The sequence below is a fragment of the Perognathus longimembris genome, chromosome 15 (genome assembly GCF_023159225.1).
Source record: "Perognathus longimembris pacificus isolate PPM17 chromosome 15, ASM2315922v1, whole genome shotgun sequence".
NCBI lineage: Eukaryota > Metazoa > Chordata > Mammalia > Rodentia > Heteromyidae > Perognathus > Perognathus longimembris.
Window position 1 is genome coordinate 5,480,735 of NC_063175.1, and position 288,358 is coordinate 5,769,092.

A 288,358-nucleotide genomic window follows, 5' to 3' on the forward strand; every position below is an offset into this window, starting at 1 on the left:
TTTTTTGTTTTTGTCATGGGTCTTGAACTCTGGGCATGGGCACTGTCCCTGAGCTCGTCAGCTCAAGGCTAGCTCTCTACCACTTGAGCCACAATATCACTTCTGGTTTTCTGTTTTCTGGTGGCTAACTGGAGATAAGAGTCTCACGGACTTTCCTGACCATGCTGGCTTTGAGCCATGATCCTGAAATCTCAGCCTCCTGAGTATCTAGGATTACAGGCGTGAACCACCAGTGCTTGGCTGCTGAGTGTTTTATTTCTATTCCTACATATACAAAACAATTTGTACTTCTTTGTTGTCTATTGTATAGTAAGGGCTTTTCTCAGATGTTTGCTCATGATAAGGGCAGGAAACTAAAAAAACTAGTTGGAACCAATGAGCATGTGTGTGTGGTAACTTCATGCTCCTCATTGGGGACTACTGGAGGCTTTGGGTAGGTTTATGGGAGCCCTAGTTTTTGTGTGTGTGCTAGTCCTGGGGCTTGAGTTCAGGGTCTGGGCACTGTCCCTGAGCTTTTGTGCTCAAGGCTAGTGCACTACCATTTGACTTACAGCTCCACTTCTGTTTTTGTTTGTTTGTTGTTGTTTTTTTTTTTTTTTTTTGGTGATTTGGGACAGGTGTCACAAGGACTTTTCTGTCTTGGATGACTTTAAACCATGATCTTCATATTTCAGCCTCCACAGTAGCTAGGAACATTAACTGCTGGTGTCTAGTCTTCATTTTTTTTGTCTGTGTTAAAATATAGTACAGCATGGTTTGTCATCTTTAAGTGTGCATGCCAATGCCATTAAATACATTCACAATATTGTGAACTCACCACCACTTTCTAAACTTTTCAACTACATCCAGAAGAGACTTGATTGCCTTTATGTAGTAACTCTCCATTCATTCTTCGATGTGCTCCTGGCAACCACGATGTTGATTTCCATCTCTATGAATTTAAATGCTTTAGTACCTCATCTATGTGGAATGCTATAGTAGTTTTTCATTTTATGCTTGTCTTATTTCACTTAGGATAATGTGAAGAGTCATCCAGATTATAGCATGAATTAGAACATTATCTTACGGTGGAATAAACTCCATTGTATGTGTACATCACAATTTGCCCATCTGATGTACAATTTTTTGGTTCTTATCACTTGACTGTTGTAATATTGAAGCGAACACTGGTGTATCAGTTATATGAGTGGTAATATAAAGTTGGTGTTGTAGAATGTAGGAGGAAAAAAACCTGGGATAGCACAGTAGATAATAAGTATCAACTTGTTTAGTTTAAAATAAAAAATTAAGCCAGATGCTGGTGTCTTATGCCTGTAATCCTATTCAACAGGCTGAGATTTGAGAATCAGGGTTTGAGCACTAGCCTTAAGCACAAAAGCTCAGGAACAGTGCCCAAGTCCTGAGTTGTTCAAGCTCTAGGACTAGTACACACACACACACACACACACACACACACACACACACACACACACTTTAGGCAATGACTAAGGAGATAGCATTGAAGTCTTTTTTATTGTGCAACATGGTGGTGGTGGTGGTGGTGGTGGTGTGTGTGTGCTGGTCCTGGGACTTGAACTCAGGGCTTCTTGCTCTTGCTTAGCTTTTTCATTCGTGGATGGAATGCTATGATTTCAGCCACAGCTCCGCTTCTGGCTTTTTGCTGAGTAACGGGAGATAAGAATCTCACAAGCCTTTCTTCCCAGGTGGCCTTGGAACTGTGATCCTCAGACCTCAGCCTCCTGAGGAGCTATTACAGAAACGAGACATCAAGTGCCCTTCTCATGATGGTGCTTTTACTGATCTTAAAACTGAGCCACCTAAAGGACTGAAAGGTAATCTAGTGTTGGTGGGTAAGCAGAATCTAGAGACCACTGGTCAGCTACTGCTAAAAGGATGGCAAAGAATGACCAGGGGTGAAGGACCTATCACACCCGAAAGGAAAGAAAGGAGCCCAAAGTGACAAGACTTCCAGCCTGTACCTCCAACCATGCTTTCATAGAAGGACTGACATTGAGAATGATGTTTGGAGTGGTTACAACCTCTATAAATAGTGCTCCCAGGCTTACACATAGGCTGTCTTCACAGGGCAAAGACATCTTCCAAGACAACTTTCAAATGCACATGGGATTTTGAGAACAATGCTAATGAGACCCAAACCTGAAGGTCACTTGGCTGCTGGCCAGATGTGTCATGGTCCCTTAAAAATAACTTGCCACTTCTAATGACAGATCCTCAGGAAGATCATCTGCCTCCCAGTTAGTGCAGTGACTCAGTGATACTGGTTCTGCGGCTGGCAAGGGATCTCAAATAGGAAGCTAGTGTTTCCGTTGGGAGCCACTGTTCCAATTGTACATCCACTCTTCCTATTTTACTCTTCCATTTTTCCTGTTTTACATCCTTCACTAGCTCTGAAACATTTTTGGGCTTCAGAGTAAATTTAGAAAGCATTTCCAATTTATCTTAGCAAATGAACCTTCATCAATATGCTCAGTCCTTCATGCAAATCTTGAATACCACACTAAGCCTCCGCACTGTATGTATATACCTGGAAGTGACCACCGTCTACAAGACTCATAGCATTCCAGAGATCCATTCAAAGAGTTGGGGAGATCCTGTTTTAAGCTGGGCACAGAGGTACATGCCTGTGATTCCAGCATTTGAGGAGATGAGGCAGGAGGATCACAAGTTCTAGGCTGCCTGGGCTACACACACACACACACACACACACACACACACACACACACACACACACACACACACACACACAAATAAAGGAGGGTGGAAGGAAGACAAAACATTTTGAGAGCATTCAATTGGGAAGACTGATGGTTAAAGTCAGAGAAGGAACATTTGAACTTAGATCTAAAGTGAAATTAGAGGCTGCGCAAAAGGCCGAGGATAATCCTAGCAGTGAAATGCGGCTGCAGTAAGGAGCAGGGGTCAGGGAGTGAGGGAGATATTGTCAGAAATATGGCTAGAAAAGCAGGTGAACAGGAGTTAGCCCATGTAAATTCTCATGAAAAAATTAGGCATTATACTTAAGAGCAGTGGAGAAGGCCAGGGGTGGTAGTACATGCCTGTAATCCTAGTTATTCAGGAGGATTGAAGGCAGTAGGGTTGAAATCTGAATCTGGCATGGGCAAAGCATGAGTCTCTATCAAGAAGGAAAGCAGGAAGGGCTGGGGTGTGGTTCAAGCAATTGGGCACTTGCTAGGCAAGTATAAAGTCTTGAGTTCAGTTCCAAAAATAAGAGCAATGGAAAGCAAAACCCATGTTTCTAAGGAATGGTGTGATTGACTTAATATCTTAAGAGACTGTAAGCTACAGAATAAAGGATTGCGAACCTCTGGGCTGAAATAGGGAACCACTCATCAGCATACTAGCGGAAGCGTAAAGGAACAGTGAGTGCCACAGCGAGATGTGAAGGACAGCTAGCAAACATCATTGGTAGGCTGGGGAACTGAGGTGTTTGGAAGCCTCCCAGGTTTTGTGTTTTTGTATGGCAGGATAAATAGGACACCTATTAGCATAAACTGTTTTATTCATAGTACATCTATGTAATTTTTCTTTATAAACTTAACCTTGTTTTAAAGTTAGAAGCCCTTTGGTGTTGTCCTCAAGTTGGAAGTCCTTTTGCATCAGCTGTAGTCCCCAAAGGCTCTTATGTTGTTTGTCCCCAGCTCAACGTTCAGAGGTGGGACTTTGGGGACGTGCCTGGATGAAGAGAGCTCTGATCTCTGAATGAGTCAGCACTGAGAGGTTCATAACTGAATGGGTGTTGGGAGGTGGTGGGAATTAGGGAGAAGTGGGTCACTGGGATGGAATGCCTTTGAAGAGCCTATCTTGTCCCTTTCCCAATCTTCCTCACTCTCTCCTTTCTTGGCTGCTGAGGTGAGCAGCCTGCTCTGTTGAATGCTCCTGCTGTCATGATGGCCTGTCCACAGGACTGGAGCCAGAGGACTATGGGCTGAAACCTGCGAATCCATAAACCAAAAACAAAAAATTCTTCCTTAAAAAAATTAAAAAAAAACAAAAAACCTCACTGGGTATGGTGGTACATGCCTGAAACCTCAGTGACTCAGGAAACAGGGGTAAGAGGACTACAGTTGGAGGCCTGCCCAGGCAAAGTTTTCTAAAGTCTCTCAGTGGAAATCAAACAAACAACCGTGAGTCAAAAGGACTTGCAAAGGTGGTTCATGTGGTAAAGCACTGGCTACCAAGCGAGGACTGGTAGTTGCCTACTAACTAAAGGCTCTTGAGTTCAAGCCCCAGTATCACCACACAAAAAAGCCCCCAAAATATAAATTGTTAACCTCTGCCATCTTGTTAGGGTGATATATTACACATGGGGAAAAACAGGTGGAAGGTGTGGGAGGCAGACAGTAGTGGATGATGGCTGAAGTTGGACCCCTCATAGCCCTTTAGTGCTCCATTTCTGGAGCAGAGTATGAGAATGTGGGTGTACATATCTGTGTTCATAACCATACCTCTGGAGGAGCCTTAGTTCCTTCATCATCCTTTCTCAAAGCTAGAAAGAGCTGATAAAAGATTTTTCTTTGTCAAAATGGTCATTTCTGAGAGTACAATTTTACATGTGTCAGTGGCTTGCCACAAAAAAATGTGTTTAAAGAACCCAGAAGCATTGTTTTCCTTCAAGAGTAAATGGCCATTGCAATTTGAGGCTGCCTCTACGGGTCTGATGTCACCATTTCTTATAAGGCTTAATGTATGAGGAAGGTGAGACAATAATTTTGGATTCAAGCTCTAGACTCTTGATTAAAATAAAACAGCTAGGGGTTGCTGCTGACTTAAATGATAGAATAATAGGTGTGCTAGGAAGAAGCTGATACAATGAAGGAAATGGATTGAAGTGATTGTTAAAAATGGGTGAAGCAATCCTATAAGGTGCAGGATGAGGGTTGCGCAGGCTACGTGGAGGGGAGGCAGCTCTATGAAGTTCTAAAGGAGTGCATGCAAGAAGGGAACAGGAAACGGCCTCGTTGACACGGCCCTCATTTCTCTGGCTGTGGCAGTCAGCGTCGTGCATGGCTGCAGTTATATACCTGCCTATTCAAAAGAACTATGCATTTTCTTACGATCCTGGACCTACGTTGCAGAGCACACCATGGAGGATGCTTTTCTATTCTGTGAGGCAAATAGCTATCTGAGGTGAAATTCTCCAGTATGTCCAAAGTGCAATGTTTAGGTCTTTCTCATACTGCAGGTTTCAATACCTAAACAAAGCATTCTGGGATTAAGTGTCTAGCAAACATAAGCCAGTTTTTCACATTAGTGAGATACAGCCTTAAAAATATTAGAGAATGTTGACTGGTCAGGAAATCTAAACTTCATATTTTTTGAGGCTGAAGGCAAGGGCCATGACCTGAATATAACCAACAGAATCTGTCAACGGCAATGGGAATCCATGTCCTTGATTATGCCAGGTTATATGACACACTGTCTTGCCAGAAAACACAGCTAGAGTTCCCCTTCCTTGCTAGTTTTGAAGCAGCAGGACGTGAGGAGGCCCATAGCCACAAGGAAATGAACTGTGCCAACCACCTGGGGAGTCCGCAAGGGCATTCTTCTCCCGAGGGACTTGGCTGGGCGGCCTTCTCCAGCTGAGCCTCCAGATGAGACCCAGCCGATGCCCTGATGACTGCCTTTTACCAAGGACCTTGGCAAAACCATGTCAAGAATCCAGACTCGGGGCTGGGAATATGGCCTAGTGGCAAGAGTGCTTGCCTCCTACACATGAAGCTCTTGGTTCGATTCCCCAGCACCACATATATGGAAAATGGCCAGAAGGGGCGCTGTGGCTCAGGTGGCAGAGTGCTAGCCTTGAGCGGGAAGAAGCCAGGGATGGTGCTCAGTCCCTGAGTCCAAGGCCCAGGACTGGCAAAAACAAAACAAAACAAAACAAGAATCCAGACTCACAGGAACCATGAGAGAAAATGTGGTTTGTCTTCAGCTGCTAGTTTTGTACTAACGTATCATCCAACAATAACAAAACAGATTTTGGTATTAGAAAGGAGGCACCTTTGGGTATTGACTGTCATTGAGTGGCTTGGGGTACACCTGTTGAGCTGTGGGTAGAGGCAGGAAGAATTCTGAGGCACACCATAGAGAAGGAAAGGAAGCTGAAAATATAGAAATCATTCAGGAGCATATAGCTTTATAAAAATAAAAATGTACTTATTGCTAAGGATAGAGAACATGAACACATTAGATTTTGTTTGAACAACTAACATGAACACAGCCAGATACACAGAGCCGAAGCAGATCTTGGGACTCCCCTTCATATATGGAGTAATTTAAATCGATCAATATAATAAAATAGTGGGGCGCTAGAGGCTTACTCCTATAATCACAGCTACTCAGGAGACTAAGATCTGAGGATCAGGATTTGAAGCCAGCCGGGGCAGGGAAGTCTGTGAGACACATCTCCAATGAGCCAGCAAACAGTTGGCAATGGAGCCGTGGCTCAGGTGGCAGAGAACCAGCCTTGAAGGAGAAAGCTAAGAGACAGCACCCAGACCCTAAGTTCAAGCCCTAGTACCAGCACAAGAAGTATATATAACCAACAATACTTAAGGGCAAGCTGATGCTCCTTCTGAGTAAAATTACAGACATTTTACCTAAGGAACACTTTATAATAGTTTCCTAAACTATTTTTTTAAAGTCTGAAAGTCAGGAAAAGCACAACATGTGAGCAGTGCCAGCAGGGCCGGCAGTGCTGTGACGGGGAGCAGCCAAGTATCTCAGCCTTGCTTCCACCTTGCTCTGAGAAGGCAGTGGCAGGAGAGGCAGAGCTATGACAGCAGGCTGCCTGGGCCTTGTCCCCACACCATCTCACTTGTCCATCTGTAGAGTTGGTATCAGAAGGATAGGCAACTACTTGGAAGACGGAAAGCACCAGAAGCACAATCCCTTGTCTAATAAAAGTGGAAATTGGAAAATAAAATTCTGCATTGTCTTTTGTTAGAAGCCATTGTATGCAACCGGATTATAAATGTATTTTGCTACCATCTCTAATTTTTCTAGTGGTTCAGACACCATATGCTGTATATGCTACACTTCTTCTTCTTCTTCTTTTTAATTTTTTGTTGTGCCTATCCTGGGGCTTGGACTCAGGACCCCGGGGGCACTGTCCTTGAGCAATTTTGCTCAAGGCTAGTGCTCGACCACTTGAGTTATAGCTCTACTTCTGGCTTGTTGATGGTTAATTGGAGATAAGAGTCTTGGGACTTTCCTGCCGCTTTGAGCCACGATCCTCCGATCTCAGCCTCTTGAGTAGCTAGGATGACAGGCGTGAGCTACCAGCGTTCAGCTATATGCTGTTCTTTATCAGCCAGCACAGAAAGGACATTGCTTCAAGGCAGATGGACTGAGGCCTTTGACACCAGGCAAATATTAACTTTAAGTTAAAGACAAACTACTGAAATTATTCAACATGAAAAATGCGAGCTTTCAATGCATTTGCCATTTTTATTTTGCTACGCAGTAACATCATTCACCATGGACTGTGATGTGGCTGACAGGGAATGGAGAATAGATCTTTTCAAAGGCTATTTATAACTAAACACAAATAGTTTTAATTACAGTGGAAATTCTGTACAGTTTAAGGCTTGGCTCTGAACTAGATTGTAAATATGGACCAGATTTGGAACTAAAACATTTTCTTCAAGTCAAAAGAAGAAAATGAATGAAAAAAATACAAGGAAAAAGAAACAACGAGAGCACAAAGCAATAGAAGCCCAACAGGATTTTCTGGAGTGAAATTCTATAATATTGTAAACTAACAAAACACAGGTTTTTTTTCCCCAAAACAAGTGATGATTTACATGTTGAGGGCTTGTTAGGAAACTCCAGGAAGCTTTCTGAATTGAAGGTGGACCAAAGCAAACGACAAGGAAGAAATCACATGAATGTGCTAAAAATCAGTACCACCTCATAACAAATTAAATGAGATACACAAAGCAAGATTGTAAGCATTAAATATTTCCAGAAGGTCAGAAAGTCATTACTGCATATGAGTGAGAATAATAAAACCAGGTGAAACAAGTACAAGATTCAAGTCATTTACTGAATAAACTTGGTATTGGCACATCTAATCTGGGATAAACTTGAGACACCAGACCTAGACAGCATCTAGCATTTTAGGGTAATCTTCATTTAATCTGTAAACCAAAGATTTTTCGCCTAAGAACTTGCCATTTTTGTGTGTGGATACTTTAATAATGATAAACTATGAAAGGCGTGAGTTGTTTATGTGTTACATGAGATCACGGTTTATATTGTTGGTTATGAACGTGCAGGTAAGAGTTGAAAACGGAGACATTTTGTGGAAATTAAAAATGCTGCTCTTTTGTAATTTTACCGTTGCTTCATGCAGTATCAGTTTAGTGATGTTGATTCGGATTGCTTTATTATGGGAAGATCTCTCTGTCAGTGTCTTTATTAATGATCAAGGTCAATTCTTCTGGATCGGAATTTTCCACGGACAGATACAAGTCAGTTGGGTTAGAAGAGGGAAGTCCATAAAGGCTCTGGTTTTCCTAATGGTTTGCATGACTGGATTCATGTGCAAGCTAAGTTATTCCTGTAGAAAAGAGATTTCATTAGTTATGCATTTGGAATCTTGAGAACTTTGCTCAGATCAAGGTCACAAAAGAAGTATCTTGGAGATTTTTTGACAAGATACTGTCATACTCCTTACTAAATCGGCATCCATGATAAGACTTTTTATTTATTGACTGATTTTTGTGCTGGTACTGGAGGACTTGAATTCTGGGCCGAGATGCCCTTTGAATGTTTTTGTTTAAAAAATTTTTTTTTCTTAGGGTGAATGCTCTATCATTGGAGCCACAGCTTCACTTTTGGCTTTTTGCTGCTGAACTGGAAATCAGAATCTCATAGAATTTCCTGCCCAGGCTGGCTTTGAACTATGATCCTCCGATCTCAGCCTCCTGGGTAGCTAGGATTACAGGCGTGGGCCACAGGTGCCAAGCTCTGTATGACAGACTTTCTTTTACATAATTACAACGTCACCCAAGTGGCCAAAGCCCACTGAAGAAAGTCTGTATTTCGCCTTCAAAATCTATTATAAACTTAAAAATCATACATCATTTTAGCAATGCTTTTCTAAGGGGTATGGCTCATCAATCCAAACGTTTCAGAAACCCTTTAGAGCACTTCTTTCTGAAGTCTCTCCAGTGTTCCGCCCTGCAAACACATGCGCAGATGGCAGCGCTGCTGTTGTGCTCGGCATTCCAAGCGCTCTCAGGCTGCTCAGGGCCCCATGAGAGCTTGCAGCGCAGGTTACACGCATGGCAGGCCTGTGCACACTCAGACAACACGGTCGGCTCACCACGCTGGCCACACAGCCACCCGCAAGGCATGCACTTTCTGGAGGAACACAGACCACCAAAGCTACCTTGTGCCTCCTTCTGGGGCATATTAGTACATAAATAGAAAGTCATTCCAAGGAATACAAGAAATATAAGCCATCCAGAATAGAAAGCAAGTGCTTTCCTCCAAACCAAAGCACAAACAAGCTGTTACCAAACTCTGTTGAGTAAGCTGCCAAAGGATGGTGTTATCAAAGGGAGAAAGCAGTGTATTTAAGTCCCCTACGTTATAAGAACACACAAATTGCACAGCTCAGAACAAAACTGCTTTAGTTCTGATTAGGCCACATGGCAGGTGAAATCAAATTTGACATTTTAAGTTTGGATAATGAAAAAAGCCTGGATTAAAAGAGAAGCGCGAGGAGCCCATGCAAACAAAGACTCTTGCTTTTCCCTTTTCCTCTAACTGGCAATAGATGCAAAACAGCCACAAGTAGGGAACTTCCAAACCCTCAACTAGGTACCCACAAGCCAATTCTCCATCCACTCAGTAACCAGTTCTACCGATGCCAGTGAGAGGAAGAGGGAGGGGAGGAGTCCGTGAGAGATGGGAGGAAGTGACCCATGCCACATGCCAGCTTGGGCCTAGCCAACAGATCAGCATCACCTCTTACCTCCAGTCCATCCTCTCCATCTTCTGGTGTGATTTCTGTCTCTTTATGGACCACTACCTTGGTCACTGACATGTCAGGGTGCTGCTCTTTGGCCTCTTTAATTGCCTGAGCCAGCGCCTATCCCCAGGAAATCACAGAAGGGCAAAAACAAAGAGGAGGTGGGACATGCGTGAGCCGTAGCAAGGTGTACGCTTATGAGCTAAAATCCATATCCACAATTTACAAATGAGGTACGATGATTACGAGAGGAATTAAAAATCATATATTAGAAAATTAACTCAGAATTTTTTTTTAGAATACAAGCTGCACCAGAAGAATAGCATTGGGAAGTGTAAGGCCTTTGGGTTTGTCAACTCACACATCCTACCTGGTCATGGTCAATGTCCGCATCTCCTGTGATGACGATTCGTTTCTCAATTCGTGTCTCTGAAATACCTCCTTTCACAGTCTGAAGGAAACAAAGGGAAGTAGCAGGAATTTATTCACTAGCAAGTGCAATCATCGCTCCACAGGGGTCAGGGCAGAAAATGGTGACAGTTTTCAGTCCCATCTAAAATTGACACAGGATTCCATGGCAGTTATGTAACGTGTTTAATTCTTAATTCTGAATGGAGGACAGAGTGGAGCTCTTCGGGTTTGGTGGCCAGTATTTCTAGCAGGACTGCTCCATGCCCAATACCAGAGTGAGCAATTAAGCACAGAGTAGCAGAATGACTATTCCCACCCAAAAAGTAGCACATGAGGCCAATGCAAAGTAACTACAGAAGCTGGGGAGTTTCCCCAGCAGTCAGGTAACCATCCGCTTGCAGTTTGTCAGAGGTTGTGAGCAGGCTTCTCTCGAGCTGTCAAGGAGAACGCTAAGTGTTCCCACTCCCCCACTTACTTTAGTGATGTGTGTGGTGGTGGTGGTACTGGTGGTTTCAGACGTGATGGTCTGTGCACTCATTAGCACACCCGGCTCCAGATCAGCCCCAGAATCGACCTAAGCAAGCAAAGGCCACAGGCAGGTGTTTATATTTCCTCTTCACGAGTTTGCATCCGTGAGCCAGCCCTCTGAATACACAGGTTTTACATCTGGGGATTCAACTAACCACGGACCAAAATAATCAGCGAAAACCAGTTTGGACATGTATAGACCTTGTGCCTTAAACGATAGAGGATAGCAGTGATCTGCACAGCACTTACATTGTCTTAGGTGCTGAAAGTCATCTAGAGATGACTTAAAGTACATAGGAGGATGTGAAATGGTTGCAAGTGCCACATTTCATCTGAGGAAGTTGAGCATCCATAGATTTTTGGTACCCAGAGAAGTTCTAGAACCCATCCCCCACCGTCTGGAGAGTGGACTCTCCCCCCCTAATCACTGCAGCCCAATCACACAATGGGAATTGCTCCCAAGAGAAAGAACAAAGCCAAGTCAGAGTTCATGGTCATTAAAAATAAGGCCATTCAAAAGATGAATGTTTTTCTTTATCTTTGGCTACAGAACTTAGTCTTTTGACCTTTCCTTATGTTTTGAAATACTGGAAGTTCTGGTTAAATCACTTGCTGTTCCATGGCTGGCAATAAGATCCTAATTACTGCACTGTTCTTAATTAGAGATGGCATGGCTGTGGGGTCCTATGAGTCTCCAGAGTAAAGCACTGGTTATGCCAGAATGCAAGGCCACAAAAGGGAGTAAGATGTCAAGTGTCAGGATGCTGGTCTTCATGGATGGCCATACCTGGGATGATTCATACGTGATGGTTTTTGTTTCTGTGTGGACCACAGGCACTTCCTTGGTAGAAATGTCCATCTTTCCTCCCCCTGGTGAAATGCTGCCTGCGCTCATAGTTTCCATCTTCAGTGTTGAAGACTGCCAATGAGAAGTAAGTGGGGGGTTATTACAGCTGGCGAAAACAGTTCTGTTTTGTTTTTCTTTCTAATCGTTGGTATTTTAGTACTGGATAGAAATAGAGGTTAGTGTGAAAAGTTTCTACATTCTATGGCATGGCAAGCTGAGGAATGAAGCATACAGTAAGTGCATGGCAGTCTCAAATGACTCTGCATTGCTCTTTCTTTGCAGTCTTGGGATTTGCGCTCAGTACCTCGTGCTCGCTGGGCAGGTGCTCTGCGGCCTGAGCCACTTTCAGCTCATTTTGCTTTAGTTAATTTTCAGAGAGGGTCTTGGTTATATTCTCGCTAGGCTAAGAGATTCAGTCCTGTTATTTCTGCTTTCTTTCTGCTTTGCTAACAGGCACATACCACCCATGCCCAGATTATCTTTTAATTGATTGAGATAGAGGTTTCACAGACCTTTTACCTGGCCTGGCCTTGAACCATGATCCTCCAGTTTTCAGCCTCCTAAGTATCTGGGATTACAAAGTGAGCCACTGTACCTAAGCTCCACTGCATTTAAAATATGGAATGTTCTAGGTAACCAGAACATCTTAAAGGAAATTTGAAGTAAACTGTTTATAGGTTCCTCCTTCTCAATCGCACATGTACTAATCTTAAAATAGAATAAAACCACAAATAAACTTTTTATTTAGTAACCTAGAAAGAGGAACAAATACAAAAACATTACCCCCCCACACACTTTGAGAATGTCAGTACAAGGTGATAAAGAATAAAGTTCTGACACTTAGAACTTGGGTGGGCTTAGTTTTTGGTTCCTCTGAATATGTGATTTTAAATTGATCTATCATATTTTCTACTATCTTGGCTCGCCATGCATTCTTCAGCTTTACTACCAATTATAAGGTTCAATAATAGAAACCACTTCCTGGAGCATTATATTATTTATAAGCAATACATCTGTATGCATGTCACCCCAGAGCAGAAAACCAGCATGGGAACCTTACCCTAGAAGGGAATAAGACAAATACCAAACCAACCACACCTGCAGCCAGCAGAGAACGTGACTCAGCTTCCCTGTTACATTGACCTAGCGTTCAGGGCACCCCTACATTCCTTTCCATGCTTACAGGAACATTAACGACCACTTACCTCAAAATGGGACTTTTGTTCTGAAGCTTCCGAAGCATGGACTGCTGAGCCCGGCTCCTCCCCTTGCTTGTGGGAAGCAGTGGCTGTCTCTTCCCGTTCAGAGGCGGCCTTATCGCTCCCCCCTCCTTCCTCTTTGGCCCCTTGCGTCAGGGCAGAAGCCTCTCTCTCTTTCACCCCAGAAGCATCCGTGGTTGTGGAATGTGCCGTGGCATCTCCCACGTCCCCAGCGTCCCCGCTGGCGTGGACATTCATCTCGCGTCTCTCCTCCACCAACACCGTTTCCTGCACCACCTTCTCAGCACTGCGAGGCTGGTGGTGTGGGGTGCTTGTTTCCGTCTCCACTTCACTGGACTCCATTTTAGTTTCCACTTTCTGTGTGGGAAGATTGTGGTGTCCATAATCAAAGGTTAAAACAAACGTCAAAACTCTAGAGATACCATTCACTGCCTAAAGCCAGTATCAAGTGCTTATAAACACAAATGTTGATAAGAAACATCAAGCGGCTTTCATTTCTCCTGTTCTGATGCATGCCACCCAACACACGAGACCCGGCGATGGCACACCAGATTATCCACAGAAGAGAGGGAAAGCGGTGAAACATGCACATGAAAAATAACAGAGCATTAGTGCCAGCACAGTGGCTTTGCAGGCCCGATTTCTCAGACCCAATGGTTGAGACCCAATGCTTCTAACTATCAAATGCTATGGACATATCTCAACATGCTTCCCTTTTGAATAGGTGAAGTGCGTTCTTGAAATAGAATAACACGCAACAGCCATGCAAACAAGGACAATCACAGAGGACATCTGGGAAATGGTGAACCCAAAGCTTCTTAGTTGTAAAACCCAAGTCCCCACCCACCCACCCACCACAAAGACAAGAAGCAAAGCAAATGGCCACATGGATAAACACTGAGGAGGGAGCAAAAGGCCACCTGGACCCAGCTTTGGGAAGTAGACGTAACCCCTCCTATGAATTCTGTTGGTTTTCGAGCAGACTCTAAGAGACTGAAGATTTCAGAGCCATCCATGAGCTTTTCCCCAGAAGACTGCTTAGTCTGAGAGAACAGAGAAACAAAGACAGTCAAGCACAAAAAAGAGAGAGAGAGAGGCACAGACACATATACATTCAAAGCTTGTTAGAACTCGAGGCAGAGGAAACGGGGCAGGAATGAGGAATCCACCATACAGAGTTGGAAAACAGAAAAGGATGGTAAATAAAATAGCAAACGAGGGTGACCATGAGCTCTTGTTTGCTAAAGCAGAGAGAGTTATTAGGATTAGGGTGGCGCTGACTTAAGCAGATCAATTTTTCCCCCTTTCATTGCAAGCCACAGCAACATGATCACATCTTGGGAAGGGCAGCTGGAAATAAAAAAGAAAGTATTTTAATGCTGACTTTGAACTGCAGTATTGATTTAACTAGGAAATTAAAAAAATAAAAACAACCAAAAAAGCTGGGTTGGCTGCTTTCAACATAAAGCCAAGCAGCAGGAGAAACAGAAGGGTTCAGGGTGTCAAACTATGTCATGCTGAAATCTGCAGCGGTGTCTGACGGGTTACCACCACTCGGGATGCCGACGACTCAGTGACGTAATGGGCAGTGGCAACCGTGAAGGCCGGTTCCTGCGAGTATCTCCACTCTGACAGGCTCTTCCTCCGGGGACCGAAGAATCCCACTTTCAAGACTTCACTGTCTTGTACTTGCTCGGGCTTGCCGGATCGCTTGCTGTCTGCGTGGAGGGGAATGGACGCGTCCTCGCTCAGCTTTGGACCCTTCTGAAGCTCATCCTCCTCAGGACTCTGCCTCCGAGACTCCGCTTCCTTGATGGGTGCCAGGGATTCTGACAATTTTCGCTTTGCACTTTGGGCCTCTGGGCCTCTCTTGGATTTCTCATCGGAAAGGGCTTCCAATACTTCGTATTCTGCCAGGACAGAGCCCACCTTCACTGACTCTGATACACCTCTCTCCATTTTCTGCAAAGCTTCCAAGGTGGAGGGCTGAACTGCTCCCTCCCCATCTTTCCCTTTCCCAGTCATAGTAACAATCCTTCCAGAGACAGTGTCGTAGGATTTTCCAAGCGTGTATATCTTCTGCTGGCTCTCGTCTTTCAGTTGCATTTCTCGGGCCAAGTCATGAAAGCTAAGCATTTCAATCGCACTAGATTTTAGCACATCGGCAGGGAGCTCACTGTCACCAGTTCTACTGCTCAAGGTCACCACCTTGTAAGTCACGATCTTTTTCGAATCACCGTCAACTACCTCATTGGGTATTTTGTCTACAATAACCCAATCCTCTGTGCCCTATATTTGAAATATAAAAACTAAATTAGATATTCTGATGACATCTCACTTCTAAACTAAGAGTCCTTTAAGAAAATGAGGGTGAGAGCCACATGCAGGTTTGCAGTGGGATTGGATCTAGTAATTATGGCTGCAATCGTTTTTCGTCTGGGTTGAGTAACTATAACCTTTCATGTGGAACACAGCCTTGCAATTTCAGATTTCTTTAAATAGGAACATAGTCTGATTGTACATTTTAAGAGAAACATACCGATCTTTGGTGCAATGATTTTACATTTCAAAATTAGGCAACATTCACTTCGTCATTTTGTAAGTCTTTCAGATTTAGGTGTGTGGACACCTCAAGTATAGTTTTACATGTTAAATATAGTACAGTATTCTCACAACTTGACACTATATGTATTTTTCATGTCTATAAATTGTACTTCCTGGCATAGGGAAGTCAATCCATGTAATAATATTCCCACTGGTGGGACACTATTGGATTATAAATGAGTCTTAGTGGTCTGTACAGTGTTCCAGTTTTAATTATAACAGAAGTTCACTGTCTGAGTAGTTGCATTTTCACTTTCTTTAGTGTTAGTTACAAGGCAGGGGAGAGTTAAGAAACCCTTGCATTCAGGCAAACTTAACAGGATGTGATGGGTAATAGGTGACTCAACTCCAGATCATAGAGGAAAGGAAATGCAACCCAGGAACAGAAAGTGCCTTGGTTCACATTTTAATCTAGATAGAATGTTCCCTATTTTTGTACTGGTTATAACCTGAATACTTGAATTAAGATGTGTGTTCTGAGGAATATGTTTATACAGATAGATGTACATGTCAGTTGAGTTAAATGAAATTAATTGAAAAAAAAATAACCTCTAGGGTCGATGGGACAGTTTTCTGGAAAATTATTTGATGAGACGTGGACACAGATTCTGCAGGGTCTCCTTTCTGGATTTTCTTAAACACACTCGGCTAGTGGGAAAACCAACATAAGTTCAGATATTTCAATATCAGTCAAGACAATCTAAGTTAGCACCATTCTGAGTGAATACAGGCAATGAAAAGTTTCAGTGAGACTTCTATAAGGACAAACAATGACAAAGCTTCAGTGGTAATTTATAGACAGAATGACCTAGGAGTAAAAGTCATAGAGATGCAGAACCAATAAGTAACATTCTAAGAAAATTCTTTCCCCAGAAGCTATGGAAAAATAACATACCTACCTTAGTTTAAAACAAGAAAACTTTTAAAAGAGGAAAATAAGAACTAATGACACTTTCATAAGATGCTGAAGTTTGAAGAACAATTCTTTTTTGGAAAAAATACTTTTTTTTTTTACCTGAGACCCAAGAAATGGAGAACTTCCTTGCTGCAAAAATATAACTTTTTCAGAACTCTCTCTTTCTTCTTTGGTCTGTTTGAATAGAAGGGGTTGGGTTGGAGAAGAGGAAGTAGACAGTTTCCAAAAAGGCAAGTTAGGAAGAGTCCTTTCATATATATGTATATATATGTGTATATATGTTTGTGTATATATGTATATAGTATATGAGCATATACACATATACTCAATTATTTATTTCTTTTTCTTTGCAAGGATATATACTATTCTTTGTTAAATTGAAATGTGATATGAAACCATTTCAGAATGTAATGACCATTTCCAAAGAGAAATAGATTATTTTCTGAAACTTGGCGGGGGGGGGGGGGCGGTCCATGCAACATATTTCTATAATCACAGAATCAAGAAGAGCTATATACAGAGTTTCATGGCATTTAAAGTGTATCACATACCGTCAAAGTGAGCACTAATGAAACAAACTGTGAAGAAATGAAAACGTGTGTGTGAGGAATTCAACTCCCACCTCTACCTCTGATAACTACGTGGTGGCATCCCATTTCTGTGCTGCCCAGAGTGCGCAAGACACATGCCCACCAGACTACTGCATTACCCTTAATTTGAAGAAACCAGCTGTACTTGGATTGACTTGTGCGTGTGTTTGTTCATTTGCCAGTACTGGGGCTTCAACTCAGGGTTATGTGCTTTCTTGCACAAACCTGCTGCTTTACCACTTGAGCCATACTTCTACTTTTGGCTTTTTGCTGGTTAATTAGAAATAAGACTTTCATAGACTTTCCTGCTTGGGCTGGCTTTGAACCTTGGTCCTCAGATTTCAGTCTGCCAAATAGCTAGGATTTTAGGAGTGAGTGTACTGTTATTTTTTTTTTGTACCACAAGTAAACAAAAATATGTAAGTTTTAGTGTAACATTTGAAAAATAGTGACTAATTTTTAAAAGTTAATCTCAAATCGTATTTTTCCTTAATACATAGAGCTAAGAAACATTGCCTTTGTGTGTGTGTGTGTGTGTGTGTGTGTGTGTGTGTGTGTGTGTGTATGTGTTGGTTGTGGGGCCTGTTGTTTAAACAACCAAATGTGTAGGTCTTCTGCAGGGGACATGTTTCTTTTCTTGGTCTTCTCCAGTGTTTTTTTTTTTGGCCAGTCCTGGGCCTTGGACTCAGGGCCTGAGCACTGTCCCTGGCTTCTTCCCGCTCAAGGCTAGCACTCTGCCACTTGAGCCACAGCGCCGCTTCTGGCCGTTTTCTGTATATGTGGTGCTGGGGAATCGAACCTAGGGCCTCGTGTATCCGAGGCAGGCACTCTTGCCACTAGGCTATATCCCCAGCCCTTCTCCAGTGTTTTAGCACAAACATAGAAAAGGTGTCAACATCTAAGGAAAGTTCAGTATTATCTGTTTAAAATTTTAATGTTTTGGGATTCATCTAGTATTATCCTCTAAGAAGCAGGATTTAATCAGAAGTTAAAAAATTGCAAATTTAATGGCTTTGACCTTTTAAATGCCCTTACTCATTAACTTCTCTAAGTTATAATGCAATATTTCATTCAAAGTGGCTATCACCTGACATTGTAAGTATTAGTGTGTGCCTAGACACTTGGTTTCCCTTTTTGTTTTTCTTTGGGTGCCTTTTTTATTCTATTCCTAATCTCTTTTAAAAATTGTTATTATAAAGTGATGTACAGGGGTTACAGTTACATAAGTCAGGTAAAGAGTACATTTCATTTTGTGCAATGACACCCATTCCCTCACTTTCTTAGTGGCATTTTTTATTTTGTATGTTTTGTAATTTACCAGAATCTGATATCTTTAGGGCCAGCATGTTATTTCCATAAAAGAGAGCAAAAACAGAGTAAGGCGAATCTGCCTAGTTACAATCAAATTTATGATAGCATAGTTATTCACAAAGTGATATTCTTAGTAATGTAAGAACTATAATACTTAAGACTAGATATAAAATGTTTATGTCTTGAAACTCAAGTAATTTGAATAGTATTGATATTCAATGGTACCAGGCATATTCTGGTAACATTGCTTTCCATTCACCATGCAAAAAAGGGCCTTTTTCAAAGTAAGCCTAATGGATAAGTATCTCTATCTTGCCAGCGAGGCCTGGGACAAGCTATGATAGAGATGTGTTGGCCACATTTTAGAAACAGTTTTCAGAGGAGGTTTAGAAATTGATCAACAATGGATGTAATTTGACTCTTGTGTATACAAAGGTCTCTCTCCATTTCTATTCTGTCTCAGCTCCCTGGACAAAAGTTCACAATAAAGAGGTCTTCAGAAGATGGATGTTAATAGACACAAAGTATGAAAGGTGTGGTTTTCAAAAATGAAAGGGAGCCAGTGCCAGTGGCTCCAACTTGTACTCCTAGCTACTCAGTAGACTGAGATGGAAGGAACACGCTTTGAAGCCAGCCAGGGCAGAAAAGTCCATGAGATTCTTCCCTCTAACCAACCATCAAAAAGCTGAAAGTGGAGTTGTGGTTCAAGTGGCAGAGCACCACCTTTGAGTGAAAACACCAAGGGACAGTGCCCAGTCCCTAAGTTCAATCTCCAGTACTGGAACAAAAAATAAAGCAGGGAGTGGTGGGAGAGAAAGAGAGAGAGAGAGACAGACCGACAGACAAACAGACAGACAGAATGATGGTATCTAACAGTATCTAACTAGTAAATTTTCAGGGCCTTTCTCAAAGCATAAAAATGTATATTCAGAAAAGTAAGGGTGAATTCACTTAGTATCTTTGCCTCTTCTAGCTATGAAATCTAGATTTATGATTTGAATCAGCTGATTTGCACTACAGTCTCGCCATGGCTTCCTGGCCATTTTCAGAGCAACCTAAAGCCATTACTCGTGTTCTCCAGTCCACTGCTCATTTGACTTGGTGGTGGTTTTCCTTTGGAGTACTTCCGAGAGAGACGAGCTTCTCTACTCAGAAGCTGGTCAAATCAATTTCCCCTGCTCCAAGAGAAGTGGTATAAGTGAATAGAAGACAATTCCTCCCCCAGATGGAATACTGACCTCTTCAGGTACAAGTGGTTCAATCATGGGCGCATCCTCCTGCCGGGCTGCCAGTCGCACGGGGGAGGTAGACAGCCTCTTCTCCCACTCGTTCGTGATGGCAGTGTCTGTTGAGGTTTCTAAGAAGGTTCTTTTCAGCTCACTAATGTTAGTCTGATGCTTCATCAGTTCATCTTGGGTTTTATCTAGCTCCTGTATGCAGAATGCAAAGAATCCAACAGTTAATCTTCTGTACATTTTCCTTTCAGTTCTTAAAAAAAAAAGCCCAAACAAACAAAAATGAGTAATATCCATTTCATTAGTAGTCAAAAGAAAACTGAATTTTGATTAGGGATCATGACATTGCCCCAAACACTCTGGTGAAAATGTGATATTTCCGGAGAGAAGAGAAAAAGAAAAGAAAATTTAGTTTCACACAAGCATCTGAAATTACAAAACAACAACAACAAAAATTAAAAGGTAAACTGTCAGGAGCTTAATTTACATGTCACTGGAAAGAATTAAAATAAATACACATCCAGGAAAAGGGCCTTATATCTAGGAGATAATTAGGAGTCAGAGAAGTCATCCCCTCTTATAGCAGGTGAGCTCAAAGTTCATGCATCGTGGTATGAGGCAGAGGTGTGCCGCTGAGGGAAGAACCCCACACATGGGCATGCACTGGTATATACCAATACCAACCTCTAACATCAGATTACTATGTTTGACATACACATTTTCACCCTTTATTCGCTTAATCAGACTATTCTGAAAAAAGTGGAGAAAAGGAAAAAAAGTAAGAGACATAGTAGTCAAGGGAACACGTCATCCTATGCAACACACCAGTGACACACTAAGAGCTACAGAGCATGCGAAGAGACCTGAACACCATAGACAAACAATGGCTTATACTGGGTTTTGGTTCATTTTCATTTTTCTACCTGTGCTTTGAGCTCTGCATCTTCCTCCTGGTCCGACTTGTCAGCATCAGGAAAGAGTGGGAAATAAAGTCTTACCATGGAATTCTCTAAGACTGCAAAACTGGTTTATATAAAGTTCCTTAGTATGGATACTGGTGTGGTCTTTCATGCGAAGGCAATTCTTTCTTATGGACAAAGCCCCAACATTCTCTCATGCTGAATAAGAACAGAGGAGTTAATGTTTCCTGGCTTCATGGGCCTCTGGCAATTGGACAAGCAGATACACATGTTTGGGAAGGTGGTGGTGAGGTCTTGGTAGATTGTTCTTACTGAACATTAAGTGATCGCTGAAATATGGGGAGCCTAATTATAATTCCTATGTGTGGTTATTATTACACAGCAATGACAGTTCCTTGTAATGTATGCATCCTCCCAATAAATCTTGTGAGTTTACTTATTACAACTTCTAATTTGAGGACTAGAGAGCTGAGGTTCTTAGAATTTTATGAAGCAGTGCTTTATATCACTACCCTCCTTTTCTACACACTGATTTTCTTAAATCTATATATGTAAAGGAAAATTTAGGAGGAAAGACTGATACGAGGTTTAGGAGGAAAGTTAAAAAAAATCAACTGCCATTAGCACTACCATTTCTTTAAAATGAGAACAGAAGAGTTTTTGAGTTTTACAAAAACATCCAAATATATATATGTACATATATATTTATATATACTATATACGTATATATATATACTATATGTGTATATATGTACATATATATTTAAATCTCAAGGCCACTTCATTATCCTTGCTTTTCTAGTTTAAGGACCTGGCTAATTCTTGGACAACTCTCTGAGCATCTGTGATGAGTTGAGATGGGCAGGGCATCTAAGACTGTTTCCCATCATGGCTCTCTAACCCAGGGCCTGGGATTTGTGTTCCAAAGTGAAATTACGGATGAGAACAAAGTCATACTCAAGAAAGTGCCCTTGCAGAGCTCATTCAGTGAGTCCAGGACTCAGTTTTTTTTTATCTGCCAGTGGAGCTAAGGGCACTTCCTCCACACATCCCACAGGGCATTGGGCTACAATGGACTGTGAACGAAGGGCAAGCGTGCCAAAAATACCACAGGACAGTAACGCCGTGTTGGTGGCATGCTAGTTCTTAAGTGTATAGTGGCTCAGAACTCCCCACTGATTATTTTAGGCTTCTCAGTCTAGTTAGGTATTCACTTGTGAGCTTTGTATTCATGGGAGGGTGCAAGGTAGGGCACAGAACTCGAGAGAAAAAAGGGTGAAAAAGAGCAGCAGTGGACATGGACGAATGTAAACTCCTGGGAGGTGATAGGAGGGAGGAACTGGGAGAGAGTAAGGGAACACATGACACTGTATGGAAGGAAATGTACTCATTACCAGACTCACATCATCGTAATCCCTCTGTATATCACCTATATAATAACAATAGAGTAAACCATGTTATATAATAAAATTTCTATACAAACCTAAAGTATTATAATTGAAATACTTTTCATTTCTGGTATATATTAGGATTTTGATGACATTTGTTGATGAGTGTATTTACCTTGTGGCTACAGGACACAAACCTGAGGTGTAAAGTTGTTTGGTAAATTTTAATGTTTATGGAAAAGGTAATGTACAGAGAGGTTGCAGTTACATAAATCAAATAGTGAGTACATTTCTTTTTGAACAGTGTCACCCCCTTCCTCATTTTCTCCCAGTTTTTTTCCCCTCCAGAGCTCCTTCCCTCATAAGTTGTATAGTTCATTTTCAACATAGTGTATAGTGAATATGATTGCTGAATTAGTTCACCCTTTGTCCCACTGTTTCTTTGCCTCCCCTGCCCCTACCCAAATCAGATAAACTTATATATAAGACAAAAAGTACAGAAATAAAGTACAGCGACAAAAGGGAAAAAACCACAGAAAGTAAAATAAAAACCCTCTTGTTTCCATTTCTTGGACTTCATTTCAGTAAGAATCATCTTATATGATCACATGCATATAACTATTGAGCCTTTGTGATCCACTCCTAAGAATATCCTCCTTTGGGGCTGGGAATATGGCCTAGCAGTAGGGTGCTTGCCTTGCATACATGAAGTCCTGGGTTTGATTTCTCAGCACCACATATATAGAAAAAGCCAGAAGTGGTGCTGTGGCTCAAGTGGTAGAGAGCTAGCCTTGAGCAAAAAGAAGCCAGGGACAGTGCTCAGACCTGAGTCCAATTCCCGGGACTGGCCAAAAGAGAAAAAGAAAAATAAATCCTCCTTTGGTCTCACTGTGTGAGTCCTGTTTAATTTATCATGTCCAAGTATAATTTTTAAAATGTATTTGCCACAAAAATAGTTAACTTGTAGTAGATTAACACATGTCTGAGTAAGAGACTGGATAAGTTTTACGCTGCTATCTTTTATTTCTAAAACTCATGTTTTTAAACTGTGAATTAAACTCTGACATATTCAAAGGGGAAAAAAACTTAATAAAATGTCATTAGGGATTTTTTTCCCCCTGAAGACATTTTCAGTGAAGTGATGAGCTGATACATTTTTACTGATATATTTTATATTTTAGTTCTTCCTAGAAAAAGATAAGTATGATTGGTTTTAAAAAGAAAATCACAATATAAACTTCTGTATATTAAAAGTGAAATTCTTCTAGTACTATGGGAAATATCTTATTACTGTAGACAAATATTTTTACAAAGATTTTAACTAGCAGCTGATAGGGCAAATATTAAAAATGACATAACACATACACATAGTATCTTAAAGGATTAATGAAGGAGAAATAGAGTAATGAAGGAGAACATAGTATCTCTCCTGTGGAACGTGATTACATTTTGTTCCATAAAAAACTAATAGTTTTATAATAGTTAGTAATAGTCACTTATGAATTTATTTTCCTTAATGAGAACTCATTTCTCAGGAGTGAACTATGCTACACCCCAAGGCTATAAAAGCCAGTTATAGAATTATTATTTTAACAAGTAGCATTTTGACCATTTGGATGTCAAAACATCTCTATCTCCAGCCAGTAAGCTAAGTAACTCTGACCCTTCATCCTAGCTGACAGCCTCTCGTCAGAGAGAAAAGAATCCTTTCTTTTAAAATGTGGTCCTAAGAACAACACAGTCAGCACCATGAGAACTAGTGAGATCTCTAAATACTCAGCAGTTTGGAAGGAGCAAGTCTGGGGACCCCCAGGTGATTCTGGATGAATGCCTCAGAAGCTGAGAGGTCTAAGGCAGTCAAGATACATTTCGTTCTTACTCCGAAAGCTAGAATTAACTCCAAAAGACAACACATAGAATCCTTGCAGGCAGGGTTAGCCCACGGCAAAGGCAGTTTCCTGAGGTCACTTCCGGCCAGGAGGGCTTTTGCATTTTTTAAAATTCCACTCACCTCCGTGGCTGTGGTTTCCCCATCAGCTGCGGTATCTGTCCGCTCGCTGTCAGTCTGTGGATCACAGATGTAATCACGATCCAGAAGGAAGCAAGGATAGAAAATAAACCCATCTGGTCAAATAGGGCACACACAGGCAGAGTTCATGCGCCCTCTCTGGGGTCTGTGGCCATACTACCTTCCCATGGAAGTGCAGGTTCAAGCAAAGCAAAGGAAGAGCCAGCGCTAGGGGTACCAGCAGAGCCCCTCCAAGGAAGACCCGAGGCACACACTGCCGCAGGAGCTGCAGGGCCTGACTCCCTGCCCAGGGCTGCCCTGTGCTCAGCCTTTCCATCTCAGGAAATCCAATTTGTCCTTCTCCTCCCACCCTTTCCTCTGACATCCCAACAAAGCTCTCCTCAAAAGGCTTAAATGAAATAAAATCGAGGTTTACACATAGTATTTATTCTTGTCATAGGTCACATTTGAAAGGTAAAGGAAAATGTAAATTGATGTAAGAAGCTACTGTAACAGTCACTGGACTTTCAGCTCCTCATTTATGCCATTAGATAATTTGCATTGATCAATGACTACCAGGCTGTCTGCATTACCTACTGATAACCAAAAGCACATGCCAGTGACTCACAGGCAAATGTTTCATGGAGAAAAATGTACCTCAGCTTCCAAATAATCCTGTGAATGGGTCGTTTTATCACCCACCCTCCAATATAAGGATGTATATCTCATGATAGAAATACCACTCAAATGATGCAAATAATAGTCAAAATGAGAGAGAAAGAGAGAGAATGAGACATCTATTTAAAACAAATAAAACAAAGCACAGCATTTAACAGAGCCTAGGTTTCCAACAGAAATCTCAGAGTTGGTTTTTAATCTATTTCAAAAGGGCTTATGACTGAAAATGTTTTTGAGAAGAGCACAGCCATGGACAGAATACTGGAGTATTGTTGATTTGCTCTAATTTTAACTAATTTTCTCTCCACATATTAATTGTTGGAAAAATCTATTCGTGTGTGTGTGTGTGTGTGTGTGTGTGTGTGTGTGTGTGTGTGTTCTGGGGCTTGAATTCAGAACCTTGGTGCTCTCCCTTATCTTTTCCCATTCAAAGCAGGTGCTCTACCATTTGAGCATCTACTTCTAGCTTTTTCTTTTTAAACTGGTTAACTGGAGATAAGAGGCTCATGGATTTTCCTACCTGGGCTACCTTTGAACCCCCATCCTCAGATCTCAGCCTTTTAAGTAGCTAACATTACAGGTGTGAGACACCAATGCCCATCAAAGACATGACATTTTGAAAACAAAAACCAGAGCTGGGCCTTCTATGGTTGTGGATCTGTCTCACAAAAATTCCTCAGTCTATAAAGGACAAGGACAAAAAGTGACAACTAGGACAGTGATGTGTCTGTCAATATAAATGGCCATGCTGGTTTCTTGGTACTATTCCCAACTTCCATTTTACTTTTCTAAACTAGAAGGGATCTTAAACTAGAATATGCATGCTTAGAATGTGTGTCTGAGAGATTTAACCTTGCTATCAAGCCGAGATGGAAACAATGTAAAGAAAATGTAGCTAACCACCTAAACTTTCTTACAAGTGTAATCCCTACTGCAGTATTAGCATGGCTTCTAAAACAGATAGAAAGATCAATTTCAACTGGTAACAAAAAGACAGGCTACTGTTCCAGTGAACAGAATATCCTAAGAAGCTGGAGGCTGGTGGATCACGCCTGCAATCATCCAGAGTAGCTAGAGGCTCAGATCTCCAACGTAGCTAGGATTACAGGTGTGATTCCAAGCCAGTCTGGGCAAAAAAGTTCTTGTGAGACTCTTCTCTTCAATAAAGTACTCAAAAAAGCCAAAAGTGGCTGTGTGGCTTGAGCACAAAGAGGCCCACCGACAGTGCTTCGGCCCTGAGTTCAAGCCCCAGGATTGGAAAAAAAGAAAAGAAAAACTAAGAATGGCATGTGCTTCTTAATCTAATTAGCTTTGTCAAATAGGCCTAAAGGTCTGAAGGTATTTTTCCTCCTACTTGGATTATTTTCTATGGTTTTAAAATTTTCTTCAATATCATTCCAACATCTTTTCATTAGAGTTCAGCTGAAGATAAGAGGGCATCTGATGTTAGACTAACATACCCTCAAATACTTGCTGTTCAAACCTGTGATAATTAGGCCTATTTTATATTTTAATCCAGTTTCTTCTTAGAAACTGAGGGAGATAGATGCACTAATCATATTAGATAATGGATACCAAATACTTTATATATTGTCTGATGCTAGCACGGAAAGTTGTCCATAATAACCATAATATATTGGGATTAGTATATTACATAATAATTACCAATTTTCCTAGATAGATACTATCACAGTATCTTTGCCATATTTGAACTTCTAAATAAAGATAGTGTAGCACCAGTAGCTGTCCCAGCTACTTAGAATATGGAAGCAGGAGAATTTAGAGTTCAAAGCCATTCTGGGCAATATAGTGAGCCCCCATCTCAAAATCATTCCCCCAAAACAAAGAAAATCAAATTATCTTTAGACCCTCAAATTCCTACTTAGCACCTAGTCATAGTGACCAATCAATAAATAATCAATAAACAAAGTAATAAAAACTGAATAAAGGAGCATTTACAGCAAATGTTAGATATAGTGTACTACAACTACACAAAATTACAAAATGTATGGCATGTCAAAACTATCATGTGAATTATCTTTACACAATTTGAATTATTTATAAATCAATTCTTCAAATCTCTTTTTACTTTGTGTTATCAACAAATGACTTAGAAATGGATATGTAATGACATTCTATGTTACAGTTAGCTAAATTCATCTTCTGTGTATTGAAAGATGCTGAGATATTATATCCCATTTTGAAAAAAAAAGATATTTGGCTATTCTATAGCTTGAGATGGCTAGGATTTTCTATACTGAGGGGGTTTGCTCGAGAAAGACGAACTGATTAATTTCCTAACAGATGAGAAATGTGAAAAGCATTACTGCCATTAGTGCTTTTGTAAAACACAAGTGACAGAGACGAACTGTATGTTAACAAGTCAGCCAGTTTCGCTGCCAAAGTGCTGGAGGCCCGGAGAATAAAATAGGCCATGTAAGCAAATGGCAATTTGTAAAAGTGCAATGACCTAAATATGATTTCTTTAGCTCACGTGGACCTTGGAATATGAAGGTCTTAACACCAGACATACAGAATCTACATGGAACAGATGGCCTAATATACCTGGTGTTGTATTTCACAGGAAAGCTGTCACAGGCTAACTGAGGCTAGAAAAGAGGGGGAAGAGCGCAGTGCTCAGAGCTAATTCAGTGTCAGAGCTGTGTGCATCGCAAGGCTAGCTCCCACCCCTCAGTCACTAGCTTACAACAGTGAGCTGCTGTGATTTGTTTTGATGATGTAATGCAGACATGCCCAAGTTTCACATTAATTCTCATGCACGGGTTACGAGAATATTCCCTGGATTAGGCACAAGATCTGTGTGGCAGGCTATACAGAAGTTCAAGCAGTTAGTGGGAATTTTAAAAAGTATCAGATAACAATCTTCTTTTTTCCAGCTTATGTTAGTAGGAGGACTCATTCCTCTGTTAATGGGAAAAAAAATATCTCCAGGTTAGAAATCTACTTTATGGATACTCGTCTATTCTTAACTATAGGGTGTACTAGTTCTACCCAATTGAATAATATTGCTACTGTGACAAATGTTGATATACAAGCCTAGGACTTGAAGTTCTCAAAGTATGTTCTAGGTGTAAAACATCTACTTATATGTATGTACATATGTATTAAGAGCCTTGGGGGAAAAAACCAAAAAACCTTATGCAATTTCAAATGGAAAAGCCAAGACTTGAGAGCACCTTTGGGACCATCCCTATTTTTTTTCTCTTCTGCTGCAGACAGCACTGTCATGACACCACTAAATCCAGGTCTGGAAACGCCTTAGCGGCTCTGTGTGCTCACAGCAGCAGCGCAAACGAGGACTTCCTAGGTGTGCATGCAGACTTGCTTTCTTTTAGTGTTGCTTTGACTTTGTCCTTCCTTCCTTCCTTCCTTCCTTCCTTCCTTCCTTCCTTCCTTCCTTCCTTCCTTCCTTCCTTCCTTCCTTCCTTTTTCTTTCTTTCTGCTAGGAATTGCTTGTCTCGTTTCCTGCCACAAAAGCTTTTGTTCTGTGTCTACAGGAGAGCTGGAGAGGGGCTGGAGAGAGGGCCAGGTGGGCAAGGACAGGATAGCCAGGGCCACTGTGGGCAGCTTCTATTCGTTTCCCTATGCTTGAAGTCAAGCTGCTGTGCTATTCCCAGGGCATTAGATAAAGGGGAGGAATTAAGAGCAAAAGTTGCTGGGCATGTTACCTCATCCATTTGTTGGGATGAGGGATGGGAAACTGGCAAGCTGAAAGCCCTGGTTCCTTCTTCACCAATATGCACTCCTAAGTGCCACTTTCCGTGACATTACCACCCTGTCCAGATGTGGGGTGTCTGCCTTACGCTGGATTCAAAGAATTGCTGTCGTCTGATGGTCTTATAATGAGACTTGTTTTAATAACAGAGAGAAATCATAAATAAACTTCCTCCTAATTACATTTAGACACTGCTGTTCCAAACACGGTTCTTTCTAGTCCTGTTCTGGCCTCACAAATGGCCGATGGCCTAAACTTCCCAAGGAGCTCGTTCTGACCCAATGCCCATCAGGACAGGATCCACCTCAGAGAGGGACAATGATAAGAACTATCAAAGATGGCTGAGGAGGCATTTCAAAATCTCCTGGGTCACAGAGACACATCAGGTGGTACTCTCTCCCTGTCTCCTTGATCTCGTTTAACATGGAAGCTACTTGCTACTTTGCTGTCCTACATGTGATTTACTTTATTAGGCAGAAGCTGAGCAGAATCTTTAAGTGAGCCCTGGTCTCTTACAAAGCAAATGGGTTATTTGAAATCCACTTTTAGTGGGCTCCTTCAGCCCACTGAGAACTCAACGGGCAGTAGAATGACTCTGCGCTGGCCCGACTTCTAGGCCCACATGGTGTTGTGCCTAACCCTGGGACCCCCCCCCACCCCCCGCTTAAGCCCCCTCCAAACACACAAAACCTTAACGTATTGGCACACACAATAAATGAGGCTCTGAAAGTCAGACCACTATGGCAGCAGCCGGCTAACACTGTTTCGGACTGAAGCACGGAACACGCAGGGGAAGTGTGTTCTATGCCGAGGTACACACCTCTTCCTCTGAACTGTCACTCGGGTCATTGTCTAGGGAGGCGCTCAAGGAGGCCGCCTTGGGCTCCAGGTAGCAGAGGCACAGAGCCAGAGGGAAGGAGAGAGTGAGGGCGTACGGCACTGAGAAGGAGGCGGAGAGCAGGAAGAAGAAGATGAAGAGGAAACAGGGCACCAGGGATGGGGAGCGGATGGGGAGGTAATTTTGCAAGCTCTGGGGGAGGAGGTTGCTTTCAGACAGGTTGGGGAAAGACAGGTACCCGTCATCATCTAGGAGCGAGGGGAAAGAGTCAGGGAGCTGCAAGGAGAAGGAAAACAGGGTGGTTCCCTTGCCAGACTGCGGTCTGTAGCTACACGCTACATCTTGATCCCCCAGGTAAGCCTTCCCTTGGCTGTCCTTATCCAAGGCAGGCTCCCCGGGCAAGCGCTCAGCTGGCGGCAGCTCGGGACCTGCAGGTTTGCGTTCATTCTCCTTGCATCTCCGACGGAGCTCTGTGGGAGATGTAGGGTCAAAATGGGTGGATGAGGGTGACAAGGGACACGAATCAGTGCCATGCCTAGGTGACTGATGTGAAAAGAGACAGAAAGAGAGGAAGAGAGGGAGAGGGAGAGAGAGAGAGACAGGAAGCAGCAAACAGATGCAAAAGGACAAAAAGAAAACTGCAATTAGTTACTTTTCTTATAAAATTGTCAAACAAGAGTTTCAGTGCTAGGTTTGCTCGTGAATTTTAAAGTAGTCAAGCTGCATGCGAACACTGTCACAGGTGGCTACAGAAATCCCAAGAGACCCCCACCACACATGGGGTGGGAGTGTCACATAAGAGTCAGAGCAGAAGGTAAGCATGGACAACCCCCTCATCTTACACGCTTCCCGTGAGAGAGCCTGAGGAAGGGCTTAGGTTTTGAGAGCAAACATAAATCCCTGCTACACCAAAATCAAGACTTTCAATAACCTTCTCTTGTCTCCAGGTAATAGATTGATCTTTTTTTTTTCTTTTCTTTCCCTTTTTTTTTCTTTTTGTGTGGATATGTACCAGTATTAGGGCTTGAACTTAGCTTTTTCTGCTCAAGAGTGGCCCGCTACCGCTTGAGCCACAGCTCCACTTCCAGCTTTCTGCTGGTTAATTGGAGATAAGAGTCTCATAGACTTCCTCAGTCTCTTGAGTAGGTAGGATGACAGCATGAGCCATATAGTTTAGCTGGATTTAAATTAAATCCAATTAAAATGTTGGTTGTTTAAAAAATTGTTGCCTTCTTGGATCATCAGTGACATTCCCAAAGAGCTAGATTTCCAAATCAAGAAGTTTCTGGCCCCACTCCTATCTGATGAGCAGTTGCAATGTGAGTATTCAACAATTAGCGTTTCAGGAACTCTGACTCCCCACAAAAGACTGAGGTTCATTTTGAAAACTCCTCTATTTTGGCTCCTTTATCAAGGATATAAGTGGAGCTTCAACTCACATAAGTGGTTTCAACGAGCTCAATGGCAAAAGAAATGTATTTTCTTGTAACATGGCTTCTATGTGTTCAGTTTCTATTATTTGTGGTCCCTAAATAATAGAAAAGATACAATTCCTAGCCTTGTGATTGCTCTTAACAGATAAAGGGCATGTTTATACCTTTGGTTTGTGTCCTTAATACAAAGATACAGCCAGCAGTTGTACAAAAGTGCTCCCTAGAAAGCACCAGCCTTCATGGGACAAGGACAGCAAATCCTATTCTGTAGAGCCCTGACAGTTCCAAATTCAGTTTCCTCTTTAGGTGGAAGAGGAGTTGTCGGACAAGAATGGGAGGAAAGGAAGCAAGCAAACGCCAAGCAGGCCCCGGGCAGAACAGAGGAGCTATTGTAGCCTGGCAAGATCAAGCCTAGGGCACAGAGAGCCAGGGGGAAATTTGCTGTTGCTGTTGCTGCTGGTGTGCGCATGCATGCATGCAAGTGTGCGTGTCCGTGTGTGTGACTTGCCTAGCAACCTAACAGCCTGGAATCATCCTGCCTGCCTGACCCACGCAGAAGTAGTAAAATATAGCAACAGAACAGGGAAAAAGCACAAAGAAAATGTATCTTGGGTATAAGAGCATTAGAAGCGTGTCTTTTGACTATGAGGCAGGCATATCTGTTCCCAAACTCTCACGTTTGGCATGTATCAGGAACCTGCACAAGTCCCATTCGACTAGGAACAATGTAGACATTGAAGCATCCTTCTGTGTGAACCCAGGGAGGTGATATCCTAAACCTGGCAGAATCACTAGCTGGAGAAACATGCCTTCTTTCCAAACAACCTGGGGACCAGTCTCCTAAGAACTAAGCTCAGTAACACCTTTTTATTCGGTTAAAAAATAAGTACTCTGTCACTTTTTGAAAATGGAAAAGAATAAAATTATGGTGTAATCTTCCATGCTGCTTATTAAAGTGCTTTCTAAAAGATACCTTTGCACTGGGGTGGGGGGTGGGGGGTGGAGGGAGACAGTCAGTACCAATTAAGCACTTGAGCTCAGTTCCAGCCCTGAAGGCGCCTCTCTCTATAAGTACTGGCTTCTCAGAGCCTCTGACTAGGAAGGTAGTCATTTTCTTTGTCTTTTAACTTCTCCATAGCATCAGAGGCATAACATGAGGATCGCTGAGGACTATATGTAAAGACCCCCTGGTAGTCTTTAAAAATTCAAATGAAAGGGGAGGCTCTTTGGACCTACTTTGGGAGCAAAGTACTGATCATTTAACTCCAGTATGGCACATATTTATACATTCATGAAAATCATTTGTTGACACAGGTGAATTTTGAAATGTTGTATAAAAAGCACACATTCAGCTTTTAGGTCTGTTACCTTATTTTCCTGTTGCAGTTAAGATCTGCACTTGACAAGTGACAGAGGTGTGTAAAAGCAAATTTTAGAATCAAGCACATTTTAGAATTAAGCACATTTTACATTGCATAGTTTTGCTATGGTTTCTACTCTGGGTATCTTTTTGTATTTGTCAAACAAAAAATCTTGTCCTAAAAAAGCAAAAATAGGAAGATGATGGATTGGGTTATTTGGAATGTTTTAACATTCTACTGAAATTCTGTTGTTTTTCTTTTTGTTTGTTTGTTTGCAATTGCTGGGCATCCAATGTAGGCTCTTCTGTATGCTAAACAACTGCTCTACCACTGAGTCATATCCTTAGTTCTGGAAATTATTTGTTGATCTACCTGATTAAGATGTCTATCAGTGGTGATTCTAGCTCACATTATTGACATTACAAGAAGCCACATTTGAAAGAACATTAGTAAGCAGAGTGTGCTCGCATTTCAGGGTAACAAGCACCTTTATTCTGATAGCCCTCTCTCTGTACCCTGCACATTTCAGGGGCCATTCTTCTCATCCACTGCTATTATATATAAATCTTCCAATGTGTGTGTTAAGTTATTTTGCTAAAAAAGTTGCTTTGCCGTACTGGATCACCACAAATAAAGCTGACATTCAAAAACAATGTTTAAAGGGAAATTTAATTGGGAGGGAGATGATGTCACAAAATAGAATGAATAGAACTCCCAGAGGAATGGCCACTAAATTCACCTTTTGTCTTCCACTGCAACCTGATGTCTTAAGATCCCTTTTTATAAACCTGGCCCCTCATTCCTCTGCTGACTGGATTGTAACTATAAGGCTAGTGATTACTGTGGATCTAAAAAAATATCACACAACGCTGGGGTAGGAGAATAAGGCCAGAAACAAAGAAAACAGCTTTCCCAGTGGTTGTGAAATGTGAACCCAAACAAAAACATGGATTATACCACCCGAAGTATTTTTAAGGGAGACTTACAGGACAGCTGTTGAAAGTCTTATATATAGTACATTCCTTGTTAAAGTAAAAAAAATTCCAGAAGTTAAGAAAGCAATTTTTAGAAGAAAAATGTTAAAACATGACTATTAATTAGAAAATGGACACAAATATGACTAGTGCTGAAATATGAGCACCCTCTATCTTAACATACTCCTGGTTTACAGCCCGAGAATGATCTGGCCCGCTTGAAAGCTGAGGTGCTCTGAGAGGCAGCCTGGGAGCTGTACCTTTCCCTCATGCCGGATCGCTGCCACCGGCGTGGCTTCCTCCGCCTTTCTCCGTCTGTCCTCTTCCTCGTCGCGCTCCTCTTCAGCCTTTTTCTCAGGGGTCACAGTGGTGATCAAGTTGGTTTGAGAGATGCCCTTTGTTGTGGCGTACTGGCCAGTACCAACCTCTGCAGCAGACATAGAATCCTTCATGTATATTTCATGGTTTTCATTCACTGATGCTAAAAGCAAATACAATTGGAGAAATAAAATCTGAAATAGTTAAATCAGAAGACATATCAACAGTGTCATATTACTGGTGAAAAAAAATACTACTACAAAATACCATGCATGTCTTGAAAAGAACAATCAGTCCTGTAGGAATCAGTACTTAAAGACTACAATAGCCTCTGTGTTCTCTATCACCTAAACTAGCATCTTAAAACCATTTAAAGCCCCATGTCTCTGAAGTCCAGAATAATGTTACCCATTCTAAGGATCTCTGACAAGAGTGTATACGAGAACAGAGGTGGGTGGAAGAAAGAGAACCCGGTAGGGCACATACACCAGGTACTCAGCGGCAAGCTCAATGACTCACAGTGACATCTGCAGTAGACAACTACTCAGTTCCATCTGCCTTTGAACATGTCTCTTTGGAAGTGCTATTTACTGAGGAGCATTGATGGAGTGTTATTATTATTATCCAACATTGATAAGTCTGTCACTCCTTCAGTATAAAAGACTCAAGGGTCACCATCATGGCAGAGATTATAAAATTCAGATGGTAATTCTCCCCAACTTTTCATTTCTACAGTGTATCACAGACTGCCATGATGGTATGCATATACATTCATTCACATCTCTGATATTTTGGAAAAATAAGACAAATGTTGCTAAATGAAACCCATGCAAATGTAGAACATGCAAACACAAGAGAGTGCCTTTCATCCCAGCCAAAATGTCTTAGTGAAAGAGTTGCTTAATTAAAATTTGGTACTTCTAATTTTAGGCTCTAGATATTATAAAAATATTGAAACTTACAAACACCAATTTTCAAATATACAGTAACTGATCACAGACAAAATATAAGCTGCATTCCTATTTTCAGAACTATAAGAGATACAAATAAAAGATTGGAAAATACATCCTTTCTGAAAACGTAATAGTTGAAGCACTTAAATATTTTCACTAAGATATTTTATGTTGCTTCATACTGATGAAAAAGCTCCTTGAGACAAGTGTCTTAATGGACCAGTTATGCTGTTGGATATAAGATGCCATCTTGCATAAAAGCATTTCATGTTCCAACATGCAACTATAGCACCCAGCTCAGCAGGAGCAGAAAACATACTAGAATTGGCAGGACTGCAAAGAGTGAGACAAGACATACTAACATCACTTTTGGGCAAGGAGGAAGAGACAACATGGTATTAGTACATTGATTTCACAATTGTCTTCTGTCTTCTCAGATGTCATTATTACACAAAAGGTCATGAGGAAAACAACAGTCACAACAAACATGTTCCCCTGCGTGCACATTACTGAACCAAGTGAGTGGATTTAAGAAAACAACATATGATTCTACAAAAGTTCTTAAATACTGACTTAGAGGACACACAATAGTTAGTAGAGGTTTGCTAGAGAGGAGTGGGTGGGGCAGACAGGAAGAAAAGCTTCAATGTTTACAATGACATTTCATAGTCTTAATTCAACTCAAAACAATCCTAATAAATATCTTATTCCTAAGGCTTGGCTATACGTTCGATATCCAGAAATCTGAGAAGACATTGAATAGTAGACGTCCCCTGGTATTCACAGGTGATCGTTTTCAGCAACCTCTTGCTGAAAATTTAACTACTTTTGTTTCTGAAACAATAACCTGAAACAAACCTGCTAATCATTTAATAGAGGCTGCCTAGAGAAACAAATTACTTGAGAGCAAGGACTTCAATATTTAAAATGAGAATATCTTTCTATAAGTTCAGTGATATGGTTTATAAAAGCGATACTTTCCCTTCCCTTATTGTCTAACTGTTATAACATTATGTAACTCTACCATAAAAGGTCATTTCTGGAGGTGGGGACCTTGAAAATCTGCTATCCAGCCCAGATCCTCACTGCTTTTCATTTACAATATCCAAGAAGATGTGTGGTTTAGGAGAGCCCTCCCGGTTTCAGATGCCTTTCTTTATTTGTTTTTGTTTTTGTTGCCAGTCCTGGGGCATGGACTCAGGGCCTGAGCACTGTCCCTGGCTTCTTTTTGCTCAAGGCTAGTACTCTACCTCTTGAGCCACAGCTCAACTTCTGGCTTTTTTCTATATATGTGGTGCTGAGGAATCGAACCCAGGGCTTCATGTATACGAGGCGAGCACTTTACCACTAGGCCATATTCCCAGCCCTTCAGATGCCTTTCTGAGTAGTGACAAGTGATGAAGAGGCAATGAGAGAAGCCTACCTCCATCCAAGCTGCGAGACATGGTGTACCGTTTGCTGGACGAGCGTTCGAAGTAAGGCGCTGGGCGGTCGATCAACGCACTGGCTCTTCTCGTTTGGGCCTGGGTTCTGCCACTGTAACGGAACTTGGAACCCAAGGTTAGGAATTTCTTTGGAGGTGCTTCTGGCAACAGGAGTCTAAAGACATTAAAGAAAAAAAATGCCAAGAAGATTAATTCAACTGTTGGGAATACTATTCCAACTGTTTTATTTATTTGTTTATTTTTACTGTGCTTTGTGTGCTAAAGGTATAACACACAACTATACCAGAACAAATGAATTCACACTATTTATTAACTAGAGATGTTGTTGAGACAATATAAACAAGACAGAGCTTAGGGAATGAGATGAACATTACTAATCCATATAAGTGAATGCATACCCGAACTGCATCTAAATTAGTGAAGAAGAAGAGAGACTCAATTTGTTGTTGCTGTTGTTGTATTTGCCAAGACTAGGGCTTGAACTCAGGGCTTTGTATTTACTTACTAAGTTTGTTTACTCATACCTGGTGTTCTACTACTTGAACCATGTTTCTACATACTTCCAGCCTGGCTTTTTGTTGGTTAATTGGAGATGGAGTCTCTCCAACTTTTTTTTTTTCATTAATGGCTGACTTCAAATTGAAATTCTTCAGGTCTCAGCCTATTGAATAGCTAGGAGCTTAAGTGTAAGCCACCAGTGCCCAGCTAATATTTTTAGGCTTTAGTCTGATAGCCCTAGTAAAGGAGTAAAGGAGTAAAGGAGTTCAGAGTATTAAGAAATAATTTAAATAAACCTGGTGCCAGTGGCCCAGGCTTATATTCGTAGCTACTTAGGAGGCCGAGACCAGGAAGGATCTCAGTTTGAAGACAGACCAGAGTAGAAAATTACATGAGAATCCTTTTCCATTTAACTAGCAAAAATCTAGACTGGAGACTGATTCAAGTGGTAGAGCTCCAAGTCAGTTGCAAAAAAGGTGATTGAGAGCCCCAAGTTCAAGACATGATGGTAACCAGTATAGGAAAAAAAGGATAAAAAGAAAAAGAAAAGGAAAAAAAGGAATCAGAATAGTAAGGGATGGGCTGAGGATTTAGCATAGTAACAGAATGCCTTGCCTAGCATGCTCAAGGCCCTGACTTTAATCCCCAGCAAACCAAACCATTAAACCTCCCCACCCCTCAAACTCAGTAAGAAATGGACTAGAAGTTGAAGAAGCTACTCTGTAAACAACAACCGAGAAAGGGGTAAGAGAAGCTAAAATGAATTAAAGAAGATCCTTCATAGCTAATCAGAAGTTCTTATCAAGAACTTTGTGCCCGGCGCTGATGGTTCATATCTGTCATACTAGCTACTCAGGAATCTGAGAGCTGAGGACTATGGTTCAAAGCTAGCCCAGGCAGGAAAGTCCAAGAGACTCTTATCTCCAATTAACAAAAAAAACTGAAAGTGGCGCTGTGGCTCAAAGTGGTATAGCACTAGACTTGAATGAGAATGTTGAGGGACAGAGCCCAGGCCCCGAGTTCAAGCCCCACGACTGACAAAAAACCAAAACAAAACAATAAGAAGCAAAGCCCTTTGTGACAATGAAATTAAGGGGTGAGAGAGGGTATGTCTCCATATTTTTCTGATGACCTTTTTTTTTTTTTTTGGCCAGTCCTGGGCCTTGGACTCAGGGCCTGAGCACTGTCCCTGGCTTCCTTTTGCTCAAGGCTAGCACTCTGCCACTTGAGCCACAGCGCCACTTCTGGTCGTTTTCTGTATATGTGGTGCTGGGGAATCGAACCCAGGGCCTCATATATACGAGGCAAGCTCTCTTGCCACTAGGCCATATCCCCAGCCCCTCTGATGACCTTTTTTACAGTAAGTGATTACAATCATTTCAATTATTTGTCAGGAAAAATCCCAAATGATCTGTACCGACCTGAAAAATGTATGATGCTCAACACACACTTTCCATAAACGCTTGGCAGCTCGATGATTTGGCAGCTTAAACCCAATGGTACTTTCAAATTGTTCAAACTAAAATAATAACAAAACATATTGAAGAATGAAGTCAACTCTGGAATTAAAATAATGGAAGCTCTGTAGTTTGCTGGCTCATAATGCTCTCTAAATGGCTATGTACAGAATTCATTAATCCAGTCATTAAAAATTACCATATCTATCAGCTGAAAACACTGCAGACATAGACAACCTTGTTATACAAGTAGTAGATGTTTCTGCACATTTAGGAATGTATGAACACTAGTCACAGGAAAGGAAAGGCGTTGAATTGTTCCTCACCTCCCCTTCAAAGTCCTGTTTTTTCATGGTTTCTCAACAACATGATCATATCAGCTAGAATGCACAGAAATGAACAAAGCATTTATAAGTATAGCCTGTAGAAGACTTGGAAATGACATTTTCTCCTGGTATCTGCCAAGGAATCTGCACATTGCCTTGATATTGGATAACTTGGTGTTTAGTGATTTCACTGGGGTGCTCCATGATGGGTTTAATGCTAATTGCTAACATCTCCCTATATTATACATATAATCAGAGACTGGGAAACGATTTTAAAAAGTATCTTCCAATGTGCCTATTTTCAGATACTACCACGTCAGTCATTTGAGATTTTAAGATAAAAAATACCAGATCTGATTTTCTGCATAATGTATTTTACCCCTGTTGTGGATACATAGGAGTTTTCCGTTTCTGAAGGCAGCACCACCAGAGGGCAATCACCTTAAACATACAGGTTATTACGAAGAACACAAACCAGGCAGACCATTGATTAAACCAATAGCAAAAGTAATTTATGTGTCAGAGCACCCAAGTAAGGGGCCATACGCATGGCATGTGAGGTACAATCACTTTTGACCTCTATTTCTTGTTTGCTGAAGGTGGCTGGGGGAATTGGGAAATACATCATAATTTGGCTCCAACTGCAGTAATTGCCTTTCCCAATTTCTTATTCACTCTGGACATTCATGGGCAATGGTGGTTATAAAAAGTGCTACTCTCTAAAGGTGCCTTCCAGTCAAGCCAGCTAGACCAGGGCTCCTTGAGTATTACCATCACTCATTTATTCAGCAGGCCACTAACAGGCAGCATACACTGTGCTAAGGCGAAGAGAGTTAACCTGTTATTTGCTACAAGATATTAGGCAGACTTATTTTCCTTTCGTTCTTTTCTCCCCCCCGCCTTTCCTCCTTCCCTCTTTTCTTCCCTCACTCCCTTCTTTCCTTTTTTTGTGCGTGTGTGTGTGCCAAGACCAGAGCTTTCCTCTGGGCTGACTTCTAGCTAGCTGTGACTTTCAGATCACATCCTTCTGAGTAACTAGGATTACCAGAATCTCCCTCTTAACCAGTATTTCAAACATTTTATTCACATGTAATAGTAACATGTATTTACTGAGGTCCAGTGTGGTCTTTCAACATATGTATGTATATATATATATATATATATATGTGCAATGTATATATGCAATGTGTGTGTGTGTGTGTGTGTGTGTGTAATAACCAGACCAAAGTAACCAACATATCTCATATGTCAAAGTTTATCATTTCTTTCTGTTGGGAACATTGTGAATCCTCTCTACTGAGTATATGAAATACATGACTAATTGTTGTCAATTATAATTATCCCACTGAGCTACAGAACCCTGAAGATTATTCCACTCATCCAAGCGCACCCCTATACACGTCAATCATCTCTGTCATGCCTCCCTTTTCCAGTCACTGGTAATCGCCAGTCTACTCTTTATGTCTATGAGGTCAGCTTGGCCAGTGGGAATGCCTTCTTACTGCTTCCCTTTGTAGCACAAGGAGGAGAGGCCCCTCTGGCTTCCTATGTGTTCATATTGCTTTGCTTTGTATGTGATGGCTCCAACTTCTTCAGAGCCTGGGTGCCATCAATAATTCTCCACTAACAAATATGATCATAAAAGGAAGGAGGGCTAGGGAAGAACTTGATTTTTCCACAACCCAAACTCCACTTTATTCCTCATTTATGAAACTCCACTACCTACCTACTTGCTTTAATGCAACCTGGAAGGTCCTCCTAGCACCTCCCTGAATCTCCACGTTCACAGTGGGACCCAATTGTGGAGTTCAATGGGCTTTTCTTGGTTTGAAATCTGTATATCCTCTCTCCAAGTCTCCAGTGTTTAGCTGGAGTTTCCCCCGAAACTTGCCAGCCATTTATATTTATTATTTTATTTTCTTTCTCTGGATTTTTAAAATTTATTTTTAATCTACTTTCCTTCTGGGGCTGGCTTTAAACCACGATTCTCAGATCTCAGCCTCCTGAGTAGCTAGGATTATAGGAACGAGCCACTGGCACCCAACAATCTGATTAAAAAAATAAAATAGATTGGAAAAAATTAAAGTAAACTAGATTGGAACTCCATTGTAATATCATGAAATACTTTCATAATTCACACTAGGCAGCTATTGTTCTAACCTTCCTCTGAACTATTCACTCCACAGTGCAGTTGGATTTGCAGCAAAGATGAGAGAATGGAGTCATAGCAAGACATAGAAGGAAGAGATCTACTGCTCACAGTTTGAAATCCACAAAAATTTCTCCTAAACTTTGATTCTATAGTAAGATATGGTTTAAAAAATCTTCCAATTAATGCATACATCTGGGCAAAAGCTAGAACAACATAACAAAGAGAACATCTTATTACTGTTTATTGGACCAAGATACAATGAATCCCCTCAGGCATTTAGACAAAATTCAACAAATGTCCCACGTGGCTTGGCACTTGGGAGCAGATAATTAATATTTTTGTGTTCTGTTCAGGCCCCCCTACCTTTTTTTCCCCAATGCACATTTATAAAGGTGGGTGTGCTTACCTCTCCTGGCCGGATCTTAATGTAAAAGTTGTTCCGTTTGTATGAAATTTTCAGGACCTTGGGCCAGGCAAATCTGTTTATTCTCAGCCGATCACGATATATCAAGAGGCCACTGGCACAGACTCCTAACATAATTTCGACTCCTTCTGAATCCTGGAACACAGCAGCAACAAACAATGTTTCCATATTTCATTTATTCCTGTTTTCCATTTGGCCCAAGATTTAACTATCATGATGGAAACTATAATTGACTCATTTAAATATTAAAATTACAAGTAGCTATTTTAAAAACATTACCATTAAGGAATAGCTATTTCACGGTGATATTTTTCACTGTGGAGATCTGCAGTAAAATCTCCTCAGCCAAGTATCTTAGACTTAGGGTATAAATATTGCACCCACAAAAGGCCAATTATTAACTCATGTTAATAATTGTAGTAACAGTCCACAGTTTTTGTTCACTTGTGTCAGGCACTACCCACTCTATGTGATGCATGTGAACTTCCAGTCTTTACTATGGTGGAGATAGTTCTTATTATTCCCATTTTATGGATGAGAAAAACCAGCTACATATTCCCATGGTACCCTGGTCACACAACACAGGCTGCACCTTCAACTGACCAATGTGCTAACAGGAGGGACCTTGTTGTCTTCTTTGAGTGTTTTGCTTTTCTTATTTTACATGAAGAGCTGTAATCTTCTTTATTTAAATATCAAATAGTTTGAATATGAATGAAGTTTCCTAACATCCATCCAAACACAAATACGTTGCTCACAGTCCTTTAACATTATGCCTCCCAGAGATCAATATGGACACTTTGTATATCTATGTATACAAATTAGATCATTTGCATATGTTGAAAAATTAAAAATGAGAACATACTATACTGCAATTTCCTGTAGTCCCTAGCACATCTCATCTGGAGGTACTTTCCTAGGGATATGTGAGGATCATCAGGCAACTAGAGTCAAGCTCAAAAGATGTTTGGTATGATAGGAAGACTATTCCCATTAAATATGGTAGCCACTGAAATCGGGGGCCTGAGGCAGGAGGACGGTGTGTCGTAAGAGTCCCACTGCCTGTTGAAAGCAGCGTACAGAAAGAGTCACAGGTTGGTCACACCTGGGAAGCTTTGCTCAAGCTCTTTGTCTCACAGTCAGCAGGGCTTTCTCCAGCTGAGGAGTCATGTGAAGCACCAGGAAAGGGGAGAGGGTAGAAGAATCCAGACAGAGAGCCTCAACTCATTTATGGGGCGGGAAGTTGTTTCCCCAGTCCTCTCAGCACCAATACAAGACAGATGTATCCAGAATCAAGAAATAAATATCCTGGACCCATTTCTAGGAAGTATTAGAAGTTTAGCAATAGAAGATAACTGGCTTAAAATAAAATATGTTCCCTTGGAACGGTAACATCCTATTCAATAATTGGCTTTACTGGATGCCAGTTGAACTATTAGGTGGTGGGATTTTATAATATAATGAAATTAGAAGAGAGCTCAAGACTAGTGACTGCCCCGACTTGTCAAGGCTTTACTTTGAAAGGGTATTTTAAAAAGCTACAACTTGATGCTTTCTAGTAACTGGTATTTTCCACTCTTGTGAGCCAATCACACCAGATGCCATCAACAGAAAGGCAGGCTTGGGGAAAGGACTGCTTGTTGACTGACTACTCTTTGATTTACTTTCTTCTAGCCATAGAATACAAAGTTAAAAAATATGCCTTCAGAGAGAAAAAGGACACTAAAAACCTTTTCTTAGTCACTATTTTAAAACTACCCCTTAGTGTCACCAAGTCAGAAGGAAATAGTACTATTGTTGGAAAAGATGAGGAAGGTGTAGCAAACACCTACCCCCACGCCTCCAGTACACGCCTCTCCATGTTTCCAAGTCAGTTTGTCATTGCTGGCATGCCCACTAGCAAATGCTGTTGAAAAAAATTCCCCTTCTTCCTTTTACTGGAGAGTAAATCTGGCTGAAAGCAGCAGTTCTATTTTATCTTTGTGACCTTGTAGCTAACACAGAACCTACCCTGCCTAACATGGATCAAGGCAATATGTGTATCGATTAAAAAAAAAGTCACTGAAAAATGAAAATGGTAAGAATACATGAGCTTTTACAGGAGTTGAAAGCATAAATTAATTGTCTAATCAACAAGAAATGATTTTATTCCTAAGGTAGTCCTGGAGTTTGAACTTAAGGCCTTGTGCTTATTAGGTAGAAACTCTATACTTGAGCCCAAATCCCAGACCTTTTTCTTTCATTACTTTTTAGATAGTATCTTACTGAAGTTTTCCCCAAGATCAGCCTTGGAAGTTGATCTTCTACCTATACTTCCCACATAGCTGAGATCATAGGTATCTATTGCCATTGTGTAGCAAGATGTCTCTTACTGTTTTTGTTTTTTGTTTTTTTTTTTTGGCAAGTCCTGGGGCTGAACTCAGGGCCTGAGCACTGTCCCTGGCTTCTTTTTGCTCAAGGCTAGCACTCTGCCACTTGAGCCACAGAGCCTCTTCTGGCCTTTTCTATGTATGTGGTGCTGAGGAATCGAATTTAGGGCTTCATGTATAGGAGGCAAGCACTCTTGCCACTAGGCCATATTCCCAGCCCTTACTTTTTTTTTTTTTTTTTTTTTTTAACCTGGGTTGGTCTTGAACTGCAACCCTCCTGATCCTTGTCTGACTGAGTTTGCCGGTGTGTAGCACCTCATCCAACTCAAGAAGTGACATTCTCATATCCAAGTTTTTGCCACACACAGGTGTGTTGACAACTTGTTGGTATGAAAAGTCATTCTTGGGGACAGGTATATCTCACTAGCTCCTTGTGTTAGCAGGGGGTCTGAACGTAGACTGGGAGAATTTCAGTATGTCACAACTCAGCTGCTCCCTTCATTTGGAATCAGTGTTCAGATATCATCATCTGTCAATGTTGTTTAATTCATGGGTCATCTCCTAGGGATTTATACCTGTATTTCATAATCTTACATAAAATGAGTGACTAATGGGCCTTATGTGACAAACAAGTGATGATTGATTTCCTAAGAAAGGAATCATTTAGGATAAGTTTTCCAAGACACATTTAGAATAGGTTACCAAAACATAAAATTTTGATGGATTATGTATATTTCCTCTCTATATAAGGTGGCAGAGATCAAAATCACAACTGTCTAAATGGATCAATAGAGCTCAAGGACTTTCATAGCATCTGTGGGAAAGAAGCATTTCACTTATGACCGGATATTAGTTCCAATTTAATTCAGCAAATTTCCTCCCTGAAATGATAGAGTATAGCTGTATGGAAAAATAGAGTCTATAACTGAATCATTAGTTATACTTAATATTCAGACAAAATCTTACAACAGGCTGCACTCCATTTCCGTAATTCTCTTCCTCTTAAATTGGCATAATTTCAAATCATATTATTAAATAAGAAGAGGAGCCATCTATTTTAACTCAGTAGCTATAGCAATGTTAAGTGATTGCATTTTTACTGATAGGAGCACCGATGTATCCTGCATTGAGTTTCTCTGAATGTATGGTTTAATCTTTCATTTGTTTCTAGGCAGTAATGAAGCACAATACGTGATTTAACTAAGTAAACAAAACAGCTTTTCATTGACTCAATCATGCTACTACTATTTCTATCTTCCATCCTAATCTTTTAGCCACTCAGGAAAAAATCAAAAGAGAAATATAAAAAAATTCAACAACTAACTATTGGCCTTTATTTTTATTTTGAAATCCTTATTCCACCTTACACCTGGCATAAAATGGAAAAACATCAGTTATCTGAGTGCTAATCAAGTAAAAAATTATAAAACGAAACCAGCAGGTAAATGGAGGTGGGCTTGATGCTATCATTACCCCAGATATCAAAGAGCCTGGCTTCAGATACACCATCCCATCCCTAAAAGAAGCCCTAGCGAAGCCTCAGAGATCTTGTTAGTCCTCAGACCTTGGAAATGTTCATTCTCTGAGGTATACCCGGCAACTGATCCCCAGACATCACCAATGAAACCAAACCCAGCCTGGCTGGAAGGTCACCATTTTCCTGTTCAAATTTCTTATGTATTAATTTACTCTCTAAAGGTCAAGCATACAGCAACCCAATTGTCATTATGAGCATCAGCAGAACTTAGAGATGATGGATTTCAGCCTCTTTTGGTCATTGTGGTTATTGAGATGCTTACCTGGATACAGCCAGCTGAAATACTATTATTTCTACATCCTAAACCTGACTGTGTGAGATGCTTGCTTTCCTGAAGTGTGTAACAGCACACTCTTTTGAGTCCTAGGCTGTAAAATTGGTCACTACCAGAGGTCAAATCCATCTCTCTATTCAGAAAAGATGTCTTGTCAGCTGTATCCAGAACAAACGACTCTATAAACCTTAAGTGATGACCCTCTGCATACTTTGGAATTACCAGGAACCATCCCTAAGAAGCGCAAAACATTTCACACTTCGCTGAAAAAACTTTCCATGGTAGTTTCTCTGTATTTCCATGGTGCTTTTGTAGGCTGGATCTGGGCATCAGTGGCTCACTCTTGTAATCCTAACTACTCAGGAGTCTGAGACCTGAGGATTCACATTCAAAGCCAGACTGGGCGAGAAAGTCTGTGAGACGCCTATCTCCAATAAAAGCCAGAAGTGGAGGTGTGGCTCAAGTGGTAAAGAACCAGCCTTGAGCAAAAAACTAAGGGATAGCACCCAGGCCCCTGAGTTCAAGCTTCAGTCCTGGCATACACATGCACACACACACACACACACACACACACACACACACACACACACACACAAATGGTAATGTGGTAGTCCATACATTTTTTTCTGTCACTGCCAAAAGTCTACAAAAATAGAGTCAAATCTGCTGTATCTATCCTCATAATCTAAACCCTGTTTCTACTTTCTAGCCAATGAAGCAATTCTTAGCTGGAATGGCTAATCTTAGATTTAAAATATAATCTTATTTTGAAGTGTTGGTTATATGTCAGAATATTTAAATCTCAATGATAAAATTATTTAAATTTAACTTACTGAGTAGGCAGTGTGACAGAACAGAGACATAGGCAGTACCTGGCACAAAACAGATGTGACCTTCTGGTGCTGGACAAGTATCCAAGGTTAGCCAGCCAGAAAAGAGCAGGACAGCCCAGACAAAAATGGGTATGTGCTGATTAAAGGCAGAGAAAGGTTCTAGTGGGAGCAAAGGACATGTGTTGGCACATAGCAGGGAAGATACCACTGTGACTGGATAGATAGGGTGAGCTAGAGCTTGTTTGTCAAGATAAGCCTTCAACAGAATTAACCAGACAATCAGAGAGGCTTGGCCTATGGTGGGCTTTGAAAATGCTTGTCCTATGAGCAATGAAAGTTTGAACATTAAGAACAAATTCCCACTGTAAATATGAGATCTAATTTTTTTTCTTTTTCCTTTCTTTTTTGGGTTGGTTGTGGGGCTTGAATGCTGGGTGCTGTCCCTGACCTCTTCAGTTCAAGGCTAAGGCTCTACCACTTGAACCACAGCACCACTTCCAGGTTTATGAAGGTTAATTGTAGATAAGAGTCGCATGGACTTTCTTGCCTGGGCTTGCTTTGACCTGCGATCCTCAGATCTCAGCCTCTTAAGTAACTAGGATTATAGGCATGAGCCACTGGAGCTAGGCCTAAATTTGTCTTACAATTGAATAAGGGCTTAAGAGGCAGACAGAGATTTGAATCCTCATGCGCATTAACTGAAGTGCAAATTATCAGCTTCTGGCAACAATAACACTGAATTACACGAAATGGTCTGGGTTCAGAAGTGCATACCTTGGCATGGTGCAAATCTACCCCATACATGGAGAGCTTTTTGGCATTTTCCAAGAAATGCATCTCTGCTTCTGCTGGCGTCATGCCTCTGGTTAGAGAAAGAAAATATGTTACAAGGCTGCTTTTCCTCTTTATCATCAGTTAGAGGTAAAAACTAAAAAAGGAGTGAGTTGATTTTCCTTCTTCTTATCAACTGCTCTGCTTTGATCTGGCAAGGCTGCAAAATTTCTCATTGAGCTCCCAGCGCTCTCATAAGCTCCCAGGGAGCTTCAAGTGGATTCAGGGTAAGTATTCCTAATTAAAAAATGCAGTATCTGAAATACTTCAAAACTGGAATCTTTCTGAGTACTGATATGATGTCACAAATGGAAAATTCCACACTGATTTCAGGGGGCCTGTCACAGGCCGAATGCGGGTCCAGTAGAAATATTGATTGGAACCACCTTCAGGATGTGTGCATAGGTATATGTGAAATATAAATGAAGTTCATGCTTACACTTGGGTCCCATCCCCAAGTTATGTAAATATTACCACATTCCATATATACTGAGACATTTCTAATCCCAAGTCTGTAGATGGAAGAAAGTTCATGAGAAAAATGGCTTTGAAAGGAAACACTGCAAATGGATGCTTAGAGGCACTGAAGGACCCCTGGACCTTTAGCATGCACCATCAACTCTTACTCTGCTTACGTCTCATCTGTAATCTGCTAAAGGCCAAGGCACTGGTTAAATGCATGCTTTCTGGGTTTCCACCACTAACCTGTGGCTCTTGTGCAGCTCAATCACTTTGTCTTCCAGTTCCTTGGTGTGGTTGGGTGCAAAGCGGAACTCACTGATGTAGTCATTCCCACATTCGTCAGGGTCGTAGTCTCCCAGTTCTGACTGGACTGTGTAGGAGCCCAGCAGGGCAAGTGTCACAAAGGAGCAAGGCAGCCTTCCAGACACGATGTCGTCTCGCAATTGTAAGCAGAGGTAGTACCTTCCAGAAGCCAGAAGGACAAAAGGGACAGCCAGCATCAGGACAGGAGAAGGAGCTCCTCCAGGATAAACTGTGGGTCAATAACTTCCCCTTGCCCAACAACTGCGGCAGGATGCTCTCCAGTGTCTACAGGTTGTGATAATTATTTCATCTGTAATTACCTAGCTACATGGGTAAACTATAAGGCTATAAAATACAACATTTAGGGATTGAGAAGGCAATATTCACAATAAAACCAATCTAGCTTTAACAATTAAGTAAAGGAAAGCTAAAGATATGTTTTCCTAACATCTTTTAAAATGAATTCCAATCAATAGTGTCCAACACAGCACCTGAAATCCATGATTGCAAGGGTTGTAAGATAAAGATGGTGAAAATAATTACAATAGTGATATAACAGTCGTTTCCATAACATGAAGTTCATTTCACTTAGCATCATCTTATGTGTTCATAAGGGCTCTTGTGATCCTCTGCTGTGACTAGCCTAAACCTGTGCTAACTATTCCCTATGAGGGAAACCATAGAGTCCATGTTTCTTTGGGTCTGGCTCACTTCACTTAGTATAATATTTCCAAGTCCTTCCATTTCCTTACGAATGGGAAATCATAGCTTTTTTCCTCCCTCTTGTATCCCCTTCCTGTGGTTGTCCCCGCGCTATCACTATATCTCATCTGAGTACCCTGGATACTGTATATACTGGTATTAGAACTAGGGAAGTGAAAGGGAATATCAAAATCGAGAGACAAAGGATAAAAAGACAAATGACTCTAAAAGCAATACTTGCAAAACCATTTGGTATAAACTAGCTGAACAACTTATGGGGGAGACAGGAAGGGGGAGTGAGAGGGGGGAATGAGGGAGGAGGTAACAAATTGTTCAAGAAATGTATCCAATGCCTAACGTATGAAACTATAACCCCTCTGTACATCACTTTGACAATAAATAATTATTCAGAAAAAAAATAAAAATGGTGCGTTTCAATATAATTATTAGTCCCAACCAGTCTTAAGGAGGGATCATTTTAAGGTGTATGTGTCACATTTTGCCACTTGACCAAGACCATAGTTCAACTATGTTTTCTTTTTTTTTTGGCCAGTCCTGGGCCTTGGACTCAGGGCCTGAGCACTGTCCCTGGCTTCTTTTTGCTCAAGGCTAGCAGTCTGCCACTTGAGCCACAGCGCCACTTCTGGCCGTTTTCTGTATATGTGGTGCTGGGGAATCGAACCCAGGGCCTCATGTATACGAGGCAAGCTCTCTTGCCACTAGGCCATATCCCCAGCCCGTCAACTATGTTTTCATGAAGGCTGTTCTAATGTTCTGCATTTCTGAGAATTTTGTTGCTACAAGTGAAGCAATATAAAACATTTTCTATATAATTTTTCCATGCTATCATAAAAGTATCTCCATTAAATAACTGATTTTTCTCTCTGGATTTTATTTTGCATTCAAGATTGACAGGAAGTATCAACTGAAAAAAACTCCAAGGTTTATTTTGTTGCCAGTCCGGGGGTGTGGACTCGGTCTGAGCACTGTCCTTGGCTTCTTTTTGCTCAAGGCTAACACTCTGCCTCTTGAGCCACAGCACCACTTCTGCTTTTTTATATATATGTAGTGCTGAGGAATTGAACCCAGGGCTTCATGTATACAAGGCGAGCACTTTACCACTAGGCCATATTCCCAGCCCCGAAACTCCAAGGTTTAAATGTTAAAATGGATGCATTTTAATAATACCTAGCATATAAAAGGCAAACTGCCAATCTGGTTAGACAAGACTATCTGTAAAGTCTGAAAGTTTACTCTGAATGCATTAAGCCACAGATACAAGTAAAATCCGTGTAAATTAGGTATGAAAATTCTTTAACATTTAGTAGGTTCTATTAGTACTATTACAAGCAGATAGAGAGGAATTGTGAACTTCATTTTAAAATCCAGTAGTATTTTGGCTCTATGACACAAATTAGCCATGATTAAACAGTTCCTCAATATTGACTAAAAAATATCTTCATATAAGAAACTACACATTTTTCTCTGGCTTACTACAAGTCTAAGGGAAGTCAAATTGAACTAATTACCACCCTTCTCTTGATATGTCTAGTGCAATAATGTTTCATCATAGCAAGTGACTGAAGTTATTTAGAGTAATTTCACTTTTAGGAAAATTCTTCTAAGAAGGATGTGAGGCTTACACAGAAAATTCTGCACAGAGGCACTTGACTGACATAAATTTATTACTATATTGGGCAAGAACTGAAGCAGATTTCAGAGACAGCTAGGTGAACACCCAGCAAAGAAACATAGGTGGATGGATTGTGTCCTTGTCCATCTCCCAAGTCCACATGTGGAAATATTAGCCCCAAGGTGATGGGTCACAAGATGGTGTTGGGACAGATGACCAGGTCCTAACAACAAGGAGCCTTCATGGATGGTATCATTGCCCTTATCAAAAGGCCAGAGAGGAATCTTTGCCCCTTTTACCACAGGGGCAGTCACCAAGGAGTGAGCCACTGGCATCCAGTTCTATTGTTTATAAACTACCCAGTCTCTGGTATCTTGGGCAGCAGCAAACGAAGTCATCCAGTGCAACTTATAAACTCAGTCACTCCGTCACCAAGCTGGGATATTTGGCATGTTAGATCTTTAACCTTTCCTTCTCTTCCTTTTTCTCTCCCTTCCCTCTTCCCCACTTTCCTCTCCCTTCCTCCTCTCCCCCATTCCTTCCCTCCTCCTCACTTTCTCCCTCTTTCCCTCTTCCTGTCCCCCCTCTCTCTGTGTGCTAGTACTAGGGCTTAAACTCAGTACCTGAACCCTGTTCCTCAGCTTTCTTGCTCAAAGCTGGTGCTTTACCACTTGAGCCATAAACTCACTTTCTAGCTTTCTGGTTTTTAATTATAGATAATAGTTTTACTGACTTTCCTGCCTGGACTGGCTTTGAACCTGAATCCTCAGATCTCAGCCTCCTGAGTAGCTAGGATTATAGGAATGAGCCACTGGCACTGGGCACAACATTTTTCCCCCTAGAAAATGAAGCACTTTCCTTGTATACATACAGAATATAAGAAAGGAAACGTCTAAATTTATATATGCTTTTATGTATCTGCCTGTACATGATATTTTTGTAGAAACAACTGTGAAGTCTCAAGTTGGTTATATACAAAGCATAAGTACTCAAAGACATTTCTACTCAAAGTTTTAAAACAGGAGCGCTCAGAGTTGCTATATCATTTAGGGTTGAAACCTATCCAATTTGGCTGTGGTGGGTGGATGACAGTATCTCAGTTCTGCATGCATTCCCAGGAGGGTCAGGCAGACAGAAATATCAGCCTAGCACCAGTGATTCAACTGTGAACAGACAGGATCTGGCAACTCTTCTCCTCAGATGTTTCCTCTCATTCCGTTGCCTTTTGTTTGCTATTGAGCACAGTGATTTTAAGCCAATCAAATGCAAGCTCTCCTTTGCACCTAAGAGATGCACAGCTCACCCACAAGCCTGCCTGGTTTCATAGCTTTCCCAAATACCTGGTGATATCTTCAGATAGCTGGGCAGGGTCTGGTGGGTAAAATTTCACATTAAATGAAAAATGCCAAACACCACCTGTAGGGATAGGAAATCAAAATCAGGATAAAACCTCAGAAAAACCATTCTACTTGTGATTTGAATTACATTTGGAACTGCTTCGACTCTAAGCATGAATACCCAGGCAACTTTTGATCACTAATGGAAAATAAGGAAGTCTTTGTTAAATAAATCCATATATAAGTCTGAGGCTCCATCTATTTTCTTATCTTGTCCTCAAGTGATTTCTTTATTGCACTTTTAGCTAGAAATAAAATTAGCCAAACTTCTTCCCTTTCTCCAGATCAAAGATAAACCTTTGGAGAAGGAGGAAAAAGTAAAAGATAGGGCTAACCCCTATGCTGGAACTGAATGGAGTTATTGATAAGAATTTCTGGGTAGTTCATGTACCAATAATAAAGACAATTCCCCTCTGCTTTGTCCTTTCTGTTTTGATATTGCAGGTCAAATATCACAGTAAACGTCAAGGGGCTAGTGAATACTTTGCTTTAAGGGAAATGTTTCTTGGTAGTGAATATTGAATATTCACTTGGTAGTGAATATTGAATATTCTTCAATATTGAAATCTGCCAGTTGAAAATAATCCTTTTCTCCTTTTATACAATTATGCTCTCTATTTTCCCTTAATTTATTGAACTTATTCACGTCTTTTGGCTTCTAAGTGTAGTACTTTACTAAATTCTGGATATCCCTTTTCTGTGATACTATTTATGTTTGTTTCTTGCTAATAAGCAACCCAAAAGTTCTTCTACCCAGGTCTTGGTTGTATTCTGAATGGTCTACTGAACACTTCCCCTGGGCTTCAGTCTCATGTTTCTGTGAGCTTACAGTACAGACCTTACATTCCAAATACTTTCTGAGGACTTCCTGAATGTCCTTCCCCATTAGTAACTTCTGGAAATTACATGGACTCCATAAGTCCTTCCCAAACATTGAGAACAAAGGGGACTTTGGCAACCATTTTTAGCTCTTTTCTTTGCATAAGTGAGAGTACTTAGAATTTATGTCGCAAATGACACAGAGATCCTTTGATTTCTCCTAGTTTATTCTAGACATTCCTATTTATTTCACAGTTAAGATTCCACATGATAACAGCTTTACTTGAGATGTCTGAAAGGGGATGTACAGGATTAAACTAAGGACTAGATTGTCATTGAGTCCTAATCAAATCACTCAAAACACTGGGCTAAGACACATCACAAATACCTGCCAACTAAACATAAATTTCTAGTGGTTGTTTTTTCCACTGTTCTCAAAAAAGTCCTTTAGTTATTCTAAAAGTAGTCTGATTTGGTTTTACTTTCTTACTGATTTCTGCTCATTTCCACTAAAATAGATCCTTTCAATGTTTGCACAGGCTCATAATGAGAGCTGGCTTTCCTGCAAGCAAATGGAAAGAAAGTTAATGGATGGGAAATGGATTTATTAGAGTCTCAGAAATTCCATGTGCTTCAAAGTATGCCTTGATTCCAATGAAAAGTCCAATGTAATGAAGCAATCATACAGTAAATTAGAGTGACAATTCTAAATTGGAAACTAGTACATAATAAAAGAACAAGCAATACATTTCAATACAAGAACCCTTGTTCTAGGAAAACAAGATGCACATCAATAGTGACCCTAAAAGGTATCTGAAATACATGTGAAGATGTCACTTCCTAGCTTCTACTCCAGAGGTCTTTATATTCCTGGGATTTGGAATACAGGATAGAGCTTGTGGTTTCAGTAAGTAGGTGGGCTTTGTAACCATATGTCTGAGATGATATAACCTAGACAAATGCAGTCTTCTAGACATTATTTTGAAATAACAGGATACTTTCAGGAAGTACAATGGCATCTACGTGCTGATTAAGAAAAAGTAAAGTCATCGAAATGAGACAAAGAGCAAGATATTGAGAAAGGCAGATTAAAACTCAAATACATAGTCCTGTAAAGATGGTGGAACCAGGAATGGAGAGGGGGCACTTCGAGAGACTGAGCACCTACCCAGCATTAGCAAAAAGTCCTCACAAAAAACAGGAAGTGGAGCAATCGGACATGTTAACATGAATATTCCTACAATAACAATGTAGGAATTTAAATTACAAATTTATGATAAACAGAGAACTATGGTGCTAAGGAGAGTTCATTATAAAATTTTTCTCATTTTAGTCTTTTGTGCTTGCCAAATCTTAACATTCCAAAGTTAACAGCCATTATGTCATAAAATTATTATGCATGATATACTTTTGTCTCATAAATGTACTATATCATAAATATAGTACATTTATAACAAAGCATAGTATATTTAGACACCTTTTAAGATCTGGCATGAATAAAACATAGCTGAAGTTAGAATTTTTTCCCAAGAGCAAAGTCTTCAGGTTTGGAATTTACTATGGATTATTTCCATAGTAAATACTAACAATATTATTTATTATGGATTATTTCTGTTCTCTGAATTTTGTCACTCTACAGATATGCTGTGGGCTGCCTACAAAAAAAAAAGAAAGGAAAAAGGACACATTTTTGTATCATTTCTGCAAAGCAAGAGGTGGCAATAGTGTAAGAATGTGATCTATGATGGTGCCTCTGTTCTGGTAGATTATACCTTTCTTGGAAACAGCACACCTCAGTAGATAAGAAACAAAAAGGAACATGAAAGAGGGTACACTTTTCAATCTTCTCTGCTGCACTGTCAGTTTTACTAATCACTGTCAGTCACTCACACTACCTAATCTATTGATGAAAATGTGAGTTAAAAGTCTCACACCCAGAATGTCCTTTCAGGAACCATGTCTTTCAGAAAGGAAAGTGAGATATGATACAGTATAAATGGAAAGTGAGGGAACGAAAAAGAATTCTATTAATGATAGGAAAGAAACTTAGTTTCTACAGCTTTCTTGTCACTGTATTATGATATACCTTTGCTCTACTCATTTTGTAAGTTCTCAAAGCACTTCACAATTATTAATCAGCTCAGAATTTCATTAGACAAATACTGAGTGCATTATGCACACACGAAGCTGTGATGCACATTCAGATTTATAAAAGATCCTTTAGAACATTTTGTACTTTTTATTAGGATTCCCCAAACCAAGAAATAGAAACATTTTTACCAATTTATAGAATGTGGCCATTTCTGGCTTCGATATCAGTTAAGCTATTTCTATCAAATTAACACATTACCAAGTTTTTGGTTAGTGGATCTATCCATTTATGTCAAACACAGGACAAATAATGTTTAATTATATACACGATAGGCAGACTCTCTACTATCTACATGAACAATGATATTTTGGGAAATACTGTTTAGTTATTAAACTACATCAAGCTCTTCACCAATTACATTTTTTAATTATGAAGGTCCTCAAACTAAGGCAGTAAGATGTATCTGTTCTCTTTTTAAAGTAGATTGTTCAAAGTAGACTATTTGAAAAACTTAAGTGGGAATAGTGCTTTTTTTAAACTGTGTGTGTGTGTGTGTGTGTGTGTGCGCGCATGTGCTGGTATTGGGGTTTGAACTCAAGTCCTGGGTACTGTCTCTTAGCCTTTTTTCTCAAGGATGATGTTCTTATCACTTGAACCACTTCCAGCTTTTTTTTTTTTGGTAAGTTGGAGTTAAATCTCATAGACTTTTCCTGATGATCAGGCTTCAAATCTTGATCCTCAGCTCTCAGCCTCCTGAGTAGCCAGGATTATAGGTGTGAACTATTGCCACTTGGCTACAATTCATATACAAACATACATACATGTGTGTGAATATATATGCATGTTATATAGTGCATATTATAATTTATTGTATACTATATATAAGATTATATATCATATACAATACATAATTATATATAATTATATAATTACTATAATTATATCTAGTACATATATTATGTACACATAATTATATATATTATATAGTGCCAATTCTGGGGCTTGTACTCAGGGCCTGGTTCTTGTCTTTGAGGCTTTTCACTCAAGGTTAGTGCTCTACCACTTGAACCACAGCTCTACTTCTGGTGTTTTAGTGGTTAACTGGAAATAAGAGTCTCAGGGACTTTCCTGCTTGTGCTGGCTTCCAACTGCGATTCTTAGATCTTAGCCTCTGGTACCTGACATGGTGTTCATATTTTTTGAGAGACAGGATCTTGGTATTGTCCAATCTGGCCTCAAACTCCTGGCCCCAGCGATCCTCTTGCTTGGTCTCCCAAGTATTTGGGCTACAGATGTGAACTATCATAACTGGCTTGATGAGCTTATGAATAGATGGGCTTCAAATTTCTTCTGAATTAGAATTAGAATTCTAATTTTACATTGATAAAATGTAAAATTTTTAAATTAAGTCATGTTTAAAACTAAGATTTATTCCTGCAGAGAAGGATAAAGTAGTCAAAAATGCCCCTTTTGTCAACCCCTTATGCTGTGGGCCACTTCTAGAGGTAATTTCTGTTAATATTTTTCATGTTTTCCAATTTTTCCATGTATTCACATCTGCTTCATTTAAAAACAAATGTCATTATGGTATAGATACTATTTTGCAAAATGATTTTCACCAACAAGAGCTAATATGTATTTAAATGATGAGTCTGTGATTAACAGAATCATTATACAAGGTCACTTAAATTGCTTCTAGTTTTCTGCTACTGTAAACATCATTATAATAAACTTTCATGAGTGTATACACATGCACATTTATTCTATAATACATTTGCTGCATAAAATTTCTTCAAGTAAAATTAAAGGTCAAAGAGTAATTATATTTTAAATTTTAATAAAGACTGACAAATTGCCTTCCAGTGGAGCACATACAGGACTATGTGGCTTAGAATTAAACTTATTAATATTTGCTAATCTAAATAGGTGAAAAATGATGTCTTATTTTAATTTTCACTTAATCATTATGATTTATCAGTTTGCTCAATACTTATCAGCTATTAGAATTTCAGTTCTTGGCGTTGCTTGTGGAATTATTTTGTACACTAGAAAATACAGATCTCTTAACTTGCCTTTATGGAGCAAGAAGAGAGGTTGTCACCAGACAATAAGCTTTGCTCTGATTTGTTATCACAAATAAAAAAACTAAATGAAATATGTTATCACAAATGAAAAACTAAAGAACAATATGACTTGTAGGTTAGCTTTTTAAATGTTCATGACAGATTTACTATGACATTAATAATTGAGTTTGGAACTCAGTGATTACCTCCAGTTGGAGTATCACTTGATTAGCTAGTATATTTCATATCTATGTATAGACAGGGGAATAGGTCATGAGCCAAAGTCATTTTAATTTCAGAGTTGCTATAGGGCTGAGCTAGACCAATGTGCGAGATCAAACTTGAACTTGCAGCCTGCCTTGTAAAAGGATGGTGTCCACATCAGCCACTTTGTTGTAGATTGCCAGCTCCCTAACATGCTTGGTGGTACCATATAAAATAATCCAAAATAACTTACTTCGAATCTGTTTTTTAATTTCCTTAGCGGGGTCCAACCAATTCTGAAAAGGAAATGACATTTTTGAATTTGAATCAGAGGAGGACAGAAATGTTGATTAGACATTGACACGCTCTAAATGCACAGAGTGAGGTAGTGCGGGCGGACCCTCCCCACAGTGGTCCTATCTAAATGGCCTTCTGTCAAGCCCGGGAGGGCTCAGATACTAGTCTACTTTGTGTACAATTCATGACTGACAATATTCCTTTTCTTTTATAATCATTGCCTCCAGTGATTTGAACTAGCATGGGAACGGGGGAAATAGTGGTAGGAGGTCCTACATTCAAACAAGATGCACATAATTTGACACACAGACACCATAGACCTTAATTCTTCCCCTGGGGACTTCTAGGATTACAGGTAATTTTTTAAGGCATCTACCAAAAATTTTGTAATTAATAATTATTTGCTTAAGATTTGTGAAGAATCAGGTTTTTAATAACAAAGGCAGACATTTTCTAGTAACTTCAGTCAGAATAAGCCTGAACCAAAATAGGTAACATGTAATAGCAAAACTCAGTTTTTAGACAATAGAAGCAAATTCCCCTCTCAAGTAATTGTAAGGTAAAGCTTTGAGTTGATGACTATATTCAGGTGAAAGCATTTACTGACGTGGTACTTTAAACATTAAACACCTGAGAGACAAAGGATAAAAAGGCAAAATGACTCCAAAAGCAATACTTACAAAACCATTTGGTGTAAACCAACTGAACCACTCATGGGGGGGGGGGGGGGAAGGAAAGGGGAAGGGGAAAAGGGGGAAATGAGGGCTGAGGTAACAAATTGAACAAGAAATGTACCCACTGCCTTATGTGTGAAACTGTAACCCCTCTGTACACCACTTTGACAATAAATAAGCAATTATTCAGGAAAAAAAACATTAAATACCTACAAAATGTATTAGAACAGGTGTCAGGTCAACAAATGACCCACCTCATCTTCTGACTGCGCATGAATGTAAAAGTTGAGTGCCCGTGGCTCATGCCTATCATCCTAGCTATTTAGGAGGCTGAAATTAGAAGGATCTTGGACCAGAGAAGTCCATGAGATTGTTTCCATAAAGGGAAGCTCAAAGCGGAAGTGAGCACCCATGATCCCAGGGATGACGGAAGCCTAAAGTAGGCAGATTGGTATTCAGTCAGCATTTTTCATAGGGAACTGCCATGGTAGTCCAGGTCACAAACTCTTCTCATACATTACGATGATATGAAAGTCTTTTCTATGTAAGTATACAAACATTTGATTTTCATGAGCTTAAATAATCCAGTGCTATATGTAATTCCAAAAGGCACCCTGTAAAACACTGGTAACTGTGCATAACCTCAAGGCTGTAGAGCAGAAGAGCTGACTTACTGTTTCAAAACATCCAAGGATGGAGAAAGTTATCAAGGGTTTCCTTCATGGAGGATGATTAACAGCAGTTAGGGACTCAAGTCACAAATGTGTCCATGCGAGGGAGAGGTGAGAAAGCCATATAATGACAACATTTCATATTTTTATTTCTCACCTTCTGGTTTTCAGCATCTCGATACGTGAGGCCAAAGTAGTCTTTTTCTAGTAGGTTCAGATGCTCGCACACTTTATCAAATAGCACTTGCCCTCTGGAGCGTTTCTAAGGGAAACAGAACAGAAAAATCAAGTCCATATTCACAGCCAATCTTCCCAATGGCTGCATATAAACTGGGTCAAACTTAGAACGTGGCTTGCCACAACTGTTCAGTGGGTGACTGACAACCGTCATTACTTTATCATTTCCTGCTTAGTGAGAGTGATTCTCAACCTATAAAAAAGCCACCGTTGCAAATGAACAAAGAAAACCAAGCACAGTGAGGCTAAGTATGTACATAGGACTGGGGGAGGCATCAAAAGTACAGTAATAATAATGTGGTGCTTTACAATCAGATGAAGGCTGCATGCATTCCACACTGTAGTCATCCCAGTAGACACTGGACTTTGGTTTTTATGTCAGGAAGATTCTTTGTAATAGTTTCCATCAAAATAGTATATATAAACTTATTCCAGGGACAGCACACATGGAATGGTAAGAAGCCCATAGTGGAAAAGAAACCCACAGATGCTACACTGCTGGTTGCTCTAAATGTCCGTGTTGTATGATCCTGAGCCCAGAAAAAAATATTAGCTGTTTCCTCTCCCAGTCAAAACACCCCAACTCATTTAAAACAGTATTTCAGGCCTCACTCAGAAATTCTGCGGATCATTTCCCAAAATCCTATTAAATTATGCTCATTATTTTTGAGTTTTCTACCTTAAACTTCAGTCTTATGACATTCAAAATCTCTTGATTTCTTTGAAAATACTGTTTATAATTTTAAAATTTATTTTTATTGTCAATGTGATATACAGAGGGATTACAGTTACATATATTAAGTAGTGAGTACATTTTTTGTCCAACTTGTTACCTTCTCTCCCACCTTCCCTCTTCCCCAATACCACCCCCCCCAGTTGTGCAGTTAGTTTACAACATATTGTCTTTTAAGTATTGCTGTTGCATTGGTTCACCATTGACCTTTTGTCTCATCATTTTAGTGTTCCCCTTCCCTTTCCTAATTCAGACAAACATATATACAATGCCCAGGGTAGGGAAGGAAAGGGGAATATCAAAATGTTAAGACAAAAGGTAAAAGGTAAGCCAATGCAACAGCAATATTTATAAGACAATATGCTGTAAACCAACTGTACAACTTGGGAGGTGGGACAGACTTGGGGAAGAGAGAAGGTAGGAGAAAAATGAGGGAGGAGGTAACAAGTTTGATAAGAAATGTACTAACTGCCTTATAAATGAAACTGTAACCCCTCAGTAAACCACTTTGACAATAAATTAAAAATAATCATAAATAAATAAAATACTCAGGGTACCAGAATCAAATACAATGACAACAGGGGCTAAGTCATAGGGAAGATGAACAGAAGAAAAAAGAAACAATTTCACATTGTATGTTAAAAATAACAACATCAACAAGTTGAACAAGAAATGTACTCACTACCTTACATATAAATCTGTAACCCCTCTGTACCACACTTTGACAATAAAGAAAAAAGTTTAATAAAAAAGTAAATAAGAGAAAAGGAAAGAAAAAAATAACATCAATGATAAACCGCTTGTTTCCATATTTTGGAGCTCATTTCACTTAGCATCATCTTATGTGATCATATGCACATAGCTATTGAGCTACTGTGGTCATTTTCTAGGACTATCCTAGACATATACTAATTATTACCAATGAGGGAAACCATAGAGTCTGTTTCTTTGGGTTTGGCTCACTTCACTTAGTATAATTTTTTTTTCTAAGTCCTTCCAGTTCCTTATGAATGGGGCAATATCATTCTTTCTTATGGAAGCATAGAATTCCATTGTGTAAATGTACTGCAATTTTTTTTTGCCAGTCCTGGGGCTTGGACTCAGGGCCTGAACACTGTCCCTGGCTTCTTTTTGCTCAAGCCACAGCGCCACTTCTGGCAATTTTCTGTATATGTGGTGCTGGGGAATTGAACCCAGGGCCTCATGTATACAAGGCAAGCACTCTTGCCACTAGGCCATATCCCCAGCCCGCTGTACTGCAATTTCTTGATCCATTTATCTACTGAGGTGCATCTGGGTTTGTTCCATATTTTAGCAATGATAAATAATGCTGCTATGAACATGATTGTGATTTTAGCTTTAGTGTGGCCTTGTTTGTGATTCTTTGGGTAAATGCCCAGAAGTAGGGTTGCTGGTCATAAGGAAGTTCTATGTTTAGCCTTTGGAGGAACCTCCACACTGCTTCCCACAGTGGTTAAACGAGTTTGCATTCCCACCAACAGTCTAGTAGGGTTCCCTTTTGGCCACATCTCCACCAGCATCTGTTGTTATTAGTTCTCTTGATGATGGACATTCTTACTGGGGTAAGGTGGAATCTCAATGTTGTTTTGATTTGCATTTCTTTTATGGCCAGTGATGCTGAGCACTTCTCCATGTGTCTCTTGGCCATTCTCATTTCCTCTTCAGAAAAGTCTCAAAGTTTTTAGCCCACTTATTAATGGGCCAGTGTTTCTTTGAGGATTTGAATTGGGGAAACTTAATTTTTTGAGTTAAAAGTATATTTTAAATGTGAGGTCCTTGTTTGTTTTATGGCCAATGAAAAATCTTCTCCCAATCTGTGGGCTTTCTGTTTTTCTTGCAAGCTATGTCCTATGTCATGCAGAAGGTATGCAGTTTGATGCAGTACCATTTATCTAACCTTTCTTTGATTTGTTGTGTTTCTGGGTCTTTATTAAGAAAATTTCAACCTGTGCTGAGGAGCCCTAGTGTTTCTCCTATTCCTTCCTGCAATGTTTGCAGGGTATTTGCTTTTACCTTGTAGTCCTTGATCCATTTGGAATTAATTCTGGTGCAGGGTGATATATAAGGGCCTAGCTTTATGCTTTTAAGATTTTATCTTTTAAAATTTATCTTTAAGGGGTTGAGAATGTAGCCTAGTGGTAGAGTGCTTGCCTCATATACATGAAGCCCTGGGTTTGATTCCTCAGCACCACATATACAGAAAAAGCCAAAAGTGGCACTGTGGCTCAAGTGGTAGAGTGCTAGCCTTGAGCAAAACGAAGCCAGGCACAGTGCTCAGGCCCTGAGTTCAAGCCCCAAGACTGGCAAATAAAATAAAATAAAATTTATCTTTAAGTAGTTACACTACACAAAGGAGTTACAATTTAACAAAGTAGTATATGAATACAATTAATTTTGATCAATGTAACCCTTTTCATTATTCTCCTCCATCCCTCCCAGGAAAATAAATACCTCTTAGAGAATTCAACATAGTAAAACATTAAGTTTAAGAATTTTAGTATTTTAGTTATGCTATCTAAACATGTGGTGTAGAGATATGTGCTATATTTTGGACTATCAATCATTGAGAAAGGGAAAGGTTTTCATCTGGGGGGGGGGAAATCATCAATCAGCTTAATTTATTTTGACTCATTGTAGTATGTTTTTATTGAATTCTTCAAAGGTCTTTAAACATGGCCTTGAAGTCTGCAATGTATTAGCTGACAACAATTAAGCTAAATTGCTTTTTTGTTTCTGGGGTACTAATACTTTATATTAATATGCTAAGTATATTTGTCTTTAAGATTTAATGTATTAACAATGAGACATATGAAAATTGATAAATTATGCCCATGCTAAAAAAGGAAACATTCAAAAGACCTGTTCATTGTTTATGTTACTATGCAAGTATAATTATGTTTAAAGTTAATTACTCAGTCCCTTCAAGCATGACTGTTCAGGAAAAAGGATAAATGGATGATAGAAAAGTAAAGATTAAACTGTAGCTAGCTAAATAATCAATGACATATTTGGGAAAAATTATTTTCATAAAGTATGAAAACAAATTATTTGTTAGAAAATCTGTGTAACATTGTTCACTGAATATAAATAATAAGTACAATAATGAAATGCTGCCTCCTGGCTTAGGTCTTTTACTTATAAATAATAGCTTAGTGCCTGACAAATTGTAAAGTTTACACAAAACATTGGTTTTAATATTTCCCTTGCTATAACAGTGCAAAGCACAGAGAAATTGCATGGGACGGCAGTATTACATGATAGCTCGGGGCAGTGGTTATAGAATCAGCTTAGAGCTGGGTTCAATCTTTAGTATGTGTCTTTCAACCATGTGAATAGTTTTTCCCTCTGCAAAATAGACATCTACTTCTTTGAGAATAGTTGACACTAAAATAACATACTCAGACTTGGTCCAGTGTCAACACTCATCACATATTCTATAACTATTAACCACTATTATAGCCTAGTGACTGAAAATGGATGGAATATTGAATATTGAATGTATCATTCATTGTATATAGTTTCTATAGAAGCATGTATATAATTTCTGGTAGTATAAGAAGCAGTGTTAGTGTTTTGCTCTGTTTTTCAATGCATTTTTTATTGTTACTGTAAAGGTGATAGTATCTAGTGAGTATCATTTCTACATCTTTTTATCCTTTGTCCCACCATTCCCCTTACCCTTCCAAATACAGATAAATGAACAAACAAGACAAAAGGAAAAGAAAATAACTACAACAAAGAACAACACCTCTTCCCTCCATTTCCTGGAGATCATTTTGATAAGTATTATTTTAATGATCAGATGCACATAGCTATTGTGCCTTTGTGTTCCTCTCCTAAGAATTGTTGCTGTCTTCAGTTACCCATTCCCTGTATACTATCTAATTGCATTAGCTACACTACATTGTTAACACACATACACACATACATAACAGTGACCATCCAAGTACTTTCTCATTAAGTAAACAAACAAACCTTATACAAATACAAGACAAAAATGTTTCTATTTCAGCCTCTGCTTCATTCCACACCTCCTATGTACTTTGGCCCAACAGTCCAGGATCAGCCTTAACTGGAGGCATTTTTTTCTGAATATGGGACAGGCTCCCTGGTCCTACAGTCAATTAGCCATCTTTTGGAGAATTAAGCACAGATTGCTGTACTAAATAATGACATATATCTCATCTATGTATATAGACCACATATTTTCTTATTGAATGTTCTAAATGCATCTTGAACACGATAAATTTTAAGACAATGAAATAGTGGTCCATCTCCTGTACTGGCCATATTTTTTCCTAGTCATATGAACCTAGACCAGTTTTCTAGAATCTGCTGTAGATGATTATATGAACTGGAAAAAAAGACATTTCTACCTGGTGAGACAAAGGATAAAGGGCAAACCAATGCAATAATGATACTCACAAGATAATATGCTGGAAATTAAGTGTACAACAGGGGGGGGGTAGGTTGGAGGGAGGGAAGGTGGGAGAAAAATGAGGGAGGGGTAACAAGTGTGACAAGAAATGTACTGACTGTACAAGAAATGCACCCAAGGCCTAATGTATGAAACTGTAACCTCTCTGTACATCACTTTGACAATAAATAAGAAAAAAATTAAAAAAAAGAAATGTATTGACTACCTTACGTATGTAACTATAACTCCTCTGTACATCACCTTGACAATAAAATCAAATAAAAAAGGCATTTCTACCTTTCAAATGCCTGGGACAGATACCAGGGAGCTGGTTGACTTTGGAAAAGGCTACCAAATCAAGTCTTCATTTCTTATCCTTGAGCAAAGGAGTAAGATGCTATGGAACAAGGTAACTGTCAGTTTGCATTGTAGCTCACCTGCCTCAATGCTGGACGACAGGAAGCCATTCCAGGATTGAAGCACTTGGTCTTTCTCCCTTGGTCTGCAGGGTTCTAGAACTTTCCTAATATCATTATGAGACATATGCTCCCAATGGATAAGTTGAGACATGACCTAAAACTTGTTTTCCAGCCTTGGACCTCTCCCAACTCTACAAAATTCATAATTGCATTTTTTTAAATCTCAGAAGATTCTTTTTTCAGCACATTATCCAACTTTCCAAGTCAACTATTTCTGCTTGTTGATACCTGTGTATACCTGCAGTTTGGAAATTTTGGAGAAGTTATACAAGTTATAGTTATACAAGTTATAGTTATATGGCTCTCAAAGACATTCTGTTCATTGAGTGATTGGATCTAGGTATCTTATGGTCATTGGATATGGGTATGTATAATTGAAAATTTGACAGAGCTACTTAAAACTAGTGTATATTTTACCTAACCAGAGACGACTCAGAGGTTTTAATCTATTGTTTCTGTGAGTTAAGTTTTCTTGACTCAAACCAGGTCACAGGTTTCCTATCATCAACAATAACAAAAGTGTCACTAAAATGGGTAGACTATCTGAAATGACATCTTGTCACAGAAGATACACAGATGGAAAATAAGACGATAAAAAGCTCTTCCATATCATATGTCATTAAGGAACTGCAAACTAAAACAGCCAGACATGCTGCATACCTATTAGAATGACTAAACTCTAGAACACTGACCACACCAAATGCTGGTGAGAGGTTTGTAGCATGCACTACCAGTGGGAATGCAAAATGCTACAACCACCCTGGAAGACACTTTGGTGGTTTCTCAGCACAGTATCGCCATATAATGCACTTCATCTGGCCTGCCATTTACTTAAAGCAGCTGAAAGCAAACTGTTGTCTACCCAGAAATGTGCATACAAATGGTTAAGCAGCTTAACCCATAAACTGCCAAAAGTTGGAAGAAGCAAGATGTTCTTCAAAAGATGAATGGTGTCATAATAATATTCCTTTTTCTGGATTCAATAATTTTATTTTTTTTAAAAGAGCCCTCAAGTCACAATCAGACACACAAGAACCTTCAGTGCATATTGCTAAGCTGACCTGAAAGCCCTGCATACATATGGTATGATCCCAAAGAGAGGAGAGCTTGGAAAGGAGGGGAGGACTCAGTGGAGGGAGGAGCAAATCAGAGGAGTCATGGGATTTCGTTTCCTTTTGATAATGAAACCATTGTATGACACTATAATGGTGGATTAGGGCATTGTTGACTGCTCAATGCACACAGACTGCACAACACTAAGAATAAATCACACCTGGAGAATAGATATTAGTTGATAGTAACAGGTCATTACTGACTCGACAATTGTAAGAAAGGACACCAGGGAGCTGAGGAAGAAGGGAAGCAGTGTGGGGAGCTGTCTTCTGGTACAATCATGAGAATTTGTCAAGTCTGACCTCTCAGAACATAGGTTACAGTTGTACATTTGAGCCACCCAACCATGATGAAAATGAGGAATAAGTTTGTTCTGGAGAGGGCAGATGTTGGTCGGCCTCCTGCCCTTTAGGAAAGGGAGGGGAGGCTCTGCAGGGATGCAGGCAGGTCCTCAGAGCCCTGGAGACTCTATGTTTCCCTGGGAATGGGAATATGTCTCCCACATTATGACAAGAAAATATTTACAGTGATGGGACCAAGAGTTTCCAGGAAAGCTGGCACTTTTAGGATCTCATTTCAGCGATTTTGAAACTAGATGAAATCACAGCATTACCAGGCCTTTCCTTTTTTGTCTCGCATCTTTCTCCTATTGATGGATGAGTTGCCTTTGAAAATCATGTTCTCCCAAGATGACCATCCCTACTTTGTGAATTCTTATCTCGGTGTCCTACCTGCCTATGAAGTGCTGCGGGTGTGAATTTTAAGAACAAATCTTCTCACATGGTCTTGGCTTCATCTTGAAGCAACATGCCATCCCCGCCCACCTCTACCTCATGCTTCCTTCCTGAAACACCCTTTCTCTTACCCAATGCTTTTCCATCATGCTCACTTTCAAAGGTCAGTTTGCGTTCTTTTTAGTTTTGAATGAGTGTACTACTCTTGACAACAGAGTACATGAGGAGCTCACCAAATGTCTGTGCCAGAACTTGAGCCAAAATCAGGCACCTGGACTCTGCCCAAACCTCCATTTCCTGGTTTGCCTTTTTTCTTATCAAATTTGTGACCAAAAAGCATTCTAACACCGTCTGCTCAGAAATCTGAACTGGACTCCATTTTCTTTTCATTCACACTTGGAAAGAATACTGTCAGGCTGTAGTCAAACCCAGGAACAAAACAATGGTGTCTGGTTTGTGATAAGAGTGTGCAAGGCCTCGTAAGGCTACACCTGGAGGCCTCTTGTGCGCCTCCACCACCTCTTTATGCTCTCTGTCTCAAGAGTGTATTCAATGTCAAGTTTAACACACACATAAGGAAGTCCATTACCCGTAGTACTCCTGCCAGTCCATTCCTGCTAGGGGCAGAACCTAACGGGATCTTCATACCTGTGCTCTAGTTCCAAGTATGATCCAGGCAACACAGTTACACAAGGTTGGCATGAGAGGCAGAGCTCACTTTTCTAGGTGACACATGTATTGGAGTTCTTTAATCCCACAGGCAATGAGCTTCTCAGAAAACCATGATGCTTTCGTCTTTCAGACTTTCACCAATCAATCAATCAATAATTATTCTACCACATTATTGCTCATTAAGTCAGCAAAGACCACCTCTGTCTACAGTGTTCCGTTAAAATATAAAGATAAACCATTAAAGTATAAACCATTTCCTGGTCCCAGTAAGTGCTTTTTTTTTTAAATTGTCATTATAAAGGTGATATGCAGAGGGGCTACAGTTACAATGTCACTCCCTCCATCACTCTTGTCCCAGGCTTTCCCCTCCTGTCCCTACCTACAAGTTGTATACTTCATTTTCAACATCTCGTCTAGTGAGCATGTGGTTCATTTACATCTCTCAATCATCTAGATGCTAAAGTTTACCTACTATCACTTAAGCATTGTTAAGGTGGAGATTCCTACTAATTTCAAGTTTGCCTTCCCACTCTTCCTAATGTTGCTTACAGGCCATCCCAAGGCTGGCTGCTGAGTCTACAATGACATAGCTATGTGCGAGTAGAGGAGTTGTTCACCCTTTCCGCTTCACTGCTTCCTTATAAAATAGGGATGTGATTGCCACTTGTTTGTGGGATTATTGTATGAAACAATGAAACACTAGAAAGCATACCACCTAGCTCCTGGGAAGCAATCAGTAATAAATTCTGGTAATTACTTTTAGGCCCTTTTGAAAAGCAAGTTGAAAATTTTTCTTATTCTGAAATTCAGTGTAGAAACTTATTTACTATTGATGGTGAAAATAATTACAGAAAACATATTATCCCATTACTCTTCTGAAAAAAAAAACATATCCATGGTAATAGGGGAAATTAGAATATTCTTAAAAATAGTATCAGTGACCCAGGTATATATTATTCTCCATACACATAAAGCAGTTTTTAATATGCATTGGTTTGTCTTGGCATATTTTAGGATAAAACATAGATGAGCAAATATAATCCTGTGGAATATACAGAATGGCCAAAGAGGAATGAATTGCTTGAGCCCATTAGAGTCATGTTTGGACTAGGATTCATGACAAAAACACTTCCAGCACACAAACCACAATGGTCTCTTCTTGCATACTAAGCCTCTCCATTTCCAGAAAAAGGATGCCTTTTCTTTCAGCCATAATTAGTTTCTGCCTTCATTTGTTGAAGCGATTTCAGCCTGTGTTTGAAGCTGGACTTTTGTGCCCAGAGCAAGCACTGTGGTAGATAATACTGTTCCAGTGAAGCATGCTCCTTTCTGGCCAGCAAAAACCCTGAGCTCAATTTTTTTTTTTTTACGAAGACATCTACAGCACATACATGAGATGTTGGCAGTAGACTGTCAGACAACATTTCCTGCTGTTAATCTGCTAAGGATTCAGGTCACTGAGCCAATGTGTACAAAATGAATGCAGAAGAGGAAGCCTAGGAAAGAGAAATGTTTGAAAGACAAACTTGAATCAGGTAAAATATGTATATTAGCTAATTGTGAATTTTTTTCCTGTGAGAGGAAGTCATCCTTATTATTATTATTATTATTATTATTATTATTAGCCAGTCCTGGGGCTTGGACTCAGGGCCTGAGCACTGTCCCTGGCTTCTTTTTGCTCAAGGCTAGCACTCTGCCACTTGAGCCATAGCGCCACTTCTGGCTTTTCTATATATGTGGTGCTGAGGAATCAAACCCAGGGCTTCATGTATACGAGGCAAGCACTCTACCACTAGGCCATATTCCCAGCCTGGAAGTCATCTTTAATCTGAGACTCTCTCAAAAAGAAAAAGGAAAAAACCCAAATAAACAAAATCCAAACGATAATTTACAATTTATTTGGTTAAAATAAAGAGCTATATGAAACACAAATACTGAAACAAAAGCTTGATGTCTAATAATATAAATTTAACAATTACAGATTTGCAGCACTGTCACTTTTTTTTGTTCCAGTTCTGGGGCTTGAACTGCCCTGTCCCTTAGCTTGTTTGCTCAAGGCTAGGACTCTATCATCTGAGCCACAGCTCCACTTCCTGCTTTTTTGTAGGTTTTGTTGTTGTTGTTTGTGGGGCTTGAACTCTGGGCCTGGGTGCGGTCCCTGATCTCTTCAGCTCAAGGCTAGTGCTCTACCACTTTAGCCACAGCACCACTTCCTGTTTTCTGGTGGTTTATTGGCGCTAAGAGTCTCATAGACTGTCTGGGCTGGCTTTGAACAGCCATCCTCATATCTCAGCCTCCTTAGTAGCTACAATTACAGGAGTAAGCTACTAGTGCCCCATTACTTTTAAATTCTATTAAAGATGTTGACCAAAACAATATAAGAACAATATTGTCAAAGGGATGACATTGATCATTGTATTCACAAACCACTTTGTTAAATGGCAACTTCTTTGTACAATTAAAGATAATAAAAATAAAAAGGAATAGTATCATCATCGCTTTATAAAAGAATCATATGTGTGTCATTTCTCCTCATCAACTATCTTAGTCTATTAATAGAGCACAAGTGTGGCAAGCAAGCAGAGAAAGAACATCAAGGTCATGATATAAACTACTTACACAATTAAAAATGTAATTATATATCTCTTACCAGTTAAATATAAAATTTTAAATGAAAAGGATCTTATGTGAGGCCTATAATAAAATATGAATAAACATCTAGTTAAAATATAGGGCATGATCACCCTCTAAGTGATGACTAGATTGCTTGTGTTTTTCCTTTAACACATAATCCAGTAGATAGGGAAAGAAAAACCTTTCCATTACATACTCTGATTCTTTTTCCCTATATTCAACTGTTTCTAAACATGTAGTTCTGCACAAACATTCATTGCTCAGGTGTGTACTGCACAGGTGGGCTTACATGTGGAAGGCAGGCATCACTTTCAACACCACTGTAATCAGGAGATCCCGGCTTAATACTGTTGGAGGTCTCAATGGCCCAAAGCAGCACTAATCTTTTATGCCCATCCATGGGGACGAGGCTGCTGAACCTTGCTAAGGAGTTGAGAGCCTCAGTCCTAATTCTAGACCCAGATCAGATGTGCTCTGTCTTCTTGGATCAGCAAAGTCAGGAGTCAATAGGGAGATGTCATTGTCCTTGGCTGAATCTAAGAGGGCCATTTAGTTAATTGTTGTGGTTAAATATTAAAAATGTCTGAGTAGCATTAGAAAATAATAATCATGTAAAAATGGAAACTATCAGGCAAAGTGAACCTAGGAAACAGATTGTTTCAAAAATAGGCATACAGCCCTCTTTCCTCATAAACAACTACAATATTATCTTATTTATAGGAGAATGACATTCTAGGCAAGTGACAAATAAGGTATTAAACATTCAGATTAGGCTGCCTTTTCTTCTGTTCATGGCATGACAACTGTCTTCCCTTAGAATTGATCTAGGCTTATGATTCCTCCTACTCTATTCTTGGTTGTTGTGACAGAAAACATAGGAGCTGAGTAATTTATAAAATATAAGAAGTATATTTGCCTTATGATTTTGGTGCTTGAGAGTTCAAACAGCCTAATATCTGCATCCTGGAGAGTCGCCCTCGCTCCACTTTTGGACCATAATGTGGGGAAAAACAGAGTGGGAAATGATTACATGAAGCAGGGGCCATGTGCATAGGATGGCCTTGCTTTACAACAAAACACTCACAAAAGAGCTAACTCATTCCAGGAGACCAGTACTAATCTCTTCTAAGAACAGTTATAAACCAGTCACCTCTCCTTGGCCCCATCTGTTGATGTTTTACTGACTACACAGGGCCACACTAAAACGTCTAGTGTATTAACCTCTTAGGATACATTGAAATCACATCCAAACCATAGAGCAGTTGAACAGGAGCTTGGTTCAAGTTCCTCAAAACCAAGCCAAATAAACCAAGGTGAGGGAATTAGAGAATTCTTCTCCGCCCCTTCTTCCCCTTTTTGGTGTGGTCACAGGGGTTGTATTGAAGGCCTGACCACTGTCCTTTAGCTTTTTTCCTCAAGGCTGGCACTCTGCCACTTGAATCACAGACCTACTTCTGGCTTTTTACTGGTTATTTAGAGATGGTTTTGAACTGCAATCCTCAGATCTCAGCCTCCTGAATAGCTAGGATTACAGGGATGAGTCACTTGCCTCCATGCCGGGCTAGATTTACCTCCCCTGATGCGGGGATGCTAAGCTTACTCCCTCATCAGTGCTCCCCTTTCCACCCTCTCCACTGGGCACCCGACCAGCAGGTGGCCAAGGTGGACCGAGGGACACGGGCTAGCCTAAGGTGCACGTGGCCGAACGAGATCCCCTTTTCCTCCCTCCTTACCCACCAAGGAAGCCAGGCGCAGACGGATCTCGGAGAGGCTTCGGAGAGCAATCCGGTTTATTCGGGAGGGGCTCACAGTAATATAGTAGTGATGACGAGGATTGAGCATGAGCTGCGATAGGCTGGCGAGCTTGTCTGTCCAAGAGCAGCTCCCAAGGACCTCCCTCATGGGCTAACGTCACTTCCCATAGTACCGCCCTGTGTGCTTGCTGGCGCAAGGTGGGGGATGGTCTCAAAGCTACCCCTTCTGGTTCCGGACCCAGGAGGAGATAGGTGTGGCTCACTTCCACACTGCCCCAGGGCTGGGGGAAGGGCGGTGTCTCGGGAGCGCTCTCCTCGCCCTTCCCCCCCTTAAGGCCAAGATGAATCCCCAACACCTCCAGTTACTGCTTTCTTTCTTTTAAGCAAATGTTGATTTTATAAACCCATTCTGTCTGCTTTCTCATGGTTTCCTTCTCTGCGCCTGCTAGAGAGCTCAAAAAACTTATTTTGTGGCTGAACTTACCTCATTTCCCCTCGTTCCACTTAGTTATTCTCTTCTCCAAATATTATGTGCCTCTATGTAAAAATGAAACATTTTAAATCCTTGCTAGACCATAATGCATACATATAAAGCTCCAAGTTAAAGTAAAACAAAATGTACTTTGGAAACAGGTTACATGTCCTATTGTATGTCTAGTTGTTGTTTGTTTCCCTGATGATGACAAATACTTAGTTGTGCATTTAAAGAAAGCAAGTCTGCAAATCATGATGTTCTGGGTCGAGTTTTTACTAAAGGAATAACTGAAGACATTAAGTAAAACATTTCACTCAGGGTAATTACTTAAAACCACTCATGTACTTTGCAAGCTCAGTCTAATGGCATTTCTCTAAAGAATGCAGTGCCTCTTTGGTGACTGTATTTGCTGTCACCATAACATTCCATAAGATATAAGAAGTCTCTGTTCCTCCCAGTATTCCAGATACCATAACAAGAACCGATTCCTTGTGCTGCTGGCACATCTGCTCACCATCACTCATTCCTGTAAGCATCAGTGGGGAAAATAAGGCATAAGTTATGACAGAGAGAGGGTTTCATTTCATCACTATTAGAAAATGACTGAATATTCATGCCAATTATACATAGCTGTCCCCATTTACCAAAGACTTCATGTTTATTGACAAGAAGAAATCTCCAGCTCACTATCAAAGAAGATCATGAATTAGCATTTACTCTGGATATTTTAATTTGTGCCTTGTAGAATTACCCAGGATTCTAGATTTCAGAAGAGGATTACTAAGTAATGCTGAAAAAAAAAGGTCATTCTTAGAAACAAGAGGAAGGGGGGCTGGAATATGGCCTAGTGGCATGAGTGCCTGCCTCGTATACATGAGGCCATGGGTTCAATTCCCCAGCACCACATATACAGAAAACGGCCAGAAGTGGCGTGGCTCAAGTGGCAGAGTGCTAGCCTTGAACAAAAAGAAACAAGAGGAAGACTCTAAATTTCACTTATGTAGGAAGAAAAATCCCTAAGAGATAAGGAAATCAACTTTATTGATGGAGACGTTGTATATTCCAACAAAAGACTCCCACAACTGAAAGTCCATGGTGTTGTGAGAAGCAAACATATAAAAAGCTCAAGATGCATTAGCTGATAGATAAGCCCCACAAAATGGAACAGGAAAAGAAGCCCTTGCTTCTCAGCCATGGAGAAAGGGGGCTGGCTTCTGCCAGAACTAGAAGGAAGGGGATTTTGAGGGAGAGACAAAGTGCACAAAGGGCATCTAAGCAAACAACAGCGTGCATCTTGAGAATCCCAAACTAGGAAAATGCTGGCGTTCACAATTAAGGACCTTATACTATTCTGCTTTCTGAGAACCAGAATACAAGGGGAATTGGCAATAAATTGGAAGGAGGCACAAGAATCAATCTCAAAACATGACCAATCTATTTCTCCATAGATGACTCCTTATCCATCTTCCTCCTGCTTCCTGCTTTTCTCTGCCTAACACTGTCCAATATAAAGTATATTTAGAAAGTGATTGGGGACACTTTCCCAAAGCAGACAGCTTGAGCACTGTTTGAAAGATCCCTACTCAACCACAGTTGCTCCTGTAATTTTCCCAGGGCTCTGACACACCCAGTTCTTGAGCCAGATGAAAGCTCAAAGGAGGCTTGGATGAGGTGTATTGAAGCAATCTGCAAAGGAGTGGGTTTGATTAACTGGAAAATTGGAATGTAGGGAAAATTGGAATGGGTAGGGAGGGGGTTTTGAGAAAGCTCTCTTCACTCCTAGAGCTCTGCTATTAATTTTTTTCTTCTTTCTCACTCACTACACAGGCACACACTCATTCCACCCCATTTGAATTAATATGAAAAGAGATCAGCTCTCACCAAATTTACCAATCTGACCTCTCTTCTAAACACCAAACAATATATCTAATTGCAAGAATAGATTGCTACTTTCATATTGCAGGCAATTTAAATTCAGAAGGACTTAAGGCAAATTATCCTGCCTCATACACTTCTCTTTCTGTGTTCTACATCCATTAGCAATTCTAACATCCATGCAGCCACTCAATCAGAAATCCAGAAGTTGCTATGGCTTCAATGTATCTCCTAAAACGCTCATGTGATGAAAATGTAATTTCATCCTGAGTAGCTGGGATTATAGGCATGAGCCACAAATACCCAGATCTCAAATCCATAGGTTGGTGGTACTTGGAGTAGGGTGTTTGGGAAGTACTTTGGACTAGGTATAATCATGAGGGTTGGGCCCTGGAGATGGCAGTGATGGCTTTATAAGCAAGAAGATGAGAGAGCTCAGATTCTTGTTCAGTCTACCTTGAGGAGATACAGTGTTCAGCATGGCAAGAAGGTCCCCACAGATGCAGTGGCCACATTCCTGGACATCCCAGCTTCTAGGACCATCAGCCAAATGACTTTTTATACATTACCCAGTTACAGGTATTTAATAGCAACAGAAAATGGACTAAGCTAGGCACCAGTGGCTCACACCTGTAATCCTAGCTTCTCAGTAGGCTGAGATCTGAGGATTGAGGTTCAAACCCTGCCTGGGCAGGAAAGTCTGTGAAACAGTCCAATTAACCAACAAAAATCCAGAAGTGGAGCAGTGGCTCAAATGGTATAGGGCCTTGAAGGGAAAAAAAGAAAGCTATAAGACAGTGCCTAGGCCTTGAGTTTAAGCCCCAATGCTCACATGCTCATGTGCACACGCACACACACACACACACAGACACACACTACACTAAGATGGAAGTCTTTATCAGTTACTATCTCTGATGATTCCTCATCTACCCCCTAACCCCTCCTCCACAGATCCCACTGACTGAATTGGCTTGTTTTCAGGATAGTTCTTTAACATCTAGGCTAGCTTTCTCCTCTTTCTCCCACTGTCATCAACTTGTGTTTGGTTGTCTGCATCTTCTGATCCATTCATTGCAATAGGATTACTGTCCCTGTTTCCATTCTCTTCCCTCCCAATTATAATATCATAGAAGAGAGTTAAAAAAAAAAAAAAAACAACTAGAGCCAGAGTGCTCTCTGGAGGTGGAGCCCCTCCAAAGTGACCATTCCTACTGATAGGCAGAAGAATGCTAAGATGGCCACACATCCTACATAATCTCTGGGACTGAGAGTAACGTGGCCGCCATTTCCCTGCCCAGTTTAAGTTAGAGGGTGCAGTTGGTTTTAAGGTGAGGCACTACCTAGGTGAGTCTGACCTCATTCTCTGAGCTCCATACAAATCCAAGGCTTTCTCCAGCAGGTTGCAGAGGCAGAGTGTGATTCAAGGTGAGACAGATCAAGGGGAGGGGAGCCTTAGAGGGAGCCTCAGGGCAATAACAAGGTAGTGAGGGCCTTGGTCTTACAGCCTTAAGAGAATAAATTCTGCCTAAATCCCAGAGGAGCACAAGACTGGATCTCTCCGGGGCCTCCTCCAGATAAGGATGCATCAGCAAAGAATTTGATTTCTGACTTATAATACCTAGTGCACAGGAGTAGCTAACCTAGGCCAGACTTCTAACCCAAGGGAAAAAAATGAGATGATAATCATGACCTGCTTTAAACTAGTCGGTTTATGTGCATTTGTTATAAGACAATAGGAAATGACTACTCTTATAGAACAATATGAGACAGTACAGCAAGCCCATTCTTCCTGAGAGGACTGAGCTTGTCTTCCAGCTCCCCTCCTGTCTCCATGCCCCTGAATGATGTCTGTGCTTGCTACTCACAGGTCCTTATCTGTCCAAAGGATGAAAGTTCAAAACAGTGGTACGTAAATAGCAGGTATAGAGTTTGAATTATTCTATAAGTGTGAAAAGTAGTCTACACAAATGGTACTTGACTCCACGTTATATTAAATACCACAGCAGGGAGAATCAGCCAGCATTTTCACATAACTAATAGCCACCTTCCCACAGTGACTGGGGATCCATTTACCACTTTTAACAACCTGGACCAGTGTTTAGGAATCCTTCCTGTCATAGAAGCAAGGTATAGCCAGCTAAAGATCCCAGTCAAGCTTTTCATACTTCAGTCCTTTTTCATCACTTAAACCCTGAGAGATTAAGAAGACTGAGCAAAGCCCCTCCAACAACCACACCCAATTTTTTTTAGGCAAGAAAGTTCTAGGTTATAGACAAGGATCAGTCCCAACATGAAGAAGAAAATGAGCTGGATCGGCTTCCATCTCTTCCTAGAGGCTTCTAATGTGTCTCTAAGTTACTTTCTAAAATCCCGGCACAATACAGAACTGCTCAGGGAACAAGAGCCAGAAAAAAGAACCTTAGCTGAAAATTCTACTGAAGGGAATATATAGGAAGACCTGCGATTAATTTAAAGAACTTCAAACCAAACTGAGCATTCAAAGAAGTCTCTTCCCGCAGTTCCAAGGCAAAAAAATCAGAAAATAAAGTGAGCTGAGGCTTCGAGGAAAAGGAAGGCCTGTGCCACATTCTGACTAGACTATTGAAGGAAGAGCAGGGCCACTCCATTGCCTCCTTTCTTCAGTCGACTTCCTTAATGGGAGGCAGTTCATTAGTGAAGCTAGGGACACTCCATACATGTGAGTCAGTTCTGCATAAGCACTGAAAGCCCAGAAGAGTGTGTGTAATTATGCTCAGAACGTACTCAGGCTTGTTAGACTCCCACTGATTTCTGACGCAACAGCCACCAAAGCTGAGCTGTCTAATCACAGCAGGTTCACCTGAGCGGTGGGAACAAAAATACCTTTTCTCTGTCTCCTAGGCCAGCCTTTCCCACCCCTGACCTCCCAGCCTAAGGGTGGGTGAACCTTAAAAACCACTAGAATCCCAAGCACAGTGACTTCCTGTTCTTTAGTAAAAGCTTTGAACATGTGTTCCTTTTATTTTGAAGTTTTAGCAAGGAGTTTAGTATAATAGGGTAAAAGTAAGGAGAAGTGAGGGAAGAGAGAATGATGAAAGGGGTGACACTGATCAGGCTGGATTGTACTCATAAATTGTTATGTTGAACTGAAATTCCTCTATACAACTACAGAAATAATAAAAATAATTTAAAAAGAAAAAAGAGGGAGAAACAATTCCTGTTGTCCATAGAAAAATGGGAATATAGTCTTGTCATTGAGAATTTCTAAAACTATTAAATTAATGATTAGCCGATTGGAAAAACGTTATGGTATTCCTTTAATTGAAATACAATTCACTCTCTTAGACACACTACATACACACTACATAACTTCACCTCTTGTTTGCTGATGAAAGCAAAATATTTGGATGATGGAGACTATGAGCCCATTGTTATATTTTAAAATCCCACCATTCTAGAGTGTTTTAGGTTTATAATATATTTGGAACAGATGGAGTTCTAGAAGGGTAGAAGTTTGTGAGCTAATGCAGATCTGGAGGTGCCTGGCTACTGTAAACACTCCACTGTCTCTCTTTCTGCTATCCACCACAATCCTGTGGACTCTTGACATCTCTCTTTCTGCTATCCACCACAATCCTGTGGACTCTCGACATCCTCTCTTTCTGCTATCCACCACAATCCTGTGGACTCTCGACATCCTCTCTTTCTGCTATCCACCACAATCCTGTGGACTCTCGACATCCTCTCTTTCTGCTATCCACCACAATCCTGTGGACTCTCGACATCCTCTCTTTCTGCTATCCACCACAATCCTGTGGACTCTCGACATCCTCTCTTTCTGCTATCCACCACAATCCTGTGGACTCTCGACATCCTCTCTTTCTGCTATCCACCACAATCCTGTGGACTCTCGACATCCTCTCTTTCTGCTATCCACCACAATCCTGTGGACTCTTGACATCCTCTCTTTCTGCTATCCACCACAATCCTGTGGACTCTCGACATCCTCTCTTTCTGCTATCCACCACAATCCTGTGGACTCTCATGTAGATGAGAAAATGAAGACTGATGAATAGCTGACAAGGCCAAGATGCCACCAAGGCAAATGCTATGACATGCTAACTTCTGAAGTTTAACTTTGTTCTGTTCACCCTTCACAGTACTAGGAACTTTTCCCCTGCTAGCCTCAAGCGCACAGTCCTCTGACATCTGCCTCCTGCTTAAATTTAACTGTTAATTTTTAGAGTGGATTGGGGAAATGTGCTCTAGATTCTAAACTGCTATCTTATTTAAGAGGATAAAAATTCATAGTATGAGTGTGTCAGTTTAACTGAAATACTAAATGCTAGATATAGATTAAAAGTAAAATTAAGAGTTTGATATTGCCAATATACCATCTTTCATGAGTCCTAGATATTTTGAGCAATGCAGCATAAAATCAGCAAGCTAGGTTTCTCTGCACGAGTGCCTAACAACAAAAAAGTCTGTTAAATGGATTTAGAGTTTGAAATGACCCGCTTTATATTGGAATGACTTGTACTAGATTCTTCCTGCATGTATATCTGAGACAGGAAATTGGAAAGGATGACTAGGTATTAGGAGACCTGAAGAATGGCTATCAGTCCTTCTTTATTCCATCTGAGTGGAACCCCAAGCAATGCATGAATTCAAAGCTAAACATACTCTTAGCCTAAAAATAAGTGCCAAACTTGTTGCAGTAATTGATTACTGGTAAGCATTAGGCATAGCATATGCATTACTAACATTAAAAATACCAGGAGGAAAAACTATCAAACTTTGCCATATAACATTTCCTCAGAGCCTTTTCTTTTCTCTTTTTCACGCCCCCCCCCCCCCAAATCTCTATTTAACTGCCACATCAGAACAAAAATCACCAGAGGCCTGAAGCATGGCCATGGCAGATTTTTCTTCTTACTCTGCTATATACATTAACAAGACCGTAGAGACGTTCAACCTACAGAGTACTCGGAAATGCATTTGTGTGTGTGTGTGTGTGTGTGTGTGTGTGTGTGTGTGTGTATTTTTAAATTATCAATTACAGAGAGGTTACAGTTTCATACATTAGGCATTGGATACATTTCTTGTACTGTTTGTTACCTCGTCCCTCACTCTCCCCTCCCCCTCTCCCTTTCCCTTCCCTCCCCCCATGAGTTGTTCAGTTGTTCAGTTCATTTTCACCAAACAGTTTGTAAGTACTGCTTTTGTAGTTGTTTGTCTTTTTTTACCCTGTGTCTCTCGATTTTGGTATTCCCTTCCAATTTCCTGGTTCTAATACCGGTATACCCGGTTTCCAATATACTCAGACAAGATACAGAGACTATGTAGGTACAACCACAGGAAGGTGATACAGTAATATCATCAATAATATAGGCTACAGTTACATATGGCACATTGAAAGTAGTTACAACTGTGATATAACAATCGTTTCCATAACATGGAGTTCATTTCACTTAGCATTATCTTATGTGTTCATAAGGGTATAGCTATTGGGCTCCTGTGATCCTCTGCTGTGACTTGCCTAAACCTGTGCTAATTATTCCTTATAAGGGAGACCATATAGTCTATGTTTCTTTGGGTCTGGCTCACTTCACTTAGTATAACTTTTTCCAAGTCCTTCCATTTCAGAAATGCATTTTTAATATCTCTCTTTAGAGTTCAAAAATGTTTTCCAAGCCAATAGCTCCATATTTCTCTTGGGATAAAAGCTAAAAGAATTACCTTTTTTCAACATGTCAATCAGATCCTAGAGCCGGCCAAAATCCTGAAACTACCTAGTGCCAGTGTGTGCTTCCTGTGGGGGCTGAGCTGGCCAGCACTGAATATGCCACAGGGTGGGTGGATGTTAGATGTCGGCTAACATTTTACCTTTCCTAGAACTGTGACTTCCCTGAACTTATTTCTGTGCATTTTGGCAGAAATGTCCACCCGTCCCATTCTTACTTGGAGGGCTGAACAAGAGACTAAAGCTCACATTTTCTTCCAACTCTAAAAACCAGGTTCTCAGCTCTTTCAGGGAAAAAGAGGTTATGGGTCAGTATCTTATAAATCTTAACTTGGGGGTGATGTCAAGAGACCTCTCTAAAATGGGCTAAAAATAAGTAAACAAAGGAATATGAAATTTGAAACTGTTCACTATGCAGATATGCTCCCAGTTATTTGATACCTGTGAAGTGACACAGGCATGCACCAGAATTGGGGCTTGAACTCAGGGCCTCATGATCTCACTTCGCTTTTTTACTTAAAATTGGCACTCTACCACTTGAGCAATGCTTCCACTTCTGGCTTTTTGCTTGTTCCTTGGAGATAAGAGTGTCTAAGATTTGTCTGCTCATAGCTTCCTATCTTGACCCTCAGATATCAGCCATGTAAGTAGCTAGGATTGCAGGTATGAGCCACCAACACCTGGCTAAGACTTTCTAATCTTATAGCTAATATCATTAGCCTGTTTCCTACACTTCTTGAAGGGTCAAGAGTACTTTCACAAAAGGGAAGGCACTGATTTACATGCTAAGAGGAAATGAGCTATAATCATTAAAATTACAACCTATCTCTCATGGGGAAATGGTGTAATTATGCAATGAACTGGCAATTTGATGAGGAAAATTGAAAAGGAATTACTAGATGGAGAAACTTGTTCCTCTCAGGGAGAGATAACTAGGATCTAACTAGAGGGTGGCAGCTACAGATCTTGCCTTGGCATTCTACAAGAAGGCAAAGGGCTGAGTTTAGCCTTGAACCTTGCTCCATACACCACTTGAATTCTTTCTGGCTATTTTCCTTTTTTCATTCAAAATAAAAAGCATTGTTTTCAAACTCCATTGTTTCCACAATAGAATGTTTCATCAAAGTAGAACCAACACCAGAGCCTTGACTGTCAATTTCAGATTTAGGAAATCTTGGGAGAATGACATTCTACCCATTGACTTCACCTGATTTTCTTGAATGGGATTGGTCCATAGCCTGCGAGATCTTTTCCTCCAACAAAGGCCAAATGAGTTGGCTACAGGCTTTGAGTACATTCAAAAGAAAAATCCATTACCCTGTCCTCTGGAGATGCAATGGAAACCCTTCCAGACACAGGAACGGGGGAAGGGAAAGGGCAAGAGGGAAAGACAGATTTTGATGGCCTCCCTTCTTTAACCTTCTCCGACTCTCTGTCTGTCTAAAACACTAGAGAATACAGTAGCTTATCACAAATCTATTTCTTCAAATTGGTAAATAATTTGTGAAGCAGCTCATTCTCCTTTTCTCCAGTTTCACAACTGCAGTACTCCATTTGGTTCTTCTGTTGTTGCAGACTGTGCAGATGTCTGTAAAGTGCAGATATCACTGGAACAGAGAGGAAGGGACCTGTGCTCTATCTTCTCTGTCCTTTCAAGGCTGTGTGGTCCAGATACACCAGGAACTGTCCTGACCCTATTTGCTCATCAGAGAAACACGGCGTCATTACTTCCAATGTCCTTTCCACATATGTTTCACTTCTTTGGTGAAGAAAATCTGATATTCAAGCCTAAAGTACTTGGCTCATTTGTTTGTATCCCCCCTCTGATAACTTTACATTATAGCCCTCAAAAAACTAGCAAAATATTGTAGCTTCTTGGCACACAGTGTGATATCATGTTGGTTCTAGTTCAAAGCTCTTATAAAAAATAAAGAAAGGAAGAAAAACAATCAAATTCGAATGATTTATTCCTTGGCTTCAAAAATATATTGATACCTACTATCAGCAAATTGATCACTGTACCACAGGGTACAGAAAGGTTTTAATGAGGTTCTAGGTGTGCATCACACCCCAGTGAATTTTTTTGGTTAAGCTTTAAGTTTAGGCTCACTGTTAGGAAGGAGACTGAAAAAACTCATGGTAGCAAGGGCTTCGGTCCTGGAGTCATGGGCCAGTGAGATGGGAGACTGTGGTGACCATACACGTGGATGGCTCCAGTCCAGCATGCAGAGAGGAAGACAATGAGGAATGCCTTGGGCCAGAGTGGGGGCTTCCTTTCTCTTTGGGGCTAGGCATGAGTGGAGCTTGACTAGGGTTATTCTACAGTGGGAGTGACTGTCACCTACCATGTAGGAGTGGGGAGGTGCTGGGTAAGAAGATGAGGATCTATGACTTCTGAGAAGGGCATGCGACAGAGCATGATGTGGTCTGTACCCAAGGTGGGCTGTGGGGATTAGGGGCAGTCTGCTATTTCTGAAGAAGCAGACAAACAGCAGCAGCAACCCTCATCCATACCCAGACCGAGTGATCTAAAGAACAGCCAGGGGTCAGGTCACCATCTCAGGAGGGCTGTGGCAACAAGACCATCCAAGGTGTAAGTGAATTCAAAGGAATTACTTCAGAACACATGCAACTACTTTCAGAGGCCAAGCGGGGATGAACCAATGAAGGCAAATACCAAGCACATAAATTTTAAAAAGGAAGCAGACCCAATACATTTAGTCAGGACGATGAGAACTAAAAGTATGGATAGTTTTCAAACTTGGAAGATTGCTGACTTCACTAGACAAGTTCTGCTTTTCTATTGTGTGAAAAGCCAGCCATGGTGTTACTAGAAGCACAAAGATGAACAAGACACTGAACTCCAGCGCAGCTAAGACCAGAGCATTATCACCTAGGATTCTGTCTGCCTGCATACAGAGCAGCAAGTTTCTTTCCTTAAATGAGCAACACCAAATGGCCATAAAACACAGTGAGAACTTGAGGAGCTAGGGAAACAGGAAGCAGAAAATATAAGCCTTGTGTTTCATTATCTGGAGTAGGGAGTGAAGATGATTGAAGTTCTTCATATGCACATGTGAAAGTAGAGTAAGATAATATCAATTATTTATAAAAGAGGCAAGGGAAATAGTAAGTAGGGGTAATTTTTTTTTCTAGTCCTGGGGCTTGAACTCAGAGCCTGGGCACTGTCCATGAGCTTCTTTTGCTCAAAGCTAGCACTCTACCACTTGAGCCACAGCGCCACTTCTGGCTTTTTCTGCATATGTGGTGCTAAAGAATCAAACCCAGGGCTTCATGCATGCTAGGCAAGCACTCTACCACTAGATCACATTCCCAGCTCCAAGTAGGGGTAAATTTGATCAAAGTATATTATATGCATGTATAGAAATAGCACAAAGAAACTCCTTGGTACAATTATTTTAAAATATGTATGTGTGTGTGAGACAGAATGGAGACAGAGACAGAAAGATAGAGACAGAAATGAAGAGAGAGGGAGATACTTAGGGAGAGACAGACAATATGAGAGAGAGAGAGAAGGAGAAGAAAGAGAGATTATTAGCACTTAGAAAGTGAGTACTCAGGTAGGCTTTAGCACAACGTGGCAGCTGGGAGTAAATGCAAAAGGGATTCCTTAGTGAGTTTTCCCGGTCCATGGGCTGGGCATCCGGTATCTAATGCCCACGTGCATTCAAATCCCAAAGTCTCTACAACATAATCTATAATACAGCAACATGCCAGAGGGTTTTCCTGTTTCTATTTCTTGACATAAATGTCCACATTTTCAAACTTAATATTCTTGAGAGTGTTTAATAGGCTATGTCTATGCTCATAATGGACTGTTAAAGTATATGACTTTAAAAAATGAAGAGCAGAAGAATAGGTTAAACTATTTTAGTAAAAAGAGTCTATCTTCATCAAGTTTTAGTGAGGACAAATCTCAATACTTTGGGAAGATTTAGTGGTAACTTTATTGGGTGAGGAGACATTGCATATTAACAGACCTTGCTGGCAACTGTTCCTATGGTTGCACTGAAGAGCCTTGTCACAAGGAAACAAAGTTAATTAATGTCCTCCCATCTCCTAAAGTCCCTAGGGGCATCCCTAGTTAAGTAGAAAACTGCTGCTGCTGCTGCTGCTGTTACACTGGGCCATTTGATGACAGCACTGACAGGTGCTTGGATATAGCTAGTTGCTCAGCAGAGCAGAGAACCACTGGGAAGAGGTCATGTTCAAGGAGAAACTGAAATTTACCATTACAACTAATGATAATCTTTATGTGTAAATGAACAGTTCCTGTGCAGGCTATGAAGAAGTCATTTTGCAGCATTTTATAATTATGTGCTTCTTATAATTCACGAAAAGTCATGTGAAACCAACTTCCTGAATGAAGGCAATGGTATTCACTGTCTAGTTATGGGACTAGAAAGTGTTTTAACCACATAGAAGTTGAAGAATTCAGGCACTGAATTTGGTTTGCCAACCAAGTTTGAGTAAGTAGAGAACACACAGAGCACCTCAGGATGTTGGATCCAACATGTATTTACCCTAGACTTCGGCCCAATCTGGGTGGACCAAATTTCTTCTCAGTCACAGACATCATTCAATCATTAGACCTCTGGAGAGGACCTTTAAAACAAAAGCCCCGACTCTCATGTGTGCATGCATGTGGGGTGTGTGTGTGTGTGTGTGTGTGTGTGTGTGTGTGTATGCTGTTACTGAGGCTTGAACTCAGAGCCTGGGCACTGACCTGTAGCTTTTTTGTTCAAACTAGTACTCTACCAGTTGAGCCACACTTGCACTTCCAGCATTTTCCTAGTTAATTGGGGGTAAGAGTCACATGGACTTTCCTATCCAGGCTAGCTTCAAACCATTATCCTTAGGTCTCAGCCAGAATTACAGGTGTGAGCCATTGGTGCCCAGTTTCATGATTTTAATGCTTTTATGGTTTCAATTTTCCATGAAGAGCTCCACTTAGGTTTACCCTAGCTTGGATTGTAATCCCTATTCCAAGGTGGCTGGTTCGCTGGCATTTTCCCCTAGGGTGTGAGCTCGGTGCAGACTAACAGTGACTTTCTATAAACTCAGTCTTCCACACTACTGAGCTACCGGTATTTAAGACCTAAGTAAACGATGGCTTTGGATGGGGAGAGAAAGCTGGCAGGTCCTTCTGAGGTAAACCCTCCACCATTTTCTAGCAACACTTAAGGGCAACACTTAGGAGCCCTTAGTGGAATTTTGGCCAAACAGCAGCACATGATGCGTTAAATGTGATACCACATAGCAGAGAATCTATTAGACTATCAAACTGGAATCAAGTCTGACATTTTTCTAAAACCAAAGCAGACTGCATTAGCATAGTCCTCAAATAAGAGGTGCAAATGTCTAACTAGATGGTCACTGGGAGACAGTCTGTGCTAATTAGACCAAAGGCAGTCTGCTGACACAGAAGCAAGGAGAATAAAATGAACCCCATGGATACTATGTCTTCCAAATTGAGGGCTTTACACATTTATGCTTAGAAGCAAACATCAACAGTGATAATCCACTGGCCACAGAACGGTGCTTGTGCTGTCAATTGAAAATAGTATGAAGGCAAAAATCACATTATTAGTGATTTTGTTGGTCTATATGCAGATTTGGTTAAAGTGTATTTCCCAAAGACATACAATATGAAGCTGCCTACACTAAGACCTTTTCTTATATTGCACATAATCAAGACCTAGTTTGAACAAGTCATGGAGGAGAAGGTCTCCCAAGTGCAAAGCATTGAATGCTAAAATGCTCTAAGGTCAGGGAAAATCCAGCACAATCTGAAAACTCTGGTATCAAAAGGGAAAGGGGTGGGCAGGAACTGAGCAGCTACATTGTGTCCAGTCATTGCTCTCAGAGAACTGCTCCTTCTCTATTGCTTTTCTGGGTCACTGGGTCTCTTCCCAGGAGGCATTACTGGGCCAGGGGAAATGCTACCTGGTACCAGAGAGGCCCATTTAGAGGTGACACAAATGATTATGATTAAGTCATTTTGAGGGTGAAATGATGAAGGCATTAAGCAAGTCATGGGAGAAATCATCACAAGTTCATTAAAAGAAAATTCTCTGGGATGCCTTATTAAACTCCTAAGAGTTCCGCCTGTTGTTGCCTCCGTCATTCTGCTCTTAATTCCCCTCCAACTGCAGACGCTGGGAAAACGGATTAACCTGTAATGCTGCTGCTTCCAGTAAGTCTAAGTATCTGAGTTTTTTCATGCCGCAAGTAGGAACAGGCATTGGAAGTTGTCAAGGAGCACCTGAAAAACAGGCTTCCCCTAGTGCACCTCCTGAAATTCTTCTCATGGCAAAGTATACATGGTTGCAAAGTTAACACACACGTGCATGTGTGTATGTATACATATACACACATATACACACTGTTGGTCATGAGGCTTGAACTCAGGGCCTGGGTGCTGTCCCTGAGATCTTTTGCTCAAGGCCAGGGCTCTACCATTTTACTTTATTTTTGGCCAGTCCTGGGGCTTAAGCTTAGGGCTTGGGCACTGTTCCTGAGCATCTTTTGCTCAAGGCCAGGACTCTACCGCTTGAACCACATCGCCACTTCTGGCTTTTGCTGTTCATGTGGTACCAAGGAATCGAACTCTGGGCTTCATGCATGCTAGGCAAGCACTCTACCACTAAGTTATATTCTCATCCTCCATTTTACCATTTTGAGTGACAGCTCCATTTTTGGTTGTTCAGTGGTTAATTGGAGATGAGAATCACGAACTTTACTGCCTGGGCTGGCTTTGAATCGTGATCTTCAGATCTCAGTCTCCTGAGTAGCTAGGATTATAGGTGTGAGCCACCAACACCTGGCTAAAACAGTTTTTATGTTTATGAAAATCTGACTTCTTAGCCAGGTGATAGTGGCTCATGCCACTAATCATGCCACTAATCCTAGCTACTCAGGAGGTTGAGGCTCAGAAGACCATAGTTCAAAGCCAGCCCATGAAAAACAATCTGCAAGACTCCGTCTTTAAGTAGCAAAAAGCCAGGCTGCAGATGTGACTCAAGTGGTAGAGCACCAGACCTGAGCATAAAAGGCCAAGTGAAGCGAGCCCAAGGCCTGTGTTCAAGCCCACATTCTGAGACAAAACAAAGCAAAACAAAAAGTGTTTCTCAGTTTACTTAACTAGGTTGTGCTGTGTATATGTTCTAACCAAGCTTTACTTTCTAACTTATATGTCAAAAGAGAAAAGACATTCAAACTGCATCTCATTGCCACCTGAGAAGCAACACCACAATTCTTGCTTGGCTTTCTTGCTTATGGCTGGTGCTTTCCTATTTGAGGCAGACCTCTACTTTTGCATTTTTGCTGGTTGAAGTGAAATCTAGTACTTTTCTGCACTGGCTTGTTTCCAACCCTAATCTTCAGGACTCAGCCTCTTTGAGTACCTAGCATTACAAGAGTGAGATACCCACACCTACTTTGACTGACAACTTTTTCTTCTTCAACCAATCAGCACCAAATGAGTCCACTGAACTTTACCACATTTGTTTCCTTATCTTCTCCACAATGTTGCCCCCCCCAATTGTCAGCATCAAGTACATTAGTGTCTGAAAATATTCTGCTCACAATGTTTTACAGTGTTTTTAGATCAAAAGGTCTTGTGAATCTATAAGATTAACAATTTTGTTGTTGGTTGTGGTGGTGGTTGTAGGGCTTGAACTCAAGGCCTGAGTACTGCCTCTGAGTTTTTTAGCTCAAGGCAAGCACCCTGCCACTGTGACTCATAACGCCATTTCTGGTTTTCCTGTACTGGCTGGCTTTGAACCTCGATCCTCAGGTCTCAGCCTCCTGAGTAGCTAGGATTACAGGCATGACCTACCAGCACCCAGATTAACAAAAATATTTTATTGAAAGGAAAAGAGATGATATCTTAAGGCTATAGAATGATGCTACAAATCAGCATAATGCAGATTACAGAACTTTATTTTCTTTGCTAATTTTATTATATTTTCTGTGATCTATTCAATCTGCATTTTTTTCACATAGTTAAGACATCCTATATGTGCTCTTTTTTTGTCAGTCACAGGCTTGAGTTGGGGGTCTGGGCATTGCCCTTGAGCATTTTTTGCTCAAGGCTAGTGCTCTACCACTTTGAGCCATAGCTTTATTTCTGGTTTCTGGTGGTTAATTGTAGATAAGAGTCTCACAGACATTTCTGCTTGGGCTTTGCTTTGAATCATGATCCTGAGATCTGACTCCTAAGTAGCTAGGAATACATGACCCACTAGTGCTCAGCCTACATGTGAAGTTTGATAGGGTTATTACTCAAATCATACTAGATTATATAAGTGTGTGTGTGTGTGTGTGTGTGTGTGTGTGCGCGCTAGTATTGCATCTTGAACTCAGGGCACAGGGCTGTCCCTTTGCTTTCTTGCTCAAGGCTGGACTTTACCACTAGAGCCACACTTCTGCTTCCTGCTTTTTTTTTTTTTTTTTTTTTGCTAGTTAACTATTGATAAAAGTCTCACAGACTTTCCTACCCAGAATGGTTTTGAACCACAATCCTCAGATCTCTGACTCCTGAATAACTAGGAATACAGGTGTGAGCCACTGGTCCCTGGCTAGATTAAATACATCTTGAGATAAGAATTTTAATTTTTTTTTCTATGTTGCTTCGATCTGTGATGTTAGTAGCCCATCCCTTATCCTGAATGACACTATCCATATAAAAACATTTGAATCTTCTATCATAAGAAAGGCATGGGCATATGAGTACACTAAACAAAATATATGTGGACTACTAAGAGGGTTGTAAAAAGAGAAAGTGGAATCAGTTGAAGAGGAACACGGGAAAACCAGCTACCTTGGTGATGGCTGTTAGGAGGGAAGAGCAATAGAAATTGTGACCACACACAGGTGCTCTGCTAATGGTGAGTGTGAGATTACCTCAACACAGTTAGCATAATCTGGTAACCAAGGACTGTGGAAGCCTGCAGGGAGGGGCTAAGGTGACTGACATGTAACTCCCTCCCTGGTAAACAAGGATAGGGGCTGGAGGCAGCAAGAATGAGCTCTCCATTGCCTTTGGGATGCTCATAAGGACCTCTTCTCCTCCACAGTGCAAGTTCATGTGCATGGTTACTGCACAACACCCAGTGACCCCAGACAACAACCATCTATAGCTACTGACAGGCAGTGCTGCTCTTTTGCTAACTGGATCTTGCTAACATTTCTAACAAAAATCATCCAACTGTCCCTTCTCTCACTGGAATTTTGCTTTTCTTTTCAAAGAAACAACAGAGAGAGCTATAGCCTTTGACCCAGAAGCTCAATATCCACTTAAGAAAAATTACTCATGCCCTAAGCAAGAGAAAGACGTGATTATTGTCAAAATGAGCCCATAACCATATGTACAGAACTTACACAGAAAGAATAACTCCCCATTTTTGTTCCTGTTCTAGAAAGCGTTAACAAATCCCATCTTTTAAAATTTTTTTTCCCAACATACAAAGTCCCGTTCTAAATTTTGGTGCACTATACACAGTTTTAATAATTTGATCTCCCGTTAAGAGTTGGAAATAATTCTGTACTTACAGACCATAGTTGAGTCATTTTCCAGAGGTCTGGAAAAACAATCAAGATTCGTCTTGTATGTTTTCTCTCGACAGCCCCTCGGTCAACATATCTGCAGCCCCGAAGCCTTCAAACACATGCTTACCTCCACATCACAGGTGGATTCGGATCCATCCAGAAGTATTACTTTGCACTGCATGCTTTTAGGCTTTTTGACGATCTTCAGTGGAGACCGAGAGAGTTTACTGCTAGATGATTTCTGAGAAAGTTTATCGTCTTCCAGTTGCTGATACTCGAGTTGTTTTGCAGCAGCAGCCGCAAACTCTCGTTCCTTGTCAGTGACCTGGGAAAAGCAACAACGAGCAGTTTTCACTGCAAGACAGGAAATAAAGATTGCATTGCTCAGGCAAAGGCACAATACTTGAGAAACAGACTGCTTTCCTATTTCCTGGAGGATGAAAGGCATCTGAACAGCACATCAGGAATATATACATATACACACACACATGTGTGTATGTGTGTGTGTGCGTGTGAATAATGGGGTTTGAACACAGGGCTTTACACTCTTGCTTTGCTTTTTCATTTAAGGCTGGTGCTCTTAAGCAACTGCTTCACTTCTAGCTGTTTGTTGGTTAATTAGACATAAGAATCGCACAGTCTTTTCTATCTGGGGCTAGCTTTAAACCACAGTCCTCAGAGCTCAGCTTCCTAAGTAGCTAGAAACACAGGTGTGATCCACAGTGCCTAGCCATACACAAGAGTCTTATAATGCTATGTCTCACCTAAACAACTTTGGCCATTTAAATGAGCCAATAGGGTCTTATTTCAGTTTGACTTAGGATTAATTTTACACTGTACTAGCAAATGCTATCAGTAGTTCACTAAGCAAAGAAGGAAGAATAGACTTTTGATTTCTTAAAGGCATTGGATAGTCTACACCTCTAAAACAAAGCAACCTGGATTTTGTCTTAGGTACACTATTTTCATGATTCATTGGACCTTTCTACAGTCTACATTTCTACATCGACTTGCTATAGATGCCCTATCCACTTACAAACTATCTTATAAACTTCAAGGCTTTAGAAAGCTTCCAAGTATTAATCCCTTCAGTAATTTTACAACCGTTAAAATATTTGATTTAATTCTAAATCAATTCAGTGAAAGCAGCAGTGAAATTCCCCACCAAGTAATCCTCTAAGTCTGTTTTCCTTTGTTGTAATGAGCCAGTAAGAGAGCAGATCAAATCTCTCCAAAAGCTTTAAGCTGCCTTTGAATCACAACAGGCTAGTCCAGGCCAGCCCCAATACTACAGAGGACTTCCTATGTCACCATGAAATTCTCCCTTGAGTCAGCTCCGCTGGCAATCTTCCTGTGTGGTGCTCTCCAATTATTATTCTACATTACTCTACTTAATGACCACAACAGCGGCAGTGCAAATGTAATACATGGCTACCATATCTACTAGAAGGCAAATCTGTAGTGGCAGGCCACAGAAAGAATGCATATTAATATTTTAGGTAGAGGCCCCTGAATAGGCATGGAATTTCCTCTCAACATGAACATAATCTAGGCCTCAAGCCAAAAATGCTAGGGCTCTTCAAAAAAGGCACTCCAATGGTTTATCATCTTAACGTGTCTTTCTTATTACACTCTACCATCCTATAAACACAAAGTCTCTTGGGTGTTTTGATTTTAGATAACCCCAAATATTGCTAATCGGCTATTCTATAAGCTTTTTGCTCTACTATCATGCCTAGGAATTATAGGCAAAGTCTGGATGTTCTTATTAAGACATCAACCTGATGAGCCTATAGAAACAAATCAGGAAAAGAACTAGACAGTTGCAGGTCTCACAGTGCATTCCTGTGATTGCAGCACTCTCCAACAGGGGCAGAGATAGTAGGATCATGAGTGGTTTAAGGCCAGCCTGGACTGATTATTGAGACTCTGTGTCAAAAAAAAATCAAAACACAATAGCAAGAACGTAACTGCAAATAACAATGGGAAGGGCCAAAGTGGTTGAGGAGGCTAGCTTCAGCTAAGGAAAGTAAAGGAACCAAAGAAAATCTGCTCTGGAATCTTAGCCAAACTGTTTTGACCAATCTTTCCATACAAAAGCATTAAAAATCAATTTTAAAAACCCAGGAAAAACATAGATTTGCCTACAGGTGGTTTAAGGAAGTTTTGTAATGCTGAAATTATGGATCAATAACCATAATAAATTTTACACAGCAAGGCCAATGGACACTACACTTTTATTTAAATTTTACTTGGAATCAGCTTGTTCTATGTATAAGGGAAAATGAAATTTCATTTCTCCACAAAAATAAAAAAAAGTGTTTGTATGAGAATAAACCTTCTGGGTTCCTTTTTTTTTTTTTACTTGCTGAAGGATCTCATGCCATTATCACTCAATGGACAAGTCTATTCTGGAAACACCAAAAGAGTTACTTCTTAGGCTTATAACACATTTAAAAATAACTAACAAGCTCTAGAAGAGCAGATAGTACCTCAAATTAAAAACCTCAGCCATAGCTATTTGTACACTGCAACTTAAAAATATATCAATATTAGCCATTGTAGCAAATCCTCTGTTTCCTTCGGTTTTCACAGCCGCTCTCATGTATGAGGTATGAGCACAGACAGAACAGGAAGCATGGGAAATGTTCCTAGCCTAGACTTCAAATCCAGCAAAACCCATGTTTCGATCATTGCTATAGAGAAATACTCCATTTTACCTCCAGCATGACCTTTCATGGTATGAAGCCAAAAACTTTATGGAAGACTCTTAGAAATGATCTTTTCATTTTGTAGATGGAAAATATGAGGCCAGAGAGCCCGAGTGAATCCTTAGAGGCTGGCCATGATTAGAAAACAGGACTAACTTGGGCCTCAGCCCTGTGCTACCAGTGTCTTCCTCTCTGGTGCCTTAGTGTCATTTCTCTAGTTAAGGTTCTAAACATCTGACGATAGAAGATGAAGCAAAGTCATTGAGCCTATAACATTTTAGTCAGCCGCAGACTACACACATGGTGGTGGGTCTCTTAAGGTTATAATGGAGCTGAAAAATTCCTCCTACCTGCTGATGTCATTGCCACTGTTACATCACAGAGCACTGTACTTCTCAGTGCTTGCAGTGGTAGCTAGTGTCAACAAACCTAGTGGATGCCACTCACACGAAAGTATAGCACATAAGATGGGCACCAGTGGCTCATGGCAACAATCCTAGCTACTCAGAAGGCTGAGATCTGAGGATTTTGGTTCAAAGCCAGCCCGGACAGGAAAGGATGTGAGACTTTTATCTCCACTAAACTACCAAAGTATCCAGAAGTGGAGCTGCAGCTCAAGTGGTAGAGTGCTAGTCTTGAGCTAAAGAAATTCAGGGATAGCACCAGGCCCTGAGTTTAAGCCCTAGAACTGGCACACATACACACATAATGTATAGAACATATGTGCACATACAGAATACTTGATAATAACAAGTGATCATGTTACTAAATTATGTAGTTACTATACTGTGCTAATAAGGTTATTTTAAAGTATACTGTAAATCAGCAACAAGGTTATACAGCAACAACTTCCATCAAGTGTTGAAGATGTCTTTTCATTGCTTGTTTTCTGTTTCAATTAATCTCAATTTAATCTCATGCAGTTCTGTTCACCATGAACCTAAGAGCAATGACATTTAAATATGTATATGCTTATCTATATATTATACACATATATACACATATACCCACACATACACACAAACACACACACACACATATATGTATATAAGCGTCTGTCTATAGCCTCTACACATGCCTAGGCCTGTACTTAGCTATAGCATCTAGATTATAAATGTACAACCTATGATACCCACATAATGATGACGTTGCTAATGATGCTTTTATCATCATGTATCTCATCCTTAGGTAACATATGACTTAATATAGACATATATAGGCACAAAATACTCTTCCATAATTGTTCCCATTTTCATTCATTTTTTTCAAAATTATGAATGAACAAAGAAAAGCCAAGCAGATTAGTAAATTTTCTAATGAAAGGAAACAAATGTATAAATATAAATGTTAAATACTACCATCTTGACTTCACAAAAAGAAAAGATGAAGTAAAACTATGTGGCTAACGAAAGCAGCCCCTTAGATTTTGTCTGAGAGGCTGAGATGGTGTTGCCAGCTCTTAATAAGAGATCCCTTAGATTAGAAAAGTGAAAATAAATTTTACTATTGACACTTCTTAAAAGCAGTGCCATGGGCAAAGAAATAATCTGCCTACACATGCATATTTTGGTAGTATAACAATGTGTTTAGGTTACAGCAAGGCACTGACTTTGAGATTTTTCACTTATATGCTAATTTCCCGTCCCTTCTCTTGATTATCTTCCAAGATTTCTAGCTCAGTTCAAATCCTCTGAATTCTGAGATGTCAGTCACTCATAGGGATTCTGGGTTTATTCTCCATGTACAAGTTAGGACTCTAAAACATTTTCATTTCACGTTTGAAATTTTAAGACAAAAGAAGTTTAAATAAGTCACACACTGGGTTACACCTAGAATCCTGCCTACTCAGGAGTCTAAGATCTGAGGATTGTGGCTCAAAGCCAGCCCAGGCAGGAAATTACATGAAATTTGTACTTCTAGTTAATCAGAAAAAAAAGGAAGTAGATGTTTGGCATAAGTGAAAGAGTGCCAGCCTTGAACCAAAAAAGCTAAGGAACAGTGCCCAGGACATGAACTCAAGCTCCACTGCAAGTACATTTAAAGAATGAAGTTAAACACGGATTAGTTCAAGGCATAGGTATTAGACATTAATTTATTCCCTTTTATTTTCTGTGTCTGATGGTGGGAATTGAACCTAGGGTCTCCCACATGCCAAGCACACACTGGGCCATATTCCAGTCTCTTGAAAGAAAACCTTTAAAAGAAATGTTACTCATGACAACAAAACATGTTACAGGAAGTAGAATTGGAAACAGATGTAGAGGGGAAGTAAAGAGAAGACCTGAGCATCCACTAAAAGTAGATGGCAATATTGGAGTCAGAGTCACATCCGAGGAAAGTCACAACATTTCTGACTCTTAAAGCCAGAATTGTAATTAAAACTGTCAGCTCTCTGAGTATCTTTTCTGTCACATGTACAGGGTAAATATAGACATGATTCAAATCTGCAGTCCAGAGTTCAGCTTGAGGGTGTGTGTGTGTGTGTGTGTGTGTGTGTGTGTGTGTGTGTGTGTGTGTACACAGAAGCTTGAACTCAGGGCTCAGGGTGTGGGTGTTGTCCCGGTGCTTTTCTGCTGAAAGCTAGCACATCTCAGCCTGGCAGACAAAATCTAAGGGGCTGCTTTTGTTAGCCACGTAGTTTTACTTAACTTCATCTTTTCCTTTTGTGGTATCAAGATGGTAGTATTTTACATTTATATTTGTACATTCATTTCCTTTCACTAGAAAATTCACCAGTCTGCTTTTCTTTTCTTTGTTGAAGGCTAGCCATAGCTTCACTTCTGAGTTTTAGGTTACTAATTGGAGACGAGTCATTCATTGACTTTGATGCCCAGGCTGCCTTTGGACCTTGATGCTTAGATCTCAGCTGCCTGAGCAGCTAGGATTACAAGGGCGAGCCACTAGCAACTGGCTCAAATGTTTTAATCCAAGGATGGAGTTCGCAAGCAAGGGCAGGGACAGCCTTTCACGGAAAACTTAAGTAGCCTGCTGTTCTTTCATGTGCCTGGACTAAAAGGGTCAAAGCAGAAGACCTCAGCTGCAGGGGGCCTGGTGCCAGGGGATGAGGGTGGAGGCGGGGCCTGGGAGGATGCCCAGGCGGAGTCCTGGGTCCCAGGCCCGGTCCTGGGCGGGCTCACCTCCCTTCGCACCGGGGTGCTGTGGGCTGCAGCCCCAGCGAACTGCTCCAGCGCTGGCTCCTCCTCTCCGCCGGCGCTGGGGGGCTCGGGCGGCCCGGGCTGCGCCCCCGCCTGCCCCTGCAGACCCGCAGCCTCCCGGGGCTCTGCCTCCTGATCAGGCTTGGATTCTGAGTCTGATCCCGATTCAGTCGTCATGGTTGATTGTTCTGCAAGCAGAAAAGAGGGAAGACGCTGTCACTGGACGCAATGGCCTTCCCCAGGAAGAGCCAGAGAACCAGGCCTGCCCACCAGGAAAGGCTCCGGGAGAGAGGAAGGGCACAGAGGGAGCCCCAACAACCAGAGCAGGCCTAGCCACACGGCCAAGCTACGCTGTCCAGGAACCACGGAGAGGGCTGCCCACAGGGGGTCGGAATGAACCTTCACCTCACGGTGAGAAAAAGTTGATTTGAAATAATCATGCGTTTTATTTCTACTGGATATTTGCCCCAGATAATCATGGCATTTCAGAAATGTCATGCTTATTAAATCACACTTCATTTCACAAGTAAATTTTGCTGAATATATATGTACACATATATTGAAAAAGATTATATATTGAAAACGGTTCTATCTATCCAGCCCTCAGAAGAATTACCTACCTAATCAAGTATATAAACTTTCCTCTCATTTCCCCTATCACCCACTTACCTCTACAAGGCTGCCCTATCCCCACCTCAGAACCACTGAAAGATGTTTGTCTCCTGTCTTATACAGAACTTAAAACAAAAATCATAATAGATAACAACGTGTTGATACATCCTAAAAGCACACATTATAGCACAGCTACCATCTTCTAAAACTGTGCCGGCCAAGCTATGGGTTGTGTGCCTCAGTTTCCCTATGTGCCAAGGGACAAAACTGTACAAGGTCACACCTGAAGATCTGACATCCTGCTGGTACCTCTCTTCTGATGATGGATTTGCTTTGTTTTCAAAGCAGATTTTAAAAATAATTTTATTGTTGTTATTAGTGTGTTGTGCAGCAAGGCTACTATTTCCTAAGTCAGGTAATGAGTACAATTCTTTTTTTGGACAACGTCACCCCTTCCTTTACTTTCCCCCTCCCATCGGTGCCCGGCGGTTACATAGATCTTTTTCCACATATTTGTTCACCTTCCTCCCTCTTTCTGTGACACCCCCTTATCCTTCCTAGAAAAAAAACAACAACAAAGCAAAACAACCATCACTATCACCACCACCACCACCAATTACAAAAACATGTTTCCATTTCCCGAAGTTCATTTCAATAAGCATTATTTTAAATGTTCAAAGAAGTTATGCCTTTGTGTTCCTCTCCTATGGGTGATCTCCTTTAGTCTGTGTGTGGATGCCTAGAGTCCTGTGTCATGTCCAGTTATATTTTAGATCTAGCTTCTGTATATGAGAGAAAACACAAGCTGTTTTATCTTTCTAAGCTTGGTTTACTTCACTAGGCATGATTTGTTCTAGGTCCATCCATTTCCTGGAAAATGACATAATCTTATTTTTTTTCTAATGGAGTTAAACTCCATTGTGTACAGGCACACTATTTTATTAACCCACTCATCTGTCATAGGGTATATGGGCTGTTTCCATAGCTTGGCTATTGTGCACAGTGCAATATTGAATATGGATGTGCAAACGTCTTTACAGTATGTATCCTGGCCTGTCATGTTCAGGTTAGATGCCCAGGAGTGATGTAGCTGAGTGTAGGGATGATCAATGTCTAGATTTTGAGGAACCTCCTGACCACTGTCCAGAGGGGTTGTACTAGTTTACATTCCTACCAAGAGTGCTCTAAGCAGCAGGAGAGAGCTGCTATGCCAGATACAAAGACATTTTAAGTAATTTCTTAGCTTATACATTGTGGTACATATTTCAGAAAAAATACCTCATTGTCATAGGATTTCCTTCCTAATTCTAATTTCATTGTAAAATATATTCTGAGCAAAGGAATAGTATAAATGACATACTCACTGGCAAAGTTGGAGTTGTGCAGGATTAAACTAGTAATTTTATAGTAAAGCCACTGTTTGGTTCCTATTTCTATGACACATCAGAATGTGTTTAACAATTTCAAGATTATAAATAGCAGTTAGGGAAATAGCTATGCTGGCTACACTGGGTTACTTTTCACAATCATCAGCCATTCCTCCATTGAATAAAAGATATATCAACTTGGCATATGCTGAGTGGCCCTAAGTGTATTGTTAAATATCAACTCCAACCACAGAGCAAAGGAGCAATCCAAATAAAACTTACAAATCTTCTTTTTCCTCTGACATTTTCAAGCAAATCTTGAAAGAAAATATTACATTTTCTTTGGCATGCCTATCCTAGGAAGTGGTATAAGTACCAAGAGAAAATAGTGGAGGAAAGGTGGGTAGGTAGAAGAGAAGGAGTGGGGGGAGGAGGGAGAGCATGGGAGATGAGGGAGGGGGAAGAGGAGAGGGAAGGGAAGGAAGAGGGGGAAACATTGGCAGTGTGCAGTTCAGAGCCCACCACTGAACTGCTACTTTCGGAAGGGAAAGGATTGTAGTAGTCAATTCATCTTACCAAACACTTACTGGGGACCAAATATTTACCAATCACTGCATGTGGTTTAGAAACAGATGGAAAATACTGTAAGCACCCTCCTGAACCAAAGAGCTTCACAGTCTGAGGCAGAAATAAATAGACTCCCAGAACCCATTCCCTCCATCTTTCTTTATTTTATTTTATTTTTTGGTTAATGTGGCCATAAGACCATTTTAATTGGGACATTTGGTGTGGTGCTACATGTTGTAAACACAAAATACAAAGTCACTGACAAAATATAACAGAGCTAGGTGGACATCAGTGATTTCCTGCTCTCTATTGATAAACTACTACAGATGCCTTTATCATTTATCATGGATTATAGCTGGACATTGGTACATAAGTTAATACTGGTGTCAAGGACTTAAAAACACATGGGTGGTTTAATCCTCACAGAACATTGGTAATATAGTGAAATACCATACGTTTTTAGGTGGTCATGATTAAAATTGCAGTTCCAGTGGTAGTTTTATTACTTGAAAAAATTAACATATCCCATTACATAAGGCATGTTGTTAATCTGCCTAAATCTTCCTTAAAAAGAACCAGTTATTTTTATTATATATGCATATGTACTCATTTTTCATAATATACGTATATGTACATGTTTAATATTATAATGAAAACCATCAACAAGAAAGTTGTTAAACACTGTTTTATCTACTTTTAAGTACAGATGTATGAATTAATTTTTTTAAGTATTTATTATAAAACTGATGTACAGAGAGGTTACAGTGTCATATGTTACGCATTGGATACATTTCTTGTACTGTTTGTTACCTTGTCCCTCATACCCCCCCTTTCCCCCCCTGAGGTGTTCAGTTCACTTACACCAAACAGTTTTGCAAGTATTGCTTTTGTTGTTGTTTCTCTTATTTTACCCTTTGTCTCTCAATTTTGGTATTCCCTTTGAATTTCCTAATTCTAATACCAGTACACACTGTTTCCCATACACTCAGATAAGATTACAGAGATAGTGTAGATACAATCACAAGAAGGTGATACACGAACATCATCAATAGTAGAAACTACAGATACACATGGGATGTTGAAAGTAGTTACAACTGTGATATAACAATCATTTCCATAAAATGGAGTTCATTTCACTTAGCATCATCTTATGTGATCATAAGGGTATAGCTATTGGGCTCTTGTGATCCTCTGCTGTGACTTGCCTAAACCTGTGCTAATTATTCCCAATAAGGGAGACCATAGAGCCCATGTTTCTTTGGGTCTGGCTCACTTCACTTAGTATAATTTTTTCCAAGTCCTTCCATTTCCTTACAAATGGGGCAATGTCATTCTTTCTGATAGAGGCATAAAATTCCATTGTGTATATGTACCACATTTTCCTGATCCATTCGTCTATGGAGGTCCATCTTTCTTTAGTAACCAAATTTTTTTCTTTCTTTCTTTTTTTTTTGCCAGTCCTGGGGCTTGGACTCAGGGCCTGAGCACTGTCCCTGGCTTCTTTTTGCTCAAGGCTAGCATTCTACCACTTGAGCCACAGCGCCACTTCTGGCCATTTTCTGTATATGTGGTGCTGGGGAATTAAACCCCGGGCCTCATGTATATGAGGCAAGCACTCTTGCCACTAGGCCATATCCTCAGCCCACCCAAATTTTTTTCTTATGTATAAATTTTTATTTTCTTTAAATAAATACAAAAATGGCCAATTATCTCAGCCATTTAAAACTAATTACATTTCCATTACATAATTCTTTTAACACAGACTTTTTCATTGAAGACATTTTTTTCATTTATAGAGAGAACTATTGTAACACTACCCATATCACTTCATGATTATTTAAATTTTCCCTGTATATTTTGATATAATTATACTAAATGGCATATGTATGTTTACATTAATGTTTTCTAAGTTGCTATATAGACTTCATAATTAATAATTTAATAGCCATATTAAAGCTTTGTACTGAGAAAATATACTGAAATATTATTTATTATATAATAACCAAGTTTTTATATTGAGTTGACACTCCCCTTAACCTGAGGCTAGGATGAAATGCAATCAATTGTGCCAAGTATAAAAATATGTATTCTATGTTTTGGCCATCCTTCTAAGTACAATGCCACTGGCCTTAGATTGTTCCTTTTTCCATTGGCTGGAATATGACAATGAATGATGTGGTCTCCTAGACATAGTCAGGGGTGATCCACATTCAGGAGGGTATAAGAGCCACTCCCCATGTTCTGGATTGTTCCAGGAGGTAGAAATCAATTTGTTTGAACCTGATTATATTTGTCTGTACCTAATCTACTTCACATTCTAGACTCTACTAAAATATGGATCATAATCTTGTGGCCCTATCTTAAAGAAACAGCAGCCTTATCTTGATCTCACACCCCTCATTAGCTCTACTCTGTTCTTTCCACTCCTCTAACAGCTTACAAACTTTTGTTGATCCTTGCTGTACTTCACCTCCTTTTGTCTGACACTGCCAGTTCTAGCTTCCAACCACACCCCCTCCACCCGTGTGGCTCTCCTGGCCAATGCCACGGACTGCTTACTCACTGCCATCCTGTCATTGGGCTTCTTGGCATCCCTAACCACTGTGAAGAGCCTCCTCTTGTCAACTCGCGTCTCCACCCCACAGGTTAGAACACAGCCTTTCCCCTGTCCTCCTGCCTCGCTGGCCTCTCTTTCTTATTCTGTTTCTCAGGCTCTTCTTCCACAGTCTGTGCATGAACATCTCAAAATAAAACCAATTCTGATCCTCTTCTCTTGATGTTTTCTCCTCAGATAACCGAATACGGCCTTAGTATAGACCTTCAGTGGCTCTCACATTGGGACCCTCAGCTCACATCTCTGCTCTGAGCTGCAGAACTGGGGTCTGTGGCCCACCTGCCATTCCCTGCACATACCTCATAAGCTCTTTTGTTCACACCAAAACCTGTCCTACCCCCTCCCACCTTAATAAATGTCACTGCTGCTTCTGCAAACTAGCATTCAAGGTATTGCCCCTGACATTATTCTCCTTATTGCCATCTTTGTGTTTTCCTTGCCGGAATGGATCTCGAATAGGTTCCCTGCCACAATACAAGCTTCCATCATTTCTCTCAGCTCTATCACTTCCATCTGGTCATCCCAGCCGCTGCTGCTGCTCACCTCTGCCTGTTTTATTTATTCTTCATAAAGCACTCACTGCTGGAAACCCTTTCACAGCTTTGCAGTCAACTTGAAGATCTTAGTGAATGTTCATGACCTTCATAGGCTGCATGGAGGCTGTGACTTCCTCCTTACTCAATGGCCACTGCCTCTCCCTCCAATGCACAATTTCCAGTCACAACACCTCTTCTTTATATTACTAAGCCATACCAAAGTGTTCAGCCTCATGATTTCTTTTTTCTGTTCAAGGCCAATGCTCTACCAATTGAGCCACAACTCTACTTGTCTTATGATTTTTCAGACACTTGGAGACCAAGCTTTCAGCCATGTCACACAGTTTTTGTAGCTGTGCTTTACTGTTCTCTTTCTCTATGTAATTTTATGATTACTCCTCATTCCCTTATATATATTCCACATATATTCTATATATTCTAGGGTGAGAAGCGAATTGTTATATACCTTACTAGAGCCCATATCAACATAGCACATTGAACATGGTATTTCAGTAACTATTCAATGAACAATTAAATTTCAAGCAAGCTTTACTTCTTATCATACATAGGTATTTTAAAATGTGACAATTTTCCAGACACCTGTGGCTCACACTTGTAATCCTAGCAACTCTGGAGGCTGAGATCTGAGGATCATGATTCAAAGCCAGCCTGGGCAGGAAAGTCCATGAGACTCTTATCTCCAATTAATCACAGAAATACCTGGAAGTGGCACTGCACCTCAAGTGCTAGATAGAGTACTAGCCTTAAGCAAAAGAAGCCCAAGGACTGCGCCCAAGCCCAGAGTTCAAGAGCTGGGACCAACAAAAATAAGAGGTGACAATTCTTTCACGGTGTGCAAAAATTCCCTTAAGTGTGTAGAGTGGATATTTAGGTATTTTATAGATAAAGAAACAACTCAGTTAAAAGTTGCCAAACTAAAGTCTCTACAAGGTAAAAATTTACACACACAGAGTTCAAAGCATGTATGTGTGACATGTGGGGGGTAAAAGCAACATTTGTTTTCTACCTATTTGGTTAAAAAATTAGACTATACTTAACACCAATGTGGCCACTAAATTACTATTGGTCTTTTCAGTCTAATGCCTCTGTGTGTGTGTGTGTGTGTGTGTGTGTGTGTGTGTGTGTACTAGTACATGGCCTTGAACTCAGGGCCCAGGTGTTGTCTCTTAGGTGTTTTGTTCAAGGCTGACACTCTACCACTTGAGCCACAGCTCCACTTCCCAGCTTTTTGTTGATTAATTAGAGCTAAGAGTCTCAGGGACTTTTCTGTCCTGGCTGGCTTTCAGCCACAATCTTCAGATCTCATTCTCTTGTGTAGCTAGGATCACAGGCATGAGCTACCGATGCCTGGATCCTGGATCCTTTACTAGTTGAATAAAAATCTTTTCAAAGAACTGAAAGGAAAAGGCCCAGATGGTTCACAGAATCTCTCTAAAAACAAATAACTAGATGCCAAACCATGTGCATTAAAACACAGATGACAGCTAGAAACAGCATTTAAAAAGATGTACAATTTTTCTTGTGGCAAGCTTTTCCACATAAGTCATTTTTGTATTATTTTAAAACCTGGGAATATCACTGAGTGTTTTAGGTTGTGTGACCATCATACTTAGGATGCTCTATAACTATTCTGAATGGCTCGGAAGAGCATACTGATCATTTGATAACCAGATGCCAAAGCTTAGAATCGTATTTCAGACTATGAATGTTTTACTTCACTTCGTTTTATTATCTATGCGTAATCTTTATAGACAGAATACATGAAAATAATTAGCAAGGAGTTTCAGGTATGATGTTGAGTGAATAACAACTATTTCTAATTCTCAGCTTCCTTTTCAATAAAGTAAGGGGCTCTGACTAAAAATTAGAATGAGAAAAGTTTCTCCTTGATGAACTTCTTTTAGTAAACTTTATTAAACTTTAAAAAATCAAAGATAAAAGGTAGCTTAAGCTTTGGTCTTCCTGAAGATCAGATAGAAAATCCGGAGCAGTAACTATCCCCTATAAAATTAAAATACCCTTTAACTCTAATCAGACCATAGGCAAGGAAGGACCTTCACTGTGAGGCCAGACAGACATGGGGGAGACAGAACAGGAAGGGCCTGGCTGCCAGGCCAGTAGGTTCTGAGGCAGCACAGTGGTGAACAAAACCAAAAGCTCCACCTCATAACCAAGATTCAGAACTTGACAAGAAGTTACATTTAAGGGAGCTGGGCTGTGATACCTCTCCACATCCCCCAGTCTTTACTACTTTTTCAACAAACTCTCACATCACTGTATTCTAAACTTTTAATTAAAAGTTGTCAGCCAGCAATCCCACTCCTGGGCATTTACCCAAATGACTACAAACCAGGCTGCACTAAAGCCACTAGCACAACCATGTTCATTGAAGCATTTTTTATTATAGTTAAGATATAGAATCAATCTAGATGCCCTTCAGTGGACAAATGGATCAAGAAAATGTGGTGTATGTGCACAATGGAATTCTATGCTTCCATCAGAAAGAATGACATTGCCCCATTAATAAGGAAATGGAAAGACTTGGAACAAGTTATACTGAGTGAAGTAATCCAGACTCAAAGAAACATGGTTTCCGTCATTTGTAATAATTAGAATGTGCCTATAAACCGACAAGTAAACCCAATGGATAGAAAAAGACAAATAACTACTCTTGGACATGATTAGTTAAACAGCACTCTAAACATTCACACAATGGGATGAAAGGAGAATATTCTTAGGAGAGGATCACAAAGGCTCAATAGCTATGTGCATATGACCATAGAAAATGATGCTTATTGAAATAAATTAAGAAATGGAAACAAGAGGGTTTTTTTTTGCACTGTTTATGCTTTTAAAATTTCTCTTTCCTTTTTTCTTTGGTTTATTTCCTTTTGTCACTGTTTTTTATTTTTGTACCCTTTGTCTTGTATATGTTTATCTGATTTGGGAAGGGGAAGGAGAAGCACAGAAACAGTGGGACAAAGGGTGAACCAACTGAGCAGTGATACTCACTAGACACTATGTTGGAAATGAACTATACAACTTGGGGGAGAGGGGAGATGGGAGGGGAAAAACTGGGAGAGAACAAGGGAGACAGTGATACTATTCAAAATAAAATGTATTTATTACCTGACTTATGTAACTGTAACCCATCTGTACATCACCTTTATAATAAAATTTTAAAATGAATAAATAGTTTTCAAATATGTTTCTTCTCTAAGCCAGGAAAACTGGTTTTTGGATCCATTCAACATGAAATGAGAAGAAGAAAAATAAGAAGGAAAGATCCCAATTTTTATGTCAATGTTATTGCTCTAGTCATAAACCATTTTCTACCTATTTTAGTCATTAATTACAAGACTCATCTCTAAAGTAGAAAGCCAGCTATACACAGCTAAATAAAAATGCAAACTGGAGAGGATCAAACAACTATTTACCAATCATTTAAATAAAACATACCCTGCCATTAATTTTTGCCTATAGAGATTCCATAATTATATAAATCACATAAATCACAGACTATGCCTAGGCCCCTTGTCAATAGGTACACCTTGTTGTAGAAGCATTGTTTCCCTATTTGAACAAAATAATGGATAAAATCATTGTTCTTTTGAATAATTTTAATAAGGCAAAGTCTTCATGAAAGCCACTAAAATAGTAAAATATTAAACCTTAAAAGTGTAGGGTTTTTAATTCTGGAGCCACACTGGAATCAATATCCAATTTCACATATCTGAAAAGGCATAAGTTTGTATCATAACAGAAAAATAAGCTTTTATATCATTGGCCTAGATCTGCAAACTCTGCTTTAAAACATTGTATTATTCCTCTTACCTACTCATATGCCAGTAGAAGCAAGCAGTAAGCTGGTGCTTTAAGTGTTTTCAATTTGAACTCATTATTTCAGTTAGAGTGTGTTTCTTCATTTTGGTACCAAAAGGCTAAGGCATTTTTTAACCTAGATTTCAGTAGTATTTGCATTGTTTTGATTCTTCTTTTCTTACAGTCATTTCTTTTTTTCTTTGATGGCTTGTCACTTAAAATTGTACTTTTTCCTTTCCAGCTTACTGATGACTCCTATCTTCCTGTGTGAGGGTCATGTAAGGTTCTCAGTTAGTTGGTTCATGCATGGCAGGGTAGGCATGTCATAGTCTCATGGACATACTGATAACACTGTATGTCCCATAATGATGTTACAAATATCCAAAGGGCTCTTGGCAAGAAAAGAAAAAAAGTTTCCCCGCCCCTGAAACTATTGGTTATTTAGTTTGTGATTCCAAACAAGAAAGTGTTACAAAATGCTCTGTTAACATCTGATTTACATACGTCTTTTTATTCCCCCTATCTTTTTGTGCTAATACTGGAGCTTGAACTCAGGGCCTGGCTGCTTGAGCATCACCTCCACTTCTGGCTTTCTGGAGGCTAACTGGAGATGAGTCTCACAACTTGTTTGTCTGGGCTGGCTTTGAATCTTGGTTCTCAGATTTTAGCCTCGAGTAGCTAAGATTACAGGTGTGAGAACCACTGGTACCTGGCAACTATGTCCTTATTCTATCTATCTATTTATTTATTTACTGCCAGTCCTGAGCCTCTCTGTGGTGAAGGTTAGCACTCTACCACTTGAGCCACAGCGCCACTTGTGCCTTTTGTGAGTACTGCAGCTTATTGGAGACAGGAGTCTCAAGATCTTTTCTACCTAGGCTGGCTTTAAACTGCAGTCCTGAGGTCTCAGCCTTCTGAGTAGCTAGGATTACAGGTATGAGCCACTGGTATCCAGATAACTGTGTCCTTTTTAATGCTCAATTTACCTTACTAATTTTGTTTTGTTGAAGCAGAAAAAGTTTAAATCCCTACAACCTCCAAATCTTAAAAGTTGAGATAAGCACATTTCTAAGTATTATTGAATGATGACAAAGAAATGCTTTATTGTTTCTAAAGAAACATACACTGTATTTTAGAATATCTCTAACAGGGATATATTTATTAAATGGTTGCCAAGAAAAATGGCAATGACACCTAAAGGATGTATCTGGTAGACATTGATGCAAACTCAGGCACAATTCCTGGTCCTATTCCCCAACAAAGAGGCAGTCTTTGTCATGCATTTCAATCTTTGCTTTTTTTTTCCAGCTGTAAGTTTTTATTCTAAAGGAGAAAATTTGTTTTCATCTCTTCCACTTTAGTTTTAGAAGCATCTCTAAAGTCTTTATCTGACCGTTCAATGAGTGTCTGCATTCAAATTTACCTACTCTCTTCCTAATTGGTAAATTCAGTAATATTTTATTAAAACATAAAATTTAAGACTCAGTAAAAGAAAATATTCCCACACATTTCTGTCAATTACATATGAGATAGGCGTCCTATGGAATAACAAAGTATTTCACAGAAGAGTCCTTCATACCATTACCCAAATGCAAGGATTCAGGACAACAATGGGATGGGCCTGATCTCTCGGCCTGGGTACTGCCCCTGAGTTCTTCATCTCAAGGCTAGTGCTCTACCACTTGAGCCACCACTTGTGGTTTTCTGGTGGTTAACTGGAGACAAAAGTCTCATGGAATTTCCTGCCTGGGCTGGCTTTGAACTGCGATCCTCAGATGCCTCTTGAGTAGCTAGAATTCCAGGAGTGAGCCAGCAGCACCTGGCTAACAATGGGGAATTTTTTAAACCGACATTTTCTTTTTATATTCCAAGTATAAATTTACTGGAGAAGAGACAAAAGTAGGCCAGGAAAACCTAATCAGCACAAGTACTTGCAACACTGAATATTATTTATTTACTAGTCTGCTGAAAACCATCAATTCCTAGGCTCTAGCCCTTCCACTGGATTTATCTTATCTGCATTTCTTCTTCTTTATTTGTTTTTAAATGTCACAGCATGACTTACCCAGAACAACGAACTTTTAAGAAACCCAAACAGCTTGCTTTCAGCCTCACAATCCACCCTACAACCCTGCCCTCTTCCTACCCCAGTCCTTCCAACTTATCTGTACCTCTACTTTTCCTCACAGGGAAGCTCTTGGAAGGAATCTTATGATTTCACCCCACCCTCCTGACTTCAGAATGCCCTCTTATCCTGGGGAACCTTGTCCAAGTGGCCAGTGGTGGCTCCATGGACAAGTAATCCTGGACAAATCTCTTTAGCCTTCAAATTTCTCTGTGTGTTCAGATCTTTTGATTTTTCTTCTCTTTTTAACTGGCTTTTTTGCCTCTTCCTACTCCACTTTCTTAAGGAAACCCTTCAAGCCTTCCTTCTTGAAGAGCTTGTCCATCAAGAATCTTTGTTTTTGAAGTCAAGTGGCAATTCCAAAGTATAGATTCTTCTCAGATGCGTAGACACTCCCTCCCTGCTGGTCTATCTGAATCTAAGAGGCATCTGAGATCAGATAATGTTTCCAAACCCTGGATTGACCACTATCACCAGCCTCCTCCCCAAGTTAGTCTCACTGCAGTGTTCCCCCATTTCAAAGGTGGTGGCCCCTTGTTCATTCTAGATTCAGTACATCATCATTCAGTACATCACCTCCAAACTCTAATCACTTCATGCTTATTAATGTTAGCCTTTGAGTTGTGTTGAGAAAGAATAGAAGGTAGCCAGGAAGAAGCTCCAGGGAGAATTTACCAATCAGGAAAAAGCAGAACAGCATGCAAGGACTGCACGCTCTTTCTTTTTGTAAGGATACATGATCTTCTGTGTCTGGAACATGAAGGGTTTGGAGAGAGACTAACAAGAGAGATGAGAGGTAGCCAAGCAGGGGCCAGTCTTGCACAGCCGTCTGCTCTACTATGGAGAACTTCCCCTCATTACACAGAAATCACTCTGGCAGCCCGAGGACCATTCGTGTCAGAGGGGCCAACTGGATGATTCTATTGGTCAGCTTAAAAGTAGACCAAACATACTTGCTGGAGTAGCTGTGGGCAGTTACACCTCATTACATAAAATGGTCACATTCAGGACTAGTCATTAGGAAATATATTTCAAAAAGTTGTCAGTGAAGAGTCCAGACATTGCTATAACTATCAGCCATTGTTTTCAAGTAAGGTTTTTGGCCATGGTAAATCTTATAAGTCAATTATCCTCTCCAATAGACTTGATTGGCTATTTTTTATGATTATGCAAGAGACAGAACATTGCAATTTTTATAAAGGCAGAAGTCAAAAATACTTCCACAGTGACCACTGCAAGCTTGCAAAAGAGTGCCACGATCCATCAATAAGAGATGAAGGTTTCCTAACAGCACTGCACCTCTACATTTGTGTTATAAGTTAACCTCCACACACAAGTAGGGAAAAAAGCAGCAATCACCAAAGGCTGCAGTTTTCTATTCAAAAACACACCACCCTGAGAAGCAAACTAATCATAGTACCCGGGTGTGTTAAGAATTCAGCCCAAAGACCACAAGTCTGGAGGGCAAAATAATACTCCATTGCTGGCCAGACAAGCACTAACCTGTAGTCTTCATTATGTGATAAGTTTTAAGTGATGAGTTTTAGATGATGAACATATGTGATTAAAAGTCACAAGCTATTTGAGAAGCTTATTAAGGAAACCAAGGATCAATAAAAGCACAAGAAAGATGTTGATGCAAAAACACCAAAAAGGGCAAACGAGCAGAGATCAGCTTCCAGTCAGAAGAGACAGCAGGTTCTAGACCCAACTCTGCCACATGCTCTTATGACCTCAGTAAAGTTGGTTTCCATTTCTAGTCTAAATAACCCCCCCAAATTCTAGGGGTCCTGGGAGCCAGGGTTACTTTTGCATTAGCAGCATGAAATCCAAGCAAAAAGCGGAACTCTAAGATAAGTGGCCAGAGATAGCAAGTGAGCACTCTTGTGTCTAGGTACACAAGCTCCCAACGCTAGCAGACGTCAGCACTTTAGTAAGAATGCCAAACTCTCCCACTACTGCAGAGCTCAGGTAGAAGTTCTTAGTGACCATTTGAGTCCATTAAGGTTTTATTTAGTTCACTGAAATAATACACCATCGAGATGTGAAAAACTAGGGAAAAAATTCTAATAGATTAGAAAAATCTGGTTTTTCACTAGGCAGTAGCTTTTTATTTTAAGTTAAAAATATTTAGAGCAATTGAAAAAGGGGACATTTATACATATATTCACTACATATTTAATAAATGTGTTTTCAATATATACTAATATATCAGTTCTATGTATGTATATATAGAAAAATCTCTCTATATGGTCATATGCTAATTATGGGAGCATTTACAAATCCAACTGTGAAATACTAGGCCATAAATTTCCTTATACTTTAAAAATACCAATACCAAGAATCTTTTTCTTGGTATTTTGTTTGCAAAAGCCCCCCAAACCCCGCAAAAAACATGGTTCAATGAAAAAGACAGCTGGCTTTCCTCTCTGAAAGAAAAGGGATTTGAACCAGAGGGAACTGTAATAGAGTGTGGTGACCTTATAAACAGGAGAGGCAGGGCTTCTGGGAACAGAAAGCCTGCAAATTAACTCTTCGAAGGGAATGGCAGAATAATCTATTGAAATTCTGTTACAGTGATTCTGTCCCAATTCTGTCACTATGTAGTGTGCACATTCTGTCAAAATCAAAGAGGCCTCCAGAAAGAGATTCCTGGATTCCACAGGTCCAGAAAGGGAAGGTGAAGATTCTAAGAGCATGTCCTGATATTTCAACAGAGAGTGAAGATTTCACATTTAGCACACACCAACATGGCTGCCTTGCTTCCAGTTGCAAATGTTAGCAGTTAAGGTTACAAGCGCTGGTCTTGACATTGCTTCATCCATTAATAATCCCTTGGACATAGGTTCCAGGTCTGAAGATACATTAGACAAGGATGTGCAAAATCTCAGCTAAGATGGAGGCTATGTTCTATCTGAAGGAGTAAGAGAAAATTTGCAGCTCATTTAGAAAGGGGCGTCAGTATTGACTAATAGTAGATAGTGGCTACTTTAGATGAGACAGGTAGTGATGGGTTCTCCAGACTTGATCTATCAAATATCAAGAAGAATCTGGTCAGATTCTTTGTCTTTGTGAGCCAGTCCAAGAGCTGGGTTTTATTTAAAAAGCAATAAAACATTTTAAAGATGAGGAATGGAAGAAATGTATGTATGCTTTTAAAAGGCCACCCTAGCATCTGAGTAGAAGAGCAAGGGTGAATACAGAGCCCAGTTTCCAGGCAAGGGCAATAGTTGGGGTAACAGGGGTTGTCAGGCTGTGCAGCAGGAGAGGAAATGTAAGGGCATTATCCATGGAGTACCAATCAAAACCTCAATGACAACACTGATAAGAGAAAGAAAGTGGACTGAGCTGGTAGATAAAATCAATCTCTCACAAATGTTAGTGGATTCTGTAAACACAGGGGTCCCTTGAGGTGAAAGATTGCAAGTAATGCATTCCCTAAGAGGCCACAAGGCGTGCAGCCAACCAACAAACCATCCACCTTGCAACCATTCTTCTAAAATGAAGTCTCTATTACATCGATACAATCACCAGCCAGATGCACTTGATTAGCAATACTCTTAAATCGTCAAGTGAGGTGAAACAAGTGCCTGCCTTCACTTAGAATGATGCAAGGATTCCTGTGGGGTCAGTGAACAAACCTAAACAGATGCATATGGAGAACCCTGGACTTCTGGGTAGAGCTTGTGCCTCTAGCCTTCATTTGAGAATACAAGTAATATCAGCACCTGTAGACCTTCTCAGCATGTCACTAGCACAGGTTTATCATCTTCAGGAAACTGTAACATAACAGACTGTTACTAATGAGGCGGTGAGAAGATTCTACACACAACCACCCTGCTGGTGCTACTAAAGACTTTGAACACTGTCTCACTCTGGTTGGACTTAGTAAGAACCATCTTTATCCAGTATGGGACAGTTTCCCCACAGTTCACTTAGAATTTGAAAAAGCATATTGAATGTATTGTTCAGTATAAAACTGAAATACTTAAACAAGTTGTTCTCCGGATTAGAAGCTGCCGAAAAAAAAAAACAACAACCAAACTCTATTTTTTTCAGAAGCTATCACAAATGCTTGAACTTAGTTTCCTGGTAGCTATGCTTATAGCAATTCATTAACATTCCTTAGCATTGAAATAGAGTTCAGAATTAACAGTGATTTCATTCTCTTAGCCAAAGCCAACCCCAAGCTGTATTCTTGAGGATTTTAAGCAAAAAACAACAACAAAGAAAACTCCACCTAAATCAGAAATGGAAATTTCAGAGCACCAGTGACACAGCAAAGTATTCAGCCCTTATGTTAAACTAAATCCTGGAAAGACTGAATAAATTAAGCAAAGCAAGTACTTTTTCCATGTTCTGCTAACCCTAAATCACTCTCTTCACAAGAACAAAACTCATTACACCCTCAGTGTGCAGAGTGTAATTTAAATACTGCAGGTTTGCATCTTACCTAAACGCTAAACAAATTGAATCAAATTTTCTCTATGATTTTTTTTAAAAGAACAGTAAGTATCTAAAGTACATCGGTCTTCATGTGCTTGACAGCTGGAGTAATTTCTCATAAGCCTTTTGTGATGGCACTATTACATTTTGATTGACAGTGGACAGTGCCTGAGAATGAGAATGAAGCTGTTCACAGTGAAGGCATGGTGTGAGCTCATCACTCCATTACATGCTCTCAAGCAAGCTCACACCAACCAATTTGAAGAGGATATGAGTGGTCTTTTGGGACAGCCCGGTTAGTATACAACTCAAGGAGGTCACAATGATGAGTGCAAAGACAAGAATGAAATCTGAATTTCTACCTCCAATGGCACAACTGTTTCTTCCAAAAGAATGGTGCACATTGGTTCACCATAAAGTCTCCTCTTGACCTCCCATTCCTATTTCAGAAGTGGGAAAATTATCCAATTTACATATTAGTTATCATCTATAATTCTACTTTGCCCACCTGCTACCTTACCCCTTTACGTATGTGGAGCATTGGTAAATTTAAATGTCTAATTATAAATTTTGCCCACATGCTACCTTATCCCTTTACTTATGCCAAGCATTGGTAAATTTATATGTCTAATTATAAATAAATGTCTAAATTATAATTTGTTCTTAATTTGTTTTTCTACTAGCTATTTATCTTTATATATAATACACACAATACTACTTCTTACTTTGTAAAAAAAAACTCTTACCTAATGTGAACCTTCAAGATTCTTTCACCTTCTATTTCTGGAAAATGAAAATGATTGCTGCAATTTCTTGAAAAAGTATAGATAGTACTGATTGGTTCTAGACCTTCAATAATTTCTAATTTCCCACTAGGGTGGCTCTAAGCTTCAAAAAGGGAAAGCCTACATTTTTAAAAGAAATAATTATCACATATATGTGTGTACTTTGTGTATAAATACATTATATATCTAAAATATTATATATTGTTAGCATTTCCTGCACTTAGGTCCTTGCCCCCTCCGGAGGCACTAGCCCCCAGCTCCACCCAGGCCTGAACTCCTCCCTGCCCTAGAGATATAGTTGGGCACTCCTATTCTCCAACCCAGACCTACCTGCTTCCCCTCTAGCCCCAGAGTTACAAGGTACTACCTGGATTAAGTGCAGACACCATATAGCTCCCTCTCTCGTGGGAGATATGGCCCCAATAATAAATCTTATAAACCTCCTTCTCCTGTCCGTGACTGTCTCCGCATGATCCCCTGGGATGGCTGGGATGGATTCTTTCATACATTATGCATTTCTATTATATGTTTATTATATATGTATATAAGAGTACAAGCGGTGGGGGGATTCATTGGGATAATTCCATAAAAGCACACAGTGTATTTGGAACATGCTCTTCTAACTTTTAAGTAGTTTCAAATCTGAGACTTCTGCTAATGGAGGGCCTCCAACTGATAAGAGGTCAGGATGAGAACTTCACAGTTATTTAACTTCTAACTCCACAGTTTCTAATATTCAGGCATTCCCTTTGCTAATTGAATCAAAAGAAGACAGAAAAGAAGACAGCATATTCCCTCTGTGTCCTGGGCCAATTCTATTCAGGAAAGGGCTTATTAGCAGAAGGATAACTTTGGCACCTTAACTCAGGAGCATGTTTTTTCTATTGCCCAATATCTGACTCTGCATCTGTGAAAAATGTGGTGTGAACACAGAAGGAATAAATTAAAAGCAGCCCCTGTGCAGTCATCACCTACTTCCAAGTAAAATCTCCCCAGATCCTTCCAACGTGGTACTCTAGCTCACAATTTCTCATCAATTTTCCCTCTGTAAGGTGCTAATCAATTCCATTGGTTAGAAATTCCATCTTTAGGGATGGGCAGTCTATGTCTGCTGCTATCTGGGCATTGAATGACGCATAGACTAAGAAAGATGGCTGTCTCAAAATGTCCGAAGTGCAAATAACCTGTGCCTATAATTCTGTAATTATGTAATTCTATCAGTCTAGGAGAATTGTGTATATAAATCAACATACTAAACAAGTGTATAAATGAGCAGTCTGTGATTCTTCATTTCACATATGTGGCATTACAGCGGGTCTTACTCTAGATGAATGGCTGAACAAGGAGTCGGTCTGCACATTTTCTGTAACTATCTCAGGATTTTGTTTCTGTGGTTAGATGCTAATAATAGGCTCTATGCAGCCATCACCCCAACTAGTCACCAGAAGGACATGTGGCAAGAATGAGGGGGAAGTAAGACCTTTCAGGCACCCAGGGAGGCAAACTGCCTGTAAATATCTCAGCTTGCCTTTTAAAGGCGTTCCAGGCATTCATGCAGCATGAACAACACAAATCAAATAATTAAAGAAATATTAAAAAAATATTCCTATCTCCTATCCCTAAGAAGAAATAAAATATATAGGAAATTTATAGGCACTCTATTTTTTTTCTATTTAACTCCTTTAATCGGAGAATGTAACCATTATCAGCAGCCTGATGGTCATGAAATATTTAAATGAAGGAATGACTGAATACAGCAGCCTCTTTTAACCTAAATATGCCACATGTCTGTGAATGACGTCTCAGAAAATCAGGTCCAATTTAATCTGAGCTCTAAGCCTCTTGGATGTTTTGTGGTCTACTACACAGAACAGAAATAAACAGAAGCTAATAGTTCTCAACTCTTTTCCCACATAGATTTCCCACTCAATGTCATTAGTTACCTTTCTAATCGTGACATTTTTCTAGGCTATTTACTGTATCCCACAGATTGATGAATAGACTCTGGTCTTCCTTATAGTTCTATATCATAGTGTTTTGGGTGCCCAACAATTAATCAATGAAATTTTTAATTCACATTTGTTACAATCTGAATTTATCACATTTTCTAATTATTCTGGTTTTATCTCCTTGCTAGCTAGCAATGATGGAGACTATAAAGAATGTCCTTAAAGAATCTCACTGACAGATAAGTCAATTGCTTGAAAACAGTGCCTCATCAAGTTCTCTGAAGCTTCAGATAAGAGGGATTCCTTACTCTAGGGCTGATCATTGAATGCAGACAGCATTGAACAACCTCCCTGGTTGTACCCCAAATACTTTTGTCATGAAAGCTTGAGAAGTTGGACAACTGCCATCTTCCTTCCTGTCTTAGAGAAGACTCAGTAGATAAATAGGTAGTCTGTGACTGGAGCTACACAATGGCATTTAGACCTAATTGAGATTTAATTTCCTACACAATATATACTGAACATGACAAAACATCCATACATGTGATGTCCGTTATATTCTTCTTCTCCAATGGACAACTAAGCTAATAAATAGCTCTTCAAAATCTCATATCCTTATATTTTCAGCTCAAATATAAGGATTTGAGGATTAACTCAAAACCCTATAGCTAAAAATAAATTTGAAGGCAAACTGAAAGGTTGACATTCAGCTCATTTGAAGAATTTTTAATAGGTTCTTGAGGTTTTTATTTTTTTATTCTTATTTATTGTTAAAGTGATATACAGAGAGGTTACAGTTTTATACGTTAGGTCTTGGGTATTTTTAAGGTCTAGTCACACCAAAACCTGTCACTTTATGTGCTGGTAATCTTTTAAATTATTATTATTTTTTTTTACAGAGAAATAGTTTTTTTTGTCTTGTCTGTTTAAAAAGAAAGCAAAGGGGGGACTGGGAATGTGGCCTAGTGGCAAGAGTGCTTGCCTCGCATGCATGAAGCCCTGGGTTCAATTCCCCAGCACCACATATATAGAAAATGGCCAGAGGTGGCGCTGTGGCTCAAGTGGCAGAGTGCTAGCCTTGAGCAAAAAGAAGCCAGGGACAGTGCTCAGGCCCTGAGTCCAAGCCCCAGGACTGGCAAAAAAAAAAAAGAAAAGAAAAGAAAATGAAAGCAAAGGAAATCTGTGTAGGTAAAAGCTGTGCATCCAACTTAATAAGAAAGTTCACTAAATTCTACATTTAACTCTTCTGTTCTAAGGGATCCCTAAACATGCAGAGAAGAGAGTACTTGTCCCCTAGTGTAGATTTTGACAGTCAGGTGGGAAGTGCAAGGAAGGGAGGCTCTAGAGCAACATCAGGGCTGGTAAGAGAGGTAACAGTCGTCCCAAGGACTACTCAGAAGTTTTCAGCATCCAGACTCACCATAATGATCAGCCTAAGTGCTGAATATGATTTTATAGTGAAGAATGTCTTTTTCAGATTTTCTATCAAAGTACTGTTTTTATAATCAGAAGAAGACAAATTGGCAATATAGCTCTTCTTAGAGATGAAAACTGGTCATATTGAAATATGTATTTCATTAAAATATTCTTTTAGTAACAAGATCCCAGCTTACTGTCTCAACTTCATTTTGTATAGCAAAAAGATCATTAAATGTAATAGAATTGAACACTTTGAAAACACATGCAGTTAATCATCCCAAGGTGAATATAGCTTGTCTCCATTCTTCAGTGGATGGAGCAAGCCAATGAAAGTTTAAGATTCCTAAAGGGCCAGGAGGCGGTGGCTCACACCTGCATTCCTAGCTACTCAGGAGGCTGAGATCTGAGGATCACAGTTCAAAGCCAGCCTGGGCAGGAAAGTCCGTGAGACTCTTATCTCTAATTAACCACCAGAACTGGCACTGTGGCTAAAAGTGGTAGACTGTTAGCATTGAGAGAAAAAAACTCAGGGACAGTGCCCAGGCCATGAGTTGAAGCTACATGACTGATGGAGAAAACAAACAACAAAAAGAACCCCAAAGATTTGCAAAGGATCAGAGGCTCCGCTAAAATCATATTTTCCTCAGGCCGAGTGCAGCTGGCCAGACTCCATCACACCAAGTCAGACAGAATCTGAGGGGAGGAGGGAGGCGGAGGTAATTTTTATCTCTCATAGATGCATATGCCATGATGGTTGTGCTGGCTTACTACTCTCAGAAGGTACACATAAAGTTCTTGAATTTTACGATATTTAATTATACACAGCATTCAATTCAAGGAATAGTTTACAACATATACATTGTTCATTTCAGTCATGTGTGATCTTCTCTCCAAAATAATGTTAAGTAATGATATATAGTAATCTATATTACTAAATCTAAAATATTAAAAATCCTGTACCACTGACTAATACTGAAATCTAGCTAGAATGGCTTGATTCCTTCTAGTGGAAGCACCTTATTTCTTCTTCCCAATAAAAATTGGAAATGGGTTTGCCATGGAAGAGGACTGGGAGGCGAAGGAGAAGATAAAGGGGAGTGGAGAAGGGAGGATGGATAGAAACCTCTTCGGTTAGGACTCCCAGGCTGCCTGCAGTTAGCTTCTGAATGAGAGCTCCAATTAGGGCACCTATGTAGCTGAGCTTCACAAAAACTTGCTGAGCCTCAATCCAGAGCTTAGCCATTAAAAAAAAAGAGGTAAATGAATCACATTGTCTTAAAGAAAATCCCCCAGGACCAAACCTTTTATCTGCCTGATCCAGAATGTCAAGAAAACATGCCAACCCTTTTTCTTCTAAGAACATCAATCTATTCTTTGCATCCTGGCAGCCGGTGTGGCTTTTCTGAGTAGGACTGCAATGGAATCAGCAGTGATTAGAAGTGTCATTCACCAAATCCAGTTCATGATAAACAGCACATTACAGTCATCAAAGTATTTTTTAGCAGCATGAGAAATACTAGTTATAAAAAAAGTTAGTTATGAGAAATACTAATATATACATATATATATATATATACATACATATATATGTATATATATGAGCTGGATGCTGCTGGCTCACACTTGTAATCCTAGCTACTCAAGAGGCTGAGATCTGAGGATCAAGGTTTGAGCCACCACAGATAAGAAAGTCTGTGAGCCTCTTATCTCCAATAATCTACTCAAAAATCAGAAGCAGGGCTGTGGTTCCACTGGTAAAGTACTAGCCTTGAGGAAAAGAAGCTTAGGGACAGTACCCAGGCCCCTAAGTTCAAGCTCCAGGACTTGCACCAAAAAAAAAAAAAAGAAAAAGAAAATAAATAAAAAGAGAAAAGGTAACAAAACAGCAACATGGATTATAATGAATTCTTAAGTTCTTTCTATTGCCTTTCAACCTCAGTTGGATTCCTGTAAGTTTGGAATTGGGAAGTGATATCTTTCTAAATAATACAGTATTCTTAGTAGCTCTTATCTCTTATGGCTTCTTGATACAACACTAAGGGCAGCCACATCCTCAGTGTTTCTTGGTTCTCAGGCTGCATTTTATCCTTACACCACCAGCTTCAGCAATAATGATCCACAAAATGACCCATAGTTCTCCAGGCACGTCCTGAGTCTCTTAGGCTTCAGTGATCTTGAATGCATTACCCTGTGTCTAAAAACCTCCAATTCAACAATGCTTGGGTGCTAAAACAGCTCTCACACCATCTCCATCATTCAGATTCTCCTAAGCTCCTTCCTCTATGAGCAGTCTCCCCTGAATAGCCAGTATATTCTTCCAAGAATCCACTTCCCATGTATTCTTCTACTAAGTATTTCTCACTGGTAGAATTTTACTATTCTTTGTTTCTGACTTTCTGCAGCCAGATATAAGATTCTTCTAGTGCAGTTTTGTGTGTGTGTGTGTGTGTGTGTGTGTGTGTGTGTGTGTGTGTGCGTGCGCCAGTCCTGGGGCTTGAATTCAGGACCTGGGTATTGTCCCCGAGCTTCTTTTGCTCAAGGCTAGTGCTCTGCCACTGAGCCACAGCTCCTCATGGCTTTTTTGGTAGTTTAGTGGAGATAAGAGTTTTACAGACTTTCCTGCCTGAGCAGGCTTTGAACTGCAGTTTTCAGATCTCAGCCTCTTAAGTAGCTAGGATTACAGGCGTGAGCCACAGGCACCTGGCTGAAGTGCAGACTTTTACTCTCACTTTTTCAACCTGAAACCTAAGGTGTCCACAGGGGAACACTGGCACCTTCTCCTCCAAACTATGTCTTCTCTGAGTCCTTCCACAATAGTCAAGATCCTTCTAGGCTTTTAAGCCAAAGAAAATACAAATGAACAACAAACAGAAAGCCAACTTTTCCTCCCATTCTTTTTTAAAAAAAAATTATTGTCAAGCTGATGAACAGAGGGGTTATAGTTACATAATAAAGTAGTGAGTACATTTCTTGTCGTATTTTTTACACCTGCCCTCATTTTTCTTCCCCTTCCCTAGATCAGATAAACATATATACAATACCCAGTGTACCAAAATCATATACAGTGACCACATGGGATACACCATATTTTCCTTCTATTCTATTTATCTTGAACAAATCCTGTGGTTCTACCTTCATCATGTATCCAGTGACCACCTTCCAGCATCCACCACTTCCCACTTTAAACACTCATTCCCCATCCAGCCTGTCCCAAACATCTGTCTAGTTGCCCTGGTATTCTGCTATGCTTCAGATATTGGATGTCTACCAAAGACCTTGTGCTGCAAGTGTGGTCCTCAGTCTGCAGTGCTATTGGGAGGTGTGGGGGGGGGGCTCACTAGGTGGGGCTACTGGGAGAAAGTTAGGTAGTTGGGTGTGTGCCCTTGAAAGGGATATTGGGACCCAGTGCTCTCCCTGTTTCTAGCTACCCTGAGAAAACTCTTCCACCACATGTTCCCACTGTGACTTACTGATGAGCTGCCACAGGCCCAAATACTGCGGGGGCCACGTGACCATGAGCTGAAACCTCCAAAACCACAAGGCAAGGTAAATCTCTTCTCTTTTACAGTTGATTTACTTCAGACATTCTGATGGAAAACCAACACACTTTGATTTCACTAAGAGTAAAATCCCAAATACTTCTATACTAACCTATAAGGATGCTTAACCACATTCCTCTGAAACCACAAGGACACTGCCAACTGTGGGCCTTTCTCACTTAGCACTCTGGCTACAGTATGCTTCTCCCTGTGCCCTTTCCTTCACCTCATTCGCATTGCCCTGATTCAACTTCTCAGGTGGCCTGATAAGTTTTCCCCACCCCGCTTCCTTCTCACCTTTACTGCTTTGAGTTCTTCAGAACACTTACCACTAACCCATTATATTAAATATTTCTATAATGTCATTTGGTTCTTATCTGTGTTGCTCAACTGATGGTTTTAAGCCTGGGTAGGTGTGTGCATGTGTTAGTGTGTGTGTGTGTGTGGGGGGGGTTATCTGTTATATTCACTGCTGTGTTCTCAATGTGGCAGGTGTTCAGTAATATGTGAGTTTTTCAGGACTGTGACTAGTGAGTGGTAGACACTTAAAAAACATTCATTAGATGATGCCTGCTGACTTACAACACCCATTTGATAAATTCCTAAAGAGCTATTTTCACTTGTGCTTTTTACTGCAAGAAATTCTAGATAATATGGCACTAGCATAGACATGTTTCCAAAACTTTGTAGACTCATTATTCAAAAGAAGAGTCCAACTAGGTGGAGCCTGGGCACCGCTGTCTGACAGACATGGGGGAATTCTAGCTCCACTAGTTAATCGTTGTACACAATGGAGCAACGTGACTTCACAAACTTCAGATTCTTAAACTGCAATGACCTAACTAATCTATCTGAGGTTATTGTAAGGATCAGAGATGATGAATATAAGATACTTCGCATATAACGATACTCAATAAATTAGTTACTATTGCTATTGATTTTCATATTAATTTCTCAGAAAGTTCCGGAGAAGTTGACTAATGTGAGTGAATCTTTAATAGAACAGGAGGCTGGGGAAAAGTCTAGGTTTAAAAGAAGTCCTGGTCCACTATGAAGGAAGGGCATATCAAAGATCTTGACTAAGATCTTGGGATGAGATTAGAACAATATCCTTCAGACAGATTGTAGAATCATAGACCTTTCCTCAACTTGGATTTCTTCCTTAGGCCTTCTCTTAAGGCTGAGAGACAGCTTGAAAGTCTCCTTATTCTGAGTATTAAAAACTGCCACAACTCACTCATCCAAGCTCTGTCCCCTAAGGTTTGCTCTCAAATGATTGGGACCTGAAGGTGAATTTACATAGTGGGGCTAAATGAGGCCAACTAAGATCATACTTCTGGGTGTAGCTGGCATTAAAACTATCTGTATACTAATACAGTATCCCCTTCTCATGTCGAACATGCCTTTTTCACATACATCTCCATTCTGTGTAAAGTCAAAATGGTAGAAGTGTCTTTACTATCCAGAAAAGTATTTGAAAGAATGACTTGTCCATCATAAATCCTGACCCTGGTGGTCCTTATATAACCTCATTATGAAGGAGGTTCTGCTATAGGTGGATTATTACTTGCCTGAGGACTACAGAACCATGAGAGAAGAGAGAGAGAGAGAGGCAGAGATAAAGACAAAAAGAAAGACAGCAACAGAAAGATAATAAAGATGGGAGAGTAAGAAAGAGACAGACAAAGAGAGCGAGGGAAAGACAGAAAGAGAAAGGATATGGAGAAAGTGAAAGAAGAGGGAAGGAGGTGTAGGGGGAGAGAGAGCAAAGGAAATAAATGCTATATTCAAGAAGCATAATATAACCTACTAGATGATATGAGGCATTAAGCAACTGTGTATTAGCCTTGTCTTCAAAGAAGATTAACAATAAATCAAAAAGGCCATTATCAAGATGTTATGAAGGGAATAAAATAGTGTATTAAATTTCTTGCCAATTGCCATCAATCACTGATCTTCAAGGGAAGAATACCTAACAGACTAAGACTATGTGCAAAGTTTAATAACTGTTGCTAACAGCTGGGTGAACTTGTTAGTCATTTAATATAGAGAAAATATCTAACTCTTTCAATTGATGAGCATGGCATATAATTGATGAACACAGGAAAGTATTTAATAAAGTACAACAAAGGTCAAGACATTGACTAACAGGCCTTGGCTATTTTTAAGCTAGGAGACTGGTTCCTCCTGACTCGTGGCTAGAATTTATGCCAGTCTCAGTGAGAGTAAACTGTAAGCATTTTATTAAACTCAAATGATGAGTTGGGCCAAGTTCTTTAAAACTAATGAAAAGTAACCTCTGCCTTTAGAACTGTCTAGGCCCTAACAATCACTAGTGCTCACACAATCACAATTAATAAACCAAATTAGGAAACAGGCTGAACTCTCTCCTTTCCACTCTGTCAAAAAAAATAATAGTAGCATCTATCATTGTTGTGCGCTTGTCATTTCCACTACAGTACTTATATGAGCTCTGCTGAAAATCTGAGCTTGAGAGATAATTATCTTACCCAAGGACTTTCTCAGGAAGAAGATAAGGAAAAAGAGTTTAGACAAAGGTGACATGTGACAAAGACGCCCTTGGTTAGCCAGGAAGACAATGAAAATAAATTTTCTAAGCATTGGAATCATAGCTATAAAAATTATAATTACCACAGCCTAGCTCCTATCTGATAAGATAAATAGTTTGTCTTCATTTAGCTTCCCAGGGCAAGTTCAAACAAAATCTGCTCCACCTTGCAAGCTATGTTCTCTCCCTGGTGATGAGGAAAAGAAGATGATTAACAACAGCATCATTTTTAGATTAATGTTGTTCAATCCTATAAAAGATATATAGCCCACTGAAATCTTGTTTCTTCCAGAGCTTCTGGAAAATATTCTTTTCCTTTTTTTCTATTGGCCAAACATAGTCCCTCATTGTGTATCACCCAGTATTTGCTTCTTACATGTAAGATCCTCTAGTAAAAATCCCTTGTTTGATGTATATGTATATGTAAGTCTGGGATACCAAGACCAGGTAAACAGTGGAACCATCAAAAGGCCAGCACACAGGGTGTGACTGTGAGAACAAAGATGCTCCCAAGGGTTTGAATCTGTGCCATCAGCCTGCAAGTGCTGAGCAGCCTCTCAACCTAGCAGAGGCTGACTGCAGTCTAGTAGGAAGACACCCTGGAAAGTAAGCGAAGTGACAAGGAAAGGCCTGGTCATGGCTCAGTGGCAGAACATCTGCTTAATGTACTTAGCGAGGATAAGTATGACCCATATATACATACATACATACATACATACATTCATTCATTCATTAATACATACATATACACATACACAATTCTATAAAGATGCATTGGTATCACGTTAAGAAATTCCTTATAAACGTCATAGCAGTCAATTGATTTTATGTTTACTTGAGAGGATTTGTTTATAATAGGGATTTCTTTTAGGATTCCTCCCCTCCCTCCCACCCTCCCTCCTTCCCTCCCTTCCTCCCTTTTTGCTTTTTGTGCCTGTGCTGGGACTTGAACTTTGGGCCTGGGCACTATCCCTTAGCTTTTTCACTCAAGGCGGGTCTTGTACTACTTGAATCACACCTCTGCTGCTGGTTTTCTGGTGGTTACTTGGAGATAAGAGACTCATGAACTTTTCTCCCCAGGCCGGCATCAAACCTTGGTTCTCAGATCTCAAGTTTTCAAGTAGATAGGAGTACAGGTGTGAGACACTGGCACCCAGTGCCTTGTGACTTTCTGAGAACATTTCCAAGACTGTTTAAGGAGGCTACTTTGCCTATTGGCAAAGCTGGCCCCAACCAGTCTCCTCACAACTTCCCGAGTGAATGCTGATTTCCTCAGGATGGAAGATTATTTGTTCAATGACTGCACTGAGGTGTCCGTTCCTGTGGGCACTGAACTCTGATTTGCTCATCAAAGGTGTGGTGGTTTCCCATAGGCAGCAAGGTTCTGAAGGAACAGTTAATGCCCTAGGAAGAACAATAGTGGGAATAAAGACATTCATCCTCCTGTTCCATACTATATTGCTTTAGAATCACTCTAATCTACAAGGAATCATGGGAAATAGAAAGGAAAAAATGGCTTCTGGTTACATAAGCTTAATCTAGAGAGGCTACCTCACAGAGACACCTCTATGTATCCTTGGGGTGGGTAGAGTCCTATAATAATTCCCTCATGGATACTGTTGGATGAATATATAGGTCTGAGGTTCTGAGATTCATATTTTCAATTGGGCCTGCTGTTGAGTTTTATTATTGGACATGTTATATACTATAATCGCTAAAATAGCTGAATACATGTAAATAAGTGACCAACAGCTAACTACTAGCCTAGACCCAGGCCAGAAGTCACCTGCACTACTAGAATGCTTCATACTACATACATTAGGGGGCTGGGGATATGGCCTAGTGGCTAGAGTGCTTGCCTCGTATACATGAGGCCCTGGGTTCGATTCCCCAGCACCACATATACAGAAAATGGCCAGAAGTGGCGCTGTGGCTCAAGTGGCAGAGTGCTAGCCTTGAGTGGGAAGAAGCCAGGGACAGTGCTCAGGCCCTGAGTCCAAGCCCAGGACTGGCAAAAAAAAAAAAAAAGCCAAAAAAAAACATGCTTACATACTACATACATTAAATATGTGTGTATTTAATATGGGAATCAGGAAAAGCAACATTGCAATATTGGTTTTATGGTCACCATGAAAATGGACAAAGAACTTTTTCATCTCAAGAAAGGTATTGATGTTAAACAACACATACACTGCTTAATTTCATTGTAAAAGGGTTGGGGACTCAGAAAACATCTGCCCCTGATGACTTCTGGTCCACCAGCAGGCCTGTGCTCAGGGCCAGACACATTTGTCCCACCACACTGAGTAACGAGAGGCTCTGAGCAACCAGGCTGTTTCTCTAGGAACCAAGGTGAAGCATCATCCATGACACAAAACCAAGGCAATTTCCAAGGCACTTTGTGGAGTCCCTTACCATCACTTGAGGGGCAACATCCACATTCTCAGAACACTCTACTCTCCAGTCATTGGCCAGTGTCGAGCTGGATCCCAGGTTTTTCCTCAGCATGGAACAGTTTTTAGCTTTCTGAATAATGATTCTGAACAAGTTTACATTTTCCTTCTATTTAGATAGTGAACAAATTAATTTAGTAGTCACTTCAAAGTACATGGCCTTCAAATTTTATGTGATAAAACTATTAAATGTAGATTAGCTTTTCCATCTTAAATGTTTGCTCCACTTGCCATTTGGGCAAATAAGGAATTAAATGTCATTGTAAATATCAGTCTTCTAAGAAATTAAAAGGAGGTAAAGTATATGAAACAACTGCACCCATGTCCTGTTGCTTTACTAAAGTGAGAGCCATTCAGAGTCACAGTCAGTCTCTATTCCAGAAGCTCTGTTAACCTGTGAAAGCACAAGAAACCAAAGACGTTCCCCTCCTCCCTGGGCAGAGGCAGATGGAGGAGGAGGATGAACTCTCCTCTTACTTTTCCTGTCCACTGGGCATCTTTTCCTAAGTTGGATCCAAGAATCAGGACTTTCATCACAAGAGGAGGGAAAAAATGTGTGAAATTCAATTGAATTAACTTGACTTCTGTCCAATATTGCCTTTGAAAAACTATCTCAAAGAAGCAGTGCAGAGATGGATAAAGGTATTGAACCTCATGTTTTAAAGCTGTGGGCTTTCTTGTAATGTATATCCAACTTTCTCTTATTAGTAAAGGCTCAAAGGATTCAAAACTTGGATTCCTTCTTTGAAGAAAAGGAACTTGGCTTTGGTTCCAATTTGTTTTTTTTCGTAATGAGACTAACAAACCAAGATTTTTGGCCAAAAACTGAATCTGTATTTCATAATAATGAACTAAAAACGATTTGTAGAGTTTTCTACACTTACTTATAAAACTTTGAGATACAACTAATTTCAAAAAGATGACTGCCAGTGCATTTTACAGTGATATCCCAACTTTATCATCCCAAATTTCCAGGTAGATACAGAATGCTTAACGTGGAAATATGAGCCAATGACTCACATCTACAATACTAGCTCCTCAGGAAACCTAGACTTTAGGACTGAAGTTCAAAGTTAGCACAGGCATAAAAGTCCATGATACCCTTATCTCAAATTAACCATCAAAAGTCATCTGGAAGTGGAATTGTAACTCAAGTGGTAGAGTACCAGCCATGAGTATAAAAGCTAAGGGACAGCACAAGGCCTTGAGTTCAAGCCTTAGTACTGGAACCAAAAAAAAAAAAAAAAGTGTATGTCAGGAAGGGAAATGAAAAGCTCATGGGAACCCTAGAGTGGAGAAAATTAATTTTCCCCAAAGTAGTTTCAAAAGACTACATGAGTAATATTTTAGAATAACTTTTAGTGACACAAGTATTAGATGGAGTTAGAATTTTCTTTCTGGTCAAATTCATTCATGAATGGAAACAGACAGGGAAGGAGCATTAGAGGTCTTTAGATTTGCTGATACTGCCATGTATCTAACACAATAACAACACTATGAGAATGCTGGGAACAGAACAATGAGGAAAAAAGATGTGCAAATAAATTCTCACACACAAATCCTAGATAGTTTAAGCACATATCAAGTAAATAGGCTGTGGACCACATCTGTGTAACACTAGGAGAAGAAGAAACTCTGGTACAAGACACAGGAAAGAACCATGTCACTTTATTAGAGATAATAGTAATAATAATAATAATAATTCACGAGAAAGTGACATCTAAGACCCCAAAAAGACAGTAACGAGAAGAAAAAGTGCTCCTTGTTGCTGCTGGTCCTAGTGGAGGGTTCGAGATGGTGATACAGAGATTCATGAGAGCCAATCACTCTGTTCACATTCAGAACAATGGAGGACCAGTTCATTAAGGTTTTAAGGTATGGAGTAGTAAGGTCAAACTGTTGTTCTAGACACATAATCCTGGCTAGAAAGCAGAGAATGGATTAGGGAGAAGAACAGGGGTCAAACTAAAGAAAGGAAGAGCAGTGGAGAGCACATAATAATGATCTAGGAGAAAGGAGACCAAGGCCAGAATGGAACTACACTAGAAATTAAGAAGCATTTGGGGAGACATGAAGGATAGAAAGCTTTCCTATCACCCTCTGGGAATCCTAACTCCCTCCCACCACAAGTTACCCTCACCACCACCACCATCATCATCTTCATCAAAGTTAACAATGGTTTCAGACAAGTCAGGTGCTGGTGGCTCATGCCTGTAATACTAGCTGCTCAGGAAGCTGAGATCTGTGGATCACAGTTTGAAGAAGCCCAGGGACAGAGCCCAGACCCTGAGTTCAAGCCCTAGGACAAACACACTAAATAAAATGGGTTATACCGAAGCATCTTTAAGATGAATCTTTCAAGTTCCCAACTTCTAAATCGTTTACCTGGCTAAGCCCCACTTATACAAAAACGCAGGAGTCACCACTAAGCAAACTCCACAGAGAATCTAGAGATGAAGTGGAAGGATGAGGAAAACAGCGTAGAGTGGGCACAGGGAGGGGCATCTAGTGGGTGGCATGGGCACTTTCCTCTTGGTGAGGGAAGGTAGCTGTGGACAGTCACTTTGCTGTCTCCACAAGAACTTCTCCCTCTCCTATCTCCTCAGGTGGACAGTAAGATCACATGTCCTTCAGCTTGGGTCTTTTGGCTGTCAGTGCCATGACACACACACACAGTTCAAGCAAGAAGTGAACTTTTGCTCTTTAAGCGCCTTTAAAAGAGGTGTGAAGGGGACTGGGAATGTGGCTTAGTGGTAGAGTGCTTGCCTAGCATGCATGAAGCCCTGGGTTCTATTCCTGAGCACCACATAAACAGAAAATACTGGAAGTGGCGCTGTGGCTCAAGAGGGAGAGTGCTAGCCTTAAGCAAAAAGAAGCCAGGGACAGTGCTCAGGCCCTGAGTCCAAGCTCCAGGACTGGCAAAAAACAACCAACCAAACAAACAAAAAGAGGTGTGAAGGTTGCTACAACAGGGAAAATCCCCACTAGTGGACTATGCCAGAGAAGGCCACATGTCTGTTATAAAGAGAGAAAAGATGATTATGTTAACACTAAATTTGAAGTACTTAGAAAACGAGAAAGGTTGGGGAGGCAGCTCAGGAAATGAAGAGTTCTTTTCTCCCATTTAGACCTTCATGGGTCCTATTTTGTGACTACATCAGGAGCTTACTCATCCACTCACTAGCCTCCAGCTACTACAGAACTCAGATGACACTGAGGGTGGGATCTAGTCCCTGGCCACAGACTGTTTGGATTCAAGACACCACAATTAGTGTGTGACTTTAGGTAAGGCACTAAGCCTTGAGTTATTAATAATTCATATAATTTATAAAGAATCTGGCACATATTAAATACTCAGATATCAGGCATTATGTATGTATATTGTGTGTATATATTTCATGTTGCTACACTAGTATGTATAGAATGTAGTGTCTTAGAGTCATTATAGCTCATTCAGAGCAGAAAATCAAGATAATTTCCTTTTTCTTTTTGCAGTTCTGGGGATGGAAATCAGGGCTTTACAGATGCTAGGCAAACCTTCCACCACTGAGCTACATGCCTAACCCTAAATCAGGATCATAAATAGATGTTCCCAACAGAAATTGGAAGACAAAATATAATCCAGCCAAGTTGAAATTCACATCAATTAAAACAAGTAATAATGCCCTTGGCCATGTTAACACAGAGGGAAAAGCATAATTATAAGGTTAAAAACGTGGAAGAAAATGCACATTTCTCCTGGGGTGTCTTGTATATTAAATTACAACCCTTAACAGCGACAGGGATGACATCAACCCTTTTGCGGTGATTATTTCAGTATGAAATGCTTCTTGCTCCTTCCTGTCCCAACTTAATTGAAACAGAACGCCAGAACATCTGGTAATACTTGCTTATGGCGTGAGGTTCATCTTCCCTTTACAACAAAGGAACACAGAATGCTAAGTTGCCATACATTTTCCTATGTGACAGCCATTCCAAATGGGATACAAATGTCCAAGCACATTTTTATGAGTAATTTCAAACTATCGCCAAAATAAGATAGAGCATCATATATAGTGTAAAAAAAAAAAAGGCTGAAGATCAGGATGATTCTTAAACTATGCTTTCTTCCTCCACCTGCAAATAATTATTGCTGTGATTTCCAAACTGCTTTCCTCCTCCTCAATTAAAGAAAAAAGACAAACTTGCAAACCTACCCTCGTTTGCATAGGCTACTGTTAATGTATTCATTTCTATTTAATCAAAAAATGTCCATACGTTAAGGAAAGACAAAGGAACAACTTTCAAATGAACTACTTAGGAAACTGCTAAGGTTCAGTATTGTATTCATTCCAAAGTATCATTATCGCTTTCTTAGTATGACTTTGGTGCTTGAGGGGTTTATTTTAAAAAAAAATCTGAGGAAAAAACAGATGGAATGTTTCTTACCCATATGTTTCTGACGAGAAGATGGGGTTTCCTTGGTCCTACAATCCGTTAAAGCAGACAGAAAGGGTGCAGCTGCACCCACATTATTCTGATATTCCAGATTATATGTATATATTTGTTCACTGTGCTATCAGTAAATAGACATGTACTGAATAGTCCAACGCTTTAAACACACAATTCTCAACTACAAATGCATGTGTCTCTTTCCTCCTAGAGCTCTAGTGCCAACACTATTTCAGTAATTGATCATCAATCTAATATTACTAACACTTAAGCAGAGTGATTTTTCACAAGTAGCTACAGCTAGCATATGCTGGACAGGACACTTTATTTTTATTCTCCATGCACTTTGCCTCCCTAGTGCCCAAAGCAAACAGCTGTCATTTACTTCAGGCCTTTGCTAATTCCTAAGGGGCCTCCTAGACTATAATTAGGCTTTCCAGCTGCCGCCATGTACACAGTGGGGAGGTGCTGAGGGTTTTTCGTTTTACAGCACCCCTTACACACAAAAAAATCTTCTATCGCTGGAAGAACTGTTTGGAATTCAGCTTGGACAGCAAATAAGAATTCTGGGAGCGTTTGCTATGAACAAGTCTGTTCAACAAACGAGGTTTGCTTGGACATGAACTCTGTGTCAGCCATGTGGGAAATGGACGGAGAGGAAGCATAGAAAAGAGGAAGCAGCATGAAATACTAGGAACTTCCTAATCCAAAGCTGCAGACAACAGCGGCACAAAACCAGTTACAACAGCTCTCCTAGACTTTTGCATAATTCCCTTTTCCAGCCACAGTCCCAGGCTTTACTGAAAGAGCACAAAAAGAAGGAACTAAGAGCAAGCAGGCCAAACCTCACCCTGCTTCGAAATCCTTCAGGCTGACAATGCCAGAAGAGATAGCAGACAAGCCAAAGACCTCTGTCAGTCAAATCACAGACATGGAGGTAGTAAGCATTCACCTGAAGTAAGTCTTCCAAACAAGTATATTTGGGCTTTTTTAAAAAATTGAAAACATTTTTAAAACAGAGAGCATTGTCAGGCTCTGATGGTTCACACCTATCATCCTAGTGAAGCTGAGATCACAGGAGGAAGCTAGCCTGTCCAGGAAACTCCATGAGACACGTATCTCCAATTAACCACCAAAAAGCTATCAGTGGAGGTGTAGCTCAAGTGGTAGAACACTAGCCTTGAGCAAAAAAGCTCAGGGACAGTGCCCAGGTCCTAAGTTCAAGCCCCGGTATCAGCATAAAGATAAAATGAAACAAAGTACCACAGAATACTGCCACCTAGTTCATCACACTTATTTCCTTCTGCAATCACTAGGAAAAGAATATTCAAGAGCAGATGTTCCTCAGTAGCTAAGGACCCACTGCTACCACAGAGGGTAGCCTACACACTACCATCCCCTTCAACCTCAGGAAACCATGTTCCTGACAAGAAGACAACTACAGCAGCATGTTGATCCAAAAAGCCAGTGCCCAGGCAAACCCAGACAGGAGTGGAAGCAAGGTTCTTAGGGCAGTAAGATATTCTGACTAACAAAACTCACAGATACAGTGGATACTATTGGTCCAAGGATTATTTTGGGAGCCCAAAATTCAGAGATGAATATTCACCAGATCCACATCTCATTCCTACCATACCTGTGATCCCTCTCCACAGGTGACACCAAGCCATTACTCAGAATTTACTGAGCTACAACACAATAGCTAAGACCCTATGTACATCTATTTTTGTAGGTTTTTGAAATGTCTGAGTTGTACAAAAGTGAGAGGATTTTTTTTTTGTATGTGTTGGTCATGGGTCTTGAACTCAAGGCCTGGGTGCCGTGCCTGAGCTCGTTTGCTCAAGGTTAGCACTCTACCACTTTGAGCCACAGCTCTACTTCCTGTTTTTGAGTGGTTAATTAGAGATAAGAATCTCACCAGTACTTTTCTGCTCAGGCTGGCTTCGAGCCTCCTGAGTAGCTAGGATTCCAGGCATGAGCCACCTGTATCCGACCAGAAAAGTTTTTTCCTTTTTTAATTTTATAAGGTTTTAATTACAATACAAACATACCACTTTCATTTTCTTGTTGCTAAGGGTACTTTTATGCTACAGAGGCAGAACAATATTGCAACAACACATACTGTACAGCCCACAAAATGTGTAATGTGTACTGTCTAGTACTATCCACAAAGACATGGCCAGTACTTGCTCTAGAGATAAGGTCGGTAATGGAACATACACATTTGACCATGAAGACTGATATTAAAACAGTACAGGATGCTCTGGGAGTATCTTAAGAGTACAGAAATGACATTTACCCTGATCCGATAGAACTAACACTTAGATTACAGGTCAGTGGCTTGATCTGGTTTAGCTTCCTTTCATGAGTCTCTGCCCTCAATCTATCAAATCCTAGCTCTCCATCTGGAGATAGAAACAGTCAAACAAATATACAGACCAAAGTTATCTTGATTAGACTCTAAATTCCTAGCCATGTGAACTTAAATTCATACAGGAACATAAAGTTGTTTAGTTGCCTGGCCAAGTACTTTGGACTACTGGTCCTTGAATGAGCCCCAACTCTAGCTCAGAACAGTAGAAATGACCGGGTTTAGACTGAGAGATAGATCATGGCACTTCTATTATGCTTCTGTGTTGATGCTCAGTACTCTATAAATGGTGCTGCCTTCCTTCCCTGCCCAGACTGCATGTGTAAGGTAAACACCATGGGCGTTGTTGAGAGTGTGCTTTTATTTTTTGACATTTTCAAAAGTTATTATAAAGGTGATGTACACTGAGGTTACAGTTACATAAGTCAGGTCATGAATACATTTCTTTCTGGACAGTGTCACACGTTCTCTCACTCTCTCCCAGTTTTTCCATCCTGTCCTCACCCACAGTTGTATAGTTCATTTTCAACATAATGTCTCGTGAATACCACTGCCACATTTGTTCACCCTTTGCCCCACCCTAGAGGTGTCCCCCACCTTGCCCTCCCAAAGACGGATAAATGAACAAATAAGACAAAAGGAAAAGAAAACCAAAACAAAGAACAAAATCTCTTGTTTCCATTTTCTAGAACTGATTTTGATAAATATTATTTTATATAATTGGCTGCACATAGCTATTATGACTTTGTGTTCCTCTCCTAAGAATATCCTCCTTTGATCTCACTCTATGTGAATGCCTAGAGATGTAAATCATCATGACCCACTGTGTTTTGTTTTTCACTGTCCAGTGTGTTTACCTGTAGATGTATAGGCACAATCTAGTTACCACAAATGAGGGACACCATGCAACCTGTTTGTTTGCTTGCTTGCTTCTTTCTCCTCCCCCCCATCTCTCCATAAGAAATGAAAGAAGGATCAACATCTCACAACTAAGGAGACACACTGGCTATCTGTGCTCTAGGAAGGCACTTGGGAATTCTTATTTGCCTTACACTCTACTTATGCCAGTGAGATAATTTTTCAGGCTAGACATCACAGGATGAAAGAGAAATCAGCTGATTCCTGACACCAGTTATTCCTCAAATTAATTTCCCCATAAATTTTATTTATTTTTTCCAGTAGCAAAAAAAAAAAAAAAAGATACCATCATCGAAAGGAAGATGAACACACACCACTTCCAGAAAAAAAAAAAGTTCCACAATAAATTTCCAACAGTCTCATCTACAGCAGTGGTTAGACTATTGTCCTCGACTGGATATCAGCTAGCAGGAGTTTAGGAATCTAACAGTTAACAAGACAGACATTTTTAAAACTCAGCAACAAAATAGATACAGTTGCTCTGCTACATATTTCTACTAGCAGAGATAACTAACATTTGCTAGTGGCACATAAAATCCGTTGATTGAAAGTTAAAACCGGAGTATGGGAAGTCCCCAATTTGCCAGTTAATTATATTTCAAAATATTATTTGTAAAATGTTTGCCAAGAGCCAGAAATTTCTTTTTTCCTTTCTTTTCACTGAAATAGCACATTACCCACCTCATTTTGTGGGGCACATCCCGCAGCCCTCAGTACATGCCTATTATACAGAGGCCTAGATACACTGTTTTCCCACACACATACGCACATTTAGCACCATCTCTGTCTTAACACTTGTGTTAGACTTGTTTTGACAAAATATCTGACAGAATGCCTTACTTAGAGGGGGAAAGTGTTTATTTGGTTCACAGTCGCACAGGCCTGGATTCTGAGCCTGGGGCAAGAAAAAGCGAGATGGAGGTAGGACTACATAGCAGACTACTCACTTTATGGTGGACAGAGTCAAGAAGAAAAATCTCAAGACTCCCTTCCCAATTAACCAGCAAAATGTCAGACTGGAGGCATGCCTAAAGTGGTAGAACACCATTAAGACCCAGTGCTGGCATCATAGATCAATAGATAGACAGACACATAGATTGGTTGATTAATTCTTTCATTCATTTCTGGTCCCAACTATTTCAAATAAGGGTTACTCAGCCTGTACTTATTGAATATGCAAATAAGCCAGTGACATATTTGGGTTCCCACCAGCTTCCCTATCAAATGGCTACATGCCCTCATAGTTAACCTAGTCTGGCTCTTCCTGCAGGTTCTGAGCACATTGTCACGCACTGTCAATCCTCTCCTGATGGGCTTCCTGGTGGTCTGCCTTTCCCTCCAAGCTGAGAAACAGTTACATAAAACCTTTCTCCTGGCCCTATTTACAAATAAGAAGGAATATTAAAGCGAATAGATCTGGCCCTTTTCTTTTTGATGCAAATTCCACAAAATTTATTAAGTATGAAGCAGAAACTCCGAACCCGCTTGTTTGGCAAATTAGCAGGCAATCTGTTTGCTTAGAGTGGATGTCAGTTCTGATTGTATCAACTGACATGCCACACTGAATTATTACAATAAAATTATAGGGTTTGATAAGAGGGGGAAAATTACAGGGAAAATGACTCATGTTACGCTTTGGGGAGAAAACAACAACAAACCCCCAACAGTTGTTTTTGGTAAGACACACAACTTGTTTCTAGCAAAACTATCATTGTCTAGTGCTATAACTGGCTGCATTCTCGGTGCACTGGCAGAAAATGCAGGCAAATGTCTTCAAAGAGATTGTAAGCCACTCAGATGGCTCAGTAAACTAAAGCAAGATAGAACCAGATCCATGCTCTCCCCTTTTCAGTGTGGTTCTACCTGCCCCACATCTCAGCTACTCCCTTTTTATTTTCTTTGCAAAAATCCTTAACCAATCCCTTAGTTATCAACTATTGATAGGCTACAACAAATCAAGGGCAAATATGTCTCTAGAGCAGAGGCTAGTTCCTTAGATTTTCCAAACTCTTTTTTTGGTTGTTGTTTTTAAAGAAGACACAAGCCACCTATGTGTCCTTTGCTTCAGGGTCCTCAAGAGACTCTGCAGGGCAATGTGCTGTGGACACCTCTGCGAGGGGACACCTGTCAATCAAATGGGATAGAGACTTGTTTACTTTCAAGTTCAAGGCAATCACTGGTCCGGCCAACATCCAAAACATGACTCATCCCTTCCTTGAACTGAATAAATTTACCTGAGCTGTTGTTGATAATTCCCTCCACAGATTTTTTTCACTCTTCAACTTAAGAAAATCCTAAGGAGTGGAATCTTACTGTCTGCAGAGTGCCGTACAAACATCAGTTAGTTTAGCCAGTTAGTTTAGTTAGTATATGCAGGGTTGAAAGCAGTTGGGAATTCTCAGTCTGGTCTTTGTTTTGCCTTCTGAGGCCCAGCATGGATCTCACACCTGGCATTTTGTTAAATTGTTCACTCCATTGCCGGGCTTTTTGATACACTGGTGAATAACAGTACTTAGTCAGTAAAAGCAAAATCTAGTTTCAAAGATGTCACATTAGAAGTCATCCCCCTCCCAAAATTAATATGCATGAATTCAAGGGGGACATAATCAAGGCCAACTAAAGTAGGTCATTAGATTTATTTCTGAGTTGAATAAGTTGGACATGTTTCTGAGTGTTGAAGTATTACTCTAGAAGAGCAATCAAGCTCTTTGTCTCCGTTTAGAGAGGAAGGGGCCAGGGCTGGGGTGATTAAACACCTTCCCTGTGAGTTACAATGTTCTGATGAGAAAATATGGAAGCATAGTAACATAGTTCCATGTTAGTATCATCTTAACTGGTATGTAAACTACGGTTAACAATAAAACAGGTAGTAATACCTTAAACCAGCATTTCACAAATGGTCAGTGTTTCTAAGAAAGATAACAGTCTTATTAATATCTATTATTTGGAGGGACATAATTAGAAAAAGCTGTACTCATTAACATGTCTTTTTCTTTACAAGTAATGTCATGGCTCCTTGCTCCCCACCTCCCAGGGTAAACAGAATATAAGGCCTGAGCTGGATTCATGGAGAGGCAATGCACTCAAGAGAAAAAGGAACAACTATATATATAAAAAAAAAATAGGATGCTGAATAATTCAACCCTTGCTGCTAAGGCTGGACCATGAAATGACCAAAATAGAGACAAGGCAGAGGAGGCCTCAGCTCTGAGCTCAAAGGCTGGGGCAGGCTCCGGTCTTGCTGCACTTCGCTTCACTAGCTGCGATCGGAGGCACCCAGGGATACTCTCCACAGGAGCCTTTCTGTTTCCACACAAGGCACTCACACAATGCACACTACATCTGTCAGGGCAAATATTTGCTAAAACAGGAGCTAAAAAATGGAGACAGACATGCGGTTTATAGTCTATAGGCCTCTCAAATATTAAAAATAGAACATTATGAATAAGGACAATGTTAAATCTTTGTGGAAGCATTAAATGATTGCTGAATTTATTGAGATTTTAATAACACAGAGACCATACACAGTAGTTTTCTATTTTCTTAAACATAAAACTTTTCAATAATTGGCTAATATAGAAGCTACCAGGCAGTAATTTACTTTTCAGTTTTGTAAATCAAACTATTGGTTAATGTTGAATATACCTCATCAAGACACACTCCCAAGTACACAAAAACATCATCTTACCCAGCATTTCATTTTAGTGTTCTTTGGGTGAGTGATGTGTGTCTACTGGTGCTCACCTGAAAATGACAGATTAGGTCTACATTCACTAACATCTACCCATCAGTTAATTTTCAAATTTCAAATAGTATCTAATTATGTGCCAGATACGAGGGACCTGTGTGGACTGTGTATTACTAATATTCAGTCATTTAACAAAGAAAAAAACACCATGATGAATATGACTAGATAAGGTGTAAGGTTGGAGGGACCTTTTCATCCAGGTGTGGTAGTGTATTCCTGTAACCCCAGCAACCTGAAGAGGTAGGAGTATAGTAAAGCGCAAAGCCAGCTGCAGGGAAAGTTAGTAAGACCTCGCCTCAAACACAAAACTAAAGAAGTAGAAGGTTCAAGTGGTAGACTGCTTGCCTAGCAATGTGCAAGGCCCTGAGTCCAATTCACACACACACACACACACACACACACACACACACACACACACAGAGAGAAATGAAAAGGAACTGTTTTTGAAGTTTAAAGTAGTACAGTAATGATAATGGCAAAAAATTTTGGGATTAAATAGTCCTGAGTTCAAATTCCAAATCTATATTTGCTCTCTGTATCTTTTTTGTTTTTGTTTTTGTCACTTGTGGGGCCTGAACTCAGGGCCTGAGCACTGTCCCGGAGCTTTTGTGTTCAAACCTAGTGCTCTACTACATTGAGCCACAGTGCCACTTCCAGTTTTCTTGCTGTTAAATGGTGATAAGACTCTTACAGCCTTTCCCGTCCCAGCTGGCTTTTAACACCAGTTCTCAGATCTCAGCCTCCAGAATAGCTAAGGTTACAGGTGTGAGCCACCAGCACCTAGCTGCTCTCTTTATCTTGTCAGACAAATCATTTAACTCCTGAAGGTAAAGTTTCATTCTGTGCAAACCAGGAGATAACACCTACTTCATATAGATGCTAGAGGCTTAGAAATAACAGAGAATCAGGGAAGCTTCTGGCACATAACAGATGACACTCAAAAAATATTTGGTGCAACAGTGAATGAATGAAAAATTACTATCACAGCTAGCATCCAAAATAGCATTGGGATGAACAGTCATGATACATTGAAATGTTTATAACTAGTCTCAACATTAACCACAAAAACCTTAACCATGATATACTATGCTCATGCTTAAAACAATTTTATCTTAAAAATAAGAATACATTAAACATTGTTCAATAATGGACCTCTAGTGGTTGTTTTCGAGTAAAAGGATCATCTTTGTATAATAGAAATATTTACTCTTTTCTGTGCCAGAGATTTGGGTTGTATTATAATAGTACATTTAAGGCACATGTGGAGACATATATTGTGAATCAGATGAAAAAAGAAATTTATTATTCACAATACTGTCAACAGAAATCTTTTAAAGTCTGTAAGCTTTAACCTTTCTTTAGATTTCTGAAATATGCAGGTTTAGTCAAAAGTCACTTTGCTATGAAATTTTTCGGCATTCTAAGTCTTCAGAGCATATATTTCCTGTCTTAGTTTTTGACCAATTTCTATACGGAGCCCTTCAAAAAAGCATAAAATTGCTCTTAAAAGCCAGTCTAGCTGGGCCCTGGTGGCCCATGCTTGTAATCCTAGCTACTCAGGAGGCTAAGATCTGAGGCTCAAAGTTTGAAGTCAGCCTAGGCAAACAAATCAGTGAGATTTATCTCCAATTAACCAGCAAAAAGCCAGAAGTGGCAGTGTGGCTCAAGTGGTAGAGTTCCATTCCTTAGCAAAAAAAGCTGAGTGAGAGTGCAAGGCCCTGAGTTCAAGCCCAGTACTGGCACACACAAACAAAAAGCTATCCTGGGGGAAGGGGGATGGAGGGAGGGTTAGATCTTAAACAGTGAAGAATAATAAAGCAAGAGATACAAAACAAGCAGCATGTCTTCAATGTTACTACAATTACTATAAATCAGGTCATACCCAGACTATATTTTAACCACTGACAAAAGAAGTAACAATGGTGCAGCATAAGAAACTCCAGGAGCTCAGCAGTGACACACAAAATGAGTAATTTCCATGAAAATCTCTCACAAAGACAGACATCTCTGTATGCCTCTTGCAAGGATCACAAGTGCCTCTGAAATCAGTCAACAGATTTCATGGGCTGGTCAAAGGACATATGACTGTTGATGTAGAAGTAGCTATTGAAGCAATGCTCATCTATCCCAATTTCCAAATAGAAATTTGTGCAGGTGAACCCTCCAAGCCCTTACATTTCCCCCAAATATCTAATTCTCAGTCAACACAATCACTCCCTTATAAATCTTTACTTTCTTCATCAAGCTATTCAGTTGTTTTGCAAAGAAAAAATAAATCATCATTCCAAATCAGAAATAAATTTGTTATAAATATGTACAATCTTTCTGCAAAAGGCAATGTAATTTTTCTTCACTTGAATATATCAAACTTTAAAACACTCTAAAATCTGTAGGTGTAAGCTTACTAAGTAACCTTTTAAAAAAGATTGTCTAAGATTATGTCCTTGTTACTAGTTTGGTTTTAAAGACCTATTCTTTAAAAATAAAGTATATATACTTATATATGTGTATGTATATTTATATGTGTACATGTATCTTCATAGTTCTACATATAGATGTTTAAATATACATGTTATAGATATGATGTATATGTATATTTGCACATAAACACACATGTAATATGTATTATACCTTATGTATTATACATAAGGTATAATATATAATATAAATGTGTATATATTAATACATAACTCATTTAACTTAAAGTGAATCTATGAAGTAAGGATTATCATTATTCTTTTTACTTAAAGAACTGAAGCCCACAGATAATATTTAATTTCTTTCTGGTTATAAAGTTTATAGTTGGGGGGCTGGGGATATGGCCTAGTGGCAAGAGTGCATGCCTCATATACATGAGGCCCTGGGTTCGATTCCCCAGCACCACATATACAGAAAATGGCCAGAAGTGGCGCTGTGGCTCAAGTGGCAGAGTGCTGGCCTTGAGCAAATAGAAGCCAGGGACAGTGCTCAGGCCCAGAGTCCAAGCCCCAGGACTGGCCAAAAAATAAAATAAAATAAAATAAATAGTTTATAGTTGGCTAAGATCTTGACTTGTACTCTATACTGCTAACAGCTGCTTCCCACTATTATAGAAACCAAAACCATATTTTTGGCCACCTTCATTGCTCATCTGTAGAAACAAGGCAGCTGCAGAGACTTCAGGGATTCTGTTTTACCAAAACAGTCTCACCCACTCCGAGCTGATTGGCGTGGGGCTCAGGCAACCCAAGTGGTAGAGTTATTCAAGAGGGAAGGGAGGCCACCACTCTAGGGAAATGTTAGAATGGAACTGCATACCCCCATGGCTTGGTATGCTGAAACCAACTCTCTCAAGAATTAGTAACATTAATAAAGCACTTGCAGTAACACAATGAGGCCAACCGTATCCCAGTTCACATTCTCTATATACATATACACTTCACATAAGGCTCATGAGGCTAGCATTGGTACTCACATTTTACAGATCAAGAACCTCAATTTAAAGAACACTAAAGAAAATGCCTATGTCTATACTGTTAGTAAAAATGATGAATGGTGATGGAGCTGGGATAAAATGTGGACATCTAAGAATACAGAATGAGAACTTACTCTGTATCACAAATCTGACCTAAAACTTCCATAGAGATTATATAATACATGTGATTTTACATGTTACCTACCATATACTCATTGTTATATAAACATGCAATATATACCAATATAAAATGTAAGCTAGAGATTTCCTGGAATCCAGAAATGTAAGGAGAGTGAGTGACTTTGGAGGGTTTGGGCCTCTAAAATCTTTAGTTGCTTTAGTGTTCAGATTGCTACCTTTCCCATGACCCTTCCCAACAAAATTCTCCTTTTATCAGAGGGATATAAAAATCACTACAGGGATCTTAGTATTGTACTTCCATCGAGGAAGATGACTTCTGATAGGAGGAATAGTGGATGCAGAGTTAATGTTTATGAGGACAGTAATGATGATATGTCTATCAAAATATTTCCAGACTTACTCTCTTTTCAGAAAGAAAACAGAGAAGAAACAAAACGGCTCCACCAGGCATTTCCATATTACAAACAGCCACATTGTCAGTGTCATTGGAAACTCTTTTAAAAATACTTTAAAATATCAGTTAGGCCAGACACAAGGGCTCTTACCTCCAATCCCAGCTATGTGGGAGGAGACATAGAGGGATCATGAAATGAGGCCAGCCTGGGAGTGGGGGGAGTTAACAAGAACCTATTTCAAAGTACAAGCTAGCGACTAGGGCATGGCTGAAGGTAAAAAGTGGGTGTGTAGCATGCATATGGTCCTGGTTTAAGTCACATTATCACCAAAAAATGAAAAAAAGAAAAAAAAGAAGAAAGAAAAATCTCGAAATAGCTGATTCACAATCTGACTGCCCATCGAGAAGAATAATAGCTTCCGATTCAGCAATGGTTGTTTTCAGACACTCCCAAATCAGTCAGGTCAAATACAGATGTAGGCAAGCGGACCTGTTTGTGTGGGTCATCACCAGAGGACTCTACATGGGGTGACTACAGGGAAAACAGGTCTCCAACACCTCCAGTAAATAAGACAATACTCAAACTGGTATCTTTACCACTTCATCAACATCCTCTTATTAACCGGATACAATCAAACCATTGCACTAATCCTAGGTCTTCCTTCGAGAAAAATGACATCAAGAGATAATGCCAGTGAATACAAATTGAACAGCAAAAAGAGGACACTCAAGTTAATCAACATGCATGGAGAACCTAGATCTAGAGTCAAAAATACCACATCTCTTCCCTCCTGAAGTCAGACATGGTATTCAGACTTAAGAGAAAATTTTAACTTAGTAGAAAGAAGGAAAAATAAGGCACTAACCAAAAATTCCTTTCAGATGAGAAGTTCTTCAAAGCTAAGTTATAAATAATTTTAGCAGCAAGAAAACATAAAGATCTATCACTATACTTCAGAATTATCTCCTCCAGTGGTTCACATTATTATTCATTGTTCTTTAATTAGAAAGCATGTCTAATCACACTCTTGTTTATCTGAAGAACTCAGAGGTAAAAACCAACTACATTTTGATTTTTTCCTCAGCACTGAAAATGAGAGGGATAAAAATTATTCTCCAGGACTGGGAATATGGCCTAGTGGCAAGAGTGCTTGCCTCGTTTACATGAAGCCCTGGGTTCGATTCCCTAGTACCACATATATAGAAAAGGCCAGAAGTGGCTCTGTGGCTCAAGTGGCAGAGTGCTAGCCTTGAACAAAAAGAAGCCAGAGAAAGTGCTCAGGCCCTGAGTCCAAGGCCCAGGACTGGCAGAAAAATAAAAATTAAAAAAAAAATCTCCAAACTACAAAACAACGGAATATTCATTGAATGGGAAGAATAAAATCTGTTTACTTTAAAATGAGATAAAATTAGAAAAGAAGGAAAGAGCTAGAAAGCGCAAGTGTTAGTTCTTAGGGAGAGAGGATTACTCTACTCTAACAAACATAAAGAGTCCCAAGCCCAAGTTAATTGGAAATGACTGGAACACAACAACCACCAGAGAAGCATAGCGAACTGCTCAGCAGAATGAGGAACTGGTCTGGTCCACACGGATTTTCCTGGGCCCAAGGAAGTCATGAAGGCCCCACATCCAGCCCTGGTCATTGGCTGCACTCATGTTTTGAGGCCATAGTTTCAATTTAAAATTGTTCCTAGCAAAACTATTATATTATCTGCCAAATAAAATGCTAATGACAGATCTACAATTTTCCTTCCTAAATTTATGGGGATTGTTCCTTGGTGTATTTTAATCTACTCTTTCACTTAAATCTGGATTTAACACTCAGAATATAGCTCAGGGGTGCACTCTATGAGTGAGGCCTTAGATTTGATCCTCAGCCCCCACACATATATACATATAAAATTTCCTTTTCACATAAGTAAGGAAACAAACAAAAAATTAGATGAATGTTTTCTGAGACAGTAATGGAGAAACAGGTATAAATTATTTCCTCTAGCATCTAGTGATATGGCTGTAGGAGATCAAACATAGATGTGAAACACAGTAAGTGGAAACTGTAATAACTGTAACAATTGTAAACACAGCCCTCAATCTCCATAGACTCCTCTAGCTTCTTCTTTGTAGAGCTGTATAGCTACAGTGAGTTGAACATTTACTATAGAGGAAGCACTTACACACTGGGTACTTTAAAGACTGTCTCTATGACAAGAAGTTTGACTATTTTAAATCTCTAAAAAAAGGAGAAGACTTTATGAGGAACTATCTGTCCTTAAATCTACACTGTGGTACATTGAGGACTTAGTCATGTACTTTTTGATTGACATGAATTATTCATTCAACAACTCAAGAATAGTCACTGTAACAACAATGATAATGTCTCTTCAGAAAAACAAAAATGTTCCCTAAATGGATACCGGAGCCTCAGTAGCTTTTCTACAAATCACAGGGGATTGTGTCATCTGCTAGAGGGAGGGCCTCTATAATAGCCCAAATCACTCTTGAGACAGCAGACAAAGTCTGAGCCCAAGGCAAAGACTAAGGCTCATCTCCTCTTCTGCCCGGCTGGCAGAAGCCATCTAGGCCCAAAGCCACTGAGACCTAATCAGAGCATTCATTGCTATTCAAGTCATATTGCAATATTTCTTTTTCACACACACACACACACACACGCGCGCGTGCACGCGCGCGCGTTCTGCAGTTCTAACTACTTAGGTAACAGAGACAGGAGGACAGAAATTAGCCTAGGAATTGTGTGAAATTCTACCTGAAAAATAACTTAAGTATAAAAGGCTGGGGGAGAGTGTGACTCAAGTCACACTCAAGTACCTGCCAATCATCTGTAAGTCCAAACCTCAGTCTCTCTCTCTCTCTCACACACACACACACACACACACACACACGTATACATGTATGTATATGTACATATGTATGCTCATGTGTGTATGTATATATATTTGTCCATATACATATACATGCATGTGTTGTGTGCTTGTATATATACATAGATGTACATATGTATGTGTGTATATACGCACATACTTACATAAAATATATGTAAATATATGTGTATATATATATGTATATATATCCATATCCAGAAAAGCCCAGCCTGCTTTGTGTGTTCATTGCTGTAAGTTTTTGTAGCATACACAGATAAACAAAGGAACAAAGAAATAGAACACTGCAAAGGTTCCCTGGGTCCGAGTTTTTTCCATATGAGTGTGAGCTTCGGTGTACTTCAATGAATTTTTGAGTTCTCATCATCACAGTAGCCATACGAATATCCTACCTGGACAAAACACAATTTCAAAAGGTTTGGCTCCTAGCAGAAAGCTGGAAAGCAGCACTGGTGCTGAGCTTGTGGGGGCTGAGTCACAAGATGGGTTGGTCTATTTTTTGTTGTGGTTTCCTTGGGTTGAGAGAAACTTGAACTAGAGTCATTTGGAGACACTGTAATTCTAAAGCTGGCCCTGGTTCATCTTGGGAGACAGTAAAACAGCCAATGAGATAGGAAACCTTCAGAGCTAACTCGGATTAGGCCAGTAACACAGGCTTTTTGACTACTCTAAATTTACCAAGTAAGGATACTTTATAAGTCTAACCAGGAGAAGCAAGGAAATCAAGAAGTTCAAATTCAATGCGTACATCAATGCATGTAGAAATAAGTCTGCTAACAAACCAATACAACTAATAAGTGCTCCAGTGAAATAGTTCACTGGTAACTAAATGGGAAAAAGACTATGGTTGGGTACTGGTAGCTCAAGTCTATAATCTTAGCTACCTGGGAGGTTGAGATCTGAGGATCCAGGTTCAAAGCCAGCCTAGGAAGGAAAGTCTGTAAGACACTTATCTCCAATTAACCATCAAACAAAGCTGAAAGTAGAGGTGTGGCTCAAGTAGTAGAGCAGCAGCCAGCCTTGACTCACTTGACAAGCAAGTGAGAGAGTAAGGCCTTGAGTTCAATCTTGTTACTGGCACAAAAAGAAAGAAAGAAAAATGATGAAGTTTAACTTACATATTCCAATGTACACATTTTTCCCTATTCTCCAACAATGATCTTTTCATGTATCTTATCTTTGTGTTGAAACACTCTTAGAGGTAACATCAATTTTGCAGATTTGAGAAGGTTCGGTGAAGGGAGAAATGCACCCACCTACAGATGGGTAATAACTCACTTGGTGTGCTACGCTGGCATCACTGTTGGAAAAGCTTAAGATCCTTAATTACAGATGGCAACTATAGCTCCAAAGGCAGAAGTTCCCTCGTGGATCTAGCTGCAGGTTTGAAGATACTGAAGCAATTTAAATGTGACAGACAGTGACTTCTGTTTTGTTTGGTTGTTCCTTTATATGGCTAACGTGTGTGCTATTCTCGGATAAGAGTGTAAGGAGAATGCTCATTAACATATATTATAATATACTGTGAGCACTCGCTGCTGATGCTAGTATCACGAAACTGCTTTCTGCAAGAAAGCAAAGCTTATAATCATTTAATTTTCACAATCGTAAGAACTTCATAATATCTTGAGACTATCTGTGAGGCACAAATAATGCAGTACATTAATAAACAAAATTACATTGACTCAGAGCAACCTCTCTTCTTCCCTTGTCAATCACAAAGGAAGAAAATTAACCCCACCATAGACATAGTAAGAGCCACATCCTTTCCCTCAGATTTAACCCTCCTGACCACTTGAGTTCAGAATTATCATCATCGCTACTCAGCAGATGAGAAATCTAACATTTAGCTTGACTTCCTTTGCCTTATTAGATTTTATATAATTTCCTAGTGCAGCCAAAGTTGCAAGTAATAAACCAGCCATAATGAAACTCATACAGTCTGAGCCCAAGGCCAGGTCTTTTTGCTCTGTGTTAAGGAAAGCCTTCTATTGAACATTATTGCCATTATTTATAATCTTCCTACAATACTTTACTGACAATAGTCAGTAAGCTGGAGAGCCATTAAGACGAGAGTCCTTCAGACATAGAGCTCAAACTGTGGTCCAGGGACCACTTGGCTGAGATAGCACTCAAGTTGGCTATGCCTAGATGATACACCAGGCCTATTAAAGGCAAATCTGGGGTCTGGGGCTCAAGTTCAGGAGCAGAGCACATGCTTAACATATGGTGGTCCCAGCATGCAAGGTAAACAAAGGAGAATCTGCACATAGAAACTCTTTAACAATCCTGCCAGAAAATTCTGTTGTACAGGCAACTTTAAGAAACAACATCTTGGGCTGGGGATATAGCCTAGTGGCAAGAGTGCCTGCCTCGGATACACGAGGCCCTAGGTTCGATTCCCCAGCACCACATATATAGAAAACGGCCAGAAGCGGCGCTGTGGCTCAAGTGGCAGAGTGCTAGCCTTGAGCGGGAAGAAGCCAGGGACAGTTTCTTTGTGCTCATGCCCTGAGTCCAAGGCCCAGGACTGGCCAAAAAAAAAAAAAAAGAAACAACATCTTCTTGGTAAGCCTCTTCTACTGTTGTTTGGGATTTTACACTTGACAAAATTCTCATCATCTTTTGGATGGTAGGGTTTGTAAATGTCACAAAGTTTCACAAAATTCTATACTTTCTTTGAGGGACATTTGCACAAGTCCCCAGGAGCAAGCAAAACGGGTGCATAATAGCTGACCTGGGAAAACATGAATTATGTGTCTGGTGTCACTACACTTTGGCCCAGATGTATTAAAATACACATCTTATTTCAACATCAGGAAGCTTCATCACCACTTCACAGCTGGGGATCCTTGTCCAGAGACATGAACTTCAGAGAAAACTAGCTTAAGGTTAGAAAATGTCTCCCTCTGCTACTTTCCTAACTCATTGTGTATTCTTTTTCTGCAAGGCAGCTGTTTTTCATGAATTACTGCTATGCACATTTCAAGAATTGCAAGGGTCTTGAGTTAGACAAATAAATCAAGTCAAGTCTATTTTTTCAATCCTATACTTGACCCCAAATAGTGGTATAGAGTTATAATTCAGATCTTTTTTTTTCCTGTCACTTGGGCTTGAACCCAAGGCCTAGGCACTGTCCTTTAGCTTTTTGTTTCTTTTCTGTTCAAGGCTAGCACTCTACCACTTAAGCCACAGCTCCGCTTCCAGCTTTTTGGTGGTTAATTGGAGATGAGTCTCACAGACTTTTCTGCTCAGCTAGGCTGCAAACTGTGATCCTTGGTTCTGAGCCTTTTGAGTAGCTAGGATTACAGGCATGAGCCTAGGTGTCTGGCTGGTCTAATATTTGGTTGCCAACTGGCAAGTGGTGGAAGGAGGTGGGTTTAGTAGAAGGAAGCTGGGTTATTGGGTATACTTCTAAAGAGGAAAGTGAGACCCAGTGCCCTTTTTCTGCTTCCTGTGAAGTAAGCAACTGCCCTCCATCACACACACCTGATACAATGTTCTGTCTTGCTACAGGGCAAAGCAACAGAGCCATGTGGTCACAGATTGAAATCTCAGCGACCATAAGCCAAAATAAACATTTCCTCTTGATAAATTCACACACAACAGAGATGGACACATAATCCTTAGAGACTGGGCTTTCTACCCTGCTTCATCACAAGACTCCTGGCGTGTGTGCAGGAAGAGAATGAGGACATGTGTAGACAGCAATCAGCAGGAGAAGCCGGGCTGGACAGGAGGCTTCACACCCCTCATCATTAAGGTAATGATTCTTCACCGGTCTTAGAAGAGACCAAAGGAAAACTCCACTGACAATAATGAGGAATAAAGATTTATACACATGAAAAGGCTACTCAAGACATACAGCTATATAAGAGAGAAAATGTATAGTAGCATTTTAGAAGTCTAGTCAAACTAATGCTATTGCTAAACCAGAGTACAGTATTTGCATGTTTTATGCTATTCAATCCTCATACCTGAAACAGCATAACAGACATTTTAGAAATGGGCAACTAGACTCTAAGAAGCAGATAGACTTGACTTTTGATGCAGTTATTGAACAGCAAGACTGGGAGCCCGACCAGGCTTGTCCGGTTATAAAACCCAGTATAATAAATGAAACTGCCAGATGCATTAGAGCACTGGAAAGATGTTTGTCAACAGCATTAACAAAATGCATCTCCAGAAGATGAGGTTTCTTCTTCTCTTTAATTGTTTATTATTTTTGTTTTCAGAGAATCTTTTAAAGTCGGTATGCATTATTAATACTTGAAATGAAAAAGATGTTTTAATTGGAAGAATAAATGAAAAGGAAAAGCTCATCTATGTCTATCTCACTTTCCATCTCAAGAAGTCCAAAAGTAATATTTAATCTCTAGCTAATTATGCTCACAAAAATTATATGCAGTACATATTGCCAAATATCAATCACTAAAAGTTAACTATTACATTCAATTTCTGGAAATTTTTGGGATTAGTCCATTAACAAAAGACCATCCGTCTGTAACTTCCTAATTTTTCAATTCATCCTATATTTATCATATGTCCTCAACAACTTCCGATGGCTCCCCACTATCTAACAAATTCCCGACAATCCCAACATGTTCCACCCTCAGCTCACACACTCCCAACTTAGACTCGTCCTCCTTAACCTTTCATAAATACAAAAACTTCCTTCCAACTAATCCTAGGTCTCCTCGCCTCCTGAATGCCCTATTTGGAATGTCTTCTCAATGCTTAATCTGGACCAAACATCCAACTATCTACACCAAGGGCCAAAATGGAAAAATCAAAATGAGCAGGCACAACAGATTTTCCCCATAAAAAGATAAACCTAAGAAACACAATTACTAATATATATGTAAAATGAGCCATGTAAATAAACACTCAATATTATAAAGCATTTGTTAGAAAGTGGGCACATACAAAGTTTGGATCTAAAGTGTCTCTCGAAGGCTAAGGTATTGGCAAGTTGTTCCCCATGTCATGGCACCTTTAAGAGGTGGGGCCTACAGAGGTGAGGTCATTGAGGATGTACCTTTAAAGGGAGCAGTGGGACCCTTAATCTTTCTTTCCCCCTTCTGCCTTCTGTGACCTTGAAATAAGGAGTCTTTCCTACTACGTGCTCCATACATGATGGGCTGCCACTCCACCAGCCTAAAAGCAATGGGCAGAAACCAAAACTTAAGGTCATAATAAACTTTCCTCTTGTCATCTCAGGTATTTGTTATAGTAGTAGAAAGCTGGTTACCCTAACTCCTAAAAGTGACAAACCATATTTCATAAAATCATTACATCACTAGTTGTAAGACAGAATGTTATATAGCCCTTTACCAAATAATTCACAACTCACACATTCTTAAGGATTGGAATTTCAACTTCCCACTTATTTGCAGAACTTTTAGACTTACTTAGATAAGCACATTCATAAAATATAAGCAATACAACTTGGTTTAAGTGATCCTAAAACTTCCCACATACAGAATCCAACTTTTCTGAATTACATGTCTCCCCCAAGTCACTGCAGATTAAGCTTTCCCATGTAATGCCATCTTCTGTCACCACAAGCACTGGAAATGCATCGTTTCTGAAGAGTACTCCATTGGTGTCTCCAGGACTTTCCTCCACCAGCTTGCAGTGCACATCCGATCAATGAGTGAAGCGGACAGCACTTTCTCTGCCATAGGACTGACAGTTGTGGCAACTCGTATTCAACGTTTCAGAGTTACTAAACATAGGGAAAATTCATTGGTTTTAGAGATGATGAACTTGGATTTTTGAGTAAATGACACACAAACTCCCAATTTGAGAAAATAAACTCTGTACATAGAAAAATAGCAAAAAGGAAGAGAGGGATATACAGTAGAAAAGTCTATTATGGGGGCAGGTGGATTCAATGGCAGGATCAATATCCTTTCCCAGCACCGAATCATTTCACTTATATGTCAATTTTTATTTATTTTTTTAGTTATTATGAGGGTAATGCACAGAAGGGTTACAGGCAAAGAGTACATTTCTTTTTGGAAAATGTCACCCCTTCCCTCACTCTCTCCTAGTTCCACTTCACATTTTATTATCACCCCACCTTCTGCCTCTGTTTCTTTTTATTCTGAGTGTAGCTCCTGCTGGTTCTGCCTAAAGCCCACTGGAGGAAGCAGGGCCTCTCCGTTTTCCCCCTTGGTTTTTTTTCTCCTCTTAATACCTACAGGATTCTCTTCTCCACTATGGCAGAATATCTAGAACCCATGCAATTAGAGCTAAAGACAGGGTTAGCATGCTTGCTTTGAAGAGGATCCCGCTATTTAAAATAATGACTGCAACTAGGCACTGGTGACTCATATCTGTAATCCTAGCTACTCAAGAGGCTGAGATCTGAGGACTGCAGTTTAAAGCCAGCCTGGGCAGAAACACCATAAGACTTTTATTTCCAATAAATGACTCAGAAAAGGCCAGACATGGCACTGGTGCCTCAAGTGGTAGAGTGCTAGCGTTGAGCACAAAGATGCCCAGGGACAGCATCCAGGCCCTGAGTTCAAACCCCAAGACCAGAAATGATGATGGATGATGACAACGACGACCACTACTGCATACATGAGCCTTCTACTTCTTCTCCTATATAAGACAAGCATTCTCTCATTAATTCATTCATATTCTCTCTCTCTCATTAGCGAGGCATAAATCACAAATGATCTCATTTGTATTCAGTTTCATAAGTATTTAGTCAATACACTGAGGATTTAGACCTCTACTTGGTTTGGAAGTGAAGCCCATGCAGAATAGCACCTACCCACATCAGACATACACTACCCACCCAGAATAACTCTAAAAACAATATGTGGAACGGCACCTCCATCAGACATTCTCTACCCACTAAGAATAACTATAAAAACAATATGCAGAACGGCACCTCCATCAGACATTCACTACCTACCCAGAATAACTATAAAAACAATATGCGGAATGGCACCTCCATCAGACATTCACTACCCACCCAGAATAACTATAAAAACAATATGCGGAATGGCACCTCCATCAGACATTCACTACCCACCCAGAATAACTATAAAAACAATATACTTAGGAAGCAGGTGAAATACTGCATTTGTTTTCTAGATCTAACACAGAATTTTCTGTGAACACATGCATGCACGCACACACACACACACACACACACACACACACACCATATACACGTTTTTAGTCTGTAAGGAAGGGCTATAAGAGCAATTTATCAAAATGCCAACAATCTAAAAATTAAGTTGTCAGCTTTTGCTCTGTACTGCAAATTACAGAAGAATTAGGGGTTTGGTACTAATAGAATCTTAGAATCCTAAAGTGTGCAATTTAACCAATCATCCCAAAGTCTAAAAATGCCATGCTGAAGACATTTCAACCGAGTGATCTACAGTTCCGGTACTTAATTTCTACTTCTCCATTTCCACATTTCCCCCTGTTTTCTTTCCTTGTGCTTTGGAAATGTGTTTTGGAAGAACCACGCAGATTAGTGAGCACCACCCTGAGCTCCTTCATACATCAGCATGAAAAGATGACAGTCATCTTCATGCAGAGGTATAGGAAAGGCAGGGGACACATGCAGCTACTCTTTGCCTTGTGTTTTAGTGAATCTAGTCATTTTTTAATGATTTAGTCAATGTGGGGTGCAACATGTCTCTCAATATCCTTGCACTCGAGTTCTAAGCGAGGACTAAACCAGTAAATATGAAATAACTAGCAAATAAAACAATAAGTGGAAATCTATTAGCCCTGATCTTAGCAAATATCTCCTACATCTGTGAAATCCTTGGCTTTCCCAATGATTTTCCAGTTGCCAACTACAAGCAAACCACTCACAAACAAGGTTACCTTTAAACACAAGACATACTTTCAAAATGCTAACCTAATCATCAAAACCAAATAGATAGCCAGAATGTCGTTTCCGTACAAACAATAGTAGTAAATACATGCACTAAATGCATAAACAGAAAACACTGACTCATTGCTCTGGTTCTTCAGATCATTTTTAAAGTCGCTTTTTAAAAAAAGAAGATCGTATTTTCTTTTATAAGAAGAATATCTAAAGATTTCTACGATTTCCTCAAAAACCTCTTCTTCAACAATCCCTTGAGACACATTCTCCCATGCCATTTTGTATTCATCCCTTTCTTCCAGTTCTCCAAACAATACCTGGTGGTGCAGTTGTTTCCGAGCAAGGAGTATCTCATTCATTCATGAGGCAATGTGAAGGCTGGCAAGAGGCTCCAGATGCTCTGCTTCTGCCTGCCCCACCCTTGTTTCTTTTTGAGCATAGTGATGTCACAACACCAGGCAAGGCAATGACTTCAGTGCTCCAGTCCTTGTTTCTGAGCACATAATTCTTTACTGCCAGGACAAATCAAATGACAGCCCTAAGCTTCCCAGCCCTGAAGTCCCAGCAAGTGGGCAGCCAGAGAGCCTTCGGAAGGAAATAGATGCATTGCACCACTAAGGATCTTTCTAAATGAAGTGGTGCTAAAGATAAATTTGATTCATGGTTTTCAATGGCCAAGTCTATGTTCCCCAATAAAGCTGTCATTCGAAGAGGAAAACAGGGCTAGGGCACTTGGAAGAGATTATGAGAATTAAAGATGATTAGGGTATACATTTTAAGAAACTTCTCTGTTTCAGTCCAATTCTCACCAAAAGAAAACACCTTGTTTCCCAGCTTACTCTTGGAGTTCTATTTAACTAGCAACAACATAATTTCTAGTTTGGCAACTTTAGAGCACGTGCGCATGCGCGTGTGCGTGTGTGTGTGTGTGTGTCTGTCTGTCTGTCTGTCTGTCTGTCTGGGGTTTGAAAGGGCCTAAGTGCTGTCCCTTGGATTTTTTGCTCAAGGCTGGCACTCTACCACTTGAGTCACAGCTCCACTTCCTGATTTTTGGTTGTCAACTGGAGATAAGAGTCTCATAGAGCTTTTTGTCCAGGCTAGTTTTGAACTAAGATCCTAAGATCTCATCTCCCTTAGTAGCTGGAATAATAGGTGTAAGTTAGTGGCACCTGACCAGAACCTTTTGTTTTTGTAAGCACTAACTCAAAAGGTACATTCTACAACAGAGATGAAAATCCTCCTTCAACATGTTCTGCCACAACTTAATTCAAACTCAGATGGCAAACTCAGGATTCACAAAATGACGAGAACATCATCTCTCAATATGGAAGTGTGCCTCATTTCTACTTTGGTGTCTCCTTAATGCACTTGAGCAACCAAATTTTAAAAAACAACCAATGTATATGTACAAATACATCTGATCAAGTAAAAAAAAAGTCCTTGATCTTATATTTCATTATAAATCAAAGTCAGTTCAAATCTAAGCATCACACAGGAACCTACCCAAACTAATTTTAACCTAAATCACAGCCATGCAGTAGGAATCATTAAAAAATTAAATGTAAATATTTCTTTGAGATACTGGCCTATTGCTTACCCTGAAAAGGGTACAAATTAAAGTGGTTATTCTTGTTAAGGAAAAATCATCTATTACCTGCCCAATTGTATTAGCTGGATAAACACTCCATAGTAGCATGTGCACCTAATTATTTTGCTTTTCTAAACCATCAGAAAGTCAACGTACATTAGACAGAATTTAGCTTCACTTTTTTTTGCATCAGTGTCTTGAGAATTTAACAAAATAAAGTCATACTTCTTCAGTGTAGAATGTAATTCTTCTCACAATAACTTTTTACTCCAACTAAAGTTTTGAAAGTGGGTGCCAAAACAGACAGGCAATATCTTTACAAAGAAAGAAAATCGCTGCTGAGCTAAGACAACAATGAGCCTCCATTCCCTTAAGTTTCTTGCCTTTTGCTGTGACTGATTCTACCCTCATGGCACTTTCTAGTGTCCTTGAGGCTTTTTTTTTTTTAAGTACAATTAAAAAAAAATAAAGTCTTTAGTGCATGATGTGATGTGCTTGGAAAGCTGTGCTACTAAATAAATGGTACCCCACAACACATGGCTGCCTTAGAGACTCTAAGTCCAGGAGACCCACCCCTCCCCACCCCCACCCCACCCCCCAAAAAAGGACAGGCAAGGTATCTGCAGAAGCAGCTCTGCAAGACTAACATAAAAAAAGCTGAAACACCAACTTCAACCCGTCACCCAAGCAACTGCACTAGCAGGCTGGGCCCTCTCGGGCTCTCCAGCCCAGCCCCCACACGTAAATTAATACCACATGTGCTCTTTATCATTCTATGTGTTCTGCAGCAATTTCTTCCCAACTTTCATCCTGGCCTGCAATAGCAGGGCCAGGAAAAAGAAAGAAAGAAAGAAAGAAAAACAAAACCTAGCAAACTTCACATCTGCGCATCTACCAAGAGACAAGGCAAGGTCGCTCTCCCCCAGGACCACAGTTCGCATTTAGGTAGCCACACCCACCGCATTGCAGAAGCCTCGAACTTGGCGCGGGGTGGGGAGGCCGGGGAGAAGGGAGAAGTAGGACGAGATGCCAGGGGAACCCGACACAGAAAAGCCCCTGCAGCCGCAGCCAACGACAACCGCCTCGCATTGGCCTTGACTCCAGCGGTCCCTAGCCCCAGCCTCCCGTCCCCGTCTCCCTAGCAGACCCCTCCCGACCGGCTCCAGCCCCCGGGGGCCAGGTGAGCAGCACCGCGCCCCGGCCGCCTCCAGCCCGGCCTGAGTCCCCGCGATGGCGCGGCGCGCACGGGCGCCAGCCCGAGGCGCGAGCCAGGGGCCCGCAGGTGCCCAGGCCGGAGCCGCGGGGTTCGGCCGCTCCCCGCCTCCTCCCCCAGCGCCGGCCCGGGGGCCGCAGCTCCACATCGGGGATCGAGGCAAGTTACGTAAAAGCGGCCGAGCCCGCTGGGGAGCGGAGATGCTTTGTGCCCCGCGCACCTCACTGGCCCCGTGCCGCGCCCGCCCGCGCCCGCGCTCGCAACAGGGATGAGCCCGCAGCCGCAGCGCACGGGGCGCGAGCCCCTCCAGGCAGGGCCGGCCGCCGCGGGCGGCGCCGCAGTGTCGCCCCTCGGGGCCCCCGGCACCTCCCCGCGGGCAGGGCCGCCCTCCTTCCCGCCCGCCCGCCCGCAGCCCCGGCGCTGGAACTTAAAACATGGCGCCCCGAACCGGGAATCTGCGCAAATTCGCCAGTGAAGGGACCCGGGGACCCAGCCGCCCCTCCGGGCCAGGCATCCGAGGGGAGGCCCCCGGGCCCGGCGGATGCTGCAGCGCGGCGGGTGCCGCGGGCAGGACCTTTCCGCACCCTCCGGCGCGGGGCGCCGCGCGCAGGTTCAGCCTCCCTCGAGGGTCCCGGAGTCGGCTCTCAGGGGGCCGGGTGGGGACCCCAGCCCGCGTGGCGCACGGGGTTCCTGGATCCAGGCGGCCGCGCGACTCCCCGGCCACGCGCCAGCCGCGCAGACCGGTGCGCCTCGCCCGGGCCTCGTCCCCCGCACCTCGGAAACCCAAGACCCCTCTTCCAAGCCCCCCCCTGTGCGAGACGCAGAAAAGTTACCTGGGGTCGCCGAGAGGGCCCCGTGCGGCGCGGTGTGGGGACGGGGCTCGGGCTGGCGTCCTGGTCGGCGGTGCGCAGAGACGCTGCGCGGGGAGGAACCGCAGCCCAGGGCTGCCGCCGCCGCTCCCCCCGCCCCCCTGTGCAGGAGACACCGAGGCTCCGCGGAGCTGCGGCGGGGCCCACGCCCAGACACCGTGGGAACCCAGCCAACCTCGTCCCTGGCCCTCCCGGGCGGGGGAGGGGGCCACCGCAGCACTTCAGGACAGTTCGGTCCTGGAGCAGGGTCAGGCTCTGGAGACCAAGCCTGGGAGACACTTACCCAAAGCCATAGTCTTTAGATTTGCACTTAGATGACTGCTGGGCCTCTCAGGCCCCTTTTCTTCTCTCCCAGACACCGACTGAGAGAAAGGAGGGAGGTGTGCTCCTGACCTTCAGGTGAGTTATTTATTGGCCTAAAGACTGCAGTATGAATGTATGTACACGTATACATACATATATATGTATATAACGAAAACATTCAAATTGGACGTATCTTGTGCAAGTTGGACGTATCTTGTGCAAGTACTCAAGAAATACTAAGTTAATAAAGAATTGAAGGTTGATAAGATGAGGTTCTTCCCTCCCCTAAAATGGCAAGAAGGGGGCCCATATCCTGACTTCTGGGCCAAAGAAGTCTCTGGTGGGTAATGTCATAGTCTCTAAGTTCTAACCCCGTAATCAAAGGCAGATTTATTTGCCAATCCTAAAGCCCTTTTCTAAATCACCTAGTCACCATCCACGAACTAAGGACTCATTAAGGGAGAGAAAGATGGATTCGCGGAAACAGAGCATTCACTAATGGTTGCCAAAGAAGTGATATAGAATAAAAGCCTCTGGCAGAGCAGAGTGGGCTGATCTGTCAGGGAGGCCTGAGGAGGTGGAGAGACTTGGCCTGTGTTTCCAGAACAGTAGAAAAGGGAAGTGGCATCTGATTGCTTTGGTTGGAGAGGAAGGGTTTTGCCAGCTTGCATCAGAGGGGAGAGAAGGGGAGGGGAGGGGAGGGGAAGACAAGGGAAAGTAGGGGAGAAGAGGGGAAAGAAGAGGAGGGAAGGGGAGAGAATTGGAGAGGAGAGGGAGCCAGCACTAGAAAATTATGAGGTTGCTATGGAGTTCAGAGGCTTGAATTCTATAGCTGGGAATCTTTGGGACATTCTCTGAGTATGAAAGTCATGTAAAAAATAATCATCTGATGGCACTTCAAAGATTAGGATGGATGGGCATAGGAGACTACGGCACTGGTCAAAGTGCCAGAGGTCATGATGTCTTTCTAGTGACAGGAAGATTTGAATGTGTTTGAGTGCTAGACACCTATGTATATATCCTATATAGCCATAGTTGCTTGCCCTCCAGTGTGCTGAGTACTACAGCAGTGAACAGACTCAGGGTTCGTTTTTTTCTCTGCGTACATAGTGAAGCCCTCTCCTTTGGAAGTGGACTTCAGCAAATCGGATCATTTACAATAACCACGAAGTTGGCATTATCATTGGAGACACAGATGGTTTCAGGACTTTCATTCATTTTATGGCAGTATTTTTGCTATTTTTTTTTTAAATTGGAAGCAAACTGTTTTCTCCATGACTCATGAATCTTAATGTGTGTGTGATGCAAATCAGGGGTAGTATATGATGACTATTCTCTAGGGAACAAAAATGGTACGCCTACTAAATGTTCTGGGTTTTGTTTTGCATTGCTTTGTTTTTGTACCTGTACTTGGGGCTTGAACTCGAGGTCTGGAAACTGTCCCTTTGCTTTTTTACTCTACCATTTGAGCCACCGCTTCACTTCTGGCTTTTTGATGGTTAATTGGACATATAAGCCTCACAGACTTTCCTACCACACCTGGCTTTGAATCAAGCTCCTCAGATCTCAGCCTCCTGAACAGTTTGGACTGCAGGCCTGAAATGTTCTGTTCTGAAAGTTAGCAATACTTAGCTAATTACTCACATAGCCTATGGGTTCAAAAATTGGAATAAAAACTATGCTACCGTATAGTTTGATACTTAATCTGGGATGCAATTAGGAAACCCTTTGGGCTTGACTAGGGCTCTCTGCTATTCTTTTATGGGTTTTCCCAGCACACAGAAAGGAATGGCAAACACTCATAAGTGGAGCACTGCTACTCAGTAGCTTCCTTTCATTTCTGTTCCACACCTTATTATATGCTTTGCCAGTAGCTTCTCTGTCTCCCCACAGTGCCTGGCTAGGGACATGGCAAGCCAAGCACTTTTATGCGGAATGAGTGAAGAGACACTGAATAACAAACTCATGGGTCACTTTACTTTGAAGGCCATCTCCCCCTACATAAAGTAAGGGGCTATTTCTAAAATTCCGTATGCTTCAGTGCTACTAGGACTCCATAAAATTAAAAGGCATCCTATCAAAATACCTTCTGAGTAAAAGCAATAATGTAAGAGCTAGCATTTAGCAATCATCAGGAAAGGACAGGAATGCAACAAAATCAAAGAGGAGCTAGATAAACAATTCCACTATGATCTTTCTTTCCTTAGAATCTAACCTTTCACCATTTCAGGTAAAGTCACTTAGACCCCTGCATAAAAGCCTTGATACTTTTCGTCTTTTGCTGGTACTGGGGCTGGAATTTGGGGGCTCAGTCTCTCATTTGATTTTTCCTCTCAAGGCTGGTGCTCTACCATAGCTCCACTTCTGGCTTTTTGTTGATTAATTGGAGATATGACTCTCACAGACTGTCTTACCTAGGCTGGCTTTGAATGTCGATCCTCAGACCTCAGCCTCCTAAGAAGCTAGGATTACAGGCATAAGCCACTAGCACCTGACTACAGCCTTTGTTCTTACTAGTATAAAAGTCTCCATGATGCTATTTCCATAAGTGATGTTAAAAGGGCTTTGGGCCTGGAGATACCATTCCCACGGCCCCAGGGGCAGTCCTGTTCAGTAAGTTACTTCTGATTCCTATTTACTTTATTCTGACCTAGACTGTTAGGCAAATGCTCAAACAATCCATGAAAAATGGGGAAGGATGCCATGATTGAGCGTAGGCCCTAACCTGCCTATTCAGTTCTCCATAGCTGTACTTGGGCTTACTCTTTAGTGTAGCACTCACTTGTAGACTTCCTGTAACTACTCTCCAGTAAAGAAGACCCATCTCCAAGGGCTATGACACTGCAGAAAGGGCTCAGCTTGTTTCAGGTAAGACACATGTGGAAATTTACCCCGTGAACCTTTATCTAACCACAAGCATCAGTAGAAGGTTGGCTCACCAGCACTCACTGGCACTCTGCCACCTAAACAGCAATGATTACTCTAGCCTGACTCCTAAGACAAGGATGGACTTTTCAGGTTGTATTGCCAACAGTATTTTCAGCCTCATGGACAAGATCCCAGAGAGAAAGGAGAAGAGAATCTGACCAATGAGCCCATCTTAAGTTTTCCCCCCAAAACAAGGCCTGCATGGATATTGAAAATTGACTGAAGCCTATAAATGGCACGTCACAAGCCACATACACTCATCTGTCCTTCTTTGTTCAAGCTGTGATGCTGTCTTAGTAAAATATTAAATGTTTGCAGTAAGTAGGTGAGTTTGATTTGATACTCATATGAATGTCAGGCACCCGAATTGCACGATCAAATCTTTGAAATCAGGGCACAGCCACTATTACTGGAGACCAGAAATGAAATACAGGGACAAATGTATAATTCAAAAGCTACAAGCTTATCCTTCTGAGATAAAAATTCATTTAAGAGTTTCACAGTTCTAAGAATAGTGTTAAGTTTACAACTCATTAAAGCTTCAGGATGCTGCCTTCATTCTGGGTGTGTATACATCACTTCAAGGGGATGTGTACATGCAAGGCACAGATGCAAAATGGAATAAAAACACACAAAAATGTGTGCATGTGAGGAGTAGGCTTTACCATGCTAACATACCATGAAGAAAAAGCATTCCTGGACCTGTGATAGTGGCTCATGTCTCTAACCTCAGCTACTTGGAAGACAGCAACTTGAAGGATCACAGTTCAGAGGCAAAGGTGGAGGTCAGTTCCAGGAAAAAGTGTGATACCCTGTCAACAAACAAAAGTGATGAAGAGCTGGGATGTGGCTCAGGTTGTAGAGCTCCTAGCAAATGCAAGGCCCCAAGTTCAAATCCCAATACACCTAAAAAGTAAAAAAGAAAAAAAATCACTCATATCCATCAAAATTCCATATTTGTCTTCTTTCTGTTCATATTAGCCATTAAGGTAGGTCAATTCACATTCTGTAAGTTTTGAAGAGGTGATATCCATCCAGATGGATTGTACATGGAAACTGATTGTTGAGTGGTAACCCCTTTATTGCAATACTTAAAGATAATAAAAATACAATTTAAACCATGACCCTTTTATTCCTTCCCTGCTACCATCTCTACTAAATTTTGGAAGTAGCTGTCAGTATTTTTAAATGCAGTCATTTCTATCAACATCATAAGAGTTATTTTAACACACAGTTCTTTGTAAGGCTGAAATCCTCACTAACTCTATTCCTTTCCCCTTAAGTAAAAATATAAATCCATTAAGAATGTGTTCCATTTATGATTTCATATATAATATAAAGCATGGAATTGCAAAATATATAGAAGTTTATAATCTGTAATTTTATTAAATTCAATGCCAAATAAAATTTAAAAATTCATTAAGAATGTTTTATGCCCGGGGAATTTTATATTCCTAGTAAAAATATAAAGAATACAGGTTTGTAATCTATATTATTATTAAATTCAACTCCCAAACAGAAGGCTTCTACTGAGTTCTGCCAAGATATTTAACATTTTAACCACTCTCCATCCCAAAAGAAGCAAAATATCTGCGAGTCCCTCGATCATCCCCATCAGTGATTAGATCTCCCCTGAGAACTAACTGTGGAAGAAGAGATGGATGGTAGGATGCACTGGAAACCCTGCATCTGGAACCTGGGCATGCTATCTCTAGGTTTACATTGCCCTCTTTAGGCAAACCTGTGGTTCACTTCCTGAACTACAAAGCCTTCAACAGAAACTACTCCAAAAAAACAGTGTCAGCTCTGTTTCCTGATTTGATTCTTGTGGTCCAGCACTTTCCTCCTTCTGCCTGTCACCTACATGTCTTCACTATTGTGATCACAGCCAGGAAATAGCCATTGTCTTCCACTGCTTCCTGGATGCTCTGGGAACCCGCGGAAACATTACCCAGAAGGCCCGTGGCCCTCGAAACAAACATGTCTAATAGGCCAAAGCCTTTAAAAACAAGGCCTGGTTATTGTCTCTCCTCTGACAAAGATATTCACCAGGTAAGAGTCTGTATAAAAATCCAGCACTGGCTCATTTGCAGGAGATGCAGAGGAGTGAATACCAGTTTTTCAAACTAGACTGTCTGCAAACAGTTTTCTAGGTTATCCCTTAGGAAGTGATCAATATTTTTACCTCGTTTTTATCAGAACCACCTGGAGTGTTTGTTAATAAAGCAGAATTCTGGGTTCAGCCCTAGACTAAGTACATTGAAAGCTATGCAATGGCTCTAAAGAGCAGGCATCTGGAACAAGCTCCCCGATGACTGTAGCTCACATTGAATCCTGAGAGCCACTGATCTGTGTGACTAGTTAATGCCCACAAGTCCATGGGTGACAAAGGGTATGTAGATAGAGGCTTCAGAGAAGATAAAATGGAGAGCCAAGTGCTGGTGGCTCATGTCTGTAAGCCTAGCTACTCAGGAGGCTGAAGACTGGAGGATCGAAGTTTGCAGTAGCTCAGGCAGCAAAGCCTGTGAGACTCTTATTTCCAAAACACTACTCAGAAAAAGCCAGAAGTAGAGATGTGGCTCATATGGTGGAACACTAGCCTCGAGCACAAAGGGCTCAGGAACAGTACCCAGGCCCTGGGGTCAAGTTCTGACTGGTGAAAAAAAGGAAAAATGTGTTTGGGAACAGTCTGTCTCAATGACAAAGGTGAGCCAAATCAAAGACAGCCTACAGCACAGCACATTTGCAGAGGAGTGACTTCTTGGATCCTGTCCTTGTATATAGCAGTCTGCAACAGCAGTTCATTAGCAGTAAGTGCAGTAATAAATAACAATGAAATATTGTTCGATTCCCAGTCCCAGCAATAATTGTGCTGGATGCCCATTTATTGCAGATCACAGTAACAGTATGTTTCTGACCTTAATTTCCAAGCACACAAAACATCCTTACAAAGATGCCAAGGGATGTCTCATTAAACTGGAAAATGGAAGACTAATTGATGGTAGTTTGGGGTTAGGTCTGAGATCTGACTAACCTAACCTAAGAAATAGAGACGTTACCAAGGTAAATATTTCTTAATATAACCTATGTAGGCAAGCAGGAATTCCTTGTGTTACTAGCAGCCCAGATTGAGTACATAGACCAGAGGCTACAGTTGTCTATCCTTAAGTATGTAAGGGAGTTTGTTTCAGAAGAACATGGCAATAATCCCCCTGCCCCCGCCTCTCTGTCTCTCTGTCTTTCTGTCTCTCTGTCTCTGTCTCTCTCTGTCTCTCTCTCTCTCGTACGGGTATTAGGGCTTGAATTCAAGGCCTTGAGCTCCCATATGGCTTTTTCACTTAAGGTGGGTACTCTACCACTTGAGTCACAACTTCACTTCTGGCTTTCTTTTTCCTGGTTAACTGGAGATATGAGTCTCATGGACTTTCTGCCAGTTCTGGGTTCAAACAGCAATGCATAGATCTCAGCCTTCTGAGCTACCAGCATGTAGCTCTTAATCCTATTATATTAATATGTTGCTAATTTTCTTGTGGGAATCTTGATTTGTTTACATAAATTTGTAATCATTTTAGGGTTAAGATAATCTTATAAGTGGAAGCAATTTGAGTCTACTATATCAAAGAAAACCCAGTGCATACAGCATATGTTTTGTTAAGGGAGGGGTTAAGACTATGAGAGCTGAGTAATGGAGGACTGTCATTCCAGGAAGGGCAGGCTGTCTTAGGAACAGAGAGCTCTGAAGTTAGGGTACTGAAGAACATTACCACACAACTTTGTACAATAATGCCCTGGAAGAGATTCTCTGATCAAGAGGGTACTTGGGGGGAAAAAGAGGGTACTTGGGTAAGAGTGTCTATAAAATGGGACCCAATTCTGATATAAAATTGAGTCTTCCCCTCTGAAAACAGTACTTACAATTCTACATCATTTGCAGCAATGATTCAAACACTGACTTTCTGAAGCCATTCTTGTATTTGGATAGCTTTCAAATACCCTAAAAAAATTTCTCTGTTGCAGCTGAGATGAGTTTGGCACTAGTAAAGTGCTTTTTCTCAATAAATCTGATGATAGTCTCTATCACCTCATCTCCCGGAAGATGACCAATCACGCGTGCTATTCTCACCCACCAGACTTTTCTTTACGTTTGAGCCACACTTTATTTAGTTAACTTGAGTGATGGGATGTGATATTGTTGTCTGAGTCAAGCTACAAATATTCCAAAGGGAAACTATTAAGCCTTTTTCTGAAAATTTCCCAAGTATTCAAAATGCCCTTCCCCAAACTGTGGCACTGTTGAACCAAATCTCACAGGTGTCAACATGGCATGTGACATTATCAACAAGGCTATGGTGCCTGTTTCATATGGTTTCCAAGCCTCCACTTCCATAATACTACCATCCATTGAAGTACTACATCTGTGTTCTGTTCTGGTACCATAAAGCGGTGGTTCTCAACCATGCTGCCGTTCAAAGAACCACTTGGGGGAACTTTTAAGAGAAACAACAGGTAAAGGCTGAAGCTGAGAAAGCAAAGCCCTGAGTTCAAAGACTAGTACCACATATACACACACAAAAGGGTGCAGTTACTTGTCATAGCTGGGGAATAGACACACATGGTTTTATGATACAGTTCTCTCTATATTGGCAATGTCTGAAGTACTTCATAATCAAAAGTGTAAATTGCAGAAGAAATTAAAAAATTTAAATACTGGTACTTAAGATATATTCTGAACATACTGGGTCAAAATCTTTTGGTAGTGGGGCCTAGAAATCACTAAAGTGATCTCCTAAGTGATTTGTATGTTGGCACAGAGTTGAGAAATAGAGTAAAAGAAGATAAACACACGATATTAAAATTTCTGAAGACATCATTCTTTCAAAGAGATAAATTGTCCCTTGTTTATCACAGCATTATTCACAATACCAATATACAGACTCAGCCAAGATGTTAACTGGCAGAGGACAGATAAAGAAAGTGTAAGATATATATCTATATCTACATATATGGTTATAGATATAGATGTATACATACAGGTATATATAGAGATATGTATACATGGAGATATAGAGATATATGCACAGTATATATATACATATTTGTGTATATATGTGTATGTATACATATATGTATATATAAACACAGACATCATGTGGTATGTATGCATATGTATATATATATATATGTATATATATAAAACACAATACTATTCAGCCACAAAGAAAAGTGAGACCCTGTCTTTCGTAGAAAAATGAATTAGCTTATGTTAAAAAGAAAAATAATAAGCCCCAAAAGATAACTCCATGTTCAAATATGTAGAAGCTGAAAAAATTGTTGAACTCACATAAGAAAGATTACAATGGAAGTCACTAGAGGCCAGTCACTAGAGAGATTGGGTAATATGTATCAAAATTACAGTTAAGTGGGAGGAATTGGTTCTAGCATTCTATATCGTGATAAAGTAACTACAGTCTACATTCACTTTGTGTGTTTGAAATGACTAGAAGAATCCTAAGGTTACTTACTATGCATAGAGATTACAAACGTTTAAGAGGCTAGAAATGGGGCTGGGGATATGGCCTAGTGGCAAGAGTGCCTGCCTCATATATATGAGGCCCTGGGTTTGATTCCCCAGCACCACATATACAGAAAATGGCCAGAAGTGGCGCTGTGGCTCAAGTGGCAGAGTGGTAGCCTTGAGCAAAAAGAAACCAGGGACAGTGCTCAGGCCCTGAGTCCAAGCCCCAGGACTGGCCAAAAAAAAAAAAAAAAAAAAAAAAGAGGCTAGAAATGCTAAGCACTGTGGTTTGGTCATGGTCACTGCACATGGTCTACGTGTATCAGGTTAGTTCATTGTTACCCATAAATCTGAACAGGTATTATGTGTCAAATGAAAGAATCTAAAAAAATAAATGTGATTAAGAAGTGCTTATTTATATTTTAAAGAGGTTCTCTGAGGTATTTGAAAGGAGCCACTGGATTAAAAATTTATGTGTTAGTCAATGTTTTGTTTTGGTTAGGGTTTTTGTTGTTGTTGTTGTTCTTGGTTTTGGGTTTGAACTCTGGGGCCCATTTTTCCTAGGCAGGCACTCCTCTACAACTTGAGACAGAGTCACACACCCAGTTCTTTTGCTTTCGGTTCTTTTTCTTTTTCAAACGGGAGCTCATGCTTTTGCCTAGGCTTGCCTCAAACCATAATCCTATCTCTGCCTCCTGAATAGCTGCCGAGTCAAAATGAATCCTTTGTGAACACACGTTGAGTGTGTTTGGTGGTGTGTGTTGTCAGATTTGTTGGTGTTCACACTAGGGAAAATCTATTACTATTGCTGGCTGCCCATTCCATAATAATGTGTCAATAAAATGCTGGCATATTTTACAACAAGCATAAAGAACTCATAACACACCAAATATCATGACTAGAATTTTAACAACCCTTCAAACACCCAGAGGAAAAAAATATCATTCATGATTTTATTCCAAGTTGAGAATGATATTCATGAGCCTTCAGACTTATTTTAAATGGTAAACAATAGAAAGTTCCAGCATGGACTTTGTGGGGAAAAAAAACTGATAAATATATTTGAAAAATTGGGAGAGTCTGTTGGACATTGTCTAAAATGATATAATCTGAACATGTTTTATGAATTGGCTTTAGCAAATTTCCCTCGGGTGTTTAGGCATTGGGTTACTTAGTGACATTCCCCAGGGATGTCTGGACATTGGGATCCTACTTCATGGGGCTCATCACAGTCTTATCCTGGGGCCATTGTAGCCATTCTCCAAACAGAAGATACATTAAGCCTCATAAAATGTAGAGCACACAAAGCCATTATTGCTCCAAGCTCCCAACGACCTCCAAGAGTCTGCATTGTCTGCATTCTCCATCAGTTCCGATCACATCTACTAACCACACTCTCCTGTTGCAGGCTCTGGCTTTTCCAAAGTCCTTTGAGCAGCCGGGTACACTCCCACCTTCTGCTTCTGTATCAGCTTTTCTCTCTCATAAGCCAACACCCTCACCTACTTCCCATATTTGTTCATGTCACTCTTCAAAGAAGCCTGCCCTGTATGCTGAAATTTATACAACAATAACAACAAAAACCCTGGGATCCGGTGGTAGAGTCTGCATCTTAAGTGTTTCCCAGTGGTCCATGTTGTAAAGCCTTGGTCTCCATCTTGGTGGTAGTGGGAGTCCATAGAGCCAGTGGGAATTGCCAAGTCACTGGGGTCATGCTCTTTCACTTCCGGGCCATGAGGTGAATGGCTTGCTTGGCCACATGCTCCCTCTCATGTGCTGCCTTGCCACAGATCTCCAAGCAAACTATGCCACCAACCATGGACTGAGACCTCTGAAACCTGAGCCCAAATAAACCTGGTCTCTTTGTAAATTGATTTCTTGTAAGGACAAAGCTGACTAGCACAACAGGCTTCCCTGAAGCTTCTACTACCATTCTACTCAACTTCTTTTTCTATTGCCTGATGTATCATATCATCATCATATTTCTTCTGTTTATTGCCTGACTCTCACCATCCTAGAAGGAAGCCTCACAAAACTAGGGGCCTCCTATTCTCCAGGCGTATGTCAGCTACCTAGAACAGTGGTCGACATTGTGAGTATCATCAAAAATTCAGCCATGAGCTAGGGGCTTGGCCCTAGCTGATGGTCCAGTTGGGAGCTTGCAAAACCTATCAGAAGGTGAAACTTAGTGGAAGTGAGTTAAGTTATTGGTAGTAGGCTTTTGAAGAGGACATGGAGACCATGGGCTCCCCTCTTTCCTTCCTCCTTTGTCTCTTTCCCATCCCTGCACCACTCCATCTATATCTCCTTTCCTAGCTGCCATAAAATGAGCAAGTTTGCTCCTTCATTATTCTCACCATCATGTGTTCCATTATCACAGATCTAAGGGTCAGCCAAACATGCACTGAAATCGTGAACCAAAATCAACCTTTCTTCCTATAACTTGTCTTAAGTACTTTATCACAGCACCTGAAAGCTGATTAACAGCAATGCCTTGTATGTGTTTGTTCAGTGAAAGAAGGAAGATATCAGCAGGGACATGAAGCATGAGACTGTGAAGAAAGCAGTAAGAGGGATACAACACACAAGCTTAAACTAATATTGTCCAGTTTGAATTAGATACAGAAAGAGATTCAGAACAAAGAAACTAAATATTATGCTTTATTAAATAATATATTTATGTCATTTTATATACTTTTTAGAGGGACTGATTCATACATGATCAAATATGTACATAGTTCTACATGATACATTCATCTTCTCATCTGTGGGGACATACGTATCAAGACACCCAGTGGGCACCACAGATAGTACTGAACTCTATATGCACTGTGTTTTCTCAGTATATGTATTCATATAATCCATGAATAATATAATTTAATTTACATGATATACTTTAGTTTATAAATTAGGCACAGGAAGCAATTAACACCAATAGTGAAAGAGAAAATTATAAAAAAAATACTATGATAAAAGTTATGTGAATGGTGAATGTAGTCTCTCTCAATATCTTGTAACATACTTCCCCCCCCCGTCTTTCTCTCTCTCTTTTTGGTGCCAGTCTTGGGGCTTGAACTCAGGGCCTGGGTGCTGTCCCTCAGCTTTTCTGCTCAAGGCTAGTACTCTACCACTTGAGTCACATCTCTACTCCTGGGGTTTTAGTGCTTAATTCGACATAGGAGTCTTATCGACCTTCTTAACCAGGCTGACTTCAAACCACGAGTCTCAGATCTCAGCCTTGTGAGTAGCTAGGATTACAGGTGTGAGCCATCACTGCCTGGTTCGTACTTTCCTTCTTGATCCCATGTAAATGAAATTATGGAAGGCACAACCAAGAATAAGGGGGAGCCACTACTGTACCTTGCTTCCACCTGCAACAGACCTGAAGGGTAAAAACTTCCAGCTACCCTAAAATGTCTTCCATCCTCCCTCCTGTGCTGATCCAGATGACATCAGAAGGGTCCCTCTTCCACCACACCCCAGAGATGAGGACGGAAGAGGACGGAATGGATCCTTCTGCACATGCCACTAGGCCATCCCACAACACTAAGGCAATCTGACCTGAATTTACATTCTCAGGAAAAAAGAAACAAGATGCAAGCAGAACATTCTCTGCTTATGTGCACAGACCATGGAAATGACCACAGAAATGGAAAATGTCAGATCATTTGAACCACAAGTGCCCAGGCTAATATTAGTGTTGCTATCGATGGTTACCATGGTGATATCTATAAAGATTTAGCAATATTCAAGCAGAAAATACTTTTAAGAGAGTCTGGGGGGAAGAAAAGAAGTCGCGGTCTATCCTTTGTCCTCACAAATCACTCACATCCCATGTGCTTCCATGAAAGGGCTCCCTTCTTTTGACCGTACTTGGTATGCTCATGAAAGATAAATTTTTAGATGCTGTCATTTCAGGCTTAAAGTCTGTGCTGACTTTCCATGGAGTCTGCATGAAGGTTTTCTTCAGTGATTCACAGTGCTCTTTCGAATATCACCAGGCCACTCCTTCATCTGTATCCTAGTCCCCAGCTTTTTAACCCACCAGGCACACAAGTTCTAGACTCTCCCATCCTGACCTCACTCAAAGTGAGGTTCATCCATGTGTGGGGATCATTGCTTACCATGCAACTACCATACTTCAGACACATGATATGAATGCACAAGTTGTGTGTGTATGTGTGTGTGTGCGCGCACGCGTGTGTGTGTGTGTGTGTGTGTGTGTCTTAACTTCAGGGTCTGGGTGTTGTCCCTGAACAATTTTCCTTGAGACTAGCACTTTACCACATGAGTCATAGCTCCACTTCTGGATTTGTTTTCTTTTTCTTTCTTTTTTTTTTTTGTTGGTGGTTAATTGGAGATGAGAGTCTCGTGACTTTCCCCGAACAGGCTGGCTTTGAACCTTTAGCCTCAGATCTCAGACTCCTTTGTAGCTAGGATCACAGGCATGAGCCACTGGCCACTACCCATGGCTAGATGGTAAGCTCTGTGAGGCACCAAGTCTCATTCATATTTGTGTTTTGAACCACCATAGCACAGTAATGTTGAAACAAAATGGACAAAGCCTCAGATACTAGAAAGCTTAGATAACCATTCCACTACTCTTGTAATCCACGTTGGAAACTCCCGGTCTTCCCCTACCATCTTAGCAGGTCCATTATGAAGTCCTTTGTCCACGTTGCCCACCCCACCCCCCCGCCCATTCTCCACTTTTCTCTCCTTGGGTCTCCAGCCATGTTTTTTTACCCACACAAATGAGTTCTCTGAGATGGAAAGCCGATGCAAAGCTCCTGCTTCCAACTTTCCCATACACTGTCCTCAGTGTGAGCATGACCTTCTTGAATGTCAGAGTGCTCCTCTCCTCTACTCCAGCCACTTGTCTTTCCACCACTTCTTTCTGATGCCCCTTACTAGGCCACAGAGCCTTGTGAAGGGCTCTGCTACTGCCAGTCCCTCTGCTTTTTCCTGACTACCACTGCACCTGTGCACTTGTGACTAGCTGATGTACCATTGTCTCCCTTCACTGCTGCAAGTTCTGGTTGGAAACCTGGTCCATTTCTGCTTACCACTGTGTCCCCAACTTGCATACTGCCTGGAACATGGAAGATTCTCAGTCAATACTTTTGATAAACATTGAAGAGCTGCCATGATGAGATATAGAACAGTAGAGTACATCTGGATAGGTTTCAGTCTACAGAGCTAGTAGCCAAGGGTTTTCTATTTGTGCTGAGCACAAAGGGAAAAAAAAAACAAACAGCGACACAAAAAAGAGTAGAGTTTTGTTTTTAATAACTTGGAAACCTAAATGAGACTCATAATATTTCAAGTTGACCAAATATTTGTTCATTTCATTTGCAAACATGGACTGGGAGCCTAGTGTTGCTGGCTTATGCCTGTAATCCCAGCTTCTCAGGAAGCTGAGATCCCAAGGACTATGGTTCAAAGCCAGTCCAGGCAGAAAAAATAATCTGTGAGACTTCATCTTTTATTAACCAGTATAATGCTAGACAGGAAGCATGGTTCAACTATGAGCAGACAAACCTGGCAACAGTTCTTGGCCTTGAATTCAAGTCCCCTTACCAGCAGGAACAAATAAGCCATGAGCAAGCAGGCCTAGCAACACTTGTAGGCTCTGAATTCAAGTCTCACTACCAGAAAAAAAAAAACAAACAAAAAATACCCAACGACATGAATTGGGCTTCTCTTCTGGGGAGGGGACAAACTAGAATTGCTGAGGGCACTGTATCTTTCAATAGTCCTAAACCTTGCAAGCTTCTCTAATTGGTAGCTGGAGTTGAAACATCTGGCATTGAAACACTGCCCCTAGAGGTGAGAGAGTGACCCAGTTATGCAGTTCAGAATGAGCCTCTGAACTGAACTTTTGATTCTTCTTTGCTCCCTGGGTACCAGTAATTCAGAAAGGGAAAAGTAAGGGACATGTGCACAGCGATCTAGGATGGGATGAGGGAACCCGGGGAAGGGAACGCATTTCTGTGTGTGGAGGACAGAGGCGGAGGCTCTAGTGCCCAGACTTCACCTTGCACCTGCTCCTTGGCTTGGCACAGTGTTGATGTTGGCTGGGATGGCATGGCCCACTCTCCTTTGCTTATCTGCCTTCTCTTGTCTATACTCAGCAAGCAAATTTTTTTAAGGATCATTGAGAGGATACTGGAACCATTCAGGTAAAAACCCAACTCTAAATGCCATATGGTAGTGCTGATCACATAGCTTCACATGTTGCCAGTGGCTCGCATGAATGACACTTGGCTGTTCTCCCTTCTCCATCGTAGCCAGGGGCTCCCTAAGGTTTTTCCATCTCATCTAGCTCCGTGGACACAGAGAAGCAAACGAAAAGCCAGAAGCCCCTGGAAAACCAGCCCATTCTACAACATGAAGGGGGCTAGCTCTTGATCCTGTATTGTGTGTTGAACTCACAAATTCACTTCAGAGAAAAAGTGAGCTAGCTAGAAGATACAGCCAGCAGCCCTGGGCAGCAACTCTGCTGGAATTATTGACTTGGTTATGTTGTAGGTCACATGAGGGAAGTGCAAGAAACTGCCTTTTCTTAGAAACCCTGGGCCCCCCCATCTTAAAATGACCATGTAAAAACTGATATCAACATGTGTTCTTTTCCTCATATTTCAACACCCCCCACTCTTCAGCCATTGTTCAAAGTAATTTTAAACACTTAGTAAAAAAATGCTCTTAAGAGTACGAGCCTCATTATTTTACGATCACTTGGAAAACTGCAAATACTCATGCTCTGGAAAAATGGGTCAGCTTTTTGAACAAGCCAAAGTGATTAAGAACTGAGGTAATGAAATGGGGGTTAAGTGAGGCCAGAGCCCTCTAGCATCTAAAAAAAAGCATAAAACAAAAAGCAAAAGCTATTAAGGAAACAAAACATGAAACAAAAAGCAAAAGATATTTAAGAAAAAAAATCCGTCACAGAAGCAGGTGGCTTACGCCTGCAATCCTAATTACTAAGGAGGCTGAGATCTGAGGATCACTGCTCAAAGCCACTGGCAGGAAAGTCCTTGAGACTCTTATTTTAAACAAATTACCCAAAGAGCTGGAAGTGGAGCTGTGGCTCAAGTGGTAGGGTGCTAGCTTTGAGCAAAATAGCTCAGGGACAGCTCCCAGCCCTGAGTTCAAGCCCAACCTACATACATACTACAATAAAAAAGAAGAAAGAAGGAAAGGAAGGGAGGGAGGGAGGGAGGGAGAGGGAGAAGGAGAGGGAAGGAGAAAGAAAAAAAAAACCTTTAAACTAAAGTCTTAGAATATTAATAGGGTGGGGGGAGTTAAAAAAGAAAAAACAAACTTCACTCACAAACTGCCATTTTTTGAGCCCGGCTCTCTACTAATGCTTTATAGACATTCTCCTGTTTAAGAGTCACAACACTTCTAAGTATGATACCTAGCTTACACATGAGAAATCACATGACCTACTTGAGGTCATGGCCATGACCTCAAATGGTGCACCTCATTTGCTTGCCTATGCCTGCGGACTTCCTGTCTTCACATTCAAACATCTGCAGATCAGAAACACTCAGAGAAGCATTGCTTCTGTTGTGAACATGTACAGTTGACTTTATTCCTTACACCACACAGTAACACCACTCTCTACATAGCTTTTATATTGTGTTGATAAGTCGTCTACAGATAACATATAATATATGGAAGGAAATGCATAGGTTATATGCATGGTTTTACTTTACTTTTCAACCAGTACTGGGATCAAACAGAGGCCTTCTGCTCTTGCTTGGCTTTTTTGCTTGAGACACTACCACTTAAGCTACACATTCATTTTCAGTTTTTTTAATGGTTAATCAGAAATAAAAGAGTTTCTTGGATTTGTCTTCTCAGGTTTGCTTCAAACCAAGATCCTCAGATCTCAGCTTGTAGAATAGCTGGGATTACAGGCATGAGCCACTGGTGCCCAGCACAGTTTTACTAAGTAATAAAGTTGAAGCAGTCTGGCTAGAGAAAGAAACTTGATCTTGATATATGAGGGGGGGGGTCCCGAAATTAATCTCCTGTGGATACCTAGTGGACAAGTGAACTTCTAGAAGATGGTTTTCCTTTGACTGGATACAGGTTGACACAGGCACAAAGCAAAGCAAAACAAAACTTGTATCATTTAATGGTTGAGCGTCATAGCACCAGTGCAGAAACAGAAGACTGCAACAAATAGGCAGGATTTTTGGAATCTGGGCCAAACCTGTAAGACTAGAGCTTTGTAAATGTACAGAGATTCCCAGCACTAGAACAATGCAAGGGACTCTTCCAAATGAGCCCTAGGGAAACCTGGGAAAGAGTGGCCTTTGTAGCCATGTATTACCACCAGGCTTTTGTGGAAGACATTCTGCCTATAGCCTACATACTAGTCCTCTGGGTGTTGTATTTACTTGGTTATATAGAAGCTGGCATAATATGAGCTGAGTCTGGGCAGTGAGAGATGAGTTTTCTCTTGGCTCTGAGGAGAAAAACTTAAGCTTAAATACCTCAATGTCTCATTGCAAAATGAGATGACCATGTTACCTCTTCGTGAGGTTGCTTGAGAATCATATGTTAAGCTCTATCCAATTGTGCTAAACATATAGCATAAAAAATATAGTACTTTATTTTCCCCACGAGTCATCTAGAAGAGGTCATAATAGGACAATATTCATATTCTGTAAGTGAATGTGGTCTTTGTCAGTGGTGGTACAACTCAATTAGACTACACGAAGTATGAGTTTTTAAACATGAAGAGCTAGTATTTCACAGTGGCTGAAATTAATTAACTGACAGTTGCTAACATGAATAGTTTTAAGATTATTTTTGCATATGACCTGGAAAATGAATGATTTGGCATGTGCTCAGTACAAAGACGATAAAGTCATCTTTTTTCCCAGAAAGAACTTTGTGATCTTGAAAATATGTTAGCCACAACTTGACTCATAAATTTGAAACAGCCACAGCTCCTCCAAAGCTGCAGACTAGAAAACTAGATGAGACGTTTGCTCTCATGGAATGTGTCTCTGTCAGTAAATCTGGTCTTATTAAAAGTCCTACTGGAAAGCGAATGGAGAAGGTTACTGCTTTTTCTCTTCTATACTCTAATAGGTTTCCTTTTGCAATCAAAACTATGTTGAAAGGCTGGACTCAGTGGCTCATGGTTATAATCCCAGCTACTCAGGATGCAATTGCTGTTCAAGGCCAGCTGGGGAGAAAAGTTCACAAGACTCTAATTCCCCAAAGACTCCGTTTTAACAAAAAAAAGGTGCCCCGTTGGCCCAGCCCAACATGTGAGATCCTATTTAAGAAAAACGAAAGAAAAAGGAGCTGCAGCAAAAGGAGCAGGAGGTGTAGCTCAAGTGCTAGAATGACTCCTAATTTTGGAGTACATATTTTATATGGAGAGAAAGACAGAGGGAGAGAAGGTCAGAGGAAGGGAGGGAGGGAGGCAGGGAGTGGAGGGGGGAGGGAGGAAGGAAAGAAGGGAGAGAATGTTATATATACACTAGAGTACTTTCTCTATAACAAGTCCTAGAAGAAACTTTTTTGGGACTATGAACACCCAGTTAACCTCAGATCAGATACCAAAGGCAAAGCTTCTTAGCAGCAATGTAAAAAAACAACAAACAAAACCCCACCAGTTTGGTATAATTGAACTCCTACAGCTCATCTATGGCTCAAGCATATCAGAGACTAAGCAAGCCTCTGTCCAGTTGCCTGCAACACCAACCACTAAGAGTCTTTATTCTTTATGAGGAAAGCCATCTTCTTAGTTTCAGCGAATCAGTCTACAAATGAACACATGAATGTAACTGTTTGTGAAGCCATGACCATTTAGGGTGCCTGGAAACATACAGCTCATCTCAAGCATACCACGTTTGCTTGGTTACCTCCTTAAGAAACCCTATGAAGGCTAAGCAAAATGATTGAAGCTATCATTGCGATCTCAGATTCTTTGTTTAGGATCCAAATAAAATGTTTTTAATTAACAGGTGTATAGTAGGACCAAAGAGAAATTAAGTATTTTACCAATATGATGACCTCATTCATAATATTTCATATTTTGGTTTTATGCACTCTCTAAAATGGCATGTTATTTAGCTTTATTTCCCTTAGTTATTTCCCTCCCTTCTCCTCCTCTTGTGCCAGTACTAGATAGAACTCAGGGCCTCTAGCTCTTCCTTGGCATTTTCCCTCCAGGGTGTAGCTAACCACACTTCTACTCCTGTCTTTTTGGTAGTTCATTAGAGATAAGTGTGTCATGAGCTTTCCTGCCGAGGCTTCCAACCACAGTCCTCAGATCTCAATCTCAGGAGCAGCTAGAATTCCAGGTGTGAGTCAGCAGCACTGGCTGTCCTTTCGAATACTATGACACCATTCAGGTATGAAAATAGATGCCTCTCCATTGACCTTGTTCCCGTTACCTTTCCAAGAGCATTTCCCTTCCTTACAAGTTCTGTTAGCTCACATTTGCTGGATTCCATTTTTCTGCAATCCTGACTTACAAAAAGGCTGAGAGCAATTGAAGGTGTTTGTATAAAAATGGAAATAAGCACAAGAGTTGATTAAATCAGAACCTAAAATTTGATTGGTTTTCTTGATTAGCAGCACAGGAGCGTTCTGAGGAGTGACGGCTGGAGAACAGGCTCAGCGACTAATCCAGATTCACTGACTTTAAGAGCTAAGAATGAACTCTTCTCACCTTAACAGTGATTGTGAAAGAAAAAGCTCCTTCGGAGACACAGATAGAAAAACAAAACATGATATAAGCACCACTACCAACCTGAGAAGAGTAACTTTTCAATCTTAACTTTTCAAACTCTCTGCAGGAAGGAGGCGGCTGAGCTCAGTGAAAGCCCGAGGTGAAGTGCAAGTTCATCTAAGGAGGGGAACTGAGCTCTCACATCCCACGAGTTCTACTGAGCACTGCAGGATGCCCTGCTGTACCGTTTGTAAAACTACATTGGTTCAGGTACACTGATCAGGGAAAGGGGAACATTTGGGCATTTATTGGAAGGAAATTAAATGCTAAGCACCGTTATGTGACTGGAATGCTGCATTCCTTACGTTACATGGTAATTTCCAAGATTTTATATTGGAGAAAGAGAGTGAAAAGGAGCAAAGAATGTAACTGTCTTCTGTGGGTTTCTTAGGACCACTTAAGGCAAATACTTGTTGAGAAGTTATAAATTCCTAGCAATAAAGGCTAGCAATAAATAGATGGTACCAGCCACCCAATGAGAACACTAGCATTTTTGTATGATATAAAGTTGTAATTAATTTTTAACTTTTGCTTTATTTGCTGAGAAGCCTGGAGTGCCAGAAAGTAAGAACAGATTTTTTAAAATTCTTTGTTTATTCATTTTGCTGATATTGGGGCTTAAACTCAAGAGTCTCGCATTCAGGCTTAGATTTTCTGCTCAAGACTGTTGTACTAATATTTGTGCCATAGCTCTACTTTCAGCTTTTTTACTGCTAATTGGAGAAAAGATTCTCCTCGATTTGCCTACTCCAGCTGCCTTTTTACTGTGGTCCTCAGATCTCAGCTTCCTGAGTAGCTAGGATTACAGGTGTGAGACACAGGTGCCTTAAAGAAAGCACTTAAAAAAAAAAAAAGAAATAGCAAACAGAAATGACACAGGAATCAGCCTGAGGAATTCCTAAAGGCGAATGCCAGACAATTTGAATAAAGATATAGAGTAAGTATAGGATTGGACTGTAATCCAAACAGTCAAGTTTATATCCTGGAGCTTATACTCCCAAAATAAATGAGGAGACAGAAGGCCTCTTCCTACAGAAGAATTCCAATTAAGAATATAAGGGGGGGCTGGGGATATGGCCTAGTGGCAAGAGCGCTTGCCTCGTATACTTGAAGCCCTGGGTTCAATTCCCCAGCACCACATATACAGAAAATGGCCAGAAGTGGCACTGTGACTCAAGTGGCAGAGTGCTAGCCTTGAGCAAAAAGAAGCCAGGGACAGTGCTCAGGCCCTGAGTCCAAGCCCCAGGACTGGCAAAAAAAAAAAAAAAAGAATATAAGGGGAATGAGAAAAATCACCGTTAGGAAACCAGAGTACTACCAGCAGCAAGGGAGACCCATGGATGAGTGCTAACAGTAATAGGTACACAGTGAATCTGCCCGTTTCACAGGTGCCAAGGATCTCCTCCCAAGGAGTTTATTAATTTATTGATTTAGGCAGTACTGGCTTTTGAATTCCGTCCCAACATCCTAGGCAGGTACTCTACCACTTGATCCAAGCCCCACGCTATTTTTTTTTTTTGCCATAGTTATTTTTCAGATGGTTTCTGATCGTTATACTTGGGCCAACCTTGGACCATGATCTTCTTACCTATCCTTCCCACATTGCTGTGATGACTGTCATGTATCACCAGCCCAGCTTATTTGTTGAGATGTGTTCTCATTACATTTTTGACTGGGATGGCTTTGTACTACAGTCCTCTGGAATTTTCCTTGCTAAGTAGCAGGGGTTATAAGCTATGAGCTACCAAGTCCAGCCCTTCTAATATTTTTATTTATTTATTGTCAAAGTGATGTACAGAGAGGTTATAGTTTCATATGTTAGGTCTTAATATTTTTTTAATTACAAAGGGAATATACTATCAGAACAGAAGAGAAGCTTAATAGCCACGACCTTAAACCAGGGATCAAAGTAAGCGCAGAGTACCCCTGGCTCTAGCTACCAGGGAGGCTTAGGACAGGAGCCCAGCTCTAGGCTAGCCCACACATGTATGGGAGGCCCCTTCTCAACATAGGGCTGAGCATGATAGTGCAAGCCTGTCATCCTAGCTAGAATGGGAAGACAAAAGTAAACACACGGGTTTAAACATATGCCTGGGCAGGAAGAGAGAGACTCTCTAACAAATAATCTGCATAAAAAAAGGGTTAGGGGTGTGGGGTTCGGAGGCAGAGTGCCTGCCTAGCCAGCTTGAGGTCCTGAGTTCAAAAAGTACCGCAAAAACAAACAAACAAACAAACACCTCCAAAACAGGATCAACAGCATCATCGGCAGTAAGATGGCTGGATGTCACCTGTCCTGGGTCTGAGGCCTGGGGAAGAAAGCATGGCTTCTGTAGACACAGTCCAAAAAAGCCAGAGCTGACTCGATGAGGGGAAAACATGAGAAAAATCTAAATGGAGGAACATTCTAGAAGATTGCTTAGGGATTTACTCTTGAAGAGTATCAAGGTCATGAGAGACAGCAAAGGCAGAAGTGCACTGTTGGAAGAATGGGAGATACCCAACAACCCAGCGAAGGGCAAGGCGGGACCCTGGGCTGGAATGGAAAAGCAAAGTGAGTGAGAACTGAGAAACATTTTGTTGCTAGCACTGTAGCAATGGCCATTTTTCAGTCTTAATCATTGCACTATATTTACAAAAGATGCCAACATTAGGGTAGACAGTGTGAGATACATAGAAGCTCTCTATTTTGCTTTCATTACTTCTCTCATATTAATTAAAACAGTTTAAAGTGAAAAAATACAATATTAAAACACCTGCTTTGGAAGATCACAATAGCTCAATAGCTATGTATGTGTGAACACAAGACGAAGCAAAATGAACTCCAAGTTATGGGAGTGAGTGGTTTATCATTGTTGTTATTTTCAACATGCCATGTGAAATTATGCCATTTTCTTTTGTCTTTCTTCCCCAGGGTTTTACCCCTGATGTCAGTGCAACTGATTTTGGTACCCTGAGTATTGCTTATAAGTTTATCAGAACTAGGGTAAAAGGTAAACCAATGCAACAGCAATACTTACAAGACAATATGCTGTAAACCAAGTGTACACTGGGAAGGGGGAGGAAAAGGGGAAGGTGGGAGAAAAATGAAGGAGGAGGTAACAAGTTTGACAAGAAGTGTACTCACTCTCTTACATATGAAACTATAACCCCTCTGTATATCACTTTAACAATAAAGAAATTAATTAACAAAATCCTGCTTTGTTACTGTGCATCTAAATTATTGTATTTTGAAGTATGAACAGGAATTTAACTGAAGGACTCAGAACTAATTTAGATAAAAGAACATTTATCCATACGACCTCGTTTCATTCCTCAGTCAACCAACTAAGAGCTGCGTGACCTTGGCACGTTAATGTTACTGCGTCTCTCTAAGGTTCGGTTTTGTCCTATATAAAATGAGGGCAGGGGTTCAGCATGGTGGTGCATGTCTGTAATCCCAGCTACTCACTCGAGAGACAGATGTAAAGAGAATTACAGTCTGAGGTCAAGATGGACAAAGAACAGGAGAGCCAAAAAGAAAAAAAAAACTAAACTAAAGCCATTCTTTGTACAAGTGTTGACCATATGAACGATGTGAGTCTATTAGGAAGAGGGTGGTATTGAGTCAGGCTCCTAGCCCAGAAAACTGCATGGGTAGTGATGCCATTCACCCATTAGGGAGAGGTGGAGAACTATGTTAGGAGAAAACTAGAAAGAGCATAGAGAAATGGGCTCATTCTGTGAAGTACATGTTGGGTCTGAGTTGCTCATCGGACACTGAGTTTACACTTTAAACAATCAGTGAAATAACTACAGTATGTGCTCATAGCTCAGGAGAGACTGGGCTGGGGAGATATCAAGACTATGAACATGGAAAATGCCATTCTGGCAGCATGGGAAGAATGCCTTGGGCAGTGAAAGTTCAGGGTTGGGTATGACGTAGGCTTGCCAGGGAGATGGAGAAGAAAGTATCAGAGAGAAAGCAAGCAGAACTACAAAAACTACCCAAAAATATGGATGAAAGATAGCTCATTAAATTTAGAATTTAGAAGTCACAAGTAGTCTCTGGAGCAATTTCAACTGAGAGAGAAAGGGAGGGATAAAGAGAGGGGAAAAGGAAGGAAGGAAGAAAGGAAACTTGCTGAGCCCTAAGTTTTAGCAAAATGTAATGTTTACCCATAGATACATGAACTAATGGGGAAAAACCCCAGTTTATGTTCAACTTTATGTCCAATTAGCACTTTACTTTTGCATGTAACATGTGTCTGTAATATATTTGTGTTCTTTGGATATAAGCATACACTTCTAATAATTACATGATGACTTATTCCAGAAGGGATTTTTTTTTAAACTTAGAATGTAATGGGTATTACATGAAAAATAAGCGTAGCTTCCAAAGCATGCACTTATTTTGTTCAGAGAATTATAAGATAATTGGCAAAATATTTTCTATTCTATAAAAAACTATAATAAGGTACCAGACTGTGGAGGAAGAAGGATGGAGAAGCGGAGAGCAGTAGACTGAAATCCTAGCTCCTCAGGAGGTGTGCCAGAGAATCACAGTTTGAGACCAGCCCAGAGAGAATGTCTGGGAGACTTCATCTGAAGCAATGAAACGGTAGGTATGGTGGTGTGTGCCTGTTATCTCAGGATCGAGGTGAAGGAAACACACGAGATCCTATTCCAATAAAAAACGACAGCAGAAAGAGTGCGGAGTGATGGAGCATCTGACAGTCAAGCACAAAGCCCTGGATTCAAACCCTGGAGGGAAAATGTGTGTAATGACAAACATATAAAAGTTAAAAGTTGGTTTGTGTACTTGTGAAATATATGATGCTGCATAGAAAATGTATATGGTGTATCAGGTGTTAAAACTTTTAGATGTGAATTTTAAACCATGCCTATGCCTTTCCTTTTTCCAAAATATTTCCAGTGCATCCTGAGGAAAAGCTAAGGGCAAAGATTCTTAGGACATCCTTCCTCCACCGAGATGCCTATCAATCCCTCCAGGTGACTTTAAGCAGGAAGGAAAAAAAATGGTACGAGAGGAAGAAAGGCTTTGTTGATATTTCAGAGAATGTTTTTGAAACAGTGGATGTGAAATATGGATCTAGATTTCCCAGAGGTATATCCACATTTGCAGGGCCCCACGGGGCATACTCAGACTCTGATGAGATGCAAAACACCTCCAGAGTTGCTGATTATTTATCAGCAGAAGGAGAGACTAACGAAGTTGCAAAGTTGCAGTACTTTTCCCAAGGCACCTTCCTAGCAATAGGGATTCAAAACATTCGCTGGCTCTCTAATAATGGAGGAAACATGTGAAATGCTTTTCTCTTAACGTTCATAGTTTTAGATCCTTGACTCCCCAATTAAGAAGTTGTTATTAGCTAGGCAGCAATGACGTACGCCTGCAATCCTAGCTACTCAGGAGGCTGAGATTAGAGAATCAAAGTACAAAGCCAGCCCAGACAGAGAAGTTGAAGAGACACTATCCTCAGTGAAGTGGCAAACAGCGATGCTGTTAGTATGGTGCAAGTAAAAGTTGTTAGAATGCATGTTGTGGACAATGTTAGAATGCATGTTGTGGACAATGAAGCCAAGAGAAACCATGAAGCCTTGAGCTCGAGTTCTGGTCTTGGCAAGGAAAATGCTATTGCATGTTAATCATATTATGTGAGAATTTGTGAAGGGTCCTGTCATAGTTGCAGCATACTTTGGATTCAGGAATAAGTACAAGAAACACAAGCCCAGTATGTTGGTACATGTTTATAATCTCAGCTACTCAGAAGGCAAAGGTAGGAGAATCATGGTCTTGGCCCTCCAGGCAAAAAGCTCAAGAGCCTATCTGAAAAACAAACTTAGCCAAAAACAACGGGCATTGTGCCTCCAGTGGAAGAGCTCTAGGGTCCCTGAGTTCTATCTTTGGTGTCTTAGGTTAAAAAAAAAAAAAAAAAAAAAAAGGAAAGGGGGTTGGGGATATGGCTTAGTGGCAAGAGAGCTTACCTCGTATACATGAGGCCCTGGGTTTGATTCCCCAGCACCACATATACAGAAAACGGCCAGAAGTGGCGCTGTGGCTCAAGTGGCAGAGTGCTAGCCTTGAGCAAAAGGAAGCCAGGGACAGTGCTCAGGCCCTGAGTCCAAGGCTCAGGACTGGCCAAAAAAAAAAAAGGAAAGGAAATCCAAATCTTTACAGTTAGTACAAGTTCAAGAACATCTAGGTACCCATGGCTCAGGCCTGTAACCTTATCTACTCAGGAGGCTGAGATAGGTGAGCCGAGGTAAAAGCAAGTCCAGACAGCAAAGTCTATGACTTTCTACAATGACCCACCAAAAAGCTGAAATGGAGCTGCGAGTCAAGTGGTAGAGTGCTGGTCTTGAGCAAAAACGTTAAAACACATAGCCAGGCCCTGATCTCAGGCCCCAGTACTGACATAAAAAACCAAAAGGAATCTGAAAACCTTTAAAACCTTTTTGAAACTTTAGTTGGATGCTGGTTTTGCAGTCTCCTAAGGCATATTTCCAAAAATACCTTTTTTTTTGCAAAATGCATCTTGATTACAATGGGTGGATATGATTGGATCATGTTTCCTCCCATAGGCCTCCAGACACTTTTCAGTCATCTAAAATAGTTCGTCCCTCACATACAGGAGAAACAAGGAAACAGAACACTAATGGCACCCTACCTTGTCATCAGCTGTTTGCATCTTAAAGAGGTGTTCAACAGATTCACTTATTTTTAGCAAGTATTGGTATTTATCCTATAAAGGTAATCCGAAGCTAATACCAATCAGTCACCTTTTAATTTGGAATTACTGTCACTGCAGTGTGCATGACCAAAACAGTAATTAAGAGCCTGCAGGGCTCATGAACAATTACATTAGAATGTTGCTGAGGCATAACATATAAAGTAGTCCTCCTAATTAAAGATCCCTCCCATAGTGAATAAGCAGCCCACGTGAGCAGACACCTGAGGTATGAGTGCAAAGGATAAGGACATGCATTCTTGGCTATTTTTGAGGCACATGCCTTTAGCAACAGTCATCACAACCGTGGAGACTGATCTTGAAGGAGGGATTTATCTTCTGTAGCATTAAAAGTATCTTTTTCTCATCATCTCCCAAAGCACTGTTTTTTCTGCAGTTATCTTTCAATGCATCTAGATAGGGGCTGTTCATTGATCTGGAAAACCTAGTTGGAATTCTTAATGTATTTCCTGATGACCACATCTTATAAGTTACAAGTATAATTAGATTGTATTTCTTTGGTCAACTTCACCTTGCAGAAGTCTCAAGTCTTTGTTAGGAAACCTGATCAACATGGCTTAGAGCTAAAGGCATGCCTCCTTTCCAAAGTAATGATTGATGTTGATTTATTTTCAATGTTAGCTATGCATGATGTCAGCTTTCTGGATATACACTGATGAGTCTTTAAATGGAGAGTTCTTTTATTGATTATGTTGGTCTCAGACTATATGTAGCCCAGGCTAGCCTCAAAATCTCCATCCTCTTCCCTCTGCCTCTCAACTGCTGGGATTACGTACACACTACTAACTCTCAGCTGGTTACAATTCTTGTAAGGAAGTATAATGCAATGAAACTCTCAGGATGTCCGAAGCTGGAGGAACAATCTACCTTTCTATAAAATTCAATAGACAGATGTGGTCTGAGTGGTCTCAGGCTTTCTGTGACCTCTTCTGCTTCCGTAACCACTTTTATGTGCATATTGTATGCCAGTAATGGGGCTTGAACTCAGGGTCTCTCACTCCTGCTTGGCATTTTTGGCTCAAGGCTGGTAGTCTACCACTTGAGCCACACTTCTACCTCCAGCCTTTTGCTGATTAATTGGAGACAAAAGTCTATCAGATTTGTCTGCTGGGCTGGCTTTGATCCTCAGAGGATCACATCCTCTTAAGTAGCTAGGATTCTACACGTGCATTGCCAGGACCTGGCTAGCAATCACTTTTTAATTTTGTCTGTGTGCCTCTTTTTATCACCCTTCAAAACCAGTAGAAGAAACTTGCTGGAATGTAAGGGCTTTGTGACATCTATTTTTGGCTTTTCAATAGTATTTCTAATTTTCTGGAATTTCACACTTTATGATAAGAGACTCATCAAGTTATTCCAAGCAGGAAAGGTGTTGCTTTTAAGCAAGGGAATTGTGCATGAAAGAGGCTTACAATAGCTGGCTTGGATATGGAACTACTGTTTTGTTTTTTGTTGTTTGTTTTGTTTTTACGTGAGAAGAATGCATTTCAAATTCTAAACATCAAACTCACCCACCCACTTCTAGACTAAAAATCACTACTAGTTTGGGAACACCCATGATTCACACAGGTTTCCCGCCCCCCCTTTGCTGTTGCCTGGCAACAAGATATGGCAAGAGATGTCAGAGGTCAAGATGCTGACGGAAGTCATTTTGGAAAGCAAGGCTTACCAGCACTTTCCATTTAACTTTGTAGTCTTCAAAATAAAATAGGTCTCATTGTATTAAGTGTCTGAATTTTTTTCTTATCAAATGCCAAGTTTTTAGAGACATTTTTTTCTTTCTGAGTAGGAGCCTATTACACATGGGGAATCATAATGATGTGACTGCTTTGAAGCAGATTTTTCCATGACCCTGGCATACTTCGAAGGTTAAAGAGAAAATGTTACAGTAGTCTGAAGTCATGTACTTTGTAAAAAGTCCCGTAAACACACAAAATACAAACATTGGTTCCAAGCCTTCCCCCTTTGAACCATTAGTGTTAAGTACAATTTCATTTTCAGTGTGTTTGTCGGCTCATTAGAAAATTATTATTTAGAATAAATAATGCAAAATAGTCTCTAGGTTTGCTTGTCTTGAATGTGTGTGTGTGTGTGTGCGTGTGTGTATGTGTGTGTGTACCTGCCAATTTCCAGTAGTAGGGCTTGGGCACTGTCCCTTTTTCACTGGTGCTCTATAACTTGAGCCACAGCTCTGTTTATGGAGTTTTGATGGCTAATTGGAGATAAGAATCTCATAGTCTTTCCCACCAGGATGGCTTTGAACCTTGCTCTTCGGATCTCAACCTCCTGAATAGCTAGGCTTACAGACTGGTGTCTGGCTTGTTTGTCTCTGTTTTGAAGTGGGAGGGATATGACCAAAATGTAACATCAGCTCTGTAGTTTATTTATTTTTTCAGTCAATTTATTTTTTCAGCCCACGTGGTGGGCTACCACATTTGTAGCTCATGGTGGGCAGTTAAGTGAATATCAGTATAACTTATTTTGCCAGTTCTTTTCCCTTAGGAATAATACTAAAGGACTTAATGACATTTCATTTCTAAACAGTGTTCCATGTGCCTTGGTCTAAATGTTTAACTTTTCTGCAATACTGCTACAGAGATAAAACAAATTGAGTTAGTATCACATATCATATTGGCTTGAAGTAGATCCAGGATTGTTTTTGAAGGAAGATTTTTGTCTCTGCTTCATTTCACCTCCAAGTAAATCAAATGCCATCAATCATACAAGCATATGTCATTAATTTTCCCCAGAAAACAAAACAAAACATAAACCTCATTATGTGTCTGTGATTCTCAGCTATGATCCTAGTTATTCATAATTCTGAGATCCTCAGGATCATATTTCAAGCCAATACAGGTAGGAAAGTCCATGAGACTCTGTCTCCAAAATAATCAGCAAAAAGTCAGGCCAGAGGTATGGCTCAAGTGGTACAGAACCAGCTGAGCAAGCAAGTCTATGAAAAGCACTAGGTCCTGAATTCAAACTTCAGTGTCACCAAGAACAACAAAATTATTCTATCCTTTCTCCATTCTCAAATACTTAGCCAACACTACATTCTGAGCTGTAGTCTGAGATTATAAACTGCAAACTCAAATTGGAATCATTCTTATCGATTATAAGCAATTCTCCTGGGAAAAATGTATCCATGAATATGATTTAGTGATAGAAATGAGGGGCTGTGTATTCCCTTTAATTTTCTACCTTTTATTCTTGCACAAATCTGTGTCTCAGAACTGCTGTTCTCACTTAAGTGTGTGCAGTCTCTAAGTGAGCATAGAGTGTGTCACTCTGCAAGGATTCCTATCGCCCTGTTTTCTGCTTCTGTGAGTTCCGGAGTCAAAAGAGATGCCAGAGAAGTAACAGAAGTGGATGGGAACTGGGAAGAAATAAAGGGGAGTCTCACTCTGGTAGCCAAGAAAAAAAGTAAATTCTGTGACTACAGGGTCATATCTAAGGAAAAGTGAAGAAAATGCATATTAAGAACTTCTTTGGGCTGGGGATATGGCCTAGTGGCAAGAGTGCCTGCCTCATATACATGAGGCCCTGGGTTCGATTCCCCAGCACCACATATACAGAAAATGGCCAGAAGTGTCGCTGTGGCTCATGTGGCAGAGTGCTAGCCTTGAGCAAAAGGAAGCCAGGGACAGTGCTCAGGCCCTGAGTCCAAGGCCCAGGACTGGCCAAAAAAAAAAAAAAAAAAGAAAAAAAAAAAGAACTTCTTTCATTAAATTCAAGGATCACATTTAAGATCATTACACATCCAGTTTGTATAACACAAAATGGTTTTTATACAACACATGGTTATGAATTAGTTTTGCTTCTAATATTGCAAAACTACTAAATCACCATTTAGTCTACACACAGTTGCAGTTCCAAATATTATCCCAAACTAGTTATTATAGTTTCCACTTGCACAAGTAAGAGAACATCTTCATTAAAAGACACAAACAATGTAGGGATTGCTTTGCCTATGTAAAATGGCAATGTCTTCACTTCAAAACCCAACAAGTAGAGTGAACATCTAATTTAACAGTAATTCAGAGAAAATATTAGTAGAAATGAAGATTATTAGAAGCCAGTCTAACTAGTGGATATAGTATGGATATAGTATATGAACTGAAATCCACCCATATGCTGTAACTCATCTGAGGGGAAGGGTCTTTGTGAACTTAACTGTTTTAATAGTTTTCTTCAAACACTAGCAATCCTCTCAGTACTACACATGCCCAATCATATACTGTCTCCTTTGCTTTTTTACTAAATTTATATCCATTAGGAACCTTATCCCAGGTAGAACATAAAACCTTTACACAATTGTTATTAATATCATTATTATTCACATTAACTTTTACAAACAAAAATATAGCTACCTATCTACTTTTAAAAAATTATATTCTTTAAGATGCTTTTTTTCTTTATTGTCAAGGTGAAATACAGAGGTGTTACAGTTTCATGCTTAAGGCAGTGAGTAGATTTCTTATCCGACTTATTACCTCCTTCCTCATTTTCCCGATTCCCCCCCACCATGAGTTGTATAGTTGGTTTACACCATATACTTTTGTAAGTAATGCTGTTGCATTGGTTTGTCTATTTATCCTTTGTCTCTCAATTGTGATATTCCCCTTCGTGTCCCTAGTTCCAATACACGTGTATACAATAGCCAAGGTACTAAAATTATTACAATGATATCAGGGGTAAAGCTACCCTTTTGGTAGGAGGGGAATACGGGAAAAAATAGAAAATAGAAGGGCACTGTTTCACAGGGCATGTTGAAAATAACTACAACAGTGATACCTTGTTTCCATACTTGAAATTCATTTCTCTTAGCATCATCTTATGTGTTCATATGGACATAGCTATTGAGCTATTGTGATCTTCTGCTAGGTCTATCCTAGACGTGTACTAATTGTTCCCTATGAGGGAAACCATGGAGTCCATGTTTCTTTGGGTCTGGCTCACTTCACTTAGTGTGGTTTTTTCCAAGTCCTTCCATTTACTTATGAGTGGGGTAGTGTCATTCATTCTGATAGAGGCATAGAATTCCATTGTGTATATGTACTACATATTCTTGATCCATTCATCTACTGAGGGGCATCTGGGTTGGTTCCATATTTTAGTAATGACAAATGTGCTGCGATGAACATTGTTGTGCTGGTGGCTTTAGTGTGGTCTTGCTTGTAATCTTTTGGGTAGATGCCCCAAAGTGGAACTGCTGGGTCATTGGAGAGCTCTATGTTTAGCCTTCTGAGGAATCTCCATACTGCTTTCCAGAGTGGTTGAACAAGTTTGCATTACACCAACAATGTAGTTGGGTTCCCTTTTGGCCACATCCTCTCCAGCATTTGTTATTATATTTTCTTGATAATGGCCATTCTTACTGGGGTGAGGTGGAATCTCAGTGTTGTTTTGATTTGCATTTTTTTTTTTTTATGGCCAGTGATGTAGAGCAGTTCTTCATGTGTCTCTTGGCCATTCTCATTTCCTCTTCAGAGAAGTCTCTTTTTAGGTCTTTAGCCCATTTGTTGAGGGGGCCATTTGTTCTTTGAGGATTTGTTTTGGAGGAGTTTAATTTTTGAGTTCTACATATATTTTGGATATGAGGCCTTTGTCCTTTGTGTAGCCGGTAAATATCTCCTAGTCTCAGGGCTTTCTATTTACATTGCAAGATATATCCTTTGCCGTGCAGAAGCTCTGTAGTTTGATGCAATCCCATTTGTCCAACCTTTCTTTGAATAGCCTCAAAAAACATAAAATGCTTAGGAATAACCTTAACCAAAGAAGTGAAAGACCTCTATGATGATAATTTTAAAACTTATCTTCTTTTTAAATAGTCAGGATTAGGCTAGAAGCCACTGGCTCATGCCTGTAATCCCAGCTACTCGGGAGGCTGAAATCTGATGATATTGGTTCCAAGCCATCTGGACAGAAAAGTCTGTGAGATTCTTATCTCTAAGTAACCATACACACACACACACACACACACACACACACACACACACACACACACACACACACAGTAGTGGAGTTGTGGCTAAAGATTTAGAGTACTATTCTTGAGCAAAAATGCTCAGACATATAAAAAGTCCACAGATTGGGAGAAGATCTTCACTGGCCATACAACAGACAAAGGCCTCATATCTAAAATATACTTAGAACTCTAAAATTAAACTCCTCCAAAACAAATCATCAAAGAACCAATGACCCCCTAAACAAATGGGCTAAGGACTTAAAAGGAGACTTCTCTGAAGAGCAAATGAGAATAGCCAAGAGACACATGAAGAAGTGCTCTACATTACTGACCATAAAAAAATGCAAATCAAAACAATTCTGAGATCCCACCTCACCCCAGTAAGAATGGCCATTATCAAGAAAACTAATAATAACAGATGCTGGAGGGGATGTGGCCAAAAGGGAACCCTACTACACTGTTGGTGGGAGTGCAAACTTGTTCAACTACTCTGGAAAGCAGTGTGGATGTTCCTCAAAAGGGTAAATGTAGAGGTTCCCCATGACCCAGAAGCCCCACATTTGGCCATCTACCCAAAAGATTACAAGCAAGACCACCAGCACAACTATGTTCATTGCAGCACGTTTCTCATTACTAAAATATGGAACCAACCCAGATGCCCCTCAGTAGATGAATGGATCAAAAAAATGTGGTACGTATACACAATGGAATTCTATGCCTCTATCAGAATGAATGACATTGCCCCATTCATAAGGAAATGCAAGGACTTGGAAAAAAAATCATACTAAATGCAGTGAACCAGATTCAAAGAAACATGGACTCTGGTTTCCCTCACTGGTAATAATTAGTACACGTCTAGGATAGACCTAGCAGAAGATCACAATAGCTCAATAGCTATGACCATAGGAAAACATAAGATGATGCTAATCAAAATGAACTCCATGTTATGGAAACAAGTGGTTTATCATTGTTGTTTTTAGTTTCAATGTACCATGTGAAAACATGTTTTTATTTTGTGTCTTTCTTCCCCATGGCTTTACTTCTGATGTCACTGTAACTGATTTTGGTACCCTGGATATTGTGTATATGAGTATTGGAACTAGGGATGCATAGGGAAATATCAAAATAGAGAGCAAAGGATAAAAGATAAACTAATGCAACAGCAATAATTACAAAACTATATGATGTAAACCAACTGTACCACACATGGAGGGAGGAAAATGGGGAGGGGGAGCAGGTGAGGGGAAAATGAGGGAGGAGGCAACAAGTTTGATAAGAAATGTATGTATTGTTTTAAGTATGAAACTGTAACCCCTCTGTACATCACTTTTACAATAAATAAATAAATAAATAAATAAATAAATATTTTTTAGAAGCCAGAAGTGGAGTTGTGGCTAAAGGTTTAGAGTGCTATCTTTGAGCAAAAAGCTCAGGGACAGCACCTAGGCCCTGAGTTCAAGCTCAAGGACCAACATGAGAAAAAAAAAGTCAAGATTAGTGTATAAAACTTAGGTAAAGAATTTCCTAGTTTCAGTAAGTAGTGTTTAGAATACAAAGCTAACTCAGGTGCCTGATATGTCAACTTTTAATAATGCTCATGGTATAAGTAGAGGAGGGAGAATGATGGAAGAGGTGACATTGATCTGAGATTCACTGCACTCATAAACTGACATGTTGAACTGAAACCCCTTTGTACAACTACTCAAAGATAATTAAAGATAAAAATATGTTACAATTATCTGTCAGTAATACAGGTTTCAAAACCAATTCAAGTCACATTCCATTTCCATCCTTGCACAGAGAGGAACCCTGCTCTTTCCCTGTGATACATTCCTAACTCCCAAAGTTCCATCTTAATAATTCTCTAATTACATGATGCACTCAAATTTTCTAATTATGACATGGGAGATGCCCCTTTGACATGAACTGCATAATATAATCAGTTTTTTAATGTCATCTGCTAAAACTTTGAATGTTGTTTATTCATTTTTGAAATATATACACTTTCTAATCTGACTCTGAATCTATCTTTCTAATCTGAATCTGTCATCTCAGAGGCAACAGAGTCCATATAAAATATTTCCCTTTCCCATCTCCCCACACTTAGTTTATATAGAGCCTTTGCTTTCCCTGTGAGCACTTGGAATTTTCATATGTTCTAGAAGAGACTGCCACCAGGAACAGACCCCAAGTAAACAGCACCTTGAGTCTCTACTGAGCTTCCTGCCATCTCACACCGGATGTTAGTTTTTACTGGAGAACTCAGCCCTCTTTGTGTGACAAGACCCTCGGAAATCTGCTGTTTGCACAAGATGCCACCCCAGGAGCCCCTTCCCTTTTCTTTCTGTGATTTGGAGTAATCTGTCTTAGCTATGAAGACGTCTGACCATGTTCTGAGTCCTCTGAGCAAATCACCAGAATGGGGGCCACCAATGCAGATCTGAGGGCTTGTTACGTTCTTGCTTGTGCCTCCTGTCTGACTGTAGAGCCCTTCATCACCTGCCCTTGCCCTGTCACTTACCCCTTGTGTTTCCACCAGAGACTAGCCTGTGCCTACCACTATCAGCCAACAAATTGGGTTCTAGTGTTCCTTCCCTCTGTTTGTTCGGCCATTTTCTGTTTAATTCTGGACAATTTACAACCTTTCTAAGTCTTCATATACTTATATATAAAATGCGATTTCAACTAAGGACAAATAATATCCCAGTGCAAGATTTTTGTGTTTGGTAATTTTTGTGTGTGTATATGTTTTTAAAACTGATTTGTTACTCTGTAACTTTTAGTATAGTTCACCAAAAATGCCCGAATTCATTAGAAAAAAATATCAGAAATACACTAAAATTCATTTAAATGTCATAGAAAAGATCCAGGGCCCCAGGTCTTGCAGGAGCAAAAACAATACTCAACATATCATATCCTAAGATGCTTCTCCCAAATGAGAAGATTGTCTGTGAAAGCCATGGTCAGAAAAGAATTAAGCGACCTTACTGACCTAGTAATTGACAGAGAGGGGGTTGGGCTCCTGTAAGTTATTAACCAGTATCCCCCAGGATGAGGTACATGAACAGACAACAAACAACTTCTTCTCAGACATTCACATCCCCCTTTGTTGAATACATGGAAAGTTTTGAGAAGCACTTAGGGAGAGGTCTCTCTGAGTTTCTACCTCTTCTGTATACAACCTTGGTCATTCTTCATTTCTTATAGCAAACATTGTTGCAATTCCTTCCTCCCTTCAAGCATCCACAAAAGACCAGCAAGTCTATTGAGGGACCCAGACATAATACTGTCCAGCCTGAAATACACGAGCCAGGGTCAGGGCCCACCTCATCCTCTCAACATTTAGATAATATGCATGGTTTAATGAAATTAAGGCAACCTTACAAAGTAAGGTTCTATCTCATCATTCCTCTGTGTCATTCTTGGCACAAAAGAGGATTAGAAGATGAATTCTTGGCACAAAAAGAAGATGATTTGTAAAGTCTAAATGTAAGTACACAGCATTCTTGCCATTGGACAGTATTCAAAGTTTTCTTTTAACTACTTCCTAAACTTAAGTTGCCATCACAACCAAAAGCTGTTTCCCAACTGTTCAAGCATGTGTCCCTAGAGCAAAGAATTTCCAGCAAATGCTTCAGACTGACGTGAACCAAGAAATGACAAAGGCAAAGTGCAATGACAGTGTAGCTAACCCCCATCACAATTACCCCTCAAGATTTTCCTCCTATAAACGGAAAAGCACAGCTTTCAAACCAGAGGACAACTAGAGCATAATTAGCAGAGCAAAGTCACGAAAGAACATTCAGAGAGACATAATGCCCCGAAGAACGATTTCCATCGTTTCCTTGTTGAATTTACATGTGGATTTGTTTAAATGTGTCTCACACTCTAACAAAGTCACTAACCAAGGTCACTTCTCGTGCGTATACGGTAATATTAGCAACAGGAAATGTGTACCTCTGAATCCTAAGAAGGACTTGGAGCACAGGTAGAGGCAGATGAAGGAAGGCATACTGCAGTGCTGCAGTCTGCTGGAGCAGCCACGGTGGCTCCGATTCTGCAGGAAGATGCTCAGGGAGGCACAGAGATTCAGTGTGGTTCAGGCTGTTCTTTCACTTTGGTTGCCTCTCTGAAGTCAGCTCTCAAAAATCAAGCCAGGAGCATTTCCCTGCATTTTTGTAGTGTCCTTTAGATCCTTCCAATAGTTTCCCTGGTTCCCAGAGTAGCTGCTCCGCGTGACTGTGCAGTGTTCTCCCGAGCACCATGGAAGGATGTCCCAGCGGTCGTTAAACAGAGCCTGAGCTCCGGGAGCTTCCTGCAGTTCCAGCAGCCATGCTTCCTTTCTCAAGGAGAGACCAGACACACCACCCACTCATGATAGGGACTTCTCTGCCTGTAGGTCACAGCCAGAAGTGGAAAATGTACTTTTTGGAAGTGGTGTGCAAAGGCAGGAAGGTTAAGCGCAGTCTAACGGATACTTCTGGGCAACAGAAAGCCTACACTAAGCCAGAACTTTGAACCTAGCATATGTACTAATGTCTTACAGCAGGGACATGTCAGCCTCCCGGTCTCACTTTCCTCAGGATGCGAGGATTGGAGATGACCAAAAATAGGATGACGATCACAGTGACTGGCACCTTTGGTGCTTCTAAACCAAAGATTATAAACCAGCATCTTGCAAAATCACATCACTACATCCTATGAAGCATGGGTTATTATGATGCTTAATTTAAAGATGGTTTATTGAAAGCAAAAGGGGGGTAAGAAATCCTCCCAAGGTCATACAATTCTGATAAGCAATGGAAGAGCCTTTAGCCCAGCTTTCTCCTCTCCATTGCCCAGGTTCTTAAAATCTAAGGTATGTGTGCCTACCCACATATTCATAGACACAAAGTAGCCACAAAAGTGTGTAGACAGAAACACACACATGCATGGGCAGAAACATAAAGATACACACTCATCCATGCATGTGCACAGACACCACATGTACATATGTAGACACACATTTTAAATATATGTGTAAAATGCATACTCATACACACATAGTCACACACTCATCTGGAGACAAAATTTCATACATATATGTATAGGCACATCAATATAGTTACATGTTCATACACATATGTACAGACACATAGCATACATAGATCTGCACTTATAAACACATGAACTTATAAACCCCATGCACACATACGTAGATACACATATGTAAAAACTCTCATACACAGATATATGTACATGTAAACTCTTGCACATATACTAATATTTGCATTACGTATTGACACCAATTCATACATACCTGTCTAGATACATGCACTCATACAGTCATAGGCTAGACACCCATACATGCATCAGTGTACACACTCAAGCACAAATATGTATAGGCATACTCATATATATATATATATATATATCTTTATACAATACATACACAATGCTTTTCAAGCATTGCTCAATAGATTCTTTAACTGTGGCTGAACTTTCCTTCTCTTTCTCCCTCCAGCACATGTTTCACAGGATTGTCCACATTTCATGCACTGAAACTCTCAGCACAAATCCTGTGAGCACCCAGCCCCATAGCGTTTATGGGTCTTCTACTTCAAACCACTGTTGGCATTTGTAACATACGCATCTCAGTGTAGCCTGGGCCTCTACATCAGGAGTCACAGAAGCCTCTGCTTTTTCCTTAGCTTCTGTCTAGAGGACAAGTGCCAAATCCATAAGTGGCCACAAAAAGAAAATTTGGAGGAAACTAAGTAGCCAGTATTTGAAATCAGATTTTTCCATTGTGTGTGTGGTTTGTGTGGGAGGGGAGGGGGAGGTGTTAGAGAGACTATCAAGCCAGTATACTTTGAAGTACCAAATTAAAATCTGAATTTATTTATATTAGCATATAGGAGCTGGTGTCTAGACTATAACTAGTGTTTAATAGATGGTAGTAATTTTCATTTTGAAAACAACAAGACTATTATTGTTTCCTATAGAGAATTGAATTTTGATACATTTGACCTTTGGTATCTTTTTTTTTTTTTTTTTTTTTTTTTTGGCCAGTCCTGGGCCTTGGACTCAGGGCCTGAGCACTGTCCCTGGCTTCTTCCCGCTCAAGGCTAGCACTCTGCCACTTGAGCCACAGCGCCGCTTCTGGCCGTTTTCTGTATATGTGGTGCTGGGGAATCGAACCTAGGGCCTCGTGTATCTGAGGCAGGCACTCTTGCCACTAGGCTATCTCCCCAGCCCCTTTGGTATCTTTTTGAACTATTTTATTTGGAGAGTTTAGTGAAGTGTGTGGCTATTAAGTTCCTTAAATGAGTTTTTGAGGGTTTACTTCCTAGGGGCGATTAATTTTTTGACCTCTAAGTATATTTTAGATCAGAGGCCTTTATCTGATGTATAGCTAGTAGAGATCTTCTCCCAATCTGTGGCTTTCTGTTTCTATTGCTAGCTATGTCTTTTGCTTCCCAGATACTCTTCAGTTTGATACAATCCCATTTATCCAGTCTTTATTTAGTTTGTTATTATTCTGGATCTTTGTTTAGGAAGTTTCACCCTGTGCCTAGAAGGCTTAGGGTTTCCCTATCCCTTCTTGTAATATTTTCAGGATCTATGGCTTTACATTGAGGCCTTTGTGCCATTTGGGATTGGTTCTGGTTCAGGGTGATATATAAGGATCTAGCTTCAGTTTTCTGCATGTATATAGCCAATTTTGCCAGCATCATTTGTTTAAAAGGCTGTGTTTCTTCCATCTTGAATTTTTGGCTTTCTTCTCAAAGATTAAGTGGGTATATGTTTGTGGGATTATTTCTGTGTCTTCTATTCTGTTATATTGGTTCTCGGGCCTATTCTTGTGCCAGTACCAAGCTGTTTTCTATTACTATGACTTTGTAATAGAGCTTGACGTTTGGTATTGATAGTCCTCCAGCACTGTTCTTCCTGCTAAGGATTGTTTTTGCTATTTTGGGTCTTTTATTATTTCATATGAACTTTGAGATTGATTTCTCTATTTCTTTGAAGAAAGTTGTTGGGATTTTGATGGGTCTTGCATTGAATTTGTGTATTGCTCTGGGCAGAATAGCCATTTTTACTATGCTAATTCCTCCAACCAGGAGCACGAGATGTTTGTCCATTTCCTTAAGTCTGCTTTAAGTTATTTTTTATAGTTTTAAAGTTTTCACAATAGAAGTCTTTGGTTAAGTTAATTCCTAAGTATTTTATTTTACTTATTTTTGAGGCTATTACAAATGGAGTTGCTTTCCTGATTTCAGCATTGCTCTTTTCATTGATGGCATACAGGAAGACTCAATAAATGGGCTAAAGACTTAAAGAGAGACTATTCAGAAGAAGAAGAAAAAGTACAATAGACACATAAGGAAATGTTCAACATCTCTAGCCATAAAAGAAATGCAAATCAAAACAGCACTGAGATTCCACCTCACCGCAGTTAGAATAGCCATTATCAGAACTAATAGTGACAAATGCTGGTGGGAATGTGGCTAAAAGGGAACTTATTACACTGTTGGTGGGAATGTAAACTTGTTTAGCCTCTCTGGAAAACAGTATGGAAGTTCCTTAAAAGACTAAACATAGAGCTTCCCTATGACCCAGCAATTTCACTTCTGGGCATTTATTCAAGGGACCACAAACCAGACCACATTAAAGCCACCAGCACAACAGTGTATATTGCAGCACTATTTGTCATAGCCAAAATATACAATCAGCCAGATGTCCTTCAGTGGACAAATGGATCCAAAAAATGTGAGATGTGTGTGTGTGTGTGTTTGTGTATGTGTGTGTGTGTGTTTATGAATGATGGAATTCTACTCATCCTTCAGAAAGATGTTGTACCATTCATAAAGAAAGGGAAAGACTTAGAAAAAACTATACTAAGCAAAGTAAGCCAGAACCAAGGAAACATAGGCTGCATAGTTTCCCTCATTTAAGGTAAGTAGAATGTGTCCATAAATCTATGACTAAACACACCGACTGACATAAATATGCACATGCACGCACACACACACACACAGGGGCATGATAAATTATATAGGATCCTATTCATTAACATACAAAGGCCAAAGAAGGATAGGATTAAGAGTGCTGGACAAAGGCTCAATAGCTATGTACACATGATCACATAAAACAATATTTTATAAAATAAACTCCAAGAAAAAAAAGGATGCATTTTTTAGTTGCCATTGTTGCTGTTTATGTTTCCTTTTGTCCTTTTTGTTTGTATTTGGGAGGGGAGAGGAGGGCACATAAAAGGTGGAACAAGGATTAAGAAATACAACAGTGATACTAGATAGTATGTGGAAAATGAACTGGGTATCATGTGGGTGGGGACTGAAAGACTGGGAGAGAGTGATCAAAAAGGAGACATGGTTCTAAAAGAGTTGTACTCATTACCCATTACCTGATTCATGTAACTGTAACTCTTCTGTATATCAACTCAGCATTAAAAATAAAAAGTTCCCTAAATGAGCTTAAATTTAGTACTATAGTTTAAATCTTTAAGGTCTCCCAAAGCCTCATGTACTGAAGGATAGTTCCCAGCTGATGACACTCGTGGGAGAGGGTGGAAACTTTAGGAAGAAAGTTAGGTCATTGGAAGGGTGTATGTGAAGCCAGTGATGGGAGCTCCTTTCTCTCTCTTTGCTTCTGGCCCCAAGCACTGAGCAGTTTCCTGTACCATGCACTTCTGTCATGCTGCTCTGTCTTACCCTCCCAGGACCAATTGACCATGGGCTGAAACTCTAAAACTGGGTGCCCAAATAAACCTTCCCTTCTTTTAAAAAGCTGATTTTTCTCAGGTATTTTTCTCACAATGAATTTGTCATAGAGAATTTTTAAAAAAGTATAAAGAAGGGATCATTATCAATATGTGCTGCTGATGTAAGTGAAATGCTATCAGTGTGAAATAAGACATATAAATACAAATAAACACACAAAGAACACAAACGTCTCCAACCCCAAGCATAAAAACATGTAAGAAGCAAGTACAGTTAATACAAGAAGGAAAGAGAATGGACAACCCCCATGTAACACCAGACACATACACACATCATACACACATGCCCACCATACCTCTATATACATCCCATGTGTATTTTGGTCACATTCTATCAAACATCATTCAGGAATTTAATTTTCTAAAGATTAAGATGCCGTACTTTCACCTATTGTGTTCACATAGAAGGGAGAAAAGAAAATGATGAAGATTTGGAATTCTCTACAGAAAATCCTCAGAGATTTCAAATTTAAGGACAAATTGAATCCAAGGCCCTGGGGCCTGAGTTCTGTGGCAGGGGTGATAGATAATATGCTACTAGGCTGAACCGCTGCCAAGCACAGAAGCGGGGAGGGGGGGGTGCGGCAGGGGGAGACCTGCAAATACTTTCCAAGGTTCTACATCTCAGACAGGAAAAGCAATGGATTATGGGAGAGGAGCAAAAACTTGGCAGCTGCCTGAAGGGTAGTTAGAAATCTGTGATTTCAATATACATTTCCACAGAGAATTAAACCACATCTGGAGCCTACAATTTAATTTCTACCACCATTAAGCAGATGTGTGCTTTTTAAAATGCTAACCAGTGTATGTTTAAGTATAGTCTAAAACTAATGTCTTCTAAATACTACAAATGAAACTTGGTATATTTTATGAGGGCCCAGATGATTTTAACAGAGACTAAGATCCTGGAAAGGACCAAAGAAGTGAGCTCTTCTAGTCCTGGGTTTAGGAAGAAAGACAATGAGTTACAAATAGTGTGTGACTGAGCTGAAAGTAAAACTTGAATGATAATTTTCATTTGCATGATTTTCACCTCTTACATAAATTTACATATTCCATAGAGTTTAGAGTATAAGTCATAAAAGGGTTGTGAAAAGTAAGAACATTGGGTGGAGGTCACCGTGGGACTCTGAGGCTCGGTGGTACCCAGGAGCACAGAGGCTGGGAGTCCTCAGAGGGAAGCAAAGGGTCTGACAGGCAAGCCACTCACCAACTCCCAGAAACCACTGCAGACCCCTGGCAGGGAGCCCGAGCAGAGAGAGGAACTCCACAGGCACAGCAGGGTCAGCACAGAGCCAGACCACAGGCGCTGTGAAGAAACAGCTGCTGAATAGAGATGGGGGAGACTTGAAGAGACTCAGGACTTCCTGAGATGCAGGTAGAGCGGATGTCAGGAAATACTGATCGGTGTCTCTGACATATTGCCTTACCTCCTAGGAAAGGTGGCTGAGACAGGTAGGTCAAAGAACCCTGACAGCCCTCAGTGACAGTCCCTACCAGGAGCTGGATCCTGAGTGAGGTACTGAAGCTATGTTAGTCCTTCTAAGCTAAAAACATTCTCAATTCTAACATTCATAATATTCCTCAGTTCTAAGATTCTGCACAATTTTCCATTAATTTTCATAGCAGTTTTTTTTTTAAGGAGAAACCCAATGGAATAGGCCATGTGTACCCACTGTAGAAATGAAATATGGAGAAGCTTAGTGACTCTGTGGCAGGAACAACTTCAATGCCTGTCTAGATAGCTGGAGTGCCCTCCCCTGTCCGCTCCTGGGAGAGTGCAACGCTCATCTAGGCGTGTGCAAGTCCTGTGAGAGCAGCACAGTTGGGAACCAACCAGCCTGGATTATTTTCCTTACATTTTGTCTTTAGCCTGTCTGGATTCAGTTGACCACAAAGAAGTGTACTTCCAGAAAGCATGCCAGAAGCAACTCCTATTTCCTCATTTCTTATGCTTTTCTCCAACGATGTCAACATGTCAGAAATCAGGATGTGAAACTGACTCATGAGTATTGTGACAGTGAATTTTCCTAAAAACAGTTGCTAAATCAATGGGATAATCATGTTAGAATTGAGGAGTCATGCTAGCCATTCTTCCCCCCAGATGATAAATGCTTTTGAAAGTTTCAGAACCAAAGCCAGGGTTCTAGACAGCAATTCTCACATGCTTATCCAGCACCTTTATGACCTAGGCAGGCCTATCATGTATAGGCCTTCTACCTACAACGTGCAATGTTTCTGAGATTCAGTGTTTCAAGGATGAGTCATTTAGGATTTCTCCATGGCACGTCTGAAATTCTTTACATAGATTAATTGTAATTGAACATATTTTGTATGAAATGTGTATGATTTTTATAGCATTCCATAAGAGATATGAAGCATATTTTGTTTTCATGGTATTGAAATAAATAATAAAAATGAATAATAAACAATAATAAATGAGCAGCAGATCACTTAAATTTTTAATGGAATGACAAGCTTTAACTCACACATTTGAGTCATTTTATAAATTTGCAGAGCTATTTAATTCTATGAACCTTCATTTTCTCATCCCAAGAGATGTGTGTGTGTGTGTGTGTGTGTGTTTGTGTGTGTGTGTGTGTGTGTGTGTGAGTCCTGGAGCTTAAATTCAGCCTGGAACTGTCCCTGACCTTTCTTTCTTCCTTCCTTTCTTTCTCTCTTCTTCGTGAATTTTTATTGTTATTATAAAGGATATACAGGGAGTTTACAGCTATATAAGTTAGATAAAGAGTCCATTTCTTTTTGAACAATGTCATCCCTTTCCTTCTCTCCCAGTATTTCCCTCCTGTCCCCACTTACAAATTATATAGTTCATTATGAGTATAGTGTTTAGTGTGTAGCACTGCTGCCTTTATTCACTTTTTATCTCACCATTTCTGTGCCCCTCTTACCCTCCCAAAGACAGATAAATGAGCAAACAAGATAAAAGGAAAAGAAAAGAAAAACAGCAGCAAAGAACCTTAATGGACGAATGGATCAAGAAAATGTGTTATATAAACACAATGGACGTCTACTCTTCCATCAGAAAGAATGATATTGTACCGTTCATAAGGAACTGGAAAGACTTGGGAAAATTATATTAAGTAAGTATATTAACATATATATTAAATTATATTAAATAAGTAAGTGATAAATTACATTAAAGTAAGCTAGACCCAGAGAAACATAGTTGCATAGTTTTACTCATTTCTGGTAGCTAAAATGTGCTTCTAAATCTACAAGTAAACACATTGAGTGGTAAGAGACAAAAAAAATACACTGATATATGCTATATTACATAGGTCTCTAGGTATTCATGCACAGTGAGAAAGAAGGAGGATATTCTTAGGAGATGAACATGAAAGGCTCAATACCTATATGGGTCTGATCATTCAAAATAATATTTATTGAAATGAACTCCCGGAAACTCTTACCTCCAATAAACTACTCAGAAAAGTCAGAAGTGTCACTGTGACTCAAGTGGTATAGCACTCTCCTTGATCAAAAGAAGCTCAGGGACAGCTCAACGACCCAGAGTTCAAGTCCCCAGGACCAGCAAAAAAGAAACAAAAGTCTCATGTACTTGCCCAGGCTGGCTTTGAACCATGATCTTCAGATATCAGCCTCCTGAGTAGCTATAATGATAGGTGCGAGCCACTGGCACCCAGCCACAAAAAGAAATTAGTACCTTCTCTACCCAGATTATTATTTGCTAACAAAATTCAGACTGGAATATAAAATGAGGTCTGTAGAACAAACAAGAAATAAGAACAGTTGTGGCAAATAGGATACATTCCATTAAAATTACTTGCTCTGAGTGATATTTTATGCTTCTTATTGCAAAGAAGTTTTGTACCACTCTACCCAACACATACATGAAAATAAGGTACAACTACCAACAGTGACACATTTTAATGCAGCAAATGATTTCATTTGCTTCAAAGTGAGAATCATGCAGCTTCAAAGAGAAGACTGACTTGAATGAATAATGTGAAGCAGAGCACAAGATGATGATTCAGAAAATCGGATTGCGGGATTCTGTGACTTACTAGATTGGTCAATAGTCACTTTGTTTAGAGGAGGGTGTCCCTCCAATTATAAAGATCTTTTCATCCCTTCAGGAATTGTCTGATGCTTTTCAAGAAATAGGACTCAGAGACTGAAATTTAAAAGGAAAAATAGATAAACATGCCTAGGGCTAATAGTTGCATTTTAGTTTTTGTTCTACTTGAGTTCTTCCAGTTTTGTTCTTTCAATTAATTCTTCATATTTTGCCAGACTAGAATTTGCAGTCTATGATGGTTTTACAAGAAGTGGATACTGAGTTCTAGCTGTGGTATGTGATGGTCTCTCTACTTGCTATTGCAGCCAGAAATCAAGTGATATGTAAAGATTATGCATATTTATCATTTTAACAAGGCATGTAAGTACAGATCTAGAAAAAAGGTAAGTGGTTCTTAGGCACTTCACTCTTCAGACTGTCTTCACCCATGTTTGGCCAGAGGAGAACTAAAAATTCTACCATGGTGCCTATTCTGTTAGGTTCTCAAATCCATCTCCCACCTTTCTCTGCTGGAAGGTTAAGGGGTGGCTCTACTCCATGAGCCAGGTTTCTTCATGCTTTGACTTGCGTTGACTTTGGCCAGTGGGTAGGAGACACTACCAGGACTGAAAAATGGGGAAGTTGAGGAAAGACCCTCAAAAACATAATTCAGTTGATATAGTGATTATTTGAAGTGGAATCACATGGGTCACTGTGACTTCAGGAAGCGCCATTTGGCATGATTTCCGCACCCCCCCCCCCAACATTCAGGAAGCCACAAGGACTCTCCAGGAGGGATGTTGTTCATATACCAAGCTGGAAAATAGCCTGGGTCACAACAGATTAGCCATTGTGGCTTTAATGAAGCCTTAGAGTAACCCTTACCTTCCATCAGATTCTATATTCCCCCTATTTGTCTCAGTAACATCCCCCAAATTTACTGTCCTAGTTCAGAGATCCATTTGTCTCATCATTTCTTCCTTTACAATGTTTTTGGTTCTGTCTATAAAAGGATATAAAGTGTGTTTGTCGTTTCTTTGGATTTCATTCTCTTGTAAAGATCCCGTCAATATATAAACTTAATTTACAAGTTCGTGTTCCTCTTGTTAGTCATATTTTGTACTAATTGGGTTCTAATTAGTATAAAGCCCACATAAAAATGAAGGGAGGGATTATTGGCATCGCGCTACCCTATAATTTCAGCTATTGGGGCTGAAGCGAGAGGATCATGAATTTGAGGACAGCCTGGGCAAAGGTAGTGAGACTCTATCTCAAAAAATAAATAATTAATATTAAAACAGAATCGCTGGGAATATATCTCAAATGGTACAACATTTGCCTTCCAAACACAAGGCTCTCTGTTTAAGCCCCAATACCACAAAATAAAATAAGATAAAATAAGTAATTATTATAATATATAAATAAATATTGATTTGATCCAACTAGCCTGCACAGAGAAGATAAAGATTCAAAGATCACATGTTATGAGTAAGAAGTTTAAGTGACTTTTTTTAATGAATGAATTTTATTATATTGTGATTTTTGTGTGGAATTGTCTAAAATAAACAGGATTTTCTGTAAGGCAATTTAACTTATTTCTAAAGATAATTGTTCGGCAGCTTGGTTATTCAGTCTGCTCCATGAAGCCTGACAACATGACACATTTATAGGCAGGTATTAGAAAAACAGACTCAGTATTTGAATCCTTGGTGTCCCAGGTAATTAGAGTCATCAGTTTTCAATCTGTTCAGAAGCCTCTCAGTTTGTTAGCCTTGGACCTGTTAAGACTAAGCAGCTAGACATTAACATATTAAAATATGCTGAGTAGCTGTGAATAAATTATATATTTTGGTTTAAAACATTTATAAAGTTCACTAAAATAGATTCTAATATGCATCTGAAACATGGAAATGACTCATTGAAGTCACTATTTCTGTCAGCAATCAATTAGTAGGGGAAAAAAAGCTCATGCAACTTTATAAATAGAAATAAGGATGGTGAAGGAAGGATGGAAGTTATCTAATGACTGATCTATCAGACACAGCTAGGGAAGGACCCTCCCAGGGCAGCCTGGGCTGCTGAGAGTCAGGAATTCCTTCTTCCCCATCCTGCCTCTGCTTCCCAGAAGGCCTTAGACACCCTTCCAAACAACCAACAAAAGCTTAAAAGAAGCATATTTATATATGCATATATATATGTTTGTATATACACATATGTATGTATATCTATATGTACATATATTTTTTTCTGGAGAGGAAATATGGAATTGTTTAACTCACAGTCTATTACATGCCATTAATGAAATAAAGCCATCCTGGGTGACACAGAAATGAGAACGAAGTGAGAATAAAAAGAGGCTGCTATCACATTGCCCATGTTATGAATGTGAGCTTCCCAGAATTAACCACTTAAATCCTTTCAGGTAATATCAAACCTCAACTAGACAAGACTAAAATGTAGTTCACACAAAAGAATACAAAAAATGAACAATCAAACGAACAAATAAACAACAGCCATAACCCAGAATCAGTAATGCAAATCCTGGAGGCAGCACATATTAAAACAAACATTCAGCACCATGGCAGTCCTACAGGACTAGTAAATACAGATGGAAATAACAGCTGTCATGGTGGCAGGCGTGACAAGTACTCAGACCAACTGTGAGGGCAGTGGACATGGAGCACAGGCAGGCAACTCGCAACAGCAGTCAGAATGGCCACCATAGCCCAGGTCCTAGAATTCCAGCATTGTCAATAACCCAAGATACCAGATTCATGTACAAAGATGGTTCTTAATATGATTTTAGTTGTGCGGAAATGGCCTTTCTCAATGATAAACATGTACACTAATATCAGTTTCTTCACCTGATACCATTTCTTAAGATACAACTTGAAATATGTGAACTCTATGCATATTCCAAGTGTGTATGTATGCATGTATCTATAAAGAGAAAGATGAGAGAGACAGAGATAGAGAAGAAGTAAAGTAGTATATCCATTCCTTAATTCAAGAAACACTGTTGTTATATGCTTCTACTTTCTCACTTCCTGAGATTTAAGTTCTATAAGGAACATAAGGTACAGAGAGCTAAGTACATTGTCCAAGTTCATAAACTTTTAGTATGGAGAAAACACAGTGATTCTGCATCTCCAAGAGGTGAAGATGTTCTCCCCACCATAACGAAACCATATCTCCCTATTTCTCTAGGATCAATAGGTTGGAAAAAAGCCACCAACCTATCCAAGTAAAATCATGTGACCTGCCAACTGTAATTCATTAATAAATACTATTATTATAAAGTGTGTTTCCAAGTACTTAAGTATTTATGGCTGCTTTTTCAATAAAAATGATTACTCTGTAGATGGAAAATGCATTTCATTGTGAGAGATGGCTACTTTGATACTGTGCAGTCTCCCATTTAGTGAGATGTAGGCATACTATGTTCCTATAACTAACCAAATGGCTAGGCAGATGAGACCAGGAATTTATTACAGCTAAAGACATAAAAACAAGAGTTGATAGTGATTTCCTTTTTCCATTGAGACGTCAAATATAATTTTGTAGTGTCAGCACATCACAATGTTCTCTTACAAATGCAAATGGCTACAGGAAGCCATTAAAAATACAGCAAACCATATCAGACTGCTTTCCCTACTAACTCCCCACTGTAATTACTAAAATTGATTGTGTCACCTATAAAGATTAGTAAGGATAATGTTTCATTTCCAATAATCTATCTATCGTCTATCTATCTATCTATCTATCTATCTATCTATCTATCTATCTATCTATAGTTATTTGTCTCTTGAGTTAGTCATGATGCCATCATATCAAACTGCAACAGAAAAATGAATATTTTAAAATACATCTTTTGACCACGCATCTGTGAAACATACAAAGATCCAAAGCTCCCTTAAGCACATGGAATTATGTGTAGATGAGACTTGAGCTCTGTGAAGTCTCATCAAACTTGTTTTACCTCTGCAGGCATATGGAAATAACAGCAGAAGCTGTCTCTCTATTTTGTATGTGGCTCAGTGTTTTCACAACTTGCTTCAATGATTGACTTCTCCCATGATTAGAAACAAAAAGACAAAGGTGTATCAGTCTCCAGAACCCGCTGTGTGCTATGGGGGAGGGGCGGCTGCTGGGCTCATGAGGTCTCCTGCCAAGAGAATGACTCCTTCAAGGACAGGAATCAGATTGCTCCTCTGGTAGTGGAGTGATCTGCACAAGAACACATAGCTCTGTTGATGATCTCACATTCTTTTCACTAGAACTTTGTTTTTCCATCCCTGTTCAGGGGAGTAAAATATGTTTTGTTCTCCTTCAGATTAGCAGTATTTTCTTCTCCAGCTTCTTAATTTGAATTTAAAGGAGCAACACCCTACTTGTTATCCACTGGAGGGGAAAAGAAGGAAGGAGAAAATGAGAGAACAAATGAAGCAGTGCAGGCGGCTCCCTTCCTAGGCAGCTGTCTCTATTTTGTCTTTTTCCTCCTAAATCCCTTTGCCCTTGTCCAGAAGTGACTTAGATTGACCCTTTGAGTGTCTTGGAGTGGCATTTCAGGGAACAGACCTTCTCAAGTGCATTTGTTTCAAGTTCTAATGCACCCCAGATTCTGCAGACTGAGGTAATAATGAGCTAAGACAATAGCAAGGGCCCACAACTGGGCCACTCTACACAATTACAAGTCAACAATAAAAGGTCCAGACTGTGGCAAGTACTAGCAAGGACTGAGAGCAGCTTGAGCTCTCACGCACAGCTGGAGACCATGCAAAATGACAGGGTCACTCACTTTGGAAGTTGGCAAATTCTTAATAAATTTCTCCTAATCACATGATATAACAAACCCATACTTCTAAATGACATTGACAATAGGGAAGTGGATATTTATGACCCCCCCACACACATACACCTGAACATGGCCATTAATGGCAGTTATTCACAGTCACCAAAGGCTGGAAGTACACTTTACCAGAGGAGTGGTGAACACATTGTGTGCTATAGACACAAAATGGCATAATAACTCAGCAATGAAAGGAACAAATAATTGACATAAGCAAAAACTAGGATGAACTCAAAGATACTGTTCTGAGTGAAAGAAGCTAAACTCATAAAGTTGCACATAACACCATGTAAATGGCCCCACTCTGATGACACTCTACAAAATACAGTCATAGCAATCAATGGAAAAGATCCCTGGCTGTCGGGGGGCGGGGACAGGGTGGTCAGTCCACACTGGGGTAGTAGGAGGAAGTTTTGGTAGAGAGAGCTGTTTTGTATCATGTTGTAACATGAGTCTGTATATATCAAAAAGTCTACAAGGCCAAATCTTCATGATAATTTTAAAAAATCTAAAATAATAGAATGATTTGAGGAAAGAGAGAGAGGAAAAAAAAGGTAAGTTTGGAATCAATAAAATATCCAAAACAAAAAAAAACATCACCCGTCCATCTATCCATCCATCCATTCTTTCTTCCACTTATTGATCATACTTTCTTTACTTTACTTTCATTAATATCTATGGACTTTGCATGCTCTCATGTTGCCCTTTAGAGTTAGAAGAAAAATCTTAATCTGTGTGTTGCTAAAACACAGTTCCACACACAGTAACTGATAAGCAAAAGGATCTTATTTCTCACTGTTTGGAAAGCTGACTATTTTCAGTGCCTTTTCAGACAAAGGCACTGGCAACCCTGGTGCCTGGTGAGAACCCTTTCCTGGTTCTTAGATGTGGCCTTCTCCCACATCCCCACACAGTGGGAGGGAGGAGGGCTCTCCCATCTCCCTTGGGCCTCTATGAGGGCACTAATCCCATTTCTAAAGGCTCCACCCATATGACCTAATGATCTCTCAAAGGGTTCCAGTTCCTAACACAGTCATCTCAAGGGTGAAGATTTTACCCTGTGAGTTTGGAGAGAATGGAAAGTAGACACGTACATCCAGCCCATAACACTCAAGGGCATTTGCTTTGGGGGTGGGAACTAGAGGTGCTAGTAGAAACATAACATTTCCAATGGCCTAGTGTAGCTGCTAAGACTTTGGATGTGTCATTTTTCTTTTTAAAAATTTGTGGGAACCTTACTCTATTCTGAGCCCAAAGGAAAGAGTAAGATAGAAGTGTCAGGAAGAACAGAAAAATGAAATCACACCAAAAAAAGTGTTAAAAAATATGCATCTGATTTGTGAGGGGAAAGAGAAGCACAGAAATGATGGGACAAAGGGCGAACCAATTTAGCAGTGATACTCACTTGTCACTGTGCTGGAAATGAGCTATACAACTTGGGAGGGAGGTGGGGGAGGGGAAAACGGAGAAAATGAGGGAGTGGTGATACTTCAAAAAGAAATGTACTCATTACCTGTCTTATGTAACTGTAGCCCCTCTGCACATCACCTTTACAAAAAAAAAGAAAGTGTTCAAAATATTTTAATCTACCATTTTCTAAAAAACAGTGCCCACAAAGCAGATGTGTGATATAATTGTTTATAGCCCCTCCCTTCCCAGAAAAGATGGAGTAACTGAAAAATAAAGAGTAGGCCAAAACTGTTGTCTAATAAACATCCTGGACTATTTACTGTGAGGAATATTTAGCTAAGCATGGTTTGGACTTATATGCTCTAGAAAACAGTGAATTTCCTGAGTGCCTTACCATTTTTAAATTCAGAAAACCAAGAAGCTAATCAACTACGATTAACAATTTACCTTAAAAAGTTATGCTACATGCTTGGTGCCACTGTCTCATACCCATAATCCTAGCTATTCAGGAGGTTGACATCGGAGGACTGTAGTTCAAAGCCAGCCCAGGCAGGAAAGTCTGTGATAGTCTTATCGCCAATTAACTAGCAAAAAGACAGAAGAAGAGCTATGGCTCAAGTGGTAGAGCACTAGCCTTGAGCAAAAAAGATCAGGAACAGTGTCCAGGCCTTGAGTTCAAGCCCCAGAAGCAGCACAACAACCAAGTTATGTTACCAAAGAAACTCTTACTAGAATTATTTCATTTTACTGTTTTTAAGTAGTTGTACAAAGCAGTTGCCATCTAACAAAGCCATTTATGAAAACAGTTCATCTTGATCAAAGTCACCCGTTTCAACATCCATTTGGGTTGCCTTGTTGAAAATGGATTCCATACTGTCCAAAATTGTGATGGGACTTTTTAGTAACATTTTATTATTTAACAATTCAAGTTTTTACAAAAACGAATGGCATTAAATTTATGCAGCACAGTGTATTTGAAGTACCAAAGATCATTATGTAACTCATTATGTCAAGCATATAACCGGTAGTATAGAGAGCTGTAGCATCACACTGAGTAGGAAATAAATGAAATCAATAACAAAGGAAGAAAAGCCTCTCCTAACTCTTTCGAATAGAAATTGAAAACCATTCAAATTGGCCATTGACAGGAATGATATAGGCCGCTGGGAAGCCCGCGCAGGGGTGGCTGGAGGAGGGATAGGCGCTCCCAGGAGTCCAGGCCCACCTGGCAGTGCACCTCGCCGCAGGGCCTAGGGCGCCCTGATGAAGGAGGGCGGGGTTGTACCAGCTACTCGCACCCCAGGGGCAGCCATCACGAAGCCTGCCCTCCCAGAACAGAGGCAGGCGTGGGGCCTGGGAAAGACAGGGAGTAGAGACAGTTCAGGCCTGAGGGGGGTGGGTGATGGCATCTCCCCTCAGAGGTCTCAGTAGATAAGAGTATCACCCCCCCCCCCATAGCTGCACCTCACTATAGGCAAATGTGGTCCCCTGAAAAGTCAGACTGCCTGGAACTTCTGAGGTTCTTTTGCTGTGTGTAATGGTCTCTGGAAAGTGTCAAATCACTTTGTACTTCTTGGCTGTATATCTGTTGGCATCTTTCCATCCATTACATCTTTACCCAAACACGACCACCTCAGGCATCACATAGGCCAATGCCTCAGTGCTGGCGAAGAGTCATCCTTAAAAAACAATGCCAGAGCCCAATAATCAATGACCAGTGCCCTGAAGTTGATTGCAATGGTCAGGACCACTTGCAAAGCCTTTTACTGATTGACCGACTGTTAATTTAGTTACTTATTTAGCATTTTGTGTACTTGGTTTCCATATATAATTTACATAATTTACCCCATTGTCTTCTAAATATCGGTTACTTATTCTTGGCACTACTTCATCCATATCACTTCTCAATTACACTGAGTGCACAAAATGACTTAGTATCAACAAGGAGACAGGAAGACACTTTTTCTTCTAAGGCCTTGCATTATGATATAAAAGATACATTTTCTACCAAGATTCATTTAATGGGTCATTTGAACAAAGACACTTTTAATGATGTCATCCTGAACTCTGATAATGAATTATATATTTTCCAACTTCAGATGAGGCAATACCCTTATTTTGCTTCATCAAGTGTTTTTGAAGGAGACCTCAAGAAGTAGTGCCTTAAATTATCTGCTCCCAACACTGAGAATTTTAGCTGTTAGTACTTAAATCCTAACACCAAACAACATGGAACACTTCATAAAGAGTGAAGACTTGATCCGATCAGAGAAACATCTCACAGAGTTAGTTTATGGGAATTAAACCAAGAAATGATATTGGGATACACGAGGTCATCAAGACAAAAGCATCATAATTAAAATTAGAAAGTTCAAGGAAATCAGGAGAAAAGTATCTTTTATGTGAGAATTAATTAAAATCTTGTCAAGGACTTTAAGACAATGCCTCTTGACCATCTACTTGTGTAGAATTAATGAGTTTATATCACATCACAGTCAGTTACTAAACTCTGTAAAATTACTCAACTGTTGATTTAAATATATATATAGTTTTGGGCAATGTCTTCTGGGCAAATGGTAATAATTAGATCTGTAACTATAACAAGTCTACTTTCTTATTTTGCCAGTCCTGGGGCTTGAACTCAGGGCCTGAGCACTAGCCCTGGCTTCTTTTTTGCTCAAGGCTAGCACTGCCAATTTGAGCCACAGTGCCACTTCTGGCCTTTTCTATACATGTGGTGCTGAGGAATCAAACCCAGGACTTCATGTACAGGAGGTAGGCACTCTTGCCAGTAGGTCATTTTCCCAGCCCCACCAGTCTCCTTCTTTATAAGCTAACACAGAACACAACTAAATAGGAGACTTGAGTTTCCATGCCACTCTGATTAGCAAGGTCCTCTTTGACAAATTTCTGAAACTCACACAGAAATGTGTCTGAGTCAGAGGCACACAACCTGGCTGGCACTACTAGTTTCACTTAGTGCACTGGGAAGACAGAGGAAAGATTTCCTCACGCTCTTCCCAAGCAAAGGCTTTAGGGGGATATTTGGTTTCTTTTCCCTTATTCCTTATCTGTACCCCAATAATAAATCTATTGTGGCAGTTTTATTGCTGTGGTTAAAATGTTCTTTCAAAAACAAAAAAATTATGTCATCTTTTTGAAATGCATTAAGGAAATTCTTTGCATTGGGGTCAAGTACATAACGTTTTCATAATGAAGTATTTTTCCATCAATCTTTTAAATGCATTTAAAATTATATTTAAGGAGCCTATTTCTCAGTATTTTAAGTTTTCCTTTCCCAATCCTCCCCATCCAGACTAAGCAAGTCTGCAAGATTGGGCTGAGATCAAATTCTTTCACATTCTTGACTTACCCCACACCAGGCTGCGAGGTGTCTAGCTTCAGTCCAGATGGTTTGTCAACTCTCACATCCCAATGCCATCAGATGCTCTCAGAAACACTTTGATTTTTGCCTCTGCTTTTTGCATCACTGAAATCTAATTCAGAACCTGTTTCATAATCACAGAACCATTCAAGTTCAGGACCTTCCCTTAGGAGCTGCCCCATCTGGCTGATGTCTGGTGTCAAATTCCCAGTGTTCTCTCTTACAGGAAAAGTGGCCACTGATAGAAGGGGCTTTACTCAAATCCCAGTGTAGTAAACTGCTCTCGTGTACTGATAAAGCCTTTGCAGAATTCTTGGGGTTTTCCAGCTGCCATTGTATATGTTTCTTATTGTTTATTTTAGAAGGATAACGAATGATCTACTATTTATTAAACAATGAACTTCACATTCAATACCAATATATAATACAAAAGCCATCTTCATGACACTTGGATGTAGTAACCATAATTGGCTCTCTACTATAATGTATTCACAGTTTAGGAAAATTGGTTAAATTCCACGAATTAGCCTCATTCTGGATGCAAAGATAGAAAACAGATGGAATAAACTGCAGCCGGAGGGATGACGGGACTCTGTCTAGTCAATGGTACCATTGTCTTTGTAGACATCTCCAAGCTCCATGTGTGTGACTTCAATCTCTGATTCTGGACACTGAGGTTCACACACTTTCAGGCTTGGGGAGGCAACTAGCCTGTCATCATCAACATCACATTGGTTTATCATTGAAGAACCTCCTGGGTACTAGGGCTTGTGTGGACCAAGTTTCGCAGTAGCTCTGGAACCTTGCATCACTTCATAGCTACTAAATGAAAGAGCTGAGACTAGGCTGGGAATATGGCCTAGTGGTAGAGGGCTTGCCCTGGGTTCGATTTCTCAGCACCACATATATAGGAAAAAGTCAGGAGTGGTGCTGTGGCTCAAGTGGTAGAGTGCTATCCTTGAGCAAAAAGAAGGCAGGGACAGTGTTCAGGCCCCGAGTTCAAGCCCCAGCACTGGCAATGAACAAATGAGTGAATGAATAAATACATAAGCAAACAAGCTGAGATTGATAACTAGGCTTAGCTTTATTAAAGCAGCATTTCTCAAAGTGAACCCCAGAAACACTTTCAGGAATCTGCAAGGTTGAAGAATATCTACATGTCAATCAATAGATTCATAGATAAATAAAATGTGGATTATATACAAAGGAATTTCACTCCACCACACAAAAGAACAGAATTATGTCATTTGCAGGAAAATGGGTAGAACTGGAGATCATCATGTTAAGTGAAATAAGCCAGACTCACAAAGAAAGATAGCACAGGTTTTTTCCTCATATGCAAAAGGAAAGACATTCAGGCAGAAGAGGGGCTGATCGTGGGGGAGCAGCAGAGGAGGAGGACAAATAGTTGGATAGATGAACATGATTGAAGCACATAGTATGGAAGTATGAGAATGCCATATTGAAGTCCATTATTTTAGACAATTAATTACAAATGAATCATCCTAGAAGGTTAATTAAGATACTTATCCATTTTCTAGGCTCATTCTCACATAAAGCTGTATTTTCCTACTACATTTCAAAACAACATACTGTAATATAAACACAGGTTGGCTTGTGCTAAATCAGATGTTAAAGAGGTTTAAAAAGAAAGCAAAAAACTATAAAACAATGCTTCTTTTCTCACTGAATTGCTTCATATACACATATATAATTCTACACAAAGCTGATTAAAGTTATTGTAAGTATCATAATAAGTATCTCAAAATACTTACTTTCATTTCTTATATGGGAAATAGGTATAATGTACTCAAACATAAGCTCTTTGTGTGTCATCAGTAATTTTTAAAAATACTAAAGAGTACCAATTTGTTTGTTTTTAGGGGATGTAGAAAAAGTGGGAGGCAGGCTGGACAATGGCAATCACGCGATTCAGTATGCACTATGTGGAAAGCAAGCGGTGTAACTTGTGGGCAGGGATGGGAGGGGAAAACTGGTGGAAAGGGAAGGATGGGGTGATATTGTTCATTATCTGATTTATGAGATGGTAACTCACTCCTCTGTACACCTTAATAATAGCAATAAAATTTGTTTTATTTCAAAAAGGTATCAATCTGTAAAGGTTTGAGAATTGCTCTGTTAAGATAAACCAGCCTATGTGTTCAGTATTAGATAATATTTCTTTGATTCCATCCCAAATGAAGGTTCTAACAGCTGGAGATGGAGAGGCGAAAAGAAGACTCTGAGAAACTTGAAACACTGTGTGCCTTGTATCAGTTAGTTATACTTGACATCCAACTAAATTTATCAAGGAATACCAAGTCTCAAGAACACACCTGTGCCCTATATGTTCAGTGAGATGAAAGTTTTTGAGAACATGAATAGCATACACTCCTGGGAAACCTAGCACCACATCGAATCTAAAACACAATGATTACCTGAAAAATGGAAGAAGAGCTACAGATACAAAGGATTACGCAAATTATACCCAGGTTAATAATATGAAATCGAAAAGCAAGCACATTTTACTTCTCTGAACCAGGTTCCTAACCTGTAAAAGGAATCCCAGGCCTGCCCAACCCACGGAAGTGTTAAGAAGTAAAGGCATCCCATAAGTACAGCACCTGTTGCCTGGCAAGCTCACAAGAAATCCTCCCTCTGGGCCACTTTAAGGGCAAATGGCATACCAGGCACTCTAGGCCCTTGTGGGGAGACCTCTCAGGGGAACTCTGTGTCTCTTGGTTGTTGATATCACCATCAAGGAAAGCATTTTAAACACCTCAGTGTGGAACTAGTCCTTTAGAAACAGTTATGTGCCACATGGCAAAGTTTAGGTCAACAGTGAATCATACCTAAAGATGCTAGAAATGGCACAAGATGACATCTAGTGATGTCAGCATCACAGTCTCTTAGTGGGTCCAAGTGCACTCTGCCAAGCTTGCCCAATAAAATCACCTAACAACACGTTTCTCAGAACATGTCTCACCACTAAGGGACACACAAATGTATTTACCTTCTCTTCTTAGAGCTCACTGACACAAGACAGAAGCACTGGAAATTCCCTTCTATATGAAAGAATAGTTTAAAAAATCAAATACCACTCCTTCAGTGCTGTTTTCAAAGTTGAAAAAAATTACATTATCAATCCTAGCACAACTCCATTATAAAAGTACAAATAAAATTATTAATTACAAATTCAAGACTTCACAAAAATAAAACACAAATTTAGGCACTAACTTTAAGCAATTGCTGAAGAATTCTGAATTGTTTAATATTTTTTTCTTGTTATACCACCAGAAAATTAGGCCTAAATCCATTTTCCACAGGCAGAGGTAACAATTGCAAGTTAAAATTGAATTGAGAGACAAAATTACTGCCATGTATGTCTTTAAAAACATAAAAATTTATGAAGAAATAATTAAAATTTCCATGTTCCTAGTTTAGTGAATGGTCTAAACCATTAAAACACTTTGCAAAATATCGATGTCTTTTCTTTTGCAATCTTATCAGAAAGGAATGAGTGCATTTGGTTACTTTTCCTTTTTAAAATCTGTGTTATTATTATCTAAGTTATGGAAGTAGCTCAGATACTATGCTATGGACAAATGAATCAAGAAAATATGAGATATGTATGTATGAATTTTATTAATCAGGAAAATGATATCATGTCATTTGCAGGAAAATGAGTAGACTTGGAAAAATTATGTTTAGTAAGTGAGGCTCAGAGAGACAAAGAACCTATGGAATTTAGGTCTAAATTATAAATACATATCTATACATATACAGGGGCATATGCACATATATACACACAAACATTTACTAAAGTATGGTGTATATAGGACAGAATTCCAATGGTGAAACTCCTTTGAACAACTAAGTATCAGGAAGCTGGAATACATGGTGTGGTGTGGGAGTAAGGTCAAGGGGAGAGGGAAGATAAATGGAGAGAAGAAATGTGAACTAATACAATCATAATATTCACACTGTATTTTTTTTTTTTTCTTTTTGGCCAGTCCTGGGCCTTGGACTCAGGGCCTGAGCACTGTCCCTGGCTTCTTCCCGCTCAAGGCTAGCACTCTGCCACTTGAGCCACAGCGCCGCTTCTGGCCGTTTTCTGTATATGTGGTGCTGGGGAATCGAACCTAGGGCCTTGTGTATACGAGGCAGGCACTCTTGCCACTAGGCTATATCCCCAGCCCCGACAATCATAATATTCAAATGTGAAAATAGAGTAGGAAAATTGAGGGGATGGATGGGATTGGGAGAGATGGTAAAAAACAATGGAAAGGGTGACATTGAACATTATGTGTTCTGGCCATAAAGTGACACATTAAATTGAAACTCCTATGCACAATTACTTTAAGATAATTTTTAAAATTAAAAGGAAATAAATTCCACATGAGTTTCCTTGCCTAAAACAAACACTAGGTGGAGCCCCTTATCCAATATTTGGAGTGATTAAAAAAAAAGGCAAATGGAGAAAACCATCAAAAGTTACCATTAACCATAGAAAAATTCTGATCATTGAAGCCATACAAATGAGCAGTCCACTCGCATTGATTCTGGAGAAACAGTAGTTGTAAACCTGTCGTGAAACCAAGTGCTGGAAGGCTGCGGACCACTGTAACAGCACGTTCCCATTGAAGGAGAGGCAGAGGGCACCCAGAATAAAATCCTTCTGGGATTCCTGTGAAAGCATTTTCACAATACGCATGCTCTCTGGCATCTAAAGTAGTATGGCTCTCAAAAAATCCACAGCGGTGTAATTAGAGATTACCACTGTTTCAAACAAACAAGACCCTAGTTTTTCCCCAAAGAGTCTTTGGTTTTGAAAATTTTTATATTTATTATCTTCAAGTAGCTGTACAAAGGGGTTATCATTCAGACAAGCGTGTAAGAATTATGCATCTACTTTCATGTGACCCCTTTCATCGTTTTCTCTCATCTCTCCCAACTCAACCACTCCCCTCCCCCAGTTTCACAGGATATGCACTGAATACCATGACTGCCTTCTCCCCCCTTCCTCTTCACTTCTCTGTCCCCTCCACCTCCTGTTGTTCCCTCTCCTCCACCTTGCAAGTGATAGTTTCCTGGTATTCATTTTGTTGGGTGGTGAGTCTGGTTCCCCAAACAAATTAAAACATCCCAGAGCCACAACAAAAGCCAAAACATCCAAAATACATTCAAAACGTTGTGATATAAAAATGTTGGAAACTCTTCGTGAGACATTTGGGGATGTCTGGGATTATGGGCTCCTGATTAGAGAAAGACACACCTTCAAACACATCCAAGTAGGAACTGCAGTTAAAAATAGATGGCCACTGTGCCCTTGGGCCTCCCAGGGGGGTCCAGCCAGCGCAGGAGATAAGACTTTGGAGATAACAGGCCAAACTGGGTGATCTCCCAGCGCTGCAGGACAAACCCACGAATGTTGCTAAGTTGGCTTTCTGTGTTATCTCTGGGCGGGCTTTCCAACCTGACACGCATGCTGGCTATGCAAAGTTCAGAGCAGCAGCAAGCGCTCTTGCCTAACTCCTCACACTTGTGCTGACAGAGTCTGCATGGAAATGTCAGTTACCAGGCAATAAAATGTTGTGGAGTCATGTTATTTTCTTCTTCAGATTTCCACAAAATCTTGGGACAGGGAAGGCATAGTTCTGCTGATGGTTGAATTATGGGGCAGAGTGACCTTTGAACAAGTATGAAACATTGACCTCACATAAATTCCTCCCAGAAAGTCTAAGAAGTGGGTTAGAGAAAGGGTCAGAGAAACTGAAAGCCATCCCCAAACTCAGCTGTGCCCAGATAAGGGTGTCCATACCTGTTACACCCCCCAAAAAATTTTCCTTGGATGTTTGCTTCCTACTTTGCAGATGAAAGCTAATATTATTTTCCCCTTGGCAAACTAGTTGCTGAATCAAGTTATTAACCTTCCCACCATAAATGATTTATAGAAACAAAACAAGCAAGAATAAAGAAAGACTAGCATTTTGGGAGTGATTAAGTATCTTTGATGACAGAAGTGATTTTTTTTTTTAAAGAAAAGAAACTCCTCTGCAGGACCTGTAGCTTTAGGCTCTTGTGCTACTTATGAGCTAAAATAAAGGCAGAGAATATTGGACTCATTTAAAATGCAAGCAAGGTGCTGGTGGCTCATGCCTGTTACCCTAGCTATTCAGGAGGCTGACATCTGAGGGATTGTGGTTGAAAGCCAGCTAGGACAGGAAAATCAGAGAGATTCTTATATCAATTAAACAGCAAAAAGCTGGAACTGGAGGTATGGCTCACATGGAAGAAGATCAGCTTTGAATGGAAAAAAACCAAGTAGGAGTTCAAGACCCTAAGTTCAAGCAGATATTTTCAGTACTTTAAGATTGACCAGAGCTTTCATGTAGCATTGGGCATTATTAAGATACATGTATTTTCACACCAAGTTCTCATATCAATAATGTACCCATGTGGCCTACAAAATAACAGAGTTTTCCAAATTTGCTTTTCAAATCGGGTGGAGGGGAGTTATCAGCATGCCTAGAGTATAGAAATCCCACATTTGCACATTTTCTGTTCTTTTAAAAATTAAATCTTCATCCTTCCTGTCAATATTGTGGCCATAATAAGATGACAGGTTCTTCGAAGGAAAGTTATATTTTATTTGTTTATTTGTTTTGTTTTTGTTTCCAGTCCTGGGGCGTGGACTCAGGGCCTGAGCACTGTCCTTGGCTTCTTTTTGCTCAAGGCTAGCACTCTACCTCTTGAGCCACAGCGCCACTTCCGGCATATATATATATATATATATATATATATATATATATATATATATGGTGCTGAGGAATCGAACCCAGGTTCATGTATATGAGGCAAGCACTTTACCACTAGGCCATGTTCCCAGCCCCGGAAAGTTATATTTGAAATGTTTCCTAAAAGATAAAAGTGATCTGAACATCTCTCACCTTCAAGTCCTCCATGAGCAAAGGGATGCTGGTTCACTCAGAAGGATCTACGCAGACTCCAGAAGTTACTGTCCTCTCCTTCTGTCCTCTTTCTTTATCCCCATGAGGATGGTGAATGTCGTGGTACAACTTTTAAATAGAAGGCTTTAGGACTCACCATGAAAATGGTTGATAAAGCTACTAAGATAGATGTTAGGATAAATTTCTCTAGCTAATAAGCTCATTCTCAATATGCCAGGGAGGAAGGAACTTGATGAATCAATTGTTTTTCATTCTGCTGACATTCAGAATTGGTCCTGAGTACAATTTCTTTTTAAGCACAGTAATGTTTAACTACTTTCTTATCATCAACACTGCCTTATAAGCAGAATTTAGAACTTTGCTATTGTAATTCAAGATACTTCCTTTCTTCCCCTTTACACTAAACCTTTGAGAGAGAAAGAAACATAATGTCTTACTCATCTCCGCAGTCCTTATCTGAGCAATAATTACAGATAAGGTAGGGAAAACAAAAGAGCTACTTACACACAGAAATCATTAAAAGGAAGGGGAGCCCTCTCTCACTAAGAGGAAAGTGAACCAAGGTGCTTTCTTCCAGACACAGGCAACCTTCACACTAGACAGCAGTGAGGGGAAGTCACAAATGGTCTGAGCGTTCCTAGTGGTTCTGGGGAGGTGACTAGGGAGCAGGGTAGCAGGCCACGCTTATGGAAGACACAGGTGACCCCAGCCTGGGTCTGAAATGTATCCCAGGCTTGAGGCCCTTGTTACCCTAGGAAATCAAACCCAAGATTAGGGTAGCCATTTCTATTAGGCTCTGGGAGTCAGAGGAAGAATGATTATTTTGATTTCATTGGCAACGGTAGGTTTTGCCACCATACTGTACTCCCAATTTCAATACACTGAGGCTGGCAGTTTAGAAGCTATATATGTTGGGGGCGGGGGAAAGCAAGGGTTAAACTCAAATCACTTCAGGCTTCATGTTTAGCTCATATGACATCTTATTCCAGAGGTGTTCACACACATGCACATGTATGCACAGACACACCCACACATAGACATAGACACACAATTTTGCCAAGCCTTTTCTCTGATCTCCTCTTCTTATACTACAAGTGATCACATGATCACTTGCTCAATAATGTGCTTATTTACTAATGGTTCATACCACCTAATCACGCAGACATGGCATACCTATAATTTTAGCTCATGGGAGGCTGAGGCAGGAGATTCATGTGTTCAAGACTAGCCTGGGCTATATATCTGAGGCCAGCTTGTGAAACTTAATGCAACCCTGTCCCAGTGCATGCACACAAACATACACAAATTCTCTTTCTCTCTTTCCCTTTCCCCTCTGCCCCCCACTCTCTCTCTCCTTAGCTTCTTCTTTTTTTTTTTTTTTTTTTGGCCAGTCCTGGGCCTTGGACTCAGGGCCTGAGCACTGTCCCTGGCTTCTTCCTGCTCAAGGCTAGCACTCTGCCACCTGAGCCACAGCGCCCCTTCTGGCCGTTTTCCATATATGTGGTGCTGGGGAATCGAACCGAGAGCTTCATGTGTAGGAGGCAAGCACTCTTGCCACTAGGCCATATTCCCAGCCCTCTCCTTAGCTTCTTGTTATTTGATTTTTTTTTAATGTTGAATAAAAGTTTGGAGAGTCAATAAATGTTTACGGAACAGGTAGCAAAGTTAGTTTTTTATGTCCCTACCCTGCCCTGTGCTGGGGTTGAACCTAGGTCCTGTGCATATTAGGAAAGTACTGTGCTAGTCAGCTATACCTCTAGTTCCAAAGTTTTCATATTTGACATACTTTAATACTTATGCATTTAAAACTTCTATAATTGGAAGGCTTAATTAAATATTTTTTAATGGTGCTGGGGATAACACACAAAATGTGCACTCTACCACTGAGCTACATCCCTAGCAATTAAATCTTACAGGATTTTAAAGAATTGCATCTTTTTATTCAGAGTGAAACCCATTTTATTAAAACACTTTTGTTAACATTGAAATTTTCTAAGTGTTTCACTTCTTCTTATCACTCAGTGTCCCAAATGCATAAGCATTTTGTTAATTCTTTAGTTAATTCTTTAGTTAATTCTACAAAATGTTACAAAAATGGCAGACCCTATGATAAGCCACCCAGGTTGTGATCCATCATTCCCTGTAGCAATGGATTTCCAGTACTCCAGTCAAAACAAGCTTTGCCTCCAGGAGCCCTCAGCCGCAGTCCTCTTTGGAAATCGACCCCACTGAAAACTCCAAGTCACACCCCCCTTCTAGCGGCATCCAACAAGCAAAATGTTCCATCTCACTGGGCACTGGGGGCTCACGTGAGTAATCCTAGTGACTTAGGAAGCTGCCATCTGAGAATCAAGGTTCAAAGCCAGCCTGGGCAAGAAAGTGCGTAAGATACTCATCTCCAATTAACCAGCAAAAAGCTGGAAGTGGAGGTGTGGTTCATGTGTAGAGTGCTGGCCTTAAGCAGAAAAGCTAAGCAAGAGTGCAAGGTCCTAGGTTCAAGCCCCAGTACCAGCACAAAACCAAACATAACACTCTTCCTGAGAAAAACCTAAAACTCTCTATCTATTTGTTAGTAGGAATACTCAGACATCATATTCTGATTAGAAATAACTGGGGCTCATCCACCTCCAGGAGTTCTTGTAGGACAGACTGAGGGCTTTGTTAGGACTGAGACTAACTCTACTGTCTCCTCCGTCAAAACCTGCTTTCTTCTATAGTGTTGCTTGCAATTGTTCCAGCTAATGGACAATTTGGTCACCAATGTCCACTTTGCAGTCAGCACTTCAACTGTGACAGCTTACTAGATATCAGGTGTGAGACCTGCAGAAATCACTGAAGATATGGACACAGTTCTTCTGGTGTAGCAAATAGTGGACAGGGTGGGAGCCTGGGCAAGTAAGTCTATCACTGCCAAGCAGTGTGAGGAAGGCATACAGCAGGTACTCTACAAGTCCTGTGGATTCTTGAACCCAGGAGGTTGGGAGGATGAAAGTCGTGGAGAAAGACTTCTTGCAGAAGTTTGTATAACCGATAAGCAATAGTGTCTGGGGAAAGGCAGGGCAGAAGTTGGAGGCAGAGGTAAGGAGAAAAGTTACAGATGCAGGCAGAGTTGGGCCATGGCATACAACAGTGGCAAGGGACAAAAACATAGTTCCACAGTGAAATGGGGCCGGTCATAATGGGATTAGGGTCATTTGTGTGTCATCCTTAGAGCTTCATTCTTGATCTGTATTTTTCTTAGACTGAAATATTGGACAGATGATTTTTTCTGTACAGCATATATTTATGTCCAACTCCTCATCTCCATCAAAATTATTAGGGAAAACAAAGAAAAATGAAGCAGCACAGGCATTTTGGGAAGACAGGAATGGGATTAATGATGCGCTTAGAAAAACATGTAGTAAATTATACCTTCTATAGGACATGAAATCACTCCTTTTAGAAGACAAATTGTCAGTGTATATGATTTTTTCAAAACATATTGTTTATTTTGAAAATATAATTCTCTTATTCTAAACCTCCATTGAGTGAGTAATATAAAAAGGCAAATATATACTACTATGAACAAGCATGTTACTTATGACACTGAAATATAAATTTTTAACTTTTATCTATATGACTTTGTGTATGTGTTACTTTTTTATTAACATGTAACATATACGGTATGTGAGCGGGCAGAGATATCAATGTTATATCTCCAGATGTTTACACTGTGTTCCAATCAATCTCTCCTCTTCTGTCACACTTGGTTTTACTTTGGCATTACTTGATTGTTTATATGGTGATCACAATTATTGTCATCATGGGTAAGAATGTTGATGGTGTCATTATGCCCTATAAATATACATTGTCTGAGCTTTCTTTACCTAGTTTGTTGTTCCTTCTTACTTAGAAATTATCAGATAACACACAAACACAGAAACTTCACAGAAACTCTTGGTGATCTGGATTAGTAACTGTACACAAGGGATCACTGGGCAATGGGACAGACAACATTACTGACAAGGTGATCATTGCCTTCTGTATTTAGGCAGCCCTGTATCTTCCTCTCCCTCTTTCCTTTTCCCTCTCCCTTCTTCATTTCCTCCCCCTGTCCCTTCTCTCTTCTTCCCACATACAAGAAATAATTCAGGGATAGTGCTGACCATGTTGCTATGGTGGTAGGCTTGAATCCAGTCTGTTTCATTCTACGAACACTTTTTTTTTTTAACTTTAGTACCAGTTCATTATTAGTAACACATCACCTGTGACACCCACACATCAGTCCTTACCAGGCTGTTGCAGTATTCTGGCAGAAAAGCATGACTGAAGTGAGGCATAACCACTGGGGTGCTTGAAGCAAGAGAGAGAGGAGGGGCACAGGGTGGAGGGTAGTTTTATTGTCATGTGGCTCTGGAGTCAGAAGGAAGATGGCATGAAGACAGGAAGAAGGCATTATCTGCCAACTCCACTCTCACCCCAGGGAAGATACAACGAGGATCTGCCCAGAGAACGTAAATAAAGCACCACGCTGGCCAATCACTGTAATTGCTTGGCTGTATTGGCTCTTACACATGTCAATTAAGGAAGTTTCTTGAAAAAAGCTAGCAAGAGGCAGCTGACCAAGACAACGTTCTGCTTCTGATGTCTCTGAGATTTTGAGAAGGGCCTTATTACTCTGATTAACAAAGCAGAAAATTAGCTGTTAGAGAAGGATTTGAGATTCTAGCACTCAATAACAAGAGTCAAACATCTATAAGGAAATTTTAGATTCAAAAGTTTGTTTAAATCCGGGGAGGGGGAGTTAGATTCTGTTTGATTTTTTTCCCTTCTAAATGGCTATGAGTTATAATAAAGCGTTAATAGAGTTCAGACATAAATAATGTCCATTTACCTAGAAACAGAAAGCACCCTATAGGACAAGTCACACTGTAAATGTCTTTTCCCATAACCACTCTTGTCCTCCACTCCCATCATGGAAGGCTCACCACTTCTGTCTCCTGAAAGAGTGAGATGTAACCTTCAAGGAGAAGACAAGTTCAGCTAATCACAGGTATCATCTGGGATGCTCCTAACTTCTAGTCTTGGTTAGGTAGAGGGTCCCAAAGTGTATTACATGAGTTCATTTCAACAGACCACTCAATTTTCTCCTCGGTGGCCTTCAGCATGTTACCCTGCACCTCAGTCAGTTCATCCGCAAAACAAGATGGTGGCAAGTTGAAGCCCCATGAGCACCACCACCAACAACAAAGATGATGAAAGGTTTCCAAATCACTGGGTTATGTGAAATTTGGTGAGGTCCACACAAAGTCCACAACACAGTGCCCAATAGAGAATAATGTTGAGGGTGATGTTAAATGAGAAGGTGGTGATAACACCAGGGTATCACATCACAGAGTACACCATGCTGTTTGCTAAAAGTGAGCCCTCAATTCCCAGTCCAGCAGCTCTTCAGGTGGATCTCTCAGCCTCTATCTTTCTCTTATGCATGGAGCAACGAAACCAGAAGTCCAACCATGTGCAAAGTCAAAGACTCCTTATAGAAGGAGAGGTTGCTACTATCTGTGAAAAATATGATATAAGCAGGCACCATTGCTTTGCTTGTGCTTTGCTATGTTTAGATTCTGAGATTCTGAGGGTTTCCCAAGCATCTCACAAATGAAGAGCTATCTTCAGAAAGCTCCCAAGGTCTCAGACACATGAGGGATTTACAAGACATGGCTCATGATCAATACAGCAGCCTCCAGCTGTTAATTATTATTAGGATGACCATCGAGCTGGTCATCGTTCTCTGTGATGAGCGGAAATGAAAAGACCTGAACGCACACCCTATATGAATCGCAAAAGAGGATCTTCAGCTGTGGAGGGGAAGAATTCTCACATAACCCAATAGGCCAAACACAGCTGATTAGGTGGTAATTGTGTCAAATCAACCACTCACAGCATAGCGGATTAAACTCTAATGACACATATTCCAAAGGATATTTATGGGCAACTAAATCATGCACCAGAATAGAAAGTCTTAGCCAAATTTCATTGCCAACCTTCAATATAATTTTAGACATTTCAGAAATAACAGATTGCAACAACAAATGTGTTTGCTTCCAGCAAAGAAGCTCTGCCACCTCCACTGTCTAAGACTGTGACATGGCAGTTTGAAGACTCAGGAGTAGAGTGGGATTGATAACCAAGTCTATCCTACAGAGGGACTCTGCAACTAGTGTCTTGTTTTCATTAGCCAGTAGAGAAAATATTGGACCAGCTTTTTCCATAATATGACAGTCAAAGGCTTTCCCAGAATCTTGCTTCAGTAATCTTTTCCAAACTAGGAAATATTTGCTTTCAAAATACATTTATTTTCTCATTTAAAACCAGCCTTCCGTCTTATCAGTACTCCATGGCAAGAACACTGCCCCCCACGCGCAGCAGACCCCCGCTTTTTTTCAAGTCCTGGCATGCAGAATGGCAAAACGTATGGCATGTCATTCTTGTTCAGCTTTAGAAGAACAAAGTTAGAGCTTGACTTGTGGCAGTTTTTGTCCCTAGGAGTTTCCATCCCATCTCTCAATGACGAACTAAACATGGAAATCAAGTCTGAGGCAGAATTAACTAAATAGAAACACCCCAACAAGGAACCACTGCCAATGGCTTATGTTAGAGGCAGTACATCAGAAAACACATTAAACACATTAAACAAACACATTTATATTCACATTTTCCATACGTGGGAAATATGTATAAAGATCTGAGGTATATGCCTTATAGAAATGACCAAATAGAGCCTTCAGAAATTCTTTGGGCCCTTGTGGCTCAGACCTGTAATCCTAGCTGCTCAAGAGGCTGAGATCAGAGAATCACCGTTCAGAATCAGCAGAGGCAGCAACATTTGTGAGACTCTTGTTTGTTTAGGGTTTTTTTTTTGTTGTTGTTGGCCAGTCATGGGGTTTGAACTCAGGGCCTAGGCACTGTCCCTGAGCTTCATTTTGCTCAAGGCTAGCACTCTACCACTTGAGCCACTCTGTGAGACTCTTATCTCAATTAACCAACAGAAAATTGGAAGTAACACTGTGGCTCAAAGTGGTAGTATGCAACCCTTGAGCAAAAAGAACTCAGGGACAATGCGCAGGTCCTGAGCCCAAGCTCCATGGCCAAGTAAAATAGCAAAACAAGACAGAACAAAAATGTACTCATAAGCAAAGGGGATTATCTTCAAAATGCTTTGTCAGAGAAACTGTTATTAAAAATAGTATTAACCCCAAAAGGGGGGGCGGTAAAAGAAAATCATTTGTAAAGGTATAAATACCAATTTCAGTCAATGAATGTGTTGCGTCTTTGTTTCATTTGCGTTTTGATGCAGCTAATAATAATATCTTAGGATTTTTCTCACTGTACTGCATGAGGCAGAACTCCAACCAAAGGAGCACGGGCCCCTGCATGCTGGTAATAAATGCCGACAATTCTTCCTCATTGAACAACTTCACTTGACAATGTTCCTCTTTCACAAACCAAGACAGAAATCAACTGCATAAGCATCGGCTTCCAGACTCACCCACATTGTCCGAGTTCCGCCACACGGTGATAAAATTTTTCCAGGTGATTCAGGTTTCGCGTTCCAGAGACAATGAGACAGGAAGATGAGTGGGGAAAAAAAGAAAAGAAAAAATAGTTTAGGAATAATTCAGCAACTGGTGATGACTTGTTCCACAGAAATTATGGTAATAGCTTCTCTATCCTGTCTAGAAACCTCCCTGCTACCAAGATATAGTGAGTGAAGGATAAAAGGTCTGTCCCAAATACAGGGTGGATAATTCATAAGCAATCTAAAAGAGCCAACCAATAGCATTTTCATTTAATGATTGAAAATAGAGTATGCGCCCAAATCACATTTGGACATGCAATAGATGACTCCAGAAAGCTAATAGGGAAGAGTTCTATAAATATATAGGAGCTTGAAAATAATTAAAGCAAGTCTGGGCTAGATTGGGGTGGAGGGGTAGCTGCAAATGAAGGCTCTGTATCACAATCAGGAAACACAGTGAAATGATTTACACATTCCAACAAGCATTTGACTAAAACAATTCTAATTATACACACTCAAGGAATATAAATTACAATGCAATTTCTATATCTACAGGTCAAAGCCATTGAATAGAATTTGAATTCTTCAAAGAAAGGACCAGATAAATAAAGTATTACTATTATACATTTTTATTGATGCCCAGGGGAAAAATTAAAGCATCATTAAGTTTCTAACAAAACATTGTTTTCCAATCCTATGCACCATGATAATTGCTCTATCGGAACAGAAATTGCACAGCATAAAATCCCATAGAATCTATTTTCAAGTAAATGAAACTCTCCAAGCCTTCGTGTAAAACAGCTCAGCTGTTATAGCTTTCCACATGAGAAGTCACCAGGGAAATCCAGGCTTGGTTGAGGTCATAAGAGAGGAATTCTGTGATCCTCAGGCCTACTTGGGCCTCCTGGCCCTCTGTCTTCCAGATGTGTACCAACAATCAGTTCTAGGAAAAGTGACTGTCTAGTTAAAGGAACTCAAAGCAGGGTCTTTTATTCACAGCAGACAAAGGGTAGAAAGCAACCCAAGAGATGATGAGTAAAGAAAATGGGATATTTATATCTAAGGGAATACTATGAAGCCTTTAAAAGGAAGGAAATTCTGGCATATATACTACAATATGAATGAACTTTGAGGGCCTTATGTTAAGTAACACAAGACACAAAAAAATAAATACCATATGATTCTACTTATCAGGTCCTTGGAGTGCCAAACTCACAGAGACAGGGAAGCACTATCTGAGTGCTAGTGGCTCATGTCTGTAATCCTAGCTACTTGGGAAGCTGAGGATTAAAGTTCCACATTCCAAGTCAGCCCTGACAGTAAATCCGAGACACTCTCATCTTCAATTAATGAGCAAAAAGCAGGAAATGGAGGTACAGCTCAGGTAGTAGAGCACCTTAAGCAAAGTGGAGTGAGAGCACAAGGTGTAGAGTTAAAGCCCTACAGCAGACACACAGGAAGAAAGGAAAAAGAAAGGGAGGGTGTGAGGAAGAAAAGGAGAAAGAAACAAGTAGAATGCTAGTCACTAGATCTGTGGAGATAAAATGGAGAATTGTTTAGCATGCAGCGCATTCATATTCCAAGATGAAGAGTCCTGAAGGCTGGTTGCATGACAATGTCAATGTACTTTACATCACAAAACGCTACACTTGAAAATGGTTAAAATGGTTAAAGTTTACCACATGTATTTTACCCCAACTTAAAAAAAAAACCTCAGTTGTTAGGATCATTTTTGGAATTATCTGGCTACCCTGAATAGACTCAATCTTCAAAGGAAGGGAGGAATGAGAATACATGTCAACACTTGCTGTAAAGTGTTAAGAGGCACCGTTTGTAACAGAACTAAAAGCAGTCTAGCATTAATTCAAAACACTTGGATTTACTCTTAGCAGATGGCAAGATGAGAAGAGTCGCTGAACATGCACAGAAAGGAATCATGACAAAGGCCTACAAAGCCCAGAGACAGGCAGGCTGTCAGCAACTCAGGCCACAGCTAACAGCCCACAGGGAAGCCATTTCCTCTGAAATCCAGGGGCACCTTGCAAACTGATGACAGACACCAGGGCTTCCTAATGTCCTTGGGGGTATTTTTTTTTTTTTTTTTGGCCAGTCCTGGGCCTTGGACTCAGGGCCTGAGCACTGTCCCTGGCTTTCTTTTTGCTCAAGGCTAGCACTCTGCCACTTGAGCCACAGCGCCCCTTCTGGCCGTTTTCTGTATATGTGGTGCTGGGGAATTGAACCTAGGGCTTCATGTATGGGAGGCAAGCACTCTTGCCACTAGGCCATATCCCCAGCCCCGTTGGGGGTATTTTTTAAGTCTAGTGCCTTGGTTTTGAATAATATTTCCTTTCTTCCCTTCCTTCCTTCCTTCCTTCCTTCCTTCCTTCCTTCCTTCCTTTTTTCATCTTTCTTCCTCTTTCTCTCTCTTTTGTTTCTCTTTCTGTTTTTCTCTTCTCTTTCTTCCTTTCTCTTTTTCTCATTCTTTCCTTCCCTCCCTCCCTCCCTCCCTCCCTCCCTCCCTCCCTCCCTCCCTCCCTCCCTCCCTCCCTCCCTCCCTCCCTCCCTCCCTCTCTTCCTTCCTTTCTTCTTGTACTAGGTCTTAAACTCAGGACCTAGGAGCTCTCCCCAAGCTTTTGTTCTCAAGGCTAGTGCTCTATCACTTGATTCACCATTCCACTATCAGCAGTTTTGGTGGTTAATTGGAGATCATTGTCTCATCGACTTTCCTGCCTGGGCTGGCTTAGAACCACAATCTTCAGCTCTTAGCCTCCTGAGTAGCTATGATTACAAGTATGATCCACCAGTACTTGGCTCAGAGTTTTGTTTCTTAATTCACTCTTGTTAGTTCTGGTAACAAATAGTGAATTTCCTCTCATTGTAGAAAGGTAAACTTTACCGGCCAATGAATTCTAACAAAGAGCAGAAGTAATATATCATAATTATTTTTGATTGTTAAAATAATCAGAAAATGGAGGGCTTGGAATGTGGCCTAGTGGTAGAGTGCTTGCCTAGCATACATGAAGCCCTGGGTTCGATTCCTCAGCACCACATATATAGAAAAAGCCAGAAGTGGTGCTCTGGTTTAATTGGTAGAGTGCTAGCCTTGAGCAAAAAGAAGCCAGGGACAGTGCTCAGGCCCAGGGTTCAAGCCCCAAGACTGGCAAAAAAAAAAAATTAGAAAATGGACTCATACATCCACACACAGATGAGTTAGTACCATGGTGTAAAGGTTAAATATCGGCTTTCACATTCTTTCTTGGCCTTTCTTAGAGTGATGGGAGACAACTTGCCCAGGAAAGGACTGGAGAATGTGAACTGGGGGCTCAGTTGTCATTTAAGAAATGAGACAGCCTTGAAAAAACCACTCCGTGTGTGCTTCCTTGATTGGAGGAGAACAGATGTCCTGTGTTTCTCAGAGACTTGTAGTAGCCAGAAACATAAATGATGCTGATAAAAGATCAGAGAAAATCAGAGCAACACAGAGGCAGGTGGACTGGAGTCCTCCCTATGGTCTGCCTCTGGGCTGGAGACTAAAATCAGATCAAACCCGGAAACAGGGAACATTCTGCTTCACATAGAAGTGCTGGGGCTTCCACTCAGCTTTTATCTTTGTTCTTCTTTAAGTGTGGTTTGAGTATATGAACCAGGGGTTCCTAAAGTAAAGTATAATCTCCCTTGTGAGGTATTAAGATGGACATTTAAGCTGACTTTCAATGTGGATAGTTAGAGATATGGTCTTTGAGAGGTGGAGGGGATTAGGTAAGGTCACTAGGGTGGAGTATCTATGAATGAAGTGCTGATGGGAGAGAGACAGAGAGAGAGAGAGAGAGAGAGAGAGAGAGAGAGAGAGAGAGAGAGATCCACAAGCTTGCTCCTTCGCTCCCTGTAGTTCCTCAGGACCCCCTCATAAAGAACTCTATCATCCAATGTCGGCCTCTGACTCTATAGAACAGTGAGCTAAGTTAACTTTTAAAAAATTCAGTTACTTAGACTCCATCTTGTGTTGTAGTAGCAAAGACAAGACAAATATAAACCTTGTTTGCCCATAAGTTCTGCCCAGCTCTTTGTTGACTGGTTCCCATCTAAACCAAGGCCATGGACACATATAGAGGTTGGAGGTCCTCAAGGCCTTCCAGGGAGTCTGTGAGGTCAAAACTATTCTCCTGATGATACTGAGGCCTGATTTGCCCTCTCATAGTACACAGTGCAAACTTCTAGAAGCTGCAGACCACATGATATTTGGCACCTGTCTCTCATGGGAAAGCAGATCTGAGGCACTTCTGTGAAATTAGACTTAATAGATTCCCAATGGCATGCTTTACCTGAAGTAACTTTTGTTTTGGAAAACCCAGTTAATCTTCATAACATATTTATATGGACATGCAATGGATTTATCATGACTACTATTACTTACTAATAAATTAACAACAAATACTTTGTAAAGTTTGGAGTTGTACTTCCTAATACAGTTAATGTCAGCAAACGTAACGTGAATAAAGCAAAGTCATTTGCAGTCTTCAGTCATTCTTGAGGATGTGAAGAGATCCCGATTTATAAACAGAAAAATTTTGAGAGGTGTTGATTTGGGGTGGTCAGCAGAGGTCAAATGGTACAAGAAGAGGCTGCAGAGCTAAGCAGGGGGAGATCACAAATGCTCGGGGCCACGTGAAAGTCTGTAGGCCTTAAGAGCAAGCTGCTCAGGTGGGCAGAATGTAGCAGTTCAGCTCCGTTCTCTGCCTGTAAGAGTAGGGCAGAGTTATCAGTGGTTCAACTGACCATTCTATCACAGTGTTTTCCTTGAGGCAGTACTGGTGATTGAATTCAGTCTTATGTTGCTTGGTAAACACTCAGCCATTTGAATCTTGCTTTCATTTGTCAGACGGGGTCTTGAGTTTTGGCCCAGGCTGGTTTCAGACTACAATCTACTTCTCAAGTAGCTAGGATTGTGTGTCACCATGCTCAGCCCCTATTCTACCATTTTGATTTAGAAATCTCCATCACACCCTAATGAATCTCAAAGTTCCTTTCAGAAAGAATTGCTTCCTCTCTATGGTCAGGTGTGTATCTGAATTGTACTGGTCTTTACAAACGAACCTTTCTGATTGATTTGTGCAAAATGTTTACAGATGAGCTCTCTGGTTTCTTTCTGCTTTCTACATTCAAGTGGGGTCAGAATGGAGGTCATGACCCCTGACCTAAGAACTCTGAGTGGAACAGGAAGAAACAGGGCCAGACTGGTGGCCACTTCCACCAAAGGTGGGTTTTGTTTTTCAACCTCAGGAAGGGCCTTGGCATCCTCACTCTCCTTTGTTGGCTCTTTTGTGCTTTTTCCCTCAGATTTTTTTTTTTTTGAGTTTTATCCTTGTATACTCCCCTCATTCTGAGGAAAACCCCTACACTTCCACATTCACTAAGAAGCAGGAGCCAGAAACTATGGTGCTAATACAGAATGCACAAAGATTTCAAGATGTTCGACTTGAAACTTCAGTGTTGGCAAGCTAAAAATAATTATTTTAATATGCAGCTTCCAGGAAAAAATAGCACCTAACAGTGTGATTCTGATCTTGATATCACAGTAAGAGTTGTCTGTTTGTAAAAAAAAAAGAACTCTTGAGAATAGAGAAATATACCGCCCTGTCAAGGTCAGCATATGTGGGTGAGGGAGGAATACGGACTAGCCAGAAACAGGCCAACTGTAGCAAATATTTATTCCACAGAAGATTCTCCAGAGATCCCTGCTGGTATGTAACTAACAAAGGAAGCACTTAGCTTCTAGAACCTTCCATCCACACTGTGATGGTGGTGGTGGTTGGATGTTAAAGTGCCCCTCAAAGGCTTAGTCCTCAGAATGTTGCTCTTTGGAGGTAGTGGAACATTTAGGAAATGGAATATGAAGGGAAATCTTTAGGTCTTTGCGAGGGGGGCGGTAATTATTGAAAGTGACTTTCGGACTCTGAAGTCCCCTCACCATCGCTTGCTTCTTGGCCAGGAGGGAGCAGTTTTGCTCCAGTCTTGATGTTACTCCCTAACAGCCTTGGTCGGTCAGATCATAAACAGAATCATCCAAAGCTGGGAGGCCAGACAAACCTTCTCATAAGCTGATTATCACAGGGATTTCAAGAAGGTGACTTATGGGTATTTTTAAAAAAAGCATTTCTTGATGTGTGTGTGTGTGTGTGTGTGTGTGTGTGTGTGTGTGTGTGCTTAAGCTATTTAGTGAAATGCAAAATTCCCATGTTGGATACTATGAACTATGAGTATCTTTACAATGCCTAAATGTTTTTCAATAATATTATTATATCAATTTCCCTAAGATGTGTGATATGTACTTGTGTGTGTGTTTCCTTTTTTTTTTTTTTTTTTTTTTTTTTACAAAATTCTCTTCTGAAACGTTTCCCTTTCACAGTTCAGTGTTATAGTAAGTGTTTGCACATTGGCTATCCCTACAAGATGATAAGCGCCATATTACTCACACATATACCACATGCCAAGGGAAGACCTTGCTTGTAAAAGACGATAAATAAACATCAAATGGAAAGAAATTCTACAGCCTGGATGTGGTTTGTCATGAGGCAAAGCCATGTTTTTAGGCAAACAGCACGGAAGGATTATGATGCAAGCAATCCTTTCTGAAAATAGAACTCATTCAATCAGATTCTCAGATTGCTTTTATCTATTCCTTACATCAGCACAACTAAGGAAAATAGTAGTTTTGTCTAAGAGAAAGAAAGGATGATGCATGTGGAGCAAAAGTTATGTTCTGGAAAGTCAAAAAACACAAAATGTGAGTCTAGGTCTGTAGACACAAGAGGCTGAAGAAACCAATGCTGGGAGACAGATGAAGAGCTCCGAAAGGATGCTGCAAAGCTCTCTACACTAATAAAACACTCCATCACCTTAAGCTATCCATCTGTGGAGGGACCATTTAATTTCCTCTCCCAAGCCCCGCCCCCCCCACCGCCACCTCTGACACTAATAGGACCAAAGTGTGTTCATAACAGACTGAATACTTGTCTGAGCTAACCTGAAACCTAGTTATAATTTTTTAACATCTCCTCTGTGGGCAGAGAATTCAAAATTCTGAACAACTACATCCAAATTCACTTTTGAAAAAAGTGACTCATCTATAAAATGGGGAGGGTACCTATTTTCAGAAAGTAGGTCTCTGCCTTTTATCACTCTAGGCTTTTCAGTCCAAAGGCTACAAAAGCCAGAGGCCAAAGAAAAGAAGCATTTTTATGCTCAAAAAAACCCCAAATGCACAACATCCATTAAAGTACTCTTTGATCGTGGCTTTTCTTCTGCTTTGAAAACCACTCAGGAAAGGAGTGCAAGGACTCCTAAAACCTGGGATTATACATGTGCTCCTTATGGAAGAATGCAAAGACCTCAGGCCAAGAAGGAAAGGGGCAAGTCAGTAACCTGGGCAGCCAAGTCTACAGAGTGCACCCAGTTGGAACCAGCTTCTCCTGGCCTCCATGCTGTAGGGAGGAAAAGGCTTCTCAGTACTGGGAGGTCATTGACCTGGCCTTCCTCATGTCTTCCACACCGGCTCCCTCCTATCACCCACAAACTGATACTTTAGTAGGCTAGTGCCCAAAAGCAAATTCCTGAATGCTTTGGTTATCTTTGTGAACAGAGAATAAATGTTAACAACCTCCCCCCCCAAAAAAACCCAGAATTTTATACCAGAAATCCCATATAGACAAGTCCAGCTTGTCTCTACCACAACAAAACCATCCAACCATCAAGCAAATACTACGTTCAAAAAGAACTCAGTATATACTTTGTGTGTCAATGGTTGGAATTGAACTCAGGGCCTGAGCACTGCCTCTAAGCTTTTTCCTGGACACTGTCCCAAGGGTGGTACTAGACTACTAGAGCCACAGATTCAACTTCAGGAATTTTGGTAGTTTTTTTTCTTTCTTTCAAATTTTTATTATCAAACTGATCTACAGAGAGGTTACAGTTTCATACGTTAGGCATTGGATACATTTCTTGTACTGTTGAATTTTGGTAGTTTATGAGAGTTAAAAGCTTTAATGATTTGATTCCCAAATTGGCTTCGAACCCTTAATCTCAGCCTCCTGAGTAGCTAGGATTACAGGTGTGAGTCAGTGGTGCCTGGCAGAACTTAGTATCTTTATCACTGATAGAAGGTATGTGCATACAAATATCCTGTGTAGGGTCAAAGAAAAAGTCAATTTGCTTGCTCAGTACATGGGAAGGTCAATAAAGACAAAGTTATTCGAACTTCTACTCTGACCAACTCACCCACTAAAACCTTTCATTAATCAGTTAAAAAATTATTATGTGCTCTGATTTCTAATCTGCAATGTCATACTACATCCCCATGAAACAATCTGGGATTACTAAACACCTGTAATGTGTATAAAAGACCAACTCTCAAAACCTGGCTCCTGATTATTGATAAAGAGTTTGAAAATTGGGGTAGGAGCAACTAGATGTAATAGAAGCACTTTCTTTGTATTCATTTATTTCAGTTTTGGTGGTTGGTCCTGGGGCTTAAATTCCGGCCATCAGGGTTGCAAGCTGAACCGTGCCCCCAGACCTATTTTTCACTGGATATTTATTTATTTTTTAGGTGAGACCTTGATTCCTGCCCGAGGTATGCCTGAGCCACTATGGACCTAATTTTTAGGCTTCTTGTCATTGCTCAAATGGCAGACAGGACACAGCATCCAGCTTCCTTTCTGTTGAAATGGAGCGTCATAGTCTCCTCTGCCTGGCTGGGCTGGCCCATGTGGTTTGGGATGAAGGTGCATGTCACTCTACCTACCTATAATGTTAGGAAGGGGTTGTAGGAACTTCTCTATCAGGGCTGACCTCCGACTGTGATCCTCCAGTTCTCAGCTTTCACAAGTAGCTAAGATTGCAGGCATGAGCTACCATCACCTGGCTTAGTATATTTATTTAACTCACCAATTTTTTGTGAGGATGATTCACTGTGCTTCACTGAGCCCCATGGTCTACCACACTCAGTTTCGTGCAAATTCAGCCCAGTAAAGTTTAATGTAAGGAAGGAGCTCTATTTTTTTAAATGTTTTTCTTTCTGTTCACATCTCTCCTCCTTGGACTTGCTAAAATTGTACTTTGGGTTTGAGAAACAGTGTTATGGGTCAGACAGTTTTCCCCACATCAACTTGTTTCCAGGCAGTAAGTTCCTGCAAATGCCTGTGGAAGCCACTGGGGTTGGGCCAGCTGTTCTTTACAGCTTACATAAGCAGTTCAGTGGACAGCAGGCAGGAATGTGTGGCCTGTCACCTCCCAGAAGGGTCCAGGACTTGACTAACTGCTAGTCAGATCTAACCTGCCAAACAGAGGTCTGGAGAGAGAAGTTAAGAGATGTGCTACACCTTCACCATTTATTTGCCATGTTAATTTATACTAGTGGGAAACATCTAGGTAATTCTTCTCACTAAGCTTTGAAAAACAAATCACCCAGAATCACTCTGAATTTGATCAAATCCAGGAAGACAGGCAAGTGCAGAGGAAAACACTAAAATGAGATCCTAATTAACATAGAAAACTGTGAATGTATGGAGCCTGTTCAGAAAAAAAAAAAAAGTTTTTTCCAGGGGAAAAAAACCTGAGTTGATTCCAATAAGAAGATAGTTATTGTTGTTAAATAATTCTTAGTGGTGTTTACCTAGCAGAACTGGGGCCAATGATACTTCCGTTATTCACACCACAGTTGTGTTTCACCAACACTTATCTACTATTAAAACAGTAACAAAGATTGTGCTATATTATCGGGTTTTTGTTTTTAAAGAAAGGTTTCTAAATTTGCTCTGTTGCTTGAGGGCAATAGATTGAAAGTGGAAGCAGTTGTCACTCCATCATAAAGATAAAGAAATGATCATCCCTGGGACCTGAGTAACAATGGTCCCACAGCCTGGAAAAGGATCATCCTGCTACCTTTTCCAGAGACTAAACTGGAGTAACCTAAAGAAGGCACAGTCACTTACCAAATGTAACACTACACATCGAGATCCTCTTTACTTAGGGAAAACATTTGGCAATCAGGTCACATGTATACTTAAGCAATGTCACTCATAGTTGTATTACCTAACTCATTTTAATCCCCTGTATGGTTTTCAAAGGAAGCAAAACATCTAAGAATAGCACAAATTGTTCATCCTTTATAAATACAATGCAGATGTTGATGTGACATGATAATATTCCCCACGAGTCAGACTTTTTTTTTTCAGAAAGAGAGATAAATACATAAGCCATCTGACCTTTTTAACAATAACATCGCTAAGCAGAGGATGGTGGTACATATCTGTAATCCCAAAAATTGGGAGGTAGAGGTGGAAGACTGTGTGTTTGGGGACAGCCTGGGTTATATGGCAAGTCTAAGCCAGCCTAAGATATACACAGAGACTCTGTCTCAAGAACAAATGAACAAACAAGCAAATATAAATAAATATCTATGCATTTTAAACTTCAGTTATTCTCATATGTAATCATTAGGGAAAACTAAGAGTCTCCTGGAGAAGAAGCCAGGTGAAGAGAAGAAACAATCAAGGCACAAAAATGTTGGCTCTAGCACTGTATGGGATGTAGCTCTGGGTGCAGAAGCATCTAGGCTGCTTCCTCTAACTTTCTGTTCTTTTAGGCCATTTGACTCCCCACCCACAAAGTGACTGTTCCATAGCTAAAATCCCCAGGACAGTCTTCTGCTGAGGAGCCTTCTAGGGTTGCCCATTGCCTATTTGATGGATTCCAAATTTTCTTGGGCTTACAAGCTGGGTGCACTTGTTTAAACATTTACAGGTGTGAGCTGGACCTCCCCAGGACAGAGAGTCCTGTGAGCCAGAACCCCTGCTCAATCCACACCACAGGGAAGCAGGAAATACACTACCCTGAAAATTTTGGTGACTCTTGGTTGGGTGCCAACCGTGTGAGTTTGGTGCCTTTGGGTGAGAGTGGTTACCAGAATGAAGTAGGGTGCACACCAAAGAGAGAAGATTGGGTTTCACAGCATAGGAGATAACCCCAGGGGGTTCTAAATTTATTTGGGAGAAATTTCACCACAGTTAGAATTGGCATAATTGAAGAAAGTGATGGTATCCAGTCACCATTATCATCTGAAATCATGGGTAATATCTGCACCCACCATAAATAAAAATGCCCTTAAAGAAGCAGGCCAAGCTTGGCATTAGTGCCTGGTTCCTGTAATCCTAGCTATTCAGTAGGCTGAGAGCAAGAAGATCTTGATTCAGAACCAGCCCAGGTAGAATAATACAAAAGAGCCAGTAAAAAATGCCAGGCTGCATATATAAAGACCAAAGTGTGTAGGTTTTAGAATGAGTCCAGTATTCCCAAAAGCTTCTGGCCCATTAGTGTTGGTGAAGTCCGACGCTGGCGCAGGAGTGGTTGCTGTCGGCCCTATGGAAGATTTGCGTAGTGTGGGCTGAAGATCAAAGGCCGCAGAGTGCGTGTCCCATCAGCGACAGGGAAGTGCATTCTGGGACAGTCAAACTGAAGCCTGTCTGGCATGTCCTCTTAAACATGGCCCATAGAAACACACAAATGCTTAGAAACCCCTTTCAAATTTAAGTGTACTTGTATATTTGGTTAATAATATTGGACAATTACAGAGGAGGTTCTGTAAAATTGTAATACATTTAAATTTTTTTTTTTTTTGCTTCTTCCCACTCAAGGCTAGCACTCTGCCACCTGAGCCACAGCGCCCCTTCTGGCCGTTTTCCATATATGTGGTGCAGGGGAATTGAACTGAGAGCTTCATGTGTAGGAGGCAAGCACTCTTGCCCCTAGGCCATATTCCCAGCCCCTGTAATACATTTAAATCTTCAAAAAATAGTGACCCAGAAGTGACCCTCAGTGAGGGGGAAAATCAAGCTGAATGTATACATACATATGTATGTATATGTATACATATATACATGTATACATATCTATCTATTTATCTATCTATCTATCTATCTATCTATCTATCTATCTATCTATCTAAACCAGAAAAATGGCAAGGGGAGAACTATATTAAATATAGAAATGCCAAAGTTTCTAGAAATGATTGAAAGATAGTCAGGGACTCAAAGCTTAAAATATAACTACTGGGAGTAAAAGTTGATTAGTTAAATAGGAGTGTTTGTGCTGAATCAAATATTAATAAGATATAAATTATCTGACACAAAGGAATGAGTTCAATGATTTCTATAACTATGGGCTAGTCATTTATGTGTTATATTTCTATTTTTGCAATAATTCTGCTGGGTAGAGATTACTGAATTCGTTTGGCAGGAGAAACTAAGGCTGAGAAAATGGTGATTCGTCCCCTTTGTCCAGGAAGTTCTTGGTGGTAGTGAATGTGTATGTGGGTGAGTCTAGAAGTTTGCATGCATCATGGTATGGACCAAACAGGACTGTAGACCATCTCTCTTATCTTACAGAATATCACCATATTTTTCTGCTCTTTGGGGTTGAAGGCTACGTACAGATGGCCCTTACTTATGATTTTTTGACTATATGTTGGTGTGAAGCTGATTTATGAAATGTAGAAGAATCCTCTGTTGGGATTTTGATCTTTTCCCAGACTATGTGGTTATGCTCCTTTCTCAGCATGCTGAGGATGGGCAGCGAGCCTCAAATGATGTACTGTGTGGCTGAGCTCTGGCCTCCATAGGTTAGAAGCATTAAAAACACTGTTCACCATGGATTTATCAGTTATAAGGTCACCCAACATTCAAAGAGGCAACTGGTTGAGGTTGAATGCAAAAATATTTTAATGTGTGGTAGCAATTGCTTTTAAATCAGGCCTGCAGTTTATAAAAGGGATCTTTGCCCATTTTATTTATTTGTTTGTTTGTGCTGGTACTGGGGTTGAACTCAAGGCTTTACCCCACCTCCACTTCTGACCTTTTGCTGGTTAATTGGAGATATGAGTTTCATGGACTTTTCTTCCCTGGCGGGCTTCAAACCCTGACCCTTATATTTAAGCCCTCTGCCAGTAGCTAGGATTACAGGTGTGATCCATCACACCTGTTTTTTCCTATAATATTTAGTTGTATATATAGACTCTAGTAACCCGTAAGGGGATAAAGAAAACATTTTTTTAAAATTTGATTGAACTTTGGGTATATCTGCATTACCCTTGTGCCTGCATGTTGTACTCTATGAAGTGTTTCCAGAGATGGAGGGGGCATAATGCTAGCCTTTGGAAAGTGACCAGTCTAGTAAAGTATGTGTCTCATCTTATCACTGTGAAGTGCAGGCATGATCTATCATTTCATTTTCTCCTGATCTATGTGACTTAGAGAATCCTGCTATTTCCCTATGCCAGGAAGGAGCTGGGTCTGACAGAGACTTGCTGAGCTCACAGACAAGCCTCTGATAAGACTTACACATGCATGGTCAAATATTTGCATAGAGAGAGTAGCCAACATCTTACTTTGATTATGTACACTGTATGACTACCATGTGTCAAAATGTATACAAATACATACAACAGCTTTGATTACTTAGAGCTAGACAAGCGCTCATAGTCCCCTCGCAGATGTCTGAATGTAAAATTCTAACATTAGAACAAAGTCCCTAATTCCTTACTGCCCACAAGCTCAGTACTTGATTATGTTCTCATTCCTCATGTGCTTGCTTCTTGCTACTGTTTGATGAGGGTGGAATTATTCTCACACTTTTGAAAGCTTGTGTATTTAAGAATGTTTGGAACTGTTTTCGTTACTAGAATGGAAACCTGTGATCTCTTCATAAACCAGTTTTTCCCCCTCTACTTCACCTTAAGCATTTAGTATGCATATGAAATATAGCTTTACCTTTTCATTCTTTTAATTTTTGGCTGTACTACAGTTTGAACTCAGGATCTTGCACTTGCTAAGCAGGCGATTTACTTGACCTATGCCTTCAGCCTTCTTTGTTATCCTTTGAACAGTCTTTTCTTGAGGCTGGGGTATCAAGTTTGTGAGTGCTCTAACCTCAATCAATAAAAGACTGGGCACAGTGGTGTACATCTGTCATCCCAGCTACACCAGGATCATGGTCTCACAAACATCTTTTTCTTCAGTCTGGCTAGAGCCATGATGCTCTTGATTTCTATCTGCTGAGTAGCTAGGACTAGAGGTGTGAGCCATCTTTCCATTCTTCAACAAAAACAACAGAAGTATGGGGTCACAAAAATCTCAAAAGTCCCAAACTCAGAACCAAGAGTTGTACCTAGATCAGAAACATTTCAACAGCTACACTTATCAATGAATACATGTGTGATACAACTTTGTAAACCAAGAAGCCACAAAAGGAATCACACGAAAAGCTTCTTGAAGAGGGACCTGAGATCTGGCAAGCCATAAGCCCCCACGAAGGAGGCGCTCATATATTTCTGCATGCATCCAGCGTTTTATGGCGTCTTGCCCAGCACATCTTATGTTTCTTTCAGCCCAATCACTTTGGGCTTCGCTCTCCACATTCTATTCTGCTTTAGAAAACTCTGATGAGCTCACGTGACCATACCCTTGTCTCTGAAATGAAGAATGTTAATAATTTCACAGATTCTTCCAGCTCTCAAAGCTTAAATTATCCATGTAATTAGACAAATGTAGTCGAGGGTGGCTTTGAAAGTTTCCAGAGAATGGTCTGTGTTTCTACTTTACATATAAGAATGTGCTTAAAGACTGGCTATGTTTTCCTTGACTGATTCCTCACAGGTTTGGAGCACCATCCTTCCCTGCCCCTGGGAGCTCTTCTGGGCATCTCCAACAGTCACTCCCTTGGTGAGTAGTCACTGCACAGCATGGTGGTGAACTCAAAGATGGACAAGGCAGAGTCCTAGCTCTCAATCAATAAAACAGGTTAAAGAGTAGATAGGTGCCAAGGGCGTACACCTGTAATCCTAGCTACTAAGGAGGCTGAGATCTGAGGATTGAGGTTCAAAGTCAACCTAAGCAAGAAGGTCCATGGGACTCTTATTTATAATGAATCACCAAAAAGCTGGAAGTGGAGCTGTGGCTCAAATGGTAGAGTGCCAATTTTGAGGAAAAAAATAAAGCTAAGGGACAGTGCCCTGACCCTGAGTTCAAGCTCCATACTCTCACTACACATACATACATACATACATACATACATACATACATACATACATACATAGTGCCATGGGAGAGGAAAGAGAACTGCAGAAAGAGAAGTGAGATGTTCTAAGAACAATAATGGAAAACTTCGTGAGGAAAGTAGTGTGTGAATTAGACCTTAAGGAACTGGTAGTAAAGCTGGGCCTGCTCATGCATGCCTGTGATCCCAGCTATCCAGGAGGTAGAGACAGGAGGACTACCATTTGAAGCCACCCCTGGCAGAAGTTAGTGAGATTTTTAATCTCAAAGACAACCTGGGGGTGAAGGGGTGCGGGAAATACATGCTTGGAATCCCTGCAATGTGGGAACCATGTGTAAGGACTGAGCTCTGAGCATTGTCCAGGAAAAATCATGAGACACTCCTTCCCCACCCCCATGAAAAAATGAAAGCAAGAGTAGGGGTATGTGCTTCGTGTAGTAGAGTACATGCTAAGCAAATGTGAGACTTTGGGTTCAATCCCTAGTATTTTAAATCCAGAGAGAGTGAGAGAGAGAGAGAGACAGAGGGAGACAGAGAGAGAGGAGAGAACTGAGAGAGAGAGAAAGAGAGAACCGAGAGAGAGAGAGAGAGAACCAAGAGAGAGACAGGGAGAGACAGAGAGAGACAGAGAGAGACAGAGAGAGAAGGGGCATTTTAATTAATGAGATGGGTGAGAAAGGGTAGAGCAATGAAACTAGATGTGTTCAGACATTGGGGAGAGGCGCAAAGGACTGTCTTTTGAGTGATCAGGGCCAGGGGTAGCACTTGAGGCTATGTGATAGATAGGAGTGGCACTGCATGGCTCTGGTGTAGGTGTGTGTGTGGGAGGGGTGTTTCTGTGGGGGAGCAATGTAAGGAGAAGGAGGTGTGAGAAAGGCAGGCTAGGTCTCTCACCTGATGCCCCATGACATGATGGTTCTAGATTGTGGGCGAAACATGAACTTGATGAAGGAAATCTGTATACTTAGTCTGTTTGGGATGGCTTTGCAACAGCTGAGTCAAACACTCACTTGGCAGTTGGAAATAGGAGACTAGGTTTCTCTTTTAATTATTATTAAGTAGTTATACAAAGGGGTTTCGATTCAACATATCAATTTATAAGTATAAAGTATTGCAATCAGCGTCACCCCTTTCATTCTTCTCCCTCATTTCTAGTGGAGGCGGAATTGTGGATCCAGATCTAGCCATGGTGTATCCAGCTGCAGACACCAGTGTCTCATTACTGGGCCATGTCACCTAAAAGCCAGAGCAGGTGCTAGGTGTTCATGTAAGTTATGTGATAGACTTCTCCTCATAACGTCTTCCTCTGCCCAATCCACAGATGAGGACTCAGATGCCCTGAGTGCAGAGTCCCAGTTCTGCCTGGTCTTTGTTTTCTTCCCACACTAAGGAAGAGAAACCCTCTCCCTCCCTCAGTCTATCCCAGAGCACAAAGTGTCAGCACTACCAGGCACACTTCAGGTCTTCTCTCCAGTGATGACTTGTGCCTACTCTCCTTGAATGAAATCTCCATCCCATTCGTCCCTTCTTACGTGGAGTGGTCTAGATTATGGCTGCCTTTAACCTAGTTAACTGCTTACTCTCTATGTACCTGGGGGTTCCAGGACATGGTCATAGAATCTATGTCTCGGGGTCTTTCACATGCTAGGCATCATCGACTCTGCCTTTGTTTGTTTATTATAGTATTAGGATTTGAAATCAGGGCCTTGGACTTACTATGCTGGTGCGATACTGTTGAACCACACCTCCAGCCTTGTATTTTAAGGATAGGGTCTCAGTTTCGATCTGGGTAAATTCTGGAATTCTTCCTAAAGGTGATGGGATGATAGGATCCCGCTACCACATTCAGCTTCTCTCTGTGGACACAGAGTCTCACAGACTTGTCTGCCCAGGCTTAGCCTGGAACCCTGATCCTCCTGATCTCAGCCTCTCAAGTAGCTAGCATTATAGGTGTCATCCACGAAAGCCCAGGTAGCCCTGTGCTTTTAATGTAACACAATCATAACATCAAATTTGAATGAATCTTTTGCATGCTACTCCACTAACATTAAACCAAATTCCTTTATTCATTTCAGCCAAGAGGGAGGAGGCTGGTCTGATTTCTCTATTGCAGTTTTCTGTACCTCCCTAGAAAAAAAATGATAAATCATAAGTTATTTCTTTTCTTTATTCTTTAAAAGTTTTATGTATGTATGCATGTATTGTGCCGTATTGCGGCTTGCACTCAAGGCCTTGCACTCCTGCTTAGCTTTTTGTTCAAGGCTGACCCCTCTATCACTTGGGCCACACTTGCACTTCTTGTAGTTTGCTGGATAATTGGAGATAAGACTCTCTTGAGATTTTCTGGCCTGGGGTGGCTTTGACAACAATTCTCAGATCTCTGCCTCCTGAGTAGTTAGGATAACCAGCTTGAGCCACCAGTGCCTGGCTGATAAACTGTTCCTAACTACTAACTACATGACTCCATGTATACTGTGAAGATCAAATTCAATACCTTTTGAAATCTCTAGTCTCTTTAAGCAGTGCTATGGCAAAAGTCATATTTTCATTCATTTGTTTACTAATGCATTTTAAACTGGCACATAATAATTGTACATATTCATAGGTTACCACATGATTTTTTGACACATGGATACTATAGGCACGGATCAAGTCAGGGGTACTAGTATCCATCCTCCCAAACATTAGTTAAATCTCTTGTATTGGAAACATCCAAAATTCTTTCCTCTAGCTATTTTGAAATACAGAGTAAATTATTGTGACCTCTGATTGCCTGGCTTGCTATACACTACCGAATAGGGCATGATCTTCCAATCAAATTGTATTTTTGTACTTGTTTCCTAGCCCTTCCCACTCCTGCTTCCACTCTGGCCATCCCTTGATTACTCTCTGCTTCTGGGAGATCAGAAGCAAGAGTGGGTGTGCACACAGAAGTGAGACAGGCAGTATTTGTGAAAGTTCTCTCTTCTTTCCTATTGTGTTTCTTGCTATCTTGGTTAGCCTTCTCTGACTCTGAAATTCTGTGTTCTTGTGTGCTGGGCTTCACATTTCCCTTCTAAGTGCCTCCGATAACTGTGAAGTCATAAATTAATTCTCACAGTGTGGTTGGTGACAATTATTATTCTCCTTACAGATGAGGAAGTCGCTACACAAGCAGATGGTGACTCATACACTTCTTGGATCTTTTTTTTTAATAAACCATTCACAGCCAGTATGCCCTCACTTAACACCCTATAAAAATCATGCCTCTGAGTGTGTGTGTGTGTGTGTGTGTGTGTGTGTGTGTGTGTGTGTTCCAGTACTGGGGCTGGAACTCTGGGCCTGGACACTGTCGCTTAGCTTTCTCTGCTCCAAGCCAGTACCGGACCACATGATCCACAGCTCCACTCCTGGCTTTTCATCAGTTAAGTGGAGATAAAAAGTCTTCTGGGCTGGCTTGGAATTTCAGTCCTCAGATCTCAGCTTCCTAAGTAGCTAGGATTATGGGCATGACATACTGGCAGGTGCCCTTCATTTACTTTTTCGTCTTTCTTCAGAGAAAACATGCCTACATTCAGCACACAGTGAGGACAGTGGGTAGACTGAAAAATCCAGGGTGCATTGGCTTAGAGAAAAGAAACTCACAGCTTGGTGAGTGTGGAGAGTGAGGCAGAGTGACAGCTCAGGAGATGACTTGAGGGAAGGGAGCCAGTGTAGACTAACTTATTGTTAGTCTATTTAGTTTCCAGGAGGCATTCTTCTCTTTTAAATCCAAACCACAAGACCCATCCTTAGGTCTTTCTTGCTGTTGTCACTCAAGACATGGGATCATTATACTGTCTTCACTTTCTCGCTTGTCTACACAACAGCTCCCAAATCATAATGTTTTCTTCCTTTTGGGTCCACCAACTAGAATTTGGGTGAGTTTTCTGTGGGCAGGGGCCATGTTGTATTCATCCTTGAGTTCACAAAACTCAAGCATGAGACTGTCTAAAGCAGAATAGAACACTTCTGAAGGTAGTGAGACCCCCCCCCATTTCTAAAGGCAGTTAACAAGGGGGCTGTTTAGAGGGACTTTAACCATGCAACTCTATCTTCTTGTTCTCTCCAAATCACCTACTAGCTGCTGTGCCTTCTTCTTTGAAATGATTTCACAATCCCATAAAGTTTAGACATATATGTAACAGTTGCACAAAGTAGCCCTCCAAATGACTTGTACCACTAATTTAACATTCTGATCCCAGTAAAGATCAACCCTGGTGATGACTAGATATCATTCCAGTCCAGTGCTTGTAGATATAAAGCATTGGTCTAACAGTGTTTTCGTGTAACATCTACAGTGTACCCAGCTCTGGGGATAAGAGGAAGATAAGGCGAGAGTCCCGGCCTCAGGGGCCAAGCTTGATGAGCCAGTTCTTTATCCGGTCGGAGGTCAAGGTCTTGGTGCACGGTTCCCCTGTGTTCTTCTGCTCCTCAGCACAAACAATGTTATTCTCGGGTTATACAACCTGTTCCCAGAAGCTCATCGAGAGAGGACACGTTAGAAGCTGGACATTGATAGCTCACACCTATCATTCTAGCTACTCAGCAGGAAAGTCTAGGACTCTTATCACCATTTAATCACCAAGGAGCTGCGAGTGGAGCCAGGGGCTCAAGTGGTAGGACGTCGGCCTTGAGGGAAAAAGCTCAGGGACAGTAGTGCCCAGGTCTTGAGTTCGAGTCCCAGGACTAACTCAGAAGGAGAAGGGAGGGGTGGTTCCAGTGAAGATCTTTAACCCTTTGGTGTCATTTAAGTCTGAAAGGTGATTGATCTTATGGCAAATGTTCATGGCCTGGGAGTGAAGCTGAAGAACAGGCCCCCAGGATCATTTCAGAGCGGTTCCACACTTGCTCGCCCTCCCCTGCTCCCACAGGCCGGCCGGGGTGGACCAGCACATCACGAGCCTCCCATAGTAACTGCCACCAGAAACCCAGCCGGGGTGCCCCTCCGCAAACCCTCTACCGGAGGAGAGTCTGTTTCGATTCGAATACCATTTAGAGTTAGCCACGATTAGATTTGGGATTTGCGTCCTTTCTACTTTGATTCGTTTTGTGGGTCCCGGCCCTCTCGCGGCCCAGTCTTAGTTGAATCCACTTCCGAGAGATGACAGGAGTTGTGGCCCCGTCGGGGTGGGGGCAGCAGCTGGGACACTGGGGCCCGGCCCTTGGGCCTCCCGCGGGGCCGCCCCGCACCGGCCGGCGGGGGACCCTCGGCCCTCGCCCTGCGTGCGTGCTTACTCAGGGCGAAGCTCCCGGGGGATCTGGCGTCTTCCCCTGTTCAGCAGCCCGGCTTTCCTGGCTAAGAGGCCACCGGCCGGCCGGGGAAGGTCGGAGGGAGGCCGGGAGTCCACGCAGCTGCCTCGCTTCTGCCCGAGGAAAAGCGAAAGCCGCGGGCAGTGGAGCTCGCTCGAGTCCGGCGCCGCCTGGGGCCGCCGGCGCGCGGTGCAGATCCAGCTCTCAACTTCCAGCGCCACTCGGAGGGCCCCCCACCCGAGTCCGCTGCACACCCGGAACGCCGTCCGGTGCGGGGGTCTCCGCGCCCCGCGGACCTTCCCGCGGCGTCACCTCCCACCCCGCCCCACCTCCGGAGCCGCGCCTCCGCCCCGCGCCCCCCGCGCCCCCGACCCCCTGCTGGCCGCGCCGGAGCCCAGTCCCAAGCCCCCAGCGCGGGCTTCCCGGAGGCCGGCTCTCCCCACCTCCAGCACGGCCCCGACAGCCCGCCGCGGAAGACGGGCGCTCCCCGGGATTTTGAAAACCAGCCTCTTTTGCCGCCCGAGTCCCGCGATCTCCACCCCCCCAGAGGAAGGTCCGGGGGTTCTCTTCTGGGACGCGCCGTGGTGGGAGGGAAGCGGGCGCTGCGCCGGGAGGAGAGGGGCTGACGGGGGCGGCAGGTCCTGCGGCTTGGCGGGGCAGGATAAGCGGGCTGCTCTTGGAGAATAAAGCGCGCGCGCGCGCACACACACACACACATACACACACACACACCACGCGCACACGCACGCACACACACCCGCCACTCCAGCTGATGTCAGAAGCACTGACCACTGTCCAGCAACCGAAATGCCGAGATGGAAGCTAAGGTGCGGGCCTCATGCCGAGGGCTGGCTCTCCCTCGAAGGTCCCACGGCCCCCGCCCCTGTTATCCCCAAGGCGAGCGAGGTCTGCCACCCCCAAATTCCTCTCCTAAGCAGAAGGCTGGAGTGAGCTGCAAGGGAGGAGGGAGGTGGATAGAGAGAGAGCACCGGAGAGCGAGCCCGCGTTCTCCTCGGGCTCTCGGTGCCGGGAATCGACCGGCCCTCCGTGCCTCTAGGGCTCCGATCACGATCGCGGCTGGGGAGCCGGACCCCAGGGCGCTCGGACTCCCGCGGTGGCGGGGCGGGGAGCGATCACGGCCACCACTGCGCGCGCCGGCGAAGGCACGGAGGCTGGGAGCCGGCAGGACCGCGGGCGCGTCGGGGTGGGGGCCGGAGGGCGGAGGAGGAGCTGCGGGAGCCGAGAGGGATGACGTCCTCCGGAGCCTCGGGCTCTTAGGGACCGAGATCCGTGCGCTCGGCGGGCAGTGCGCCGGCTCCGGAGGTGGAGGTGGGGGGTTCCGCCCGGGCGCCGCGCCTGGCGCTCGCTGTGGCTCCGGCACCGTGCACTGAGGGGCGATCCTGGTTTCGCTTCAGCTAGGGAAACCAACCACCGACCCCTAGAATACGTCTCTGTGGGTCCTTTGCCCCGGAGTGCCCGTGCAGAAAACCTTCTCGGTGACAGAGGGACCCAGACGAGCAGCCCGCCAGCCGGGCTAGCCTCGCCCCTTCCTCGCCTTCTCCCCCCTCGACCTCAGCCAAGGGCAGCGCTCGCTCCCCAAGCCCCTGGCCTCGGGGCCGGCCGGCACTCCCTGCCTGTGCCCTGCTGCTAGGAAGGACCGGGCGCTGGAAAGGAGAGGCGCTCACCTGTGTCGCTGGAGCGTTTCTCCGGGTCTCGTTCAGGAACCTGTTCCAGCCCTCGGGCACAACCTTGGTCCGAACGACGGGGAAAAAAGTAGCGCAAGGGCAAAGAGAGGTAGCGCCGCTCACCAGTCCCTGCGCGCTGGCTTCCCCCCTCGGATTCTTTCGGGTCGGGTCTCCGATTCCGCGGCGGGAAAAGGCTCCCGGAGGCTGGAAGGGGCCGCGGGAGACGGGATCCTCCCGCAGCGGTGGCGCCGGCACATCCAAGTTGCCACCTGCAGCGCGCGTCCGGCGCCAGTGACAGCCCGCGCCGCTCAGCCCGCGCCGGCCCGCCCTCCGGGGCCGCTCGTTGGCTGCGCCCCGCGCCCGGGCGGTCCCCGCGCTCGGCCCCGCCCTGAGCCTGCCTCGGAGCCGGGGGACAGAGAAAGGAGAGTCTTGGGGCCTCCCGGGGCTTTACAGCCCCTGGGCCCTACAAGCAGGGGGCATGGACTCCTACCCACACACAATTGTGGGTAGATGAGGCCTTCAGGATAAGTAAGATAGGAGAAATGTGTCTCCTCAGGTACCCCAAGGGATCCTGTAACTTTTTCCCTCTGTAGTGTGTGTGTGTGTGTGTGTGTGTGTGTGTGTGTGTGTGTGTGTGTGTGTGTGTGTGTGTGTGTGTGTGTGCCGGTCCTGGGGCTTGAACTCAGAGCCTGGCCACTGTCTCTGAGCTTTTTTATTGCTCAAGACTAGTACTCTACCACTTGCGCCACAGCTCCACTTCCAGCTTTTTTGGGGGGCGGGGCGTCAATGGGGGATAAGAATCTCACTGCCATCCCTGCCCAGCTAGCTTTTAACCTTGATCTTCAGAGCTCGGCCTCCTGAGAAGCCAGGACCACGGGCATGAAGCCACCCCTGACATCCAACAAATACTACAATCACAGCTAAGTGATGGCCATGGCAGCCAAGAGTTTGTGGCTGTGGGTCACCAGTGCTTTGTGGTGGTTCTTTTAAGTTTCACCTGATTCTCCAGGAAGCACTCAACTTGCAAAGCCCATCTTCTCTCCCTGACCCCCACAAAGCCTCCCCCACTGGCCCCCTGGGAGTTTCTATGCTTGATGGCCAAGTAGGAGAGTACCAGAATCAAGTCACTGATTGCTTGGCCTGCACTGTCCAGGTCATAATAACCAGTGTACATCTACAAGCTAGGGGCTTTGGACAGTTCTCTGGCTTTTTAAGTAAACAAATGAGGAATGATCTGTCTTGCCCTTCCTCCTCTGCCCCCAGAGACCTGAAGAGCTGTATAGCCATCCTGGGGCTTTCAGGTGCATTCTCCATGTTCACAGCCTCTTAGTAGCTCCTAAAGCCCAATTTGCTGGGAAACTGATTTGGTAAAGCTTTCCTGAAGAGAAAAGCCATAAAAATATCACAAGCACATCGTCTGAAGAGCTATCCAATCAACCAGTAACGTCTGACTCTTGGGTGTATCTATGCCAATGTGGTACATTGCCAAGTGCCTATTAGTTTAGTAGCATTTCAAAATTAACTGCCCAAAGAGCACATTTTATAGCCTATTAGGGGAATGGCTGTGTTTTGAGAGCGCAGGTGTGGCCCTGCTAAGCGACACTGGAAAGCCATGTGAGTCTAGCTGGGTTTTGTGGAAACTTCAGTGTGATCAGCAGGGGGAAAAAAGACTTCCTTAAAGAAAATCAGAATGTGTTTGTTTTTTTTTTAAACAAGGATATGTTCAGGGAAAGTGCCAACTATTGCTGATTAGCATGGAGTATTACTTTTAAAAATATTTATTCATTTTTTACATTTTTTATTGTTATTGTCAAGGTGAAGTGCAGAGAAGTTATAGTTACGTAAGTCAGGTACTGAGTACATTTTCTTTTGAACAGTGCCACCTCTTCCCTCATGTTCGACCAGTTTCCTCCCGCTGACTCCCCTTCCCCACAAGCCGTGTAGTTCATTTTCAACACTATGTGTAGTGAATATCACTGCTACATTTGCTGCCACCATTTCTGTGCTGGAGTGCTGCTTTTAAGGCACCAGTGTTCTGAGGTTTAAGGTAAAGGTTTTGTTTTGCAAGACAGTGTTATCATCCACTTTGGGATGCATGGCTTCCTTCCGTGTCCTCTCCCTCTACAGTCTAACACTTGCTGTGGCCTCTCTCAAAAGCAGGAAGCCAGTCCCCTCACCCTTCCTCTTCAAGCTCCAGGAAACAAGGGTAACAGTCCAGTGGCAAAGTCTGCCCAATGAAGTACTTGAGTACTCTGGATTGAGCACTTGCTTGAGTGTGTTGCACTTTGACCTGAATTGGGTGCAATGTCGAGCTGCTGAAGGTGTGGCATGTGCAAAAGGGTCCAGGCTGACTTTACAGCTGGGGAAATATGCTGCTCAAATGAAGGTAGGAGGAGGGAGCAGTGATTCTTAAACAAGATAGGGAGCTAGTGTATTCATGTGTGTGCGTGTGTGTGTGTGTGTGTGTGTGTGTGTGTGTTGGGAGTGGGGTGAGGCAAGATGTATACATATGTATGTACTTAGATATATGTGATACCCATATATATTGTGGATATTTATGTGTCCAACATTTATAACATATATGGCTTGAATTTAGGACTTTGCCACACCCCTAGTCTTTTAGCTTTTAGCTAATTTACTTAATATTTCAATGGGGTCTTACCTATTTTGCCAGGGCTAGCCGAGAACTGTGATCCTCTTGACCACGCCTCCTATATAGCTGGGATTGCAGGTGGGCACTACCTTGTTTGTTGAGATGGTGTCTTGGTAACTTTGGCTCAGGCTGCCTTTGAACTTAGATCCTCCCTGTATCTGCCTCCTGTGCAGAAGCTGATGGAAGGGATGTTGGAATTGCTGCAGTTTGGAGACTTGAGTATAACAGCTGAGACTTGGAATTGAGCTTCAGGAACCAGCAGGCCTGGCTACTGAATCTGTCTACAACTCTTCTCTGTGTAATCTGTAGATATGAATAGAGATTAGATGATTCTTCACCTTACTCCTTTGTGAAAAGAGGATCTGGGTTTCTGCAGGATACAGCTGGAGAGGACTACCAAGTACCTTTGTGATTCTCCACCTACTGGGGACATTCATAATTATAAAGAGTGTTTAAAAGCCCTTGGACCTTACCCATCACCTTGTGAGAGTCCCCACATAATTTAAGACAAGTAACATGTACCTTGAGGGATTTCTTTGACTGAGACTGAGCTTGCCTTGTCCCTTCCACTTCTCCCCTGGTGATGGGCGTTCACTGCCTTTCATCGTCTCTTACCTCCCCAAACCCTCTGACCTTCTCAGAATATGAACAGAGAATCCCAATCCCAGCCATGCCCCACAGTAAAGTGCCTTTGTGTGACCTGCTGTTACCACATGGCTGCCCTGTTGTACTCCTGGGGGCTGCCTCACCAGTTCTGCACGTTTAGTTGCCCATTAACCAAAACTCACCAGTCATTCTCATGGAACACTCTGTGTTCGTCACTTTGGGATCCAGCTTTGTCCTTTCCTGCATTAAATGATCAGTGAAACCTTTTTTGAAGCATTTATTTAAAAATAAATTCAAGTCTACAAGAATGGGAGAAATGGTACAAAGAAGTCTCATGTTTTTCCTTTCCTCATTTTTGTTACTTCACATCAGATATATCTCTAAGTAGATATATCTAGAGATAGACAGATATTTATGACCAGCATTCTTTATTTAGGTTATCTAAGGACAAATGTACACTTGGAGCTTCATTACCCTTAACATTTAGAGTTTACACATTTTCCTTAAACCATGATGCTCTTTTACCTAAGTTCATTTTTGTGTGTGTGTGTGGGCTGCAGCAGTACTAGAATTTCAACTCTGGGTCTCGTATACTTCCTCAGCTGGTGCTCAGCCATGTAAGCCACACCTCTAGTCCTGCATTTTGCTAGTTATGTTGAGGATGGAGTCTGGTGAACATTTCTGCCCAGGCTTGCTTCCAACAACAGTCCTTCAGATCTCAGCCTCCTGAGTATCTAAGATTACAGGCACAAGTCATCAGCACCCAGCTCATAAGTATGATTTTAACACTGAGATAGCACCATCAACCAAGACACAGGATTGATTCAGATTTACCTCACTTCCCTCAAATAACTTATTTTTTCCTTTCTATTCCAGAATAGGACCACACACTATATTTACATGTTATATCTCTTTACTCTCTTTTAATCTACTACTGTTGTTCAGTTTTTCTAAAACTCACATGCCCATAGACTCTCCTTCAGCTTAGATCCATCTGGTATTTCTTAATGTTTAACCTAAGCAGTACATTCTTGTTCAGAATGCCACAGATAAATTTCTGGGCCTTTAAGAGTTAACTGCATTAAAAACACAGGATTTCTGGGCACTGGTGCCTCCTTTTGGAAATCCTAGTTATTCAGGAGGCTAAGATCCAGAAGACCCTGATTTGAAGCCAGGCCAGGCAGAAAAGTGCACTAGGTCCTGCTGTCAATTAACCAACAACAAGCTGGATTTGACATTGACTTAAATGGTAGAGCATCTGCATGAGCAAGAAAGCTGGAGACTGGGAGAGACCCTGGGTTCCAGGTTCAGTACTGCCAAGAAGAAGGAGGGGTGGGGTGAGGTGAAGGAGGAAGAGGAAGAAGAGGAAGAGGAGGTAGAGGAAGAGGAGGAAGATGGGGAAGGAGAAGGAGGGGGATGGGGAGGAGGAGGTAGAGGAACAGGAGGAAGAAGAGGAGGGGGAAAGAGGGGAAGGGAGAAGAGGAGGAGGAAGAAGGAGAGGAGGAGGAGGGAGGAGGAAGGAAGAGTGCATGATGGTCAACTATCTCCCCATTGTGATCTCACCAGGATTATCTAGATTGGTGGCTACAAGGATTCCCCTTTATACAATTACCATTTTCTCTTGGCCCTGGATAATTATTCTGTAGAACATACTCTGAGAGTACACAAATACTCCATATTGCTCATGGAGCCTTTACTTAGCCAGTCTATGAGGGCCTTGGTGATTCTTCTTGAGTCAACCACAACCATGATGGTTGGCAATTTTCTATTGACTTACTTTGGGTTTTCATTGATTAATTCACAACTATTTATAAAGAAGACCTTTCACTTTCCCCTCTGTGTTTACTTATTCCAGTGCAGGCTCATTCTATCATTTTCATGAAATATTTTGACCTTCATGCTTGTCCCCAGTTTTGTCACTGGTATCTCTCTCAGCTGGCTCTTGGGAGCTTCTGACATGTCTGAATTACTTTGAGCCCTTTCTTACTCTCTGGCACGGAAAGATGTGACAGGACTATCTCATACTTTCCCTGGAACTAGCCTACTCTCCAAGGAGCCATGGTTTCTTTTGGTGGAGGATGGGACAAGATCTGACAATGGGCTCATTACCACAACAGCCTTCTCAGTGGGGAGAGCTGGGCAATAAGTGATATGTATTCACACACAATCACACACATCTATATTTATTTCTAAGTGTGTCTGTATATCTAAGAATATCTCTCTAGATTCACTTGTAAACATGTCTATCTCTAAATTATGGGTTTATATCAATACCTTCAATTCTAAGTGAACACATCAAGATTCTTTCTAGGCTCCCTGATTTCTATATTTGTAAATGTAGGTGTCTTCTCTACTGAGAGGTCCTTAACTCCCACTATTCTCAGCAAACTGGCTTATTTGCTGTGTTTGGCTTTCTGAAACGTTCTTTTGACTCATCAGCCACCTCTTCACTAGCACACTGTCTGCTGCCATTGTGGTCTCCTGGGATTCAAGGTCCCCTATGCCACTTCAATCCATCCTCTTTGTTCCTGGTCCTGCTGCCCCCTCTTTAGCCTGAAGTCATTCAGGTAAAAAACCTGGAGTCAATCTTTGACAATGCCCCATATCCAAACTATAGGCAAGACTGTTTGTTCCACCTTCCAATAAACTCAGAATCTAGTTCATTCTCACTCCCAGCACTTGCCTTGGTTCAGGTAAACATTACCTCTTGCCCTGACAATTGTAGCTGTTTCCTGAATGGTCCCCCATGTTGGCCCTTTATTAGTTTCCAGGGTCTGTAGTCAGCCTAGCAGTCTAAACAACTTTCAAAAGGTGAGTTATCATTTAACTCTTCATTCAGCAGCTTCTATCCTCTTCAGCCAAATAACCTCAGTCTTCACAGATCAGCCTTCTTTGCTTTGGGCCTCCTTTATCTCCTGCTCTGTGCCTCTTAGCCTTTCTGGGCATGCTAATTGTCTTTCTCTTCCCTCTACCTGAGACAATTTTTCTGAGGTATGCCCATAACTCTCCTTTTTTTTTTTCCATATCCAAGTATTTTCTCAGACCTGTTTACTCACTCAGGTCTTCTCTGAGCACCATATTTAAGGTCACACCCTTCCCTTCACCCGATTGAACTCTTCTCTACAGCAAGCATTATAATCTAGCATGTTCTATGTTATCTTTGTGTAGTTACATTTGTAGTCCTTCCCTCTGTATGTAAACTTTACAAAAAGGGAGATTCCTTCATGAAAAAATTAACCCATTTTGTTTAATTAGTAAATCCCCAGGGCCTGTAGAGTAGAGCCTGATACAGGACAGACCCTCAATAAATATTGGTTAAACAAATGGTGAAAATTATAGTAGCATACCCGAATACTTAAGTGTAACTATATCTACACTCACATGCTAAGTAGTCCTCTGTGCTCACACATTTGAAATTTAATTGTGTTAACTTGAAAGGATTCAGAGAGGAATGCATACACATTAACAACGAAGTGTAATAAACAGCTATAAAATTGTAAGGGCACCAGCTGCCAGTATGTCCATGCTGTAATCCTAGCTACTCAGGAGGTTGGGATCTGAAGATGATGGTTTCCAGCCAATCCAAGCAGAAATGTCTTGGAGACTCTTGTAGAGTGCTAGTCTTGATCACAAAAGCTCAGGAACAGTGCCCAGGCCCTAAGTTCAAGGCCCAGGCCTTGCACACAAAAAAGGAAAGACATGAGAGAGTTCATAACTATGGACTGAAGCAAGTAATCTAGCAACAAGGAGGTGTTAGTTATTAAGTGACAATCATCCATCAGACCAAAAATCTAAAATCTGTATCCCTAGCCATTAAAATTACAAGTCCTAAAAATGTTTCTCAACATAATCTCTAAAATCATGGATTCTGTTAACAAGTTTAGATGTGTTTTTCTCATTTGGAAACACCAGTCTTTTAGAGCAGAGAGAACTCATTAAAGGGGCTCAGGAGATTTCGAGTCCACTGCCTTCTTTCTTAAGGTAGCCATTTTTAGCTCACAAGGGAAATAAAAGTTCTTTTTGTGTTATTAAAGTCTTAGGTCCAACTTGTTCCTGTAAAGCAAAAAGCCCCCAGAAAACATTGACACAAAGTGAAATGAAAGCTTATACACATTGGGCAAACTTGCAGCATTGATTACTCATCACATTCTTAATGGATCATATTCTGCATACTTTAGAAGACTCTAAATGGAGCTGGAAACTGATTAGAAGAAGTTTCACTGTGGACAGTCCTGTGATCATTTAATAACTATGCTTGGTGGCTGCACAGAAGACACAGGAATTCATAGTTGGAATTGCAAAATTCAGTATTTTTATCTTCTTTAAGTCCCTCCCTCTTACAGAGACATAGTTCAACAAAGCTCGATGTTCCCAAGTGTCTCTGATACAAGTTTTAGATCTTCTAACTTTTATGGGTTCTTTTTTCCAGCACCTTCTTAATGGGATGGTGAGATGATTGGAAAGAGCTATTTCTCTTAAATTAGCATGCAATCTTCAAAATGAGCTTTGGACTCTGCAAAAATAGCTCTGTGCTTTATGCATTAAGCATCTTTTGAAAGGAAGACCTTTCCATGTTTTCTCGGAGGACTCATCTTTGCTAAGTCAATGGCTGGCAGGACTCATGGTTGGCATTCTGCGCCTGCTCGCGTATGACCAGGAGGCCTGCCTGTGCCACATCCATCTCCTCTCGGATGCTGCTCTTCTGCAGCGGAGAACTTGAAAATGTTCAGCAAAAATACAAAGTTTTGGCTTCATGAAATTTCTTCAAAGTTCTTTGGTGCTGATTTTTGCTGGCTGTGTGGTTTTATCTTAACCTCTCTGAATCTTGGTTCTCTTAAATACATTGGGAATGATACTAGGTATCTCATAGGATAGGTAGGAGAAAATGAAATCATCTGGGGAAGGATTTTAAACCCTAGGCAGCTCATCACTCTCCTCCTCCTCCTCCTCCTCCTCCTCCTCCTCCTCCTCCTCCTCCTCCTCCTCCTCCTCCTCCTCCTCCTCCTCCTCCTCTTCTTTCTCCTCCTCATTTTCTCCCTCCTGCTCCTCTAACTACCTGTATACATAATGGCAGCAGTGTTGAAATCCTGTGAACACAAAGCCTGGCATTTCCTCTCGGTCTGTCTGTCTCTATTTCTCACTCTCTCTCTCTCTCTCTCCCTTCTGTGTTTCTCTTTCTCTCTGTCTCTCTGTCTCTGTCTCTCTCTCTGTCTCTGTCTCTGTCTCTCTCTCTCTCTCACACACACACACGCTCCTATCCTACTTCCTCAACAAGCAATGTTCTAATTCCAAAGGTAAAACTATTAAGTCCTCGTGGTTCCTATGACCTTCCAAAACACATTAGGTTTGGCATGGTATTAACTAGACCTAGAATGATTCTTTTTAATTCTCTAAATTGTCATCAAAATGTTAGCCTGGTTGCTGATACTAAAAAGTTCCAGAATAAACCCTGCCCTTTGCAGCAAAATATCAAACAACAGTGGCCGATCAATAAACCTTTCCCATAACTGCAGCTCATAAAGTCATTGTGAGGGTTTAGTGCTGGGCATCTCCTTGGTCTTTGCTAAGTGCCACCCTGGGAACACAGCACTGTGAGAGGAGAGACCAGTGGGCTTATTTTCTGCTCTGGAGCAATGCAGGTCAACTCAATAGTAGCTGATCTAAAAAGCAAATGCTTTGCCAAATTTTATAAAGCAAGACATTTTCAAGATAGGAGACAAGGCTAGTCTGAAGTTACCAGCTGCTGACATCTGTATCACCTTACCTAACTCAGATGAGTAGACGGAGTATTCTTTTTTTTTTTTCTCAAATTTTTATTATCAAACTGACGTATTCTTTAAAATTATAGCCAGGCTCGCCTGGAAAAGTTATAAGTGAAGTAAGTCAGGCTCAGAGAGACACACAGCATGTTCGCTCTCATATGTGGAAGTTGGATCTAAATTGTGAATATAGGTGAAGGCATACACATGGTCATATGCATATATGCTCAGACAATTTGATGAAGTATGGTATTCTCAGAGGAGCCCAATGGTGTGACTCCTCTGAACAAGGAATTTGAAGTTGAGCAAAATGAAGCTGTAACCTATTTTGTCAGACGAGGTAGGAGGTCAACTGGGACAGGGGAAGACAAATGAGAGAGGAAAGGTAAGCAAATACAGTCATAATATTTAAGGTACATATGAGAGGAATGGAAGCAGGTAATTTTAGAGGTCTGGTGGGATTGGGAGAGATGTGGGGAGAACAATGGAAGGGGTGACATCAATCAAGATGCATTGTACTCACACACTGATATATTAAATGGCATGTTAAACTAATATGTGTCACCTCTTTGTATAGCTACTTAAATAAGAAAAATTACAGCCATGCTCTTTATTCAGGAAGGCCCATGTATTATAGGTGGTTAGTGATTCTTATATTAATTGGCAGAGATAGTTTCTATTTTTACACTAAGACATTGCTAATTATCTTTCTGAACATGAAAGCCAGGTTCAGAAGAACTGTTTCCAAAGGGCTCAGAACTCTTTGTGTTAAATTTGGGCTCTGTGGGCATCGGCCTCCTGCACTTTCCTTAATGTGGTGATGGACAGGGTCAGGGTTTAAGTGCAAGGTTGACCAAGTTTGTCTTAAATATCTTCCCCAAGTTAAGGGGAAACTTCCCCTCCAGGAAACATCCCCAAGTCCATGATGGTACTAGGGGAAATCACTTCCAGCATGTACTACGTGGTGCTTCTCAGAGGTTGAGAGTCTTATTATTAATACAGTCCCACTAAAGTCAACTGACAGCTGTTTCTGAGTAGTCAGACCTTCTTTCATGTAGCTTGTTTTCAGGAATTCCTGCCTGGTTGGTGACTCTTGAGTTTATTTATGGCAATGGAGAGTTTAGTTTCTTTCAACAGAGTTCTGATTAAAGAAATAAGAGGAGGAAAAGTTTATCGAAACAGATTAGGGCAGTTGGGCACCAGTGGCTCACACCTATAATCCTAGCTACTTAGGATTCAGAGATCTGAGGTTCACTGTTGAAAGCCAGTCCAAGCAGGAAAGTCTGTGAGACTCTCATCTCCAATACACTACTCAGAAAAGGCTGGAAGTAGAGCTGTGGCTTAAGTGGTAGAGTGCTAGCCTTGAGCAGAAGAAGTTCAGAGACAGCACCCAGGTCCTGAGTTCAAATCCCAGGACTGGCAAAACAAAACAACCAGCTTAGGCCTGCACAAGAGCCATTTGATTGAATAGAGACCCTGTGGATTTGAAGTGGACTTAAAGAGCTCAGGACTCTGAGTAACAGGCTGTAGGTCGCCTTCCAATGCTTTTGTGGCATTGGTCTTGGTCAAGACAATGACTGACCAATGTCAACAGCGGCAGCATTCATAGTCACCATTGTACCGCACTGAGACCAGGTCGGTGTTTGTTGCTGCCATAGCCAGATCCTCCCTTTTATGATCTTAGATTAATGGGCAGGTGTTTCAGGGTGCTGAGGTGCTCCCCAGAGTCTGGGACTCTTTGCTACCAAAATATTATGAGAGGGTTGAAGACGTCTGTACACAGCTGTCACAAAGCTGTCCTGCTTACCATCCTGGGTCCAGGTAGATACTATGAATATGACATTTCAAAGGGAACAGTTTTCCCTGAAAAATGTTTTCTTATATTTATTTTTAATGTATTATTATTATTATCTTAAGTAGTTGTACAAAGGATTTGCCATTTAACGAAGCAGTTTATGAATATAAGGCATCTTGATCAATGTCACCCCTTTCAACATTCTTGCTCATCCCTCCCTTACCCACTGCTTCCCTCCCTCTTAATTTTGTCTTATATATGTTGGATTCTCATCTGCATTTTCTGCCCCTTCTCCTTGGCATTCTTCTACCCCTTTCCACTTCTTATGTGTCCTTTAGCAACAAGAATACTAACAAGTGTTCTCATCATTTTCTTCATCGTTGATCCATAAAAAGACTGCACTGATTTTTCAAATGCAATCTAAGACATAAGGAGAAGATATCGGTGCCAGTGTCTTAGCTTTTCAACTTGTTTATGTATGCATAGCAAAGATTCCTGTGTAGCCCCGTATCCCCTTAGAGATCTATCTAATTGGTTTGGTCTGTGTCCAGATTACACCTTGACCATGTCCTGCCCAACCTTTTCTTTCACGCAGTTTCCAAATTTCTTTCTTCCCTGGCCAGGATGACCTCCTTTTCTTCCTACCTTGACTGCCCCTGGCTCATTCTCCACATTCCAGCCTGGGAAGGCTCATGTTTGTTCAGTTCTCTCCAATGACGGTTCCTTCACTTGAAGAATGTAGACACGGGCCTATTCTCAGCCAAATGAAAGCTCTGGCTTTCCCCATCTGGCCTGGATCCAGCGAGGCCACGGAGGCCTGTTTCATTCCTTCAAGCCCAGGTGAAGTCTGGTTTTCCTTGTACCTCTCCATTGAAATCAGATACCACAGAACCTTCTGGATACCACCACCATCTCCACCGACACTCCACCATCACAATCTGGATCATTCCATGTTGGCTGATTTGTGATTTTTTCCTGACAGGACTGGAAGTCCCTGGCAGAGAGGCCCGTGCCAGTTTCTCCTTCTTTACAACAAGTCGATGACCCTGAACCTAGAAAGGTTCATGGTTGACGAAACCACCCCAGAGCCAAGTGCTTCCTCCACTAAATTCTAGCTCTGTCTTTCGGATCTGCGTAAGTGATGGACCTCTGATGTCATCTTGTGTGTCTGTAGACAGGGGTCACTGAAGCCCTGAGGCCTGCCGTCTGTTTCCTGTTGGTGGGGATGACCGTAAGGCCCTGACACAGGAGGCCACCAGGAGGCATCACGTGGTCAAGAAGCAAAGAGTGCTGGGAAGTTCTAGGCATGTGGTAAGTGGGGCAGGCTGTTGATTCAGCAGACATTTTCTCACCGATTTCCTTCTTGTTTTGGTTAATTTTGCCATGATTCGAATCCTATGATAGTATAGAGAGAAAACAAAATTTCTCTGGTTAACATAATTGAGAACTATAGCTTTCCCTTTATCAAGAAAAAAGATGACATTAAAAAAGTCTACACCTGAAATCCCATCAACCTGAAGTATAGTAGATTTTTTTTTTTATTTTTAACACTTTCTTTGCCTTTCAGATAGAGTCCAGAACCAAAATGATGGCACTCCAGGTTTCCCCAATCCAGTGCTTCTTTTGGTGAAGAAAATGAAAATAGGGCATAGAAAATCTCTGTTGACCAACACAGAGTAGAACTATTTGATTCCTTTTCCCAGATAATTCTTTCTGTTATCAAAATGCATTTATCAGGGATATTGTCTTATAGAAGGTCAATGCAAGAGTTGCCAGGTGCTTTTGAAAAATATTTTTGTGAGGGTGGGAGTGTTCAAGGCAATAACACTCCCTAAATAATGCCACATGTATTTTTTGCGTCCCCCTCCTTCCCTTCCCTTCTTCCTTCCTTCCTTCCCTTCCTCCTGCCCCACCCTTGTGTGCCTCCACATGACAGGGACATTCGTAACTGACACTGTTTTCTTCAAGCCTCACCCCTGTTGGGTCACAATGTCCTTTATAAGCTCTATGAATCTCTGGCTTTCTGGTCAGATACAATGACAGCATCTTTGATGTTTCCCATGATTTAGGAAAACCCTTTGTGACATTTATGCCAAATATCCTGCCATGTCATGGCTATTTGTGGCATGGATCCACAATCATGCTTCAGAAATATCATTATGGACCTTAGAATTGAGGCAGAGAACTGAGCAATTCTATAATGGCGTCAGGGTATGTCCTTGCTGGTGGGCATATTTGCTTATAACATGTATGTGTGTACACGTGTAGGTCTCACTCTGAACAGTCAAGAAAAAAATAACTCTGCTTCATTATGCCAACTTTCCAATATCCCTTTGGGCATATGTTAGTCTCCTGCTTTCCTAGGTTTTAAAGAAGCTTTTGTGTATAAAATTATACCTTAATACACTGAATCAAAGCTCTACCTATTTTAGTAAGAAGGCTGGAATGTAATTAATGTCCAAAGTTGCTGGCTGGATTATCTTTGGCAGACTAAATTTAGATGTATAGAATCACTTGATATCAAAAGCCATTTTATTTGCTAAGTTTCATTCCTTAGTTAAATTTAAAACAAGCCTATAAATCTTTCCATAGTTTAGGATTCCCCCAAACTATTAAATTTTCTACTATTTATTTATTTTAAAATGTTTTTGGCCCATACTGGTGTTTAAACTCGGGGCCTTGGCACTGTCCTTTAGCTTTTTTTGCTAAAGACTGGCACTCTAACACTTGAGCCACAACTCCACTTCCAGCTTTCTGCTGTTTAATTGGAGATAAGAATCTCCAGGACTTTACTGCCTGCCTAGCTTTGAACCTCAGTTCAAAATCTCACCCTCTTGAGCATCTAGGATTAAAGGAGGGAGCCACTGGTCACTGGCTTACTCTTTTTCTTTCTTTTCTTTTTTTGGTCCTGAGTGTTGAAGTTAAAGTACTATATTCAGTAGGCTGGTTCTCCACTAATTGAGTCACACCTTCAACCCAGTTTTTCAGTTACACTTGTGGTAGGGCCACATATTTTTGCCCACTCCAGCCTGGATTGCAGTCCCATTTATGCTTTCTGTGTAGCTGGGATGGCAGGCAGGTAGCATCATACCTAGCTTATTGGTTGAGATAGGGTCTCAGTAACTTTATGCCTGGGCTGGCCTTAAAATGCAAGCCTCCCAGTCTCTGCCTCCTGGGAAACACAGGCTGGAGTCACCAGGCTCAACCTTCCATCTTGAATTTGGGGCAATCTTAGACCTGCATGTATTTTTAAATTATGAAAACAGAATCTCACTGCTTGATAAATATTGTAGGAACTTTCAGAACAGTACAATATTTACTTAAAACAAAACCCAAAAGAAACATAGTTTCTCAGATCCTATTTCTTAAAGACCCCTGTGCTGAAATGCTGATTCTACAAACGTCTGTTTACACGTGACTCCTGCCTAACAGCTCTGAGCGCCATGCCAAAGGGCTGTTCAACACCTGCTCTCACTGCTCCTCTTACTGTGGGATTTTGTGAGGAACTCCCCAGTCAACGTGAATCAAAGGCAGTCCAGGGTGCAAAAGCCTATTGCTCACTATTTGATCATTTTTTACAACTGTAGACATAGTGATTAACATAATCTGGGCGTGCGAAGTACAGAGGTGTATCCACTTGACTGCCCACGTACGGATTCCAGCTTGCGGAGACGGGACCTGGGGAGTGTCGTTGGGCATGCTGCCTGCCTCGCTGGGGGCACTGTCTTGATGTGAGCCTTTTGGATCAGGGCAGGAGTAGGATTTTCTTTGCAACTACTGCTTGAGCTTTTGAATTGTGATATAATACACTTTTTGTATGAAATATGGCATACCTGTTTTTGTTAATGACATGATACAAAATTTACCATCTTCATGTGAAGTGGACAGCTCAGCCACACTGAGTGCATTTGCATTGTTAATAGGGCCATGGCTTGCGCTTTGGTGAGCCATAAGCAAGGCAAGCTATATTAAAGGTCCCTTTGCTTTGGGTACTCCTCTCTCCAGCAGTGACTGATAAGACCACACAACTAAGGCAGGTGTGGTGGTTCACAACTGTAATCCAGCTATTGGGGGACAGGAGCAGGAGGCAGGAGTTCAAGTGCAGCCTAGTGAATCCCTATTTCTAAAGTGAATCCCTATTTCTAAAACCAAATATAAAGAAATGGACTGTGGGCATAGATCAAGTGGTAGAATCACCTACCATTGCTGAAGCCTTGGGTTCGATCCCCAGTACTGCAGGGAGAGAAAGAGAGAGAGAGAGAGACAGAGAGAGAGAAGAGAGACAGAGAGAGACAGAAAGAGACAGAGAGAGACAGAGAGACAGAGAAGAGAGAGACAGAACACTTTCTGATATTGTTTGGGATGACTGTTAAGGACCATTTTGAGTTTTCTACTTCACTTAGAAGAGCTTTGTAGAAAGTTGCTGATATCAGCCAGGCACCAGTGACACAGGCTTATGATCCTAGCTACTCAGGTGGCTGAGATCTGAGGATGGAGGCTTGAAGTCAGCCTGGGGACAAAAGGCTGTGAGACTTTTATCCCTAATTAATCACCTGAAAACCAGAAGTGGAGTTATGGCTCAAGAGGTAGAGCACTAGCCTTGAGGAAATAGCTCAAGGAAAGCACCTAGGCCTGAGTTCAAGCCCCATGACTAATGACACACACACATACACACACACACACACACACACACACATACACACATATATACGGAGGGGGTGGAAAGGAAGTTACTAATGTCAAGGGCAAGTGCTACTTGCAAGTGGACACTGTTCTTCTCACAACACCCCAGAGTCCTGAGCAGTGGTCAGCTGAGTTATTTCTCTCTTATTTTCTTCAGATAATTGTAACTTTGGATGCAAACAAAGTCCCTCAATTCAGGACTGTTATGTCAAAGGACCCCTCAGATTCCTTTTGCTTTGACGTGCAATGTGAACACATACCCTGAACTCCATCAATTGTTCTAGAAGGCCCTCCTCAGCAAGGCTGAGCAGTTGGGCTTCCCATAAAGCCATTATGACTGCATATTTGTCATTTGGATACAAAGAGCACTCTCTGGGCATGATGGTGTGTACCTATAATCCCAGCTTCTCAGGAGGTGGAGTTAGGAGAGTCACCATTGGAGGCCCACCCATCTGTGGGGGAGTAAGATCCTATCGATCGCAAACTAAAGCAGAAAGGCAGAGTGTGGCTCAAGTTGTAGAGTACCTGAACCAAACAGCCGTGACTGTCAGGACTGCCTTCTGGTGCTCTTGGCAGAGCACAGGGTGGGTTCACGGCAGGCAGCAGGTGGTACTTGGGTGCTTGTGCATGGTCATATTCACTGGGAGGGAAACCTAGCACGATGGTGACAATTTTCATTTGGACTTTTCATGGGAATTCTTTACCTAACACCACTGTATTTTTGTTTGTTTGTTTTTCTGTGTGTGTTTAGCCCTGAGTGCATGCTCAAATGATGACCACAGTATTGCGCTTACGTTTCTGTCTCTTGGGCTACTGCCTACCAGGTGTGTGTCCCAGCCCAATGTACTCAGAGCAGCCTACTGGATGCTGGAACTCACGTCCCCTTTCCTCTCGCTCTCCTGAAGCCTCCTATCTTCCAAGTTATGGATGCCTTTTTTCTGGAGAGTTCTTGATGTGCTCTTTTCACATGAGCAAACAGGACAGCGGCTCTCAGACTTTGTGTTTCTATGGTGCTCTGTCTGTGTGTCTGCCACTGTCTGGGTATGTATCTACCTACCCGGCTGCTCACGTGTTGAATGCTGCCCATTAGGGTGCAGGTGTTAGGAGATGGCACTTTGGGAGGTGATGGGCCATGAAAGAAAGAGCCTTTGTGACTGAGATTCGAGCTCTGATTAAAAAAAAAAAAAGAGGCTGGAGGAACTTTGTTTCCCCGTAAGCCATGTGAGGTCACATTGAAGGTGCCATCTATGAAAATTAGGTTCTCATCAGACAGCAAATCTTCTGGCAACTTGATCTTACACTTGCTGAACTGCAGTCTATAAAATGAACACTGCTAACCAAGCTCTCTTATGTGATATTTTGCTGGAACTTAAAGAGTGTCTACTTATGCGAATTACATTGATATTTATTGTATCAGAAAGTAAGGGTTAGAAATGTTGAGCCATCTGAGTCCAAGCTGTCAGAGTGATGGTGTCATTACATATCACATAGCCTCGGAAAGCCACTGTGCAGCTATGAAAGAATAACAATAGAGCCAGGCACCGGTGGCTCATGCCTTTTATCCTAGCTACTCAGAAGGCTGTGATCTGAAGACCAACATTCAAAACAGCCTGGGGAGGAAAGTCTGTGAGACTCTTATCTCCAATTAGACAACAGAAAACCAAAAGCAGAGCTGTGACTCAAAGTGGTAAAGTGCAAGCCTTGAGCAAAAGAGCTCAGGGACAGTGCCTAGGTCCCACGTTCAAGCCCCACAACTGCCAAAAAAAAACAAAACCCAAAAATAAGAATAGAAGCAGAAGAGTGTTTTAATTCTATTGTGAACTTGGCGGGTCCTCTGAAGGAGTCTCAGGTACTCTTTGACAGCCATACCCCTAGAATAAATCCTCATTTATTTTTACCTCATCCTACTCTACATGTATGTCACAGAATGCAAAGGATGCATCGAAGGAAGGTATATTTGTTAGCTTTCTGCTTGACTTGAAGCATGGGTTAGGAGGGTGCTTGGAAGCTCTTCCCCCTTAAACCCTTTTCCTCTGAGTCTTGCGTGTCTATTTTTTCCCTCCTCCCACTCCCCACAAAGCTAGTGTGCTGTCAAGACTGGAGACTTCGATTTTCCCTAAAGAACTCTGGTGTAGAAATAGCAGATTAAAAAAATGTGCATAGCCCTCAGTTGATTTTTCTACCTTTGTGTTGAAGCATAGTGGTCAATGGACTTGGAGGAGACTATTTGAGCCCCATGCTTGACTGGCACCTGAAATAAATAGAAAGACAAGCCCGCCCCCCCTTGGACAAGCCTTCTGCAGGGAGTGTGGGGGAGGAGGGGTGCAAGGCGTAGCAGGAGGATGCCATCAGAGATGCCTACTGCAGGAAGATAAGGAGAGAAACCACCTAGAACGGAGGGGGGCTTACAGTTAGGAGACCAATGGCCTTAAAGGAGCACTGCAGGCTTGGGAACTAGAGGCCCGGGACCAGCAAGTGGGGTGGGGGAAGGAGATAACAGTACATACAGTGAGTTCAGGATGGTCAATGGTGGGACGACAGGCCTGAAGAAATGGGAGAGACAGAGTTTCGAACATCTGGATCAGTTGCTTCATCCTCAGAATATATTTTCAGTCCTGGGGGAGATGTTGTTCTTCTACCTGCATTCTTACCCATCGCAAGGAGCAGAGAGTAGAGAATGCTTTCTGCATGTTACTGGCTTACCAAGCGGTAGCATGGAGCTGGGTGTGGTGACCCAGGCTGCAATCCTAGCTGAACAGGAGGATCATGGTTCAGCTTGGCTCTGGAATTAAAGCAAGTTCCTATTTAAAAAAAAAAAAAGCAAAAGGGCTGGGACATGGCTTATGTGGCAAAGCCTTTGCTCAGCAAATACATGCCCTGAGTTCAAAGAACTGATAGAATGAAAGATAGGAATAAAATAAAAATGTCTCTCTCTCTTTCTCTCTCTCTCTCTCTCTCTCACACACACATGCACACACACGTGTACTGGGGTTTGAACTCAGAGCTTGGCTCCATCATTTAACCTTTTTGCTCCAGGCTGGCACTCCACCTTTGAGCCACAGCTCCACTTCTGACTTTCTGGTGGTTAATTGGAAATAAGAATCTCACAGACTTTCTGTCTAGGCCGGCTTTGAACTATGGTCACCAGACATCAGTCTGCTGAGTAGCTAGGATTTATGGTTGTGAGCTACAGGCACCATTGGCTTTCCATACTCTCGATGGTGAGAATGGTGGTTATATACTCTGCATAGTTAATCTTATGCCGAAAGTAGAGCAGCAGCACCAGGTCCTCACCTTGTCCCTGACAGCTGGACAGTAACTTCATTGTAGTGCAGATGCCTACAGATACATGAATGTGCATTGGAGCAGAGGATAAGCCGGGAGCCTCCTGTATTTGAAACAGTCCAAGACTAATTCTCCAGCAGTCAGGTGAGTGCTCCTGGTCAGACTCTGCTTCCCGCAATGGTACTAAAGGCTCCATATTGTCCAGTAACATCCTTACACCAAGTGCTCATGGAAGTATCCATTGCCTTCCATGAAAACAACAACAACCACAACAACAAACAGGCCATTACCTGTCCCCCCCACGTACACCAGAGGACTGTGGGTAAAAAGCACTTTTCTTGTGGATGAGTTTTGTCTTCTCTATGGCATTATTATTGCCTGTGTGAGCCAGGGTGTTAATGCTTGAGATGAGTCACACAAGGCAGTGGCTAGACATTTTCTCATTACTTATTAAGAATGGAGTGACTTAGGTCTTCCCTCCCTCCCTCAGAACCATCTGCAACTCTCTAATTTGTCAGTGCTGGCAAATTTCACTTATGTGTTACTTTCTCCACTTTCCAATCATTAATTGAGGTGTAAAACAAGAGGGGGGGGTGGAGACAAGAAGTGAGACATGCATCAGGGTTGTGATGTTGTGATGATATAGCAGAACTTTTAAAGATGTGAAAACGACATTTGAGATAAAAGGAGAAATATACACCTTACTAATGGGATTCTTTGTGCTTCCCAACCAAGGTTGCTATTCTGAGCCATGAAGGACTCAGTGGGTATTTCACCAGTTGAACCACACCTCCAGTCCTGCTTTTTGCTGGTTAGTTGGAGATGAAGTCTAGAAGACTTTTCAGGCTGCGCTAGCCTTGGACTTTGATCCTCTAGATTTCAGCATCCCGAGTAGCCTAGGAGAAAAGGCATGAGCTGGTAAGAAAAGGAATGATTTGTAAACACCATACTGTTTGTTCAACTTTGTTCAGGGTACCTAGTGTCACCTTTCAATTTTTTCCAGGTGTTTCAGAAAATGCTGACTGGCTTCTAAGTACTCCAGGGACATCTGTACAGGTGTAAAAATGGCAAAGAAAATAGAAAAGAAATGGATCAGATTTATCAAATCTCTGAGTTTTGATAAAATGCTTTATTCTCACTTCACCTGCAAGTCAGACTGTTATTTTAGAAATCCTAAGACTAGTGACATCAGACAATTAATTGGTGGCTTTCCTTTGAACTTAGATTTACCTAGACCACTTGCATCTGGCTTCGCATGGTGGTCAGGAACTATGAGCCAGGGATCACTACAGCAGTCTCATGGTTTCACCTTCCAGATGAGTGCAGAGAACATCAGCATCAAAAGTGGCAGACTAGGGGCTGGGAATATAGCCTAGTGGCAAGAGTGCCTGCCTCGGATACACGAGGTCCTAGGTTCGATTCCCCAGCACCACATATACAGAAAACGGCCAGAAGCGGCGCTGTGGCTCAAGTGGCAGAGTGCCAGGGACAGTGCTCAGGCCCTGAGTCCAAGGCCCAGGACTGGCAAAAAAAAAAAAAAAAAAAAAGTGGCAGACTAGGGGCTGGGAATATGGCCTAGTGGCAAGAGTGCACCTCGTATACATGAAGCCCTGGGTTCAATTCCTCAGCACCACATATATAGAAAACAGCCAGAAGTGGCGCTATGGTTCAAGTGGTAGAGTGCTAACCTTGAGCAAAAACAAGCCAGGGACAGTGCTCAGGCCCTGAGTTCAAGCCCTGGGACTGGCAAAAAAAAAAAAAAAAAAGCAAAAGTGGCAGACACACTGACTGCTTAGCATTCCATTTTAACTTCATCACAGCAAAACACATTGATTCTCCTAAGGATACCCAATATAGAGGTAATCTGGATATATGCTAATACATATACGTATTGAAAGTATGTATAACTCTACCACTTGAACCACATGCCCAGCCCTTTTTACTTCAGTCATTTAAAAAATTTAATTTTATTGGGCTGGGGATATAGCCTAGTGGCAAGAGTGCCTGCCTCGGATACACGAGGTCCTAGGTTCGATTCCCCAGCACCACATATACAGAAAACGGCCAGAAGTGGCGCTGTGGCTCAAGTGGCAGAGTGCTAGCCTTGAGCGGGAAGAAGCCAGGGACAGTGCTCAGGCCCTGAGTCCAAGGCCCAGGACTGGCCAAAAAAAAAATAAATTAATTTTATTGTCAAGATGATGTACAGAGAGGTTAGTTACAGTTACATAATAAGGCAGTGAGTACATTTTTGTCAAACATTGTTACTTCCTCTTCCCTTGTTTTTCTCCCACTTTCCCTCCTCACCCCGCCAGGTTTTAAATATCATTTCTAACGCATTGTCTTGTGAGTATCGCTGTTGTATTGCTCTCTGTCCTTTGCCTCACTATTTTGTTGTTCCCCTTGGAGACTTCCACCTGCTGCCTGAGCCAGTCTCTGATTATGATCCTTTTGTGTAGCTGGGATTACAGGCAGGTACTGTCATAGCTGGCATTTTCTTTGAAAACAAGGATCTCACTAATTCTTTTCATGTCTACATTGGCCTCTAACTGAAATCCTCCTGTCTCCATCTCCCACTTGGCTGAGATTACAGGCATCGGCTACCATATTCAGCCTTTGAAAAAAATTACCCCAATTTTGTCAGTACCCAGTGTATTCATGCATTGAAAGAACACATTGTATCTCATAAAGTTGTACATACCAATTAAAAAGGAAATAATAGGGAAAGTTCATGAAAGTTGATGATCAATAGAAGAATTAGAGAAGAGAAAGCAACAGTGAGGGTTATTCTGAGCAAAATGCAATATGCACACATTTGAAATATCTGAGTGAAACCCTTTGGTGCAATTAATGCACACTGAAATAAGAATGATGGGAAATAAGACAGATTTAGCTATGCAAGTGAGCACCAAGTGCGAGTGGTAGGCTAACGAAGAGGGTGAATGAGGATGAATATGGTGGACATAGTTTATTTGCATCTGTGAAAAGAGATGTGTGCCAGTCCTGAGTGGAGCTTGAACTCTGGGCCCCTGAGTTTCTTTGCTGAAGGCTTGTTCTACCACTTGAGCCACAGCTCCATTTGTAGCTCTATGGTGGTTAGCTGGTATCTCACAGACTTTCCTGCCTGAGCTGGCTTCAAACTCTGATCCTCAGATCCTGGCCTCCTGAGTAGCTAGGATTACAAGTGTGAGCCACCAGCACCAGGCTTGGTATTCTTTTAAGGAAAAGAATGTGATGGGAGAAAGTGATGGAAGGTAAAAGCTTGTTTGGGATACACACTACATGTGTGGAATTATCACAATGAATCCCACCCTCATACACCAAGTATATGCTAATTGTGTGTGTGAGTGTGTGTGTGTGTGTGTGTGTGTGAAAGAAAAAGTAAGAGAAAGAGAATGTTTACTGGGGTTTGACCTCAGGGCCTTGTCATGGTTCCTTAGCTTTTTTCACTCAAGGCTGGTGCTCTATCACTTGAGCTACAGCTCCACTCCTGGCTTTTTGGTGGTGAACTGGAGATTCATGTCAGTGCTCAGGACCTGGGTTGGGAGCCTGCACCCACAGCCCTCAGATGATGTTTTGATGAGAAAGGAGAAAATTACAGAAGCTCAGTGTTCATCTCTCATCTTCCCTTAGTCTCTATTCATGTGAGGTTTCACATTTGCATTTTCAGCGCCCACTAGGTATTCTACAGGCAGTGTATGCACATATATTTTACCAGTGGAGCTCTTGTTCAGTGCAGTAGGAAGACTAGCACTGATGGAGCCCAGAGAAGAAAGTGATAGAGAGTTAAATCAGGAGCTGATGAGAGGTCTAATTCACATGGGAGGAGGAGAGAGGAGAGGAAACTCCTGGCCTGAAGATGACATGAACCAAACAACAGAGGTGATGTGGTTAAGGTGACTCTGAGACTGGAAGGAGACACTAAGTGGCTAGGGAGAAGGAAAGGGATTTGATAATGAAATAACCTTCTAGGAGATGTTATTAGACCGTCAAATCATGTCTGGGAGTATGAGGCTGGACAGAGGACCCAAAGTAAAGAGGGTCAGGTTGAGATACAGGGGGCTTTGAACAGGGCCCTGAAGATTACATCATGATGAATAGAAACACATTTGTCAGCAGAATGGGGAACCAGAGTTGGGGCTACAGGTGTGAAGTAGGGATCTGAGCAGAAACAATGAACAGACATTGGAAGCAGTATGTGTGATATTCACGTGGGAACAAAGCAAGATGAGTCACAGATGATTCTGGTTGGGGATAAAAGCTGTCTTCAGTGTCACTGTCCAGGAGTGATACTGCATGCTGAGCGAGCTCAACCCCTGGGACACAGAGCTGGACTTTGAATGCAAAAAAAAAAAGCAAAATGAATTTCTTTAACATTTACTGTATCATTCAAACGCCTTATCATCTTAGATAATTTATTCAAAATCTGTTATCAAGGGTACATATAGAAAGGCATTTTTAAATAAATAGAAACAAAGGGATTTTTCCAACTTTCATTGTAAGGTGACATAAAAAGTTTACTCAGCAGAAGTAATCTCATTGCTATTGCAAACAAGCTAGCCTTCATTTAAGCATTAAGAGCATTAACCACTTAAGAAATGACAGTCAAGAAATAATTCTACACCTACATCTCCTCTAAAACAATCTACTTTTTTTAAACATGTACACAGCTTTAGCAACTTAAAGCCTGAGAGAAATGCTGGAAAACCACTACCCAGAAGCAAAATGGGAGTTTACTGTAACTCCACAGGGAGTCAAGGAGTCTGTAATGAAAGCTGCACTTTCCCTCTTTCCTATTATTTTCTAACACAAAAACCAATGACTACGAACTTAATACTGGGTGACAAATCACATCCACATTATTAAATATCCTCACAGTTAAACACATCTTAAAGACCAATCAAATCAGTATTTACATTTCATAAATTTTCTGAAGACACCATTAGAAAGCTTATATATCCCTTCACTAAAGAAAATAGGGAACTGCATCTGATGGTGGTGGAATGAAATAGAAAACCCGTATTTACAGCAGCATTGATCCATTATAAAGAAAGACAACAATGTTCATCGCAGCACAATTTGTCATAGCTAAAATATGGAACCAACCTAGATGCCCCTCAGTAGATGAATGGACCAGGAAAATGTGGTACATATACACAATGGAATTTTATGCCTCTATCAGAAAGAATGACATTACCCCATTCGTAAGGAAATGGAAGGACTTGGAAAAAATTATACTAAGTGAAGTGAACCAGACCCAAAGAAACATGGAGTCTATGGTCTCCCTCATAGGGAATAATTAGCACAGGTTTAGGCTAGTCACAGCAGAGGATCACAAGAGCCTAATAGCTATGCCCCTATGAATGCATAAGATAATGCTAAGTGAAATGAACTCCATGTTATGGAAACGACTGTTATATCACTGTTGTAATTACTTTCGATATGCCATGTGAAACCATAGCTTCTATTGTTGATGATCCTCTTGTATCCCCTTCCTGTGTTTGTACCTGCACTGTCACTGTATCTTATCTGAGTACATTGGAAACTGTATATACTGGTATTAGAACTAGGAAAGTAAAAGGGAATACCAAAATCGAGAGACACAGGATATAAAGACAAACAACTACAAAAGCAATACTTGCCTAAACCTGTGCTAGTTATTCCCTATAAGGGAGACCATAGAGTCCATGTTTCTTTGGGTCTGGCTCACTTCACTTAGTATAATTTTTGCCAAGTCCTTCCATTTCCTTACAAATGGGACAATGCCATTCTTTCTGATAGAGGCATAAAATTCCATTGTGTATATGTACCACATTTTCCTGATCCATTCGTCTACTGAGGGGCATCTGGGTTGGTTCCAGATTCTAGCTATGACAAATTGTGCTGCCATGAACATTGTTGTGCTGGTAGCTTTAGTGTGATTTTGTTTGTGGTCTTTTGGATAGATACCCAAAAGTGGTGCTGCTGGGTCATAGGGAGTTCTATGTTTAGCCTTCTGAGGAATCTCCATACCGCTTGCCAGAGTGGCTGAACCAGTTTATATTAGGCAAGCCACAGCAGAGGATCACAAAAGCCCAATAGCTATGCCCTTATGAACACATAAAATGATGCTAAGTTAAATGAATGCCATGTTATGGAAGTGATTGTTATATCACTGTTGTAACTACTTTCAACGTGCTATGTGTAACTGTAGCTTCTATTATTGATGATCTTCTTGTATCCGCTTTCTGTGGTTGTACCTACACTATCTCTGTATCTTATCTGAGTATATTGGAAACCGTGTATACTGATATTAGAACTAGGAAATTGAAATGGAATACCAAAATCGAGAGACACAGGGTAAAAAAAGAAAAGCAACTACAAAAGCAATACTTGCAAAACTGTTTGGTGTAAACCAACTGAACAACTCATGGGAGGAGAGGGAAAGGGGGAAGGGGGAGGAGGAGTGAGGGAGGAGGTAACAAACAGTACAAGAAATGTATCCAATGCCTAACGTATGAAACTGTGACCTCTCTGTACATCACTTTGACAATAAATAAGAAAAAAAAGAAAGAATATGAAAATGCAGCTTCTTTAAGGGACAATAAGAAACTGAGGTGATGTTTCTCAACCACAGTGCTTGACGTTGGAATACAAACCTAATGGTGTTCATTCATGAATGTGCCAGTACTGAAACTGCTTTCTGTTGGAAAAACTCCAACCATATATGTGTGTGTAGGACAAAGAACACAGGGCAAAACTGCCCCAGACAATTCATGCTGGCCTATCTGTATCAGATATTCTGATCAGAAACTACATTACAAAGGCCAAGAAGAAAAAAGTGTAACCTTTTCTGTGAACTCTGATCTTGCACCTGCTAGACAGGTGCTCTACCATTTAAGCTATGTTCCAGTACCTTTTTTGCATTGGTTATATTCAAAGCAGGATCTCACTTTGTTCCCCGGGCTTTTGAGCTCCCACTAGTACTTTGCCATGTCACTGGGGACAACCAGCACATGCTCTGCCCAGCTTCTTCCCCGTCGCTGAACTGACAGACTCCACTGCACCTAGCTGTTGGTTGAGATGGAATCTCGCTTTTTTGCCCAGGCTAGCCTTGATGGGCAATCTCAATGTCTCTACTTCTCACGCAGCTAGGGTGACAGGCTTGAGCCATCATGCCCAACTCAGAAATAATTTTCTTTAAAAAATTTGATAATTACTTATTTTCATGAAAATCATGGCAAAATATGAATGTTAATTGGCTTAGATTCTCTTTGAAAATAACCTTTGAAGAAAACATATACACACCTTTCTATTGATTTAGTTTCCCATTCCTGTTTATTGTACTTCCCACCTTCAGAAATAAACACTTACTTTCACCCCCACACACTGCCTCCTCCCCCACAGGTACATGCCCCACGGATCGCACTGGCTTTCTAACTGGGGTGCTCTTCTTCCAACAAGACTGCCCCACTTCCCAGAGTTCTGGATAAGCTGCCAGAAGATAGGTGACAACGTGTTCAGCCTTGAGATCCTCTTTGAGAGCCAGAGTTGTAGGAAAAGAGTAACACATTTCTCCCCTTGAATATTTGTGATTGATTCCCTCATTCCATCACTGAATAAGTGTGTGTGTGTGTGTGTGTGTGTGTGTGTGTGTGTGTGTGTGTGTGTGCCAGTCCTGGGGCTTGAACTCCCAATCTGAGCACTGTCCCTGAGGTTTTTTTTGCTCAAGGCTGGTGCTCTCCTACTTGAGCCACAGCTCCACTTTGGGCTTTTGGGGGATTGATTAGAGGTAAGAATCTCATGCACTTTTCTGTCCAGACTGGCTTCAAAATGAGCTCCTAAGTTCTCAGCCTTCTGGGTAGGAAGAATCATGAGTGTGAGCTACTGGCACCTGGCTGCAATGAAAAGATCTTGGTGGTGGTGGGTCCAACGGGGGGATGGGAAGGCTGTGTGTTCATTGTCTTATCTTGCCCTTAGCTTCACTGATTTCTTACATGCAGGGAAGGAAGCACAGAAAAAGGAAAGACATGCTTGTATTTTTCTTTTCTTCCACATTTGTGACACAGAAAAGAAGCTACAAGGCGTGGTCAGCATGTCCTCTTAGAATTTTTCTCTAGCCAGGTGAGGAGGAAGTTGAGATTTCTGCTCAGTTCCTTCAGTTCCAGCCGTTGCTTTTCATCTGGGCCCCTGCACTTGATCTCTCTCCCATATGTGTTTAGTTGAGAAGTCAGGCAGGAATTTAATCCAATGTTTGCACAGAGATGTTTGTATACCTTCTAGGACATTTTTCCTCCCTAGATTTCCCTCTTCCCTTGCTGGCTTCTTGGTGAGCCTTCTGCCTTGCTCATTGGTACCTTAAGGCACTAAAATTGCCAACACCTCCTGCTTCAGTTCACGAAGATTGAGAAGTATTACACACTTCCAAAAAATAAAAATTACAATCACCTACTTGCATTATAGTTGAGTTGTTTTAAGGTGTTCCTGCTCTGGGCCATTTCAAATTTTCTTCTCATCCATATCCAGACTCATAATTGTGATTGTGGGGATTGGATTCTTTTCCAGCCCCTCACCCATTTTAGAAGCTTGAGTCATAAATCTGTAAAACAATAGGTTTCATAAAGAAATTTCTTAGCAAGAGGATGGTCCATTTTATTTCATTTTCATGTGCTAAGGTATTAGAATGCCAGCAAATATTTTCTTACCTTACAGATCTTCTAGAATGACACAGGTAGATAATATTTACTCTGTAATCTTCCATTATGTGCCCACATATTAGGCTCATTTTATAGGTTTCATCTTCACGGTGACACAGCTAAATGTTCTATTTTATGCATTTGGGGGGGGGTAGTGTAGGAGGTGAGTGGGTTGCTCTAAAACACATAAGCTTCTGTAAAAACAGAATTACCTATTCTGCGCTTGGGAAGGTCTGCACTGTGGAGAAGCTTAAGCCTCCTGCGAATTTTATTCCCCTAGTTCTCAGAGCACCTCAGAAGGTTTGTAAGCATTACTTATTTGAGGTAGGAGAAGAAAAGTGTTACTCTTAAAGCAGCTGCTTCAAAAACCACTGATGTAACATGGAATTAAAAAAGAAAATCTATATTGCGTAGAATGGAGGTTGCATCCTTTGTAGCATTTCTCCTGGGGTTCAGTTCTGAAAATCTGGAGGAAGCTTTAAAGATGCTTTAAGAACTCATTGTATGTTTAAACTGCAAACAGAACCAGGAATTGGAAAATAGACACAGGGGATACAGATTGGGAGAGCCCATCTCTGGGCTTTCTAAAAGGCAATTTAAGGTTTAAAGAATGATGATATGCTAGGTGCTGGTGGCTTGTACTTGGGATACTAGCTACGCAGGAGGCAGAGAGCTGAAAATCCCAATTCAAAACCAGCTTGGGCAGATAACTCCATGAGATTCTTATCTTCAATTAACAAGCAAAAAGCTGGAAGTGACAGTGTAGCTCAAGTGGTTCCAGCCTTGAGTGAGAACGCCAAGGAGAATGTGAGGCCCTGAGTTCTAGTCTCCATATAGGAAACAACAAATAGGCAGCATACCTCAAGGTAGAGTTTTAATAAGACTGATATATGGTAGATGTGAAATCCTCACGTTGTTGTTTGTTTTTGAAGGTTGAAGCCATTCCCTTACCAATTGCAATCTACACAGGAGGTAGTTATAGAATGCCAACGATTGTAGTCAGGGTGGCCATCAGAATCACAAGGGGAAAGGGGTTCTTTTCGCAATATGCAGACCTGAGTTCACCCCCCAGTGTTGTAGATTCAGCAGAACTCAAGTAGGAAATTGAGATCCTGTACTTTCCAAAACCCAGTATGATCCTATAAAAACCCGGTAGGCACCCGTAGAATAGGCTTATCCACTAAAACACTACACAAATCTTTGCTCCTAAGTAAAAACCTAATGGAAGGCAGAAAGTTGACTGTTTCACTCAAGCTCAGCTTGGACGACTTCAGGATGCCACCTTGCTTAATGCTCTATGGGATGAAAATTAAGCAAATCGAAGCATACGTTTTGCAGGTTATTTTTAGTGTCCTCTTCTAAAAGAATTACATAAGACACATTAAAATATTCTTCTGATGACAGATTTTTAAAAAATCACTAAAACCCCAGAATGGCATTGATTCTCTCTCAGCCCCAGTAACTGGGAAGTCCGTGGTGGTCACACACAGAATTTAGCATGCACAGAGCTGCTTTCTGCCTCTGGAGGCAAATCTAGTTTCTGCTGAAATCATGTTACCATTGTAGCTGTTTCTGTTCTGCTTATTAAAAGAGCTCTTGCTGTGATTGTGGATGCTAAAAGAGACTTCTCAAGAGCCCATTTCACTGCACGAAAGCAGAACAGGTAGGAAGAAAGGACCTGTGACAAAGAAAAGGTAGCACCAGCTCTGGTCCTCTTTTCTATCTACCTTAACTTCTGACATCAGCTTGGTATTTATTTTGCTTTGTTTTTCTTTGTTCAGTGCTGAGAATCGAACCCAGGGTTTTGAACATGTAAGCTCTCTTCCACCAGGCTTAGACTAGCACTCTCTACAGAATCAGCCCCATCTGCTGAGTGCCTGGGGACTGGTTCCTTCTAGATGGGGGAGCACAAAGCAGAAAATAGAGGGGAGCTATGTGATGTCATGGTGGTAAAAAAATTTAAATTGTTATTGCTCTCATTTCTATTGAATTCCTATTAAGTAATAGAGATGAGAGAAAATGTCTCTTTTACACAAGCCACACCTCTTTTCCTGGCATGTGAAAAAATAAACAACACGTGGGAATCTCACTTCAGCCTTGTATTTGCTTGGTTACAATTCTAATGCTGCCATTTCTGTTGTTACTTACCCAGGGACTTTGTCAAACAAAGTCATCAACATAAATGATTGAGCCTGACAATCTCTTCTCAATGGCATGAAAATCTCTTCCCAGTGGCATCAAAGACAGGAGGACTGTTATGCTCCTCTAGGGCTTAAAATCAGTGAATTATGTTCTTATCATCAAGCAATGGGAGAATGTTCTAAAGCTAAGATTATTGAAAGTATTAAAAAAAAACAGCAAGTAATTCCCAGAAATGTCTAAGTACGGAATGATAGAGTATCCACTTATTTCATAATACTGAACAAAAAACCTGTTGTACACTTTTGTCTCAGCCTATATAACTATTCTTCAACCATCTGACATTTTCCAGTCCTTAGCCAGGGTCAGGTCTCAGACCTGTAATCCCAGTTACTGATGATGCTAAGTTACTGACGATTATGGTTTGAAGCCAACCTGAGAAGACAAAGAGACTTTTACCCCCAAGTAACTAGCAAAAATCCAGAAGTACTGTTGTGGCTCAAGTGATAGACTGGCAGACTTGAGGGAAAAGCCAAGCCATAGCACAAGGTCCTGAGTCAAAGCCCCAGTGCAGGCACACACAAAAGGTCAACTTGTTATCAGAAGAAGGAATATTGTGCTAAGAGGTTTTATCAAATGGAATTAAATTCTTTCAGCCTACAAGCTTGATTGTAATTGCACAACTGTTATTTCTTTTTATTACATAGAAAACCCCAGAAGGTAGTCCACATATACGGCATCGTATAAACTATTGTTATTCTCCACAATCAAGTAGCATTAACAATGCTAAGTGCAGTTACTTTTAATTTTAAATTATACCTCTAACCAGAGAGGGAACCAGATAAAGTACTTTTAACTACAGTATATTGTTTCCTAAAGCAGATATTTATCCAGAGTATTAAACATACTTAAGAGGAGGGAAGAAAGACAGCCCCTTCAACAAATGGTGCTGGCAGAATTGGTTATACATGTGCAGAAAACTGAAGTTAGATCCTTATATATTACCCTGCACCAGAATCAATTCCAATGGAACAAAGACCTTAATGTAAGATTAGATACCCTGAAAATATTCAGGAAGGGATAGAGGAAACACTAGGGCTCCTAGGCAGAGGTTGAAACATCCTAACTAAAGATCCAGAAACACAACAAATCAAAGAAGGGCTGGATAAATGGGATCACATCAAATTGAAGAGTTTCTGTATAACAAAGGACATTGGTAGAAAGATAAATAGAAAACCCAGATTGGGAGAAGATCTTCACTAGCCATACATCAGACAAGGGCCCTATATCTAAAATCCACTTAGAGCTAAAAAAAAAATTTAACCACCCCCAAACAAAACCTCCTTAATAAGTGGGCTAAAGACTTAAAGAGTGACTTCTCTGAGGAAGAAATAAGAATGGTCATTAGACACATGAAAAAATGTTCACCAAACCAACCAACAATGAGATTCCATCTCACCCCCATTAGAATGGATACTTTTAAAAAAACGAATAACAGCAGACAAGGGCCTCATATCTAAAATATACTTAGAACTCAAAAAATTAAGTTTCCCCAAAACAAATCCTGAAAGAAACAACTGCCCCCTCAATAAATGGGCTAAAGACTCAAAGAGAGACTTCTCTGAAGAGGAAATGAGAATATCCAAAAGGCACATGAAGAAGTGCTCAACATCACGAGCCATAAAAGAAATGCAATTCAAAACAGCATTGAGGGCTGGGGATATAGCCTAGTGGCAAGAGTGCCTGCCTCGGATACACGAGGCCCTAGGTTCGATTCCCCAGCACCACATATACAGAAAACGGCCAGAAGCGGCGCTGTGGCTCAAGTGGCAGAGTGCTAGCCTTGAGCAAAAAAGAAGCCAGGGACAGTGCTCAGGCCCTGAGTCCAAGGCCCAGGACTGGCCAAAAAAAAAAACCAAAAAAAAAACAGCATTGAGATTCCACCTCACCCCAGTAAGAATTTCCATTACCAAGAAAACTAATAACAGATGCTAGAGGGGATGTGGCCAAAAAGAGCCTTATTACACTGTTGGTGGGAGTGTAAACTTGTTCAACCATTCTGAAAAGCGGTGTGGAGGTTCCTCAAAAGGCTAGACATAGAGCTCCCCTATGACCCAGCAACCCCGCTTTTGGGCATCTACCCAAAGGATTATAAGCAAGACCACACTAAAGCTACTGGCACAACTGTGTTTATCGCAGCACAATTTGTTATACTAAAATATAGAACCAACCCAGATGCCCCTTAGTGGATGAATGGATCAAGAATATATACACAATGGATTCCTATGCTTCCATCAGAAGGAATTACATTGCCTCATTCATAAAGAAATGAAAAGAATTGGACAAATATTATATACAGCAAAATAAACCAGACCCAAAGAAACATAAACTGAATAGCTTCCCTCATTTTTAATAATTAGGAATATGTCTATAAATCTACAAGTTAATCCAATGGATAGTATAAGATAAATAATTACACTTGGAGATGATTAATTAAATAGTACTCTAAGCATTTGTACACTGAGAACAAAGAAGGATATTCTTTTTTTTTTCTCAAATTTTTATTATCAAACTGACGTACAGAGAGGTTACAGTATCATACGTTGGGCATTGGATACATTTCTTGTACTGTTTGTTGCCTTGTCCCTCATGCCCCCTCCCTTCCCCCCTTTCCCTCCCCCCCCAGGTGTTCAGTTCACTTACACCAAACAGTTTTGCAAGTATTGCTTTTGTAGTTATTTCTCTTTTTTTACCCTGTGTCTCTCGAATTTGGTATTCCCTTTGAATTTCCTACTTCCAATACCAGTAAACACGGTTTCCAATATACTCAGATAAGATTACAGAGATAGTGTAGGTACAAACATAGGAAGGTGATACAAAACATCATCAATAATAGAAACTACACATACACATAGGACGTTGAAAGTAGTTACAACTGTGATATATCACTTGTTTCCATAACATGGAGTTCATTTCACTTAGCATCATCTTATTTGTTTCTAAGTGTATAGCTATTGGGCCTTGTGATGCTCTGCTATGGCTTGCCTAAACCTGTACTAATTATTCCCAATAAGGGAGGCCATAGAGTCCATGTTTCTTTGGGTCTGGCTCACTTCACTTAGTATAACTTTTTCCAAGTCCTTCCATTTCCTTACAAATGGAACAATATCATTCTTTCTGATAGAGGCATAAAATTCCATTGTGTAAATGTACCACATTTTCCTGATCCATTCATCTATGGAGGGGCATCTGGGTTGGTTCCAGCTTCTCGCTATGACAAATTGTGCTGCGATGAACATTGTTGTGCTGGTGGCTTTACTGTGATTTTGTTTGTGGGCTTTTGGGTAGATACCCAACAGTGGGGCTGCTGGGTCATAGGGGAGTTCTATATTGAGCCTTCTGAGAAATCTCCATACTGCTTGCCAGAGTGGCTGAACCAGTTTACATTCCCACCAACAATGAAGTAGGGTTCCCTTTTGGCCACATCCCCTCCAACAATTGTTATTATTAGTTTTCTTGATATATGACATTCTTGCTGGGGTGAGATGGAATCTCAATGTTGTTTTGATTTGCATTTCCTTTATGGCCAGTGATGTAGAGCATTTTTTCATATGTCTATTGGCCATTCTCATTTCCTCATCAGAGAAGTTTCTTTGCAAGTCTTTAGCCCACTTGATGAGGGGGCTATTGGTTCTTTGCAGTTTTGTTTTGGAAGAAGGTAATTTTTTTAGTTCTGCATATATTTTAGAGATGAGGCCTTTGTCTGTTGAATGTCCGGTAAAGATCTTCTCCCAGTCTGTGGGCTTTCTGTTTATCTTGAGAGCTATGTCCTTTGCCGTGCAGAAGCTCTGGAGTTTGATGCAGTCCCATTTGTCCAACCTTTCTTTGATTTGTAGCCTTTCAGGGTCTTTGTTAAGGAAGTTCTGTCCTGTGCCAAGGAGCCCAAGTGTTTCTCCTACTCCTCAAAGAAGGATATTCTTAAGAGAGGATCACAAGGGCTCTATAGCTATGTGCACATGACCATATAAAATGAGGCTTACTGAAATGAACTACAAGAAATGGAAACAAGGTGGTTTGTTTTTTTTAAGCGAAATTGGGACCTTTATTGTCATCTATTCAGAATTTGGGGCCCCCATAACAATCCTCAGCAAAAGCAACTTTCCATGGAGTTTACAAGTAAGACAGTGCTCTCGGTTGTTTTTTTTTAAATTGTGCTGTTTGCAATTATTTCTGTTTTCTTTCTTTTTTCTTCTTTCGTTTAATTCCTTGTTGTCACTGTTTTTGATTTCTGTACCCTTTGTCTTGTATATAAGTTTATCTGATTTGGGGAAGGGAAGGGGAAATCACAGAAATGGTGGGACAAAGGGTGAACCAATTCAACAGTGAAACTCACTAGATACTATGTTGGAAATGAACTTTATAACTTGGAGGTTGGGGGATGGAGGGAGGAAGTGGGGGAAAATAAGGGAGGGTAACACTGTTCAAAAAGAAATGTACTCATTACCTTACTTACGTAAGTGTAACCCACTCTGTACATCACCTTTACAATAAAATTTAACTTAAAAAATAAGCATACTTACCTTTTAAAAAGTTTTTGGTAGTACCTTGGTTAAAACTCAGGACCTTCAAAGTGCTTGTCTTGCCTGCACAAGGCTAGCACGCTACTATTTGAGCCACACCTTCAACCAAGCTTTTTGCTGGTTATTTTTAGAGATGGAGACCCATGGGATTTTTTTCCCAGGGCTAGCTTTGAACTGCAATCCTCAGCCTCTTGAGTAGCTAAGATTTCAGGTGTGAGCCACAGGGACCCAGCTAAAGCCCCATATAGTAATCCCAGTTCGTTAAAACTGATTCAACAGTAAGAACGGGCTACATCACACTTTCTCACAATTTGATTCTTCTATCCCTAGTGGAGTAGATAAAGGAATTGAGAATGCCTCTTTGTTGTCTTTTTGAAGCAACAATTGCTATATTTTTGGATCTTCATATACTCCCAGAGATCCATGTATTAAATCCTTGGTTTCCAATGTGATCCTATTGGGTTCAGGAGTCAGTGTAACTTTGTGTGTTATTTGTTTGTTGTTATTATTGTTAAAGTGTTGTACAGAAAAGTTACAATTTCATAAGTCAGGTAATGAGTATATTTCTTTTTGCATAATCCGAGTAACTTTTAGGCGGTGGAGCCTGAGAACTGGGCATAGTTGCACACACCTGTAACCCCAGCGCTTGGGAAACAGAGAGAAAGTTTGAAGCCAGCCTGGGGTATGTAATGAGACTCTGTCTCCTAAAAATAAAGTTATCATAAGAGAGTTGAGGACTGGTAAGGAGTCATGGGAGGTAAGGCTGGCCCTAAAAGAGGGTCGTGGGGTCTGGCTCTTTCCTCTTTCTGCCTTCACTTCCTGTCTGTGAGGTGAGAGGCTTTGCTCTCTCATTTCCTCTTACCATGAGGTTCTGTCTCACCACCGCCCCAGAGTGACAGGCCCATCCATCACAACCTGAAACCTCCAAAACTGTGAGCCATATAACCTTATCCTCTTTATACGTTAATCATCTCAGGTGTTCCTTACAGTGACCAAAGGTTATCTAACACAGCCATGCAATGACTGTCTTTTCGTGAAGTCATCGCCTGGCTTCAACTTTTCTATCAGTGATCTGAGGCCTTATCATAAGGGAGGAGCTGAAAAATCCACATCCAGAGGCTTTTTTTCATTGGGCTTCTAAGGGTCTGACATGGAGTGAGAACTTATGTCTATACAAGATGTAGCATGTTCTGTTCTGACTTCTGCTCTGATAGTGGATGGTAGATGCAGAAGAAAGGTGACGCAAAGTATCTGGAAACCTTTCACATCGACCAAGAAGTCTTTGCCTTATAGACATTGCTCTGAGACCTGCTTCTCAGTTATAAAAGCTGGCTGTCTAAGGAGAGGAATGAAGGAATGGTTGGTTTGAGTGAGGAATAATGACTCTGGACTCCAAGCAGAGCAGATCTTGACTTGTACTTCTAGAATACCAGACAGGAAAGCCCTATGTGCTACTCTCCAGTTGTGCAGTTCCGGGCCAGAAACTGCTCTCTCTCTTCATTGCTAGGCTTATTGGTAGAGGAAGCATTGCCACCAGAGGCCCCATAGTCTAAATGCAACCTTGCTGGGACCCCCAGTCACCACTGAATTCAGATCACCCTTTAAAGCAATGCTAAGGAGTACAAGAAAGCCCTTAAAAAAATTTTTTTTTGATGGTGCTGAGGTTTGAACTTAGGACTTCACATTTTCTAGGCAAGCACTCTACCTACTGAGATAATGCCCCTACCACAAAAGGGAAGCTTTTAGGGAGGAATTACCTTTGAATTCTCTAGAAGATACATCAAATGTCCTTCAAGGATGAAGCCAATTGAAGGCAACAAGGATAAAAGCCCCCACTATTTTCTGATCCCACTATCAGAAACTGACTTGTTGTTTCGTCAAGGTATTCCGATTACTAGCTGTATAGCAAAGAAAGAAAAAGGATGAGCTAGTTCCATTGATATTAGTTGTTTTTATACCTAAGGAGGAATTTTAGGTTCCTGTCAACTTTTGTGAAATCGTTGAGTATTTTATTCAGTTAAAAAGAAGGAAACAATTTTATTTTCCCAGTTTATGTTGCATTTATTAAAATGAAAAAAACCCTTCAATTTCACCATCCCCCCAAAAAACCCAACAAAACAAAGTGCTTCAAATGGCTTTGAACCCAATGACCTTACACAAAGACATGTCATAGAACTGATTTTTATTCCACAGTAGAAAAGTGACTAAATGGAAGATTTGTGTTCATGTCACCATTAATACAATAAACCATCAGCTCATTTTTCTTTTCTAAGAGGAAGGAGGCAGCAGTGGGAACAGTTAAGTTACTAGGTGGTCTCTGATTTAATTATGGGAGGGTCACCAGGTTTGTGAAACCAGAGCCCAAGATCCTGAGGCAGAATCTGAAAAGCAGCAGAACTTGCCCAGCCAATCATACCACCTCCCTTTCCCTTACAGCTTCCTTCCCACTGGTCTTCAGTGAGGACTCGTATTTGACTTTCTAACTCAGATGCAAACAAAAAGAATAGTTAATAAGCCAAGAATGAAGGGACATTGGCAAAAATAGGCAAGATCATGTATTTTCATGCACAGCTAGTGTAAGCTGCTGAAGTACTGGAGGGAAAAGATGGCTCTTTCTGCTCTGTATGATGTGAGTTTCTTTAAGCATCAAACAGGAAAAGTTCACAGCATTTCCATGGTGGCCATTAAATAGGATTAAAATCCACAGAATTAGGAAGGATGACTCAGTTTTAATTTTTCTGGTTTACCACATGGTAAAGATGGTAGCGTAATCCTTAGTTTATTTTTACTTTGTGAATGCTTCTGATAGGCTCACTTTCCATGCTTTAGCAGAACTGTGAGTAGAACTGCTGAGAGGGAGAACTTCAGAGCCTACTTCAATACCTTTACTTAATTGCTTGTTGATTGATGCAAGCTTGTAAGATTTCTTCATTGCGAGCCTGCTCTATCACACTGAGCATTAGGCTTCACGTCCCGTCAAGTGAAGAACAAAAGGGACCCCATGTCTGCCTCCAGGAAACTTATGACAAATACTTTGCAGCACATAAATGTTATCCTTCTTTGGTGTTAATGAGACTCCTGTACTTGCTAAACAAGCAGTCTACCACATGAGCCATGTCCCAAGCCCTTTTTTGCTTTGATTATTTTTAAGTGAAGTTCTTGAATGTATGCCCAGGATTGGGGAGCACCTATTGATACTTTCCACATAGCTGGGATGACCTCTGTGTGCTAACACTCCTGGCTTATTATTGGTTGATATGGAATCTCATGAACGTTTTAGCTCAGGCTGTCCTTGAACTATGGTCCTCACGATAGCTGTGATTATAGGTGCATAGCACTATATCCAACTAAATCATATCCTGTGCTAGGCACTGTGAAGGAAGAGTACAGGGTGCTATGGGAATCATGAACAGAGCACTGTACTATAGAGACAGGCCTGGGGGAGGGGCCAGAGAATGAAGCTTGTCTGTGAAGTTTAAAAAGGAAGACTCATTGTGTGGCTAGGGTTTGTGAATTTTGAATTCCCTAGTGCAATTACATTTCACATAACTTCTAGACTAAACTAACTTTCTCCTAAGTGAAATGACAATGTTAGGAGGCATTCTGGGATAGATGGCCTTATCAGAACCCTGATCTACATTGTTCGGCTCTATGCAACTACCAGGTGTCTGAATCACACTGTAACTTCTCTGTCTCTGTCTCTGTCTCTCTCTGTCTCTCTGTCTCTCTGCCTCTGTCTCTCTCTCTGTCTCTCTCTCTCTCTCTCTCTCTCTCTCTCTCTCTCTGTATACGTATACTGTTGCTTGAACTCAGAGTCTTGTATTCTCTCTTGGCTTTCTTGCTCATGGCTGATGTTCTACAACTGGAACCACAACTTCATTTCAGCATTTTGCTGGTTATCTGGGGAGAGAATCTTTTTTCTTTTTTTTTTTAAATTTTTATTTTCAAACTGATGTACAGAGTTACAGTTTATATGTTAGGCATTGGATAGTGGGGAGAGAATCTTAAGGACTTTACTACCTGGACTGGCTTCAAGCCTCAATCTTCTGATCTCAGCTTCCTGAGAAGCTAGTACTACAGGCCTGAGCCACCAACTACCCACTAGTATACATCCACTTGAAAAGGTGGCCAGTTTCTGTTTCAAAAGCAAATTTCCAAGCCCTTTCTATATACCTCATGCTGTGCAATGCCTCAAGTCCATTCGCAGTTTTAAATCCAGTTATCAGTGGAAACACTTGAAGCAAACTCCTTGAGCTCTCACGAAATTAGATTTCTTTGTTTACTGTAAAATACTTATCAACTTAAGTGCATGGTCAGAGGTAGTGCCTCACATTTGTCATCCCTAACATGTATAATCCCATGTACTGGGAGGATCTGGGTTAGAGGACAGCACTGGTAAAACATTAGCAAGACCTCATCTCAACCAACAAGCCAAGTTGACAGTACATACCTATGATTGTGCACAAGATATAGACAGGAACATCACTGTCCTAAGCTACTCTAGGAAAAACAGAAGACCGTACATGAAATATAAACTAAAGTACAAAAAGTCTGGCAATGTAGCTCAGATATTAGAACACATGCCTAGCAAGCACAAAGGCCTGAGATCAAATCCCATTATTACCAAAGTAAATGCATAAAGTTTATCCTGTACCTATTTTTAGTGTACAGTTTGGTTGTGTTAATCACTTTGCTGTGAACCCATCTCTAGTACTTTTCTTTTTTTGTTTCTGTAATTGGGGCTTGAACTCAGGCCCTGAGCATTATCCCTTAGCTTTTTCTGCTCAAGGCTATTCTACTACTTGAGACAGAGCTCCACTTCTAGTTTTTTGGTAGTTAATTGCACATAAGACTCTCATGGACTTTCCTATCTGGTCTTCAAACCTAATAATCAGATCTCAGGTTCTTGAGTAACTAGGCTTACAGGTGGGAGTCACTGGCACCTGGCTAGCAAGATGAGAAGTCTGTACTCAGTAGACACTTACTCTCTGCCCCTCCCCCTTCTCCACCATCTACTTCCTGTCATTCTGACATTCACTGTTCCAGGTACCTCATATAAATGGAATCCACTATCACTGGCTTATTTCACTTACTACATTCCCTATATCCATCCATTCCTCAGTGGACACTTGGGCTATTTTAAACTGAATTGTTGTGAACATGGTTGTGCTGGCTTTTGATGATAACCCGTAACACACTCAAATTATTTTCACATACAGAGTGAATTGGTAAACCATATGGAAATTATTGTAGGGTAAAATACTCAGGAAATCAAGTAGTAGATTCACCATGTCTTACATTTGATGTGGGACTTTGCTTGCACTTTGGGTATCAGTTTCCCATCCTTGGAAAGCAGAGCTGAGCTCCATTTTCAAGATTCATGTGTGACCTGGAAACCGCCCCCACCTTGGGAATTAATTCTAGGGTTGTGGCAAATTAAGAGTGGGGTTAAAATGGATGTTGTATAATGTCTTTATGAATTGAACTGTCTTAAATTTTTAATGACTATGTGTACAATTGGGATTTAAAAAATCTTATTCTGGAAGAGAAGGGGAAATTGAGGTGCGCAGTTTTCCAAGGGAACTTGGAGAAGACTCCTCCCTTTTTTTCTGCATGGGAACCATGAAAAGAATGTTAAGTGCTCACCTTAGCTTCTCCTTGTGAAGTGACACTGGCTTAAGAGGGTCTGTCTAATAGTGAAACAATTTTCATTGGAATATAAGTGGAATCTTTTGTCTCTGTCAAATGCAATTTAGAAAAATGGCTCCAAAAGACCCAAATTTAGAGCTTATTACAGTCCTAGCTATAACACTAGCAACGAGTTCTCTTGCTAATGCCTGAGCATTGAACCTAAACTCACCTCTCTAGGGAACCAGAATATTGGCTTCTTGTTCTGCTTTGCATGTCGTGGGTGAGATGGAGAGGAGCATCTTTCCATGTGGCCCCCGACACTCATTGGGTGTCTTTTTCTTTCATTTCTTTTTTGCCAGTCTTGAACTCAGAGCCTGGGTACTGTCCTTGAGCCTTTTCACTTAAGGCTAGCACTCTACCACTTTGAGCCACATCCTTACTTCTGGTTTCTGGGGGTTAATTGGAGATAAGAGTCCCCTTTCCGTTAAGGAAGTCATCTGCACATTTACTAAGACTCTTGTTTAACAGTATCCTGTCAAAAGCACTCCCCAAATATAGGAAAGATTATGTGGTTAAAATTGTCTCATGTAAAGATACTAAGGACATCAGAGTTGTTGGGTTTGTATGATAAACCTCAAATTAGGCTGAGTGCTGGTGATTCGTGCTTGTAATCCTAGGTACTCCAGTGGATTCGAGGATCAAGGTTTGAAGCCATCCTGGGCAGGAAAGTCCACGAGACTATTATCTCCTATTAACCACCACATTACCAGAAGTAGAATTGTGGCTCAAAGCGGTAGAGCTCTAGCCTTGAGAGCAAAAAAATTCAAGGATGTTACCTAGGCCCTGAGTTCAAGCCCCACAACCGACAAAACAAAACAAAAAGCCCTCAAATTATAGAAAGCATTGGTGTACCAGATAAAATGGGGGACATCCAATTTGGACATTAAGTAAGTGGTGAATGAAGTTTTAGTATAAATATGCCCTATGCAATATTTGGGACATGTAAAAATGCATTTAATATTTATCTAAAATATAAAGTGTTATCTAAATTGCATGTTTAGCTGGGTATTTTACCATATTGTTGGCTACATATAGCAATCTGAAGTATCCTGTATGGAAAAACTGATTTGTTCAGCTTCAAATGATTAGAACACTCAATAGAAGGAAATTTATTTTCAAGAGAATCTCACAAACATGCATATTTATTCAAATTTATCTTACAAATCAGGCAATATGTAATATGATGAAATACATGATACAGGAAAGACTGCAAGTCTCTTTATGTCTTCCCCTGGAAAGGTGAGGAAGGAGACACAACTTCCTTAAAGCCTATCCAGAGAAAGCGCCATGCAAATCAGGTAGCAGACATAGAAGAATGATACTGTATTTCTTTTCCTTTTATTGTTGTGGAAATCTACATTTATGGCATTTCTATCAATATGTCTGCTAATGATAGATGTTTTTGCTCTGGTAGCCTGGGGTTCCACAGAGAACTAGAAAGAGGGTGAAATCACTTCACTGGAGAAGGTAATTTTATTATATGTAAAAGTTTGGGGCAAATGAAACAGTTGAGGGACAAGCATCATTTTTACAAACCAATGATTTAAAGGCTTTCAAAATCACCTCAACAGGACCCTCACAAGCAATTTGCTGTTGCAGAAATAGCTCATAATATTTAATCAGGCCCATGAAAACTTGAAAAAAAAAATCAGGTCCATAAAAACTTGAAAAAAAAATCATACCAGGCTTGTAGCCACAAGACTGTCCATTAGTAATTGGTAACAAGCCAGGATGATACCAGACAATGTGAGATTTCTTGAGCCAAAGAGTAGAATTAAACCAAAAAGGGATACGTTCAGTCGCCCAGGGCTGCATTAGTGGGAAGAGATACGCTTTCCAGCCTCAGAGTGGGAAGGGCACAGTTCCTTCCGAGTGCCAAGTCCTAGATGGAGCACAGTGCTGATGGGAACAAGGTCTCGATCTTTAAATGTTTATTGATCAGTGATTTCCAAGAGAAGAGCAAGCATCTATTTGAAGCAGCAAAGATTTAGGTTCATTTTCTTCTCCTCTCATAAGTGAAATGTCAGGCTGAAGTAGACTGAGCTAGTTTCTTTGCTGGGCAGCTATTTTCATTTATTATCACCTAAACCAATTCAACAGCCTCGATCAGCTTCCTGTTTGGAATATGCTAACGAATGAATAAGGTAACGAGGTTGAGAGTTTTGAAAGGTGTTCTGCCTCTTTTCTGGAAAGGGAGGGGAAGGGAGAGGATGTCCCTCTTTCATACTTCTCAAGGCCTCAAATTAAAGAAGATGTCTTGTTAGGGCATGTTTCAAGCCTTTGAAGAGAAAAATATAACTGGCAGATCAAATCAGATGCTTTGCCTTCGTCCTTAGCTCCTCCTTCATCTCTAAGGCTCTCATTCAACAATTCACTAATATCTCTTATTCTCTCTCACAAGATCATCTGCAATAAATCCTCCCTATCTATTTCACATCACCATTTATCAGAGCCTCATCTCATGCATGACCTGCTCTATTTGAGTCCTGCTTATTCTCTTTCTCATGTACTGCTTGTCACTCTAGAAATAGGACACAGTTTCAAAATTATATTCTAGATTCTACATAGATGGTATTAGACATGTTTTTATCTATCATGTGCTCAAAGGCCTTGCCTTGATCCAGAGCTTCTTAACCTTTGCAGCATGTTTCTTCCACTAATCAGATGGCTTGAAATATTGATAGCAAAAGATCTTATCTGCTTGAAGTTCTTCACCCCCATGTGCCATTTTTCTGATATTCCAAACAACTTCCTCAAATGCATGGTGTTTCATGCACAAACTCCTGGTCTTCTGGTCTCTGCTGAATCCATCCTTCAAATGTCAGCCCAATCAAATTCCTCCATGCAGCATGTAGTTGTGACTCTTTATACACTGACCTGTATCTTTCTCTCCCCTTCTCTTTTTGTGACATTTCTGGGGCTTGAACTCAGTATCTGGATACTGTCCTTGAGTTTTTTTGTGCTCAAGGCTAGCTCTCTGCCACTTGAAACATACCTCCACTTTTGGCTTTTTTGGTGGTTAATTAGGGATCAGAGTCTAATGGACTTTCTTGCCTGGGCTGTCTTTGAACCACAATCCTCAGATCTCAACCTCTTGAGTAGCTAGGATTACAGGTGTGAGCCACTGTTGCTTGGGTTCTCAGAATATTTAGAAATTATTTGTACTATACTCCGTACACTAGCTCCTATGGTTTTAAGGTCTTCTCCAAAATTCATGGTGGACATTGAATTGCTATTGTAATAGTATGAAGAAGTGGGACCTTTTAAGTGGTGGTAGGATCTTTTAGGCTCTTCTCCAATGAATGGACTAAGGTCTTTATCACCACAGGGGCTTGTTATCACAGAAAGTGGGCTTCTGATAAAGAAATGAGTTGGGCCTGATTTCTCTGTCTCCTACATGCACCCTTGCTCTTCTCCCCGTTCCTGATGTGGTACCAGGGCCCCCAATGGCCAGCACCATTTCCTAACTCCCTCCTGTATCTCCTTGATTCATTGTAGTCAGTGCTTTCTTGGAGACAGCTCTTGACTCCATAGACTCATATGAAACGAACACAAGACCTTAAGTTACTTTTCTCCTAATGGAGAAATAGATGGCTCACCTTTCTGTCTTAGGCCACCGTGCTATGACATTCTGGATGGAATATGAAAGCTGCTCACTGTGGCCTTGTGCTGCAGAGGATGGGGTGGGAAGGGATGCTACAACTCGTCTTTATGAGCTTTTCCAGGGCACCGAGCTTAATAGTATGTTTTATGCAGCATTTTTAATGCTAAATTAACTGCCTCACGAGCTGGAGCTGGAGCTTTTAAAGACAAACAGGGAGACTTCCACTGCTATGTGAAAGCTGCTCCCAGAGGGCCAGTCATGCACTCAGCACTCTGAGCCCCAGTGCTGGTGAAGAGCTGCCTTCAGCAAATGACTGGCTTGGATCAGGACTGCAGATGGCACACCTGTGAAGGTCTAATGCTACAGTAGGTCCCTCAGGTGTCCCCAGCCTCCCAGGGCCACACTGTTATCTCCCTGGAGCTACTGTGATCACCCCACAGTGAGCTTGTGCAATGCCCCCCACCCCCTGGGGCTGTTGCTGCACTTGCTGGACACGGCTGTTTAAAGGTTTTTCCTTGTCTGGTTTGATGGACATAGAAACTGAATTCCATGAACAGAGTAGCGGCCCATCCTGAACAAGTGTATTTCCAAAACTTAGTGACAATGGCTCCAAGTGGAATTTGAGAGCCATTTCTCAAATGTCCTAAAAGTGGTTTTTGAGACTGGGCTTCAAGGAGCCTTCAGACATTCAGCATGCTCGTGGGGCCCACTGAACGGTATACATGTGTGTGCAGGTGTGCACGAGTATGCATGCATGTGGAGGCATGCATAAGTATGTAGATATGTGAGTGTATGGGTGCATGAAAACACATGCACGTGTGTGTTACAAGT

At 41.0% G+C, this 288,358-nt stretch overlaps 1 protein-coding gene across 7 annotated transcripts; it reads right to left on the reverse strand.

The window, feature by feature from the left end:
* Window positions 1-7,468: 7,468 nt before the first annotated feature.
* Window positions 7,469-222,551, reverse strand: Epb41l3 (erythrocyte membrane protein band 4.1 like 3). Of its 7 annotated transcripts, XM_048363501.1 has the most exons (24): window positions 221,970-222,551; window positions 94,041-94,246; window positions 88,320-88,517; window positions 57,911-58,015; window positions 56,365-56,407; window positions 50,877-50,952; window positions 47,142-47,360; window positions 46,380-46,467; window positions 40,575-40,727; window positions 37,655-37,752; window positions 35,714-35,889; window positions 33,280-33,500; window positions 29,234-29,794; window positions 24,003-24,056; window positions 20,607-20,642; window positions 19,687-19,878; window positions 16,647-16,721; window positions 13,948-14,070; window positions 13,013-13,384; window positions 11,748-11,879; window positions 10,908-11,006; window positions 10,392-10,472; window positions 10,025-10,141; window positions 7,469-8,602 (listed from the first exon to the last, which is right to left on the reverse strand). In XM_048363501.1, the coding sequence occupies exons 2-24, from the start codon at window positions 94,233-94,235 to the stop codon at window positions 8,597-8,599; spliced, it is 3,420 nt and encodes a 1,139-aa protein (XP_048219458.1). In that variant the 5' UTR covers window positions 94,236-94,246; window positions 221,970-222,551; the 3' UTR covers window positions 7,469-8,596. The 7 variants fall into 7 exon arrangements, with proteins under 7 accessions (XP_048219458.1, XP_048219454.1, XP_048219452.1 ...); XM_048363497.1 differs by lacking the exons at window positions 13,948-14,070; window positions 20,607-20,642; window positions 29,234-29,794; window positions 221,970-222,551 and adding an exon at window positions 152,739-152,925 and having other exon boundaries at window positions 33,280-33,446; XM_048363495.1 differs by lacking the exons at window positions 13,948-14,070; window positions 20,607-20,642; window positions 29,234-29,794; window positions 221,970-222,551 and adding an exon at window positions 152,739-152,904.
* Between the last annotated feature and the right edge of the window lie 65,807 nt (window positions 222,552-288,358).

Bases quoted from the DNA above. Each gene is read 5' to 3' on its own strand.
- Epb41l3 (XM_048363501.1), bottom strand. From the start codon at position 94,235: ATGACGACTGAATCGGGATCAGACTCAGAATCCAAGCCTGATCAGGAG. The intron at 56,408-57,910 runs GTGAGAAATAAA...TTTCCTTTTCAG, and splicing joins GAGATGCTGAAAACCAGAAG to AATTGGTTGGACCCCGCTAA. The intron at 14,071-16,646 runs GTAAAAAAAAAA...CTGTTCTCTCAG, and splicing joins CTCCATTTCTTGGGTCTCAG to ACTAAGCAGTCTTCTGGGGA.